This window comes from Anas platyrhynchos, chromosome 1 (genome assembly GCF_047663525.1).
Source record: "Anas platyrhynchos isolate ZD024472 breed Pekin duck chromosome 1, IASCAAS_PekinDuck_T2T, whole genome shotgun sequence".
Taxonomy (NCBI): domain Eukaryota; kingdom Metazoa; phylum Chordata; class Aves; order Anseriformes; family Anatidae; genus Anas; species Anas platyrhynchos.
Genome location: NC_092587.1, coordinates 24,388,869 through 24,662,020, shown reverse-complemented (window position 1 = coordinate 24,662,020; position 273,152 = coordinate 24,388,869). Strand labels below are relative to the sequence as shown.

Below are 273,152 nucleotides of genomic sequence, written 5' to 3'. Positions count from 1 at the left end.
TTTCATTGTATTTGCATCCCAATAAACACTGCCATTAATCCATGTTTCTTTATCATGAGCTGTTCTAATTAGGCTGTTCGAAAAGTTAGGTTAATCAATAGAGTTAATTCTTTACATTTATACACAACAGGAAGATTTCCATTACAAAAAGAGCCTCTTTTGTATGACCTGGGTAGCTAATCGCTTCTTAAAATGTCAGTTTAAACTCTGTTTCATCAGTCTGGCCTGAAGAGGTGCACTTTTACACATGATCCTGCTGAATTTTGTGTGGCTACACATTTAGCTATACCATATGAATTAACATTTTCAGAAATAGAAAATGTGACCAATTCTCCACGTTAAAAAAAAAAAAGAAAAAAAAAAAAAAAAGAAAAAAGAAAAAGAAAAGATACTGAAGACTACAGGAGATGCAGGCAGATAAATTAAGTACCTGTTTGCCTCTGAACAGATATTGAACAAAGTTAAATTCTATTTTCACTTGTACTCTGCTACTTAATCCCCTCTCATCCCTTGTTGTAAATTAGTATGATGAACATTTTTAAAAGAAGCTTCCTATTTCTATAAGAGCCTCTCACATATTTCAATAAACCATGAAACATAAAGGGAGGGACTCAGACTTTGAAGACAGCAGACGTCAGCCCCACTAGAATTTTGTCTGCCATTCCGTTGGCAAACCCAAGTCCCATTTTCCCTTTCCACTAATGTGGACAGGGCACACACTGCTACTAAAGGGACTGAGGCACAGCCACAAGAACTGCATTTCTTAGATCTGGGCACCATAGCAGGCTGGAACTAGATGAAAATATCCTTGCACAATAGCCCTCAGTAATGATTTTGCTAGCTATTCCCAAAGCTTGCAAAGATGAGCACATGGCAAACCCAGGCATGAAAACCGGAGCATAAGAGGTCCCAACATCCTGGTTGTCCTAGGCTTTTGGTTGTGACGCAAATGGTAAGAATTTAATCATGTGACTGTTCTTCAGTTGTAGTTCTAATGATGGAGTCTTTTTTGTACAGTATTTTTGTACGATATTGTTCTCTTTAACCTCTGCTGCATTATATACGTACACACCCATGTCTACTACAGAAGTGTGTACATTTTTCTTTAAAAATCACTAAAGCCAAAAAAAAAAAAGAATTCCTCTGTCTTTCCTCCTAATGAATACAAGGTGTGATTACTTTAGCTGTGCTTTTGTATGGACTGAGCTCTCTTACCACTTCAAACACTAGGATAAAAGTGCAGGTATTCATCTTCTCAGGAAGAACCAGAGCCTTTGTTTCTTACAGAACAAAATGTGGCCAAGCAATTTCTCACACAAAATTTCAAAACTATTATTATTGCTACACCAGTGTGTCAAAAGTTATACATTAAAGACTGATCTGTATGAGCAATAGTATATAGATTCTTTCAACTAACGCTTCTGATGGATAGGAAGTTAGCTTAATTACCTCTAAAAATTGTTAATTGGTATGTACAAAACTGTTCTAGCAGTACAGACGAAATGGCTAATGATGGAAGGTGACCACTTAGGCACTGCCATTTTTTTTTTTTGCAAAGTTAATAGTTATTGTCAAATTTTTTTCATCTATAATGATATATAAATTAAATAAATAAATGCTCAGGTGATGTATTTGAGACATAACTAACATCAGTCTTCATAAAGGCTACAGGCAGAATTTATGCTTCACTTCCCAAAATTCAGTCACCCTTAGCTCATCACTCACAACGTATGAATTTACAAACTGCCAATAGGATGCGGTTTTCCTTTAGTCCTGACACTCAAAAACATCTTTTATAGGTTTTTACTCAGACCTGGCCTAAACATGTACTTTCTTTCTTTGCTTAGATGCCCATGGCACAGATGGCAACACAAAAATGAGACAAAGAGCATATTAAAAACGAGTCTGTTCTGCTATGCCAACTCTTACGTTCTCTGCACCCACACCTGACATCACGCAGTCCCTAAAAATTCCTTTCCCCCAGTCAAAAACCACCAAGTTATACTGTAAGCGTTTCTGGATAAAAGCAATCAGTTTCTTCTATGCATTAGTCCATAAGAAGACTGATAAAATAATGATAAAGCAGTAATGAATCAAGTGTATGAGGGATTCAAACCGCAAGACAAACTTCAGCCCCGAACATTTTAAAGTAAACTACAGCAGGTATTGTGATTGGGTTGCAATCTTTATTATATGCTTGTGTTTCCTAGTGTAAGTAGCAATTCTGAAGCCCAGTGAAGCTTCTGTTGTGGTATACTTAGAGTTGTTAGTGCCCGTGTTACTGTGGGATGCGAAGCAGGGCAGCATTTTTCACACTGGCTCCCTCATGAGAAGACCTAAATTAGAGATTTGTTCCCCTTCTCTGTCATTTGTTGTGCTTTTTTATGCGACACTGCCAGCTATATGCATTTCAAGGAACGAATAAACACCGAAAAAATATAAAACGTGCTTAAAAAAGTTGCAAGTTTTTCTCTCTTTAGCTGCGCTTGTGATGCTCCGCTCGGAGCTGGCTTCCTGAGGAACTTCGGAGCAGCCTGAGGAGACACTTTTACATTGTGCCCTAAAAAGCGAGGGCTGAAAGGGGACTTTGCGGAGAAGCGCCCGTCACGGAAACCGGACCGTTACCCGCCCCCGCGCCTCAGGGGAGGGCTGACATGGCGGGAGGGGGTAAGACTACATTTCCCGTGATGCCGCGGGGCGGGGGGGCAGCGCGTCACGGCCGCGGGCAGCCAATCGCGGCGCGGCCGGGGCGAGCGCCGTCAGCCGCCAATGTTGTTTTCGCGGAGTCGGGCGGCGGGTGCTGTTGGCGGCGGCGCCATCTTGGAAGGGACGAGCCCCCGCGAGCGAGAAGCCCCTGGGCGCTGGCCCGGCCGCCGCCATGCTGTATCTGGAGGACTACCTGGAGAGTGAGTGGCTGCGGGCCGGGGGCGAGCGGCCGGGAGCGGGAGGGAGGAAGAAGAGAGGAGCGGGGAGGAGGGGAGCCGCGAACGGCGAAGCGGCGGCGCCCCCCCTCCCCCACGGCGGCGGGAGCCTGCCTGCCTGACCGGCCTCCCCCCTCCTCCCCCCCCCTCCGTGTGCCCGCAGTGATCGAGCAGCTTCCCATGGATCTCCGCGACAGGTTCACCGAGATGCGCGAGATGGACCTGCAGGTGCAGAGTACGTGAGTCCCGCCCCCTCCCCGCCTCCTCCGCGCCGAGCCGGCCCCCGCCGCTCCCCTCGGCCCTGGCCCGGCCCCGCCGCCGGCTCCGGCTGCTGCCGGCCGCGGGAGGCGGCGCTGCGGAGGGCCCCGAGCCGCCGGGGCTGGGCGCGGGCTCTGTCGCGGAGCCGGCCCGGCGCTAGGACCCAGCCGGGGAGCGGCGCTGCCGGGCTTGTGCCGCTCCCGCGGGCGTTGCGGGCGGCGCGTCCCGAGCTCTGCAGGTTTTCGGTCCCGAAGAGCAGTGGTGGTGGCTTGGAACTGGAGTTGTTGCCCCACTCTTTCAGCAGGTAGCGGTGCGCTGCTTCGGAAACCTTCCAGCCAGCCCCCCTCACCGTATCGGATGCGGAGGAGCTTTTTGCTTAGGCTCTCGTGCCGTAGCCGATGCTTAACCAAACATACAGTCAGCTTATGATTTCTTTATAAATCCTGTTGTGCGTATCTGCGCAGATCCCAATGCAACACGCCGCCTCACACAGATTTCAGGATGTGTTGCCTTTTGATCTTCACTAACAGTCTCATCAGAGACCTGTGTCCCGTAACACTCAGGTGTTGCTGTTGTTTTAATGCAGAATTAATACGTTCATTTATAACTGAGATGCTGAGGTCTTTGTTAATGAAACTTGTACAAGAGATTGTCAGCACTGAACGCTTGAACTTTCATAAAGGAGAATGAGAGAAAGAGTAAGGGCTGAAGTAACAAGTGAATGTTGTACAGTAATACAAAATGCAACACCATGCTTTCAATATTTTACCCTGTAGGAGCACAGTTCTTGAAACCAATAGCTTAATTTATACTAGTTTGAGGTGAGGTCTCTTGGGTATTTGAGTGGACCCAGCTGCTCAGTGTAATAGGTTAGTGACATGTTGAACTGGATATAGGATTTTCTGTATACCATGGCTTAAGCATTGGATTGGCTTCTGTACTTAAAAGTTATGAGAACAGATCAATTGCCCTGTATGAGCGAGAACACTTGAAGTAACTGTTGAGGGGGTGGAACTACCAACTTAGATAGTTCCACATAAGATAAAACAAATTGGCTTCTGTTGAATAGAGAGGCAAACTCTTAGTTTCTTGAAGTGTGTTCGAGCACTGAGCCAACCAGCACCAGCAAGGTTGCATCAGTGTCGTTTCCTTTGCTTTAACTGGAAGTGGCAAAAATCACTCTTAATGCTTATTGGAAGCGGCATGTAACACAGAATATAGTATGCAAAGACCAACCTTAGGCCTAGAGAAAGTTTTCTTGGACCTTGGTACTTCAGTAATTCTTGCACAGTGAGACAAAAGGCATCCAAAGTCCTAATGAAACTTATGGGCTTGCCTCTCTTCAGAAGGCAGGTTGGATACAACATGTGAACCCATAGACTATTGTGGTGCTATGTAAGAGTGACTTCTTGCTGTGAAGATTCAGTGCCTCTGAAGCACTTGAGAACAGTGCTTTGATAAGTGATGATGTGCCAGAAACCTGCAGAAGTCTTGATTGAGAGATAAATGTGTGTGTGTGTGTGTGTGTGTGTGTGTTAAGAGTGAATGCTGGCTTTATATTCTGTCCTGTTTGGACCACACAGATTTCTGAAGGGGCAGGTGCTGCTTTTTGTCATCTCAAGAAATATAAGCAGACTGGTGTCAACTGTATGTCCTGATAAGGCTGCTGTGGGAAAAGCAAAGAGCATCTGAGTTGCAGCTTGGTTCTTGAGCTCCAACTGAGAGATTTCCATGTGGAGTATAAAATGTTTTTCTCTGCCTAAATACAAGTCATGGATTACCAGCCCTCTCTGGTAAAATACCAAGCTCTATAAAAAGTTCTCAGTTCTAATAAAATTTCTGGCAATTATCTTGGGAAATCTGTTCTAAGAAATTAGTATGGCAGAATGTAGTATCACGGTTAGGTTAAGGAGAGGGGAAAAAAAAAACACAGGACTTAAGTGTACTGTAGATAACCTTTCATATAATGTGATCGAGATGACCTGCATTCCCCTTTGCCATGTTTCTGGAGAAAAACATTTCTGTGGAAGTTTTCACTTAGGCAATTTCACACAGACCAAAATTCCTCCTTAATAAGAAGAGGAAAGGTTTCTCATTCTCATGTCTATGGAGCCATTATAATAATCATCACCTGGCTGTTTTCATTCTAGTAACAGGAGATAGAGCACATTGTCCTTCAGCTTTATGAACAAAATTATAGTCATTTGGTCAAAGAACAAAGCTTTTGTAAGCTTCCATGTAAAATGTGTGCTGCTTGCTTGCTGTTCAGTCTTCGTAATCTTCCCTCAGAATAGCACAGTGAAAGCGGAAAATGCTCACTATAAAGATTCTCCCACTTCTAATCTGTTTTACACCTAAGTTTGTTGACTACTTTGTCTGAATCTAAATAATGTTGTGAGTCTACATCACAACTGTTTTGGTTTAGGATTAATTGTGCTCTCTCCAGTCTAAAGTTACTAGTTATGTGTTGGTTCTGATGCTGGAGATTCTCAGCAGAGGTAAAATCAATAAATTGTAGATTGTTTAGTACGTGTGATTTCTGTTGTTATTACTTACATGACCAACTAGTTCTAGTTGGTGGGTTTTACAAAACTGAGAATACCTTCAGGCTCTGTTGGCTTCAAAGAACTAACTAATCATATTTGCGGATTCATGAGTTTCTTGAAGTAGTTACTTAATTATTCCACCTCCTCCCTCCGCTTCCAATCATATGGGGCAGTTTTAATGCTAGTTTCTAAGACGTATTTTACACCCAGAGCCAGAACTCCATAGGTAGGTAGTGCATTGTCATGTTTAATGTGAAACTATTATCTGGACTGTATTGCTGAGAGTCCTGCTTAAAAAAAAATAAAATAAAATAAAATGGTAGTACTTCCCTTTATCGTGAGCTTAGCCAGGCTCTCAAAGCTAGTTTGACTGGGGCACCTGATTGTTTTTGGAGATATGCAAGCTGTTGCATGCACATACAACATGCATGTCCAGCTGCTGAAATATTAAACTTGGTGCTTGTTTTGAAGAAGGGTGAAAGGAAAAGAAATCTCTGTTCTTGTCTCAATCAATAACCGAACAAGTAACCTGTAGTTGATGTTTTCCTTCCTTACAATCACAAATGTTCGAAAATTTGTGTTACTTGTTCCCCTTACGATATTTCTCAGCTACATGTAATGAGAATCCTGTCCATGGTATCTCATGGTATCTCTCTCTGTGCATTTTCTTCTCAGTTCTACCATATGGGGGCTAGGGGTGGGAGTACCCCTTGTGAGCATTTTCAGTTTGCTCTTACCCTTCCTTGAATACTACTGGAGAGGGCCTTGAGGTAAAGGTGGTGACTTGACTCTTTGGTTGCTCTACCCTTTTGAGGCACTAATTTTTTTTTCCAATTATTTGGTTTTGTATTTGACTGTTTCTCAGGAGAACATTTTGTTTCCTGCCCAGTTTGTAACTGGCTAGAATGTTCCAAAGTCAGCAGTCTAGAGCCCTGGGTGAGGAGTTTGGGTCATGCTTTAAGTCACTACCACTGCTCTTAGGGACAAAAAACCTTTAGAACTTGGAGGCCTGCCTGTCCCATGTGGAGAGCACAAGAACCTTGATGAGAATCTTACCAGAATGCAATTCTGCTTCTTGGAAATTAAGGTAAATATTTCCCTCCTCTGTCTGCTGTCACTTGTTTTGTTCTTTTTTGCTCTAGTAGTTTACGCCTTGGTCCTGTCAACTTTAAGAGCAGTATGCCACTTTATTTTATAATGTTTCTGTATGTTAGAAGATAAATATTATCTTAATCTTTTCCTGTGCTACAGATGCAATGGATCAGCTTGAGCAGAGGGTAAATGAATTTTTTATGAACGCAAAGAAAAACAAACCTGAATGGAGAGAAGAACAAATGACATCAATCAAAAAAGTAAGGATATCACAGGAGTGGGTCACATTTTTCTTTTGAAAAAGAAGATAACCTTAGGAAAAAATAGTTTATCATTGATGGAGACTTACTGAAGTGTTCGGAGCTGTGACTTCCCCTGGGCTTTAACAGGAGATGGATAGAACTACCTAAGAGGAGAAAAATGACTGAAAGATTTCTTTGATCAGGCATTTCTCTCAAGTTTTAGCCAGTATTTGCTATTATTATTACAAAAAAAAAAAATGTTAGGACCTCAAAGCAGTGAAGAAGCTGGGTACTAAATTTTCAACTTGAGACATTTTGTTCCTGCTTGTGTGACTTGAAGCTGTGTAAGTTAATTGGCCTTTTTGTTTTTTAAAGGATATTTTTCAAGCTTAGTTTCAGCATTGTCTGTGACTCTGCCCATGTCCTTGTGTATAGTATACATATGGTATATGTAGCATTAGGGAGAGAAGAGTGAGAAGATGGATGTGTTTTTCGTTTTGTTTTATCCTTCAGCACTTAGACATTGGTGGTACTGTTAGCAAGGTGGTTCATCACTTTGTCAGGAAAAAAAATCCTCTCTAGTCTCCTACACATGCTACTTCAGCCCCTTAGTAAGCCAAGGGTTGCGTCCTTAATTAATACAAATAGATGTCTTTATTAAAAAAAAAAAATGAAAATCAAAACGTTAACTTCACTACAATAAAAAAATATATATTTTTTTGATTTTAGTGGGATAAAGATTTCAGTTATTTTTCACATAAGCAAGGCACTTTTCAGTGGAAATCAAAATAAAAAGGCACTTAAGAAGCTTAAACTTAAAAGCCTGTTTAAAACTAAAGATAAAATATGCTTACACAAACTTACAGAAGTCTTATCTATGGATTTTCAGTGTTCAGAGCACATTTTAAAATTGCATCTTTAGTCAAATTATTTTTTAATTCATCTACAAGTTAAATTATATACTTCTTACCATATTTAACTACAGTGTTGAAAAGGCCTCCCATCACACTACTGTGTAGCATCATTTGGAAGGGCAGTAGTATCTGCAGTGATTTTAAAGATCCATATGAAGTAAAAATCATCATTTCACATTGAGTCCATACAAATCCAAGACCGGTCCTTTTTTAGAAGTGAACCAGCTTGTGAAATGGAAATATCACTACTAGGGGAAGTGTCCACATCTTGTAGTTTCATGTTTTCTAAGGCACAAATAAAAAATTGATACCTAATAGAGCTCTTATCTAGCATTTAGCCCATTGTTGCTTACAATAGAATTTCACAGTCTTTCTGAGAACTTACTTGAATTTCTACTTTTAACATACATTTTGTGCTGGGTTACAATAGCTTAAAATAACTGAAGCAATTTGGTTACATTCATGATTTAAAAACATTCTCTTTATAACAGGATTATTATAAGGCTTTGGAAGATGCAGACGAAAAAGTACAACTGGCTAATCAAATATATGATTTGGTAAGTAGACAGAAGTCGTGTACTGAATTACCTGAATTAATGCCTTAAGGACTTCTCAACATTTCAATAAGTACTAAAGCTGGGGTACCTGTGTTACATCACCTTTGTGCACAAACCTTTTGCTGGTGAAAGACATTTAGTATTTTATTGACTTCTAAAAATTTTGTTGTTTGTACGCAAAATGTACAGAAATAAAAAGTTTAGATTTCTAAAATTAGCATATGCTTTTGGGGGATTTCTTTGTTTTTTTGAAGAGCACCACAGGGAAGTTACTCTTCCTTGTAGTATGTGCGTTTAAAGTTTTAAGAATATTTATTTTACACCTTCTCAGAGAACAAAACCTACAAGTTACTGATTTAAAATATAGTAGACATATAGTAGCAAGTATTTCTTGTTTTGCTTTGGTTCTGCTTCAGTATACTAAGGAGTGTTGTAATTTACCCTCTTGGTTAGCTGGTAACTGCAAAAACTTGTTCAATTTGTAATAGTTTAAATATAGGTGTAGTATTCTGCTGTATGACTGCAGATGTAGAAAACATTTGAAACATGGTGTTTCTTTAGATTTTTTTGATGTTAAGTTTTGGTACTCAAGAACATATCATACCTTACTCAGAAGCCCATAAGTCTTTATATTTTCATTTTAGAGACCCTTCTACTCAATACTGATGCTTACTGAGATGCACAGTGGCATACATGCAAGTATTGCTGTTCAGGAATCCTGTAATTTCCCCATAGCACAAGCTCTTCTAAAGAAAAAACACACATCATAACACTGTTCTTTGTTTTCCACATTCTATACCCATACTCACAACATCCCCAAATGCTCTTAGCCTTTTTTTCCTCAAAAGAAATGCTTAACACTGTGTCTTGGAACATTGCCTACAGTAAGAGGAGGGCTTCTAAGCTGTTAGGCCAATATGCAGCCATGCTGTGTCCTGTAATTCTCTGGGCAACTTAGAAGCAACAGCCCATTTTGGTGTTAGTTCAAGTACATCTAGTGTCTCTGCTGAGTTAGGGGAATGTAGGTGAACAACAAGTTACGCTTCTGTGTGTTCTTCTATATGTGGTTAGTGCTATATGGCAGAAGATCCCTGAAAGGGAAATACTTATCTACACTTCTAATCTATGTCTGCTATTTGAGTTCCAGAACTGGATTCTATTTACTGTTGCTTTGTCTCAAAAACAGGTAGACCGTCACTTAAGAAAACTGGACCAGGAACTAGCTAAATTTAAAATGGAACTTGAAGCAGACAATGCTGGGATTACAGAAATACTAGAGAGACGTAAGTATACATAATTTTCTTGATGGATTTTCTATCACTTTACAAAAATAAAATACCAAAAAAGTTGTTAGTAGCCTGCAATATTTCCACTTGTTTTGAAATTACACTTTGACCTACATACTTTTCATCTGTCAGTGATTCTCAGGTTTTAGTTCCAACCTTGGTTTTTACCAGCACAGTCAAAATACAACTGAGAAATTAGAATAACTTTTTTTCACTGAGCACTTGTGAATTGCTACAGTAAGGTAAAGAATTCTTTAAACCTGTTTGTAATGCTATAGTTATTTAGATAAGTATTGCAACCTAAGCCTGCCACCTGCTCACCCAGATGAAAGCGTACCATTTCTTAAAGTGATTGCCACCACATTGAGGAAAGTGGGTGTTCCAGTTAGAGGCATGGAATGTCAAGTATTTTGGAGAAGAAACCCTCTTGCTTAACAAATAGTGCAGTATTGCAAAGCTAGTATTCAGAATGTAAATGTGATATAATGTGACAGGTCTGTGGCCAGCTTGGTGTGGAACAATCCAGCCTTTCTATACCTGTCAGCATTTAGACGTCAACTTCAAATGTGATTGTGTTTTCTGTGTTCTTGAATTTCAAAGTTCATTTAGCTCCATAATCACAGAAGAGTCAGTGACTCTTCTTCATAAGCAAGGCTAGTAAAAGGTAAGCTAAATCACGTGAAGAAATTAGGAGTAAATATTCTTTCTTTGAACTTTAAATTTGCCATAAAAGCTGTTTCTTTTGATATTTTGTTTGTAATTGTTATTGTAAAATAACAGGCATAAAAAGAAAACTGTGAAGTAAGTGTTTTTTTAATGAATTAACAACTGCAGAAAAGGACTACCTTATTTTAATCAGAATCCAAGCTGAAGTTTTACGATCTAATACTAACTTAAGGTGGGGCATTTGTTTGGTGAGGTAGGTAGGATTTTCAAAACTGGAAATATAAATGTACCATATAGCATATTACTTCTTTCAGGTACTTACTATTTAATAGGATGAAAAGTAGAAGCCTCTTAACATTCTTAGCTTTCAGAGTAAATACATATTATTGAGGTTCCTCCAGAGGGCAGCCTGTGGACTAATTCATAATGTGACGAATGTCAGCTCAGCCAAAATACCTCTGTGCTATTGACCTCTTCTAGAGTAACTTCTACGTTTTTGTAATGACTCTCAAGTACTTTTTTAAAGTACTGAAAAAGAAAGAGGTAAAGAAGAAATGTAGGAACTGCAGATTTGGAGAAATGGATGTGAATTACTTAAATTGTCTTCTGTATAAATGTAAAATGCTTAGTTTTGCAGCTAGTCTTTGCTGAATATTGATACACAAGTTGTTGTTTATTGTTCTAATAGGTATTTATGGTCATAGTCCCTCCTATGTTGTAATCATTGAGGTGAGCGGGTAATATTGCAAGATAGGTTATTCTTAGACTTGCATTTGCCCACCCTCACTCCACCCTTTGTATTTTGTTTTTTCTTTTATTTCTTCTTTGGATTTCCACACTGTATTTTGAATGTTAGAGAATTTGGGTGCTGATCTGAAACCTTGAAGGATATTTCTAGTGTTTGCGTGGTTTGAGTCAATGTGACAAGATGGGAGATTATCTCATTAATACAGTTTATCTGTTACTGCACTTTGACATTTATGTTCATAAGTGTAGCTATGATCTTTTTTTTCAGTTTACATCAGCACAGATTGTCAGTATTTCTGGTGCAGCATTACAAGCCTATGTGCAACTCACTGGAACAAGTAGCATATTGGAAGCAATGTTCTTGGTTCTCCTTATTGGCCTTGATTTTAACAGTGTTTCAACAGTTGCACAGCAGCAGTCACCAATTTCCATTTTAAAACTGCTTTGTTTTAAAAGGCTTCACAAATGGAAAGTCCTGCTTAACTAGCTTAATTTCCTTTTATGACAATGATATCCACTTAGATGACCAAGGGAAGACAGTAGGTGTAATCTTTTTGGATTTCAGCAAAACTTTTGATAGTGTTTCTCTTAGCATCCTTCTGGACAAAATGTCTAGCATACAGCTAGAAAAACATATAATGCGATGTGCAAACAATTGGCTGGTGTGTCAGGCTCAGAGGGTTATAGCAAATGGGGTTGCGTCAGGCTGGTGGCCATTCACTGTTGGGGTTCTGTAGGGCTCCCTCCATTTTAGGGCTTTACTGTTCCCATAAATGACTTGGATGTAGGACCCAAAGGTATATTGGGTAAGTTTGCAGACTTATGTTTGTGAGTGTTTGGCCAGCGTTCTCAGACAGAAGGTCTGATTTTTGGGTGTTCCTTTGTGGAGCCAAGAGTTGGACTCGGTGATCCTTACGGGTCCCTTCCAAGTCAGGGTACTCTGATTCTACTTGATTTCTCCTGGTTTTATTATGGGAAGGATTTGAACTGTGGCAAAAATCCTTCTGATTAAAATAAATGTAACTATGTAGTGATTTGATTAATATTGTAAAGACTTTTAATATCTGAAAGTTAAAAGTGTCAGTGGTGACTTTAAACTTTTCTATCCTTTTTACCTCCCTGTTAGGGTCTCTGGAGCTGGATACACCCTCACAGCCTGTGAATAACCATCATGCCCATTCTCACACTCCAGTAGAGAGTGAGTATTGGAGATTAAACCTATGTTTACTTTTTAAGGTTTCCTACTCTAGTCATCAAGTAGTATTAAGTTTAAAAAAAAAAAAAACTCTGAACTTGTATTATTTTCTTCCAAACATCGGGGGAAAAAAATGTTATAATGCATTGATGATTTCTATTCAGAAGAACTGCACGAAGGAAATAAGGTTTTGCTGGAGGCAGTTAGTTGAAAGTGCTGTTTTATTGTCTTAGTTACAGTTTTACTTTCAAGCTTAAAAAGTTTTGCTTTTAAGTTCCCTTCATTTGTTCTACTTAGAAAGGAAACACAATCCATCTTCTCACCATAGTGCAACAGATCATGTTCCTGAGAAGAAGTTTAAATCTGAAGCTCTTCTATCTACCCTTACTTCAGATGCTTCTAAAGAAAATACACCAGGTAATCTTAATTGTTTTAGATTTTACTACATTTTTAGAGGGAGAAAAGAAATCAAATTATATTAGTGAACCTCTCTTTTTTAAATTAGAGGTTCATAGCTTTTCCTTTAGGATATTCAGTCATTTGAAACGTGAGAAATTGCAAGCCTTGTTACTCATCTGTGTTTTCCATGAAGTTCATCAGCTTTACTGTCACCTGACAGCTGCATGTTCACTGTTTCTTTTTATTTACATTGTTTGGAAGACAATAGCAGTACCATTTCATTCAGCCAGTGGTAGAAATAAGAGATCTATGTGTTATTTTTGGAAAGAGCCACATGGGCTTAATCTCCCAAGTAGGAAAATAATTTTCATTCGTCTTTTAAGGGTTGGTACAACCTGGCATTCAGCTGTCATGAAATAAAATTGTTTTGAGTATTGTGTTTTTTAAAACAGGTGAGAAGTCCTTTTGATTTTTGAATAAAAACAAACCACAACTTTCTGTACGTTTTCAAAATGAGGATATTTGATAGTTTCTTTTCTGAAAACGAAAGATCATGAGGGGGTATAGTAAGTAAACTACATTTGTTTTTGGAATCTAATACTGTTTTAATGCTAGTTGTAAAGAAGTCTCCTTTGTAGTCCCTTTATTCATTTTTAAGGAATTTCACATGAGATGGCAAATAAAATGGAACTATGTTTGAACAGGTGCCAGTCTGTAGATGGTCATGAAAATCTATGGTTCATTACAATTGTGATTTTTTTTTTTTTTTTTTTTTGAAATTAAGACTGTGCTATTTTAGGAACAGTTAAGTTGTACGTTCTGATTCTTATTGACTGCTGGGACAATTGAGGAAAAAGTCTTATTTCAACTGAGATTAGGTTTATATAGACATGGCAGCCGGGTCCATTACTCAGTAGCTGAATGTGGGGACTGTCTGTCTAAAAGGCTTCCTTGCACATTAGGATAGGGAACTTTTTTTTTTAAGCCAATACTGCCTGTGTCAAATTATTTTTTTATATATATATTTTTATCTTTTTCTTCCAAGTGATTGGACAACTCTGGTGCATAAGTGGAGTTCCTATTCTTTCACTGGTTGTCATATATAATTCTTCTTAAAATGCAGAGGAATTTAGTTTCATTTTGAATTTCATCAATGTGTTCTGTTCATCAAGGGTGTCGAAACAATAGTTCATCATCTTCTTCAAACAATGCATACAATACAAACTCTTCTCAACCATTGGCATCATATAACCTGGGCTCATTATCTTCAGGATCGGGGGCCGGTGCTATTACCATGGCAGCAGCTCAAGCAGTGCAAGCCACAGCACAGGTAATGTCAAAACATTCTTGTCAGCCTGCCATCCACTGTTAATTAAGAAGAAAGACTTTTTTTTTAATCTGAACTTCTACAATCACTTTCAGCTGATGTGATTCAGTTTTCATATTATCATCATTGTTTATATGCTACAGTTTCATCCTCTACATCTTCCATAAAAGGACAGCTTATTTTGTAGGTTTTCCTCTGGGATATTCTTACCCATTTTTACCACTTACCATACATCCTTTTGTAAAAGGATAACTTATGAATCTGTGTGAATAATAGTTAGCGTCCTGGTATGTCTTACATAAGAGCTCTCCTGTGCAATCTGATACACTGTGAGTATTCCTTTTAGATGAAGGAAGGAAGAAGAACATCCAGTCTAAAAGCCAGCTATGAAGCATTTAAGAACAATGATTTTCAGCTTGGAAGAGAATTTTCATTATCCAGAGATTCAACTGGGTATTCATCATCAGCTCTGGCATCTACGTTAACACAAACATTAAGTTCATCAAACACAGATTCACGAAGTGGCAGAAAAAGCAAGTAGGTTTTGTTGTTGACTGCAGTTATGCTTTTAAGAGAGCTAAACTTTCCCTTGAAGGTCATGGGCCGTGTTAGAAATAATTTGTATTTAATATTAATGGGAGAAAAAAAGAAGCAGAAAGTAGTTATTCTCAGCTGGTCTTTTTTTTTTTTTTTTTTTGTACAGGACTTTCTTCTTTTTCTCCTCTCACATCTCTTTTTATTTAAGCAAACTCACTTCAAGGTTTTAAATGTTCTGATTTCTGATTTGCTTTTTTGTCTGTTACATTTTGTAGTTTCTTTTCTCATTTTTCCCTCTTTCGGAGAGAAGATTTGGCCTAAATGTAAATGTTGGGGATTACTATGCAGTGCTTTATAGATGGTTTTGAAATAAATCTGGAGATTTTCTTCATGCCACTTCACAAATAATCACAACACGTTATGACATCTGACAATCTAAGAGAAAATTAAATTAATTTTATTTCTGATTAGGAGGAATTTTTAAAGCGTTTCAGGACTCTAGTCTCTTGCTTGAAAGAGTTTGTCCCAGAGTGTGCAGCATTTTAAACTGACTTGCATTTTTTTTCTTCATACAGATTTGTGTTCATTCACTGTTCAGTTAGTAATTTTATTTTTTAGACACATTTTTCATCTACATATGTCTTGGGTGTCTGACCTGACATAGAAGCAAAGGCATAGGATTTGTATACTGGTGCTATTCCAGAGGAGCGATTGGTGATGCTGGAGTAGAGATTAGCATAGGGATCAGTCATCTTCAAAAAACTGTTCTCTATTGGACGTGACATATTACTTATATGCAAATTCCTGTTTTATCGGTAATATTTTCTTGATGGAGACTTGACACCAAATCTGTCGATTAAAATTCTGTGAAGAAAAGCATCCATTGAAACTCTTTGACAGCTTAAAGCTCTTAGGCTATTTTAATCAATTGAATTTATCTTGTACTAGCAAGCTGGTAAGACTGGGTTACTTTTCCAAAGAGATTCAGTTTGACCATCTCAGTTCTTGAGTGAAATCTGTTAGGGGAATGCCACTTTGGGATTTACATACTGCAGTGCTTCAGTTGGCAAAGAATTGCTTTCAGGACATTCCAATTGGAAGTAAATGAATTCAAATTATGGCATGCTGTTTTTTTCTTTTTTCCAGAAACAACAACAAATCCTCAAGTCAGCAGTCCTCATCATCATCCTCTTCATCCTCTCTGTCGTCGTGTTCTTCTTCATCTGCACTGGCACAAGAACTGTCTCAGCAAACAGCAGTAATACCGGAGTCTGATTCCAATAGCCAAGTTGACTGGACCTATGATCCAAATGAGCCACGTTACTGCATTTGTAATCAGGTAAGAATGTCTTCCAGCCTGAAGTATAACTGGATTTACTATTTCACTGTGGGTGAACTTTCTCCTCTGTTTGTTTATAAACAGATATTTTTTTTTTTAAATGAGCAGAATTTCAGTGCTATAAATAGCTATAAACAGAATGTTTTTATCTATTTACCGGTAATACGAAAAACGAATTCAACTGTTGAAGCTAAAACTAAAAGCTTTCCTGTGATATGCCATACTTGAAGAGTTCTGAGTTTTTTAATAAAGACTTCAGGAACTTTTAAATTCAGAATTGAACGAGTTCACAGTGACTTTAATTAAAATGCTAAGTTAAAGTAATGCTTGTTTTCTTCTACTTTTTCTTTTATAAAATAAATAAATGATGGTAAAGATACTATTTTTGTAAAAGGCACCTAGAAACTTGAAAGACTGAATCAGAGCACAAGACACTTGTGTATAAAATAAGAACAGGCATTTTAAATACTTTCAAGTATTGGATTTTTTTAAGACTTTATAGAATTCTGTGATTCTTGTGAAGGTATCTAATTGTTTCAAATAGAGCTTGAAATTGCCATATGTGCAAGGGAAATACCAAACATAAAAATGCTTTGAATTCCATCCCTTTTAAAATGTTGATTGCTTTTAATTATTTTCTTTTATGCCAGGTGTCGTACGGTGAAATGGTAGGCTGTGATAACCAAGATGTAAGTAACAACATTCTGAATGTTCACAAGAGAGTCCTTGTGTGTGTAACTTGCTTACAGGAACTGCTTCTCTTTAGAATTGTTTTTACAGTAGTGTGCTTCTTACTAGTTTTCAATATTAGTGAAAACACAGAACGGTAAAGATTTTTATTTTTAGTTTGCTTTCAAACCTCCCCCCCCAAAAAACCATTCAAGTCCCCTACCTCATCTTGGACTTACCAGTGATGTTAAAAGTAAATAAATCACATATAAGATAGGTGGAAGCGAATAGAGACAGAAGGAAATATGTTTCTAATATTATTCTTCCCAGCCACATACAAGTTCCATGTATTTCTCCTTGGTTAAGCATGAAAAGATTCAATTATTGTGTGTAATGAGTATTCAGTCCTGTGAAACTTGCTTTTAAGAACTTCTAAGTTTGTGAAGCTCTTCTGTTCTAAACAAAACTGCCGCTTGGTATTTTTTTTTCTGGTTGAAAGACCTTTTTTTGCTTAAAAAGCATATACAAAAAATTGAAGTTGTACTTTGAACCTTTGCGTTAAACAAACTTGAATATTTCATCCCCTGCTCACAGTCTTAAGCGTTGTAATTACATACTTGTAACTTTTTTCCTTCTATTAACAGATTAAAATTTAAAACAAACAAACAAAAAAAAAAAACATTCCAACCTTGAAACTTTCTTTAAATATCGGAAACATACCACTTGAATATTCTGATGCTTATGGATTTCACTTTTACTACTTTATTTTTTTATTCTTACTTCCTCTTTCATGACTTATATTGAGACTGAAGGAATCGTGCAGAAAGTCAGTGAAAGAGTGAAGAGAAAGAGAGGTTTGCAGTTGATATTAGAAACAGTGGTAGTGTCAGGTTCATAGAAAATTTTATGGAAAAATTTAAACAGAAGTAGAGCTTAAGTGTTTGTGTGAAAAGTACAATGTGAATTAATGTCCATGTGAGTTGAATCATTCTTTAGGAAACTTCTCCACATCTATCTCCCCACAGTTCAGATTCTCTTAGAAGTCTACACCTTTTCCTGGGAAGGTTTGACGTATTTAAAATACTCCTTATTTCTGGGAATTTGTAGCTCTTTCACTACTAGTACTATGTATCCCATTCAAATAAGGTTTAAAAGAACATGTCAGCGTAAGCATGTGCTTACTGAGATACTGCTGCATTCAAACAGAAGTGAGTGATGACTGTTATGTCACTTAGAAATGTTAGAAAAGAAGAGGAATTCAGTCCCTCATTTTTTCCCTTTATTTTTTGTGGAAGGCAGAATCTATGCTTTTTGCCAGCACTTCTGTTTTCATAGAATTTTACTTGTGATAGATGTTTCAAGAAAAAAGCAAAATCCCACACCTTCTCTCTCTCTATTTTTGTAGTGCCCCATTGAGTGGTTCCATTATGGATGTGTTGGACTGACAGAAGCACCAAAAGGGAAATGGTACTGTCCACAGTGTACGGCTGCAATGAAAAGAAGAGGCAGTAGACATAAATAAATGTCTTCATCTGGAAAACAAATTGCATACTAGATCTTTTTTTTTTTTTTTTTTTAGAGGAATTGTGGTGGGGGTTTCTCCCCCTACCCACTTTGCAACCACTTAACAAGGGTTAACATAGCAGTCATAAGATCTTGAACTATTGATTTTGCTGGTTGTGTTTTAATATTGTAAGTAAATTGTTTATGCACAATGATGTGCTACAGATACTATTCCAGTGAGCCTTGGGTTGTGCCAGTGGCCAACATATGCAGACATTTGTACTATCAAACCATTTTCTCTAAGCAATGGGCATTCTACAATTACTCAATCTTCAAAATTCTGATAAGTCAAGATTTTAAATGTATGTTTTATATTCAACAGATATATTCTGCTGCATGTACTGTACTCAAGAGCTGTTATGTAACACTATGTATATAAATGGTGCAGAAAGTCATTGCTTCTTAAAAAAAAAAAATATAAGACAATGGTTTTTAAAATGCCTTTATAGCTTTGGTTCTTTATGAAACTTAATTCAGCAGGCTGAAGAAAATGGTTCTTGTATACAGCGGGCTGTTGTCCTCTAGGGTACTTGAGTATGTAAAAACAAAACAAAAAATGCTGTAGGATAAAACAAACTTGTGCCATTAGTCTTTATATGTTTCTGCTCCAGAGAAGGTGCAGGCCATAAGAGGAAAAAAAGGTGTTAAAGTGATGATAAATTTTTATACCAAATGTGTTTATTTTTTTGTGCAAGTAATCCTTTAAATTTGGATTGTATTAGGTGTTAAAATAAAACAACCTCAACTCCTCGAATTAATGTTTTCTGTGCATTTGTCAAAAAAGAAACGGGTTGTTCCTGAAATGATCTCAAAGGAATATAGCAAAGTTTGCATGAGGAATTCCTGCCATATTCTTTCCTGGACAGTGATGTTCATGTACAAGCCAACACATGGTGCAGCAAAGACGTAAAGGGATAAATAGTTCATCCAGCTGTAGAATCCCTGGAGGTTAACAGGGAATATCATGTTAGGAAGCCTAAATGGAGGCCAATAAATGTTTGGATCCTGAAGACCTGATAGTTGAGCATTGTACATATTGTAGCACAGAATCAGCTTGTATTTAAATGGGACCCTGTTAAAGTTACTACACTTGACTGTTAATATAATGGAAAGATTCTGGATTTTTCATTCCATCTTGTTTATTTTGGGTATAGGTTGTAGATTTCCTTTCACAGAAAATTTCTTTTTGTTGTTTTTGTGTGGCTCTTTTATGCAGCAGTGCTGAACAGAAACGAAAGTATTGCTCCTTTTCACACCCTCCTTCCTTCCACTACTAAAAAAAAAAAAATGTTCCATTTGGAGTAAAGATTTTTTTTTTTCATAGTACTAGGATTCTCGTTGGGCTGTCAGGGTAGTTTTCATGGAGTTTCATGGTAGTTTTCCTTGAAATCTTTCCAAACACATGTAGAGGGAAGGAGAGAGAGAGAAAAAAAAATAGTATTTCACCGCATGACTGCAAATAATATCAAGGAAATCGAGTTTGGATTATTAGTATCAGGAGCACATGCAGAAAATACAGGTTTTATCTAAAAAAAAAAAAATGAAAGCAGGCTTGTGTCACAGTATTTTTAATGAAGAAGGTAATCATTTTAAATTCATACTAGGGAAAAGTAGATGAATAAGAAAATGTGATTATGGATAATAAATTATCTTTGGTAAAAGATTAAGATATAAGCTGATTTAAAAAAAAGCAAAGGGCAATATAACTAAGGTTCCAGTAAAACTCTAACATTACTCTGAAATTAACCAACTGTGTATGCATTTCTGTGGAAATCTAAGTCTAAAAAGCACTTCAGGACTAGAATATCTGGTTTTGAGTGAGGCTTTTGAGACCATAGAGATAAGAGAAACTATTTGTTCAATTGGAACTGGTGCCATGCTGTGAATTTAAGTTAAATAGGCAATAAGTAATCTAGACTTCCTTTGGAATGGACGTTTGAGTCTCTAGGACTAAGAACAAAATTCCTTAAGAATTAAGACAATAGATATAAAACTCCTTCACTCTAGTGGTGACAATACCTAGAATGGTACAGAGTGCAAATCCAAAAAGAAGTTTCAAGCTTTAGCAAACTGGTTTGCTGTTTCGTCTGACTACATATACATATATATGTATATATACACACACACACTTTAATGGAGCAGGTAGGTAGAGAGCTCAAAGGAGCAAAACACAAATGTCCTTGTTAGTACATTAAGCATTTTGTTTCTAATTTAAGGAAACAGAAATGGACAAATGTGGAAAAAAATGCACAAGTTAAAAATGAACATTAAAGCCTTTAGGTGCTTTTGTATTTGTTTTCTTCTAAACAGGAATCTAAACAGGAAGTGTGTGAGAGAAGTTTACAGGTCAGCAGGTGATTAAAGTGCAAAAAGAATTGAAATTTTTACTGTGATGGACAAGCTAAATTATTTCTTTGCTGCGTAGGTTAGACAAATCTGAATACCAGGGCCCTTTCCACAGCATGCATGAAGATTGCTCTCAAAGAGAAGGCACCCTTAGTGTCTGCAACAAATCACTGGGGGCAAATGTTCATGGGAGTTCTGACAGAACTCATGTATGGAATGTTTGAGATACTGTTATGCATAATTATAATTTCAGAGGGGCTAGAAAGCAATAAAAATAATGCCAATTTTTAGAAAGCTTCATGTTGGATTTCCAAACTTAATTTACGTTTTCTCTATGCATTGATAACGAATAAAATTAGTGTATGTGTAAGTAGATACATATTGGCAGAGTCCTTGCATCATTTTAATTAAAGTTTATGGAAAGCTTCGTTGAGTAGACAAAGAAGGCAAGCCTGATGCAGATGTAGTGGTTTTATAACCCTGCCAGGCAGCTGAGCTTCACCACAACTGCTATCTTACCCTTCTCAAAGGAACAGGGAGAAAATACCATAGAAAAGGGCTCAAGGTTGAGAAAAGGACAGGGAAATTGGTCATAGTTTACTAGCATGGGCAAAACAGTATCTGCATAGGCAGATTAAAACAATTCATCACTAAAAAAAGTAGAACAGAAAAACTAAACACAAACTAAATTTCCCCTATCCACTCTCTTCCACCTCCTCCCCCCTCCCCCCCGAGTGGCTCAGGGGAACAGGGAATGGAGGCTGCAGTCAGTCCCTAATGCTTTGTCTCTTCAAGAACTGCTCCCACACGGCTCCATACCACAGGGTCCATCTCCCAGGAGCAAATTGCTCCAGCACGGGTCCCCCATGGGCGGCAGCTCCCCCCAGACCCCCTGCTCCTGCGTGGGCTCCTCTCCATGGGCTGCAGCTCTGGCCCAGGGCCTGCTCCTGCGGGGTCTCTCCATGGGCTGCAGCCTCCTCCAGGCCACAGCCACCTGCTCCACCGGGGGCTCCTCCTGCAGCTGGGGTCCATTTGTGGCAATTACATCCTCTGAAGTAGCTATTGCTAAGTAGGAAAGTGATTTGGGAGTTTTCTAGGTAATTCTGTGGAAACTGGTTCACTGCTCAGCAGCAGGTCAGACAAGTGCTAAGGATGACTTAGTAGGAAATAAAGAATAGGACAGAAAAATGTGTAAATTGATGGTGTACTTAGGTTTTACTGTAGTGTAAAATTCTGGTCCACCCTTCTACAAAAATGTAGTAAAACTAGGAAAGTCTCACATAGGAGGATCAAAGTAGTCAGTGCTGTGGAATCTGAGAAACAGATGAATGAGTTGGGACTTCTGGCCAGCAAAGATGCAGCTTGGTAAGGATGTAACAGGGATCTGTAGGTTTAGGAGTGCTGTGGAAAAGGTTGGATTTTGATAGAAGTAATAGGCAGGTAGTCCAAAATGAAAAAATGAGCAGCATTTTTGCACTTACTGCATGGTTACATTGTAAAACTTGCCATATAAATTACACGGGTGTTAAAAGTGACTGAAAAATTAATAGCAGTAAAGTACACGGAGGCGTAAAATGTGGCAGTAACACACCCAGAACAAAAACTCTCAAAAGACTGGTCAGTAGAAATTACAAGAGGTATATAGCAAAGGAAGCGTTCCTGTATGGCTATGACAGTCCTACAGTGTTTTGGCATACCCCAATGATTGCTGTGTGATACAAGCCACTACATCAGGTAAGCCTTTGGCATTAAGCAGTGCAGCTGTTCCTAGTTTCATCTCAATGCTCAGGCATTTGGGTGAATTTTTAGGATTAGAAGGTATTTGTATACCACAAGCTGAGAACCAAGTCTGCCGAGAGAACAAAATGTGGTCTGCGCCTTGTTGACAGTATTGTCTGTATTTTTAAGAAGCTTTTAAGAAACAACATTTTTGCCTCAGTTGTCAGTTTTATTTATTCTAGGACTGAAATAAAAAAGAGGAAATATATTTATGCTTCCTGCTCTAAAAATCCTGCTAGGTTGTCTTTCTGACTAGCATGGAATAATTTGCATTCTTGTCTTCTTTATTGAGCTTTGCAAAACGTTGTTCAACTGCATACAGTGAAAATTAGAAATTCTGAGTTTTTTTTGTTTTGTTTTGTTTTTCTGTTCCTCCTCACCATGGAAGTAATGTGAACTTGCTTTTCTTGGAGAGTTTTGTTTCGGTTGGTTGGTTGTGGTTTTTTTTTTTTTTTTTTTTTTTTTTTCCCTCCTCATTTCCCACCTCATCCTGCTACAATGTCTGGGCCATGCACTTTTTTGTTCAATAGATATGACAAGTGACAAAAGTAGGATCCAGGCGGTCTTAGCCTTGACAGCAGAGGGTTCAGTTTTGCAAGCACAGTAAAAATCTCTGAGAAGCAGAACTGCAAGAGGGATAAGGGAGTGACTTTTTATGCACTTTATGTTAATAATTGAATTTAGTCCACCGTGTATGAATACTGTCTCTGCAATTTTGTTGCTCTTTCTAGGATTGCTTAAAAGTTCTTGAGTGTAACGTAACTAAAGCAAGAAAAATGCCACCCTTCAATATATCTGTAATGAATTACAAGAACATTCCTTTAGCATTTCCAGATGCATATCTTGCTTTTACACGCATATGATGTTCTGTAAAGACAAGCAGCTCTTTCCTCTAGATATATCTCATATTTAGGAGCAGTTTGAGTATGCTAAAATTGCCAAAAAGTTGCATGATTCGTTATAGACTCGTGCTTGCATGCATCACAACTTACATTTTAGAATAACCAATAGTCTCCTATATTATTTCATATTAGATTTACATTATTTTTAATAAACATGACATTATCCATTTGCTAACTTATTTCCTTTTTGCTATTTCCTTTTTCTACTAAAAAAAATCCCTAAAGTATTGAAAAAAAACCTAGCATAATACAACTCAATTAGAGAAACACTCGCCTCATGTCTGTACAAGAAATCTACCAAATTCAGTAGAAAATGAAGGATAATGTTAAGATCCACTGCTGGTTTTAATATTTTTAAAGCCCATACATATTTTTAATATGTACATTGTGTTGTGACTGCTCTGTGCCTTTTTAAAATAAAAGATAAAAAAATATCCAGCAACATCACATACATTAAATCAGATGCATATGTCTACTTTTATGAAACTGGTTACTTCCAATTAAGAAAAGTTTTACTGAGGTTTAAGAGTACAATGATAAGATTTCTTAAACTAAATAATGTAGATTCAATTGTTCAGCTACAATTTTGTGTATTTTTTCCTAAAAATAATAATAAAAAAGGAAGGAATTCTAAGCACATTTTGTTGTGGAATACAGATTTGTTTCTTAGGTGGACAGTTAATGTCATTTTCCTAATCAGGATAACACTTTTTTATGGAAAAATAAATAATAGTTATACTGTATTTTTACACATGAGAATGGGTAGAACAGAAATAGGCAGCAATATGAAGATAATTCTATAGTGTTTCCACTTGCAAAATTGTGGCCCTGTTTTCAAAGCAAGTTTTATTTTTTCTTCTCAGGAAAAGACATGTGGGATAGATATTTGGAAAAAGTTTACAAGCCTGAGTGTAGTTAAATGCTGGAAGTGGTCGGTCAGGGAGGTGCTATGGAATTAGGGAATCCTTTCTTTTCAGAAATACAGGAATATTTTTCCCTGTCTTGATTAATGAAATGCTTATACAGCTCATTTATTATTATTATTATTATTATTATTACTATTATTACTATTATTACTATTATTACTATTATTACTATTATTACTATTATTACTTATTTTATTCTGGTCGGTGTAAAATTACATTTGCATTTCGGGGGGGAGGTAAAAAGTGCTTGTCATATTTAAAAATTGTTTCTATAAATGTTCAGTGATGTGGTTTGCTTGAAAAGGTGACAAGTTGGAGTGTTTCTCTGCTCTGAATTCATTTGGGTATGGTATTCTTGATTTAAATATTTTTTAAGATGTGTTTATTTTTTCTGTCCTGTTATCTGGAGCTTAACTGAATAAGTTTTTTAAAGAAAGCACATTCTATAGACGGATGCCTATATTCAATAGCTGAAGGAACTCACAATAAAAAAAGCATGTGTTCCTTAGTTAGTCATGTATAGAAAAGAAAGATGGTTCTGCAGACAGCAACGTTGGCCAAGCACTTATTTTAATTTACGAAGGTCTACCATACATTTCCCATGAGTCTTCCTGATAGTCTAATACACTCAGAATGGCTAAGGAACTAGGAAATAAACAAAGTTAAGTAGGAATCATTTTAAAATTACCTCCCCCCCTCCTCCCCAATCGAATTTATATATTTATCATTTTAATCCAGAGTATAAATTTTCTTAGACACTGACTTAAAGCATGTTTTTGCACATAGAGGAGCTGATTTCATAAGTAGTGGTTACTCTCTCTAACACTGTTGGTTGTTCTTGTAAGACATAACTAAAATGTAAATGTGCACTGGGAACACAACTCAGTGAAGAAGAAACCCCAGAACAGGCAAACAAAAGATGATTCTCAAAAGCAAAAGTGAGAAAAAATCCATCTTGAAGGTGTTTTGGTTAGTATCTCAATTAATGCTCAAGATTTACCAACTCTCAAGTACTTTTCATCTGGAAAGTGCTTTCCAAACACTCACCTACTGCTATTTACTTAAAGACCTCTGTTAAGGGGTGAAAAGAATGCACTGGGAATGTCTCTTTATGGAGGCTGACAAGTATGTTGATAGCAAAGATTCTGAATTTTCCTTTCCCCTATTGTTTAAATCTTAATATCTACACTCATGAAGGAAGAAATAATCTAAATATATTGTTTATAATTGTATGAACACATTATAAAACTGTGACCTGTTTTCATATGATGGTATGATTCTAAACTAACCCCAAATAATTGCTGTAAACATCTTTCTAAAGTCTGTTTAAAACAAGCACATTAGCTATCAGCCTTCCGTACATTTTATTACTTTTCTGTTTTTGCACTACCTGGTTTTACCTTATTTTCCAAAACAAAGGCTCTTCAATATACTTTAGTTTTAAAAGTGCATTGAAACATAGCTGTATAGTGATTGATTTAAACACAGAAACAAGAGCTTACTCAGCTACTTCATTCTGTATTTCACAGGGATTCTGAGCTGGTTATACTTTGGTTATATTGTAATTTTTGCAAAATTGAATCCTAAGAACAATGGCTTTAGTAGAATATGAATAATGTAGAATAATGTATTCATTGGAGCCATAACTTATTTATGACATTGGGGTACCTCTATAATTCAAGAAATATAACAAAACAGCCCACAAAAAAGACAACCCCCTAAAACCCAGTAATCAAACAATGAATAAAAATGCTTCTATTCACTTTTCAATCCCACTGGACTATGATGAATAGGTATAAAGTGTACATAACGGCAGCAAAACATTTAAAATCTATCAGACCTGAAAAACATCTTGCTTTTTCAACAGGCCCTCACTTAGAATACTAGTTTGATCGCAATGGTTAGGATCACACACTGACAATATGATGCTCGGATGCTCGGCTTCCTCCCAGCCTTATCACAGCAGCTCAGCATGATGTCCCTCCCTCCCTCCCTCAGTTTCAGCTTTCAAGCCACTTCCTCTCAGCCCACTGAACATAGCCATCAGGCACGTTTTGAGCAAATTTTTCAGTTCAATAGATCAGAGTTGAGAGGCAGTGTAGTGACTGTGTGGGGCAGGACACAAAGAGCTCATCAGTCCTCATGCCATCTGCAATGGAGACTTCCTGTGTGGCCTTCTTCACTATTTATTTATTCTGGTGATTGCTTTCTCTAGGAATAAAACCAGTTAAACTTAATTTTTGACTTCAAAATTTTGTCTTTTTTTTTTGACTCTTTACTTTTAGAAATATCACCTAGATTAGTTTGTCAAGAGTCAGTGCATAAATGATGTAATGTACTCAAAGGTACTGGCTTTCTACAGTAACTTCTATGCCATAGTGGTTCCTATTATCTTGTTCTGCTATAATCATGCTACAGTAGTTACTGAATAGTTAGATCAATAATTTCAGAAGTATATCATTGTCTTTTTCTGCTTGTCCGTAAGAATGACAAAACACCATGTCTTGTATCTCCACATATTCTACTTTCTTGTATAATAATTTCTCACATACATGTGAAATATCTCAATGAGCACCCCAGCTGAAATATCTCAACCTCCTTACTGGCCCGTTTACTGACCCATTCTGATGGCACCACCATAATGCAACAAAATGGAATGAACTGTTATGTATTGTAGAGAAATAATGGCTACTCTTTATGGGGCTGGAAAGATGTATGGATGCCTTGGGAGGCACAGGTGAGCATGTAGTCATCACATATCTTCTGCATGATGTGGTTGTCTTAAAACTCTTCTTGCTAACAGAACTGCTCTGTTAAACTAGTACCCATCAGTACAAAGTCTTTCAACAGAAATAAATAAATAAATAAATAAATAAATAAATAAATAAATAAGATGTTCTCTTGTGCCTGAAACACCCACATGTGTGAGCCCACCCACTGAAGTCAGTGGAGGCCATAATGTGGTTTAAGTTGTACATCTGTGTAGACATTTACTGTACTGGGGCAAACCAAGATTTAGTGATCAAAATGTCTGAAATATTTGGCAGCTTGAAAGTTGTAGGTATCTGAGTGTGTTATTTTATATGCATACAGTAGAGGAGACACTACATATACATACATATTGTTTTGGCAAGAGACTTCCATTCATTTCCCTGCTGCCAAAAAATATCAGAGGATTGATGAACATTGAAGACACTGGGATAGCCATTCCAAAGGCTGTGAGTGGGACAGGCAGCACAGAAGGGGTGGTGGTGTGGCTCTCTATATTAGAGAATCTTTCGATGTTGTAGAACTCGACGCTAGGAATGACAAGGTTGAGTCCCTATGGGTTAGGATCGGCGGGAAGGCCAACAAGGTTAGCATGCTGGTCGGGGTCTGCTATAGACCGCCAAACCAGGATGAGGAGCCAGATGAGGAGTTCTACAGGCAGCTGACAAAAGTTGCGAAATCATCGGCGCTTGTTCTCATGGGGGACTTCAACTTTCCTGACATATCCTGGAAACACAACACAGCCCAGAGAAAGCAGTCTAGGAGGTTTCTGGAGAGCGTGGAAGATAGCTTCCTGACGTAGCTGGTTAGTGAGCCTACGGGGGGTGGTGCCCCACTAGACCTTCTCTTCACAAACAGAGAAGGACTGGTGGGAGATGTGGTGGTTGGAAGCTGTCTTGGGCAGAGTGACCACAAAATGGTGGAATTCTCTATTATTGGCGAGGCCAGGAAGGGGACCAGTAAAACCGCTGTATTGGACTTTCGGAGGGCTGACTTTGAGCTGCTCAGGACACTAGTTGGTGGAATCCCTTGGGAGGCGGTTCTGAAGGGCAGAGGGGTCCAGGAAGGCTGGGCGCTCTTCAAGAGGGAAATCTTAATGGCGCAGGAACGGTCTGTCGCCACGTGCCCAAAGACAAGCCGGTGTGGAAGAAGACCGGCCTGGCTCAACAGAGAGTTGCAGCTTGAGCTTAGGAGAAAAAAGAGGGTTTATAATCTTTGGAGAAAAGGGTGGGCCACTGAGGAGGACTATAAGGATGTTGCGAGGCTGTGCAGGGTCAAAATTAGAAAGGCCAAAGCTCATCTGAAGCTCAATCTGGCTACTGCCGTTAAAGACAATAAAAAATCTTTTTACAAATACATCAACACAAAACGGAGGACTAAGGAGAATCTCCATCCTTTACTGGATGCAGGGGGAAACCTTTTTACAAAAGATGAAGAAAAGGTGGAGGTGCTTAATGCCTTCTTTGCCTCAGTCTTTAGCGGTAATACCGGTTGCTCTCTGGATACCCAGTACCCTGAGCTGGTGGAAGGGGATGGGGAGCAGAATGTGACCCTCACTATCCACGAGGAAATGGTTGGTGAGCTGGTATGGCACTTGGATGTGCACAAGTCGATGGGGGCAGATGGGATCCACCCGAGGGTACTGAGAGAACTGGCGAAAGAGCTGGCCAAGCCACTTACCATCATTTATCACCAGTCCTGGCTATCGGGGGAGGTCCCAGTTGACTGGTGGCTAGCAACCGTGACGCCCATCTACAAGAAGGGCCAGAGGGCAGACCCAGGGAACTATAGACCTGTCAGTTTGACCTCAGTGCCAGGGAAGCTCATGGAGCCGATTATCTTGAGTGTCATCACACGGCACTTACAGGGCAAGCAGGCGATCAGGCCCAGTCAGCATGGGTTTATGAAAGGCAGGTCCTGCTTGACGAACCTGATCTCCTTCTATGACAAAGTGACGTGCTTGGTGGATGAGGGAAAGGCTGTGGATGTGGTCTACCTTGACTTCAGCAAGGCATTTGACACCGTCTCCCACAGCATTTTCCTCAAGAAACTGATTGCTCTTGGCTTGGACTGGCGCACGATTCGTTGGGTTAGAAACTGGCTGTATAGCCGGGCCCAAAGAGTTGTGGTGAATGGAGTCAAATCCAGTTGGAGGCCAGTCACTAGTGACGTCCCCCAGGGCTCAGTGCTGGGGCCGGTCCTCTTTAATATCTTCATCGATGATCTGGATGAGGGCATTGAGTGCACCCTCAGTAAGTTTGCAGATGACACCAAGTTAGGTGCGTGTGTTGATCTGCTCGAGGGTAGGAAGGCTCTGCAGGAGGATCTGGATAGGCTGGACCGATGGGCTGAGGTTAACTGCATGAAGTTCAACAAGGCCAAGTGCCAGGTCCTGCACCTGGGGCGCAATAACCCCAAGCAGAGCTACAGGCTGGGAGAGGATTGGTTGGAGAGCTGCCAGGCAGAGAAGGGCCTGGGAGTATTGGTTGATAGTCGGATGAATATGAGCCAGCAGTGTGCTCGGGTGGCCAAGAAGGCCAACGGCATCCTGGCTTGTATAAGAAGCAGTGTGACCAGCAGGGCTAGGGAGGTGATCGTCCCCCTGTACTCGGCTCTGGGGAGGCCGCACCTCGAGTACTGTGTTCAGTTTTGGGCCCCTCGCTACAAGAAGGACATCGAGGTGCTTGAGCGGGTCCAAAGAAGGGCGACGAAGCTGGTGAGGGGTCTGGAGAACAAGTCCTACGAGGAGTGGCTGAAGGAGCTGGGCTTGTTTAGCCTGGAGAAAAGGAGGCTCAGGGGCGACCTTATTGCTCTCTACAGGTACCTCAAAGGAGGCTGTAGTGAGGTGGGGGTTGGTCTGTTCTCCCACGTGCCTGGTGACAGGACGAGGGGGAAGGGGCTTAAGTTGCGCCAGGGGAGTTTTAGGCTGGATGTTAGGAAGAACTTCTTTACCGAAAGGGTTGTTAGGCACTGGAACAGGCTGCCCAGGAAAGCGGTGGAGTCACCATCTCTGGAGGTCTTTAAAAGACATTTAGACATAGAGCTTAGGGATATGGTTTAGTGGAGGACTTGTTAGTGTTAGGTCAGAGGTTGGACTTGATGATCTTAAGGTCTCTTCCAACCTAGAAGTTCTGTGATTCTGTGATTCTGTGAGTGGTATCTGCAAAGCAATCGTTCTGCTAAAGAAAGAATGTTCCTGATTATTGGAGCAATGAAAAGGAACAGAAGAAAATAAAGTTTAAGGAATTTAGGGAATGAATAGAAAAATAAGTGTTTATGGACCAAGGAACATAATTGTATTTTTCTCTTTCATCATGTACAAGTTGGTTTATTCAAAACAGATCTTGCTCTTAAATTTGAGGGCACCTGTATAAAAAAAAAAAAAAGCATGGTGTTTGGGGATGACTCATGAATTTTCCAGATACCTCAGCTTTTCTCATTTTCTGGACTGCTTTGAGTCCACTCGTGCTGTAGAACAGAAGAAGAAAAGATTTTAAATACTCTACTGGTCTTCATACCCACATGGTGAGGCCAAGCTAAAATGAAAAGGGAACATAGCAATGAAATAATGTATTTTACACAAAAATAGAGGAAAGACATTTTGATGGGATCTGGGGGTATAACATTTGAATTCTATATTTGGGTTTTATTGGAACAGAAACTAGAGCAATTCATTATAGAAAGAAAGAAAGAAAGAAAGAAAGAAAGAAAGAAAGAAAGACAGACCAGTTCAGTCCGTTGCAAACATCATTTGAACAGGTAAGGAGAGGCTAGGATGGAGTCAATGACATCAGTATTCTCTACTTCTTTACACTGGTCATTTCATTACATTTTGCCTGAACATAAACAGCTAGGAAGAATGGAGATACTGCTCTGCAGCACACAAAGCCCATTCAGGGCTCTTCCACAAGTAAAAATAGTGAGCAGCTGTGCTTGCAGCAAATTTAGTGAGAAAGTAGAAAAGTATTTGTGTAAATACTTTTTCATATAACAAGACCAGAGAAAATAACTATGGGAAAAAAAAAAAAAAAGTGAGAAGGATCTGGACCACCTGAAAAAAGAGATTATTCACCATGTTAGAAGAGAATGCTCAGCTGTCATTACAAAAAGTTTGTAGGAAGAAACAGGAGGATGGAAATTCAAATGTTCTCACCTCTACAGCTGAGAGGCAGGCCCAGAGGGAGGAAACGAGATTCTCTTTGAATTGCAGGAGTTGGCTGGCTAATACATCCAATACTGTCTCCTCTGTGTCTCTCCAGCTCACTATTGCCAGGGTGCTGGCATACAGCTCTCTGTATAAACTTTGACCACACCACCCGCACTCTCTGGACTTCACCAAGGTCTCTGGATGCCTGGTTGTTGTTCAGGTCGCTACAGATCAGCTCCAACAATGGCTAATTCCCTCAGGTACTGGTTACCTCCCTCCACTTGTACGGCTACCCTTCTTTCACACTCAACAGGAGCTGAGGGCTTTTGCCCCTTTTCTGATCCTTCACCTGATGACTTTGTCCCTGGCAAGGGATTCCAGCTGCTGGGCATACTTGCCCTCTAATTCCTATTAGCCCCTGTATCCCAGCACCAGAGCAAGCAGCTGATACAGCTGTCCTTGATGACAGCTGAAATCTATTCGCATATCATGCAGTTCATTCAGGATCAGGGATCAGGTCCTCTCTTTCTCATTCATGATTTCTGTCTCTTTCTCCTCGTCTTGTGACTGCTGTGCAGGTGGAGGAATAGGCTTCCTCCTCTGATTCTTCCTCCTGCTGCCCCTTAGGAGAAGCTTCTTCCTCCCTTGCTAAATTAATTCCCATAAACTTCCAACGTTTCTTCTTGACTGTAATCGAGGGCTGGGTCTCTGGTTTAGCCACAGTGTCTGTTGGTTTGTCTTCAGATCCAGAAGGTGCTCTTCCCCTTGCATGTGCTGAATAGCATTGAATAGTGCTGCGAAGGCCCAGGCCAGGCCCCAGCACATCGTGATGAGCTGTGTTCCCCGCCAACTTCTTGTGCACTCCTGCCTACCTGCTGGGTAGGGAGGGAGAAGCAGAAAAGACCTTGACTCTGTGTAAGCACTACTCAGCCATAACTAAAACATTGGTGTGTTACCAGCACTGTTTTCATTACAGACCTAAACCACAGCACCATACCAGCTACTAGGAAGAAAATGAACTTCATCCCAGCCAAAACCAGCACAACTTGAAGTTTCAAAACAAGAGGCATCTGCAAGATGACAGAGAAGAGATGTCTACTGTCACAGAATCACGTGAACCGTGCATGTAAACAGAATCACAGAACCGTGATGACATCAAATATTTACTTAAAAAAACAAAACAAAACAAAACAAAACAAAACGCAAATGCCTTCAGAAGTCATAAATACTTCACTCTGTTTCTGTGAACACAATCACAGAACCATGATGAAATAAAAACATTTACTTAGAGTAAAATTAACAGAAATGCCTTCAGAAGCCATAAATACGTCACTTTGGTCCTGTTCTTCATACCCAGAAATGAATGTCCATGTTCTTACAGCCTACCTGGGCATTTTTTGATTATCACTGATTATTCATCTCTCAGCAGTAGCCAATGAGTTTGAACAATCAAACTGGCTACAAAATCCGTAAATCTGTGTGTAACCTGAATAACTGTGTCAAGGGGATTATGTAGACGTAATTACGTAGTCAGTGAATAACTGTAGGAAGGTAGAAGCAAAGAATTAGCTGATACATTTCTTTCTCCTGACATGTAAATTTGCCTTTGAAGCAGAAACTGGTATCTTCATAAAACTTTGCTCTTCAACTGCTTTCCCTTACCTTCACATCAATCTACCTTCTATATTATTAAAATAAATAAATAGATAGATACATGTGTTTCAGTGTAAAGCGGTGAAAAACATGGCTGAGACACAAAGAGATATCTCTGGACAAATAACTCAGTAGACCCAGATCTTACCAAAACTGTGGAGAAACTGCTGTGGGTACAGTAGTCTGGTGAGCTGAGTATCGAGCCTCCCACTGCATATTTCCCTCAACTACTTACACCTTCTCTCTCTTGTGCTCTCCTGTTTAGTTTGTACCAGCACCAGGGCCCATTGGACCTCTCCAAGAGTTGATTCAACTCACTCACTGTTGGAAAACCAACCCAGCTGCACACTTTTTCCTCATGTAAAAATCTAAGGTTCTAATGATTACCACCATAAGGGAGAAAGAGCAGAAAGGAACAAGCAGAAGCAGAGACTAAAGGCAGGGGAAAGGGCAACAAGCAAGACCTTCACCTTTCCAGGCCAGGGAATTCCTAGACTGGCTGACCTGCCCATGGAACCACAGACCTGACAGCATCTTACTTGGGGCAAAACATCCAGCAATCACAGCTCTTCACACAATAATAAAAAATATAATTATAATAATAAATTGCAGACTAAAGACCTAAAATGGACTACATAGGATATACACATATACGAGCTGTAAATCCTATGATCAGAAAAGCAAAAACACTGCTTGTGTGGTCTAAGATGTTTACTTCCTCTTACATAAAGACAAAAGAAAAAATAAATTGAACAATAATGAAAAGCAAAACCAAAAGGGGAGTATCCCCTAAAACTCCTCTCTTGTTAACATCAACTTTTTTTGCCTCCCAAGGGTTTGCAGAAGCTTCTCTGCTAGCCTGCCTTCTCTGTGAGCCAAGATCAGAGAGCTGAGCCAAAGTGGGATGAAGACGTGAGTCCTTTTTCTCTGGAGTGTTTTGTGGAACAAAATTACAACATCATTAAGGCTTACAGTGTTCTATGAATGGGAAAAGGGGAACGAGTCTAGTTTTTTTTCCATGCTGGGATTAATTCAAACTACAGTTGTATCAAATCTTCCAATGCACAGAGCAGCAATGAAATGTATTTCTCCCGTTTTTTTTTTCACTTTGTTACTCTGTGCCAGTCTTCCCCATTCACTACTCATAACGGGACCACACACAGGACTGATGACACATGCAGATCTAATTGCAATCTGGATTGAATTCAGGGTAAAGTCAAAAATCATGAAGAGTGTGGCTTAGTGGGCTTTCTCCAATACAGTTTACTAGATTTATTTATTTTAATATCTACAGTGCTATTAATGCCTATTGTTCATAGCAATTTTACCCAATATCTGAAGTTAGTCTGAATTTATGATCTTTGGCAGAGTTTTTAATATGTTTGAAAACAAAAAGGAGCTTAAAAAGTTAAGCATAAACACTGAAAATTACATATAGGTCTGCATAGCGAAGATGACAGGTGTGATTGCAAGAAGTTGATGATGAGTTCACTCAGAAATTATCGGTTTGAGCTTATTTTTCCTGTGAGCTCATTTATCACCAAAATGGTTGCTAGGATGCTATACCTTGAAATTTGAATCTTGCTCTAGAAAACAGCAATTGTTAATGGGTTTTTAAACACATTTTCTCCTTGGCGGCCTCTATATAGTGAAATTATTGATGCAAAATAAGTTTTATTATATCAAATCCTGATCTTACAATCAGTTATATCTAGACTTAACTTTATTCAGAGCTGCAGAATGATTCATGTTACATCTCTGAGCGAAGTTAAGCATGCATAAAAAGGATATAGTCAGTGGGCCTCTAATTCCTGCTAATTTTCTGTGCCTCATATTTTCTTCTTGGTTAGCTCCTGGCAGTTGTCTGTCCAGGTTACTACTTAGACCACTGAAATCACTCATCAATGGTCATGAGCTTTCATCACTGAACAAACAGATTTGTGTAAAATGGAAGCTGTGTGAATATGAGCTGGATTGCTCAAAATGCCAGTGAAATGATGAATTGTGCACGTTATGTGCCTGCATGGCATATTGGTTAAGTTCTTTCAAATCCTAGTCTCTTGCAATTTTTATCAAGTCTTGTGATATTCCCCTTGCCTTTTCTGTGTCAGTGTATCCTTAAACACTCACGGACTATTCCAGATGATGCAGGTGGAGCTGGGATTCTGGCTGAAAGCACTGGGGTCACTTTTGACAGTTATGCCCATTTGGTTTTAACAGAAGTGATTCCTGCAAGACCTTGCCTCACAGAGAGCTGGACTGCAGAAAACTTCTTAGGGAGCAGCCACACAAGCAGTCCTGAGTGAGTGGAAGGAGCAGGGAGAGGTAAGTGGGACAGAGAGTCCTTAATCCATGCAGTGGGACAAGCCACAGGAGGGAACAGGTCTGGAAATCCTAAATCAAAAATGAATCCTTAATTTATTTTGTATGTCAGAAGGAGGAGATTTGCAGCTTTCTGCTAAGAATTCTGAAAAAAAATATGTATACCTGCAAGTATAAATAAATAATTAGCCAGATATTTCTGATCTTACAGACAATTGTGTTCTGCAGATGTTTTAATAGTATGCACTGAAGGCCCCACTCTATACATTTATATCCCTTTCCTGTGTGATTAGTTAATATCAGTCCCCATTTGCAACAGTCCTTGATTAATTCCTCAAGTGTCAGGATGTGATCAGATAAGTCAGTAGACATGCAGGCCGAGGGATGTGATGGAGTCCTGATTAGAAAGATGACAAATCATGTTCATTGCACTCTGGCTGTGATTGAGAGAAGTAGTTACAGCTCAAGAAAATTGCGTTACATGCTATCATCATGAAAAGAAACCACAAAACATAGGGGAAAAGCCAACTCAGTCCTTGGAACATCTGGGAAAAGCAGATGAACAGAAAGATCCTCGGGAGTAGACTGGAGGCACAGAGATCTGCTTGCCCTCTACTGATCTCCCTTTGTCTCTGAGTTTGCAGTGTCAGCCTTGGTGCAGTAAATGACTAAAAGCTGCTGGCCTGTCCTGAAAACTTGGAGCCCATGAATGAAATGATCCTGGGCTTGCAGGATGGATGATGTGCCTCTGAGATGGGGAAAATGTGAGTTTAAAGCCTCCACTTATGAAATGAATTGGGGAAAATGAAGTCAGGCTGCAGGGAGTAAGTGTTTACTTGCTGGGCTGAAGGTTACTGAGGGAGCAGGGGAAAGAGGAGAGAGAGGATTACTCTGTTCTAGTGTGGGACTCTTGGAAGGGGCTATGGTCTCCACATCAGTAAAACTACCTTTAATCCAAATCTTTATTAACCTCTTTTAGCAAAGTCTTCTAGCAATAGCATGGAAAGCTCTGACAAATTCCTTCACTAAAAATTTGCGAGAAGTTGACAACCATGTAAATGCCACCCACACAGCTGATGGTTGTGGTCCCAGAAATCAGGGCATGCCAAAAACCACAGGGCAATCTCTTCAAACAATATGGCAACTCTTCTGTGCTTCCCCTCTGCTGCTGCTGGGGTTACCGTAGCTTCCAGGCTGGCTGTAGAGTCTCTGCAATGCTCCTTTGAAAGTACCAGCTCCCTGGGTACCCTCTCCATTATATGGCATTGACCTACCCTGAAATCAGCTGCAGAGAACACACCAGTCACATTTGTTGGCTTGTCAGAGGCTTTGCAACAAACACAGGCTGGAGGAGCAGGGACTGAGGATGCGAACTGGTGTGCAGGGAAGGAGGGAGCACAAGCAACATGTCTCTGCAGAGCAGAGATCTCAGCTGCTGCGTGGATGGGAAGTGTCTATCACTGGAGGGCACTACAAGTTTTGTACTTCTTCTCTGCCCAGGATAACCTAGGGATCTAATTTAGACAACCACAGCCCCAGACAATGCTAAAATGCAATGCCTCTGACAGCTGAGGTTCTGCATGAGGTGTTGAATCACTTGTATGGCATTCTTACATGTGCAAATTAATGGCTTTCGCTCGGGGGAAAAAAAAAAGGATACAAAAGCTGAATAAATACCAACATTTCAAATATATGCTCTACTCCTCAGTGCTGTATACAGGCCTCTGGCTTGGTAATACTGCTGCTGCTGTTGCATTTTGTATATTGGCCCAGGGTTATCATAATTTAACAACACTCATTTCTTATATATGAAGCAGCGTAGGAAGAACTCTTTCTTTTCAAAAATAGCTAAGGATGAAGGGTAACATAGATGACTTGTACACAGATATTTTTAGCTAAAGGAACTGGATTATATGAGAAGTTTAGGTCTATAAAGACAACAGAGTTCCTCAACTGTTCCCATCTGTCTCGTCCCTGTCCTGTGTCAGCAGGGGGAAGTAGTAACTAAGACCTTCTGTGGCTTAGATGCTAAGTGCTTTCGTCGGAGTATTTTTGTCTGCCCTCTTTTCTTTCCCTCTTTAACATTAGTAAGAACTTTTATTTATACACTGTGATGAGACATTATATCTACTATGGAAAAGTACTGACAACTGCTTTGTCAGTGTCACGTCAGAGTAAATCTGCTTCATTTTACAACATTTTTGTTAATCTAGAGTAAAATATTGCAGGTGCTGCTCAGATTTCTACTTGCCTTCAAGATATTTTTATGGTTTCAATTAGCCCGATTGCTGTAACAGCAGTTTTCTAAAAATTGCAGTGATGGTGGCTTCGAGGCATGCAGCGTGAGCAAGGACACCTCCTGTTCCCCATCCGGATCTCAGGCTGCGTCTCCGAGCCCCGTGCCTGCCCGGAGCGCAGCTAGCTTAGCCCCACCCTCTGAGCAGTCCAGCCTTTATTTATATGAAATCTGTGGTCCAACTGGCTTCAGATGGCGTGTGTATGTGCGTGTGCCTGCCTTCTGAGTGTGTGAGACGAGCCGGGATCATGAGCCAGGGTTGTTCCAAGTGGTTTTAATCAGCAGCCCATTAGAGGGGAACGGGAAACTTCTAACAGGATAAGAGCTGAGTAAGTAAATGCAACTTTGAGCTTGCAGTCTGGACACAACAAATGCAAAGGAAAATTTTTGTAGTCTGTCAGTTTTCAGATAAATGATCACTTTTAGGCAGAGATTGGTGCATGCTGACAGGAAAGAGGCAATTTAAAAGGTCTGGACTGAAGGAAACTAAAAACAAAGTAGGAACTGAGAATGCAAGAGAGAAAAAACAGCAAACGATCGTTCACGAGGTTGGTACACTCTCTTACTCTCTTCAGATGTGGACAGAATGCTTTCAGCTTTAACCTCTTGATTTCTTGGATGCTGCTGTCTGGCTGAATAGCTCCTTTTGCAAGCTGGGACTGAGGATTTCTGCTCCTCACCTGTCTGCTACCAGGTCTCTCCTCCTGGGAGTGCGGTGTGGAAGGGCTTGTTACAGCTCCCTGCGAAGGACCCCATGGCATGCTGCTGTTCTTTCCTCCTCACTTTTATTTTTTATTTTTTTCCACAGGTTATTCCCATAAACCCCATGGGAGGATACCTTACAAGCCCATGCTCCTCTGGATCCTGTAACTTCTTGCCAGGCACCAAGAAAGGACTCAGCAGCAGAAATGGAGAAAGTCCTCACTAGTTTTGGATAAAGCCTGCCTTTCACTTTTTTTTTTTTTTTTTTAACTTGTGAGAACGTGGCTACTTCGAATGCATCTGCAATGTGGCAAAGGGTGAAGTGAGGCCATGGTTTGTGGGCAAGTCCCCAGGTGCCGCAGGCTTTGTCGCCCTCGCCCCTTCCTCCTGGCCTTAGTGGTGGCTGTCTGTCTGTTCTGCCAGACCCTGACTCCTCTCATGACCAGCAGCTTCCTTTCGGCAGTTGTTAATGGGATTTCTCCACACAAACTGAGTAAAACACAGCCAGGAAGATACAAGGAGGTCTCAGCAAGCAGCACTCGCTGCTTCTTCCCTGTCAGTGACACACAGGCAGTGAGAAAGGTAAGTCAGCTGGAGCAGAGTGCTGAGCAATAATTAGCGTGGTGAGGGATAGTGAGTCTGGCAGGATCATCTGAGTCCAGCTAAAAATATACTAAGCTCGAAAGTCTGAGGTCTGTGTACAAACAAATGAGTGATCTAATGACAGTGGCATATGTGCAAGCACATCTCCATTACCAGCTCCTCAGTGTGGTGTTGCTAACAGAGGAATCCTAAAATCTTTGACTGAAACATGGCATTACTCTGTGACTCCAGAGAGATTTCAGTTTGCTGCACAGGCCGTATGTTATTTTGGTTTTAGGAATAGGGTCAGAGGCTTTCCAGCACAGACACGTAAATCAAGAGGCAGTTGGGGTTTCAAGAACAGTGACTGAGGCTGTTATTAGCAGCAAGACTGCAGTTGCCCTGTATTAAAGTTATCTGCTGGTCAGTTTTGAACTGTGCTGAAGTTATGCTGAAAAGCTGAATTTAAGCGCATTAAAAAAAATAAAATAAAATAGTGTTTCTCACATTTTCAAATCACAGTATTTACTTTGGAATCTCTATCCCACAAATTTTACTCTGTCCTTAGGTTACCTGACATCGTGTTTGTTTTGCACAGGGTTCTTAGGATGGGTGTTAAAACCTAACAAATGCAGACACTGTTATTTTACTTGGAAAATGTTCCAGACTGAGGTAGTTATTTTCACTCTGGAATCTGTGATCAGCATTAGCACAAATGCTTCAGGTTTCCTTCAGTCCTATAGAGTGCTGCTAATAGTTCAGCAGAGCCCTCACTGTGAAATTATCATTTCACTGGCATTTTATGCATTACTGTATCACAGCTGTAAACATAAATCTGTGACATCACAGACTATGGACAGCTTCCACATAAAGCAGTTCAAGTTTCTAAAAATAAACAGTGATTTAGAAGGCTTCTTCTTTGATTGGGTAGGGTTCAGACTCTGAAAGGTCAGCAATATTGATTTTAGGAGAGCAGTTGTAAAGTGCATCTTCTGCAATCGAAAACAGATATGTGAAATAACTGGCATGCAAGGTTTAACCTTAAGTCTTTATATATATATATATATATATATATATAATGAAGGTCAGAGAGATCTTTCTTGTGAGTTGCAGAAATCTATTTTATACTGCATTTACCACGACTTTTTATTTTAATGACCCCTTAGTACACTAGGTATTCAGATTTGGGTTTGTTCAACAATGTGGCATGAAGAATTACAATTTACAGGGAAGTGAACACATCTGACAGTGTAGGTTGCACTGGCATACAACTTTTGACATAGTCCATTCCTTTTTACTTATTGTTATTGTCATGGCAATGAAAAATTAATATGTTAAATTCAGTTACCTAAGATCTCAAAGGGTTGGTAGAACAATGACAAACCTTTGCTTGTATGTTATTTGGCTGAAAATATCTGTAATTTCTACTTCCCCAGTTTGTCTGAAGAAGATGCAGATTGAACTTGGTGTGCTAGCTGTTTGAAATAAAAAGAAAGATTACGTTCACACAACATGCTGCACTTACTGCTCTCCAGCATGCATGGCTGAATGTGACTATCACACACATGCTGAACCTGTAGTACAGATTTAAATGCACATGTTAACCCTCATAGCTGTGTTTTCCAGGCCTGTGCTACTCTAACACATTCCTCTTCACATTCTGAAGACCACCCGCAGCTGGCTCCCTATTTGTCTTGAAAGTTTCCTCTAGAGCGTTATGAACAAAATGTCTTGCACATGTTGGGATGTTACTTTTAGCTGCTCACTGTTTCCAGAGAGTGCTCTGTTGGTTGTGTGGGCTGAATAACAATCTCAGGGAACAGAAAAGACAAACATCTCCAAAAATCTCTGTACTTTGTTTTGAGAGCACGCTTTTGAACTATGTGTTTTCGCCCACTGCTTTTGCAAATAGCTGAACTGTTATCTTGCTTGATTTTACTGGGTACCCAGTAACATTTAAGACAGATGTCATGGTTGAAACTTCTCACTGTTTTATTTTACAGTCATGTGGCCACCCACAGTAACTTGCCTGAAAACAAGTTTTCATTAAGGCCCTGGTTTAAATCTTCATCTATGAATCTAGAAAAATCCTTTAAAATATAGTCCAAAAATTATTCACACATGTTCTTATTCTATGAATACTCCAGAAAGTGAATTTATTTAAAAGAATATATTGTACAGGTAAACAGTGGCTTAAAGGAAGCACTGCAACATGTTTTACAAAGTGGAAGTTCACAGAAAAGTTTTAAGGAAAAGAAGAGCCTGCTGTAGATACTATTCCTTAAATAATATCCAGTGTTTTAGGGTTTTGAGATGAAGCATCTCACGTCACACCACAGGACCTCTTCAGACTGGGTAGGGCAGGTTCAGTTCTTGTTTCCTTCAGAGAAACAATCAGTATTGTGTTGAGGCTGCTGTGAGAATTTGGTTATGATTATTATTGCACATGCAAAATCTCCTTCCAAAGTTTGATAATATCTCCATTCAGGGTATGCATAGTACAATTGCCCAGAAAAAAAAGCAAAAAAAAAGCAAAAAAAAAAAGCAAAAAAAAAAAGCACCTTTCATGAGCAGGGAGGAAGAAAAGGTGAAGATTTAAAGAAGGGAAAGTTCCATGCAAGTGTGGAAAAAGCATGGTGCTGGAAATTGCCAAGTTGGTCTGCAAATGTGTCTTTAACGACATCCAAGATACCCTGGGATGGAGCCATTACTGTCAGGAACATAATGCAAGCTGCCTTTTATAAGTTGCAAAAATGCAGATTTCATTCCTAGCCTGTAAAGCCTGACAGAGCTCATGGTACTTCTCTCCCAGGTATTACACATTACAGGATTTTTAAAAGCTTCTTGAGAGCTGATCCTTTGGCCTTATTTTCTCACGAGCAGAGGTCAACATTTGCTAGTATAAAATTAAATTCTAATATCAGTAGCATGAAAAGTAGAATGTTTATTTCTGAATCTCTAGCAGTAAAGGTGTGAGAGAGAGCCATCACATGCAGCGCAAGCTGTCTTCAGGTTCTGCCAGCCACACTTACTTCTTGCACAAGGAAATATTTGCCAATGTATATAATAAGGAGGAGAGGTGGTGCTGTAGTATCTAAGCTGAAATTGGTATCAATATCATCAACAACAAAAGCCTAAACAAGCCCAGTGGGTAGGCTTGTATGGCACAGTACTGTGCCAGAAATACCTTTGGTACCAGACAGATGTAAAACCATTACACTCAAGTGATTTAGCTTTGCTTCATAGCCACTTCTGAGAAGAGCTAATTAGCTGGTCACAGCTGCATTTCCACTCTCTGAATTAATTCATCCGGAGCCAACTTAGGTGTCTCTGCACAGCAATGTGCTTTGCCTGGTTAGACATAGTACATCCACTATTGCAAGGAGGCAGTGTGACAGTATTGCACATCCTAGGCACTGTTTTGGCATACTAGCTGTGGCCAATATATAAAAAAGGAGATTTAAAATCTCAAATTTTAAGATGGGTCTCGAAGGAGATTATTTCATGGATATGCTTAAGAGCCTTTCCTCACATCCCCTGGCTATTTAGGGCCACCTGAGAAAAAGTAAATAAACTAGACAAGCAGCTGGTTATATGAGAATTTAATGAGTGGGTAAGGCTGGCATCTTAGGAAATGAAAGATAAGAGGAACAGTGAAAAAAGGCTGTCTTCATTTTCAAGGCCCTCAACTTATCCCTTATATAATAGATACATCCCCAGGAGGAGCTATAACGAGGTGAACAAAGATCAAGAAGAATAAGGAACTGATTTTACAGCTGAGCATTCTGAACTTATAGGGTAGGATATAATTTACTGGGAGTGGACAATATGAAAGATGCAGGGTAATAACAGCCTGGATGTGGCCATATCTCCAAGTTATTATGTAGAAAGAAAAAAAAAAAAAAAAAAAGGAAAAGATAAACATCACTGTTATCATGGTTTAGTAATAAACCCAAGATCTAGAGGAAGATATTGTTGTATGAGGTATCTATGTGGTAGAGTCAAAGACTGAAGAACTGAGAAATTATTACCAGAATTTGGACAGACAGAGTGGGATTATCCTCTTTTTCCTTGAGTGGTACTTTCTGTGGTCAGAGCCATTTAAACACAGAAATTTAAAAACAGATTTGATGAACTTAACCGTCTAAAGACATACATGTTTTTTTTTTTTTTTTTCCTATTGATTCTTGATGCTATATGCTTCAGATAGAATGCGCAGGAAAGGAAGGAGGGGAACAGGGGAACATCATGGAACAAGGCATGGGGAAATGAGGCCCTGGCTGGGGCAGATGTAGGAGGCAGAATAGGGGCCTATGGCTGTGAAATACTAGATCACATGAGATTGTGCATGGAGGAGCTGGTTTGTATTGGAGAAGAGAAAGGGAGATGAGTAGGGAAATGGAAATAAAGGAAGACAAGAATAAATGAAGCTGGGTGATAAAATGAGAAGGATGATTTCTGCTATTATGCAGAAATGGAGTAGGGTGAGAGCTCTGGATAGAAAAGACTGCATTATGCATAATGTTTGTTGATACATTTTAAATGTAAATTTAATCTTAAAAAATATATTTATTTTCTTTTTCACAAGAGAAAAAAGGAAGTGGAAAACTTGGCTACTATGAAACCTCAGTTAATAGAAAGCAATTGACAGATGGTCTGGTGTCATCAACTGCCTTCCTTGGAGTTTTACCACATTCACATTGCATCCTACGAAAGCAGAAGATTCCATCTTCCCCCCCCCCCCAATGTAAAATGCAAGAGGCACTGAGGAAACAGCTATTTTTACTGCACAGATAGCTCAAGATATTTTGGTAATAAAGGGCTCAGCTATTGTGATAGTAGTCAGGAAAGAGGGGCAGGGTGGAGACTCTTTACAGGAAGGGAGCTTTGAGAAGGATGCATTGGCAGCAAGTGGAGGGAGGGACATGGAGGACTTATGATTCATTGGAATCCTTTCCTTAAAAAATCATCTATCTTGATAAGATGGTAGGATTTGGCTCATCATTTGTTCCCAATACAAGATAGTTGGGACCAGGAGCTACATGCAATCATAAAGCAAAGGCATTTTTGAAAATTTAGTTCAGTACTTCTAGCCCAGAGTGCTGGCGATGGCTGTGCAAATAACTCCAGTTTTGCTCATGGATTTATGAAGTCATCAGAAAACAGCCATCAAAGTAGTGCTGATAATTTAGTCGCTTGTTCTGTATTTGCTCAGCAAACAATTGGAAGCAGAATTACATTCCAACTGTTTCATTCTACAACCCAGTCCTTTCTGATTAGGAAATCTAACAGAACTTAAAGCCAACACATTTAAATGTCCTCCAGAAAGTGAAACAGGAAATTAACTTCTCTGTGACTTCTTGATAAAGGAGCTATGTGCACTTCAAATACAACAGTAATATGAACGACTTACTATTTCTGTGAACTTTTGGGCAAACATGGAAAAGAATATAAAAGTCACATTTGGAATTAATAAAGGTCTGCACGGTCCTGTAAATGAACCACTTAGGGCATTAGAACCACATGCTAAGTTCTTATTATCATTAATGTTATATAATATTAGTATGGGAGTGCCTAGGAGTCCCAGTCACAGATTTTTTTGTAATTTTGTTGTGCTAGACAGTATTTAGCAGTGAAGGTGCCATTGCTGGCTAAACGGGATTTCAGGCAGTTCTCTGCCTGTGAATATCACCAATAATGCTGGTGTTGTTTATGTAAGACTGCTTCTGTTTCCCAGTATTTCTTTTACACTCCCCTTTCATATGCCAAGGGCTTTCAGTAGTTTGTGTATCTATTTTGCAGAAGCCCAGTATCCTTAGAAAGCAGTGTGTAAAAGTTGCAGTCAAATTATTTGAAGCTGTTGGACAAACTTCTGACAGCCTTGGCAAGCTTGGTGTAAAAGAGAGGCTGCCTGTAATTGACACAGGGACTAACACCACCAGAACTGGGTAGCTGAGAAGATGATTCACAGTTTTTTTAGTTCTTTCCTGAAAAAAAAAAGGTCAGGCAAACAAGCTTTGGGACATTATTTTAGGAAGAATTTTTTTTTTTTTTTTTTTTTTTTTTTCAGTTGAAGTGATGGTCAATGAAATTCTCTGGCAACTGTTCAAACTGTATATTTGCTTCCTTGCCAGGGAGAGACAATGCATCAATATTTATGGAATTATACAGTCTTCTTGGAATCTGAAAAAATGCCAAGGAACTATTTTTCTCCTCTCAGCTTGAAATATCTTTTCTACTTTCTAATTGGCCAAAACAACAACAGTAATTATATATTGTAGGATTTAATTACTGACCAAATTCTGGATTTTTGGAACAAACCAGAAATTCTGTAAAAAAGAGGACAGCTTCAGAGACTAATAAAATCTACTGTATCCTTATACAGTCACAACCTAGAATTGGAAAAACTGGTTAAAGGAACTTGTCAAAACATTTTCTCTTTAACAAAGAACTTCACAGCCATGCGGAACTTGCAGGTAGACGACAGAATTAACAAGTACAACTCAGATAGTGGATGTCTATTTTCAGTCAGACAAAGACAGTTACGTAATTTTGAGCTTTCATGTTATGTAAACTGAGCTGTTGATCTACTTTTTTAAGACCTCAGAGCCTCAGAGGAATATATATTTGATTAGAGTTTTTAAAAGTACACAATACACTTGATGGAGCTCAGTTTGCTTTCTTCTGTGTTTTTTTTTTTTTTTTTTTTTTTTTGGGTCATGCTATAAACAGGAATCAAAAGTATGATTTTTTTTTTTTTTGGGTGCATTTTTATTCACTTTTGAGTCCATCATGATTTTTTAGACCAGGTTGCTAAGTCTGTGGATCATCTGTGTAACAGCCAATTGCACTAAAATGGGATCAGTGACGCAGTTAATGGCAATGACTTGCAAGCTTTAAGAGCAGGTATATCATGTCAAAGCTGACAGAGACCTCATCCTATATCATATGGGACTTCTCAGCTTTGTTACAAAGCCTCATTAATTTCAGTGGAGACAGCCTCACTATTCCCTAGGTAAGACGTGGACCACAGATGTTCTTCAACAATCCTTTTCACATAGGTATATTGAATCTATAATAAACTGAGCTGCCAACAAATAGCCTGAAATTTGAAATTGAAGAAGAGGAAAAATGGTCTGGGTATGAAAACATTTGTCCATTTAACACTTAAATATTCAAAATGTTATTGATCCTTTTGATCTTTTGTGTGTGTGTGTGTGCGTAAGCCTGCTGTACATTAAAGTTATAGGAATGTCAGAAAAAATCAGGACCATAAAATGTCAAAATATGTGAACAGCTCATTTTCCTCTGTTGCACCCTACTTCTTTTATACCAGCTCTTCCCAGACTGCCTTTTTATGATTGAGAAACATCTTATAAAAAACAGCAGACTCTTTAAGTGTAGAAACATGACTGTTATTGCTATAATATTGGAAATTCTGAAATACATCTAGTAGTAACTAGATCAGCATGGCTGGTTGTGTAAGGCATTTTATGTAGAGCTTTGGAAGAAATTATGGAATCACTTGCTATAGTGATCAAGTAGGCCAGAACGTTTTTAATTCTGTGTAGCTAACAGGGAACTGAAACAAAGATAAAGAAAACCCAACCTACCTTGCAGTGGCTTGGCAAGAAAACAGAGAAGATACTGCATCTTGTAACCTGAACTGCAAATAGCTCTGAAAGGAAAGGGAAATAAATTTGGCAACACTATATATATATGGATCTCAAGTATGGACCATAAAAGGTGCTACTTCAAATTATTTAGTAGCACCAGATTAGACTTCAGGTCAAGCTGTTAAATTTAGGACCCCGAGTTGTCTCAGTGTCCCAAAGATCCCATTATCGTTTTTTGGAAAGTGAGCAGATAAAAGTGATTAATTGCTTGGTCAGTGCCTGGACAGCAGGAGCTGAGGTTCAGGAGAGCCTGTCCACAGCCAGGCCTGCCCTTTCCTCCTAGATGGGCATTTCTCCTAGACCAGTGTGGTGGTTTTACTCAGGTGGGCAGCTGAGCTCCACCACAACCACCCATCCTCAAAGGGAAATTGAGAGAAAATACTATAGAAAAGAGCTCAAGGGTTGAGATAAGGACAGGGAGATTTCTCAACAATTATTGTGATGGGCAAAACAGACTCAGTGTAGAAGATTAGTGAAATTAATTGCCTATTACTAAGAAGCAAAGAAGCGAGAAACAAAAGAAACTAAAACCACCTTTCCCTCATCCACCCTCTTCTACCTCTTCCCCCCAAGTGCTGCAGGGACACTTGGGGGGAAGAAAGATAAAGTAGGTTTAGTTATCGGAGAGCAGAGGAACACTAAAGAAGGATGTGAAGCTGCTAATCACAAGAAAAAAATAACACAGGTTTCTGGGGAGAAGAGAAGCTTCTTGTGAGAGAGCATCAGGTCCTGCCAAGGCCTGGTCCAGGAGGCGTGTGCTGTGAGGAAGCAGCCATGCTGGGGCAGAACTTGCGGGACCATCACTTGCAGGTGAAAATAAAATGATTATGGGGCACTCAAGATAGAAGCTATTACCCTTTGTTTTAAGCAGGATGCTTAAGGAGTGACATTGCAAAAGGCTTTGCTTTTGCAGACAGGTATATTTTGGCAGCAGCTTTTATCAGCTGCACACACATGCACATACACACACAAAGTGTTAAAACTGGATGTGAAAGAGGGGTGCACACACAGTGCAGCAAAGTCCAAGGTGGGACTCGTGCCAGAGAGCAAACACCCTCAGCTGCACAGGGAAGGATGTCAGCAGGACAAGCAGCGATTGCAAGTCAAAAGCCAGACACGAATGTGTCCTGGGCTGCAGTCCCTCAGTGCTTCTCACGTGTCCTTGGTTCACCCTGCAATACTGGCCATTGCAACACACGTGGGATGGAAAATTGGATTTGCTTGCAAAGAGAGCTGGAGGTGTCTCTTTTCACTGATTTTCTTCCATGATATGAGTGAAATGGAAAGTGGGAAACATCTGGCTGAACAGCCTGTAATGTTATGCAGCAGCATTGCTCTGGACAAGGCAGAGGCAGGGAAAGAGGCAGTGCTGGAGGGGAGGGGCAGAGCAAGGGCTGGATTTAGGAACAGAGAGGGAGGGAGGAGAGCAGGGAAATGGAGAGGAACGGCTGCCAGCAGCTGCTGGAGTTACTCGAGGGGCAGGAAGGAGACAAGATAAGAGGAGAGGGGGGAGGGGTGAAAGTGGGAGAGAAGTAAGTGAAACAGGCTGAGGTGGGGAAAGGGCACTCAGAGCCTAACACTAGCTTACTGCAGGACTGGTGTGTTTTAAAAGTACTTCAAGGGCAGGGAGGACATCTGACCAGGTTACATAATGTAATTCCTGTGACTTCACCATGTACTATTTGTGCTTCTTCCGACCAGCATGTGATCAGCATTTGTTTGAATATCCCAATGACTAAAGTAGTTTTGGATTGCACATTTAGCAACTGTATGTAGAAGACTCTGACAGTGTTGTATCTAGATAATTTTCAGGGTCCCCTCGTCAGTTATACAGATCCTTTCAACAAGGGATATTTGTTCTGGAACACAAACAGAAATAGCATTAGGATTTCAGGAGTCTAAAATAGTTTGTACCCCTCACTGTCATGGAGCAGCTTTCACTTTAGCCAGGTGTAACTTAAAACTGCATCCTGTAGTTGGTGACCAGATGACTGAGACAGTGACTTTAATACTAGATCCCAGGCCTATAAAGAAAATGGACACATCTTGAATGGCATTTGTTTATGTCAAAACATCTGTCTCTTTCTTTTTTTTTTTTGCAGTGTGATCTTCTGTGCAAAAATGGTGGTGCCTTGTTTGTGTAACAATTCCTATGTCCAGTGACAAGCTTACTAAAATCAGAAGGCATGGAATGACTTTGTTTTTGAAGCAGACACTGCTGACTACTGCTAGTTTGAAATTATTGAACTTGCCAATAACTAACTTATCATCCTGAATTAAATCCTTTAAATGCTGGCATGTTTCAATCCTAAAGGCAAATACTTTTCACCAAAAGAAAATCTTGTTTGTTAATGGTGGTTTTATCGCAAAAGAATAGCTATACAATTCCAGATATTAGTGACCCGTTTTCCACATGGAGCATCCTGTTTTTATGCCTTATTTAAGGAAAAAATCCCTTATTATACAAGAAATACTTTCCCAAATGTCATTGTAAGTTGATAATATCTTTCTGAGTAAAATAACGACTATGTATTATGCTCCTGAAAAGTGTCCTATCTTATGACCACTGTCTTTGCATTGTTTACTGTAGATTGAAGACTCCATTCTCCAGTACTTTGGAAGCCGTACGAGAAGAGCAATTCTGTATGCACCTCCTGCCCATAGTAAAACAGAGCGTCAGCTTTGTGAACACATCCTGAAAAAGCATGGATATGCAGTCACAGTCCTTGAGAACAGGAGACTGATGGAAGATCTGAGACATGAGGGCCCTTACCACAGTAAGAATAAGTTGACTTAATTAATGCATTAATTACTAATTGTTAGCAATCAATCCAGTGTTCTTCCACAGAGATAAAGTTTACACATTCTCAGTATGAGTAAGGATACAAACCATGGTCAAACCCTGCCCAGTTATGCCACTAGTTTTTCATGATTAAGTGATTCTTGCATTAGAAACTTCCTTCTACAAAGATTCATAAGTAATTGAACATAGTCTTGAGAACCAAGTCAGATCACTTCAGTTCATGATGAGTTCACACACTGACTTCATCAATATAATAGCCTAGTGATTTTTGGTGGAGCATTTCATGATACAACAAATATTTGCTTCTTTCTCATTTTCTCCCTTAAAGAAAAGCTGCATGCATGAAGGCACTCTTTTTCATTATGTAATAGCTTATTAAACAGCACAATACAGAAGTACCTTTTGCACTTGCAGTGGATTCTGATGGAAGTTACTGCTTGTTTTTAGTTCCTGTTAAAATTTGATCTATAGTCAAAAGGCTTGAATTCAGGAAGCCTGATCTCTTGCACAAGGGACTGTAGCTTTGTGGTGTAGACCTGTAGAGTGCCTAACAGAGGAGCTTTGGGCACCAGTTATATTTGTTGACCATGTTAAAGTGGTCTTGGACACCTTAGAGGTGTGAACTGAAACTGTGATCTCACTTTAATATTATGTTGGAAGTCAATCTTGGAACTGGGAGGCTTTGAAAAATGTATGCTGGTCACCAGTCCATCAGCAGAAGAGTGCGTTTGGTTATTTCTCATGCTACAAGGAGTGTCGTTTGTATCATTCAGACTTGCAATAACTTCCTGGGACTACCAGAGAGATCAGTTTTGCTTTGTGCTTTAACCAGTCCAAATAGTTTAATAGATGAAAAAAGTACTTATTCAGCATGTTTTAGGCTACTCAAAATTCCACCACAAATTTCAACTGTCTTCAAGAAACTTTCTTGAAAATGAGATACATGCAGTTTTCTTGGCAGGCTGTACCAAGTACTAATAAATTTTCTGCACCTTGCTGTCTTCTATTTTAATCTCTTTTCAAAGGCACCTTTTAGTTACTCCATGCCTTGTGTACTTTCCATCTCAGAGTGACAGGACACAGCAGGTCTGCAGGCTTTGCTAATGTCAAATGGGCCACAGAGACTAGGCAGCATCTCTGGGGACAATGTGTATTTCACCATCTGTGTGAAATACTTCTGTTTCAAATGGCCAAGGAAGTGGGTATGCCAGGCTCATCTGGGCCTCGGAAAAAAATCACTGTACTAAATTTTGCTACAGTGATCAACTCAGGTTCAGGTTCTGCAACACAGTTTTTTACCCTGCAAACAGTGCCTCTGCAGAATTGAACTTAGTTGTGGGTATTTATATTTTATAGTCTACCTAGTGTCAGTACTTCCTGTAGTATTTTTCCAGTAATTACAAAAAAAAAAAAAAAAAAAAAAGATTTTAGGTATTTTCCAGAACTTCCTACAGCTTTCAGCAGAAGTCAGATGTATTGGAAAAAAGTCAGATGCTTTCCAGCTTAAGACAAAGAGTAATGGAATTTACTAATTCCATTTCATGGCAACATAGGTCTGCTTTTAATTTTTCCCTGTTATGTAAGTGCCTTGCTTTAAAGTTATGTTTGAAAAACACAAGTAAGTAAAAGAACATGACTACATACTGAACCGATGATCTTTTCTCAGAATTGAACAAGTTATGCTTGAGTTATTTTTTTTTTGCCAGTAAATGAAGGGTTTTACTGTTCTGGATGGGATAGTACTTGGTAAACCATGTTTTGGAGAAGGGTATTTTGAGCTATGCTTTATCATAACATTTTCCTAATAGGAGTGCTATAATTTATTTAAAACGTGCTCCTTGGAACCTCTCTTAAAAAGATACAGATAATGGACTGAGAAACACAGATCATGAGCATTATAAAAAATCTATAAAAGCTCATTCCTTCTTACTTGGTATTATTTTGCAGCTCTACCTGGTGCTTTTATTTCTGTGCAGTTTCAGTGCAGTCCATCTTACTCACGTATTTTGAAAGTTCAGTCTGATTTTGAAAGGGTTTTCTTGTTTAGAATGGCTGTGAGCCAAGAGTCTAGCTGAAGTCATATATGGAAAAAAAATTCCCTGCAAAACATTCCTAACTTTTTTGTGCTGGCCTACTGTTCATTCTGGGACCAGTTCTGCTCCTGTTTGAAACCAAAGTGTGACAGCTCTGCACACTGATCTTCCAGAGAGAACCTCCACACTGTTTTGAGTTTAATACTGCTGGATGGAAACATCAGGGGAATAGTTTTCTTCAGTGGATTTTTGTTTGTTTGTTTGTTTGTTTCAGACCAACCAAAACATTTTGAGATTTGAGATTTGGTAACTGGCGGGTTGTTGGCTAAAAAGGAAAAGCATACCTTTTTTTTTTTTTTTTTTTTTTTTTTCCAGGCAAAGAGACTGTGGTTTATGGGTTTCCTATGAAAAATCTGTATAGACATTTTCTGCAGTCAAGTACAACTTACTCAGACCCCTCATTTTCACTGAAAAATACTTTTGTCAGTAAATTCTTAAGCAGCTTTGCATGAGTAAAAAGTAGCTGTGCTTTCCCTGTTCCTTTCCAGTTAAACCCACACGGACGGAAAAGCCCATGGACTGATGATATCTGTGCCTGCTCTGAGCTTCTTTCAGTCTTCCTTTTGTGGCAACCATAAATGAGCTGGTTTTGCTGTAAGGTTTAACACATCTCAGTCTGCTGCTGGGATGGAGATAGGAAGATGCTACTGTTTTGGTAGCAGATGATGGGACAGTCAAATTTTGGAGGAAGCAGGGACTGGTACCTTGGGCATGCAACTGCTGCTGTGGTAGATCTGTTTAGGCATGGTGAGTATCCCCAGTATCTGCAATAACTTCATAGCAGAGCAGGCAGTTCAAATGCTGTTGGATAATAGTTGATTATAAAGATACCAGGTTGTATAGGCAGGTGTGTTTCATGTTGTGCTTCTTCCTTCCTCTTCCTTTCCTAAAATACGAGAATCTGCTCATACAGGCAAAGCCTCTGGAACAGGTTCTGCTTTTTCCACAGCCTCGGAGGGGGGTTGAAACTGGTGTCATGCAGCCTCACAGAAAAGGATAGTTGAGAATCAGAAGAAAGAGTGAGAAATCCCCACACCTCTGGGCTTTCTCCTTAGGAGGTTGGCCTGCCTTCCCTCAGCCCAGAACAGAGTGGTTTTGTTCTATTAGAGGTGAGCGGGATGGGCCACCTGGGTTCAGAGCACACTTGGGTTCTCCCAGAGTAGTTAATGCTAGAAAAGAACCTTCCAAATATTTTCCGGAGTCTTCTTTTCTGTCCTCCCATCCTAAGAAGGTCTCATCTCTGAGGCCACAGAAAAAAAGAAAAAAAAAAGGGTCTGTGGGTCCCTCTGGCTCTGTGATGCTCTGCCAACATTTTCACAGTGTTTTTCCCAAGGAAAATTTTATTTCAGAAATTTGTGGTACCGAAATGCCTTTCTGCCTTCCAAAAATAATGTTCCATAATTGCTGACTGCTGTCTGAATCTTTCCTGAGCGCCATACTTTCCTCACGTGACATCTAAGAAATAAAAGAAAGAAAGAAATGAACTACTTATATTTTTCTTTCTGGAGCTGTCAGAATTTCTGTCCTCTGCTCCATATGCCTGACTTTTTCATCAGTGGTGACCCTCCCTTATAGGCATCTACTTCATTTCTCAATTCTTCACCTTTACTAATAGTTATGCAAAGCTCAGAAAACTTCAGGCTCTGAAAAAACATGTGCAGCTGTATGCTGCAAAGATGTCCAGCCAGTTTTAAATTCATTCGGCAATAACATACAATATTCTGTTGTTACAGCGAGCCTTTGGAACTGAAAAGATCCTGCACAGCCTTGATGATAGCTGGCCATGGGAAAAAACACACCTATTCAGGCTGCTGGAAAACTGAGTGCAGTGTAACACTATCTACTCCCTGCTACAGTAGAGTTTTAATTTTAATAATTTGGTGAAAGTTTGTGCAATTGCAGTGGATAACTTAAAAAAAAAAAGATAAAACAAAATATCATAAACCATTTCCATAGTATTGATTTTACGTTATTTCCTATTTTTAGAATACTACAGCGAACTCTTTGAGCTTTACTAAGGCTTCTATTTGCAAGTTGAGTGACATCCAGCAAAGATGAAATTTTAGCCAAACTGTTACGAAGATTGTTATAGTACACATATTGATTTGTTTTTGTTTTCTGATTTATTGTTCCGTAAGGTAACCCATCTTAGCTTTGGTCAATATTTGCCTCCTGGGTCAATAATTCTTGATATTTATTTCAGCTGAAATCAATACCAACTTCATGTCACATTCATTCATACGAGATTGTTTGGTGTAGATCATATACTATCCATATCCCAAAACTTACATATATTGCAAAGTGTATTGGATCTGAGGTTATTTCCTCTTTCCTGACTCTATCAGTATGATTGCATTGAACTCTGTTCTGTTTTTTTTGCCATTTTAAGAGCATGCTGTGTTTACTTGGCTGTGTAAATTAAGCCATGCTTCCAGCCACTGACTATGAGGATGATCTGTCTTTTTGCAGATGTTGTGGGAGCAGTGCTTGGGTGGAGCCGCTCAGGAAGGGACGAGTGAGGCAACAGACCAGTGTGTGCCAATGCAAGTGAATCTTGGCCCTTCCCTTTATGTGCTAGGGTCAAGAGATCTGTCTGGCATTTAAGGTGGCATCCCTTAGCATTACTTAGATATTACAGCAAGTAGAGCATAAAGCATCATTGCTAAAACAGCCCCAATATGTTCAGACATAACTCGTTCTGCTATAAAATGCTGATTTGAGGATTGATGAATTGTTCCAGCGGGTATGGTTTCTGCTGCCTCCATCCTTGGCCCTCTGCAAAGCACTCTCGTGCTTCCTTGCACCCACTGCTTGCTCCTTGTAAAAGCTGCTGTGGAAAAGCATCAGGAAGCATGAGCCAGCAGGAGCAGGCACAGATGTGCAGGAGATGTGGAGTGCTGCTAGCTGTGGGTTTCTGACTCTCTCTGGATGGTGCATGGCTGGAGAAGCAGTTGGGGACAGATGAAAGAAAATTCTGCCTTGATTCTATGAAAAAGCGTTTTTCCAAATCTGTCATCTTTTTTTTTTTTTCATTTTGTTTTGTTGAGTGCCCTTTGGAAAATTTGCTCTTTAAAGAAAATCTGCATTTTCCACAGGAAGAAAATGTGTTTGTCCACTTCTATTCACACTAGGCCTAAGAGACAGAGAAGCATTACCACACCAGCATTAGAGAAGCAGAAACAAGGTTAAAAGCCATATAAGTCACTGTCAGAACTAGGAAGAAAATACATGCTTCTTGATGTATATTTTTATGTTTTTGCTTTAGCATACATGTATTGTATCACCTCTAGTACTCCTCACTGCTCATACATTTGACCGGAGGCCAAATCATCAGAAGAAACAGCTGAATTGTTGACATCTGGCCAGCAGCAAGGTAGGAACCTGTAGAAGTGCTACTTCATAAGTGCACCCAGCAATACTTTCCTCAGGGCTGCTAATTAGTCTAGAGAATAAACTACAGCCATGGGCTTCAGAGGCCCTTACGACCATGTCTGGTGACTGTCAGACATTCACTTTTCATTTTCCAGGACTTACTATATTAGCAAATGTAGTGAGAATTAGAGGAGGGGTTAGAGACAGGAGGACACAGAAATGTTCTTTAAGTGAGTATGAAGACTGAGACAACTGGCGGAACATATTTGTTAACAAAAAAGTTAAAAAGGCTGCTTCTAAGGAAAAAAAAAAAAAAAAAAGAATCTGTACTTTGTGTCCATAGTAAATAGGTCATAAAGTAATAAAACAACTGAAAATAGTTTAGATACTAGGAAGGCTTTTTTTTGGGGGGGGGGAGGGGGAGGGTAAAGCTAGTGAAGTAATCACGTGCATTCCGTGGAGCTGTGGAGCATCAATTCTTAAAGGTTTAAAAAATAACTAAGGAGATTTTATTGGGTCAAGTGTGTTCCCTTGTGGGGTAACAAGATGGACTCATAGACCTCTTGAAGCTTATTGACTAGCCATAATAAAATGGTAAACCAGGTGGAGAGATTCCAAGTACAAATCACCTGTGACTCAGGGCTTTAACTGAGGAACAAGAAACATGCAATTTGCAGCATTTTCTTCTGCATCTTCTTAAAATGCAAAATTTCTTGAAAGAAAGAAAGAAAGAAGAAAAGGAAGGGAGGAAGGGAGGAAGGGAGGAAGGGAGGAAGGGAGGAAGGGAGGAAGGGAGGAAGGAAGGAAGGAAGGAAGGAAGGAAGGAAGGAAGGAAGGAAGGAAGGAAGGAAGGAAGGAAGGGAGGGAGGGAGGAAGGGAAGGGAGGGAGGGAGGGAGGGAGGAAAAGAGAAAGGAAGGAAGAAAGGAAGGAAGGAAAGAGGGAAGAAAAAATGAAAGAAAGGAAGAAAGGGAAGTCTATGAGAAAACATTCCTGAAAGGAGTGGAGAAAAGGGAAGGGACCAAAATTAGTGGTGCATGTAGTTAGGCCAGCTAAAGTTGGAGAACGTAGAAAGCAAATGACATATTCTGAAATAGAAATAATTTTCATGGGTTGGTACGTAAAAGACAGTCCTAAGAGAACCAAATTTCCTCAAGCGAGTGGTTATCTGTGGAGTTTGAAATATATTAACAGGAATAGCTAGCATTAGTTCTAACTTCGATTTCATTTTTTACTTTTAATTGTTCAGAGTTAGTAACAAATAAGATTTGCTGTTTTCTACAGCCTCAGACAAGTTTCCATGAAATCCAACTAACTTTAGCAAACAATTATAAAGAGTAAAGGCCTCAAGGAAAATTGCTGGTGTATTCTGTAAACATCTGGTTGCCATTTTCAATTACAAGGACCAACCCACTGAAGGAAGCAGTTTAGTTTTTTTGGAACAGAAATGAGACACTGGGGTTTTTGTTCTTTTTCATAGTGGAGAGTAAAGGAAATGTCAGGAATAGAGAGGTCACTAGATGCTCAGCTTTATAAATACAAAAGTCTCTGAGAAAATTAAAGTAAATTGAAATCAGGTTCTGAAAGTGTAAACAATCCTGTGGAGGTAAGGTTAAATAAGCAGGACTCGAGATCCTAGCATGCCAGCAAAAGCACAAGATCATTCCATCATAAATAGGCCATTTAAAATATTGTGCAAAATAATAATGGTGAGGCTAGCCACAGAAGTATGTTGTGAGTTAAAATACAAATACATGCATATATACATATGCATATCTAGCAGATATAATTGCTTTTCCAAAAATCATTTTGGTTAACTCTCGGTACAAGTATACAGTATACAAATCAGTTGGGTTCTTAATGCAAAATATATGTCATGTGAGTCCTGCACAAGGTTTTGACAAGTAAAACATACATTTCAGAGGCATTCTTTCTGTATGTTGTTAGGCAAGGAATTCCTTAAACAAGCAAAATACTTAGAAATGTGGTGATCCTCAGAGCATACTGAATTACTAGCATACTTAACGTTTGTTAAATTTGTTCTGCTTCCTTAAAATGATACTTCATATAGTTTTAGGGAAAAAAAAATGTATACCAGAAACATGCACTGTCTTGATCACTTTTTAATTTTGCTTTTTGAAATTAAGCCTGGCTATTTGCTACGCAGTTGAAAGTGGCTGCCTAATCTCATGCCACAGGCATCATTGGTTGCAACACAAGACAGATTAGTGTCTGGCATACCCAGATAAATGCTGTTCTCTAGCGTGATGCTGTGGTTTCTTGTTAGACAATGTAAAGGCACTGTATATTTTTCAGAACAATATGTATTCTCCTTCCTAATTATTAGCAGAACGTACTCATGTTTTCTAGCAGAAAAGCATACAAGCTGTTTCTTTGTATCATTAAAATAAACCCTCTGTAGAATTGTACTAAAAACCCTGTTTCAAAAGCACTCTTTTCCTTGAGGAAGGAATTCTTTATTTGTTCATAAAAAAAAAAAAAATAATAATACATGGACATCGAACTTTCTAAAGTTAGAAACAAAAGATAGCATTTAGTCATAAAGTTACTGAACATATCTTTCTCTGAATGTTCTTTTTATCCATGTAAACAGAACATACAGTCCAACGGAGAGTGGCATCTATTGAGCTGACATAGAATTTACAATAATTAAAATACTACACACCAATTACACAGTGAGCTAAAATTAAAACTTTGCTGGAATAAATTATGTCATGTTAATAGAATCTGAAAAACACCAGTGTCCAGGCAGATTAGCATGGCCAAAGGAAAGCAACGATGTGCAAGTCCACTGAAAATAAAGACATGTGAGATTAAGAGTTAGGTATACAAGCTTTTAAATGAACGTGTCTATTCTCAAATGTCATGTGATGGTCTCCTAATATAACTGCTGGGAGAAGCCTTGCCAGAAGCCTGCAGCAGGCCCGTCAGAGCAGTCTCTCCAAGGCACTGTTGCGTTAGTGCTGCCCAGTGTTTGGGCTGCTGCAAGCTGTACACCCTTTTTGAGGCACTCCCTGGCTCTGAGCCTGGGTCAGCTGTGAGAAATGCGGTGCCTTTTATTATTGTGCTCCCATTTTAGGTAGAGGCATTCATATACCTCTGAAACCAAACCAACGTGTTTTGTGTTTGTTTGCTTGTTTGTTTTTTGCTGTAGCTGCCATGGCTTTTGTTGGGTCAACAAAAAATATAAGCAAAAAGCTTATATGCTGTGTGTGCCTTCACTGTAATTTGCAACCAGCCCACTCCATTCCTAGGTTCAGATTCCAACTTTCTCCAGCTGCATCCACTTTCAGCTGACAGTTCTTTTGAATGCTGCATCCCCAAAATGTTCCAGACATCAGAAGTGCAGTAGCCACCCACAGGTTAAAACATGTTTCTGAACATTTCATGCACCATAATATTGCTACAGTGGCTTATTTTTCATAAAATGGGAACCTTTCCTTCATGAGAGGAATGATAATTCTACCATTTTGATGGTCATTATACTCCCTCAAAGTTGCTTTTCAATAGAATATTGAATATTCTTTTACTCAGCCCCTGAGGTTGTCCATTTGGATGTAGTCCTAGTATGCACAGATGGTGAAGTGAAAGGAAGCTTTTCTGACCTACTCAGAAACCAGAATTAACTACCAACAGTTTGCAGTTGGTCATAAGAGCTTTCGTATTTCTGGAAAAAAAAAAAAAAGGAAAAAAAAAGAATAAAAAACACCTCATACAGAAAACTGACACCTAATTGATTAGGAAGAAAAAAAATATATTGTTATTAATTTCTAGCATTTTTGGCAGGCTCATTGCCTTAGAAAACAATGTCCATTTTTGACATTAAAGGGACAAAATATGGAAAGGACTGTGATTAAAAAGTAGCAAAGGAATAGGATTTGAAATGAAGATGAGCAACCTTAACTGGCAGCAAGATTAAAAAATAGGCGTTTTCTCAGTGGTGCCTTACTAAGTAAAATTTATTCAGATTATGACAGAGGGAAGAACATGCTCAGTGCTGAATGGTATGCATTTTGGAAAGCTTTAAACAAATGATTCAAGGCATAAAGTGTTTCTATAACAAGCTCATTGTTGTAATGACTTTATTTCTGACATTTGCAGTAATGCTGTCCAAAATAAATATTTAGCTACAAAGAGGAGTTTCATTTTTAATTTGTAATGACTACTAAAAATGTGTATGTACATAGAATGTACCAGGCTTTATTCTACATTGTGTAAAACAAGATAAATCTGGCATAACCACAGTTATTTTACATCTGACAATAGGACTACAGCTCTATTGATCAGGTTTTGGAACAAAGAAATCTTAGAGGAAAATGGTAAAAGAAGGCAAAGAGACTTTTTTCTTTATTTTGAAGAAAACCACTGTTTCTACTTTTTTATTTTTATTTTTTTTTTGGTAACAAGAGAAATTAGAAAATCTATCAGCATATCTAAGTATTTTGTTAAACAGGTAGATAAACAAAATAAGAGCAAGACCCAGCTATTTTAGACTAGATCAAGAAGTAATTATCTGCCTAAACGGGACTTTAGCATTTAAATATATATATATATTTTCCATCTGGCTTCTCTTATAAAAAGAAAACTCCGGATTTTACAGTGTCGGTAACACTAATTATCACTGGGAGCTTTCTAGAAGTCGGTCTTCAACAAAAAATAATTGAGGTAATTTTCTTTAAAGAGTGGGCTGAAGACAAGGACTTTAAATACAGAGTCTGGCACATGTTAAGCCCATTTGCTCTTGGAATTAAGTGTTATGGCTTTAGAAAAAAAAAAAAAAAAGATCTTTGGAGAAAGTTCTAGGAATAGAAAGAAGAAAGTACTGGTATAGAATGTAATTGTAGACCAGTTAGGTTGCCCAGTTTGTGACAGGATGAGGTGTGAGGTAGGAGAAAGCAGATTTTTCGCTTCTCTACCCAGCTCCATGGCACGTCTGACTTACATGCTATATGTTATAGTACATGATTTCTGCTCATCTAACACTGTGGCATTTCCTGATGACCTTCAGAAGTAAGAGGTCTGACCCTACATTTCTTTAAAATGTTGGAAAGAAAATTTTAACTCCCTTGTTAGAGTTCACGTTCCATGGATGCTCTGCAAGGTAGACATGATGATGTGCATATCACCTACTTTCACTACCACATGGCATGCCAGGTGAGTAGAGCTGACAGGCAGCACAGGGTGCTGTAGAGAAATCAGTATCAATGTTGGAAAGTGCCCTCACATTAGCTGTAACTTAATTATCGCATCGCTGTGTCTTCTCTGGCTTTGGCTATCTCATATATAAAATGAGTCAAACCCCTAGTCCTGAGGACAAGTGATGCCATGTGGCTCACATCCATGTATCTAAACTCTTTTTTCTCTGACTGAGGGTGGCCTGCTCTCTGCTGGGTTTCAGGAACTGTCACAGGCTTGAGCTTTTCTCCTAAACTATGCCTGGGGCATTGCACGGCCACCCAGGGAGAGGAAAACAGACACCGCAGATGACTGCAGGCCAGTAGTTGAGCCTGTGTCCTCTCACTGCTTACTTTAGCCATTCTCTGCTCCCTAGTTCCTCTTTTGCAATATTTTGGTTGTTTCCTGCCTCTTGGGTATTAAGGAATCCGACACATTAATGAGTATTGTCTGTTGTAGGATGCCCAAATGATGTAAATGCAGTGATCAAGGGCAGACACTCAAACTTTAAAGTGTGTCTTGGTTTCTTGCAGAGGTGATCAAACACCACCCTTTTAACATTGCAATTGTAATCTTAACTTGTTTTAATTAGAACAAGATAGGGCATTAAAACAAACAAACCCATCTACTCCTTAGCTGCTTGCCCTGAGGCACCTCTATGTCCATGGAAGGGAAGAGGCAATTTTTTCAGCTCTAGTGCTTTTTTTTCCCATTAAAGTCAACGACGAATTCTCATTACTGTGATCATTCAGAGAACTACTCAGTTCAGGTTCCTCAGGTATTCAGTCCTGTGGCAAAGATTGGTAGAAAAGTGAAAGTGAAGGGATAGATGGAAGGTATACTCAGACTGGCAGTTTTCTTTCTGTGGGCAGAACTCCTTCACCCCAGGCACAACTTGCCCACTGAATCATTTTTTTTCCCACTGCTGGCTCTTTCCATTTGTTGCCTGCACCTCTCTACACACCCAGACTCTTTCTTGAGTAGCAGAATCAGCAGCTTTGGTCATATTCTGGTGTCGAAGATACCTCAATGCCTGTCAGTTTTGTTGTAGCTCCTACTCACACGCTCATCCGAATTAGAGATTCCCAAGTCTGACAACCAGCAGAGGTGAGGCTGCTACTGCTCCATACCCCAGCTCCATCCAGCAGTGGTGCTGCACGCACGTTCCCATGCGGCACATGCACACGGACACACCTACACACCCTAGCCATGCACACATGTGGCTGGCTGAAGACAGCAGCGCACGGGGACATGCTCAGCTCTCATGCAGACACAAGCAGTGCCTGCAGCCTCACCTACCCACTAGTGCTCACTTCCCACCCACTCTCACTCAGCTGCTGCCACCCTGGACACACGGGGTTCTGAGCCCTGGTCCCTTCCAGCTGCAGCACCCAGAGCCCCAGGCACACACTTGCACACCAGATCCCCGCAGCCAGGAAGAGGTGGAAATGCAGTTTTCTGAGAAGACAGAGCAGGCTGTTGATAGGTACTCAAAAGCCGTGACAAGCACTCTTTTCAGCTTTCATTTGACTCACTTGCTCATGATGCATCCTTCCACTTGATGACTGTATGCTGCTTTTTCACATGACTTTGCCTTAGGGTGTGCAGAACAGTGATACTAAATTCTTTCCTGGACTCAGTCCCAAGAATTATTTGTCAGAGTAACTTGGATCAAGCAGCAGTGAGGGTTATCCAAAGGGAATTGTGTCAGGCAGAGGATTTTTCTCTGGCACAGATCAGAATGTAGCTCTTCCTTCTTCTCCTTTGAGGCTTGGAGAGCAGAGTGTCCACATCCTCACTGCATGGAGCTGTGTGGTTCTCTGCCCTTCCCTGCACAGGGCAGAGTTCCTCTCTTCCTCAAGGACCGAATCTCTTCCTTCTCCGTTAGAATCATAGAATATCCAAGTTGGACCCCAAAGGACTGCCTAAATAATAATAATAATAATAATAATAATAATAATAATAATAATAATATATCAAATCATGTATCTAAAAGTGTTGCTTCTAGAATGCTGTTGCTGAGAGTGTTTGCTTCTTGAACTCCAGCAGCTCAGTGCTGTGACCACTGCCCTGGGGAGCCTGTCCCTGTGCCCAACCACTTCTGGGTGCAGAACCTTTTCTTTGTACCTCCATGCAGCATGGGGCCGAGGCCTTCCTCCCAGTGTGGGATGGGTCCTCCCTCTTCCCCACCAGCACAGAGAAGAGCAGCACTCCTCTCATGCCATTTATTCAAGGATACAAGTTATCTGCATGCTTATTTTCAAAGAATTGCACTTTAAAAGAGATGTGGGTTATCCCATAGGTGGGATGCACAGACTCTTTCTTTCACGTCCTTGATGTGAAAATCTGGTGATGCTTTGATTTCTTGTCTTTGGGTAGAGTGTGTCCCACTGCCACCTCTTGTGCTCATCCCCAAGCCCTGCTACCAGAACAGGGACATCATGGCAACTTTGCTATTGCCTGTAACAGATGCAGCATATGGACAATGACTGCCTAACTACAGAGCTGCCCTCCCCATGAGTTTCTTCATCCCAATCCAATCCCTGCATATCTCAACTGTATGACCTCCACTCTCCCCACATCACATCCTCTCCTTCCAGTTTTTTCCTGGCTCTTCATCCCAGTCCATCTTCAGTGGACTGGTTAATATCCATCTGGCCTTCCTGTCAGAGAGTTTCCTTCTACATTTTCACAGCAGGTAAGGAAGCACCTACATGGGTGGATTAGCTGAGCTGTGGCAGATCTGTCACAGCTACGTGCTTTAGCTACATACAGAGCACTTCTGACCCAGAGAAGGTTAGGTCTCAGTCCCACTGTGCTTTCTTGTCTGAGTGAGAAACATCTCTAGCAGCTTTGGCTGTGGTGACACACCTGATGTGTAAAATACAAGTACAGAGTAAGAATTGCAGCATTTGGAGACAGCTAGGGATGTAAACCTTTATAGCCTGCATACAAATAGAGCATATTGTACTGGATAACTAGATGCTTTTGGTTTCACCGAGGCTTGCTGTGCAGAAAGTACCCATATGTGGAGACCATTCCAGAGTCCTCTGAATATTCATCCAAAGCACTGTGTGTAAGCACAGAAGTGGAATAACAGGCTTGAGTGTTTGAAATGCCCTGATGTGTTTGCCATTAGGTCAGGACTACATATTTTCCTTCTGTTTGCTATTGAACTCTACTGTAGCTCACAAAGAATTCTCATAGCATATTTTCATAGCTTGAGTCCACAGATTATTCCATGATAAAAAATACAGGTTGTAAGAGTTACAATCTGAAATAAAACTCAGCAGAGAATTATTCTTAGCCTGATACCACTCTTCCTGACAAACAATGAAACTTCTAATGGACCTATTTTACATAGTGTAATACTCCTTACCCCAAAACTGACTAAATTAACTATTGAATGTACATTACTTACTTTTATTTCCAGTAATCTGTTCACTCTTTGGTTACACAGGGAAAAAAAAAAAAAAAAAAAGAAAAAAAAGAAAAGGATATAGTTTAATAATTTTTATTTTTATTTTTATTTTTTTTGTGCACTGCCTTCTGAAGCATGGGTTTATGGAAGGCAGGTCCTGCTTGACGAACCTGATCTCCTTCTACGACAAAGTGACGCGCTGGGTGGACGAGGGAAAGGCTGTGGATGTGGTCTACCTTGACTTCAGCAAGGCTTTTGACACCGTTTCCCACAGCATTCTCCTCAAGAAACTGGCTGCTCTTGGCTTGGACTGGCGCACGCTTCGTTGGGTTAGAAACTGGCTGGATAGCCGGGCCCAGAGAGTTGTGGTAAATGGAGCCAAGTCCAGTTGGAGGCCAGTCACTAGTGGCGTCCCCCAGGGCTCGGTGCTGGGGCCGGTCCTCTTTAACATCTTCATCAATGATCTGGATGAGGGCATTGAGTGCACCCTCAGTAAGTTTGCAGATGACACCAAGCTAGGTGCGTGTGTCGATCTGCTTGAGGGTAGGAAGGCTCTGCAGGAGGATCTGGATAGGCTGCACCGATGGGCTGAGGTCAACTGTATGAAGTTTAACAAGGCCAAGTGCCGGGTCCTGCACCTGGGGCGCAATAACCCGAAGAAGAGCTACAGGCTGGGAGAGGAATGGCTGGAGAGCTGCCAGGCAGAGAAGGACCTGGGAGTGATGGTGGACAGTCGGCTGAATATGAGCCAGCAGTGTGCTCAGGTGGCCAAGAAGGCCAACGGCATCCTGGCTTGTATCAGAAACACTGTGACCAGCAGGGCTAGGGAGGTGATCGTCCCCCTGTACTCGGCTCTGGTGAGGCCGCACCTCGAGTACTGTGTTCAGTTCTGGGCCCCTCGCTACAAGAAGGACATCGAGGTGCTTGAGCGGGTCCAGAGAAGGGCGACGAAGCTGGTGAGGGGCCTGGAGAGCAAGTCCTATGAGGAGCGGCTGAAGGAGCTGGGCTTGTTCAGCCTAGAGAAAAGGAGGCTCAGGGGTGACCTTATCACTCTGTATAAGTATATTAAAGGAGGCTCTAGCGAGATGGGGGTTGGCCTGTTCTCCCATGTGCCTGGTGACAGGACGAGGGGGAATGGGCTAAAGTTGCGCCAGGGGAGTTTTAGGTTAGATGTTAGGAAGAATTTCTTTACCGAAAGGGTTGTTAGACATTGGAACAGGCTGCCCAGGGAGGTGGTTGAGTCACCATCCCTGGAAGTCTTCAAAAGACGTTTAGATGTAGAACTTAGGGATATGGTTTAGTGGGGACTGTTAGTGTTAGGTCAGAGGTTGGACTCGATGATCTTGAGGTCTCTTCCAACCTAGAGATTCTGTGATTCTGTGATTCTGTGATTCTGATGTCCTACAAATGAGAACTTACCTGAAAATTGAAAAACACTACTTCAAATCATTTTACTGCAAGTCTGCATATGCCTTCATGGTCATCACTTATAGTAGGGTTAAATTGTTGATTGAAGAAAGGATTGTAAATGTATTACATGAAGGAAGGTGATATAAATGGAGAAAAGATTGTCTTGTGTCTAGTTCATTCTTGTTCTTATGCCTGCGATAGATTTCTTTTGCTTCTTTTAGAATCATCTGCCTTGTACTAACACTTCCTCCAGTGAGGTCACTGGTTACCTCCTAACTCCAGATGATAACTGGTTGACTTTGTGGGTAGCTGCAAGCCAGTTTTAGTGTCTCATACTAGACAGAAAAAAAAGAAAATGTCTTCGCCAAATCTGAGAAGAGTTCTTCTGGAAGAAACTGGTAACTCTTGGATTGTTACGCTCATTTATTTTTGTACTTCTAAAATTTCTGCTTTGAATTGACAAGAAGAGCAGATCTTCTGCTTGGACCTTTACTGATATATAGAGGAAGAAAAAGGGAAGGGAAGGGAAGGGAAGGGAAGGGAAGGGAAGGGAAGGGAAGGGAAGGGAAGGGAAGGGAAGGGAAGGGAAGGGAAGGGAAGGGAAGGGAAGGGAAGGGAAGGGAAGGGAAGGGAAGGGAAGGGAAGGGAAGGGAAGGGAAGGGAAGGGAAGGGAAGGGAAGGGAAGAGAAAGGAAAGGAAAGGAAAGGAAAGGAAAGGAAAGGAAAGGAAAGGAAAGGAAAGGAAAGGAAAGGAAAGGAAAGGAAAGGAAAGGAAAGGAAAGGAAAGGAAAGGAAAGGAAAGGAAAGGAAAGGAAAGGAAAGGAAAGGAAAGGAAAGGAAAGGAAAGGAAAGGAAAGGAAAGGAAAGGAAAGGAAAGGAAAGGAAAGGAAAGGAAAGGAAAGGAAAGGGAAAGGAAAGGAAAGGACTTACTTTTTACTTTTTACTTTTTACTTTTTACTTTTTATTATTTATTTATTTATTTTTAGGTGGGAGGCAATTCAAATGCCTCCCCATTTGAATTAGTTCTAACATCTGTCTTCAATAATTGCAAAAGAGATACAGAATAGTCAAGTATCACCATGTCTTTATGGATGAGGCCCTTTGTTAGGACTTCAAATGGCTATTTAATACCCCAAACCCTGAACTCAGTTGTGACTTGGTATTAATGCTTGAGCATGGGGCATGTGTCCAACAATCTCAGCCTCATGCATAGAGTGTGTTTTGTTGTTGTTGTTTGTTTATTTTTTTACACTTCTAATATTTCACTGTAATTAATACATAAAAAGATTTCAGCCTAATTTGACTAGTTGAACAGGTGGTTACTGGGCTGGTCTGTGCATTATGGAAGAGTACAGTCAGTTTCAACAAGTAGCACGGAACATGCTGTGTGAAACAGTGAGAGCTTTACACATGGAAAGATGGACAGTTGCCTTGCAAACCAGTTCAGAAAATACCAGAAACATGACCATCTTTTCCTATGCTATCTTCACTTACCAGAATGATCATTTCTTCATTGTGGTGGTTGTGAGTTCAAACTGGTGATAGCTCATGACTATCAAGAGCCACATTAAAAGAAAAAATTAAATACCTCAGATAACTCATTCTTTAATTCCTGCAAACCTAGAGATGAGACATTCCTTTAGGAAAAGCCCAACACACAAAACAGGGATACTAAAATCTTTTTAAATCCCAGATTATTAACAAAGAGAAAACATACAGTCCAACAAGCAGCATTCTGATCTCTACACAAGTGAGATGGCCGAACTGCCATACCCAGAAATAGGCTTCAAAGGATATTTTCCCCTGGAACGCTTTCAGTTAAGCTTAGATCTTCAGAGGTGTGGAATTCCCACATCCCCCAAACCCATCACACAGCCTGCCTAATGCTACTGCCCTGTGAGATGCTGGGGGACATAAAATCCAGCCTAGTATAGAGAGCCAGACAACAAGGCTTTAATTTTGTCTTTTAGACATCTGGTAGATCTTCTACTCTACTCTTGACTACCAAACTGTTGGCTCCCTATAAACTGATTATATTGCAGGGCTGCAGCTTGCTTTGTAAGATGTTTCAACCTATCATTGCAAATCTGGATTTGTGCACAAACAGCTACTTCCATAAGTAAGTGCTTCCTCACCAAACTCAGTTCACTCTGTGCTCCCTGACCGTGCAGGAGCAGAGTTTTTTTTTTTTTTTTTTTTTTTTTTTGTCCCTTTACAGACTATGAAGAGCCATGATACTTGACAGTAAAACTTGCATTCCTTGTATTTTTTTCTCAAAGATCAGGATTTCAACATGCCAAAAATATATTTGAGTTGTTTAATATTTTATAACCTGAAAGAATACCTCTTTCTGAAAAACTTCTCTTCATGTCCATACAGTATAGAGTTGCCTGAAAATATGTTTCAAATAGAGCAGAAGGGAAGTTCTTTTAAAAATATGTCATGTATAAACCCCAGGATTTCCCTTGGCAGAAGTTCTATAGCTACATAAAGTAACTTATTCCAGTACTTCATTCTTGCAGTTAGAAACTTTTCTTTATATAATCTTTACTGTGAATTAGAGAGGACAATTGATTTCAGGTAAGTAAACCTTTATTCTATGGGAAAGGCATCTCCTATCTCCACCTTGTTTTAGAGAAAACGTTAAAAAAATATATCAAAATTCTTTTGATCTTCATCATGGTTCAAGCGTGTGATGGATTGACCCCAGACAGCAACTGAGCACCCAACAGCCACTCCTTCCCTCCCACTGCAGCAGAATGGGGGAGTCAATCAGAAGAGCGAAAGCAAGATAAAGACAGTTTAGTAAGTGAAGGGGGGAAAAAGCTGGTGTGGAAGGAATAAAAGTTATGCAAAAGGCAATCACTCATCGCTTCCCACTAGGAGAACGAGGCCCAGCTATTTCTCAGAGACTGGAGGTTATGTGCTATGGGGCATCCCTTTGGTCAGCTGGGGTCAGCTGTCCCAGCTGTGTCCCCTCCAAGCCTCCTGCCCACTCCCAGCCTACTCACTGGGGGTCAAAGTGAGAAACAGAGTGGGCGCTGGCATTATGCCAGTTCTGCTCAGAAGCAGGTAAAACATTGGCATATTTTCATGGTGTTTAAGGCACAAATCTAAAACACTGCACCATATTGGCTGCTAGGAAGATAAACTCCATCCCATCCAGACCCAGTAGAAGGTTTTCCAAAACCTATGTAGTTCTTGTAACCCTTCACCAAAACCATGCTTTCCAAAACTGGGGAACAGTGTTACTGGTGGGATGTGACCAATGCTGACTGGAGCAGAATGGTCACCTCCCATTTCCTGTCACCTCCTGTTTCTTGTATGTAGCATTCATAACCAGGTTTGGTTGCAGTTCGTGATGTCTGCAAGGTTATGGTTGTAATGAAAAGGTCTCTGTTATTTAGAATTCTGCGTGGCATGGAATACATTCAAAGTACAATTCTTAGGGGGGAAGTTCAGCTCTTTCAGTCTCCATAAATCTTTACCAACAACTCAAAGGTTATTTGTCATTTTTACAACGGTATTATATTGTTGATACATATGCAGTTTATGAATCTGGCCCTTTTCTGCAGTAGTGCTCTCTGGCCATTTGTATCTGTCCATCTGATTTCTCCATCTGAATTACATCAGTTTGAACTTGTTTTGAATTTTCTGAGGTTGAATTCAGCTAATTTATCAAAATCATTTTGAATTCTGATCATGCCTTCCAAAGTGCTTATTCTTCCTCTAAACCTGGTGTCACTTGCTATTTATAAATACACTTGCTATTCCATCATTCAATTTGTTAATGAAAAACTTGAACACATCTAAGTGTACAGGGGGGGACTTCTGAAGTTCTGCTGCAAAAATACCCACTGTGACACTGTAGATTTTTTTTTTCTTTTTTTTTTTTCTTTCTTTCTTTTCCAAATAACTATGCACTCACCTTATGTTATGTGGAAATGTTGTCAAAAGACTTACTGAAGTCAAATTGTTTCATTGCTACTATTTCCTCTGTATTCACTAAATCAGTTACTCCATCAGAAGAAATTAAACTGGTTTTATGTGATATGTTCTTGGCGAACTAATGTTTCTTGGCTGTTTTTTATCTTATTATCCTGTAGTGCTTATAAATTGGTTATTTTTAATAGTGATGGTAGCAAGAGAGTACAAAATTGCAAATTGACTAGAAACTAAAATAAAAATAAAGCTGACTGGCCTTTTCATTTCCCAGCTTAAATGAAGTACAGAAAGACAAGCGTAAGTGATGAAAAATGTATTTGATTTTCAAAGTTCATTCACTTCAAAATTCAGGATGGGGACCTTAACACTAAAAAATGAAATTTCAATCTATGGTATTGAGATGAAACTTATTCAGTTGATTAAATCAAAGAATATTTTTCTGTGCATGCACACGGAAGATTAAAACTCCGTGGAATTTTAAGCATGCATTTGCCAGGTTTTCTGCAAAATTATTATTCCAATGCCATAGCCTGTGGGGATAACGTTTTAATTTCAAAGTTAGGAAAAAGATTACTTAATTTTAGAAATCTGCATTCACCTCCAGAAATTCTTGAAGCTGATCTGTAAAATGTGTATGCTTTAAGTTTAAAACCCCACTAAATCCTCATTTTATTTCTGTTCACTGTGATTTATGACATCAGAAGACAAAAACCCTCTGCAGAATATTTTTTTTTTTTAGGAAAGCTAACTGTTTTTATTGGTCTCTGCATTCCCACTGCTGGTAAAAAACATGTTTGTTTTTCTCCTTAGATTGCTATCTTTTAAGTTATTTTTCTGAATTAACCATTTTAATTATTCCAAATAATATGTCAGAGTAAAAGCCAATTTAAACAACGGTATCTTGATTAAAAATTTAATTTATACATTGTGTTGATTTTCAATTCAAACTTACTGCTCTTTGAATTGTACAGCATGTACTTTGTCTAATTAAGATGGGTAAGTAACTAAAGGTGGTCACAGTGGACTGGTGTCTTACAGACTGCTGTACTACTTGTTCTTGGATTAGCAACTCAGGTATATGGTTCTCAGGTATACATGAGATGTGCATCTCAGGTACACAAACACTTTTTAAGCTGGAACCGCAAGACAGCGCTACAAAGACTGCTACATTTGCCTACTCATTCTTTTAAGTTTCCATTGTAACCAGTAAGTTGCTCTAAGAGTGCTGTCACTTCTACTGAAAATTCAGGATGTTATGGTCTTGCTGGGTTTGTTGATGAGTTTAGTTGGACAATTTCTAGGCACAGCCTCCACCTAAAGTTACACAAATGTAAATATGTAAACAAATGCTGCAGCTTTTACATCATTTCTGTGCAGGTGTTTAGATCTGGCTTTGTAGGAGAGCCAGATCTTTTTGTGTGTCAGTTGAATTCCTCAGAGGATGTGATTTCTTTGTGATATTAACCCTGCTTGGGAGAGGATTCTCATTTAGAGAGTTATATTGGCAAAATTAAATTCTTTTTAGAGAATTTTATTTAATCATTTTATTTGTGTAATTTAGAGGACAGGATGGGGAAAGAGCTGGAAAAAGATGGATGAATAGAATCACAGAATCATAGAATATCCTGAGCTGGAAGGAATCGCCAAGGATCACAGAGTTCAACTCCTGGCTCCACACAGGAACACCCAAAAATCAGACCATCTGTCTGAGAGCATTGTCCAAGTGATTCTTGAGCTCTGGTGCTGTGACCACTGTCCTGGGGAGCCTGTCCCAGTGCCCAACCACCCTCTGGGTGCAGCTCCATGCCGTTCCCTTGGGTCCTGTCGCTGTCCCCAGAGAGCAGAGCTCAGCACCTGCCCCTCCGCTCCCCTTGTGAGGGAGCTGCAGGCCGCCATGAGGCCTCCCCTCAGCCTGCTTTGCTCTGGGCTGAACAAGCCAAGGGATCTCAGCCGCTCCTCATATGTCTTCCCCTCTAGGCCCTTCATCATCTTTGTAGTCCTCCTTTGGATGATCTCTAATAGCTTTATGTCCTTCTTATATTGTGGTGCCCAAGCTTGTATTGTGGTGCCCAAGCATCATGCTGCCAGCAAAAGCCAAATCCACATTAGGATCATTTTACCTTTATAGTAAGATGTAATTCTGTGAATGAACACTCCTTTTGTAGGCAAGGCCTTTGTTAAGAGGCTGAACACAAAAATTTTGGTTCAAAAAGATGCTCAGAGAAAGGATGAACAGACTATTTTAACTTCTTGTCTTAAGAAGTTACCATCCTTCTGCTTGTCCACTGCAAATGCAAAGTAATACAAGGCAGTAAAGATCATCACCATGAGGTGGGACATCATATTCCTTAACAGATCTACTGCTACTGCATGATGAGCTCCACTGGTTTACTGAATAAGGCAAAAGAGATTTCAGTAACTGTAGACAAAACCTCTTATGTGGAAAAATCTTCATGCAAATTGTTAGCAGTTAAACTGTTCAGAAATGAAGCAGCCATTTTAATGCTCTACTTCAAATGTCCTTTCAAAGCCCACTTGTGATATGAAGTCTGTTGAAAATTATCAAAACACTGTGTACATTGAAGATGGAATAATTTAAAATGAATTAATGTTTCTTCTTCTCTAAAACATATTGAAACACGAGGTTTTCCATGTAGATGTCTTGCAGTATTACTGTCACTTCTGTGCTTTCTTTCTCTTTTATTGTAGGCTGTTCTAGCTCACACAATGTATCTTGCTTGCCTTTAGTTGCAATTTCTATGAAAAGGATCTTCTGTGATAAACTACAGTACATGACATATTGGGATCCTTTGCCTGGCCCATTTGGTGTTACTGAAATATTAAGAATGGTAGCAATTTTTTGCTTAGATATAGGATTGTAACCGTCAAATTTATAGAAGGAAGATGGTCATTGTCTCCTGATCACAGGTGTTCATTTTCTAATAAAAGTTAAGCTGTGTGAGGAATGACACAGGCAAAGTCTGAGCTCCTTTCATGGAAGGGTCAGTTCTAGAACTAAATGAGGCTTATAACACATGCTTTTTATTTTTGTTTTCCAATAACCTTTTTTTTTTTTTTCTTTTCCCAAGGTGCAATTCATTAGGAATGTATTGATACAATTAAATAGAAGTCTGAGTATTCTGTCAGCCTGAATCTGGGCGACAGCACTAGGTGCAAACTGTTTTTCTAATAGGAAGTCTCCTGCTTTCTAAAAATAGAAATGTTTCAGTTCTGATTGTTCTGTACTGAAGTAACTGGCTAGATGTCTAATTGCTTTAAATAGAAAACACAAATAGTGGCAGGCATTCAACCCATCCTGAAAAATTCTTCCTAGCAGCTATCTGCTCTATGTCCCGGGCACTGATTCAGAAATGAGCTAGGTCAGAGGGCCCTTTTTCCTTTTGTTTTCTTTGGTGCATTCATATCGATCATTCTGCTCTGTCCTAAGGGCAAATGATACACAGTGCAGCGAATCCTTTGGAGTCAGAGATCAAATTCATTCCTGGCCAGGATGCATAGCAATAAACACAGGAAGGAAGTGAACTATTTCTGAGAAATAGAGTTCCCTCCAGCACCCTTTCAATTTGCACACTGCTAGACATTGTGCTTTGTATGTAATTATAATGATTTATTCAAAGGTGTTTACTAGTCAAAGGCATAATGTCTTGCTTATCTGGTAATTACATACCTTGTTAAGACCATCGAGTAGGTTGTTTGCATTGTCAGTCTTTTGCACTGAATGAAGTATTAGCTTGTATGTTTTTTCAATGCTTTATTTGCCATATATGCTGTTTTTATCAACCTGCAATTTTTTGAATGTTTCTTTCACAAAGGATTATGTAGTGAATCTGCCGTGCGTAAATTTCACATACCTTAATTATTTTTGTACCATAATACTAGTTCTTGTAATGTGAAATTGAAGATTTCTTTACAGCAATGGATGCAATGTACCTAAAGTTCATCTCTTCAGTGTTGTAGCATGGCCTATAAACATTAAAATGTGATGGCTAATTCCATAAACCTGGGCCCATTCTGCACCACCAGTTCATTACTGTACTTAATGCAAATTGAGTGTTAACTCTCCATAAGTAAGATCTTCATCCAGTTTCGTGCTTGTCACTGTGACTAGGATAGGAAAAAAATACGTTTTAGAGAGGGAAATCAGCCAAAATAAATTTATCTGTGAGCTGTTAGTGAGACCAAATTAAGAGGTAATCTTATACAATTAGGAAGGTATCACAGATGGATATCTTAGAAATTAAATAAAATGCATGTAATCTTCCCAGCCTTAGGAAAAAGAACCAATTTACTAATTACTGAAATAGCTGCCCTGTAGAGATCTTTGACCAAATGTTGTACCCTGCCGCAGACGCTTTACAGGATGCTTTGGTCATCCTGTCACTGAAGTGGTTTACAATTTACTTAATGTATTTCTGGTGTCCTCAAGAGATTTGGTGATTCTGTTAATATTTTCAGAAATGCCACCATCTCTAACTAGTTCGGATTATGAAGGCTATATACAAAACAAACAAACAAACAAACAAAAACACTTCAGCTGACCAAGCTTGTTTCAAGCTACATTGGCTTTTCTACACCACATCACACACTGCAGTATGGGCAGACTCCAAGACCTGTTTGTATCTAGCCTATAACGGTGTTTCAGTTGGTAAAATTGATGAGTTTTGCCTTTCCTTCAGGCAGTTGTCTCTGATTCCAGTGTTGCTTGTTTCCTGAAAATAGAACCCTGTGGTCTCACAGGTCAGCTTCATAGCAAAAAAAGAAGAATCAATGACGCAGAATCTAACTATGTGCTCAGTGCAACTTGATTTCCCCATGTGCACCAGTTCTACATGTTGGTAATCTATTATCTAATATTTAGGAAGCTTTTACACCAGAATTCAGACTAGGAATTCCAGCAGTTTGCAATAGTATGACCAATATTAATTCCTGTAAAATTTGCTTCCCAATAGTGAATTTGCAGTACTGGGAAGTTCAGAAAAAAAAAAAAAAAAAAAAAAGATTAAAGCACATGTTATTCAACTTTTCAATTTCTGAAGTTAAACAGGTGATTTCTATCATCTCAGATCAGAGACCAGGGGACTGGACATTGGTAGCCATCAGTAATTGTCTCAGATATAACAGGAGGTGCCAACTGTGAAATCCCTAAATATATATCCAAAGCCTGGTAGTGAAAATGTCATTTTTCCCTCTGCCACCTGTAACTGTTCATGTACTCAGCACTCCAACAATTTGCTGTTCCTCAGGATTCTGCTCAGAGTATCTTTTGTTCAAATTGCATGATATTTTCTTTCTCAGTATACTTCTTTTCATTCCTGATAGATGACATAAGCCCTTGGGATCTTCTGATCTGCTTACCTTCCAGAAAAAATGGTGGTACTAGCTGCATTCAAAGAGATGACTTGCATCATCTAGAGTTATTCCAAAAGGTATGAAATTACTGTGTTATCCTTTGTGGGAATGAGGGCACAGGGCTAGCCCAAATTTTCAGCACACACTGACAAAAAGATATGTATCTGATACTCATTTTACACTGCATGAGCTTGGTTGAACAGCTATAAAACATTTTTTCAAGTTCCTACCTACTGAAAAATGCTTGTCACATACCAACAATACATTCTTTATATATCATCCAGAGATCAAAAGGAGTTTCTCATTTGGACATAGTATATCATTTTGGATGTCAGCATTTCAATGTAAATTGAATCAAAATTGTTACAGCTGTTTGTTAAGTTTTGCTTTTCTCTTCTTTAGCTTGAACTTAATTCTTGACCACCCTAAACAGAATGTCAGGTGTCAAAAGCATGTGCAGAAGTTAAAGGAAATTTGACTAAGTACTCTATTTGAAAAAGAAAATTTAGAAATGAGGAGAAACAATTAGCAAATGCATACAATATTTTAGAATAATAACATGGGCAGAAGCTGGACAAATTTAGGCTTCACAGTTTGTATCACTCCCGAGTTTTACCTAACATAATTGCTACTTGTAAACATAATTCAGACACCTCTTAAAACAGTGACAGTACACCTACAATTGATAATGTTTAAGCTGGACTGGTGTCACCCTCCAGAGCCTTCACAAGAGTTCTTTGCTCTGGCACAGCAATCAGTTTACTCACAGTTGAAAGGATCAATGGTGCCAATAATTCTGTGTATTTTCAGGATTGCTTTTTTTTTTTTTTCACTTGACCATATTGTGGGTCTGATTTATGTTACTCAGATATGCAACTATCTAAACAAATACTTGATCTGTTAGTGAAAATATATAAGTGTTTTAAACTGAGATCTTTGAAAAAAAAGGTGAAAATAAACTATAGACACTTTTTGTCTTAGGATTCAAGTAAAACGGCATAGATAATAACAGCAAGACTCTGACCTGAGAGACTGGGAGAAATGGAGCTACTTTAAAAATGCATTTAGTTCAGGTATTGAGTTCATAAGAATCCAAAAAGCCACTGTCATGTCCACTGAAGTCCAAGCTAGGAGAATGTACATTGGGGTTCCCTGGGACAGCATGTGCTATCTTGATATATCCAAATGAAAATATTATAACAACTCCAGTTTGCTAGAAACACAGATGCTTTGATTTCAGGTCTCAGATCATAAAACCTCTCAGGCTTCTGCAAACTGCATTTTGCTCATTCTATGCACACTGCTGTATCTGAGCCTCATATAATAATCCTTACAGCACTCTGCAATGTCCAGAAGTTTCACACATGGATAACTGAGACATGAGGTGATCAAAGGAATTGTCCAGGTTCCATCAGGAAGTCTGCAGCACAGCAGGGACCTAAACCAGATGGCCCATATCTCTGGATAACTTTAAATATTGGCCTAACATTCTTTGCAGCCAGCATGTCCATACCACAGTGCAACACAGTTCTTTGTTGCAGAGCCTGGATATGGCTTAGTTATGTTAGCTTACCACTGTTCCCAAGCACAGAAATTCAAGAGGCTATTTCCGTGCAGTGAGAGACAGAGATTGATAACCAGCAGAGGACAGAGAAGTCACAGAAACTAAAAAGGAGGGCAGAGAAGGGATAAAAACTCAGCAGCCAGGAGGAGAGACATAAATCTGAACTTTTGTTGTGGCCATTGAGGAATAGTCCATACCTTACATTTATTATTCCATGTTGCAGGGATGGCAAAATTGTAAAACTGTTCCTGAAGAGTCCGTGATAAATTAAACATGAAACCATTGAATAAACCAGGAAAAGAAAAGAAAAAAAAAAAGTAGCTATTGTCTGAATGAAATCATTAAAGGTTTTTTTTTTTTTTTTTTTTTTATGTACAGGTAAACCTACTTCCAGAAATTCAGCGTTTCCTTTGCAGAAAAGAGGGATTGTGTCAGATAACAAAAGTCTTTTCAGGTAACTTAATTTCCTCATATATGCATAAAGGGTGAAGGTCTTTTAGTAGTCATCACAGTAAGTCTCTGAAATGAGACTGTCGGGCTTATAATTCTTTTGTGGTTTTAGTCATAAATGCATAGAAAAAAAAAAGTAAAGAAGTAAGAAAAAAAAGTAAAAATGAGACAGGAATGATAATCCATTTCAGACACCACTTAAATACAAATTACAGTTTAGCAGTATCTTTTCAGTTAAAAACATTACATTGTTTAGCCACTGCATACTGCAGAATATAATTTGGCTATAAGTGTCTTATTTTTGGACTATTTTGTGTTAACATAGTGTATTAGTGTTTACATTTCAAAGCCCTGGGTTCAATGTAATATGTTTGTTCAGCTTTATAAAAATGCTGTGGTACAGAGAAGGAGTCGTTGTTAGAGTTTGGTTTCAATCCAGATACAGTTTACTGATAAAAACCCTTTGTGTATTAAGATCATAGTATCATAGAATGGTTTGGGTTGGAAGGGACCATAAAGATCATCTAATTCCACCCCCCCTGCCATGGGCAGAGACACTATCAAACAGAACCATCAGCCAGAAAAGTTTAAAGGTTATGGGCCAGTTGCCAGAGAATTCTAATTTACTATGGGTGAAATTCAGCTTCAAATAGGAACTGGACAAAACTACAGAGGGACACATTCTCGTCTCAGTTGCATCACTAAACATCCAGCATTGATGTTATTTTGGATTTATGATCTATCTTCAGTATATAAACTTTTTTTTTTTTTTTTTTTTTTTTTTTAATCCAGCAACAACCAACCCCACATTTATTCCATTAGTATTTAGCTTTGTTTGGCAGATGTATATATGTATATAAGATTGCTCAGTTTGATTGCCTTGCCTTGCCACCTTCTCCTTTTGTAAATATATATGTTAGATTTACGACATAAAGGAAGGATTCATCATATCTCACTTAACCATTTAGAAGTTAGGGATCTTCCGCACCAGTATTCTACTCTTCCTCTAAAGTCAATGGAGAGAGAGGGGCACCTTCAAAGACTTTCATTTTGTCCTAAACTATATATTTGAAGTAGGTTGGTTGAATTACACCCCAGAGGTATGTATCACCAATTACCTCTAACCACTAATGGTAAATGGAGCCTAGACAAATAGCCTAGATTAAATGTCTGACTTCTGGATGCTCAGCTAAAGTTATGGTAGCTGGTTCCTAATCAGTACCATATTTTTTCCTTTCTTTTTTTTTTTTTTTTTTTTTTTTCTTACTGTTTCATTTAAAGATTGATAAATATTTAAAACTTACATGAAGTATTCTCCTTAAAGAGCTGTATGTTGAGTGTCACTTGGACATTTCCTAATTTCCTGGTGCAGTCAATTGTCAAAACTGATCATAAGGAACATGCAGTGTAATGAACATCTAGCCAGGTCCTATGAGAGTTCTTTATAGTGAGGTCATATTACACCAGGTTAGTGATACCTTTGGTTTTGGCTGAATTTTAAGTGTCTTCAGTGATGCCTACTGCCTTGGGTCCCTTGCACTGGAATGTGAAGGAGAATTATATATGTGAATGAGAATTATTACAAGACTTATTATGAAATAGTACCATTTCTGGACAAACTTGAGCAGATTTCTAAAAATTTCAAAGGACTTAAGGAATTGGTAGTTCCTACTCAAGCTGTATCAGACTTCCTTTAAAAAAAGCAATGGTTACTACTCGGAGGAAGGCAATTGCAGTAGTTTTATTATTTTTGCTACCACAAAACCACAAACAGAAGAAGCACTCACCGCACACTGAGCTTTCCCCTTAAAATATGCACATTTTCACACAAAATATGCTGTCCATAGACTGTGGTACAAGCCACTATGTGTATGTGGTGTGTTAAACCATTTGGTGTTCTCTCCCCTTTAGGGAAGGGCAATTTGTAAGCATCTTATTCCATATTTATATTATTAGTGATTTCCTAGCAAAGAGTAACCTAACTGACTCTGAAGTCTTATTGAAATTAAAGTAGTTTTGTGAGCTCGGTGGCAGGGGTCTGACTGTCTTTCCCACCTAGTAACAGTGGGTTATTCTAGCCATCTGCTGAACTACTGTCAGACAGAAAAAGGCTTACTTCTCACCTCTCAGTCATCAGTAAAAATGATTTAGAATCAAAATCAGCCGCAGTGTTTTAAAGTAGAAAGAAATCAATGTCTTAAATCTAGGTGTCTCCACATCAGCATGTGCCCCAGTGGCTAGGGCAACTGTTTCACTGCAGGAGTCTCATGCCACTTGAGACACCATGGGGAATCCAGGCCACCCAGTAGGACAGGCAGGTTTGGCGAAGAACCCTTCTGAACTCTTTCTGGACCAGCAGCTGGAGGCTCAGGCAGATATCAATAGATGGCAATGGATGTCTATGTGTTGGCAACTGAATCCAACACTTGGTATCTAAGCTCCCCAAATTAACAGAAGTACAGTTTAAAGTCAGCACTGTCCGAGAGAGTATTTAGTTACAGCATTAATTTAGGTTAGTTGAATAGCTCTGTGCTGACTGGGTAAGTCTACGCTGACATCCACGGACAGGAATGGGAACAGACTGGCACAGAGGGAGTCATCTTTGTATAGACCAGACCTCAAAGTGCTAGTGTCTGAATTCAGAGATGAATCCTCTTCAGTGTTACTGTATGTGTGACGTCTATTTTACCATGAGTGAAATTCACCTACAGAAGCTGAAATTAGAATCAGAAAGCTAAATTATTTTATTTCAGTGTAATGGTTAAGGGGACAAAAGGCATAAGTTAAAGCAAGTCTGTGTAGAGCCAGACACTATCCTTTCCCTTCCATTCATGTGATATAGTCAGCTCTTTCCACTTCTTTCTTTTGATTGCATCCTCTGAAAGCCTTTTCTTCCCAACAACAGCAAAGTCGCCAAATAGTAGGATTTGTTTCATCCTCAATTTTGAAACGATTTGAGGAAAGAACAGCTTTCATCAGTATTTCCTCCCCATGAGAGTTTGTTTCCTTTCAAATCAGTGACTAATTTTCACTCTTGTGTGTTTGAGTCAACAGGGCTTCTCTGCAATTCCCGTTGAAGAGGATCAGTTGGTTTGTTATTACTGTGTTTGTCATTTAGTCAGCCCCCCAAGGAGCTGAGCAATTTCCTGTAAAAGTGAAAACGCAAAGTTGCTGCTCTAAGAATTATGTGATCTAATTAAAGACACACTAAGTCATAGAAAAGAATATCAGGCACAAGGCTGAGACTAAGGGATTACTGGATTTACTGTGGGTATGACTGTTGATATTGATAAGCAGTGGGTACTAGGGTAAAGGTTATTTTTTTGAAAGATGTTATTCTATCTGTTGATATTCCTAGGCCATTGTGTTGTTTTGCTGTACAACTATTAAACTGCTAGGTTTTATATTTAAGAGAATGCGACCCTTAACATATCTCTTACATCAATTTAGCTGCTGTAAAGAAAATGAATTGTATAAAATAATCAGGTCAGTGCTTGTTTCCTTCATCTCTTTAATGGAAAATTTTTTCATCAGTCTGAAAATTCAGATTGGTTCTAAGAATATGTGAAGACAGTACTATGGACACAGGGATGTCAAACTGGAATAAGATTTAATAAGAAGAGAAAAAAAAAAGACAAATAATTATGTGATGTGTATGAATAAATAGGATTGAGTAAGAGAAGGAAAAAGGTGAAAGAGGTTGCTGGAAGATGGACACATGGCAGTGATTTTTTTTTGATAAGTCATATGAACCTAGTCATAAGAATCCTAAAATTCAGCATGAGAGCGACTGAAGAATTGCATGAATTGCATGAATTGCAGGACTGTGTGACTAAAATCTTCCCATGAACAGCCCAAACCTTGAAGCTCTCTGAGGCTGGAGAATGATTGGCAAAGGGATTTCAGGTGATCCAGCTCAACAGCACGTGGGGTCAGGATGGGGCTTGGCTAACTCCTGGCACTGCTCTGACCTGATAGATGGGAAGGACTGAGGTCCATAATGTGAACAGAAACCCAATGGCCCAGCCTTAGCTTAGGGCACAGAAAAAAACATCCTGATGTATGCACAACAAATTCTGTTTTTGATAGTTTTTTCCTAGGAAAGCAGCGTCAACACATAGAGTATTGAAACAGTCTCCATGGTTTTCTCATTCCCTAAGTGATCCAGACTAGACTGTCTTTCCACATAAGCCTTGTCTTGCTTCACCTCTTCCAGGGCCCAGCCTGTGCCACATACAGCTGTTTTCTCTACCCATCCAGATCACTGATTCTTTTTAAAGTAATACTTTTGGCGTATGCCTCCCTTCTGGGTTTCTTTTTATTAGTGTCACCAGTGCAGAGATTTTATGAGTGTCCAAGAGCCTTGCATCCTCCCTTGATCACCTGCAGGGCTAGCCAGCAGTGTTAATCACACAGGAGGTTTTGGGATAGACATGACCCTAATAAAATTGGGTGGGAGGGAGAACCAAGATAGTCCAGCTGTGTGACTGGGCTCTTACTACGTGATATTTTTACTCTCTGCTGTTCACTGAGGAGCTAATTTCCTTCAGCTTTTCTCCCCTCTTGCCTGGTCAATCTGCCCTGCCTACCCCCACTGTCCCTGGCTTACTCTGGGTCAGCAGGCAAGGTGATGAGGTGAGGGGAGGGGAGGGAGCAAGGGGCAGTATAGCCACAGAGCCCATCATGCCTTTAATGCTGGCATCCTCATTAGCCAGCAGTCAACACAGAGTGGCAGGGTTGTTACTTGCTTTTATTTTCCACTCTCTTTGACCTGGATGGTGTTGCTGCTTGACATAAGTAACTGAGTCCGAGGGCGAGAGCAGCATTCCTTCTCCTCTGCCACTGTCCCAGGTCTCTCATCGGTAGCTGGCAGCGAGTGCTGGCCAGCTGCAGCGAGCCTTCAGAGCTCTGCTTAGAGCCACTGCAGCCGACTGTCACCCCTTTGGATGTTTGTCTTTGGATCCAGGAAACCCTGTGGGGTGATGCTGTAAGAGCGAAATTATAGATTAAAGTTATTTTATGTGTTAATAATTCAGCACCTCTGTGACAGGAACATGCTTCTTTATAGGGGGATCTATTTCTTTTGCCATCTGGCCCCTAAAAATGCCTACACCTAAGTTGTGAACAGTTTTGTACCTACTACCATTTTGCTACTGAAGTTGCTTAAAGCCTCAATGATGGCCTACAAAATCAGCATCTGTCTCTTCTGGGTTAGTTTGATTATAAATTACTTGCAGCAGGATTTCTGTGTTTTACTACAAGGTCAGATCTCAGCTAGGACTTCAGTAATAACAGCAGATGTGAAGAGACTGAAAAGAACTGCAGCTAAATGAATGTAATTACTTAGCTTTCACTCATATACCATTCTATCTTCTACTGTATTGCTAGCACAGAATCATAACTGTGGCTCTAATCACACAACAGGCAAGCAACATTTTTGCTGAGATACTTTTCCAGAGTTTTTGTAGCTTATCTGTAAACTTAAGTTCTGGTATGAAGGGTGCACAGAGAAGAAGCCCCTTTGGAAGATACTGTAAAATCCTTATCTTTTAACTGAGAGGATACTTTAGGAATGAAGAAGCAAACATTGTATTTAATACTCTTGTCAATGCATCTGCCAAAACAGAGAAGTGACAAACATGGTAAATGATTAATCTAAACTGAAGCTGTGTTTGCTGATGCTTTTATTGGGGAAAAATAAACAACACAGACATTTAAAAATGATGTGCTATCATTTGGTTGTCTTTATAACTCTGAAACTTCACAGTTGTTTTTTATCATGGATTTCAGTGCATTCCAACCCACAGTTTAAATTCCTTTCCATCTAGATCTGGTTTCTCAAAAACTTTTTTTCCCCCCCTATACTAAACATATTTAGATAGCCATTGTTTAAATTTCCAGAAGTTACTAATAATTTGAAGTTTCTTCATTCTAAATATTTGCTGTGGGTTACTTTGAAATTAGCTGTGCTACAGAGGGAGGGATGTCTGCATCTTCTAATATGAAAACATTTTAAGGACAGGATCAATAGTTCTGATCAACAGATCAATAGTCAGTGAGTGGGATATCAAACCTGCAGAAATATGCACATCACAAATGAAGCTTATAACACATGTTAAATTCATCAAAAGAGTGTTTAAGCAATAAATCATCTTCCCATGAAAACAACAGAAATTTTGCCAGGACTTCAGTGGGTTCAGGACTACCCCCAGCCTCCTTCAAATACTCAGCACCCGCTTTGAGTTTCGGAGGCACTTTGTTCTAAGTGCACAGCTTATAAAACTCTGAGCATTAAAGGTTCTCTTTCTTTAGCAACCTCAAGGAACAATGTGTAAGCCATAGGAAAGTATTAATCTTTGTTTCAGAGTCTTTTCATCAGATAGGTCAAATGGATAACAGAAGGCAATTAAATGGAATAGATCTGCTTTCTGTGACAAGCCTGCAATGACCTCAAGTCATGTAAGGACAGTAGTTCAGCTAAAATCATCCATTCTCTGAAATCAGTACTGAAAAATGAAGAAATGCCCTTTTAATGGTCACCACTTTCATGGTTATATAGATTAGGGCAGGTTGCTATACATGACTGAGCAAAAGGAACTGGATAATAGGCTTTGATCAAAATTCACTGATCTTGGATGTGCTCAGGAGTCTGCCTAAGACTCTATGAAAGCTGTTTAAGCATATCCTGATATGAAGCAATCTTTGCAGCTGTTTAACACACCTTTCAAACCTACGAAGCCTGGAAAGTTGCCCAGCCGTAAATATCAGAGGAGGACCAGTTTGAAGCAGTGCAATTTGTGCAGTCTGTATCAGAAATGAGCTCTTTGTTCTCCAGAAGCCCACACCAGTCAGACAGATGGATGATCCCAGCACAGAAAGCAATACACAGTTCTTCTAACTCACTGAGAAGCCAGGTCAGAGAGCAAGCTTGAAAGGCAGGCAGAAATGACCTGTTATCAATACTTTCTGAATATTGTGCTCCATTAGAAACTGCTGAGAAGTGATATGAGATGACTATCATTTTCTCCTTTTTTTTTTTTTTTTTTTTTTTTCCTGTGTGAGAGAATTTGAGATCCTGCTAGAGACAATCTGCCACTATGAAAATCTAGGAAGATGTTCAGAAGTTTTTAGATGAAAAGCCTGCCATATACCTCCATTATTAATGCCCTGTCATGTTCTGAAGTGATGTTTGTCCTGCTTAAAAGAAAAGCAACTGGATGAAGACTGCGAGTATAAATGTGCTGAGCTTACAATGTCCTATATTAAAGGAATGAACAATATGATGGACTCAGAACAAAGCACAGCATCTTAGTTGTGTTTCATTCAATCTATAGCCTTGTGCTTCCATACTCAACCAGGAGCTTTCAAGGTCACTCAATCGTGTTGACATTTTATTTTATTTTATTTTATTCTAATAAAACTGGCTGTTGATAGGCATTTTAGAAACAAACTGACCTTTTCCTCACAGAGACAATGGTCATAGCTGTTTTTTGCTCCATGTTTTAAGAGTGTACAATATAGCCTCTTTGATCTCAAGCAAAGTTAAAAAAAATAAAAAATATCATAACTCCCCTTACAACATCAAAGGATAATAAAAAGGAGAGCATAAAGAAGAGGGCACATTTGTATTCGTCCTCTGTTTCCTTTTGTTTCAATTAAGTGTTACTCATTTAAAGCAGTGGGTACTCACTTAGTTCAGCCTGTGGGATCTTCTCCTGTTGATTTCCTTATGCCTGCAGACCACCACATGTTTAAGCTGACCTAAACCCTCCATTTACTGTCACTCCACGTGGCTGCAGCCATGTAAACAATGACCTGGCTACATGCCAGGAAGTCTCACTTAGCCCAAAAGTACCTCTAGCAGTTGGTAAACCTTTTGCTCAGCCCCATGTTGTAACTCTTAAATCAGCCATTCTTTATTGCATGTGGGCTGAATCTCATGTTACACTTCAGAAATCTGAGCCAAAGACAAGAAAATAACTTGGGAGCCGGAGTTGGGGGGAGAGGGAGCAAGAAATCATAGCTGTGTAAAACATTTGAAAGGCCTCATTAGATACCAGCGGAGCTGCTGCTGCTGTCATCTGATCTGTTTGACGCTGGTACTTCGAGAGATCGCAGCTGACAGAACCAAATCTGCCACCAGTTCATGTGACAAAAGGGCACTTAATTTTTTTTGATCTAGAGGTGTTGACTTGCTTTGGTGGATCTTATACCTCTCGTTCCCATATGCTGCCCAGCTGTTACTGCGACGCAGATCTGTGTTTTACCCACTGCTGTGGTTAGAGGGCTAACGTGTGAATTCAGCTGAGAATGTGCAGTGGCTTCCTTACCCATCCAAATGGCACTGCAGAGACCACCACAGGCAGGCGGAGAAGGGATTTCTAAGGTCGAGACTTGGAAATCAGTGCTGTTTGTTGGTGTTTTCAATAGCACCACTCCAGAGACGTCAGCATAAGAAGGCTTCTTCAAACCAGAATTTCAATGAGGATTTAAAAAAAAAAAAAAAAAAAAAAAAAAAAAAAAAAGTAGGTATTAGGCCTTAGGTCCTTCGCTTTATGCTGGATCAATGGATTGCACAGCCTTTTAAATACTGCATAGCCACTTTAAAAGGAAAAAAGGAAAAATGTTCTTTTCTGGAATACATTTTTCCTCCTTTTGATCTTAAAGGTCTGTGCTACAAAAATTATGCATACTAAGATTAGGAGTTTTGAAAAAAGGAATGTAGTCTGTACAGGAGAACTACAGTATTGGGACTCATTTTATTGCTAACTTGGTTTCTCAAGCTGACTGATACATCAACTGCTGAGCCTCTCTCACTTCTACTATCAAATGTGATTGTTATTTAAAATGTAGCTGTTATTTACATACTTTGAAGGGACTGGTTAATTAACAACAGCTTGCAGAGTGATTTCAAGATGGAAAAACATGTCAATTACAACAAACAGTAAAGACACTGTGAGCTAATTTTCATTGATGATGATGTTGATTAACAAATTTACAGCTCTGACAAACACCATTACTGCTATTGAGTGCAACAGTAGGTGAAGAGTTGCCATGAGAACTGATGCAGCTGAGTGTTCAATGCTACTGATGTCTCTTTATTATTATGATAATTGTATTCATTGATTACGAGGAGTAGATTTACTGAAATAAGGGACTGTCACTCTCTCATTAGCTCTGCCTGGTGGTGTGCGAACTGTGTGTCACCTCAAAGGATCGAGTGCCTTGTGACAGTCTCATTTCCCTTTCTCCTTCTTCCAGCCACTTTGTAATGAGCTCCCTCCCAGGTGGGTGCTAACAGAAACCAAACAGGGGTGTGTAAGGCACCATACAAACAGGATGGTCTATATGGGGAATAATTTAAGAACATTGCCCCTTTTTTAGATCTCAAATCTAATAACCAGTGACCTGAATTTGTTTAACCTTCTCTTTTATTTGAGAGAGAGATGGTAGTGTTTTTTTTTTTTTTTTTTTTTTTTTTTATGTCAGGGCATTTTACAATGACTTATGGCATCACTAAGGAGCTTCTCTCCAGTGGTTTGAGAATTTTAGGACACTTCTCTTTTTCACTGTCTCTGCCCATTTTTGCTATATCCTGCTACAGTAAATGGTTCACTGGTTAGTGAAGAATGTCAAAGTATTCTTTTGTATTTCCCCTAAACAGCTAAATTTCTGGTTTATAAGGGGTACATTTAAAAGGGGTAAAGTACAAATGTCATCTCATTATTTTCAAACTCAGCTTTGTGAGTTAATACAATATCTGTTACTTGTTGCCCTAGCAACACAATTAAAACCATATTTTAAAAAGGAAAAGATGCTCTCTACTTTCTGTTAAACAACCCTTTTCTGCTGCCTTCTTCTCATTTTCAGTGAAATATTGGCTTTCTTTTAAATAAGAAAATTGCACTTCAAAAATTGTGCTTTCTCAACACCATGGTCATTTTAACTAAAGCAATTGCTGAAAAATGTGCATCTTTGACAAAATTTGGTTTTCAAATGATTTAAGAGCTGTTATTGTCCTTTACACAGTTCTGTTAATTGTTTTACATACCTATGGCTTAATGTATTTATGTTATATACAAGCTTGGTCTGGAACCACAGTTCTGCCTCCTTTCAGCTGCATGCTGTAGCTGTCACGGTAGGACAATCTGCCTCTTTTGCTTCCCAAGGCAGCATTGACCAAGGGGTAGCTTGGATTACTGTACATTTCACAGGGTTTTGTATAAGCTTGGTACTGCTTTTGGTCGACAGAAGCAGTTTTGTTCTTGCTGATTGAAGACTTAGGCCATGAGGCTTCAGCTCCAGAGTCTGACTGTGCTGGGCTGTTCCTGATGGATGTGCTTTGGTGTCATGGATAGAGGGGAGCAGGGCTTGGCTCCTGGAGGAGCTGTGTCTTTCCCTTTTACCAGTGTAAGGATACATCAGAGAAAGATCTGTGAAGTCAGCCATGTGTTGTGGAGGGCCTGTATGAGTTTTTGTAATTTTGGTTTTGGCTGAACACCAAAACTGTATGATCAAACTTTATACTCTGAGAAGTATACTTAGTTGTACTTAGTTTAGTTAGTGTAGTTTTCTTGCATAGTCAATAAAAAAACAGATCCAATCAGAGACTGAGGTCTCTTTCTCTCTCTCCATTGCTTAAGGACAAAGCCCAAGAATGGTGCTTTGCTAGTATAGACACTTCAGTAAGGTAACTAAAATGATGGATAGGAGTAGGTTCAGTGAGACCATTGAAAATTGCCATGGTGGAATGCCATTTTCTCTGTATGTTACCCATAGGTGGAAATTGCCATAGTGAAATGCCAGTGGTTATTACGAAGTGGATATGGAAAAAATACCATTTGATCTAGCAGGTCTGCTCCCTGTGTATATACAGAAGCAAGTCTGCTAAATAAATAAGAGTTTACTGGCTTATTCCTGTTATCACTGCACAGGCAAGTAGACAGACAGTAGTCTATCTTGTCTCTGTACTATCAGCAAACAGGTAGGCGCTTACAAAGTCCAAATCAGTTATAATGCATAACACAACACAAAGATACCAGTGAGAGTATAATCTGAACATGCAGTGCTGTATTAATAACTGCCTGGTTTTGATTAGTAAAGCCTTTGCTCCTGCTAAATGGTGCGTGTAAGGCAAAGGACAAGATTAATTTTAGATCCCAGTTGAGCTTGAAAGGCTGAACTGAGTTGATCTGATGAACAGCTGATAAACATAGACAATCACAATGTCATTTTAACAGGAACAGTATGAAAACGAATAGTTCTTTTCCTTGAATGGCTGCTCACAGCTCATCGGCAGAAATACAGCTTCAATTTTGTTTTTCATTTCATGTACTGAAGTGGAGAGCACATGCATTAAAAGAAAAGCTATACAAATCACTTCATAACATTAGCACAATGAAGTATGTCATTAAAAAATATAAGTGATGAGGTTTGGGAATAATGCGAACAGCTTGACTTTTCCTTGACTATTACTTAAGAATTTGAAATGTCTAAAAGTGAGGTGTGTTAGTGTTAATGAAAACCACTCTGCATGAAATAATGACATAAGAGCTCTATGCCTTTTTATAAGCACAGTAGGAACAGTAAATACATACCACCCATTGACTGCTATCACATCACAATATTTTGATTACTATTAATATTCACATGCCTCAGCAATCTTGAGGGCTCTGCTGCATCAGTCCTGCTCCCACTGCATTCAGTTGCAGAGCTAAACCTCACATATATTTCAGTAACTACAAAACATAGCCTTAAACTGTCAATCTAAACACAGGGATATGTTGTTATTTACTGAACTGTGTGATTACAGTGGCAAAGTCCCTTGGTCCTTGTCAAACACATTTCTTATCCACATTAATTTTAATTAGGGCTGTCTGAGAAACACAAGTTTTGGTATTCTATATTTAGAAATAAAGGATTTCTATTTAGAGGAAGGAGGAAAGTTTTTTTGGTTTTTTTGTTTTTTTTTTTTTTTTTTTTGTTTTTTTTGTTTTTTTTTATTATGCAGCACTCATGCTCACATATAAAGTGGGCCAGAGCTTGCAGATGGAAGGGGGTGCTCAGTGGGTATAAATCTCTCTGCTAGCAGTTCTGAATAGGATATAGTCTAAGCATTTTCTATTTTATATTTTTGCAGCTCCTCTCTACCTCTTGTGTTTTACACATTTTTTCTTTAACATCAGGAGATGAGTGCTGTTTTCACTGATCTGCTGACTCTCTTTCTCCTTCCCTTCGTACTTTTTCAGACCTGAAGCTCCCAGTTGCCACCCCAGAGTGCTCCAGTCGGCGCGGGCTGTCAAGGGCCAGCATTACAAGCAACATCACCCATGGCAGCAAAAGCAATGGCAGGACACACACTGCCCATCTACAGCACGTGTGGAGCCAGGCTAATAGTGCACAGCTGTAAGCTAATCACACCTTACTGAAGAAACTGTGTGTTTCATAATGCATTTAGTTGGGCGTCAGGGATACAGAATGGAGTGAGAATGGAAACCACAGCAGATGAAGCACTTAGATGTATTGTATCTTTTTCTATATACTTGCATGATTATTTTTTTTTTAATCTGTAATAGCAAAGCTTGTCCATGCTTTGTGTGTGAACAACTAAGCCCTTATGTTGAGGGCATTTAGACTCCTAGACAGATAAATACAGATCCAGAGACACCCTTGAATGTTTAGGTCTCACAGTGTCTGAGATGCTTCCTGTCCTCATTCCTGCCTTTACCCCTACCACAGACACACATATATAGTCCTTTGCAAAGAGACTTCCATTAAGAAAAGAACTAAGAAATACTTGAGAACTAGCTGCCCAAATGCTGTTTCCTATATTTCAGCATCACACAGATTATGTGGTCAGGGGCCCTACCATTCTGCAAGGGGAAGAAAAAAGTCTATTTAGCACAGATACTGTTAGATTCTCTTTAAGAAGCCAAAACTGAGGCCTGGTGAGGCCATGTCTTGCCAAAGATTACACAGAAATGGGAGAAAAGTGTGAGGTCCCTCTTTTACCACTAATCACAGTCTTAGATGCATATAATTTGTATACTCTTCCTCTCATTGCATTTGTTGTGAGGTAGATTGATATTCAGAGATTTTAACAGATTAATAACCACTTTTGTGAATATTCCCAAGTGTCGTTCAAGTTTCCCCATGTAATGAGCTTTTAGAGAACTGATTTTTGCCCAGTTTTGTTTGTTTCTTCCCAGTTTCTATGCTGATTCTTTTTGTGCAGACTATGGGAGTTGTGGCCCGCTATCTAGAGAGCCACGTCACTTCCTGAACTAAATTAACTTGCACTTTTATGATTAGCTGATTTATTATGGGCTATTCCTAGGTGTTACAGTTGCTCATAATATTTGGAATCATAGTTCATGTCTTTCCATAGTACAAGCATGCATTACCACATGTTTGTGGTCTTGTATTACACAGAAGAAAGTGCTTATGATAGTGTAGTCTTTCCATATTTTTTTCTGACTTCACTAGAAATCAGTGTTAGATTTGGGTAGTTTTACTATGCACTTCTGTTATTTAAGCTGCTTGGATTTCTTTAATTACTTCTAAAAGTAATTACTTCTACAAGAGATGCAGAAGCTCTTCATTAATTCTCCGTGTTGTTATTACTTCCCAGGAATCAGGTCTCAGCCTCACCAGACCACAAGGACATCTTTAAAGCTCAAGACATTTCTGTCATCATAAAAGCATATGTGCTAGTCACATCCTTAACACCTTTGCGGGCATTCATTCATTCAGCTGCCACAGTCTGGCATCCACCCAAGAAGAAACACTTTTCTGTAAAGGTAAAATGTTTTATTTCTGAGTCTTTGCACACTTTTAGGAAAAGTAGACAGAAAAACAGGTAATATGCGTATTCTCTTTCCCCCTTTCTTTATTTGCAGTCCTGAGCTGATGGTGAATGTTCTCCTCAGGTACAGCTTTCATTTCTCAGAAAAACTGGGGTTTGGTTCATGACAAAGTGGAGATCTGGCCTGTGCAGTGGAATTGTGAAGGCACCTGGGGTTTGCTTGCTTCAAAGCCAATTTTTATTGGTGGCATTGGACAGCAGTTGCAAGCTTGGAATTTTCTCTAAAACACAGCTGCAGGGGTGCTCTGATTCAGTAACATCTTATGCCTGTATATTGACAGCACTATAAAAATAGGAAAGTAAATATTTAAAATGGTTTGTTTAGATTTCTTGTTTTAGGTGCAGTAAAACAGAATGGATGAGGGGCAGGGCACTTCCAAATAAGGGGAAGGAAGAATAGTGTGCAGAGGGTATCTCCCCATGGTCTCTAGGTTTTATGAAGAAGGATGTTTCACACATGCCTTGCTTTGATTAACTCTGGACATGTCCAAGTGCCTGGAGACTCCAGGTCTCCAGGTCTAGTTTGCTTAGCAGTCCTATGGATTTCCAAAGGTATCTTTCCATTCCTTTGTTCTTTCAGCAAAGAACTGTCCTTGCAACATGGCAGCACTTTGTGAAGGAACTGCAGTTCTATGGCTGCTCTTTTCTTTTTCAAGGATCAACGTCTCAAAGTAGCAGTGATTTTGTGAAGTGACATAGCTTAACTCCTGCAGCAGCCATCAGAGGATGGGTGCACTTTGACCATGTAACTCTCTTGGGGTAGGAGCAAGTCTCATATTTGAATCAGTGTGAATGTTATGGTATCACTGCCAGGACTCTTGATGATGCTTACCATTTGGTTTGTTTTACAGTTTTAGTTCTCTGAAAGTTAAATGCCTAGTTTAAGCTCATTATCTAATTCTAGCTATTGGAGAAACAGTATCTCTAAAGTATAAAACATCCCACTCAATTTAGACACTATTTTTGGATTTATTTTATTTTATTATTATTATTTTTTTTTTCCTGCTAGAACTGTCTGCTTCCTTCCTGTTCTGCTGTGACTGCCTTAAGGAACATGCCAAATTCTAGATGGCCAAAATTAGGTGAAATAAACCTACTTACCTTCACTCTTCAGAAGTTGTGGAAGCACATGGAGATAAATTATTTTGCAATTTGTCTGTGTGGGTTTAGGAAGACTACCAAAGGTCACCCACTTTCAAACCCTGGAATTCAGTATAATTTTCTATATTAAAATGCAGCATCACTATCATATCTGAAGTAGGCAGTACTTTAAAGGCTAATACTCATTAGTGATTGTGATAAGGCTCTGTAAAATGGCTCCAGCTGAGGGAAGTCTGCTGAAAGGGGTGCTAGCCATCATTTACAGAGCACTTTGGCAGCTGAAGAAACAATAAAAATGATAGATAGAAGCAACAGCATGTCAGCAGTAGTTCCAATCTGGTAACTGCTGCTGTAGTGTTACATCTTCCACAGCTTTAGGCAGAGTTGTCAAAATGGCAAGAAATACACAAAAAGTAGGCATCACACAAAGCACATTTGTAATGATGAAGAAATTTAAATGCAAATCAACAGAATGATGGAAAACAGGGTGTATAAGACTGTCTCTCAGCTTAAGCAGTGTGCCCTATAACGAGCCTGGAAGGAGTCAGGAAGTCTCCACGAGAAGTGAAACACTGAGAATTTACTTAATGGTCAGACAACACTACTGGGAAAATCATAAAAAGTCTTCTGTGCTTGGTGCAGAGGCGTCAAACATTAGTCATCAGAAAAGAGGACAGTGGTCAGGAAAGAATATCTGGGAGAAGGTTTGAATTCAGTTATGGATATCCTGTGAGATGAGGTTGTATCAAGTTTCTAGTAAACTTTATGGAGCCATCACTTGATGCCAGTGTGATGGACAACGCTAGCACAGTGATCTCCTCTCCAAACTATCCAGTGGAGCTATGCATATTCATTCCAGCTGGGGAATGTGGTCCTGAATGCATATGAGAATGCATATGAATGACTTCGTTTTCTGCCAGCTCTAGTGTGTAGGAAGGGAAATTGTTACATTGTGAAGCTCCAGCCTGTCAATATTTAGTAAAGACAGAAAATGTGTCTAAGATCTGTTCTTCCAGTGATTGACAGAATACCCACTTGTGTCACTGGGACCTGATCATGCCTGTGGAAGAGACTATTGTCTAGAAAAATTTCCTAGTGTATAATTTTTTATTTTTTTCCCCAAGAATGGTGGACTAAATTAATCTTTTAATTTTAAAAGAGTTTTAATTTTCTGTATTTCCATCATAGATGTGCTGCCTTTGGTAATGTTGCACGATAATTTGGAGATCTGATCTGGATATCTGTCAGCAAATATTCTTTTACCGGTGTAATTAAACCATTATGAGTAAGAAATAGATCCACAACTGTGGTTGACTTAGTTACAACTTTATTAATGCAAATTCAGGATATTTGATCTCCTATGCACAATAACCCTTTACCTTTGCTGGAAGTAACCAGAATGTGGTATGTAAATGTGAAGAAGGCATTTTTCAAGACTGGATACCAAATGATACCAAATGATTTAGAGAAACCGTGTAAAGAAAATAATAAATTTAATGAGTTAAATAATACATTCTCCACTGCTTCTTTGTTAGAAAACTATTGTAAGTGACTCTTACTGTTCAAATTTGCTTATCCCAATTGGAGTGACAAGACTTAACAATGAATTCTTGAATAAGCATTAGTCAAATGACAGTTCAGGAGGAGCTTAAGTGCATTGTACACACCAGCTGCCTCTTTTTTTTTTCTTTCTTTTTTTTTTTTTTTGTGGGGAGGGGGAGGAAAGAGATTATGCAGATTTTATTAACTTGATTCAGAAAGCAAAAGAAGCTAAATATTTAATTGGCGTTAGGATTTTGTGTGTCATTAAGGAGTGACAAAAGTGCAACTCTAGATTTGGGCCCTGGTTGGAAAGAAGCAGGGAATGGCTTTCTGCCACATTAATGTTTTGCTACGAAGCTTGCATAATAGCTTTATTTCCTTGAGGAAAATTGGAAACCCTTTATTTAGACCATCTGTGCTTTGAAAAATTATTAATAAAATAGAAGATTTTAATTTTGCATATGGTACCAATTAAAGGAGGGGTCATTGTCAACGTGTACAATAATCGCCTTCATATTATTGGCCTATGCTTGTGTATTGTGCAAAAAGGTGACCTATGAATAAACTTCGGTTTTATAGAAGCTGGTGTGTAAGACACTCTTATATGGTTACTTATCTCCAGGTTTATCACACTATAAATTATCTCCTTTGCTCAGCCACTAGCCTTTCCCAGCTCAGTCCCAGTTCATAACTATGGATGCATTTTTGTAGACTCTAGAGGTGCCTCATCCTGTGTCACCTGTGAATGTGTTGTGGGCTGCTTTGAACTGCCCCCTCTCTGGCTCACTGTCCATTTGCTCAACTGAAATATGTCAGGTGCCTCCTGGATTTGAATTCATTGACTGGTGTATGTGCATAGACCCAGATACCCTTAGTTGAAACTATCATTTTAAGTGATTTTCAAGTTTTGCAGTGAAGAAAATGTAATACATTAAAGCTGTTTGCTGTTGCTTAAGCTTTCTGTGGTATAAGTCACTATAACTTTCACTGAAATTCTCTTTCTAATGTATTAGCATTTGAAAAATTGAGTAAAGACAAATATTTTTCATACTTAATCTATATGCAAATAAAACTGGACCCTCAAATATCCAGGAAATACGTCTTTTAATATGACATGGAGGTCTGGTTTAGAGCAGAATGTTGAAAATTAGATTGCAGTATTGCCCTCAAGTGGCCAATTTTGATACTACTTCAAGTAAAATTCGAAGATGAATATGAAACAGAATGCAAACATTCATGCAGATAAAGAGCAAAATGCTTAAAAACAGTAGAAAGACTCAGGATTTTTTTGCTCTGTTTTCTTTTTGGGTTACCAGTTGCTGCCCTGACACCTAGCAAGAGCAAATGCAAAAGAAAATTACCATCAACTCTTAAAAAGATTGCAAGGTTATTTGGAAAGAAAAATTAAATGTGTGCATTAGGTGCTGTAAGAACTTAGCATGTGCATTTCACTATTCTTACAAACAGCCTGCGCAGAGAATCAAATTCGCTAATGGTTCCGCTCCTGGGAGATTGAGCATAACATAAGTGCTGCCTCTGTTTTCTGTCCTTATAACATGTAGAACCCTATAATTTCTCTTTTTACTAATATTACAAAAAAAGTCTGTTTGGACTGAGGAATATCAAAGCTATGCTTATCTGACATACTGTATCTGTTATAGAAAGGTACTCATTAATATTTAGGCAGACTGTACCTGCTTCTGGTAACCTGCAAGGTAAGACACACTGAAATGGAATATACATGTATATCTTTATATAATAAACTCCAGTGGACTTCAATGCTATGGAGCTCTCTAATGGATTTTTGAATCCGTTTGTGCTTTTGGTCTTCCCAACAACCTGCAGCAATGAGTCTCTAGAGATTAATTATGTAGATTTCTTTTTTTTTTTCTTTGAAACTTTAACCTGATTATTAATTTCATGTCCCTGATTCTTGTCTTCAGAGAAAGAATGAGTAATCCTTTAATCCTTCCTTCTTTACCCTCTCCACGTCTGTGCCAATTTGTCAGGTAGTGTACAAATAGAGTTAAAATTCTACCTAGAGCTCTTTTCTGCTCTTCTCAACAAGAATATCCGAGTTTCTTTGGTAACAGCTCTAGACTGATTATTCTTTATAACAAGTAGGTATGTCATAAATAAATCAACACACTAATCTAGGCCCTTAGCTCTCTGTTTTTCTTCTGGTTCATAGATCTTCTCGCACTGGCTCTTCAATCCAAGCAGCTTTGTAAACATGTCTCCACGTGGTTCCCAACTTTCCCTGCCCTATCTCCTGTTACCCTGATTCCCTTTCTGCCTTCCAGCTTCCCTTAATCAAGCTGATTCACATTTGTTTCTCACAGCAAGCTGGGAAATGTTGTTAGTAAATCACCTTTACTTTTCTACTAAGAAGTTGATGTTGCATTGGGAATCAATCATTAGTTCGGACCCATTCAAAGGACCCAATTTAGTGGTTGCTGAAGCTAGTGAACATCAATAATCAGTGACATCAATAAGCTTTGGACTTAGTGTTAACAGCAAGGATCTTTAGAGAAAAGTTTTCTCAGAGGGTCTTTTCTCCTTTATTCACCAGCAAAGATTTAAAATAAGACATCCAGGAGCAAACACTGAAATAGGTGGACAGTGTCCACTGAACTTGATAAATAAAGAATATCTTCTGAGTAAGTACGCTTAAACAGTGCTGAGGGACAAGAGGATTTATTGTTGTTGTTTTCCACACCTTTTAGATACTATTTCTTTATTATATCTTATGCAAAGAAAATATATATACATTAATTTGAAATTTACTGTATAAAACAGCTGAATAACATCTTGGCTTCCCCCTTCATAATGATAAGATATATAAGAATAAACCACAGGTGGACTAAACAGACCTACCTAAAGCTAACACTATCAGCTTATGATAAATTACTGCACAGTTGAGATGTATTCTAGAGCCATTGTTTTTGATTAGGAGTAGTTTTTCTCCTATTACATATATATATATATTTTTTTTTTCTATATACTGTGATCTGTGAAGAGGTTTGTCTGTGCTAGCAGACAATACAGGAAATAGTTTAATTTCAAAATCTGTTTTTTTTCAGGCCTTGTATGTGGAATCAGTCTACATTTTTGTAGACACTTTAGATACCTAGATACATCCATTGATATAGTCAAAGAGATTCTTGTTTGTGTGTAAGAGTATTTCTGTATCTATGAATGACTATTTACATGCAAAAGTATTTGGACTTGGTGAAGAAATATCACCAAATATAGATTCAGTAAGAAGAATGAATATACAAAACTGTACTGAAAGTACACAGCTTACACTGAAAAAGTTAGAAGAGTGATTGAGTTTATTCAAGTGAATACATTCTTGGCTATTTTCAAAGAGAGGTGATTACATTCTTTTGAGACCCTGCAGATCCAATTGATCAGAAAGACTGCAAAAGCTCTGATGCATAGCAAAACAGTCTGGAGAGGATAAGCTTCGTTATTTTAAAAAGTGCCTTTTATTTGTTTTTATTTTATTTTATTTTATTTTGTTTTGTGTTTAAACCAAAGGTCACATTTTATATCAGCAGCAGTAAACATTGCTCTCGAATATTATACTTACAGCTTTATCTGTGCTCTAGTTTTTAAGGCTACAACTAGGGGCCAATACGATTGTTTCAAAATGTATTCATACAAATTCTGTAGAGGATGATACATCAAATCCCAAAGTATAAACCTCAGAATTGCACTGAATTACTCAGTAGCTTCAATGGCCTCTTCTAGCTCCTCACCTCTTGTGTAGGTTCAAAGATCAGCTACAGCTCCCCGAATGTGATGCTGTTGCGGGAAAAAGCTGACAAGTTCACGTTGTTTTAACAAATTCAGGATAGAAGTGGTTAACTGGTGATATGTAGTTAAATTGCAGCCACTATTAGTAACACACACAAAATCATTATCAGTACCAGAACAGAGAAACCATGACACCAGATACTTCAATAATGGTAATAAGTACTGCATATCTCTAAACATCCTCCTACCCACCCCCTTCCCCAAAGTTCTAATCACACCCACCCATTCACCCTCTCTTATGCTCTCCCCATCTCGCAAGCAGCATGGATTACAAAGACGGCCCCATTCTCCTGGGATGTGGGTTCTCTACTTTTATGCACCTTTGATTGGACAAGTGGGAGCTCCAGCGCTGCATGTACCCCCTCCCTGTGTGCCCATGCAGGAGCCATGCCAATACTGACAACCCAGTAAAATCCTACAGCCCAGGCAGAAGCTGTGGTGCTGGTGGGCTGACCTCTGGTAGTGCCTGACCAGGTTTTGCCTGCTGCCGTCTTTGCTCTAAAGCTTCTTCCAGCCCCTGCTGCAAATTTTCATGCTTCTTTAATGTTATTTTTCAAGCTGACTCCTTCCTTCTATCAAAAGTAACTTTGTAATTTCCTGGTTGCTGTTTAATCTTGCTGATGGTTGCCTTTAACATCATCAATTTAGGGCAAACACCCTCCCAGACAGCTTTGTATATTCAAGTCACACAGATATTTTTATCCAGAAGATTTTGTCAAGGGTGGGCTGTGTGAGCTCTCCCGGGTTATATCTCCTGCCCATCTTCAGTGTCTCATTTAGATTCCCTGTACACTCACTAGAGGAACAGAGCAGTTTCAGATCGTAATTAATGTCACCATTTCGAGATGTCTACCTTAGGATGGCATAAATCACGCTTTTGAAGTGTCTGTCTTGTGCAATGAAGTGTGAAAGGAACCGAGACATTTACCTTGTACATAGACCCAAGCCACATAATTTTGTAGGGTGGCATTCCTCAATAGATTTTGATACCTAAGTGAATTGTCTGCATGTGAGTTGTGCCTCTGAATTCCTATTGCAATTAACAGAAAGCTAATCAATGCAGTCAGCGAAGGTAGGTGTTTTAAGTTAGGTAAGGAAAATCTTTCTTGTTTATCTTGTCATGTGGCAAGACTGCGCTAGGACTGAGCTAGAAGGCAATCCCAGAAGGATCACTACAGTTTGTTTTCACTACAGTAAAATTCATTTATGGCTTCTGTGGAGTGTTGGAGTCTGACACCCAGTGCATGCAGTGAGTGTGCTGTGTCTGCTCCTCAGCATACTTTGAACAGGCCTTCTAAAAACAAGGGATGGAGGTAGAAGACACGGCTGTCTGAATCAATTTCTACCCTTTCTCAAGCAAATCCTCAGCTAACCATCCAGCTAGCTGCCCCAGGCTGCCCAGAACCTCTCCTAAGAAATTAATTTGTGGAAAAAATGCCAGAGGAAAATCCTCTCAAAGGAATTACTACAGTCACCATAGCATGCAGGCCCGTGAATGGCACGTTCTTCCACTTTCCTTTAGTGTCCATGAAGCTTGTCAATTAAATTGTATTTTTTTCAGTCTGTCAGGCCTTTTTCTGACGGTACAGTGTATTTCTGAGGATTCAAAAGAACCCATGTCACTGAGATCATAAGGTTTATTTTAATGACTGCAGATTTAGGAAAAAAAAAAAAGGAATTCAAAGTGGGTAGAGAAAAACTATTTTAAAATTAATATCCTAGACATTTATTTATTTATTTATTTATTTATTTTTTCCCCAGTGACTTATCCTAAAGGAAGAGTGGTTATCAATGAGCTAAAGGTCAATGAGTTAAAGTCAATCTTAAGAATATTTATGTTTCTAGATCATTCTACCTTTAAAGAAAATGTGCAGTTGATTTATGTAATCTGGCTGCATTTACACATTTTCTGAAAGGCATTACATAAATGTGTGGAACACATCCCTGACTGTGTGCATCCAGCGTGTGGACGAACATTTTCAAGCTCCTGAGAAGTCTTGCAATTCTGTATACAATGGTGTTGTTGTACAATATATATGTCCATGTATGCATTAAGTTTTACAGCCTACTAAAATTTAATCCCTGTACCTCTGCTCAGAAATTTGCCAGCCAGAGGTCGGTTTTCTCCCAGACTAAATTCCTGTGATTGCCACCAGATTTTTCCATTCTGTCCTCCTTTTGCTATTCAGTGCTGCTTTTAATCAGCCTCAGTTAATAACGAGATTGAACCTTGCTGGGCAGGAAGTGTTTGCTCTGAAGGTGGGAGAACATGCATCATCTGTAGTGATCTTCTGAAGTAACCTTCATCTCAGTGGCTTTAACACGTTGCAGCTGAACATGGATATTTATAGATTTTGTTTGGCACACTTAGAGGAACGTGAGGTTGCTGCAGGTATTCCTACTTTATCATCCCTATCATCCCCAGTCCACACACTCTGCATTTTCCCTGTTGGGTGCTGAGAATCCTGTGCAATCTGACAGAGTCAAACCTAACCTGAACTGGTTTGAATAGGATTTTTTAATGAATTGGAATAGAATCAGGAATATTTTTCTGTTGTCTTTGTCGGTCCTGAACCAAGCTGACTAAATATTTATTTTTAGTCATTGTTTTAGAATAAACATTGTCCTAAAACCTGATACCCCCCATCGAGGACCTGTAGAGCACTGTTGTTTTTTTTATAATCTGCCTAAGGAGGGCTGTAACTAAAATGCAGTTCCTTGGAGAAGTCAGTTTTATTTCAATGCCTGTTGTGTTGGAAATGGTTTGCTATTTTAGCCAACAGCATGCTGTGAGGGCAAATCAGTCTGTCTTTCAGCAATTCTGACTAGAAATACATGCATCGTGTATCCCTGGTGTTGAGGTACTTAGGAACTGATTTATGGAGAGGAGGAAATGAGCTAGTGGGGCTTCTTCTGTCCCTTTTGCCCTTCCTTCCAATAAACTCCATCTCTCCCTGTAAAGTTCTTCAACTCCTTATGTGCAGCAAAGCAACACAGCTTCTCACTTAGCTCCTCAACACCCACTGCAGATATAGGAAATTAGAGAAAAGGTGAAAACTGTTGTAGCAGGAATGTGAATTATGTACAGGATCTGTCAGAGATGATGGAGGTAGTTGTCAAAGTCAGCTGAAGAACCACCTTGTAGTCTCATTCTGGGGAGATTAGCCTTCTTTTTTATTTTTATTTTTTATTTCACGTGAACTGATTAATAAACTGCTGTTGGCTTGAACTAGAGCTGAGACAAAACAATTTATTTCAGAGATGATTCTAAATCAGAATTGATATGAAAAATGTGCAGTTTTGTATTCTTAATCTTTGTACCATTCTGTGGGAGAAACAAAGCTTGGGTGATCTTAGACTTTGGGAAGCTAGCAATGAAGTGTAGTGTGGTCTGAAGATTTTTTTCCATAATCTCTTTCTACATTGCAGTTCCAGGCTCTTTTGCCCTAAGGGTTTATTGAATTGCAATACACATGGATAACTTTCTACAGTATAAAAATACAGTGTGATGTTATTCAAGATTGCAGCATGATGCAAATATCCAAACGGCAGAGCTGATGTTATATGTGCAACCTTTACTTTGTAATTTCCTGGCAGTCAGGAGTTTAATTTTGTAATATAAGTCATTCTGTTTATTTATTTATTAATTTATTTATTTATTTCCTACTGGCATTTCACTCAGCTTTATCAGAAACAGAATAGAGTCCAGGCATTGCAGACCTTCCACCCAGATTTGTGCATGGGACAAATTTGTTGTAGTCAGTAAAGCCTGGGAAGGGCACTAATTGTTAGGATCAAGTTAATGGCACTGAAGACAGCAAAGCAAAGGAGGATCAGAGTAAGCTGCCTACTTATTTTCCATGGCCGGCTGTAGGCAATGATACAATGTTTTTTTTGTTTGTTTGTGTATTTGTTTTTGAAAAGGAAAGTGGGAAGCACTTTTTACATTTAACTGTGCTATGCTGCCTGAAAAAAATGAAAAGGCAATCATTCATGCCAACACAGACCAACATGCTTGACAGTATTCATGCTCACAAGGCAGACTCCAATGCTGTCTAGAAAATTCCATGGACTAAAGTGCATAGAAGTCTGTTGAAAGGAGAGGTGGTGTCAGCACAGTGAATTCATCATAATGCGTCACCAATAACTAGTGGTGTACAACAGGGGACCTTGCTAGGTCCAGTCTGTTCAACATCTTTGTTAATGGGGCAGAGTGCATCCTCAACGTGTTTGCAGGTGACAGAAAAGTGAGAAGAGTGGCTGATCCACCAGGGGGTCAAGCTGCCTTCCAGAGGGTTCTCCACTTGCTGGGGAAATGGGCTAGCAGTAACCTCATGCAGTTCAACAAGGAGAAGTGCAAAGTCCTGCACCTGGGGACAAACAACCCCCGGCACCAGTACATGCTGGGGGCCACCCAGATGGAAATTAGGTTGGTAGAAAAGGACCTGACAATACTGGTGCACACCAAGGTGATCATGAACCAGCATGTGCACTTGCCATAAAAAGGCTGGTGCTATCATGGGCTATATTAGTAGGAATGTTGCCAGCAAGTTGAGGGAGGTGATCCTTCCCCTCTACCCAGCACTTGTGAGGCCACATCTGAAGCACTGTGTCCAGTTCAGGGCTCCCCAGTACAAGAGAGACATGAACTTACTGGAAAGAGTGGGATCAGGGCCACAAATGAAGGGCCACAAATTTAATGAAGGGGCTGGAGCATCTCTCATATGAGGATAGGCTGAGAGAGCTGGGACTGTTCAGCCTGAAGAACAGGAGGCTTGGGGGGATCTCATCAATGTGTGAAGGGATACCTTCACACATCAATATCTGAAGGGAAGGTACAAAGAAGACAGAGCCAGGCTCTTCTCAGTGGTGCCCAGTGCCAGGACAAGAGGCTATGGGCACAAACAAACACTAGAGGTTCTGTCTTCTGAACATCAGGAAGCACTGCAGGTGACTGAGCACTGGCACAGTTTGATGCAACAAAACCTGCCTGGTGCTCCGTGTTGCTCCAGGTCTCTCTCCCTAAATCTCTGCCTGCAATGTTGAGGAGGGTGAATTTGCTTGAGTGATGAAACCAGCTGAGAGCACATTGTTGTGCAGGCTCACATTGTTGTGTTGTATATGTCTCTAGGAGGATTCATGGCAAAAACCATCTGTGTATCTGCATATGTAAAAGTTCAGTCAAAACATAGGCTGTGGTGACTGATTTGTTTGTTTGTTTGTTTGTTTGTTTCCCAATACCTTTATTCTTTATTGTGTTTAGAACTTGTTAACCTGGGGTAAGGATTCAAAGTGAAGGTTGGGTGTGGTAGCCCTTGGTACATTTACAAGATAAAAGGTTTTTACTATGACCTACTGCTGAAGCAGTGTTATGATTTCTGTTGCCCCAAACCAGTTGATAGTAAAAGGTTTTATCAAAGAAAGCTTAGACTGTGAGCAATATTTTTTTAAACCATAGCTACAGAGTCTGTTTCTGATATACTTACTTGTAAACAAAAACACATTCTCTGCCAGTGTGCTTTCTGGTGTTTCTCATGCCCTCCCCCTTCTCTTATTATTTTTTATGCCCTTTTATTATGCCCTTATTATTTTTTTTATTATTATTTTTTATGATTTTTATTATGCCCTTATTATTTTTTTTTTTTACTGTGCTAATTAATAACAACTGAGATTGACATTCTAAAGCAATTTTGATTTCTACCAGCCTTTTAATTTATGATCTTAAGCACTGGTTTAGTTAATGTTCATTAGGTAAATGTTCACAAAATATATGTAATCTTTTTCACAGCTGCAAAAGTTTTTTGAGATGTTCTTCAAAAGCAGTTCTCCCCAGCAAGCCTTTAACAACATGAAAGAAGCTATAAGCAAACTTCTACTTGTAACTGAGGTCTTCAGTGAATTATCTGCCTCAGGACCAAGCTCTTTCAATCAGTAAGTAACTTGCAGAATTCTTTGCTATTCTATTATTAAGATAACTCCTTAGATAGTAAAAACTGTAGAAGATGCATGACTCCTAAAATAACAAAATCCCCTCTATTTCATTAATCCTAATAGAATGAAGCATGGACATACTGTATCTAGGGAGTAAAACTCTTCAATATCTACAGGGTTTCTAGTTTGTGAAGAGGTTGTGATAAATACCGAGGACCTGATACTGTGTCCTCATGAAGTGTTTCAGGCAGCACAAATGAACAGAAATCACTCAAAATTGGGCCAGTTATCATAAAGCTGTATTTCCCGTTAGTGAGCACTCTGTCTTGTGTCAAATATTTAAAATTAGAGTAACCCAGACTGTTCTGAACTGGCTGGGGCAGGGAATACAAACAACACTGCAAATACTTTATGAAATGTACGTTATGAAGTGTACTCAGGTAGCAACATTTTTATGTGAATATTGCATCACTGTAATCACTTCTATTAGAGTCTTACAGTTCTTACACATAAATCAACATTATTTAATGATAAATACTAAGTAAGTTACTATTTATAATGCTTGTATGTTTTATAAATATATTTGAGAACATGGGTGTTTTAGTAGTAATAATATAATTCTCATTATTTGTCAGGAATAAAGTTTACATTCTGAATGAAGACAGTTGAAAGGAGGTGAGGAATATAACAGGGATAGGACTATTTTTGAAGTGGTCTAAACTCTTTAACATTTGTTTACCAATAGGATAGGTATCCCTTATGTATATAGCACAAGATTTGCTTAGGGTTCCTGGCCCATCTCTTCAAACATCCCCCCCCGGTGCATCTGGGTTCAGTAAGCCCAGTAAGTCTCACCTGATGGACATCTATTGTCCTCAGAATGTCTCCAAAGCTTTTGTGGGACTTCATTCTCATCAAAAAGCATTTCCTCCTCTGGTCCAGTTCACTTCCCTCACTGGTTTAAAAGTGAGCTGTACAGGTACTCTTGAATATATCACTGCTTTCATCAGCTCAAAATGTGACTCATCAATGGCTAAGGCTGCTGACTCTTAGAAATGTTTAGTCTATATTGTATGCTTTCTCTGGACAAAGGTGTGTGCGTTCTGTCATTGTAGCATATATTTCACAACAGTATCTAACTTTGTTGAATCTGTTCCCTGTTATATTGTATTTCAGATGCAGCCAGTGTTTTCAAATGCTAACCTTTGACATTGGGTTCAGCACCTCCTTACACCCAGTAGTTCTTGAGGTGAGTAAATGACACCGAAATGTTTCTTTTTGAGTGTTTTTGTCTCCAAGAATGCCCTGAAGGTTGCAAGCTTACTGAACACAAGAAGAAGGGTATTGCTCCACCCCCCAAAAATTACACCAAACAGAACAAAGCAAGGCAATCTCTATGATAGTTGCCCTCAAACCTCTGAGAAATGGACAAATGCATTAATATTAGTTTTGCCTAAAAGTGGCAAGTAGCTGTGGGAGAAACCAGTTGGGAAGGGACAGAGTTCCTGTGCTGAAGTTCACTACATCATATAATCACGCAAACCTTTCAGTTTTAGCTTTACTCCACTATTACCCAAGTGAATATCAGCTAAATAGAATATATAGGAAGTGTTGCATGCAATTAGAGTTAGGTATTAACTGTGCTAGAAAAAAACATGAAGAGAGGAAGTTAAAATACCACAAATGGCTTTTAATACAAATTAAAGTTCTGTGGGGAGCTGGGAGTCAGACTCAGTGACCCTCGTGGGTCCCTTTCAACCTGGAATATTCAATGATTCTATAAACTGTAGTGTATTTCTTCAGTTCATGTCCTGCCTTGACTTCCACTATGCTGCCCTCTCCTCCTGTGTTGCCTTCTTCCAAGACAGTCCTCAAAGCCCTCAAAACGTGAGAAAGGTGACCATTAGCATAAACTCACCATGCCAGTTTTGTACCATTCCTGTCTCAGAACAGCCCAGACAGAAACAAAAACTGTATTTATTTCCAGCAGCTTTTCATTACCCTTGTACATACATGCATATATCTGGGCATGTAAAATCCGTCTCTATACACAATGTACAAAAGGGAAAAAAGATAGTAGTAAATATATCCTGGGAAATTACAGGAGACATTTTTTAAAAGTCATCCTCAGTTAAGATGTGTTCAAGTTTCTAGTAACAGCAATGCAGTTAATGTCTCCATCCTTCACAAAGCCAAGACCTTTTAAACACAAAGGAAAAATGGACATATGAAACAAAGCATCCCGGCTTGTATCAGAAATAGCATGGCCAGCAAGACTAGGGCAGTGGTCGTCCCCCTGTACTCAGATCTGGTGATGCTGCACCTCGAGTACTGTGTTAAGTGTTGGGCCCCTCACTACAATAAGGACATCAAGGTGCTGGAGCATGTCCAAAAAGAAGTGCAACAAAGCTGGTGTAGGGTCTAGAGAACAAGTCTTACAAGGAACAGCTGAGGGAGCTGGGGTTGTTTAGCCAGGAGAAAAAGAAGCTCAAGGGAGACCTTATCATGCTCTACATTTACCTTAAAGGAGGCTACAGCAAGGTGGGCTTTTGTCTTCCCTCCCAAGCACCACATGATAAGGCAAGAGGAAATAAATGGCCCCAAGATGCACCAGGAGAGGTTTAGTTTGGATATTAGGAAAAATTTCTCCACTGAAAGGATTATGAAGTATTGGAGCAGGCTGCCCAGGGAAGTAGCTGAGTCCCTGTCCATGGAAGTATTTGAAAAACATGTAGATATAGAGCTTAATGACATGGTTTAATGGTGGACTTGTCAGTGTTAGATTGGACCAGATGATCTGATGATCTTGGAGGTCTTTTCCAACCTAAATGATTATGTGATTCTATGACAGTTGGCACAATTAAAAACGACAAAAACCTGAAGACAAAATCTTTAATTAGTCTAACAAGACATCTTTAACTAGTAGAGGAAATGTGACATGTCATAACAATTTTAAGACTGGACACCAGGCTGCATATAAATTCTACCAAGACTTGCTAAAAAATATAAACATAAAATATAATGATTTCCTGCTTGTATAGCAGTCTCGGCCATTGGTCATAATCCATGTGTGTACAGTAAGCCTGTACTGTTTAATAGTTTCCTATGAAAAAATTATTTTTAAAAAATTATAATTTTTTAGTATCAATTAAGATTTTATTTTAGATTATATCTCCTAGAAATGAAGGTATGAAGTATGCATAAGCCTCATGCAATTAGGTTATATTTGTGTTTAGAATAAAATAATAATTTATTTGTATATTTTATGAGCTTATTCATTGCGTTTATGTACAGTAAAAATATATCTTTATCAGTAGCATCTCTTAAGTACCAGACTTCTGCAAGAATCGTGCTAATTTATAAGCTGACATTTTAAAAAATCAAATTTCAAAATGGAAAAAAGGCTCGCATGAGGATGCAATGTTGTACTCTATCCGCTAGAGGTCAGCAAATATCGTGGCGTGTAGTTATCACAGAAAATGTGGTACTGCATTTTCTATATTAAAATCCTGTTTTACTAGACTTATCACGACTTTATTGTATAAACAGTTCCAGTTTGACAGTGTATGGTTTTGAGAAGACAGGACTTGATTTACAAAATGTAAATTCTTACATTGTTCTCTAACAGGTGCATGAGAACTTTGACTTTCAAGATGAGGAGGAGTCAAATATTCAGGACCAAACCTTCAAAGAAGTTATTTTTGAAGATACTTTTAAATTTCTCTTATCTAATAAATCGCCAACTTCCAGTTTCAAAGAAACTTTAGAAAATGTGTATGGATTAACTGTGAGCAAGGTAGTTCATTCCACCTTTTTCTTAATAATAATTATTTGAAAATAATTCCTTCTAAATTGTATGCCTTTATGAAACTGTTGGTGCCAACATTTTGCAAGAAGGATTTATTCAATCAAAACTGTCTGTCTGTTGCTGAATTTCAGGAGAGTCATGAGAAAAACTGCATTTATATTGAAAAGGGAATTTAGTAAAAATTTCCACTCTCAAATTATTTCATTTCCAAAAGTACAGGTCTTTAAAATATATTTAAAACTTTAACAAAATAATTCCCCCTATTAAAATTTTTAAAATGGTCTTTTAATATACAGTTTTGTGAGTTTACATAAACCTACATTTGATTAATTCAGACAAGTAGATTAATGAGCATTGGAATTAAATTTGGTTTCCTACTACCTTGTGCCTCATTTTGAATGCAAGATCCAACTGTAATTTTTTGCATTTTTAGGGTCTGTGTAAAGTCTGCATCACTTCTGAAAGCTGTTTATGACAAGCTGGGAACATCTTTAGCAGTATTTCTATCGATTTTTGCACTTGTAAGAGGGCATTCTGAAGAGCCTCTTGCTTTCAAAATTTACAGAGATTAAGTCATCCATGAGACTTCTACCTCTCAGTCAGATATGATTAAAACAGGGTCATCTGTTCTAAATTTATGTTAGGATAAATTAGGTAGTCACAAACATAAGTGATAACATATGATATGATCACGTAACTCTGTTTTCTATAGGAGACCAAATCACATTTCAGTTCACTTTGTTGTCTGTAGTTCACTGTCTACACATTTTTTTCCCATGGTAATTTATATGCGTTCTTTTCTATAAAATAAATGATGCACAGTTGACTTTATCATAGACTGATAAATAGGAAGAGTTATAAAGGAGCTCTTTTTAAGTGACTTCAGATGAGGTTTGGGTAAATTGAGAGCTGTTGTAACTTGTTCTTTTGATCACCAAAGGGACTGGGGTCTGATGAAAACATATTGCTTTCCATGTGATTTCAACAGTGTATGCTGTCCTTTCCTCTGCAGGATGGAATCTACCACAAAGAAGATGAGCAATGTTTGTCTTTAGAAGAGATAAATTCCATTATTACTTTCATAAAAGAGCTGAAGAATATTGGACAGTTTGAGCTGGTAAAATCAGTTTTGTTATACTGGATTCATATTTTATGTAAATCTGCTAACATTTCTTGGTGATTACCATTCTCTGCTGTCTCAGGCGCATGCCTCAGACTGTATGGAAAGGGAAGCTGGGGGGTGGAGGTATACTTATTTTATTTGGGATTTTTGGATTTTAAAATAAAAGAGATAAAGAAATAAATCAGAATTTGAGTTAAGGATTAATTGAAAAGGACAGCTAAATCAGAAAAATAAAACTGAAAATAGAAGAAAGGAAAAGGAGAAAAAATATGTAAATCGCTTATGAGTTGTTAAAAAAACAGAATGACAGTGAAGCAAAGCAGTTGCCAATGGAAGAACTGGAGACTGCTCGACATTAAGATCATGACCAAAGAAAAGATAGAGATGAAAAAGTGTCAAAAAAGCAGATGGAATATGTTATATGCCTTCTTCATATGTCATCGAGTCAATCATGGAATCATAGAATCATAGAACAGTTAGGGTTGGGAGAGACCGTAAAGATCATCTAGTTCCAACCCCCCTGCCATGGGCATGGACACTTCCCACTAGATCAGGTTGCTCAAAGCCCAGTCTAACCTGGTCTCGAACACTTCCAGAGAAGGGACATCCACAACTTCTCTGGGCAACTTCTGCCAGTGCTTCAGAGAAAAGAATTTATTCCTGAAGTCTAATCTAAACGTCTAATTTTTAAGTTTAAAACCATTTCCTCTTTTCCTACCACTGCACTCGCTGATAGAGTCCCTCCCCAGCTTCCCTGTAGGTCCCCTCTTGGGGGGTGAGTACTTGAAGTAGCGAGTTCATTTTTTGGAGAAGAATAGAGATGGAGGAACAACAGACAGTGTCCATGAATAGGCATGACAATTAAGGAGTCTTGAATTGAGGAGGAAGACTGGGGAAGTGGAAGATCAGCAACTAGATCCATTGTTCAGAAAGTCTTCTGAAAGACTTCAGATTTTTTTTTCCAGACCTCTGAATGGGTTTTAAGGCTAAAAATTGATGGGGCTTTTTGAAAAGGGAATTAGTTGTATAGATCTGGAAGTCAGATCTGTTGACTTCCAGATTAACTCTGTAAGTCAAACCAGAGACCTTGAGAGGCTAGGGAGGTAGACTTCCATGTAAGTACTAGCAAGCCTGATTTGCAGGGATGGGCAAGACTGTCATTTTTTACATTTGCGTGAAAGAGCATTTATATTAATATATCTGTATGCTATAATATACACTGTCTTCTAATCTTTTCTCACTTCTATGCAATTTAAAAATGTAACATGTAGTCCCTAATCAGTATCTCTCTTCTCAGCTTTTCCCTTCTGCTGCACCCAAGATTCAAACTTTACTGCGTGACCTGTATCACATGGTAGACCCAATGAGACGGCTTGGTTCAGTCCTGACTGTACATTGGTTGCTTTCCAGTTTACTTGAAAAATTCCAGTTCATGACTAAAGAGGCACATACAAATCTTTCAGAATGGTAAGATAGCTATTATACAATATGTTGAAGGCAGTTTCTCAACTGATATAAACTGGAGTAGCTCCAGTGAGTACCATGAAACATAATCCTTCAGCAGCTGTAGGTGGATTTACAGCATTTGAGAGGAATATCTATCATCCCACCATAGAGCACTGTCAGCCATTCTGCCATTAGTGTTGCAGCTAGGTGTCGACATAGCACATATTTTTTTTCCCTTTTGCTTCTCTTTCTAATACAGAGGTCCCTGTGTTAAAAAAAGTAATTGGAGCTAGAGTAATTTTTATTTTATTTTATTTTTTTTTTTAGAAATGTGAGGTGACTTAGGTAGGCTGTTCCTGAAAAAAATCAGAGTCAAAATTAATAGAGTTTACTACTCTCATTTAATTTATTCACTAATTAGAAACAAAATTGTAAAGAAAAGACAGAACTTCAGATGGATTTTCCAGAAGGGTTCAGTGATTTTCAGTGGCTCTAAATTTTCTATGTCCAACAAGATGACAGGTCAAGAGTTGTATACTCTGAGAACCTCATTTTAACTCTATTTGAAAAGCTTGAAAAATACTGTACTGACAAGACCAGATCTATTGAGCTTCTGGCAAGAGATTGTAACTTTAAGAAGGATGAAAGGAAGGAAAAATGAAAAGTTGTAGTATACAATGTATTTAATATATAATATGGGGGGAAAAAAGTGTTCTCTGTGCTTATTATTTCCTGACTAATGACATTTCACATTTCATAGATGAGTATGCCATAGTTCTTTACTGAATAGAGGCATATATTATATTGTTTAGGCAAACAGATATGTTAAAAAATGTCTGTGCTCCATTCCACTGCTTTCCAAGTTAAATGGGCAACTGACATTACTGTGTGCATTTTGCTTGGAGAATGCTGTAGTCACTATATAAGGCATCTGTAAGACTTTTTAAATTTTAATTTTGTTTCTCAATGAAATGGGTGTGGCTTTCAGGATGCCAATAGTCATCTGTATCCTTGCTTAGATGTAAAGTGAAGATTACACTTTACCACTGTGCTAGTTAACTGTTTATTAGTGTTTTGAAAATACACAGTTCCATGAATGTGCTAAACATTATTATTGTTACTGCTGGCCACTCCATGAAAAGTAACCCAAAGATGCAGCTGCTTGCATTCATGTATAAGCCCTTGCCCTTTTGCCAAAATATTTAGGTTTGCATATCAAAGCATACCAACCTTTAGCAGCTTTCTGTTCTAATCTAAGCTGTGCCACTCATTCACTTTGAGCAAGCCCTTTGGCCTCTTTTTCCTTGAAGCTAAACCTTACTGTATGTATATAAATATATAGAAGTAGCATGACCTTTCTCCAGGGCATAGGCCAATCTGCTTCTTTGCACTGTTCTGCAATGGCTAAGCTAATAATACTGTTCTGCTAATTCACTGTATAAAAAATACGTGATTGCTAATCATAATCTCCCACTCCTATAGCTACACACATGTGATGGTGATGCATGTGTCAGATATGCATGTAATTATACATAATTGCAAGGAAGAAAGATGTGAGTAAAGCTTACTCCCCAAATTACTCAGGTATGCATTCTTTTTGAGTTTTGATTAATCCTTGAGATTCCCATCTTCGATGAGTTTGTATATCAGAAAAATTTTTTGATTTTCTTCACTGAACGGCAGTTTGTTTGATTGGTGTATTTAACTGTTCTTGTTTCTCTGACTATGCAAAATTAGTATTTCCATTTACAAAAGCCAATGATTAAAACAGCTGACTGTCCAAACAGACAGCATGGACAATTATGGGAAAAATAATGGCTTTTGACTTAGATCTTGTACAGTTAAGCAATTCACTGATCATGAATCTGTAGAATAGAGACAGGATTTAAACAGATTTCTTTATTCCTTTCTTTCTTTCTGCCTTTCTTAACCCATTTCATCTATGCTGATAGTATTGAAACCTTCAGTGACATTAGTGAACTCTCTGAATTCCTCCCACAGGAGAAGCAAGAAGAGTTCTAGAAACTCATCTATAATTATTATGAACTGGTTACAGCTTAGGTGAGAATTACAGTCACATATATATTGTTATAACATATGACAAAGTTTCTTGAAAGTGATGAAGGGGTACCACCTAATATGTTATGTACATTGAAACCAATTTCCTACTATGTTCAGAATACTGATTTTGTGACCCACTAAAAATCGTACCACCCACAATTAACGCATCTATCAGAGGCCCCCAAAGTGCCCAGTTCTATGTTTGTTTGTTTGTTTCACCTTTTCAGTTTTAATCATATGGAAGATATTATCTCTACACATCCTTTATGGCTTATGTCTGATTGATCAGACCATCCTAGCTCCATTACTGTTATTGCTGTCTGTCCTTTAGCTATCTCAATTGTTGAACCAGAAAGTCCTAAAGGACTCTCAGGTTTACTGTTAGTAGTTTGTGAGGTACACAAGCATATTCCTCCCCCCCGCCCTGGTTACCTAATGTACAGTCATTAGTTTCATTAGATCTAATTGCAAAGTGCAGAGACAATGCACTCTGTGTTTCATACAAGATAATAGGTCATAAAAGAGAGTGAGAAAAAAATAAAAAGGGGCAGTTTATGCAGATGAAGGTCCTTTCTTGGGTAACACCTTGTGGAGAAAAGGATTCTGCAGAGTGCAGGACTTTCTGTCTGAGGAAGATCTTCATAACTGCACTGTTCCTCAGTCCTGCTGACTGGGAGAAGCTTGGAGAATGGAAAACAATTAAAAAGCTAAGTCTTCAGCAGAAAATACAGTAATCTGAGTATCTTTCTGTAATACTGATTCTAAATACTACATTTTGATCTCTTGCTGTAATTCTATAGAATTATTATATGTCTCTTAGTATTGCCTGATGATAATCACAATCTTTTTACAGAATTGACACATAGAGGTCACACAGTTCCTTTAGGAGCTGGGGCCTTGCAGCAGTAATGGTTGTCATGCTGCTTTGGTGTGCTCTGGCTAAACCAAAGCCTAGTGTTTTCCTAGAGTTAAGACATCTTGTTTTCACTTTACAACAAGACTTGGAAAAAAATATAATACACAAAGTAACAGTGGAAAGGAAAAAAAATCTTATTTGAGAGGTGTTAGCCATTAACTCCTTGGCAAACAAAAAGAGGTATATACATGACTTATAACTCAGAAAACAAACCCTCTAATAGTTTGTTAAGTGCTTCCTTTGAAGAAGGTCATGAATGCGCATGAAAAAGGGTGGTGTCTAGACAGTGCAAGATGTCAAAACTACGTGTTCATGCACATACAGACACAAACATCTGCCAGGAGACATTTTTTTTTTTCCCTTATCTCAGTGTGGTAATGCAGAAACCTCTGTTTTAGCATTTGACAGTTTACCTTTTACCATGACGGATTTTACTATTGCTTTCAGCAGCTCTTACTGAAACATCAATGTCTGCTTGCATAGAACCTCACCACCTCCCTTGCCTGTCACAGACAGTGACCTCACGTCCTTCAAAATTAAAACTGAATGGACAGTATCTGGGAAGAAACTGCTTTACGAGTACTTTTACAGGAAACACTGGAAGGAAAGCATCTGAAACCTTTAAGAAATTATACTGGATCTCTGTAAAGACCTTATCAGCCAGAGTCCAGTATATGGACTCAAGAAAGGCCTGCTGCCTTTCTTGTTCTATGCTCCCAAAATTTTATATGAAAGGGAAAATAAATGCAGAGTTAGAAAACTAGGAGCCACTAACATGCTAATGAATAGTTGCAAATGGCTTGTGTTTGTTTGCTTTTTTTTGCAGTATGGATTATATATATAATCTGGATGTTGGTCATGTGTTTGGTTGAATAAGAAAACAAAGCAAAACACATAGATATTCTTTATATATAAAGTCATGCTAACCTCAATACAGATATTCACCATGACACAAGCCTTCATTCTTATTTAATTATTTTTGAACAAAGTCTAACTTTAACCTCAACAATATACAAGAAGCTGCATAAAACAGTTAAGAAAGATGGCACGGGTTACTTTATTCTTGGCGATATCCACTTTTCCTTTTCCCAGCAATTCAACTTTTTTTTTTTTTTAATTTATTTCTGTTTTTATTTTTTTTTCATGTTATATACTATAATTTATTGTAGAATGTATGTTTTCTATCACATTCATTCAGGTAATATTGCTAGTGCTGGGAACAGGAATCCAGCAAATAAATTTTTCCATAGAGAATATTAAAATGCCATGTGCCATGGGTTGCCATATAGAAATTTCTGAAAATTTTTCCATGGATTTTCTTCCTTCCATTCATGTAGAAATATGTCTGCTATTGAATTGACAGGAATTCTTCTCAAGAAAATGCAAGACCTAAGCAAAATGTTCCTTTTAACCTGAGGAAGAATCATGAAGGTAAGGAATCAGAGTAAGATCTTTTATATACTGCATGCCTTTCCTATTTGTGCCACTTCTGACTATATATATAATTTAGATTACATTAGTTTGCATTCAAGCTGGGAGATCTTGGCTTACTACACACAAAAGAGCAATTTCTTCCTTATGTTCTTAAGTGTTCTGCTGAGATGATAAACAATGTTCATGAGCCTAAAGCAAAATCTGACACTGAAACGAATAAAAGTATCCTGTATTTTCTATAATTAACAAAATAAGAGCTCCTTTTCCTATAGAATTGTGATCCAGGCATAAATTTAGAGCATAAAATTGTTAATTGTTTCTGTTTATCTTTCAGCATTGTTTTATTCCAGTAAGAATAAAGAAAGACAATGCAGTTATGGTAAGTCAAGGGCTTTCTAGACCACTAGGAAGGAAAAAGAGAGATTACTTGATTACATTTATTGCCTTTTTTTTTTTTTTTCTCTATAACCTTTCGGTGAATGGAGTATCTGTGGGCTGTTACATAATAAAGGAACATTTTAAAATAGTGTTTATAATCACTCAATAATTAGGCTGTAATGTTAAATAAGCAATAAGCCTCAAGCACAAAGTTAGCATTTCTGTACATGCTTATTAATGTGCATATTCCAGCACTCATTGATTCTTTGATGTGCTTCAGTAGGCTTTTGCCCCTTATTTCCAAGAACTTTAGCATACATCTGTTTTTGTGAAATAGCCTTTAAACTGGCATGAAATTGAATCAACCTTATATCAGGCCACTCTTCAGTCCAGAGATTTTAAAGACCTGCCTAAGAGAAGAAGAATTTTCCAAGGTACATGTTTGTAGTTCTGCTGTCTTTAGTGGGAGCAGTGCTTTCTGCTGCCGTCCTCACTGACATGTTGTCATTTTATAAATATGAAATTGCTCTGCAGAGGAAAGGCTTTTCTACCTGATCAGCCTCATTTCCTCTCCGTTATTGATTTGACCATGCTTCCAGGAACTCCTGTATCAGTCAGAGACCAGAAATGCTGTTGGGCTGGCTGAGTCACATTCTGATTGCTTGCCATTTTATTTTGAAGATATCTCAACTAATTTTATTTTGAAAATTCCTCCTCAGTTCTAAGCTATTAGTGAGACAATCCTCTAGGTAATGCATACAGTATCTGGGGAGCTGTTTATGCTGACATATATTCAGTACTTATTTAATAATTTATGTCAACTTGTGAACCTCTGTTCCCCTGCAAATCTATTCCAAATGCCGTTCTTTCACTGAAATAACTGATTCTACATTTTAATCTACACAAGACAGAACAGAACTTGCCCTGTTTAGTTTCCCTAGACTGATACTAAGGTAGAAAAGGCTCATGCAGAAATGCATCCTTTATGTTATGGCATTTTAAAAAATGTTTTAAGCCACCAGATTTGTTCAATTATAGAGAGTCTCCTAGCTGGAGTAGTTTCTGAAATACTCAGTTTTAAACGCATGCTAGAGAATATATGTGGAAAAAAAATTTGAATGTGTAATTGTTCTGTAAATCTTATTTCAATAGGTTGGATTAAAATATTTGTCATAAGTGAGTTGCCAGCAAATAATTATTCTCAGAAGTCATTTGGCAGATACTACAAAATAAAGGATATGTTTGAGCAAATAGGATCTGATTGTGGAGATTTCATACACAAGGAAGTAGTCGGAATTTTTTGATTTAGGAATTTTAATAAATCATGCTTCTAGCTGTACTATAAATGACCCCATGGGTCTAGATATCTCCATGTGACTTTTCTTATGAACAGTAATAATACGTCTATCATGTTTTGATTTTTATTGGCAATTACACATGTACATAAACCCTGTACACAGGCTGGTACTTAAGTAGGTTATGAATTTTGGCCTAACTTTCTTTGAGTTCCAGTTAACCAACTGGAGACGGGATCTCCCAGAACTAATCCTTGCATTCTAAAAGGCTTACTCAGACTTCAGTTTTCTGGCTTTAACTAGTCATTGGGCATTGAATGATTAAAAGCCCTCCAGGGTCAGAAAATTTCTCTCAAGTGCCAATACAACCTCCATTAAGACCTTGTAGCAGAATTATCAATCTCAGAGTGACCAGGTAGTAAAAATCTTATCACTGTGCATGTTATTAATCTGCCAGAAGTTGCATGTTACTTATAAATGTTCATACATTTCACAGGTTGTTTTTGTTTGTTTGTCTGTTTGTTTGTTTGATGCCTTCTTGGAACAGATAAAGATACCCTATCTCATATCAGGCAGATCTTCACCAGTCCACAGCTGGATTTGAACCCTCAGTTTAACCCAAAGATCAAGGAATACTACGCAGAAGTCCCATTTGACATGGTAACAGTGAAAATTGGAGCAGAACCTTCTAACTGTCAATGCCAAGTACACCTCGATGAGATGAAAGGACCAAGGTATGCACAACAAAATATGCACATAAAAGGTAAAAGTGTTGTGAACATTGGAAATATATCAGAATATTACAGAATTGTTTTGTGCTTCCAAAAGCACAGAATACTTTGATGTTAGTCACAGGAAAGTCAAAGGGATTTCAACACTCAGATGTTTTTATCTATTTGTCAATGTCTTGAAGGCAATGCCAATATGTTGTCAAACCATAATTAGCCCTAGCTTTATGCAGTTCACAGTTACAAATGTCTCCCCAGCTTCTCTAGTCACAGTCCAGCTGTGGTGGGAACACTACATCCTTACACTGCACACAGTAGAACAGCAATGAATATGAGTTTTCATATCGAAGTCTTGATTTTGCACTGTGGTCTATGCTACTGCTCTGCTGGGCTTGCTCATTCTGCCAGCAGTCTGTTTACATGGATCTACAGTCTGCTTAAGTGAGGTAGGACCAAAAGAGGAAATAAGTGTATTCATTCAACATCACAGAATCACAGAATTTCTAGGTTGGAAGAGACCTCACGATCATCGAGTCCAACCTCTGACCTAACGCTAACAGTCCCCACTAAACCATATCCCTAAGCTCTACATCTAAACGTCTTTTAAAGACTTCCAGGGATGGTGACTCCACCACTTCCCTGGGCAGCCTGTTCCAATGTCTAACAACCCTTTCGGTAAAGAAGTTCTTCCTAACATCCAGCCTAAAACTCCCCTGGCGCAACTTAACTTGATCCATATTCAGCAGAATCACTTAGTAAGGTGTCATCATCAGGATGAGTCTCAGCTTATCCAGTCTTTTAGAGCAGTATAAAGCTGCAGGATAGGGCTGAGAGCAAAGTCATCAGTAAACATCTGGTTTGAGCAACAACCCATGATCAGCCATGCTCTTTAATTGCTACTGTGGTCCTTGGCACAGTTTTGGCTTTCCCAGCCATCCATCTCAAAAACAACAGCGTGTGCTAGAGACTGTTCCCAGTAGGCATTTTGGGCCAAACCACCCTGCTTTTGGATGTTGGGAAGGCAAGAAGTGTTTTTTTATCTGGGCCAGATAGCTTAGAACTAAAGGACTGGCCTATGTACTTAGCCTTTAGTAAAAGATTTCCATGTTGATCAGGGGACATTTAAAAGGGAGAGCAGGGACAGGGATTCACTTGAGAGAAAACATCCAAGCAATTACTTAGCTAGTTTTGCTTCATGGCATAAAGTGCCTGTGCAACTTTGACTGACTGTGAAGCAGATACTTTAACTTAGAATGTCTGCTAATAATCAGTCAACCAGTGCTGGTCTGTACAATTGATGTTGACCTTATACATAATATGCTTCCTGTATTTTCAATAAAAAATCAGTCCTTATTTATGATTGAAAAAGAAGCTCCCATAAAGTTCTGCTATGCAATTTTTAGCATTTTAATGTTAACACCTGTTACAGCTGTATAAGCAATATAATAAAAATCTGAAAGAAAGAAAAAAAAAAGAAAAAAAAGAGTTCTTCCTTGTAAAAGGAAAACAGAATAGCTTTATGTCCTTTTCACTGATCATTAAAAGCTCTGCATGTGCAGGTTCTGTGTCTTTCAGCATTTCTCATTTCACTGCAAAGGGAAGAAGAGCACAGTCAAGCTTTGTTCTTTTATGTCACACTGAGCAGCTTGTCTGGGACTCCATCATGCTTGGCTAGTGAACAATTTCTACGTCTAGCTGACACTTCTAGTCTTGCTTGTCTCCCTGCTGACTTTACCACTGACTTGAACCTGCCAGGAATTATTGTCCTTAGTGCCTTCATTCACAGATTTCATGTCAAACTTGTTGCCACAGCTACTGCAGCTGTTTTCACTAAGTGTCACTGTCAGTATTTTATCTTGAAGAATTTAAAATTCTTTTTGCAAAATGTAATTTACACTTTTTTATTTTTATTTTTAGTGTAAAACCATATGTATTTTGTCAGAAAAAGAAACTTTTAGGAATAGAAGCCTCGAGGAACAAGTAAAGTTTAGCTGCCATATGCAACACAGTGTAAATCTTTGTTTCTTTAGTGTTAATTCCACTTCCCTGTTTTGCCTTGCAGTGTTGCTAACTATCCACTTGGCCTTGGATTGAACAAAGTCACAGTTCTTGTAACAGATGATTCGCAACCCAACCCTCAGGTTGTGAGCAGCTATAAAATCACAATTTATCGGGAGGACCGCCCTAGTCTGCCTTTGTTTGATGACTACATGATATGTGGTTTTGTGCAGGTATTGTCTCTCTTTTCTTTTATTACACAAATTAATACTGAGTTTTCTGCTTTCTGTGTAAATTAGGGTACATGGGCCTAAGTTAGTGTAGTGTCAGTTCTGGTGAGATTAGAATCTGAGTTCTAAATGCTATAATTGTATGAAACACAATTTTTTACACAAATATTTACACAAATTTTGAGCTATAAAAAGTAACTCCAGCTTAACTACTTGTTACAGTTAGCCTGCATTTGAGAAATCCAGGTTAATTAATCCTTACTTTGGTCAGCCAAAATCTTACCCAGCTGAGAGCTCTTGTTAGCTTGTAGGAGAACAGTCTGTCAGTACCACACAGTGGGCAGACTGCTGTTTCTATAACTATCTGTGACACTGGAGCCATGGAAATTCTTTTACCAACAAAGATATCTATGATGTTGGCACATTTGTGTCGCTGTTCAGGACAAATACTGCTATAAGATCTATGAATGAAAAGTTTTTATTCTAGAAGACTGATAGACACAATGGGAAAAAGAGAAACAAACAAACAAACAAACAAAAAACCGATGACTGAATTTAAGAAGAGATTGGACTGTGCACTTAGTCACATGGTCTGAACTTGGGTAGACCTGTGCGGTGTCAAGAGTTGGACTTGATGATCCTTAAGGGTCCCTTCCAACTCAGGATATTCTATGATTCTATGATTCTATGATTATTCCAAAGGAAGGGATGATTGCTGCTTAGATCCCATTTATGCAAATACAAATTTGGGTATACAAATAAATGACTTCTAACAAATAACAACCCTTATAAAGCAATGGGTCTCTTGAAGGGAAAAAATGGTGAGAGTCTATCCCATAGGGCTTAGGAGGGGATTTTGGGGGACCTTGGGGAGCTTAAATTGAATTAGACACAAAACTGGAAGTAAGAAAATGAAAGGAAGTGAAGTTTTCAGTTACTGAAACTATGGTAAAAAATGAATTTTCATAAAATGGAAAACCCTGGGCATAGGCTGGAGCAAAGCTGTTTGGATTCCAAAACTTGAGGACTAAAAGTTCATACCTGACACAGCGGGTAAAGACAAGCCATTTAATTCAAAGGAAGTAATATGATGAAATAATAAGCAAGGGCAGTGCTGTTAGCTGTGGGATTTTAGACAGAATAAAAGATTTTTTGGCTTAATTCTAAATATTAGAAGATCCAGGAAAACTATGTTTCATCACAGTTAATTCAGCGACAAGGAAGCAGGATTTTCAAACCCACAGAGTTGAAGCTGTCATCCATTTTCATATCAAGTGTATAATCCTGTCTTTATTTATCTTTATTTATTTTATGTATCAATATACCCCTTTTGTAAAATCTATTCCCCTTCTCCAGTTCCTATCTATTACTACAGAAGACGTTACTGTAACCAGTAACCATTTTTTTTTTAAACTTTATTTTTATTGTGAAGCACTGGAGCTTACAATATAAGCCAAAGAGATTATAAAAGTTGACAGCAAATTGTGTGTTAACAATAATTTTCTCAATCTGCAAATCAGAACTGTCAGGTAGAATATACACAGCAATCACAGCCTACTAACTACTGATCTGAATACTTGATTATGGTGAGTCTAGCACTCTACCCATTTGTAGACTCTTATTTTACACTCAGTTTGCTAGCTCAAAAGGTCAAGGACCATTTTCTTCACACAGCGCTAGATCTAGTAATCTAGTTGCTACAGTATTAAAACAATAATCAAAACATGTAATATCTAAGATTTCTGTTAACATGCACACAATCAGCCTTACACCTTGGGTGTGAATTAGAATGAAAAAAAAATACAATTTGAGTTATAATTATAATAGTTCAGATGGAAGGGACCTACAAAGATCATCAAGTCCAACTGCATGACCACTTCATGGCTAACCAAAAATTAAACCATTTAATAAGGGCACTATCCAAATGGATCTTGAACAGTCAATAGGAAGCCTGTTCCTAGTGGAAGGGCTGTGTTTGACAACCCTCACAGTAAAGAATTTATTCTTACTATCCAGTCTGAACATTCCCTGGCTCATTTCTGTACCATTCCCATGTATCCTCTCATTGGTTATAAGGGAGAAGAGATCAGCACCTCCCTCTCGAATTCCCCTCCTGAAAAAGTTACAGAGAGCATTGAGGATATCCCTCAGCCTTTTCTTCTTCAGACTAGACAACCTGAGCATCCTCAGCCTCCCCTCATAGGACATGCCTTCTTGCCCTTTTACCAGATTTGTTGCCCTCCTCTAGATGCATGCAAGTATCTTATTATCCTTTTTATATTGTGAAGTTCAGAACTGCACGCAATATTCAAGGTGAGGCTGCACCAACACTGAACATAGAGGGAGAATCACCTCATTTGACTGGCTGGCTATGCTGTGTTTAATGCATCTGAAGATGTGTTTTGCCCCCTTTGCTGTTAGGGCACACTGCTGGCTCATGTTGAGCCTGCTGTCAACCAGCACCCCCAGATCCCTTTCTGCAGGACTGCTGTTCACACACTTGTCTCCCAGTCTGTACCTGTGTACAGCATTGCTTTATCCCAGGTGCAGAACCCAGCATTCACCCTTGTTGAATTTCATGCCATTGCTGATTGTCCAATGCTTCAGTGTATCTGGTCCCTCTGCAAGGCCTCTAGTCCCTTGACAGAGTCAACAGCAGCTCCCAGTTTAGGATCATCAGTGAACTTGCTGAGGACGCATTCATCTCCTGCAACCAGATCATTGATCCAAATGTTGAACAGGACTGGCCCTTGAATGGGGTCCTGGGGAATGCCACTAGTGGCTGGCTGCCAGCCAGATGCAGCCCCCTCCCCTTTAAGCTCTGCCATTCAGCCAGTTCAACATCCATTGTAACATGTACTTGTTCATCTCACAGTTGGACAATTTGTCCAGAAGGATACTGTGAGAGATGGTATCAAAGTCTTCACTAAAATCCAGAAAGATTACATCCACTGTCTTCCCTTCATCCACCCAAGCTGGCGATCTTATCGTAGAAGATCAAATTACTAAGACAGGACTTTCCCTTTGTGAACCTAGGTTGACTATGCCTGATAACAGCTTTGTTCTTTAAATGCCTTTCAACAGCACCCAGAATATATTCTCCATAACTTTTCTAGGTACTGAGACTAACAGATCCATAGTTTCCTAGTTCTCTTGTGTCTTCCTTGCAAATTGGTGTAACATTGGCTAGCTTCCAGGAGAGTAGCAGTAAATTGAGCTGGTGTTACATTAGTAGGAAAACACAGTACCTGGGAAGATGTGAGGAAAGCCCCTCTTGTCACCCAGTTTGGAGCATGTATCTGGATGGAGAAATGGGAATTCAAGCTCTTACACATCCTCCCACACTGGAGTTTACACTGTTGTTAAAGTTTTATGATAGTATTTATGAGACTGAGTATGAATCTTTGAAGTACTGTCAAGGTAAAGAGATCTAGAATGATAAAAATGAAAAGTGTTTTAGAAGTTTCTTTTGATTGAGGTTGGTTTTCTGCTTATCTATGAGTAACTGCTCTCTAATTAAATATAATTGTTCAGAACTAGGGAGGACTTCAGGAGTTTAGAGTAAAAATGAGATGAAAAGCATTCTTGTGGTATCTAACGAGGGCTCTGAAGATACAGTGTAAGATTCTAAAAAAAAAAAAAAACACAAACCACTTTTTTTTTACATATGTTAAAGGCAAACTTATCGGAGAATGCATTTCAAAAACAAATGAAGGCTGGAGCTGTAAATAGAAATGACATTCTAAAACACTCAAAAGCCTACTTTTTTCCTTTTTCCTATTTGCTAGGACAGAATTTACTGCCTTTTACTTGAAGTGATTGTTTTTATCAATAGAAAGCTCATGTCTTAAATAGCATCGTTACATTCTGCTTTTCATACCAGAGAACATTATGTGCTCTTGCAGGGTGGGTTAATACACCCTTATCAGTGGCATGAGTGCTTGTTCTCTTAGTAACAAGACACCTGTTTTAGGAGCAAAAGGATAAATACAGCGTGAACTGATGGAGTCTCCTTTGGACACTTGACTAGGCACAACTGGGATCGCACATCGGGAGAGAAAGGTCACTGATAGTGATGTGGTCTTTCTCACAGAAGGCTTCAGTTAAAATTCTAATCCAGAGACTCTTTTTCCTGACTTTCTTTTTATGTTTAATCCCATTAGGATATTCAGGTTTCACTGCAAGCTGATACTATAAGGAAGGCTACAATAAAAAGACAGAGCGCGGGATGTTTCCAGTCTTCTAACGATTCTCATGCAGTTGAATAATCCTGGATTAATTTCAAAGCTATTGAGTTAAGAAGTGTGCTGTTCGAAGCATTGCAGCCTCTAAAAGGACAAAAATACTGTCCTTTCTCCTTTTTGATAGTAGCTATAATATCCTCATTAAAACCAAATTAGTGGGGGATAAACTGTGGCATCACCATAGCACCTTCCCTTTCGCTTTTTGGTTCCCTTTCGCTGTGTGTTCTGCATTCTGACAGTATTGCTTGGGCTGCAGCTAGAAAGGTTATTGGTTGGTGCTTTACCTTAATTTTGTGGAATTGTTGGTAGTATTCAAAGTAAGTGTCCATTTCATTTTGTCCTGTGAAGCTGTGACACCAAGATAGGCAGAATACAAAGTGAGCAGGAAAAGCAGGGAGCTCTTAATGCAGGGTTATCAATATCACCCTAAAGTGAAAGATCCCAGAGCTACTGACATGCTGTCATAAAGGACAGACAATTTTTTTTCTTTCTTGCAGTGCCTCTTTAAAATGAAAATGGATTCAACTATGCCTCACTTGAAATGTGTGAATGCTACCTCTTTCATTGTTACTCTTTGCGTAGCTGGAGTTATGGATAATAACATATAATGTGCTTGGGGAACCTTGTTTGACACTGTAACCCCTTGTACTTGCAGCGTCTTGCTGCCACGTGTTATTTGTGTGTCTGTGTGTGTTTTAGTAATACAGTCACTAATTTGGTTTTGCATTTCCATTGTGAGCAATGGATAGTTAACATTATGTTTTCTAGCCATAGTGTGTATCATCCCCTTTGTCTGTGCATTTGCATTAAACTTGAAAAAGTACCTTCCAGAGTCAGTCCAGTAGAGTGTGTTTTACAGATGTTCAGCCTCTTCTACACCTTTCTCAGGTCTGAGAGAAAGAAGATACAGGAGAACAGCCTTAAAATCTTTCCTGATTTTTTATAGGAAAACACCTTATTCTGAAGTACTATTAACTTTTATATGCTCATAGAAACTTTCATTATACTCCCTCCCTAGAGTACAGAGAGCTGATACAAGATGCGTACATAGGATTGTTGATTGTGTACCAAATTGCTGTAATAGAGGTGGCAACAAGATGCCAGCAACAAGATAACGATTTCTTTTATGTGAGGTGTGGGAATGTTTTCAGATTGAGCTACAAGTTTTTTTAGCTCAAGTTAGAGATCTCCTGAGAGGAAAAAAAAAAAAAAAGTTTTTACTTAATTTTTGACTGCCCTATTACAGTTAAAATGCTTTTCATATCAGATAGTATATGTAAAAATTGTGTCAACTATAGAAACATGAACTCTTTTCTTAGTGCTTTTATACAAAGATTTCAAAGAACCAAAAAAACTTGTAGTTATTAAATAATGTCCATAAAAGAAAAAAGAAAAGAAAAAAAAAAAGCTTGGGAGAGAAACAAAGAACTTTGTTTAGGACAGGCTTGAAACACATTAGTCTCTTATTTATTTCCTCTCGGCTGCATTACATTCAGTGTGACCATCATTACAAACCACATGTATCTTCTGTCCTTAGTTCATGCCTTGTGCAGACTTTTAGGTTTTGCAGCAGCCAACCTTCTTGAAGTTCTGGGTTCATCTTGCTTGAAGACACACAGAAAGTGCATCTCTGGAACTGAGTATACAACCTAATCATATCAACAGATTATATCCTATTTGCAAAAGTAGTTTACTTCCCCTTCAAAGAATAAAACAATGTCCATTATATGTGCCGTCATGCCTTTCATTCTTTAGTTTTCTCAGATCTAGAAGCTAGTGAGGATATTTTTCTGATATTCTTAATTTATTTTTCTCATCAGAAATACCCCAAACTTAAAAAAATAAAAATAGAGTCCACATTTTTTCTTTTGCTTATTTTTCTAAAGCTTCCTAATTGTGTTAGAAAATATAGAGAAAATCATATGCTTTCTTCAAAAGAATACCTTCTGATTAAATAGTAACATCCTATTAAAAGAAAATTATTAGCATAACTGTTAATCTAGAGATTTTAGCTGTCGTGGAGTCTAGAATGGTAACTGTGATTTCAATGAGGGATTGGCTGGGACAAGCAAAAATCCCACGCATTCTTAGAACTGAAATACTCAAGTCTCTACTTTAAATTTTCATCATAAATACTGGTGAGAGCACGGTATGACAGTCATCTTTTCCAGGAGCAATGCCAACTTAAGCATCCCTCTCCTTGCCTGCAGCTATGCATGAACCAGATGGGAGACCTTTTTTTCTTTTCATTTTTTAATGGGCTATTTTCTAGGATAAGGTTCCCAGTCTTTCTGTACTAGCACACTGGAAGAGATAGGTGAAGGAATGAGCAATTGGGTTGAGAAGAGTGGCAGTGAGTGCTGCTAAAGTCAGCTTTTGCTTTATTTGTGTGATGTGAAAGAAATTCACATCAACATTGGGTTGAAAGCTCCTGTGAGTGAGAAGTTATAGCTGTACAGAGAAAACCAGAGAGATTACTTTAAATAAACAGGAGTTTCATGTCCAGACATTGCAGATGTGATTTGCTGGTGAAAACACACTATACACTAGAAGTACATTTGCATTGCTATTAATCTATTAAATAAAGCATAAATACTTCGTGTGTGTATACCTGAAGCCATTCACTAGGAAACATAAAGCAGTGCTCCTATAACCCAGAGGAGCAAATATGTAGCAAAAAATGCATTGTTAAACCGGAGTCAAAAGCCACAAAATTATGAAAGAACTAATACAAAGAGAATGGCATAAAAGGGAAGGTTATATCTTCAGCTGCTGTATAACAGTTTGGTTCAATTAACTTCAGGGGAGCAATTTCAAATTATATTGATGGCGTATCTGTCCTGACAGAAACATAGCTAAATTTTGTTCCATTAGGTATTCTGGGCAATGTTAGTGAGTGAATTCACTTGCATAACAGCTGCTGAAATAGTAAGTTATTTTCCTAAATATTCATAGTCAGACAACAGCTCACCAAAGCTTAATAACTATTTGAAGCATTTTAAATTATGTAAAGATAAAGGATGTATAATCTCCCTTTGCTATAAGAAGAAGGTGAAGCCTTAGAAGCATCTAAATCTAACACAACTTGTAGTACCTAAAATTGTTTTTAGGAGTATATGAAGGGTGGCGGTGTAAATAATAAATACACTGAGCTTATTTTCAAGTTGAGAGTTAATTTCTGTGTGTACCAGAACAAAATAGTTTTTTTAATCAGCATATTCTGGCTCTGTCAACATCTATACCATTAGAAAGAGAAAGCTTGCCACATTTTCTTAATTATGAGAAAGACTTTTGTGATGATTTAAAACATTGTTTTGTAGATGAGTCAGAGAACAGTTAACCATTATGATGGATCTCCATTTATGCTGTTCTGTACTAAACTTGTTTTGGATCTCAGGATCAGGCATGTTGGTGTCAGGCTGGTATCTTGGTCAGTGGGCAATATCTACTGCTTTAAAGGAAGGTCTGGAAAGCTCAACAGAGCATAGATCTGTCTCTTTGGGGAAATTAATGTAATACTGTTGGTTTGTTTTCTAGAAATCAAATGCTCACTTCCTTCACCTACATAGTTACTTCATACATAGTCTGCACCACCATCTGCTAATCATGGGTTCTTGCAATCATTTTTCACTGTCAGATGTTTGCTGGGCTCTGAACAAATGTGAGAAGAACCAGCAAAAGAATTGGTAGGGCTGTGCTTCTATTTATGTGTCTTTTTCTGTAAAGATGGAATGAAAATTTACTTTACAGCTTTGTCCTGTCTGTGCCTGACTAGGACCATCATCACAGTCTCCAGCATTTTGGGGATGCCACATTACAGAGCCCATACTTGGAGACTAAGTAGAGTTTGGGCCCAGTTGCCCAGAGAAAAGCACATAATCTTCCAGTTTAATGCTTTTTGCTTACATTCCTATTTCTATATTAGTTGCCCTTATTCTTCTCTATGTAGCTAAGTTTCCTGTTTAACATGTGACAAAAGATTAATACCAGATACCCTCCAGGAAACTTGTCCAGCAGTATCAGTCAGAGAATGGAGAGAGCGGATGTTTCCATGCAGCAGCTATGTTTGTCATGATCACGATGGATTGAACACAGGAAATGATGTGTTACACAGATCACTGAGGGACAACTTGCCAGCAGTGCTTTCAGACAAGCCACATGAATGTTGATTCAGTGATTCAACAATTTGGAGCCAGTAATGACCAAGATGACACCATCAATCTTATTTCATTTATGATCATTAGCTAGAAGTATTAAGTTGCTACAGTAATTAGCTCCTTAAGAGATACTATTGTTTGGGCAGCTTTCAGCCTTCATTTTTCCTATGCTCCCTTTTGTTGTGCAGCAGTCTGGTAGTTAAGAGCTTCTTAAATCAGCAGTGATCTCACTCCCCATCAATATTGATTTTAACGACGCCAGCCAGTGTTTGCAGCACCTTCTACCTCAGCAACAGAAGATTTAACATCTTCTCACCTTCTTTTCCATCTTCTGCATGTTTGCAGTTTAACACAATACTGTGTTAAGAACGTCCCGCCATTGTAGGCACTAATTTAGGTGAATGCTGACTTGAGGGCTATTTTGCTATTATGCTGCCATAGAGGAATGTCACTAATATATCATTATGGGAGAAACAAAACTGTCACCTGATAGAGCAATTCCATTCTCTTGTGCGTTCAGGCTGTTCTCCCCTTCATACAATTATCTATGTCATCCAGCGGGCATGCATGATACTTTTAAGATACAGAAGATTAAAATCTTCCCAGGAACCATCTGAATAGACACTCATAACTGCATGAGTACAAATTTTAGGGAGTTGAATTATGACCAGTATGATTGCAACTGGTGAGCAAGATCGCACTGGTGCTGGTGGGGTGTGTGATTAGATGTTGCAGCCAGAGGGATGCATTGCAATATCTGCTCCCTAGGGTGTTGCAGAATGGGGGGATGTCAAGGCAGGCACAGTGTTATAGAAACAGATACTGTAGATACAGAAATGTATGAGCCCATAAAGAAATGCTAGTGCAGACTGGAGTAGACCCAGGGTTTTTTGATTCCCTGCCTTTAACCACAGGACTTAAATTTCTTTTTAAATAATAGCAATGAACCATTGTGGGTGAATGTGAAAGGAGACAGACAACAGTAAATGCTGGGTAGGGAATTCAGCTCCTGGGAGAGTACTGTTTCTGGAAATGCTGATCAGAAAAGCTGTTTTTATATAATTCTTGTTAGTTATAGCATTTTTGTTTGTTTTAAGTTATCAGGCAAGCATCCCACATATTTGGAATGGGTTTTATTTTATACTCCTGTTTTGCTCTTAATTTGGATGAGTTTGGTTTAACACGGGCCCAGTAACACCATTGGAATCGATTATGTTTTTCTAGAGAACAGGTAGCAGTAATTTTTTCACAATGCTCCATGTAATACAGACTTCTTTGTGTTTATTTCTCTTTCCTGTCCCGCCTCTCAATGGTGATTACTCCATGCATTTCAGCATTGTGGCCCAGCTAGGGCAGGAGATGTGGTGGCCTGATAGCCAGAGCCCTGGTGGATGGAAAAGAAGGAGACACATGTTTGAATTGCCCCAGCCTAAGGCATCCTGAAGTCTGAGTGCTTGGGGGGAATCCTAACCCAGCCTGACTAACAACAGAAAGGTCTTTTCCTTCTGCCCCAGGCCTACAGTAGAGCACTGCTGAAGTCAGACCCTGAGCAGACAGAGGAAGCTCCAAGCATGCAGGCCTGAGCCTTGAGATGCACCCTGTGTACTGTGCTGGCTCTGAGCACCTTCATCCTCAGTGTCTGGGACCATCTTGTGAAGGCACCTCAGATCTCTGGAGAGAAGCAGAGGATTCACCTGGAGGCTCTCAGGGACACTTTACTAGCTGTTGTTTTCCCTTGATTACAGGGTAGCTTTCTGAGACCATCTCAATCACCCTGGTAGGCCAGGCTCTTATTTTTCAGGCTTTGCATTGCCTACATTAACCATGTGAAATTAGAGTCAGAATCTAGGCTGTAATTTTTCCATTTCTAACTATGCAATATTAGGATATAAGAAATTACTCCCTGGTAAAGCGTGAAGTCTTTATAGGAGCTGCATACATAGGTGAACCACAAAGTACAAGATAAGTAGTTCTCTTTTCCTAGCTCTAGGAAGCACAATGCCGGGTTTGAAAGTACAGTAATAGAAGTAAGGTGGGGAGGAAGAAAAGGTTATCCAAAGTTTCTGAAACCTTGCTGAAGTATTTACCTTATATTTTGGTTAAATGTCTGTGTCAGTGTTTGTATTCTGTCAGGGTAGTTGATTCATGGAGAGAAAGTTAATTAATTAGAGATAACTAACGCTGTACAAGAGCACACAGTGTTTTACAAGCATGATCATAGAATCATAGAAACATAGAATATCCGGAGTTGGAAGGGACCCTTAAGGATCATCAAGTCCAACTCTTGACACCGCACAGGTCTACCCAAAAGTTCAGACCATGTGACTAAGTGCACAGTCCAATCTCTTCTTAAATTCAGACAGGCTCGGTGCAGTGACCACTTCCCTGGGGAGCCTGTTCCAGTGTGCAACCACCCTCTCTGTGAAGAACCCCCTCCTGATGTCAAGCCTAAATTTCCCCTGCCTCAGCTTAACCCCGTTCCCACGGGTCCTGTCGCTGGTGTTAATGGAGAAAAGGTCTCCTGCCTCTCGACACCCCCTTACGAGGAAGTTGTAGACTGTGATGAGGTCTCCCCTCAGCCTCCTCTTCTCCAGGCTGAACAGGCCCAGTGCCCTCAGCTGTTCCTCGTACGTCTTCCCCTCCAGGCCTTTCACCATCTTCGTAGCCCTCCTCTGGACACTCTCCAACAGTTTCATGTCCTTTTTATACTGTGGTGCCCAGAACTGCACACAGTACTCGAGGTGAGGCCGCACCAGCGCAGAGTAGAGCGGGACAATCACCTCCCTTGACCTACTAGCGATGCCGTGCTTGATGCACCCCAGGACACGGTTGGCCCTCCTGGCTGCCAGGGCACACTGCTGGCTCATATTCAACTTGCTGTCTACCACGACCCCCAGATCCCTCTCTTCTAGGCTGCTCTCCAATGCTCACGATGATCAGAATGCCAGTTCATAAGTCACAGACAAATCAGTACAGGAATATGGGAAAGGTATTTACAAAATATCCACAATAACATTACTATATGCTGCACACACATCCATTTTTTAAAATATATATATATCTATATCAGTGGTCACTGCAGTTTGTACAGGAACAAAAGCTATTGTTATCAGGTTAAACTTCAGTAGTTTTGTGTGACACACAAAGGCTCTGAGGTGCTTCAGCTACATTTTTGTTTGTTAATGGTGACATTCTTGAAATTGCTGGCATGACAGCAGAGTGCTGTGGAGTTACTTGAGCAGGCTGTGAGCAAGGTGGGGCAGGAACAGGGAACAGAGTGGTGGTGCTGCTCAGCACCCAGGCCAGGCTGGCTCCATGCTAATTTGGTGTCATGGCTTCTGCTACCAGAGCTTATTCTATCTGCAAGACTCTCTGTCATGCCATGTAAGCATATTTTGAGGGGTGCATGGTAACACTGATTAGGACCAGGTTTAGGGCACACAGAAGTTGCATGTTTCTTAGTCACAGTAGTGCAAATACATCTTTGCTATTCTAGTCCCAAGATGTTCCTGACACTGTCATTTGTATTTAGTAACAGCTTCTGTAGCCATTTTGTGATATGCATAATAGTAAAGGAAAAGAAAAAATATCCTTAATTCAAGCCTTTTGAACTTAGAAGAGACTGCTCTTTATTTCAATGTACTTTGGATCTGACATGACTAAAACATCTTTCATTGGAGTCTATTTGGATCTAGAGTCAAAAAAACAGTCTTCAGAGAAGACAGTATGCCTGCCATTACATCTCCAGAAATAATAGTTGTGCTTTGATCATCTGTTTCTGATCCTAGCTGAAATTATCTGTGACATTGTGCCATTAGAAAGCTGTAATGTGTAGTGTCAGGTATAGGTTATTACAGAGACAATATGAGGAAAAGTATGACTAACGAGTCATAGCAATGACTCTGTAAGTCTTCCTAATAATTCATATGGTCTTTTAATAATAATCTTAAGCGTTCTGATTAGGTAAAAGAAAAGAAAGAAGGGTAGTTGGGCAAGTCAGCCATATGGTACAATGGAACAATGGAGACGGAAGTGATTTATTGCTGGGCTGTGTAAAGGCTATCGGCTCTTCAGGCTGTATGCTCACAATGCATATTTGAAATTCAGATCTTATTTCCGTGTATTATGTTGGTAAAGAGGATGTGACATGACTGAAATCCTGTCATAGGTTTCATGATCTGGCATAAAGATTTGACCAGTTCTGTTTTCACCGAAAGAGTCAAAGACGCTGTGGCATCAAGTGTAGGTAACTTCCTCAGGCTGCCACACAAATGCAGGGAAATGGGATAATCCCTTGCTTCAGTGAGCACTTGAAACAAAATTGAGACCTGAAGATTTTTTCAAAATACAGGGCGGACTTTTTGTTCTGGGACTGTCCCAGACAAAGTGGGAAATTCAGTCACCCTTGTTTAGAGGCATGAGAAATGGTGCTTCACGGACAGTAAAATCATAGAAGTATTTAGTCTAATTCATGTCTCTGTCTAACATCAGTCTGAAGCAGTTGTACCTAGGTCACAGGGGCCATAGATCGATCGATTGATCGATCAATCTATCTATCTATGGAAAACTTGCAGAAAGTCGGAATCCAGCTTCCTTTCTAAAAGTTAAAGAGATAATTAAAAAAAAAATTCTTGATTATTTTGCTGTTTTCCTCAGTAGTTTCTTGCTGTAGAATGCTCTCAGCTGAGATCCAAAATATATATATTTGTGCAGCTTCTTAGCTGGTTGATCAGATTCTTCTCTGTATAGAATTATAAAAATACAAAACGGTTTTTACTGTTTGAACGGGTTGCTGGTATTGGCCTATGTTACACATACAAAACACAGTAAAAGCTTATGGTGTGGCTAATCATAGTTTAATTGGTCTGGCTTTGCATTTATTTAACATCTTGTTAAAAAGCAGAAAAATGAATCACTGAGAAGTATTTACTATGACAGACCAGCCTAACAGCAGGACAAGCTTCCGCCAGTCAGGAAGCCAATCCTTGACTGTTCTTGTTCCTTTTAGAATCAAGGTAGGTATAAAACACAACCACCAATATAAGACAAACAAGGGACTCACATCTGATATATTAATTTTGCTTTGTGAGTATCTTCACTGAAAAAATCAGCTTTACAGCATATATCCATTGTTATTTCTGTAGCCGTAATGCTGTCTATATCCTACAGAGAACAGTTCTCCTCTTTACCCATCCCTCTACAGTTTGCGTTTCAAAGCTGAAATCCAGGGCATTCACTATTGACAGTTCAATTACTGTATTCTTTTCAGTTCACCTCATACACTGCTCTCAAATTCATCAGAAAATGTAAAATAGCCTGTTGAATTTTCCCCTTGGTGATACTACAATAGATGTGAAAGAAGAGCCTCCAGCATGAGCCTTCCTAAGTGTTAACAGATCATGAAAATTGGCAACAACTGTTGTGCTGAGTATCATAATCTGCAAAAGGAGGGCCAGCAATTCCACAGTGGTGAGAAGAGAGCACTTGGTGTTTGAGCTGTGGTCACATTTGCCTTTCAAGTCATTTCAGCCTCCATAACACACTTTGTGGGAGAAGAAAGCCAATGCAGCTGCCTTTGCTAATCAGTCAGTATGTCCCAGCCCCTCAGGGAGGCAGGCAAAGGCAGATACGTACTGAGACACACAATCCTTGCTGATTAACAGTGAAAGCTGGTAAAGTTACTCTCTAAGCCTGTCTGGCCCATCAGTTCCAGAAATGTAATTTAGATGATTATCTACATGCCCATTAAACCTTGTGACCCATTGCTAGTCTGTTTGAAGTTTGCCTGCTTAAACTTGCTAATAGGAAGAATAGAAGGATTAACTCAGAGGTCATGAAATAAGAGAGCAGTAAAGATGACAAAAAAGCAGAGGAAAACTTCCTTCTGTGTATATTTGGTAAGGAAAAAGAACTACACCACCACAGTCATCTCAGCAGATACTGTTACTTTATGGAGCAAGCAAGCCATCTGGAATTCAGGCCATTTAATACTTTTTTATACTTTCAAGCTATTTTGGTCAGATGTACAAATAAAACGTGCTACCTGTATGAGAAATGTTTTTGAGTTCAGTGTTTCCAGAACATAATGCCACATGTTGTAAAAAAAGCATGGAACAACTGATGTGTGATACATGTTACTGATTTTGCTGAGGGTTATAGTGCGCAGATATAAATCAAGAAGCACATAACTTAAATCAATAACATTAGAGTAGTCACAGTCTTCAGAATCAAAGCCACCTTTGTTCTCTTCAGGTAGGGACTCCAACTATGACAGTTGCTTACGAATTTAAAGGTAGTCTTTTTGTTTGTTTGTTTGTTTTAAACTATATGTATCCAGCCTTAGTGTCAACCACAATTGGTATCTTCAGTCTGGAACTGTTAACCTTCATGTGTTGATTACACCAGCAGTTGTTCTCACCTTGAAAAATATATTTTCCCCAAAGCTTTAGGAAAGTCACAAACTTCTATTGCTGATCCTTATTCTTCCATTGAGTGGCATGTGCTCAGCTGCTAACATCCCGATTGCACTGGAGGACAGAAGTTATTCATAAATCTCATTCCATCAGTGTTGTCTGAAAAATAAAGTAGATGCCAATATCTTCTGGGAAGCCTTGTAGAAAAGAGATCAAAGGCTTCTGTAGTTTATTTAAGAAAGACCAGTTGTGAGTGGCTTAGTGTCTGAGCATGGCATGAAAAGTGAAACAGCCATGACAGTGAGCCACCATACACAGAAGTCCGCTGAGCTTCAGTAAAGAATTTGAGTAGTATGTAGTGCAGGTGGGCCAATGTCTCACCCTGTCATTCTGTAAGTCCTTTACTTGTAAATGAATGCTGTGCCCTATGTCTAACACTCTGAAGGGAAAGATTTCTTCTCAATCCAATGATAGAATGGAGACTTCTTCATTCACATAGTGAAGTTCCTAGTGAAGTTTGTCTTTTATAAGTAATTTTGTTTAAAGGATATGTGAATCTGTGTAATTCACTAACCTGTTGTCAGTGTTATGGCTAGCATTTTTACTTTATAACTATCTTAAGTCATACACCCTTTAGTTGTATTTAGCATTCCTGTTCCATATATAAGAAACAGGTTTATTTGTCATTAGAAATATCTGTTTTGGTTATGCCTGTAACTCCTATGTCCTTCAGTACGCCTTGATTTATAATATGTGTATAGACACCCGCAACATCTCTTACCTCTGATAGGCTGGATTACAGATAGGGCTTGGGTCACTTAGACCTCTTAGTGTGAGTTCCTCAAAAGAAATTAAGTGCTTCAGCAGGGAAGTTCAGACTTTGTCAAACTAAGAACATCCCATCCCTTAAGAAATGGACACCTTTAAACTCCTGACAAAACAGCTAATAACATTCCTTTTGTGTTTTAAGATAAGATTAAGATCTCACAAGAGACTTGGAGATATTTGGTGTCCACTGATTACATTTTGTAAGAAGCAAAATACTTTTTATAATGTTTCACTGGAGAAATTACTAATTACTAATGCAAATTAGCAGAAAATTATCTGGTGATCTTACTACCCACTTCACCCCTCCCTTTTTTCAGAAAAAGGGTGAATAGAAAATAATAAGTATCAGGAATGTATACAGCTAGAGTAAAGATTCAACTGTTGCTTCTTTAACAATGAAAGCAAGTTAGAAAAAGCTGAAAGAACTTTGTAGGAAGTGTCATGTGAAAAGGGTCCAGAGAGAAAAGGAGTGGAAATCAGTTGCCTAGATATGCACATCTTGTTACATCAGAAATTCAGTATCACATCTCAACCCAAGCTGCAATCCCAAAGAGAATGAGACTGTGCTTACTTGCCAGTTGTGTGTAAGTGCTTAGTATTCTGAAGATAATTTTTACACCTTAATGAACCCAAATGGCCATAAATACCTGTGTTTCAGTATCTGTACCAAACCCTGAGTGTTTTTGACATGTCACCTGATATGTTAAAGAAATCCCTATGACATGTTGCTGCTACATGAATTCCTTCCATTAAATATGTTGTCAGAACTCAAGAACCTTACTGACAACTACAGTTCATATCTGTCTCCCTTGTGCTATTAATTTCCTGGCCCAATAGCTCAGTGTTGTTCATAGGTATGGAGTTCTAGATGAAGATATATATATTAAAAAAAAAAAAAAAAAAAAGGAAAAGAAAAGAAAGAAAATGAGACTGGAGAAAAAAATGTTCAAGGTATAATTTTATAATTTGTTTTAATTAAAATAAAAGCATCCTTAAATATCATTATTTACTTTGCTGTAACAGCATTATCAAAAGATGAAATGCTTGACAGAAAGGTTGCAAGGTATTCATTTAGTGGTTACTGTTACTGCTGCTTTATTTTTGAGACAGACATTTGACACTTTGGAATTTTATTGTGAGAGAGGGTGGATGTGATGGAAATTAGTTCTGATGTTACCAAAAATCTCTGGGAGATGCCAAGTAAATTCTAGACAAAAGGGAATGCTAATAGAATGCAGGAACTGAGTAACAATATGGTGACAACAAAAAGACCCAGAAAATACTTGGGGAGAGCTCTAATCCCCATGGCTTCATGAGGTTTCAGATGGAAAACATGAAGATTGAGTGTGTTTTTCTGCAAGGAAGTATGCACGTTTAACTTCACATTCTGTGGACATTTCCAGCAAAGTCAGTGGGATAACTTGTTCTGAATAATACCATATGTCTCCATCTTTGCAGGCCCAAAGTCTTAAGTAGAATTTATTAAGTCTGGGATGTGTATAATTGCATCCATGTTCACAATTGTCCAGTGCTAAAACAGGACAATCACTACTTGTTTAGTCCTAAAACAGAAACATATTCATAGTGCCTATCAATGGCACTGGCTTTTCTCTTCTAATTTTTTATTCTTTTTCATGATGACAAGCTTTGATATTTATGAAAAATGAACTTGTTCTTTAGACAGGAATAAACAAATGTTCATTTCAATTTTATGTGAATTATTACATTAGTATTTCAGCAAGGCGTATTGATTGATGACACTGAGCCATTGATAAATATCAAGGAGTTACTTAAACATTTATGGGGCCTTAATCCTCTCTTTTGAACTAGTTTTACACTGGTATTTTCTGATGTCTTTACAAGTTGCTGGGACACAATAATCTGCTAAAATAATCAAAAGTAACAGAAAATATTCTCCATGTCTTCCTCCCTCCCTCCCTCCCTCCCTCCCTTCCCTTCCTCCCTTCCCTTCCTCCCTTCTTTCTCTCCTTCTCTCCTTCTTTCTCTCTCCTTCTTTCTCTCTTTGTTTGTCTTTCTGCCTTTCTGTCATTCTGTCTTTCTTTTTCTGTCTTTCTTTCTGACATTCTGTCTTTGTTTTGCTGTCTGTCTTTCTGTCTTTGTCTGTCTGTTTTTCTGTCTGTCCATAGAGAACATTTGTTAATTGTTTTGTGTGGGCAAATGTTAAACATTGGTCTTCTTCATTGGCTGGTAGGGTAGTAAAGTTTTAGTGAATGTTTTGGGGGAAACAGGTGAAAGAGGAGGGGTTGATGAAAGCAGGAAGCGGAATGGAGGTCAAGCATAAATATGAGAAAGACAAGAGGGAGAAGATATGTTTAATATTTTTTTTCTTGGATTTTATCAAATGAAATAGCGATATGGGATTAGAAAAAGAAGACATAATTCAGTAAGTGCATCTAGTGGACTTGCAATATGTGTCCATACTCTCAATTCCCACCAGGCCAGAGTCTTTTCTGTCTGAACAAATACTGAAAAGTCAGAGAGAAAATTGAATTTATTTGTTTTTTTTTTTGTTTCTTTGATTGATTGCTTTTCTGCAGTGACCTTTACATTGTAAGCATCATACTCAAGTAATTACCCAGAGCTCTGGTTATGAACATCCCCTTTCATTTTTATAAACAAACGTCAAAAGTAACAAAATACTTGACCAAACTATACTTATCTTGCATATATCTTTAACATTTCTTCCTGAAAACATTTTACCAGCAGTATTAAATCAAATGCTTTCAAGTATTCTGTATCTGTTTTACTCAAGACAAAAAATCATGTTCAATTAAAGTTTTACCTGATTATTTGAAGATTGAATCCTTTTTTACTTTTAATAGTAAAATACCTTAAAGTACAGTACAAAGCACAATGCACCTTATGTACTTTGGCAAATATGATTTCTTGTTCTTCCTTTCCTAAGTTCAGTGGTCAGCAGACAGCTTCCAGTTGTCAGCACAAATCTGCAAGCTACTCAAGTTCATTAAGTCAAACACTCTTGTTACTGTTCTTTTTTGTTTGCAGTTAAAGACTTCAGGTTTTACTCTATCAAACCTTTGTATTCTTTGCACTGCGTGAGTTAACAACCCTAACCTAGGAGTAAACAGAGAACATGAAATCCTCTGGCTGATGGTTCATTGAGAACCAGAGTAAACTGAGGTCTTTATGAGGATCTGGAAATACCACAATAGAGTTAGAAAAAACAAACAAACAAACAAACAAAACAAAAAACCAAAAAAACTATGCAGCTAGAATTATATATTTGTGGCTATATATTTGATCCTAGGAAACCATAAAAAAAAAAAAAGTGCAGATACATGATGCAAGACCTGCCTTTTAATCTTCTTATTGAAATCTCAGGAGACGGCTTTTGAAATCTCTGGAGGGCGTGGAAGGATTTGGAGGTTGATTTTTTGTTTATTTGTTTTGTTTTGTTTTGTTTTAAGTCAAAACTCAGATTCTGTGGCTGGAGCTCTACATGAACACTATAGAAAGAGCCACTTATGAGTTCTGGATCCAGATTCTGATTTAGAACCTGAATTCCCATGCTCCAAAGTTTGCAAGGTGTCTTTGATAGGGACACTATTGGCTTGGTACTTCCCTGCTCTAAGAGCAAATTTCATTACAATCCAGCTGTTAAGTAAGAGCTTGTAAATAACCTTTTTTTTTTGACATCCATCCTCAGCAAAAATCTACTAAATAGTCTCCATATGATAGAATGGATACATCTAATGAATGCCAAGGTACAGATAGAGATACTGGGTTTTATGGTAATCTGTGAGTTTCCTTGTTTTCCACTCTTAGCTAATTTCATAGTATTCCATAATCAAAAATTACTTGTATCTTGCCCTGGCTTGTGGCACTAGTGACAGTATCACCTCTCCCCTTGCAATCCATCTGTTCTGTAGAAATACAGCTTTCTGTCTTCTCAAATTGTGCTATTTTGGTAAACAGTTAAATTAAACTTAGAGCAGCTCTTGGATTGTGTTAATGTATGTAAGTGTGTATGTGTGGTCCTTGCCTATGCATGTACAAGTAGGTCTCTGCAGTATGGATACAAAACAAATGGCAGGAACATATGACTGAAGAATTTATTCTTTTCAATAACCTTGAGATCAAAATACTTTACAAGGGTTATGATGACCAAAGGAAAGCACTACAGTTGTCTCTACAAACAGCAAATTCACTGAACAGAACAGCCATGTGAGAAAAACATCTACAGCAGTAGATCTCAGCCCCTGGCAGGTGCACTTGCAGTGGTATTTCAGTATTTTATTTCTGGTATTCAAAGCTTCTTGTCTGTACAACAATGATAACCTCTGCCACTGCTGCTCCCTATTGATTTGTGCATTCCTTGTTCCACTGTAACATTTTGATTGTTACAGAGGGTTGGAGAAACTAAAGCTCATGTTTAGAGCAAAACCAACAAAATAAAATTAACAACAGTACAAGATTAGAGTACTTTGCTTCTCTTGACTCAAATTGTTTGGGACTTAAATTTTCTTATCTTTCTACCTCCCTCTTCCCTTTGTCTTTCTCACTTTTCTCATTTCCTTTAAGAATTCTTCTGTATGTTGTTATGAGGATGTAGACTGGTTGGGGGAATGTGATTGCAATTAATATTAAGAGATTTCACTCTCATGAGCCTTCCATTTCTCCAGCTGTAAGAGGAAAGTAGGTGTCTGGAAAACTTCCAACCTTGCAAATAAACTGCTATGTCCCAAGCAGAACTGTAAAAAAAAATGTATGAAGGATTGTAAGGTCATCTAGTTCAGGTAGTAAAACACAAAACAAAGTGAACATTTCTGCTGATGCCCTTTTTCCCCATTTGCAAGCAAGGGTAATGAACTCTTAATTATTGCATCAAACCACTGAGCACTTTAGGGGCTGTTGGTGAACCGCATAGCAAGGTCTTGGAGCACTGCGATATCAGGACGTGGACTGTGAATCTTTGACTGGCCAGATACATTAGTTGTCCAGTTCATTGGACAGTGCAGAACGTATTTGGATGTAGGGAGCTGTTCTGCTTCTTTACACCTGAGCCTTCAGAGATCTCCAGTTTGTTTGGCAGGTTGCTAGCACTAGGCATTCAGTCCCAGGCCTGCTCTCTCCTGATGAAGATAGAAAAAATGCACTGTAAGCTTTTAGAAACGGACAAGTCCCAGTATTGCCCACTCTCACAATACACAGACTGATCCCAGTAGTGTTATAAGGCAATGCTACCCTCCAAAAAACCTTAAGAGCAAAAAGTACAGGACATCCATAGTGAAGACAGCAGCTAAAAAGCAAACAAAGCATTGTAGATCATAGTAGGAGAAATTTGAATTATATGTCACTCTTATCAGTTTGTAACTTTCAGTAGGCAAGATATAATGCCCTGCGTGTTTGGTATTTTATTTTATTTTATATTTTATTTTACTTTATTTGAGTTGGGAAAGCGTTTGTGCTGGGGGATGGAAGGGTACTTGACTCACAGAACCCTAACTCACTTCAGTCCACTTGAAAAATATACTTATGCATGGACTGACTTCAATTTGGCACTCAGTTTTGGCCACATATTTCAAGGAAAAATTGTACACATGCCTGGGATGCATCTTCAAAACCAATAATAAACATCCATAAGTCTTTTGGAAATATGTGTGATGACCAGCATGTATTCCATAGGACACAAAGGCAAATTCAAACTGTAAAAGAGGCCTTGAAACTTCCAGCAGAGACACTGAGGCTAAACTGCATGAAATATTTGCATGTCAAAGAAGGGAAAGTGATAGGAAAATGGCAACATGGGAGGGGAATGACACAGTTTGTTGTCTTCATGTGTTTCTTTTCAAATAGATGCATGTTTTATGTTGACATTATGAAACAGTTTATTTAGTAATAAAATTACTATTTTTTTCTTAGGTTGTTTAATATTATTTTTTATATTTTATTGTTGCAAGTGAGGGCTAAAGTTACATTCAGCTGTTGCTGTGCCAGTCTGCAGTAACCCCACTGAAGTAACTGAAGCTATTGTAACCGAGTACAGACTGTAGACTTGTGCATTTTGCAAAGCATCTGGAAACTCTGGTGGATTGGAGCCAAAACCATAACTCACTGTTATTGCTGTGATTATGTGATGATTTTACAACATATAATATCCCATTTTCTTAACAGCAGTCTTTTAGATGCAAACCTCTGGGAACTGATACAGTTCTGTCCCTAACTTTTGTTTCTTGCTAGCTTGGGTAAAGGTGATATATTTAAGACCAGGTAAAATGTATGTGTTAGAATTGAGTATGACAAACTTTTTACACATTACATAAGCAGTTCAGTCATTCAAGCCAGATTCCAAAACAGGATCAAGGGCATCATAACACACCTGAGCTTAAATAATAAAAAATCATGAAGGACAGAATCATTCATTCGATGTTTGAAAGACTGATATACTTACCAGTGTAGTTTGCCTGGGAACTTCAGGATCACTATTTGAAAATAAAACACCAGTAAAATAGAACAAAGCAAGTTTAATAATCTTTTTTTTTTTTTTTTTTTTTTTTATATACACATCTGTCTATCTCTAGAAGTATAAATTAACTTAACTGGTATTTCCTGTTTTGAATATTGATCCTGAGACAGGATCATTTATTTTTATCTCATAGGTATCTTTGGTCCTTGGATTTTCAGAAATTGTCCACCAAATTTAATATTTGAATTATTGTATATAAATAAATAATCTATTAAAACAAACATGGGCTAAATGCTAAATCAAAACAGGAGTTTGATGGGATGTAAATTAATTGATGAATGTGATAGTTAAGTTCAGAAATACTGATCATTGTTTACTCATGCTTTCAGTTGCTCTATAGCTACCTTGGCTATCAGATGTCTAAGAGATTTTGTGTAAAGCTGATGCAGCAGATTTGAAGTTGATCACTGTTGTGTGGTTGCTGTTTTTTTTTGTTGTTGTTGTTTGTTTGTTTTTTCATAAAAATAATCTTCAGCACCAAACTTTCTTTTGCTTTCTCTAGTCTTACCTGAAACTAAGAAGAATAACACATCCCAGCTTCTTTGTCTTTTGTATGACCCTGTGGTTTCCCATTCCTTATTCTAAATTACCTTCTCTGGTTGTTTCCCAATCTCTCTTGCAGATTCTTTCTCTCTGTGTCAAAATACAGTTTCCTGATAAAGCTGTTTTCTCTGATAAGAGAGAAGAATACTCCTCTTGTGCTATAGATTGACTAATGCTTCACTAGGGGGCTGAAGTTTAGGTGGCCTTAGTGCATGATGAATACTGGAGGTTCAGCTGTGTTCTTCTCATAAATGGTTGCTGCCCTTCATTAGTAGCATGATACAACCTTAAATAATTCTTGTAACGCTTGGTGATGTCCTTAGTGGTTCCTTCTGAATCATATTCTGGTCATCATCCTGGATCAAAATATTTAAGTGTATAGTAAGTTGTTGAGAACCTTTTTGATTTACTTATGGAATTAAGTCCTCCACTGTTCCAAATTAGTATAGATGTCCTAAAGCACCAACATCTGTAATATGATCTCTTATATAGCTGGATGATATGTTGATATACAAAAAGATGGTTCCCTGTTACCTTAAATATCATGAGAATCTAGCTTCCATATCAAGAAAAAATCAGTTCATTTAGGTTTCATTTAAGACAAAATATGTGCAGTATCAAGTAGATGCTAGAATTTGTAATTATCTTTTCGACAGTCAGTCCAAGCTATCAGTGAAGGACATCAATTGCAGATGGAGGTTCCAAGGAGGAACTTCAGACAAAACTGGATTACTGAGAAGGTCTTCTAGGGTGCTCATTCCCTCCACAGGGACACCTTTGATTAGTAGTAAGTTAGCCAAATGGTGGGATGCACCAGCTCTTTGCTATATCACTTTGTTGATATCAGTTGCTGCCAGTGAGCTGTTTGGCACTGTCTTCTCAGGAGGGGTACAGTCACTGCTTGTATAAAGCCTCCTAGACTATTTCAAAATATTTAACCAGGTTTGCTGGACTGCAGTATCTGGCATTTGAATTACCTATGACAGTGTATCTCTACCAGCTTTGAGACTGTATCTCTATCAGCTTTGAGACTGTTCCAATCCAAATTGTTCTATGAATCTATGGGTCTAAAGCCCATGAAACTTGGTGGAGTGCAAAAGCTGTTGATAATATCTCAGATACATGGATACATGGTTTTATAAGCTGCCATTTATTTTCTGAGTATTTCCACCATAATTAGATTAAAGAACTCATCATGCTTCTCTACCATTACTCTGACATTTTGAAGTAGAGAGTTCATTGAGGTCAAACAGAATACCATACACTTCTTCATTTCACATCTAACCAAAACTCCATTCAGAGAAATTTGAGTCATACATGTGAAAGTAAATGGGATTAATAATTAGTATTTCATTTGGTTATTTAAAATATATATTTAATTGAAATTGATTTTCTTGATGAGATATTCTAGATAAATATTCTTTCTAATTGAAAATTCTTGATTCATTTTTAGAAACCTTTCTTTTCCTTGAAGGAAAACTCACTCCTGCTAGCATTTCTTCCTTGTTGCACTACTTATAATTAACTTTATAGTTGCATATCTGTAGAGAATTGCTTTTGCCCTGTGAATTATTTCTTTTATAGTAACAGTTAGTTAGATGTCCATCTATAAAACAAAGGAATGTCCTGTCAAGTAGAAATAATAAATAAAAAACAGATATTTGGCAAAGGACATTGTTGCTCGTTCCTTTCGCCCATCACTATTTCTTAACATTTTGTGAGTAATAGATTATGTACCTTCTCCCAGACTTTTTAGATATGTTGTGGATGCCCTTCATTGGAAGACTTTAAACATGATTAGTGAAACTGCTGGTAAACTTGATCTTATCTCAGCATAGGAGGTGAACTGGATGACCTCATGGATTTCTTTGCTTGTGGGTTCTTTCCTACTTCGCATGTTTGTGGTTCTCACAGTTCCCACTCATTTTGTAAAAAGCTGTACCATGATGCATTTAGTTTGGTCTAAACTGGAAATGGAACTGTTTTCAGCTGCTACTGATTTGCTATATCTAAGTTTCCTAAGTCTTGGTAACTTCTCTTTCCATTCAGTTCTAAAGCAGTGAAACAAGGGAGGTGTAATTTTGAAACATCTTATTGCTAGACATCTTGCTCACAACTGCTTTGCTTTGTAAAGATAAATGTCAAGAAGGTTTTAAACCAGGACGATCTTTGCTCAATTTAGAAAGCAATTATTTGTAGCTAATATAGTTTGGGATGTATGCCATCATTAGAGCAATGAGGTTTTCACCTTTTTTAATCCAGTAAACATTCTATTATAGAGGTGGGTAACCATAGACATTAGGGAAATGAAGGGAGAATCTGGAAAGGGGTATCACTGAACTGAAGAGAAATTCATGATATACATGTAGATATTAAGGCAGAGTGAAACTGTGCTCAAACATAAAGGCTTAATTTATAACTGCAGAAGAATAAGGGGTTGTTGGAAGTGAACAGAACTGTGCTGTTATGGTGTACTTAAAAGTATAAAAATAAAGAAAGCAATTACTTCAGTCCGTTCCACCAGGAAAGCAATTATGTCTATCTAGTTTAATTTAATGAATTCTGATGTAATAGAAAACAAATTTTCAGGCAGCATATTGTACATGCTAGCAAAGGGGTCTCAAAATACGCACTGCTGCCCTAATTCTTCTCCAGAAATTTAGTTTAATCAATAAGCAGTGATTACCTAGAAATCCTTTTCTCTATCAGGTTCATAACATCATTTTGTCTGAAATGGCCTTTTCTACCTTAAGATACTTAGATACTTGCTGCTTACGTGTATACATGTATGAGAAGCTATATATTGTCCCAAGTGGTTAAATTGTAGTGTATGTTCTTTTTTACAGAATAGGAAGTATTTAACACTTTTTGTTTTGTTTTGTTTTGTTTTGTTTTATTTTGTTTTGCATTTATGATCAGCTGTGCACAATGGAAGAAAAATATTTACCTTTTTCCCGTTCAGATATTTGCTCTGAGTTATATTGATGGTAATTCCACCTGAAAGGAAGATACGTTTGTTGAACTGCTTTAGCCAGACAGCTGCTATTAGAGACCTGTAGAATGGCCAGTGTCCAAGGACAAAAAATGAGGTAAAACATCTGTTCTAAAACAAATATGGAAATCTACTTTAAGGGACATTTATGTCTGTTAACATCAGCTGTGTCACATATGTTTACCTTATATTAAGTTCTAGTGTACTGAACAAAGCCAGAATATGTAAAACTTCTGTTCTTCTGAAACAACAGAACAGAAGTAGGACAAGAATGAAACAGTAAAAAAAGCATCTGCAAAAAGAGGGCTTGTGACCACATGCAAATACTGAAATAATGAATTTTTCCAGCTTTACTAGTGCTACATCCCTGATCTAGGAAACATGTAGTCACACATAAGTACCAGAAGATATGAACATACCTTGTCAAGGTGTTTGTTAATTTATTAGAAGCAGAATCTATCTGTTTATGCTTGAAATAAAAATAGGACTATGATTGCATACATACTTGTGCATCATTAAGTAGTAATAGTAAGTTAGGCTGCTTTTTTTTCTTCTTATGATACTGTTTGTGTTAGATTTTATGTGCACAAATTCTGCTATGCCTTACTGATGATTTAATCCAATGAAGGACAGAAAGCCTTATTTTTAATAAGTAAAGAAAAAAATATTCTCAATAATTTAGGTTATGTTTAGCCAGGCCAGAAAAAAAAAAAGAAGTTTATTTTAATAATTAAAAATATAAAAATGACTTATTATTTAGATTTCCGTAGGTGTTTTCCTTGGGTTTCACAGAATCTCAGAATTGTTGAGGTTGGAAGGGACCTCTGGAGGCCATCTCACCCAGCTCCCCTGCTCAACCACAAATACCTAGAGCAGGTTGCCCAGGGCTATGTCCAGATGGCTTTCGAAGATCTCCAAGGAAGAAGACTCCATGACCTCTCTGGGCAATACAGATAATACAGCTAAGAATGCCATTAACCCTCTAAGTAGCAAGGACACATTGCTTATTCATGTTCAACTTGGTGTCTAACTGAACTCCTGGTAGGTCTTGTTCAGCCACCATGTTAATATTTACATGGCAGGCTTGGAAGCATTGGCATTTCAGGCTGGATAAGTCTTCAGAAATAGATACAGAAATGTAAAAATGTTAATTCTGACTTTCTGTGCAGGAAAATCCTGCTGGAGAAAGCAATGGAAAGCCAAAATAGCAGTAGGTTTTATTATGCAAATCTGGTGTTTGGTACTGATAGGCAAAATTGTGATGTCCTTAGCTAGAAGACACGTTCAGAGACCTCTTCAAAGGCACAAACCTAGAGAAATAGAACCTATACAGCACCCACCCCTTCTTTAATAATTCTTACATAGGGAAAAAATTATTTACTCACCATTCTATAGGTTTGACAGACTTTGAATACCTGACAAGCCAACTTAAGATGAGGCATTATAGACCAGGCTCTGTGTGAAAGGTTCATTAATAAAGACAGAAGCCTCTCCTAGGAATAGCCCCATTTCAGAAAAAGAAAATAGAGCATGGAAAATGTTCTGTTTTAGTCTGATAATTCTTTTTTGTGGCTGCTTTCCGCAAAAAGTGATTTTGAAAAGTAAATCATGGACAAAAGATATACCACACTCAATAGGAATTTGATTATTTCTTTACTGTCTTACAATAAATTGAATGAATAATCATCATATTTAGATGGGAGCCCAGAAAAATATATAAAGCCACCAGAAAAGAAATCAGAAAAAGTATCATCTCTTAAGAATGCATTTTGTTGTTCCATATGAAAGAAAAATATAGAAAATGGTATAATTTCCAGTTTAGTCTTAAAGCTCTGTTTTTCATTATTGTGACTTACTGCCTACCATTAACTGTTTCCAAAGCCCATTTGAAGCTCATATGTTCTTTGACTGCTTTTGCTATATGCTTTGAAAGAAATTGCTGTATGTTGTTCCTCATTAAGTTAAGTTTTGTATTCTGTAGTTTGCTGTAGAAAAAAACAATCAACCAACCAACCAAACAACTGTATCTTCTGCTGCCTACCATTTTGACAGTAGAAAAAAAATAGGGGGACAGTAGTATCGATTCCCTCTATGCTTCATAGAAAGCTTTAAAGAAATTTGTTTGATGATGAACAGACACGGTACCTGAAGAGCTACATAGTGCATTTCTAATGGGTGCTCTGGTAATCGCTGGCTTATGTCAATCCTCTGTATCAAATATTTTTCACAGTTCCCATTCTCTGCAAAATGAAAATATGGCAATGGGATGGAAGGGAAGGTCTTCTGTGGCCCAAATAGTTTTCTTAGTTTGGACACTGTGGATAGGATCCATTTTACCTGGCTCTCTTTTCAGCAATGTAGAATTCTATAGCTGAGCTTGTCCTCTTCGATGTCTTTATAATTAATTGGGAAGAATCAGCAGTTTTCAGGCACAGTTCAACTGATCTGTTTTGAATATCTATTTTAGATGTCCGAAAGGCTTGGTTATAATGATGTAGTGCCTGTGATTCAGCTGTTAATATTTAATCAGATGAATCCTATCCTGTGTAACTTTCAACCTGAGCAATCCTGATAAAATCTGTGAGACAACTCATGCATGCAAAGTTACACAAGTCACATGTTGACAGGTGGTAGAGAATGTGTTGCAAACTCTGTCAGCAGGACGTTGGTTGCATTCAGTAGAGTATGTGTGCTGGAAGATACTTGTAGTTCATAGCTGCTCTCAGAACTGTGGTGCCACTTTATGATCACTGGGCTTCTGAAGATGGATATGTTATTGAGAAGTTAAAGATTTATAAGATGCTGAATGTTCTGTATACATATACTTTAGCAAAATGAAAGCATATGTTCTTAAATGATTCAATCTATGTTGGATCTGATTCTTTACAATCTGAAAATTCCTAAAACTCATACCAATACAGGGTCAAGTCATTGTGGAGGTAATGTGATTTTTGTGTAGAGGTTTGTTTTGGAAAGGGAAGTGAAAGAAGAGAAAGAAAAGAGGGCTGGTGATGAAGAAAATTAAAAACTGAAACCACTTTTCCCATAATTGTTTTATCATAAATCTTTTTTTTATATATATATATATATATATGTATGCCTTGAGGCTTTGTCATTCATCCAGGGGTTTATCATCTGCTAGGAATGCAAATTGTAATTTAAATAAACAATAGAGAAATAAACCCACTAGTGATACAACTGAAGGTTCTATATTTAGTGCCCATGAAAAAAAAATAATGTAGTGTTCACCCCTCACCTTATGAAGTTTTGAAGCTTCACTCCAGTCACATTCTTTTGTCAATTTCCTGTTTTTAGATGTGAAACACATTAGAACTTGCTTGAAAACAGTTGAAATATAAGAACTGATCTGTAAATAATATGATTTACTTTTATTATTTTGTAATAGAATTATAAAAACAGCACATCAAATTAACTTATAACATAGAGGTTCAAAAATACACTTCGTTTACCTTTAGAGCTCTCAGGTTTCAGCTTGCTAGTCTGAGCTCTTACAAAAGTGTTTCTTAACCTATACATACCAAACCAGACTGGAAGTAAAGGCCATCTGGAAAAGTCTTCTTCTTCGAAAGATGAGATGGATGGTGTCTGTATCTAAATCTTAAGCGTAGGTGTCTTTCAAGACTGGAAAGAGCACATCATACATTTATTTTTGGATGTGGGTTTAACCCTCTCACTTGATAAGTACCGGATTTTAAGTAGCTTGGAAACAATTTGTAGTGGAAAGGACCTGGATTATTTCCATTCTTCTTAATAGGAGCATTGAATTTTCATGTTTAAAGATTCCCTGAACAAAATGGAGAGCTGTGCTCATCCCTGGCCAAAGCTGACCATGTTTCTCAGATGCCTAAGCTAGAACAGTAGTCCCCCGAAGTCTCCCATGAAGTGACTGGAGAAAGGCAGTCCTCCAGGAAGCAAGCTGGAGAGCCTAATCCATGCCTTCCATACACTACAGAAAAAAGCTCTCTTAAAAGTGGATAACAACACATTTCTTTCACTTCTCTAGTATCAGGGATAAAGCTCACTTTTAAAAAGAGGTATACTTTAAGTGATGATGAGAAAAAAGACATTAACTGAGCTTATGCAATACCTTTCCATATTTTTTCAAACTATCTTGTGGCTTCATAAAAGACTGGTGTTTTTCCTGGCTATGTTCTGTGAAAGGGGACTCTTACAAGGAGATACTACAGACAGAAGTGTCTCTAATACCAGCAAGTGCAGCAATGGAAGTAGTTGTTCCTATGAATCTGTTCTTGACTCAGCAAAGTTCCAGTATGGGTGTTCAGACTCTAACTTGTGAACCTAAAACAGGAAGATGTGAATAGGAATATTTAAATCCCTTCTTAACAGCATGTATATGCTTAGTGAGAATAAGATGTTACCCTATCCACTTTCTCCATCTACTGCTGCAGAACTGGGAATTTTTGTCACATCTCAGCCCTCTGCCCTGCTAAGGGCATCAGATGTATTAAACCATAACAACGTTATTATTTAGTTACTCCTTATAAGAAAGAAATGACTGGAGCAAGCACTTCGTGGAGTAAAAAGTCAGGCAAGGGGCTTACCCCTCTGTTACCTGCACAGATGCCACAGGTAGCTTTCCTTGCTTAGGCTGTTGATTAACACTCTGGGTCATGTTTTAAGATGGAGAGAGAGTCTGGAGAAGAGTCTCAGGGGAGACCTTATTGCTCTCTACAACTACCTGAAAGGAAGGCGTGGGGAGCTGGGGGTCAGCTTCTATTCGCACGTAACTAGTGATAAGACTAGAGAGAACGGCCTCAAGTTGCACCAGGGTGGTTCAGGTTGGAAATGAGGAGACATTTCTTCTTAGAAAGAGCAGTCAGGCATTGGGATGGGTTGCCAAGGAAGGTGGTGATGTCACTGTTCCTGGGGGAGTTCAAGGAAAGATTGGACATGGTGCTTAGGGACGTGGTTTAGTGGGTGATATTGGTGGTAGGGGGATGGTTGGATTAGATGATCTTGGAGGTCTCTTCCAACCTTTATGATTCCATGATTCTATGATTTTAGTTTGATACTCTTATTGTTTATGATTCTTTTGTGGTAGTGACTGATTGCTAAGTCCCTTACTGTAACTGCAGATGTTTGCAATAGATATTTCTTGATTTGTGTTTCTGTATTGGTTCTTGCTTTTGACAGTCTTTGCTAAAGCAAATTTGGTGTCACACTATACAACTCAGAAAATTGCTATGAAGTATTTGTAAAGTCTGTTCTGCAAATAGAGTTGCTGTGTACATTCCCCAAATGAAGCAGACAGAAGCTGATATAAATGAATACCTATTCTGAGTCTTGTCTTTATATACCAGAACTGTGACTAACAACCAGAATTAACTATAAACAAAGTGCCGAATTACAGCTCCTCATTTAACTGAAGCTGCAGTTTATCCAAATAGGAGTTAAAATGCAAGCAGCATCAAGCAGAGGAATTATCAAACGCGGTCTTTCAAATAAAACCTCACTGCAACAAATGTAGTGCAGTTGGTTAAATTAGGAATTCTGTTTACAGCTCATAGTAAAAAGTTTTCTTTTTAGTTGTTTGTTTTTAAATCTATGAAACACTTGCCTGAAGTGGAACAGAATCTACATGCCAGATGAACTCCTATTTTAGAGTTAGTGTCTATTTATCCCACTGGAGATTTTTACTGAAGTCACTAACCGAACTCTCACAAAGCAATACATAAAAGATTTGAACTTGCGTCTCCTACATCTCAGTGCCACTCATTAGGCTCTTGGAAATGACAGTGATCTCCTCATGTTTTCCACTGGGCTCAGACATGCATATAAACTACAGGTTATTTGCTAATCTAGATTTGCTAAACTAGATTTTATCTACTACAAGGTTTTTTTGTTGTTGTTGTTTGTTTGTTTGTTTGTTTGTTTGTTTTTAGTTCACTCAATATGAAGATAGTAATGCAGTACTTCAGAGAAGCAGCCGGTATCAAGTTGCTTCCTCCTGTTTAATGTTTTAATATAATAATATAAAAATAATGTTTAATATTCCAAAATAAAGGCATTTCAAAGTATTTCCAAATATTTTTTAGCAATTGCAAGCAATTATTTAAGCAAATTTTATTCAGCTGTTATAACATTATGGAACATCTAGACAGCCACGTAACCCAAGAAAATCATTTACTGTTCTTTTAACACATATCCTTCTCTATTCCTTTCCCCCTTCTGACCTTCCCTTGAACTTTCTCACTCTTCCTCATGTTGGTAATATGAAAAGAAAATAACTGAAAAGCAATCAGAAATTACAAAATATAAATTATTTTCTAGAAGTATCCTCCCATGATTTAGTCATACAGAACTGCTATTTTTATTAGAGAAAGGGTATTAGCAGCTGAAAAGTAAAGATTAGTATTGTAGAACTGGTAAATCAAGACTACTCCAAGTCTGTGTATTTCTATTAAAAGAAAAAGACTTTAAAGTTTATACAATCCCTACTATAGCTGTTGTCAAATGTTAAAAAGGCTGTAAAAAGGATGTGGAAGGAAGGAATTAAGAAAAGTAAAGGCAACATGACAACATCCTTGCATTAATAGTTAATTTACTATTGTTAAATCATTATCATTTATAGAATATAGATTATAGTATACTGTATATTATGGTATCTAACGTATTATATATCATTTTGTCTGTAGTGCCTCCTCTTAAGTCCAATTTGAACTGCAAATATTTTAGTTTTCTGCTACAGCCATGTCTGCAGAAGGCCATGGTCTCCGTATGCTAGTAATATCTGGCAATTGTTTGCCACATGGAAAAGAACTCATGCTGGAGGAAATCTATGCTGCACATTTGGTTCTTTTTTTTTTTTTTTTTTTTTTTTTCTGAGTTACTACTGGGCAAGCACTCTGAGCTAAATTGCCATTGCAATATGTCCAGTATCTTAGTGAGGAGGAACATGAAAAATAACTGGTTAACAACTTGCAGTGTGGGCAGGCCTTAGCAACCTTGCTATGAACAGCAAGATCGTTCACCTGTCTAGGCAAAAAAAATTTCAACAATAAGATAATATTCAACTCATGGTTCCTGGCTGCTCAGAGGAGATTGCCTGTAATCTAATAATTCTATCAGTCAGAAAAACAACCTAAGCTACAGTGTGGGAGGATTTACTATGCCTACATTGCTGAAGAAAAACTTGTCCGACGTATTGAGAAACCTGAATGTAAGGAAATTCATTTTATTAGTGGACGCAAGAAAGTTAAACACAAAACTTCTCATAGCTGACTCAAAATACATATGAAAGGTGGAGGAGTCCTTAGCTCTATACAGAGCTATTTCTTTGAAGTGCCGAATCTTGGCTTTTATAGACTGGGTCATGGCATGGCCCTGGAACATTGCCTGAATGCAAATGTAGCCTCTGTCTTTGCAAGAAGAACAGTAATTAACATGTTTACGATATTTTGGGCAGTAGCAAATTGAGTCACTTTGATTCAGTTACATTTACAGTGCTGCACTGGCTTTGTTATCTGCCACCTCATTGTTCCCCAGGCCTAAAGTGAATCACTGTAATCTCCCAGACGTCTGTCTATTAAGGAGGGTGAACTGCTGCATGAGACTATTTGTGTACATCAGGGGAACTTAGGTAATTAATAAACTGGAATTAACTGCCTTAGTATTGCAGTTAAGGGAGACTTAAATTTTAACTGTTAAGTTGTTGTGCTTTTTATTATTTTTATTTTTGTTGTTGTTTTATATACTTCCACCACCATCTCTGTGGTGATGTAATCTCAGTACTGACCAAAACATCACTTATCATGCTTTGTGCAGTAGAAGAAACGTTGTCGCTAAACACATTGTTCAGTTTTCAGAAGTAATTAGTTGTTTTTTGTGAGGGTGTCCTTGTTCAACTAGTGGCTGCTTGATTACTTTGGCTGAATTGAAAGGACATGCAGAAGTAAATTACTGTGAGCAGGCTGTTGCAGGGAGCAGGGCAAAATCTAACTTCAATCTGCTCATTTGGCACTAACTGCATGCAATCTGTTTCTGTCCATGTGTGAAAGCTACCTGCATGCAGTCTGCTGTTCAGTAAGCCATCAAGCTGTAAGGAGACTGCATTTTCAGTCTGCCGTGCACCAGAAGGCAAACCTCTAAGCAGAACCTTTTGAAAAAGATCATGATTAATAAAAATCCATGAAATTCACTTCTGTGATTATAGCAGCAAGTGTATTGCAAATTCATTAGGATCAGTTTTGACCCCATTATAGTTTAGAAAATAAATTACTACTTGCCCAGATTTGTAGGTGTTCTAGGAAAACAGACTTGCCTGTCTTACTCCTGTCTCCCAGCTGTGTATGTTAAATGAGTATCTGGGGATATGTAAAATTTAGTGTGGGACATAGCTATTAGCATGGAAAATATTGTAACTCAAAGGTTCTTTTCAATGCAATATGGATTGATTTTCAAAGGCAAATCAGCCCTTCATTACTTCATTCTTTCCATGGTAAGACACATTGTGGTAAAACGGAAATATAAATGATAACCAGATACTGTCTGTAAATATATTTTAGGTTTTGATAAACACTTTATTATGTGTATTGTCCAAGAAATTTTAATCTTGAATGATGTTGACTGTCAGATTTCCTTTTGAGTACTGTATTTTTACTGATGTTTTTGACTCATGGGGAAGAAAAGAAAAAAGAAAAAGCTTCTTAAATCTTCACATTCTCTCACTGTCTTTCATACATTCAGAGTAAAAGTCACAGTCTTCCTTTTGATGCTACAGTAGGCTTATACAACACCTTCTGAAAATAAATAGCTTGAATTTGAGTTATGGATAGTGTGGAATGGAGACCTGTCCATGCATTGCTCCTGTATTGTACACATCTGCACAGCTTTCCTCTACTGTCATTTACACTATATTCTTAGGTTTAGCCTTCGTGTTTCTTTCTTTATGCAATAGGGTCTAAACTATGTATCAATAATAGATTTTTCAATAAAATATTTACTTATCACAGTTAGAACAATTCATGCAAATGCTCTTACTGAAAATATATCCTGTAATGATCTTTGATCCTGTCTCCAGACTCACTTAAGCAAATTGTCTAATCTCTTAGTAAGAGAAGGGTCTGATATTTTGCCAGAAAAGGTTCAGAGATGAACTCGTTGTTAGAGGTAGGCCCTCTGTCACTTTAAAAATGGATGCAAATACAGAATGGTCATGCTGCTGTTTGCAGACCTTCCAACTGCTGTGACCTACCTCCAGCAGAGCTTCTGGGAAAGCATAAGGTGTTATGGATTGCCCTGCCCAGGACAGGAGTACTGCAGACAGTGCAAAAATCTACTTCACATGTTCCTTTTCTCCTTGGCACCTTTAAGGTGAGGAGCAGTAGCCACTGCAATGGCCTTCCATCAGGTAGACATCCCCAGGCGCTCCCAGGTGTCCCTCTGCCAATCTATACCTAGGTGATATGTTTCACCACTGAGTGGGTGTTAAGCAGGAAAACCAACCCCACACAAATTTGTTCCACTTGCTGCGCATGGATCCTTTTACCAGAGGGATTGCTTTTTGAAGAGGAGGGTGTTCTGCTCTTGGGACTTGAATGACTGGGGTGTTCAACATAGCTGCTGTCAGGAATTGGCCCTGCGTGTTCCCTGTGATAACAGAAAAGACAGTCAACATCAAAGCACATGCCTGCACAAAGTTGGCTGTGTGCTTGGTCTGTTCAAACGTGTGCGTCAGTGCCGGCTGTAAATATGCGGAGGGAAATACCTCCTGTTGTCTACCAGATAGAAGCATGCTTTCCATTAGAGTGAAACCTCCACACATATGTGGACTCTGTCTTTACATGAAAGGCAGGAACTCACTTGGGTTTTGGCACTGTCTGGGAAAGAAGTTTCAAAAGTCTTCCACTTGGTGTTTCTGAGCCTGTATTAGTGGCTTCCTCAATGTTCCCCAGAGCAGGCATGGCTCTGATGTTTATTTCAAAACCCAGTACGCCATGAAGAACAATTTCTGTACAACATGTGCACTAATTTCTTAAGCACTAACCTTTTAAATTCTTTCTGCAGCAAAATTCCTAATAAAAATAATGTAAGAAACTTATTTGGCTTTTTTTTTTTTATATATATATATAAATATATTTATTCTGTTTATTTACTGTTTTCATTTCTTTGTTTTTGTCTGCTTTCCAAAGGAGAAATCATGCTGTAAGACAAAGGACATCTATTGCTCGCTAGTCCTTTTTTTTTTTTTTTTAATGAGAGGAAAAAAAAGCTAACTCAGTGCTCCTGTTGGACCTGCAGAATGTTTTCATCTTGTTTGACAGTCACCAGGATGCTATTTGTCATGGCTACTTTGCTGAAAAAAGGGGCACTGTACACCTTCTTTCATGTCCAGGGGGTGTTCTAGGAGAATGTAAGGGAATTGGTTGGGGTGAGAAAGACATCTACAAGAGCAAGTACAGTAGGTAGAGAGTCAGATGTATTGCCCAGCAGAAAATAATACAGAAAGGAATGTATCTTAAGTGTACCGTTCTCTGGGAGTTACACATCCAGTTTTGGTCACAGGAGAGCCTTTCCTCCACTTTGAATTGCAACCTGCTCTCTCAGGGAGTTAAGTACCCACTTCATTTGGTCCTTTTGCAGCTAGAGTTAACACAGAGCCGGGTGGTATTCCCGCCATTCAGTTTCACTCTGCATTCTTTACACACAACTAGTCTGTGGGTGAAGTAGTATGAGTCAGTATTTAATTATATGTACAAAGCAAATGCAAACAACTTCCTCACAAGTGACAGAACACTTCGTAGGACCCTTTAGCCCACTGACTGGAAGAAGGCACTGGGAGCTTGAATTGAAGTCGCTGCTGCAAATCGGTTAAAAGAGGGACTCTAAACTGTGTTTCTTGTGTCAGGGGACTGTTATACCTGTTATATAAAAGAGGAAATACCAGTTAATACTTAGTGGCAAGTCCTGAGAATACCTATCAGATCAAGTACCTTTGGCGAGGGAAATTTTGAACCCTGTTAGGGCTAAAGAGGTTAAGTATCATGGTGTTGCTGAACTATGGCTGGTTTTGCCTATGCCCGGTTAAGAAACTTTGGCAGCTGGGAGAATAATGGCAACTGAGTGCCAGTTTTGAAAAGATCCTTTCCAGATGTGGTACTGTTGGATGGAGATTTGAGTCATCTGCCCAAGCTGATAACTAACACTTTTTTTCACTGTATTGCAGTTGGTGTCAGAGTATTTCAATTTCAGAATTCAGCAATGAACATTGTTTTTTAACTCAGTCTTTCTCTTAGTTCTCTTCATACTTCCTGAAAGGAGTGATAACTGTTCAATATGAGTTCTTGTGTTGTATTTATCATGGCTGTGGTACAAAGGTCCCCATCTAATATCAAGTGGATGGAGCTAGAGCTCAACAGATTCTTGTACATAGGAAAATATATAGATTTATTTGCTGTGTGAATAGTGAATGCCATATACCCTGAGCATGGAGGATATAGCAGAATGCTCCTTAAAAATATCCACAAGACTGTGGGATGTTCCAGCTAATAATATAGCACATTTTTTAAACTTAATTATCATAGAAAACAGTCAGGAGCACATTGGCACTGCATAGTGAGAGAAAAATAAATACCTAATAATTCCCTTGGTTATACATATAACATACACTTCATGAAGTGTCATGGTTTTCTCAAATTATCCACAATTTTCTGATATGGGTTTTTGCAAAATTCAAGTCAGTTCACATTCAGAGTTTACACTAGGAAAAGAGACGGGAAAGAGGAGGATTTGGGAATCCAAAACTTACACAGCTCCTAAAGTCTCTAGGTCAATATTACTGTCTCACATTTTAGACTAAAAATTCCACAAAAAAAAAAAAAAACAAAAAACAACAACAACAAAAAAAAATAAAATAGCAAAATACCTTGCTTTATCTGCTGCTTCTGTTTTATCTTCACTTTGAGGGAGGAAAGAATACTAAATTCTTTTCATTCCTTTGTTTCTTGTTTTGTGTTTTCAGTTTATAAAGCATACAAGCTGGTAATCAGGACTGTTTTTATTTAAGAAAAACATCATTAGTTGCATTAGAGAAACACACTTGGTAAGAAAATGTAGCTGAAAAAACCATACAGATATTAGCTTTAAATACTGTGAAAAAAGTAATTAGGTGTAGTACAAAATATTTCCCAAAACTTATTTACAATATTTTATTCTTAAGAAAGTTGAATTTCACATTCACACATTCTATTTCAACAAATTCTGCTGCGTCTCTGAACTGTTTAGAATCATAATTCACAAGTCCCTATGAGATTAAGAGTCATACTTTTTAGCCCTCATGTGAATATTTTTGTTCTAAGGTTCACAAATGTAGAGCTTTGAACTATTGACTCCTCGAGAGTAGGAAGGCAGAGCCTAACTGACATCAAATGTAGAGTATTAAAAATTATGTAAAATGGAATTCAATCAAAATCCTTCATAGATTGAAATGATTTTTTTTTATATATATATATATTCTGCACACACATGGAGAGATATTAAAAACTGGTATGAAGCTTACAATATTTTCTCTTGATTAGTAGTGCTCAGTTCTCAGAAGAGTTTCTTAGCTTTCTCTGAGGTTAGCCTTCCGAGTGCAGAGGAAGCCACATTGCATCTGCTGTAGTGTCAAGATTACTTGTATTTGTCCATATAATCTGTGTGTGCTTTGAGGCAGTTGTCTTTGTAGATAGGGACCTACTGGGATTTTCAGAAGCTTTTTAGCAGATACTAAAGATATTCTTCCATCAATGATTAAAGCATATGATATTATTCCCCCCCCAAAAAAAAAATCCTCAGCAAACATTTGTGACTGAGAGAAAAATCTTGTAATGCATGGTATGCTTGTATTCTTAAGACAAAATAATAATATCAGCACTGTAAGTAAGAACTTGAAAGTGATTTGGGCTGATGGCTGCACTTTGTCCACATTTCAAACTGTTCTCTAATGTCTCCTCCATGCCTTGACAATACGTCCAGTATCTCAGCTTTTATATCGTTCCCAGTCTCCTACTGATGTCTGTGCACTGCATGTTCCAACCCTGTGAGTGCCCAAACTATTTTTCTCAAATGTTTTTATGACCTCTTCTAGATCCCTTTTGAATTGAGCATCTCATAGGCTTTGAATGTGTTTTTGATGACAGTGCCTTTGGTGTCTCTGGGGAATTATTCCATTTCGAAGATGAAGCACATTAGATTCCTTACAAAACAATGGCAGCAATTCCTTTCAAAATATAGCTGCAATACATGGACATGCTAGTCCATCAGTTCACCCCATTAATCCTCATATGTCTGTTTAATGTATTGGTGTGTCTTATGACGTAGGCGATATCTTCATATATGCCTTAGTGCTTGATGAAAAAATAATAATTTTTTCCCAGACAAAAGTAGTAGTGTACTGAAATTTGTTAGGAGACTACCTTATATAAGAGCTTTCTAGACCTGTTTTGTGCACCCAGGAGCTTCAGTTTAATGAAGTTAATATTGAATGTTGATCTGAACCAGCCTGAACCTCTGATTCTTTGGGGGTTCATCTATCACTGAATAATACAGCCAGGCAGAGGGAGGCCATTGAATAGAAGTCAATATACCAACTGTTCCTTCATTTGTTACTGCCATATTAATAAAGTTGATAGAGTGGAACTAATCCATCTGCTCACAATTTATTCCCTAGCAATAAGATACAATTTCACTGCTTCATGAGCTCACTCTTTGACTAATTTCATTAGAATTCCTTTCATAGCATCATTTTTAATCACTTTTCATCCAGTTTTAGTTACGTGTAAAGTGGTAGAAAAAGATGGACCAAGAAGAGGGTTGAAAGGGTTTCATGAGAAAACCCTGGGTCAATTTAAATAGAACCAGATCAAGTAAATTGAAGTCAGCAAGCCTACAAAGAACAACAGGAAAGCTTTCAAAATTACCTCTTTCACAGTAAGCTTTGTTCTATCATGTCTCAAATGTAAACAGAGTCCAAGGAAACAGGGCAGCCCTGACAGCATCTATACGGTGAGGCAGGGCTGTGGTGCCTCAGGAGACATGGGCTGGCTCTCATGCAGGACAGCAGCTGGGTGACTGCCAGGGTCAGTGATGGGCAGTGCTGGCCAAAGGCTGCAGGGTCAGAGCACAAAGGATGGGGAGGTCTCCTCCCTTCTTTGCCAAAACTAGTACCCAGACATGTGTGGGCTTAGGGTGTTAAAGGGATGTGGGATTTTTGATATGTGTTGGTTGTATGCAATGCTAAAAGGAATTCCTGGAAGCTCAGTTATATTTCTTTTATTGTTTAGTTTAAAACATTCTGATAGATATGCTGATTCTTTATTAATAGATTTGGTGTTCAGTGCTTTGACTGGGTGCAGTCTCAGACATGATTAGAGCAGAACAGATACGTTTTTCAAAGTGCTGAGCCCACCATTCCCATTGGTCAGAGCGTACTCTGAAGAGAAGCAATTCTCTCTTCATACAGCAGATGGACTTCAGAAATGTTCCCTCTCAACTGACATTGACTGAAAGGTCTCTAGATGTACATAGGAAAGCTTTATTCCTATTTTATTTGTTAGTTTCCAGCAAATCTTCTGAAAAGATAAAAGAAACTCTACTAATAAAATACTAAAACAGTCTCATTAAGAATCAGATTTAGCTGTGCACTGAAGTACTTAGTACAGGGGAACTTTTCTGTTGATTTTAGTCCAGACATTTCAGGGGGTCTTTTACGTCTGCTTTTCAAAAATGAAGGTTTGTAGGGAGAACAGGCTCTGAGCAAGAGCTATTATTTAAGCTTACATGTCTGTCTCTCATCTTTGCCATGAGTGATTGATTGTAAACATACTTAAGATCACAAGATGCTTTATCTTTTGGCAAGGCAAGAAGCATGTCACATCACTGCAGCACCTGAAGAAAACAAACAAACAAACAAACAAAAAATCTCCAAGCTGTTAATAAAGCTCTTAATGCACTGTATAGTGGTGGATCTGTGGCAGCCACAGATTAATTTTGCACATTATATTAAGCATGTTGATGAGAAGAGATTGATATCCTAGAAAAGGAAAGATGAAACAAATAAGGCTTGTTCAGGGATTCACAATCTCTCCCTGATCTTGTTGTTTTAGATGGAAATTACATATTAAGCACAACTCAATTAGAATCAGTTTTTGTTTGTTTAAACACATACCCTGTGCAGACGTATGAACAAGAAAATCCCTGTTAAGTTATTTTATTGCACTATGTTGAGAGCAATAGCAGCTCATTCAGGAATTTCAGGCTTTCTTGTGAAGTCCTGCGCAAATTGTTTTACTGCAAGGTAGGAGCTTTCTGGTGTTAATGTTATTTGAAGTAATACTGTCAAATAGCTTCACTGTGTGTCCAGACCTAGAGGCTCCAAGACAACATCACAGTTTGATGCTAGAAGATACCGTGCCATTCATTTTGTCATAACAGCTTTCCCTAGTAATAGAGCATTATTATAGAGCAGAGAACAGGACAACTGTGCAAAAGAGCCCACAGATATCTGCTGTTTCTCTGACCTTTTATGCAAAGATGACCTGAGACCTTCGAAGTCAACAGGAAGATTTTTTAACTTTTTTTTTTTTTTTAACCATGTAATGAATTGAAATCAGGTTAAGTATGAGATAATTATTTCACTTTATTTTTCAATAAGATAATCAAGACAGCCCCATATTTATTAAATTCCAGGACAGATTCATATCTCCACCGATATCAGTGGCACAAATCCTACTATCAAATTTCACCTTGACAATATGAGGACATAATTGTTATTTGCTCATTGGTTCAATTTAGGCGTAACATCATAGATGTAGCATTTAATGGAAACAGTGAAAGATAGTTCATGACAGTTTCCTAATTAATTTTAATATTGTTGTCGAAAATAAATATAGAACTCATCATTCTTCGATAAAGAAAAGACTGATAAAATCCTTTTTTTATTTTTGGAGAAATTGCATTTTATTCTTTGTTTCAGTTTCAAGAATATTCTTTCTTGAAATTAACACAGTACAGTAAAAGTGTATTTCCATCTGTGTAGTTTGTAACTAATTAAATGTTACTATTACTAACATTCAGTTTATCCTAAAAGGGTACCATCTGTATTTTTCATAGAGTATTTAGAAACCAAAACACATTAAGTAATATTTCCATGGTTAATTTTTCATAATATTTTCTCTTTTGTCATAAAATGATCGTTTCCATCTTTTCCACTATTTTAAGTCTCTATCTCTCTTTTTTTTTTTTTTTGTTAGCTTTTCAGTTTTGATGAAAATAAAAATAGAAAACATTCATTGTCTTCTGCTGAGTTTGTAACAATACAGAAGTGAAGGTGAAACAATGAAATAGAAGATAGTTAACATTCTTCCTGAATCTAATACTGACCCCAGAAAGCTCCCATCTTCTGATGAAACAACTGAAAACTGTCAATGCAGTATGATTTACTTTTTACAAAGTAATTTGAAGTGAAATTCAACTGAACTAAGGTAGACGTGCTTCTGAATCATTCTAAAACTCATTTTACAGGCGAGGGAGAAAAGCACTTTAAAGATGTGATCCATTTTGTCCTAAAGTAGATATTGAAAGTAGCAATGCTATTTCTCTTCAGAAACAATAAAGCAAAGTTATAACAAGCAATTTGTACAGCCATACATACTGTACCTGTTTAGAGTTACCAAAAAAAAAAAAAGTCTCATATCACCTTGAATATATTTTTTCTCTCTTTTTCTAAAATTTCCTTTCTTTATGCACCTGTATGTTCTCAAGCTAATTTGAGGCATTTCATGATAGAACTACATTCCCTAGAATGGCAGATATGCATACAAAATTGCTATGAGCAAATAAGTAGAGATTTCATGATAAATAGTGACAAAATATCATTACTTGAATGTTATAAGTGTTTGCCTTAACAAATTTTCTTTTTATCTTTAGCAAATGATGTAGTGTCATGTACATTGACTGTAGATTGGGATAATTTATTACAAAACCATTGTTTAACAGAAAAAAAAAAAGGATTTTAAATTTCATATTAAGAAAATATCAAAGAGCTAAGTAAGAATGAATTGTAGAACCAACTGCAAATATTTTTCCTTATGTATCATTGAAGAGGATTTCAAAGTCATGTATCCACATATATCCAGGTGCAGTGCTGTAATTTGCACTCCTTTCATTTTAATTCAGGACTGTGGTTCTCAAATCCATCCAGAGGAGTCCTGTGGCTTGCAGCCTCTGTCTCATGAATACCTCTTCAGAATTTCACAGACAGTGCTTAAGACCTGCGAAGCTGGAGACACAAAAGGTTTGTACTTAATCTTCTGTCTTCTGAGAACCAGCTCACACGCTTCACCAAAGCAAAACTAGAAAAAAATATTTCCTCTTCTCTATGCGCATGTACTAACCTAACAATAGATATAACTAATTCCTTGTAAGAGTTACAGATTTTTAAAATCAGATTAGTTTGTGACAATTTTTAGTTCGACAAGTTCATTACCAGTGATGCAACACTTCATGTGTTATTGTCAGTTAGCCTGTGAAGTTCATTGAAATATTTCCATCAAAACACCAAAAATATTAAAATAAATGATGATTTATTCTAACTGAAAGGGATTGTCTAAACTTAAAAAACAAACAAACAAACAAAAAACCACAACAACAACAAAAAACACTTTTGAAAAAGAATATGATTTGACTCATTCCAATTTTATATTTCTACTTCTCTATTGGTAACAAAAAAATTACAATTTCAAATTAAGCAAACAATAGAGTGTTTGTTTTTACATGTCACTGTCTGAAATAACGAGATGGGCAAAATAGTGTGGTTGAAATGTCTTTTTTTAAAGTAATGGTTATATGTAACAATGGTTATAGGTTACAAGTATGATCAAGAAAGATAGGTAGAATGGCAGGTATTCATCTTTAGGTTACAGCTGCATGAATATTTATTTACCTTAACAAATATGAGTAATCCATAGGACTACTTGTGTTTGTAGTTCTATACATGGCTTAAGTTGCTTCTGCATTAGACAATAAGTAATTTTGTTTAATTCTTTATTAGATGGATGAAAAATAAAACCAAACTCCTGTATGGTCTACTACCACAAATGGTTTTTTTTTGTTTTTTTTTTTTTTAATCTTCCTATAGATAGGAGCAGCTAGTCACAGCAATGAACTTGCACAAACTCAAGGAATAATCAATACAAAGTAACAGGAATGCTTGAGCTGCCTGAATGTTTTCACTTGGTATGAAACATAGAGACCTATATTTGTTTTTCAGTGTTAAATGAAGGAAACACACAAAGGAGACACTGCTGTACCTGACAGCACATTTTAGTCACACAAGTTATGAATCATGAAGAAGCACAAAATAGCCTATGTTAATATATGAGGATGTAAACCTCCTGACTAGAAAGCCCAAACCGAATTGACAGAAGAGTCCTTCTGGGGCAGACAATCTCCTTCTCTTTAAATATAATGTGCTTCTTGTGAATACCATATCTAGCTAAGGAGAACTGAATATAAAATCTATTTACAAGCTTATTGCTAAAAACATATAGATTTAAAATGGAAACTACTTCAGGAAATGTAGTCTCAAAGGACAAGTCTATAAAAAAGGGAAGAATCATTTTGGCTTATGAAGTGAAAGATTGCCAAGAGGTGTCTAATGAGCCTAGAACTGACGTGCAGTATCCAGCAAGAAGTGGCTGTATAGTTTCATGTGTGTCACAACCTCAAACTGGAACTGGAGTTTTGAAACTGGAGCCAAAGAAATGGCTTTTTGTGCAACATCATTCAAAATTTGTAACAATAAAACAAAATCGTAGTCCTGACAGTGGACATTTTCCTAACACATATGGGAGTAATTGCAAATTCCCAGCTAAAGCTGCAACGTCTCTTTTATTTAAATAACTTAAATTTTCAGAGAAGCCAACCCATGCCCTCCTTCCTCTAAGAAGAGAAAACTTCTGCAGAAGTAAGGCAGCATCATAGGTTCTTCTTATGCTAGTTAACGGCTTAGTTGTACAGGAATACTTGATGTTCTATTGCAGCAAAATGTATCTGTGCTGGCCAAAGCTTGTCGTGTTGATGCAGACATGGGCAGAGGCTGAAGCAAGGAAGCAGAGGTAAAGATTAAACCTTAATTTCTCTGAAGTTGATGGTAAAGCTTAGAAGTGTCACTAGGATTTCATGCCTCATTTCTACTCCTGTGATATGGCATAGAGGCAGTAGTAGAGGGTCTAACCAAAGGTGGAACTGACTACTCCCATCCTACTACATTCCGTGGCACAGTTCTCTAGAGGAAGCTCAGCATCTTACCAAATATGTACTTGATTTACACATTTCTCTTTTACTGATATATGCAAAGGTGAATATTAAACAGGTGAAGTTTCAGTCTTTACATCTTGTTGGGATCACAGAAAGAAATTATGATTTTTATAGCAAAAAAAAAAATAAATCCTTTTGCCTTTAGAAAATCCCCTTTGATTCAGTGGGTTTTTAACCCATTGTCATAGAAAAAACAGCTCTCTGTTCAGTATTGCTACGGTATGATTAATGACAAAGCAGTCAGTAAGCAGCAACCATGTGTTTGGCTCCTCAGAGAGAGAGACGATTGTGTAAGGACCATGAGGACCCCAAGCTGTTCTGAAGTCCTGCAGGTGAATTAGACTATTGCAGTCTGTGGAAATTTGGTGGAAATTTTTGTGGAAATTCGCAGACACTCACAAAATCTTATGCATTAAGAGATCACAGCTTCACTTCTAAGTTGTGCCTCTCTGCTATGACATACATGCTTTAGTAGTATTCAGTTTTTCCCCACTTTCCAGAACTGTAGCCAGTTCAACATAATTCTGCACACACTCTCTTTTTGCCTTTCAGAGGCTGTCTGAATTTAGGTTCAACACAGACACAAGCTGATGCAGAACCAAGTGAGTGTCTTCCTTAATTACAAGGAGTAAATGTCAGTTTGAAAATGTCAGTTTGAACATAAGTCTGCAGGTCTAAGATCATTTTATTCTGTAGCATGAAAATCATATCCTTTTAAAAATAATGTTATGTTTGTTTTCCATTAATGTAGTTAAAAGCAAACGAAAAAAAAATATTTCTATAACCTATTGCTGGAGAAAACATCTTTTAAAAGTGTTAGCATCTCAAACAGACACCAAATGTAAAAGTAAACTAGACATAAATCAACAAACTACTTTTAGCTTCAGCTTAGTTAAATGTTTAAATTCAGATAATGAGTTTTCAGTTTAGACTTTTTTTTCCTTTTCTGTGGATAATTGTTTGCACTATATAAAATCTTTGCTTTTGATCTTGAATGTAAAACCTATGTATTTGTGGCTATGCCAATCGGAAAGGTTGAATAAAAATAAGAGGCTGAAAACCCTGTCCAGAAGAAAAAATAAATAAATAAAATCAATTTAAGTGTACATCCTTAATTGGTTAAAACTTTGTGACTTTAGGCTAACATTTGTGTGCTTTTTAAATACAGGTAAATAGTCCTGATTATTTTTTCAAAAGGGTATTTGTTTTCATACCAGTTAAAGAGAGCTATTTACAAGAGTACAGGCAATGTTTTATCTCCTATCCTAAGCAGAAGATTTATGTATGCAACTGATAAGCCTCTTTAATGAACCCAAAATCCAGTTTACCTTCACTATTTCTGTAGCAACCTGTTATTTACAGGCTTTCATGAAACTTTGTATTTAGCAGCTTCAGTTTGGGAATAAACTTAAACTCACAGCAGCTAATGCTTGCTCTCTCCTTCATGAATGCTAGGTAAACTTGCCTTAGCGTGATAAAATCAGTGCTCTCATCTGAAGCAGCACAAAACACAGATTCACTGAAATTATGCTGAAAGCTACATTGTGTGCTGCTACCCTACATAAGTGGAAAAAAAATAAACAAACAAACAAAAATATAAAAAAAGAAAACAGCCTCCACAACCTTACAATTGGAATAGAAACGTGTTTAATTTCCAACTCAATATTGTTTGTGATTTTTACTGTTACATTTTCATATAAAAGATTCATTTTATCTTTTAGTGAAATTTTATTTGTGAAGGTTAGGAATGCAGTAACTAAGTGCTGTGAAGTTGTAGGAGGAAAAAATCATAATGAATAGATTTAAAATGCATATAATTGCATAATTTTAAGTCTATGTAAATATAGCAACTGCATCCACTCTGTGAACATTAAATGTCAGTGCTTCCTATAAACATGGGTTTTCCATGATATGTCATTGTTCTCTATTTTTTTTGCCACTCATCTTTAGTATATACCCCCTGAAAAAAATAAAAAAAGAAATAAAAAAGAGAGATTTTTTTTTTTCTCAGTGATTGAATATATAAATCAAACAATTTTAAAGATTTTCAAAAGGTGCTTATCACTTTCAATTGCCAAAGTTTAAACTTTTAGTGTTCGGACATTTCAGATCCTTAATATTCATTTTATGTAGTTCTACTTTTCTAGTTTATTACCTAAACCAAATCAGCTCATAAATATATATGAAGTAAAGCAGAATGTTCCATAAAATGAGGGATCTCAGATGTTGTAGCCATTGCCAGAACTTTTATGTATTTGATTTGAAAGAAAAATTGCAATGTCAGGGAAAAACTGCCCAGTTTTCATTTATTTTTTAGATATAAATCACTGCCCCAAACAACTATCAGATTGTTTTTGAAAAACTGTACAGCATTGGTAGTCTCTGAGTCCAAACCTCAAACCAACTATCCATTATATCCATACTCAGAAAGCTGAAAGCAATTTAAGGTATTTTTATGGCACCTACTATTGTGTTATCTGAGTCCTGGCACTTTTCAGTCTATCTACTTGAGTGCAGTGAAGCTGGGAATGACCACTTAGCCACAGATTACAGATGGGGCACAGTGGGAGCACTGAGGGAACATGATCCACCACTGGCCACAGAAATCTTGCAGTGCCAAAGCATGCCTGGCCTCAGTGGTGGAAGAGCATGCCCAGCTCCAAAACTTGGGAAGTCACTGTGTAGCTTTAGGTAAAAATTCACTTTACTCCCTGGATAAAAACTCTATGTAAGGTCTCACCCAAGAACCAAAGGTCAGGCCTCTCTTCTCCCAAATAAATTAAAAAGTTACAACTATACTACTGTTCTGTCCTAAAGGATTTTGAACTTTAAGCGGTACTCAATTGGTAAGAAGGACACACAGCTTGGTGGTTAGGACACAAGGAAAGTGATTTTTGAAGCTACTATGTGCGAGGAGCACTCAGCAGCTCATGGCCTGGCACCATGGCCTGGAGCGCTCCCTTCTGCCTTTCTCTGCTTTCTCTGCTGAAACAGGCTGTTTGCCCAATGGTTGCCTTTAGGAGCTAGGTTCTAAAGTGTGATAACATCGTCTTGACTTTCATTTATTTGCAGCCTGCCATCATTTTCTTCACATCACCTGCAAGTGTAGCTGACATGGGGTGCTTCTGGCACGGAGCAGAAGCAGCTGCAGCAGGGCAGGCTGCACAGCAGCCAGAGCTGCATGGTTGCAGCGCCGTGGGAGGGATTCTGCCCTCAGAGGTGCCAGTTCGTGTTCCTGTACAAACAATTCTTGGCAGTTTTATTTGGGAGGACTTTCATCTGCCACTGACCAAAGCATTTGCTTAGGACTTCCCTCCAGTTCAAGCACAGGCTGCCTCCCTGGAAACCTCCTCTCTCCTGAGGTAGTAGCCAGCTCCTCCAAGGCCTCTGGGGCTTGGCAGAGTTGCTTCGCTCAGCCTCCCACTCTGTCCCTGGCCTCATAAACGTTGATAAATAGTAGCCTTGTTTTGTGCTATGGCTTCTGGTGTCGTAACAATATATCAAACGCTGAGAAGCACACCAGGCTGGCTGCTGCGCTGCTGTCTGGTAGGAGAGGCTGCAGGTCTGCTCTGCAGACATTTATTTGCTGGTGGAACCATTTGCTGGTCTGCAAGTAGAAAGCAAAGCGTGCTAACAAGGTTTGATAGCACCGACACAAGAATCTGCTTTTTTTTTTTTTTTTTTTTTTTTTTTTTTTTTTTTTTGTGTAACTCCTTTAATCTGAGAATCTGAGGAAAAAGCAGATTTTGCTGGCATAACTACATAGTAACACACAGTCATAGACACATAGAATCCCTCTGATTTCCAGTAGGATTTTGGAATTAAACAGCTTTACAGAACCAAAATAACTAAACCATTCGTCCTTACCTAACAGATGCCTCAAACCCACTGACTTTGGATAATCCCACTTTACAGTCGAAAACTGCAAAATACTTTTTTTTTTTTTTTTTTTTTTTTTAATAGGGATCAGGCACATATATTATTCACCTCACTAACTTCAACCACCTGAAATGCATATATGTATTGTTCAGTGTGGTTGTCTGAATTCTCCCAAACTGAAATGGGCGCTGCTGAGTGAAAGCCATCCTCTCTCTTGCTTCATTTTTTGATCCAGTGGCTTTCAAAGTCTTGCTTTGATCAACCAGCCAATTTTTAGATCAGAATAAGAACAAATCTTGATAGATGAGAATGAATTTTGTCTTTGGACGCTTCTGAACCATGGATACATCCTTTCCCCATTCTGCCTCCTCACCTCTTTGCCTTTATTTTATCCTCTCTGTTGGGAAAGGACAAGCTGATGTGAGAAAGGCAAAGTGAACTGAGAAATAAACTCACATGCTACTGTCAAATTTGAGCATTCACAACTCTTTCAGAAAAAGCAAAACCTCCCATGCTTGCTAAATGCAAAGGAATGCAGAAAAAAGAAATAGTCTCTTCAAAGGGTAGAGACAGATTTAATTTAAGGAAAACTCACATGATAAAAGGCTTGAGAACATGTCACTCACTTCATAATAGTAAGGTTACTCACAAAAATACAGATGAAATGCTGACACCCCGTTGCTGTTTTCCAGGGCAGTGGATTGTCCCTTGCCTCAGCTGCTCTGACAACAGAACCTGCGACTGGAGAGCAATAACATGGCAGCCCCACAACTGCCAACACTCTGTGCTAGCTAAGCCTGAACTCCAGCGCTGTGTGGAGGGCAGAAGGGTAAGTAACAGATTTTGCACTTTAATTTGTTATTATTTACTTAGATATTTAATGTTCTTAGATTTTAAAAGCAATTTTATAGTGTAAGCAAAATCCCTTTTTATTATAACGGGAAAAAATCAGATGGAAACAAAAACTGCTATCAATAATTTACTCTATGCAGTCACAGTTGTATGCTACCATTTCACACAAACCTTAGGTCACATCAGTGGAGTGTCAGGACCCATGGGGAACATGGTTATCAATGAGACCTGCAGTGAGTATGTAAGCAATGTCAGTGGAGAAGGGATTTGCATTGTTACCGTTTGTCTCGCACTTTATATGTACGTTCGGTTTCTTCTGCTGCATACCTAATGCATGGCATTGCTTGTGCACACTAATCTTACCAAGTCTTCTTGCACATTCTTTTCTTATAGTGAAGCTTCTAAGGTGATTGCTTGGAAATACAAGGGTGCCTTAATAGGCATACTATGACTGTAAAACTGTTGAAAGAGAGCTCTGATCTGAGGCTCAGGTACATTACTGAGGATACAAGTATCCAGAAAGTAAGTAATTAATTGTTATAAAGATTTTTATAGTTTATTGTTTAGGTAACAAAATAGTAACTAACAATGACATTTTGATAGTATCCAAGACCATTTCTATATGGAAAAAATACAAAAATAATAGTCTTCTGATTAACATTTTCTCCTTCTTTTCTGGTCATTCCTTGTTTTGCACAGCATTCTTCATTGCCATTTGGCTTTATTTCTGCCTGTAGTTCTCTCCATTACTATAGAGCTTTGGGTCTCTCCTACCATACTTTTCTCAAAACCAAGAAAACAAAACCATAGGTTTATATGACAGAGAAGAAACTTGATTTGCTCCTTATTAACAAAACAAGCACTTCTGCATTGACCACAGGAAAATAAATAAATAAATAAATAGATACATACATATATGTATAGAGAGAAGAATTTCCTAGCTTTGGTCTTTAATTTCCATTTACATTAATTTCAATTAGGCTGCTTCAATAAGTAAACACCTTCTGGTCAGGATAGCAGAACAACATACCAATATGGACGTGTTTTGCCAGCATAGTGTGAGAGGGTTATGTTAACATTCCCATCTCCTCAATCCAACTACTCATATTCACCAGGACAACATTTGTTAAACGTCTATTAAAACCAATTTTAATCCAAAATCCACTGTGTTATGACTTTCATCTACTCCAGTGTCAGACAAGAGCCTTATCCCATGTGAAGTACGTTAACACAGCATGAGAAAAATCTCTGTAAAACTAATTGCACTTGCTTCCCATTCTGCATCTTTTGCAAAAAATCTTCCGCCATTGTCTGATAACTTTTACTGGTCTGTAGAAAGCTGCTGAATCACTCCTGTTACCTTTGCACAGATATCCATTTAACTGGTTTATTCATTTAAAGTCATCATTCTAACGCATTTTCCCCTTTTGCTATATTTCTCCTATGTTTTCCCTCTAACGTGATTTTTGTTGTCACATTGCAGTAGTATTAACTTTGTATAGCATTTCCAAATAACATTTGTGCTTCTTTCACCAAATAAATAAATGTAGAGTATGGATCAACTTCCTCACTTCAGTAGAACTCAAGTCAGAGAAACAAAATCACCAACCTAGGTGAAGATACTGAGATGATTTAGTGTTTGTTTGATTTATACTTCTCCTTTGCTGAAGCTAGGTGAGAATAAAAGAATTAATTCACGTGTCCACTTCTCAGAATGTGCTCAGCTTACTTTTGTAATCCTGTATTCTGAGGTTTTGTAGTATGCCTTCGTACTTGAAGTATACAGCTTGTGTAACATCGATCTCTTCAAAATCTACATTTTGCTATATCAGAGGTAAAATTGCTCCATCAGAACTGGAAGTAACTGTGAGTTCTCCCAACCCAGCCCTATTTTCTTAAGTTCAAACCACACAATATCTCAGTTATTGCTCAAAGTTTATTCCAAATTAAGGCAATAAAGTTTCCATTCAACCCACATAATTATCAAATCTTCATTTGTAAAGCAGAGACATATGTCAGTAACAGCAATGGGTTAAATGACATCACGACTTCCATAAAAAATACTAACATGCCTCTGTGACTGACTTTGTTTCTTGAATACCCTTCATACACAGTTCAGACTCATGCAAGCTTTGATCAGGAATTTAAGGTAAAGCAATTACTAAAGTTTGTGGTTCAGTAAGCTGAAGTCTCTGACTTTTGTCCTGAAAAAAATACATGCATTAGTTTCAAGATTCTGACGTGCTAGGCTTTGCTTCTTATTGCAAATAATAAGGCATGATAGATAGCAGAAGTGTCTGTGATTATGTCTTTTCTTTAAAAAGGAGGTGTTAATCTCTATGCTGCTGTCAAATTCCAACTATGACAACTGCAGGTTGTTTTCTTATGCTCCACTTGTAGTTGAAAAAAAAAACATTCAAAAAAAAAAAAAGTGTATGTTGCTCTTCAGCTCTAATGCATGGGAAAAGAAGAATACAATATATTTACCACTACTGTGATTGTCTCTGGTCTGGATGTGCATCAACTGATAAAATAATAAGGAGAGTGAATGCTAATGGTCTCTTTGTGGATGCAGCATGTGTGAGATCAACTGTATGTTATATTCTTTTCTTCCCATGTTTCATAGAACAACAGTAGAATGCAGTGATGATACATCTCTTACTCTTTAATTTATTTATGCATTTATTAATGTTTCCTAAAGATATTTATGATGTACAAACAGCACTTCTTTCCTATTTTTCTTCATACAAAAACCTACCAAATCATGTTTCATAATTTTGTTTTCTAACTTCAAGCTGCTTTCACGTCTTATATTAAAATTGATTTGTACTTTAGAGCTTATCTCTAAAATTATTATCTCCTTTCTCTGTAACAGAAATTAATTTTCCCTGGCTATGACTTCAAATTGGTTTCACATCATTGCTAATTACTATTTTAATCTGTGTGCATATAAAACTGTGCTTGAGCTAAGTTGTTTCTGTTTCATAAAACCTAAGACCACCTGTAGTGAAACAATAACACTCAGTGGAGACATGAGAAAGGATACACGTTCACAAAAACAGTTTGTAAGAAGCCTTATTTTTCTTTATGATGTGTTAGCAAGACTAGTCAGTCATATGTTTACATTTCAGACACAGTAAACAGGAAAATTCTGAAGTGTTGAGTCTAAAGTGGTTCTGGCCAAGTAGATTTTCATTCAGTCCACTCTTGGTATCTGTAGCCCTTGTTCACCATTTTAAACTCTTAGTAAGTAGTGAGATGCAGGTTATGTTGTTCATAGGGAACTCCACATGTATGCTCTAATTGAATGAAAGAAATAGGCAATCATAATAAAAATATCTGTATTATATTGGCTCAACAAAATCCTCTGTAAGTGTGGTTAACAAGCTTTTGCTGTAAGATTTATGCAATTCTGTGAAAACATTAAGCTTTGATTTCTGTACAAGAACTTTATAAATAGGTAAAAGGAAATGGGGTTCTAACAGGTAATCATTTATCTAATTAGCAACACATAGAAAGCTGCCCTCGGTAACAGGGAGGGATATGTATTTTGTTTATCATTGAGAAATATTGTTCAGTTTAGTCTTATAACAAAGTACCATTGAATCATGTGTAATTAAGAACAGGAAATATGAAAAGGTAATATTTGTTGAAGTACTTAAAATTCAGCTGTTAAAACAAGAATTTTAGCTTATTATTTCTTAATAATATTTTGGAGTTAAGTACTGTTTTGGACTTACAGGTGTTTGAATTTCCTAAGCGTGGTTAATTTATAATGATAGGTCTGGTTAAGAAGTGGATTCCACTATGCTTACACAATCTCTTAAGGCCTGTAAGCTTTAAGGGATTTATTTATTTATTTTCACAAAAAAACATTTGCAACAGAAGACACTGAAAACATCTGTCTGTGTGAAAGTATTGTTCTCTGTCTGGTAAAATTATAGCCTTATGTATGCCTGATCCTTTAGTCATCCTGCAGACAAATCCCCCATTGACCTGAACAGTGCATGGCTGAGTCTTGTGTCAGACTGTTATGTAAATGAGCTACAGCACGTTTTGCACACCTGAACCATCCTTTGGTTCAATAGTACATGGCATGCACAGTTACAGTAAGCTCATGCAACTGTAAAGAATCAACTGTTGCCATAACTACCACACATTCAATTACATTTAATGATTATTCTAATTCATCAAAGCTCTTGGGTTATTTGAAAGACATAAGCTTTATTCCAGGGGCTATACACCACTGACTTTAGCCTCTGCGTTGTCCAAGCATTTGCTGATAATGAAGCGGATCTGCAAAGGGTGGATGCTTTGGAAGATGCTTTCTGATGGTCTGCATACCATGACAAAATGTGCTCTGTCAGTTCTGCACAAGGGCAGTTTGAAAAGTGGTTTTGCAGGTAGGATAACCTACAAATGTCCTGTTCTTCCCCATGAGTTTTGTTTTAGGCAGAAGAAAAGAAGTATTTTTTTCCAGGATTTCCAGATGGTTGGAACAACTGTTAGAACCAGATTGTTGGATACAGAGAAGGTCTTAATGAATGGATGCTCAGTGTGCACAGATTTGCTGATGATATGCTATGCATCCAGCAGTCTGGGATGCATTGGATTACAAGGACTGCACACCTATCTTTCCATATGAGATCTTTGCTGCATTTATTGGAGAGCATCCCCTTCAAAATCCCAATACACACAGTCTCCAGGATGTGACTGCTGATATGTCCAGTGAAGATTACAGACAGACTTCAGAGCTCTCTGTTAGGGCTAGAGGACAGGGACCGTAGGTTTCACATACTGCAGTTACAGATTTAATTATATGTTTTTCAGCAATGCCATGATTTCACTTTGCAAGAAGCAGCTGGAGTTAGACTTGAATGATTCCAGTGATACTGTTCTGGTATGGCTCATACCTACTTGACCAGTCAAAGGTTTCTTGAGTGAAAGCTAATATGGTTGTTATAATTGATTGACATATTTGAGGAAAATCTACACTTTTTACCTGTCTTTCTGTGCAAGCATAGGTCTGCATTGACTAATTTCTCCCTTCTCCTCTTACATCAAGTTTTAACTATTCTCTTAGGAGACCTGTTTCTGAGTATTTAGGTTAATTTCCCCACAGTAACTCATATTCCTCACCAGTGTGATGTTGCCATCTCTCTCATTGCTGACATCCTGTTCAGCCACACCTTCTCCTAGGAATAAATATACATTCCCACATGGATGCTCACACACTCAGTAAGATTAGCTGTCTGATTGAATCCAGTTCCTGACCTGCTTTACCTCCTCACAAGCTCACTTAAGAGTGAAAATTGAGACGTTTTAAGACTCAAAACTTGATCTTTCAAGGGTAGGCTTAGTATATTTTCATGAGTCTCATGTTAATAATTTGAAGAAGTACATCAGGGTACTAACAGGACACAGTGCCCAGTTCTGACTTCTGACTAAAAGTCTGTTAGAACTGTCACTATGAGAACTTGCTTGTCTTCCTGGTACTGATTTTCAAAATACCTACTCAAAGTGCCCTTCCTCCTGCAGAATTCACCAGCTGAGCACCCCAGAGCAAACTTGAAAATTCACTCATGGACCAACTGCTTGTATGTGTAGGTGTAGAATTTGAAAAGCTCTACAATGCTAAAATTATAATAGAGTAAATGAAGAGTGTGTGAGGGCAAGTGTTTTGCTCTGTTTTTGACATCAGAAAAAAAAATAGGAAAGAGTCTGATGAGTCATTCTCTGTCATTGATGGTCTGCAATGTTTGAGACTTTGAAAATATTTAGAATGACACTTGGCACTATTAGAGATTATAGAGTGTTGGCCTTGGCTGTGGTTCTTCACCCTTTTTGTTTTTTGTTTTTTCTTTTTGAGGGGGTGGAGTGGGGCAGGGAGGGGAGGAATTGTCTTGTTCTGCTATTTGAATTCAGTGGTAGATGAGATTAGATCAAATACAGCTAGAAGGAAAAATATCTATCAGCATCTTAGTCAGAGTACAATGAAGAGTAAGCAAAAAGATGCATTTTTCAAATCAGTGTAATTTATAACTGAATGTGCTCCTTTGCAATTAGTGATTCCAAAATGGCATCATGGTAGATAGAATAGCAGAAGAGAAACAATCTAACATGTTCTACCAACTACAGTGTGTAGCCTGGTAGAGTTTGTTTGTCATTCTGCTAATGGTGTTCTATGTCTTTATAGAAATGTTCTCACCCACACGGCAAGTTAATGATAACCTTCTCTACTAATATCTGAGAACTACTCTTTAAGTAGATATACATCTATATACTACAGTGATGGACTCATAAAATGGAGATTAAAGAGACGTGGATATAGACAGATTGAAGAGATTAAGATGTTTTGCAAGTTAAAAGAATTCTTGTTTAAAACCTCAAGTTAGCCTACTTTAGAATTAGGTCATATCATAAGTGCAGACTGTCTTCCAAATTGTAAATAATGGTGTGCATGTTTGTGTTTGTCAGAGAGAGAAAGAGAGAGAGCATCCAACAGATCCTTACATTACCAAGGATCCTTGACTTCTGAGTCATGTTATGCTTGGTTTAAAGATGCTTCTTGTGGCACAATATGAAAAGAGTCGGAAATCCCCTTGCGTGTGAGAGAAGTGCTTGTGCTGTCCAAGCACGAACAGCAGCTGTTTAAAAATGTGTGCTGTGAAGCAGCTTTGAGAGGTCTAGAACAGGAGGTTAAAGAGCCCCTGTGTGTTCAGTGCTTGTTTCAATGTATTTGCTACCACACATAATGATTCTCTGCTACCCACAATGGAGAGGGCACGGGATGGTCATGTCATTGCCATGTGCATTGTTGGCCCTGCCACCAGATCAGGGTTCATCTGAAATGGCTTCTATACTATGGGAACTTTCTTTGTTACACTGCTGTAGCTCATTTTTACTCACAATAGGCTCATAGTGGAAACTGGAGCCAGTCACTAAAACTGTGACATTCCTGAAGAGGTTAGATAGATAGAGATGTATTAGATGAGAGAAGTCCATGATGCTTTCACCACATAAATTCTCCAAGACAAGCTTTGCGAATATGTTCTTAAATACATAATATTGTGTAGTCTAAATTTTATTTGCATAACCAAATAGTCAAGGTGGAAGTTGTAAAACATCAAAAAACAAATCAAGTTTAAAAAAACAAATAAAAAAATCAGGATGATAACTAGTGCCCAAGGAGGTAGGATAAGAGGCATCCTGCTGCACAGAAAGCAGTTGTTACTGTGTCATGACTCTGTAGGGTTTCTGACTCCCCATTTTACATTTATGCTTCTCTGTGTGTACTTATGGCTGATGTGACTGTGATATCAGGAGATTACACATACAGTTTCATCAAAAAAATGCAGTAAACCTGGGTTCTTTTTGCCTTTAGACATATGTCTTTGCTTACGCATTCCTTTTCACCTTTGAACATTTGCCTTTGCTTACACATTGTCTTCAGCAGGAGGAAATGTTAGTCCTATCCACTAAAATGGGGCAATTACATTAAAAAAAAAAAAAAAAGCCTTACTTTCTGTGGTCTCCACATACAGAGATGCTTAATTTGGCAGGGGATTCAACAGAACTTGTAGAAGCAACCCTAAATAAATCCGACTATTCAGTTGCAAACTCAGAGTCAGACTGCTGACACATTGCTCAACCTGAAGTGTCTTCCAACTCTCTTCAGGACACAATGCTTCCTGATGGTCATGTCACACACACCCCAGGACTGTATTGAGATTCTTTGTCACCAGAGTAACTCCCTTTTATATTCTCTCTGAAATGACAGAAAAAAAACATCTCTTTACAAATAAGGCAGCAGCTGCATTCATTGATGTGTGTTACTTTGGTGTAAATTTAAATGAATCACATTTATGGAAGACAGAAGTTTAGCAAGACATGCTGTGTAGGAGCAAACCACATGAAAAACTGGAGGAACTAGAGCAGGAAACTGCAAGCAGTCAAGAGAGGCACTATACTAGCAACTGGAAGCAAATATAACCTTAAGCTAAAGAAAATAGCAGTAACTCTGTAATTATAGCCATCTATACCTTACACTTTTGAGACCGATTTTTTCTTTGAAAATCTTTTTGTTAATCAGATCACAAATATTTTGCTAAAGGAGAATTTTAGTACTGAGCTGTCATGCCTTTGGAACTGGCAGCTCACAGCTCACAGTCTTGACTGCTGTGAAAAGGTTTTAAAACCTCCAGCCTAGCTGAATTCTTTTCTTTCCTTTTGTTTTTTGGAGTGTAAAACTTCTAAGTCATATATCTTTTTTCCATTTGAAGATTCTTTTTATAGGCGACTCCACTAACAGAGGGATGATGTACTATCTAATAGAAAGAGTGAATGAGACTCTTCAAGAATGGCAAAAGACTCATGATGTTAAATGTTATCATAATATCAATGAGGGGAAAACATTTATCAGTTACTCCTACTATCCCCAGTTTTGGATGACTGCAAAACAGAGACCAACTTTTGAAAAAGCGCTAGAACAACTGCTACAGAGGTACTGTATGAACTCCATTGCTGGTTTGCTTGTGTTTTATTCTATTCACAAATGTGTTTAACAGATCTTGCAATTAAAGTAACCAAACAATTAAACACAACGTGTGCAGACCGTATTGTGTGGTTGAAAAATAGTAGAAAATGACATCAGGCCTCTGATCAGCGTGCCAGATACAGTTCACTGAAATGCAATGCAATGCAGTTAAAATGTTTGCCATCTGTTTTAAGGCAACATGTGTTGTTTTTTCTTTCTGGGTTTCAGATCACGTCCCCTAGAGAACACAGACCAGACGGTATTAATTGTAGGTGGCGTTCAGTGGCTTAATTCCAATCACCTGCAAATTATCCAAAAGGTGTTGAACAGGTAATGTTATGCGCTTAATGTTATTCCAAGTCAATTCTTGATAAGATAAATTATGGGAAATGACCAGAAATTTTAAATGCAAACATTTCATTTGTTTTCTTAGGGGTGTGCACTTAAATGACTTTGAAAGAAAAAAAAAAGTCTTTTGATGTCTGTCTGTTAAGTAAAATGTGTGTCCTGATTTTTTTATTCATTTAATTTGCCAAACAGGGAAAATCTATCAAATATCCTGGTAATTATCAAATCTATAGGGATGGGATTTCACCTCCCAGTGGATGGAATACATTCTTTATCACAGGTAAGCTAAGTATATTTAGAGTGCATCTTCACAGAAGACTTGTCATTTCAGCAAACATTTTTTTCGGTATGGTCAAAAATGTTACCTCCTCTGCTGAGCAAGCTTTAAGTGAATCAAAGAAAGAATGTTTGCATTTGCTAGTATGGCTTGCTGGTGTGTATTCAAACCAATTAGCCTTATTTCATGGATTCCACTGCAATCTGAGTCATTTGAGACACTGTGCTCAGTCAGCTGTCCCAGGAACTAGAACAACCTCCATTATGTCTGCTGCCAAATTTGAGAAATTGAGTTAGGGCTAGGCAGATAGCTCTTTCTACCATGTCTAGCACAGACACTCCCCAAGCTTCTTCTATGATCATTGCCGGATCAGACTCAGTGTTCTAGCTCTCCATAAATGTCTTAACCAACTTACAAAGCAGCTGGAACACACCAGTGAATCTAGCCTGTTACTTGTATGTTAACTGGATGATATAGTGAATTCAAATCATGTCCAAGAACTCTCAGATTAGCAGATGGGCTCATTTCAATATCCTGTGTAACTCATTCAATTCAGCATTTTTATTTACAACTTGGTTGATAGGATAGAGAACTCATATAAAATGTGTAGAAGAGACAAGTCTGGGAAGCACTGAAGGGTAGAAAGGAGTAATAGTGCCTACCAGCATTGCACAATACTCTTTCTAAGCTTTCATAGTTTATGTACAGCAGTCCTATCACACTGAGGACTGGCATTCACCTCTTCTTGCAGCAGTAACAGATTGCTTTATTCACTGTGTGATTTTTGCTATAGAAACTGCCTTGCCAGATTTTGCCCATTCCCTCTTTCTAGCTTAGTACTATTTGCCAATAGTGTTTACACAAATTCCTCCTATTGATTTCAACCATTTTCTTAGTTTATACACATGACCAAGTTAGGGTACATTGGGGAAGTGGTTGGAATCAATAGGAGGAGAAACAGTCCTCCTATTATCCAGAAAATAAGCTCCTCCCATAGATTTCAGCAGAGTTCAGTCCTTGGAGGAAGTAGAACTTTGATCTCAGGTAGGTGAAGCAAGGATAGAAGAATATGAAAGGCTTCTCTGGATTAGTTTTATCTGTTTCTCATCCAGTAAATTCCATAAAACTCCAGAAATCAACTACAATATACAAATCTCATTCTTTTCCTTTTCATATCTGAACCATAACCCAAATTACCCTTGCAGTTTGGGTTCTCTGGACTTCTGGATTACACCATCTAACCTCAAAGCCCTTCTGTCTGCAATGCCAAATCTGCTGCCTTGACAAATTTATGGCTAACATTTTTTTCTTATTTTTGGCCTTCCTGCAATATCTTGAGAAATAATCCTTCTTCACTATGACTGTGTTTAAGACACCCATGGCCTTATACTCCTTTTTAAGGAATAGTCTCAGTGGCTCTGAAGCTGAATTTGCCCTTTACAGGAACAATTTAGCCATTTGTTACACAGACATCTTTATCGTAGGACTTTTTTTTCTTTTTTTTCTTTTTTCATTTTTTTTCTTTTTCTTGAATTATATTACTTATATTAGCTTATATTAGCTAAGTGTGTATTAGAAAGTTTTCCAGTAAGTACATTTTAAACAGCATTGAAATATTCCCATTGAGGAAGCTGTGTAACTACTGAAAAATAATTACAATTACTGCTAATATGATTTTTAGTTTAGATCATCTTGAAACCAACCTGATTTTTTGTGTAATTGGGGAAAATTTTGTGGATTTTCTTATGACATTTTCTCTTCTGCAAAACCTATTCTAAACAATTTCTTCAAAAATGTACAAAAGTCTTGGAGTAGTAGGTGTTTTTCAAGAGTGTGTTTGTAGTAATTCACATCTGGAATATAAAATGATTATCCTATTTAAAATTAAGTTTTGCTATTTATTTCAATGGGAGTATAAAATAACCTTTAAACAGTACTTTTGACAAAAACATTGCAATATTTTATCTGGAACACAGGCAGAAGTGCAAAATTTGTGGAACGAAAACTTGGTTATCCTGGATACAGCAAAAAATTATGGCTATGAAGTTGTTGACACCTTTGTCATCACAATGGGACGCTACAAAGAATTTCTGCGGGGGAAGTGTGGCTGCCATTTCCATGAGGTAAGTTTTTGTATGTTTTTCAGGTATTTAAAAGAGATTTTAACTGCCAGGTGCTTAGAAGCAAAAAGGTATGCAGGTAGGTTCACAATCATGACTCAGATAATCCTGAACAAAAGCTGTGGAGGCAGCTATATGCATATGGTGGCATCTGTCCCTCACTGCCCAAGGACAGGCTAAACTGGTGTAATGGCATCTCCTTGAAATAAAAACAATTTTTCCTAGACTTGGTTTTCCTAGACTTACTCTTGGCCAAACCTCTTCCTGGGACCTGGATGTGCACAGGGTTAGCACAGAATCTCTGCAGACCTTTATGGCTACAAACTTGGGCCATGACACCTGGAACAAAGTAGAAGTACTAATTTTTTCCATGAAGAAATGTCAGTACAGCTATCATATATTTTCCTTAAAGTTCCACAAGATGCAAAGTTCTGCTAATAAGGTTTCCTTCATCAGACAACCACAGTATATACTGAAAAACAAAATACACTGTGGCCAATTAAACCTAGTAGTTTAAACCAAACAAAACAAAATTCAGTGGAGATGAAACTAAATTCAAGCATATATTCCAGAGTGTCCTTGTGATTTCTGCCAGCCAAGCCCTAGCACAACAAGCCTGACCATTTTCTTGTAGCCCATGGATTAAATTTAATTATCTCAGCTGCAGCACACTTAAAACATAATAAAAATGTAATAAATGTATGGCTTTGATTTTTCTGGTTAAACATCCCAGACTGAGACAACAAGGTCAGGGACAGAACAGTCCATGAGACAATAAATGCGTTCCCAAAAGAGAGAAACAGTCAGCTGCAACTGGCCATGATTAGGATCCAGTATGAGGCTGACTGGGGCAGAGCACAGGTCTTGGAGCATTTTCAGACCTGTTGGAGCTCATGTGCTGAATGTGAACCTCACAGCTGGTTTCTACCTCAGAATCCTCAGAAGCTCATATGTTTTTAGCCCACTGCTGGGGCCTCTGTCCTGCTCTGGGACCAAACATAATGGATGTGGTTAGTTAACTGATCCTTTAATCTTCTCTGAGAAATGCATTAAAAGGGTGAACATAGCTCAGTCCAAATGGAGCTGGGAAGGAGGGAAGCCACAGAGCAGATACCTCTGCAATGGATAAATAGTTTTGTGGCGTACATGGCTCCTTCCTTTTTGCCCAGACAGATTCCTTGACCCCCTTTGTGTCTAGGACCAAGATGTAGGTATACTTCGTGGGTCATTGCTGATGCTTACCATTTCCACAGAGCTTTTGAATAAAATGGAGAACTTCAAAGGAAAATATTTCAGATGCTTTGTAGGTGGAAAACAGCCTGGCATGATCAGTCATCAGCATTTTTCATGCATTCTTCCTTCATTTTTCATGAGCTCGTGCAGATTTGGCCTTGCTTTTCTGTCTGAGGATCTCAGCAGAGGGTATGTGTTTCTGGGGAAGATCAGGGAAGAATTTGGATCATGGCACTGTTGTTAATGAGGCTTGAGAGGCCAATGTGCTGAAAGAGGCATGGATGTGCCCAGGAGAACCCATCAGACACCAAAAAACAGACTTGATCCTTGACAAAAGCAAAAATAAAGTCCTTGAATGCTTTTGATACTTCATTAGTTTTAACAGTTTTGTCATCAGTTTATTTCTGAATCCTGGCAAATGGAGTTTCATCAGGTGCTGAAGCAGTTTCTGCTTGGAAAATGGCATTTTGCCTCGAGGATGGAGCCAAGAATGCTATGTAAAAGTCCAAAACTTTTCATGTTTTATGAAACCAGATGAGGTGGATTAAATATATTGCTTTGTACTTTCACTTTCTCTCTCTTTAAAAATGACTTCCTAAACTCCCAGAAGAGAGCACCCCTCTGTAAATGCCTTCTGAAGTAAAGCACAGCCATAAGGCAATGGAAGGCCATCCGTTCTGTGCAGATAATAAAACTTAAAATACATTCGTCAGATCTCATTTAGTTCTCACTAGGTGGTCAAATATTTCCTCTGTTTGTCCTGATAAATTATTTGGGTTCACACTGACACACTTCAGAGGGCCTTGAGTCACCCTGACAGCACAGAAATCTGCAGCTCTGTAGACCCTACAGTCTTTGCTCTGATTGCCAAAGGGTCTAGTCTAATGGGTGAGTTATACTGATCTGGGACAAAAAATCTTGCATAACTCTGGCACTTTCTGCCCAAATATAGTTCTGTGCACACATGAAAACATGATTTCTTAATTACCTCATTCATCACAAATGCTAATGGAGAAGTAGGTTGGCCAGCAGTTATAAAGGTCTATTTTTTATTCAGATTTATTCCCTAATTTAATAGCAATGAAATCATGGGCACAACACAGAAACTAGCAACTTTGGTATTTCAGTATCTTAATCAGTGCCTGGCTGCTGGGTGAACATTAGATTGCATTCCTTGGAGATTATGCCTAACAGGAATGCAGTTTGGATGATTGGTTCAAGGTGGCATCACTTTGGAATAGCTGTAAGATCTAAGGCATTAATTTAGAAAAATGAACCTGCAGTAATTGCCTGAAAACAAACAACAGCCCTTGGCTTAGCGGTATCAAATTGATCAGAGGATATATTAATTTTCTACATGGATAATTCTTGGTCTTTTTTTAGTCCAGCCAGCTCTGTCATGGTCTTTCTGCCCAGTCTTTCAAGCCTTTGGACATGTTTTTCCTTCATTCACATTTAATTTTGTGTCGGTTGTTTCAATACATTTACTATGAACTTCACTACATATGAACATTGTTTCTCATTGTTCAATGACAGTAAAAAGACATCATCTTTTTACAAGTTAACATGCTCCTGCATAAATGTATACATTAATAAATAAACTTTATTTTATTTTATTTTATTTTATTTTATTTTATTTTATTTTATTTTATTTTATTTTATTTTATTTTATTTATTTTATTTTATTTTATTTTATTTTATTTTATTTTATTTTATTTTATTTTATTTATATTTGTGCCATGAAAGTTTAGTGCCTGGCTCTTCTTTTGCTGTCTCTGTATTTCCCACTGACTTGGTCAGGGTGTTCTGCCCTGTGTCTGTGAAAGATTCTGAGCCCTCCGTCTCATGAAGTTGCTTCATTATTCATCAGTAAGAGCATATTCACTGAGACCAGGCCTTCAGCATCTCACAGGAGACCCTTTTAGCCATCAAGCTTCTGAGGACGCTACCTTTCACTTTCTCACTAGTCCAATAGACATTAAAATATTTCACATGTATTGAACATGATAATCCCAGAGATTTATACATACTGAGGGTCCAAGGAGAAGTTACTGAACCACACTGTGGTTTTGTCAGTATGCTGCCCCAAAATATCCAAGCTGATACAGGGCTGTTGAAATGCACTGGAACTCCCTTCTTGGAGAAATGAGTCATGGTCCACTTCTCAGCCCACCATGGAGCTGGGCTGCTCTTGCATCAAAACCTGAGAGCAAGAACATACTAGAAGGGATTTCAGATGAGAAATAGCATAGGTTCCTCAATTTCTTGGGATCAGAGCATGTCTACATTTATACCTTTCTGTAAGTCAGGGCTGTCCCGAGTTTATTTTTTTCCCATGGTAGATGTACAGGCAAGCTGTGAAGTATGAATTTGGTAGTTAAGATCAAATTGTCCCTAATGAAGAGAACACAGAGCCTAATAACACTGGAGACATTACAGAATCAGCCAAGTGAGTGTAGTGGGGCTATACATTTAGATTTCAAGGCTTAACTGAGTAGGATCTTGCACAGTAAACAGCACATAATCTAACAATTTGGCTCACTAAAACAGTGTTTGTAAGCAACTTGCAGCTCAAGGTAAGAGTATCAGGACCTGCTTTGTGGAGAGCCATCTCAACATTTGTGTCGACACAGCTGTGTACATGTATTCCGCTAGGTGCATGCAGAAAGCATTCACATATGTCACTTCTTTTGCAGGTGGTGAAATCCAATCCCTCTGAAGAAAGTCCACACATAACAATGACGTTATCAAGGCACTATACGCTGGGGAAATATTTCAGCAGTCAAAGCAAGCTATCACAACTGCAGGACTATTCAACAAATTCTCAGTCCCCATATCACGTCCGAGGTCCAATAAACCAAGTTTATTCTGAAATCCTTCTGAGCAGGCTCTGTGCAAGTAAGAGGGAGCTTGTCAGTACATAGCCTCTCCTGGATGTCACACTGGGACTAGAGATGTGCCGCCACCTGAGCGACAATCGAAAGACCATAGTGAATTTATGACGTGCTTCCTCTATTGACTGCACATGTACCAACAGAGTTGGAGAAGTGATATTTTTCCTAAATCTTTATGAAATGGAGATATGCCCTGGCAGTTTTATGGTTTCAGAATAGAAGATGAAAAGATGCAAAGAGAGAGAAGAGGGGCAGTTACTTGAACTGTTGCCAAAAGCTAGAACAGCTGTAGCTCAAGCAACTGTTTATTAATGATAGTAAAGAGAGAGAAATGTACACACTTGAATGATTTGGAAAGGACTGCTTTAGCTCTTCAACACTATCTATTTTTCTATTTATAGAGACACTGTAATATTTGAATGTATTTAGAAACTGGTTACATTCCATTTTAAAGATTTTTATTGTACATGGATTGGTTCCCCTTCAATATCAAATCTTTTCTATTTAGGCACTTGGTTTTTAGATTTGAAAATGTCTATTGATGTTTTACATTAGAACTCTAGTGTTTTTCCTGAAAACACACCCCTTCTTTGTATCATAGATGGAACAGATGTCTACTCTATTTTCTGCATGTTCTAAAGCTAATACAGAAATAGATTACTTAGACTTGAGACTGGTTGTAACTGTCTCAATGTAGCATGTAAATATAGTGAATATGATGACATAAACTTATTTAAAGTCCCAGTTTAGGAGAGTGGCCATGTGAAGGAAGACTGCTTAGATATGTGCTTCAGTAACTGCCCTGGTCCTTAAGCCAAGGAAGTGTGGTCCTTGCGTGGAAGTGCCCTTTCTTTTATGATTTTTTTAAGAATTGCCGATGTGTGAAGCCAGTACCACAAACAGGAGAAAAGTCCCTTTTGCAAGCACACATAAGAACTTCAAGATCTCTTTTATTACTTGTTTGTTTGTTTGTCTGTTTTTAATTTATCACAAGCAGTATGTGATGTCCTGAGGGCAGAATATACTGCCTGCAACTCTTGCTTGGTGGGGGCTAAACCTTCTCTGGACTCCAGTTTCATGCTGTAGACCATCTACATCACCCATTTTTGCAGACCTGCTCTGAATGAAAGCCAAGGGAGAGATTTTATCATCATAGGAAAAATCTGTCTGCAACATTGGCAGCAAATTCACAGATGTGGTACCCTGATGGGAAACCAAATGTGGTCCATTCTTAGCAGCTGGGTGATTTGTTAATGGGGACAGAGAACAAAGCCCCTTGAAGCTATTCACTCTATAAATTATTTCCATGCTTGGTGTACCAGCCTCTTTGGCACTTCCCATTGCAGAGTGTGGGCCCATCATGATGGAGAAAGGCTGCACAGTCCTCATCACTACATCACTGTGCCTGTAGTTAACTCTGAGGAGATGACCAAAAACAGATGCTTTTTAAAACATCTGATCAAACCAGGTCCTGAAGTGTTTTGGCCCAACAACAAATGGCCTAAGACAACACAGTATTATTTTTGTATGATTAAAATGCACCAAAAACACTTGAAATGTAAATAATACTAATACTAATAGTACTATTAATAATAAAAGAGCATTTCAAAAGTATAAATCCAGTTATGGATAGTCATGGAGCTGGCAATCAAGGCACTACTCACACCATGCACTAGAGAGGGGACTCAGAACCAGGTAAGTATGAGTCTAATGAAGGGTCCACTGAGCTCTGTGACTTTCTTCCCCCCCACAATTTTATATATAAACCTTCACTTGCTTCCACTGTCTTTGGGAAAGGAAGCCACAAGCAATGTCAGAGAAGATAAATTATAGCTCAGAACTAACCACCATCCTATTGGCCTTGGTAGTACACAGAAAGGCTGCCCTATATAGAAATAGGACTAGAAATTCATGACACCACATTTAAGATATACCAAAGATCCATAAAATCAACATAGTCAGTATCTCCAGGTAATAATGCAGTATTGTGGATTCTTGCTACTTTAGATAAGGTAGCTGAAGACAGCAGTTTGGAGCCCAACTTCCCTAAATGGTCAGAGGATCCTCAGGAAGAGGATCTGGCCTACCTAATTTAGGAGACTTCCCACCATATTAATAAAGATACTAATTTAGGCAATAACCTTACATTTGGTGTGACAATGTGAATGTGTATGTGTTTCTCTATAATATGCTGCTGCTATGCTTACAGTAAATGTCCCTGAATTTCTACATAAGTTTTCCCTGACATGGAGCTTTACATGAAAAGAAGGGTCAGGAACTGTGCATAAATACTGAAAATGTCAGCATTTGGTTTTGAGCAATGTGATAATCTAAGGAATATAATTGTATGAAAATGAAATAATATATAAACTTGGGTCTGGAACTCCAAGTCATCACAACCTTAAATTTGATTTCATATCATGCCATTAATATCACTAGATGCAAAACACAGCCAGAAGTCATTGGCACTGAGATGATCAACGATAGGAGTATTACACTTCCACTTCTGTTAAGATTTTCTTTGCTCATTTAAATCCACATGCTGTTGCTGTTATTTTTATGTACACAAATATTTTTAAGGCATGAACTGAGTTTGTATGTTTTGTTAGTTGTTTGTTAATCAAAGCCAATTGCTGAAGCATCAGCTATAATGATGAAAAGAGCTGACTTTGTTATACTGTAGCTGATACTGGTGAATGTACAATTCATCACTTCCAGTTTCACCACAAAATGGTTTACATGTGCTGTACACCCAGATGTCTTAATGTTTTCCAGATCTTAATATTTTTTCAAATGTAGCAAGTTGAAATTTTTCTGTATGTTTGCTATTTTTTACCTATCTGTGTATGTATCTACATGTGTACAAAGATATTGATACAATTTGTAAACAGATCCTTATTTAAATGAGTTCTTTGAATATTTTTTTTCCCATCACTATATATGATCCATATAATCTTATGAATAAATGAAGGGAATGGAGACTAAAACAGGTGAAAACACACATTTTTCACTATTTCACTATAAAATACGTCTGTCATCTATAGGTACATAAAAGAAGAAAATTGAGATTGATATGGAAGTACTGCTTGCTTATACGCATCAACATTTACAGATTAAGACAATAAAATAATTACTATGTCTGAATTCCAGTGAGAGTACCTTTTACTGTAGAATTATCATGTCTGCTGTGACATTTTGTCTGAATAAGCATTAGAGTGCTCCTACTATATAAGACTGACTCATAATATAGTTGATTTTTTTTTTCTCCCATATATTTACCTTAGTCACATTATGCACCATTAAAGTAGCAAAGGACTTGATTGTTAAGGTGAGTTTTCCTCCTCCTGGTACAGACATGAATGGCCCTATAATTGGTGGAAGGATTGACATAATCAGGCTGGGGAACATGTACACTGAGAAGTGGTGTTTCCTGCTCAATTTCTGCCCAGCAGCATGTGGAATTTAGAGTGGAACCAATGTATACTTTAAACTACAGGTAGGGTGACTGAAACTGTGCTGTGAAAAATAAATACCCTGAAATACAGAGCTGTAATCCCAGCTATTACTTCATCCCTTTAACTTTAGCTGAATCTGCAGAATGATGTATCACTGTCCAATGAGTTACTCACTGTCTTTCATATAACTCCAAAAACTTTGCACAATGATCTGGGTTTTAGCCTTGTAGTGTAGACAGCCACCATGATCAAGTCCATCCCAATGAATATCTTTGGAATTATTGTCTGTAATTAAAAAAGATTTTCCTATTTTTAGGGAAATACCCTGGCAAGTCAGCTCAGCTCTGTCATTGGAGATGCTGTATTTCAACTAGCTTTATTTGACAAGGAGCTGAAAGAATGATCTATAAATACTATTTTTACACTTAGTATTCATTTGAAAATGTTATTCTTTAGAATAATATTTTTTTCACAACACTAAATATAGGCTTTCTACCTTATTTTTCTCTTCTGTGATATATTAAAAGGACATCAAAGTCAATGTATTTACTTAGTGGGTGGGATAGCAGGGCATCCGATTACCTCGAGGTTGAAATAACCACTAATAGTTATGCTTCTGTTGCTATGCTGAGCCAAAGAGAATGCTTTGAAGAAGCAGATATGTATGATATTAAGTTGACTGCAGTCCAGGGATCTTTCAGATTACTTTTTTAGAGTAAAGCAATTTTTTAGAGGTGCAGTGAGCTATTTGGCATAGAGTCAAGCTTCTAAACAAGCCCCTGTAGTCTCAGACAAAAAATATAGGTTGCCTGCTAGCTTTGCATCTGGCTTGTTTTACCTCACTAGTATGACTGCAAGTACCTGCTCTACTTCACACTGAACTTTCTTTCAGATGACCAGAGAAGTTTCTTTCTCACCTTAGGAATCTCAGATTTGGGAAATTTGAGAAATGATTATTGCATATACAGGGTGAATCTTCAATATGTCAATGTTATTACCTTAATTTTTTTGTCAATTCCAACAGCAAAAGATCTACTGAGTGCAACTGGGTGAAGCACGCCTGTCCTCTAGGACAGTGATTTTCCCTGTTGAATTTAAAACAGTTGTGTTATGGTAAGTACTTAGTTAGGGTGCACTAGCACATAGCTCTTTACAGAGCTTGCCTTCATCAAGTCATATTCCACTGCCATCTTAACCTGTGGAAGGACCGGTCTTCAAGACACCAGAACAGATGATTTATGATGCAGGCACACCTATGTATTGGTGCTGATAGTAATCCTGTAGTATTTACAGGTACCTTCACCCACCCATTGAGCATAAAAGCCCTGACTACACAGTGCAATGATACTCTACATTTTAAACTTATTTGTGTGTGGTTCAGTGGTAGTAAAGGTGATGTTACATGTGTCAGTATGGGTCAGTACCTAGAGCAAAGTGTCCTAGAAAAGTTCTCAAATCATTAACTTGGATGGTCAGGATGACCCCACAGGGTCACAAAAGGGCCTCCTGAAGCATCAGTTGCTATTGCAAAGGACTTGTCCCTTTTCTAGGTTCATCCATCTGGCTGCTTGTCTGGTTCCCAGCCAGCTGTGGGCAGCCTTTCCTGCAATTCCTCAACCATGTTCAACAGCCTTGGCAAGGTACACCATGTTAAATAGCCCTGGACTGAAGATAAAGTGTATGTTTAAATGAAATTTGACCTGAGGTCTTTGTGAAATGCAACACCTGCCCAGCTTCTCCGTGATTTCCTCTGGAGGTGAGCTGCTCTAAAAAGCAACCAAATTCCATCCCCTTCATCTCAATCTCAGACAACAGTGTCTTTTCTCAGCTTTTGGCAACCATTTTTCCTGTTGCTTTTCTGCATGAAGAATGGGAAGAATCTTCTCTGCATACTCCTGGCTAACAGCGCAGGATGAGCTACATTTGCGCACAGTCACTGTGGTAGGCATTTCCCTCGTGCTTCATTATGGGGACAAAACACCCATGGCAGATGTTGTTTTCAACATTGTGGTTTTCCAGTCTGTTTTGAGCAATGATGGGCAATGCAGTTAAAGCAGCCAGTGCCTCAGTGCTTCTCTCAGGATATTAAGGAGACACTAGGTGAGGACGAGGCTGGAGAACTAAAAACCTTGAGTGAGGAGCCCAAATACTTCAGATGCCTTCTGGCAAAGCCAGGGCAGTTAGGAAGTGCACACTACAGGTCAAGTGGATGAAATTAAAGTCTTCAGGAGCCCCTTAAAGTCACTAACTTCTGTGCGATATTGCCTGAGTTTGAAGACCAGATCTGTATTTGGCAGTTTCTCACTTGACATATTCTGAAAATGTCTTTTATCTTTTCTTTTGTACTTACCATTATCAACTTCCATATTTCCTTTATGATTCACTGGGATTAAGAAGCTTAGAGTAATATTTCTTCTCTGCCTGATAATGACTGTACAGCCTCCCCAGATAACAGCCACACTGTTTTATAGTCACTAGATCAGTTTTATTATTTCTGCCAGGCTTCTTTCCTTTACTTCCATATGCCAGCTCCAAAGACTCTATATACTTATAGATAATCATCTATGGCTTTATTTATAAGGTTTTTAGTGCCTCAAATATATTTGGAGTAACCTGCTGATCCTTATTTATCCTAATAGGATGGAAAATGCTTTAAAGCTTGAAAACCTGACCTTGCAAGTCATTAGGCAATGCACCACCCAGCATGATCTAGCCCCAAACTGACTTCCTTTAAAAATAAAGAATCAGAGTCACATCATCATATATAACATGATGTTGTCTCCTTCTGAAGTTTTTAGTGGAGCGATTACAATTTGAACATAATTTGTATGGTCTGATATGCTTTTGTATATATATATATATATATATATATAATATATCAGGGCCTTTGATGAGCTCTCTTTACAGCAAATGGTATCTATTAGCTACTGTAAAATCCTATTTCAACATCCTTTGTGCACTGTGCTTTTCCTAGCTATTATAAAATATGTACATACAAGGGGATTTACTGCTGATATTAAAAGGTTAAATCATACTGTTATGTGTCTTACTGTTCCACCCAATACTGGCTCCAGAATTCTGTATTGCATCATGTCTCTGCAGTAACAAGGAGATAGGGTCGAGTGATCCCATGCTGCTGCCTGTCTTTGTGGTTCTTCAGTCTACAGAATAGCTCAGGACTGAAGTCCTGGAGGAGCTTTAAAAATAGCACACCTGCAGGTATAAGAGCAAAGCCTGAATATGTACTCAAAACATGTTGGCCCTTGAAACAGGTTCAGCTTGGAAGTCAAGGATAACAACTTGAACAAATTATCCATCTATTTTCAGGCACCAGAACCCAGATTCCTCCCACTTGACTACAGATATTTAACTGAGGCATTTTAATTATGAATGTGCTCATACTTTGTACTCATCACAGAAAGACCAAGACTTGAATTATTCTCTAGCAGTATCTATTACTTCTACAGTATTGCTTATTGTACAGAGAGCCAAAAGCAACACTTAGAAACCTGTGATGGAGACCTAAAGTTCTGAGAAATAAATGTAAGCTCAGCAGAGGAGTGGGCATGGAATTTGTTGAGCAGGTAGATGAAGTTTTCACATTCCCATTCAGCTTGCTCAGATCCAGAACTTGGTCACAAACCCACCACAACCACCAGCAGGACATGCTGATACATTCTCAACATCTGCTCCTGCAGCTGGTCGATCATTTAACTGTGCAATGTATCAGGAGGAAACCAGCCCTGCAGGTAACCCAGAACATTCAATGGTAATATGGGATATGTAAGGTCAAGACTCTTCATTTTCAAAAATGAAGAACAAATCTCTGTCTATGGCTATATAGGAGTACAGGATGGATGTCTTTCTTTCTGTGAGACAAGCCAAGCTGGCAGGTGCTTAACTCAAAAACAACAAAAACAAACAAAAAATATTTTTCAGTTTTAGACACCAGATCAGAGATAAGTACCTGGCTTGCATCTGAGAGCCCCGTCTTCCAGCATTTATTCCTGTCCTGGAAGTCTATGGAGAGCCTAAATAATTTAGGGGCTGCTGACTTTACTGCGCCATAAAAACATCTAACAGGTGTTAAAAGCTTGAACCAAACACCTTGGTCATGTATCCTATTTGATTCCATGAAAAGTTTACTGCTCTGTGCATTTCTTCCATGTCTTACACACAGCATTACACCCCAGACATCACTGCCTGTTACTCTGTGGATATAGCTGTTCATGTAAGTGCTCTCTAACCGGGCTCACTCAGAACAATGTAAGCTAGAATTGAGCTCTACAAATTAAAGTGTGTAAACTAACCTGAGTGATTTCAGATGATTTGGGCTGAGAAACTATTAGATAGCAGCTATGCCAGTAGGTGAATAGAAGCGTCCCTAAGAGCAGAAAGGGGAAAGGTATGGGATGAGCTGGAGGCAGGATGGAGCTGTCAGTCTCTGGGGTTAGCTGCAGACAGAAACAGCATCTTGTCCCAATAAAGTCCTGTTCATGGTCTTGTCCTGCAACTCCTGGGATTAGAATGTCTGGCTTCAAAGCAATATCCTTAAATTAATATGAATAAATACCTGCTACAAATACAAGACCATAAATGAGCCAAAAAGGGTCAAAATCAGGAACTTCTGAATGTTCTGTAAGTATATCTAGCTGTGCCTAGGGAGTCCCTAGGGACTATAATTAGCCTATAAAACAAGTTAACACCTGCTTCACTTTTCTTAATTAAGATTCAGCAGAGATGCAAGTCATTTTAATGAGTGATCTGTGGCTCCACAGGAGCCAGTCTGGAGCAGAGGCTGTCTCAACAAGGCAGCACAGTTTGTGCAAGGCAGTCACCACGACGCCAATAGGGTACGCTGTCCTTGGTTCCGCTCCTCCCTGGGCATCCAGATTTCCTGAGGGGCAGAATATCAAGCATTTAGTCACTATTTGTCCCCCAGGTTCACAGTTGCTTTTAGTTTGGGCTGATATCCTCTAGAAAAAGTTGTATTTTGGCTGTAGAACAGTGAATTCAACAATAATAGTGCTTGCCTAGGCCTCACTCACAGGCACAGCCTGAGCAGGGGCATTGACAGGGGCATGTAAAACTTGATCTGCAAGGGACAAATAGCTCCTGTTCCTCTGAGCACACACTGATTCCATTGCCTTCTGGTTCTGTTCAGGTGCGCTGCCCTGTTTATAAGGTACCAGCACCCAAATAACAGAACCACCATCATAACACTGACGAGTATGGTCCTATACCTGATGGGAGATAGTAAGACAGCACATTCCAGTGTTGCAGAAGGAAAGTGACTGAGACTGAATGCCAACCAAGGATGGCACTTACATATGCAGAAAGACCTTTTTTTTTTTTTTTTTTTGGTCCTGACAGGTGCTCCCCACTGCAGCTTTGCTTTGATTCCTTCCATTTTGGGACAGAAGACTTGCTGTCCCCACCATAACCAGGTCTCTGCCACCTTCTGGAACTTGGGGAAGCTGGGATGGTCCTGCCCCTTTCCTCCATCCTTGCCACACATTTTCTGGGATGTGTAAGTGAAGAAGCTTGCTGGCTATTTGTTGCTTGATTCTAGGAAACCAAAATGATGTTGTTGCCTCAACTGGGCAAAGGCTTTCTATGCAGAGCATAGAAGATCTGGGTAAGGAGAACTGAAGGAGAGAAGAATCCTGAGGCACATTTAAGGTTAACAGTAATTCAGCCACAGACAAGTCACTGAAGTGAAAAACATGGCTAATGTCCAAGTGGCATGTCACTTGAATATAAGCTGAAAGAAAAGCCAAGGCTTGATTTACAGGGGCTCTAGTAAAAATGTTATGACAAAACATGGGCACAATTTTGCCTGTTTGTGCTTCAGAACCTTTCACCAAACAGTATAGGTGAACCTAGTCTTATTTTTTCTACTTTCACACCATGGCATATTTGTAGGCCTTTGCTCACTGCACAACAATAGTAATGACAGTGCAAGCTCTGCTGATTAGACAGAAATCTAAGCTCCCCCCTTGCTCATGCATGATGTCTTATTACTTTTGAAGGACACAAAGACACTCATTGGAAGTGCTGAGTACCCTTCCAGATTATTTCTGATGTCTTAGATTTAGAGATCACAATTATGGAAGCATCTAAGCAAGATCCCCATCATGACCACACATTCAACTATTAATGGACCTGTTTCCTGGATCCATAAGCATTTTATGGCCGTCTAGTCCAGAATGCAGATAATGTTGTTTGGTATCAATGACTTACACATGAATCCAACATGTGGACCTGATACCTGGGTCCTTTTCCTCACGTTAAGACTCCTTTCTTCAACAGCTTATGTTTTTATTTGACAAAGATCCTCCCCAGAAGGGCTTCCAGATGGCCAGAAAATGACAAAGCTCTGAAGCACAAAGTTGTTCAGATTTGCTCATGCTTTACTTAGATGTTCACATTACTCTTCATGAAGATGAATGCATGCAAGCAATTCATGGGCTGTCCTGGCTCATCCTGACCATTCCTGCAAACAAACAATTCCATTTCTATTACAAAAACATTCAAAGTCTTTTATTTTTTCTGCTCAAATCTCTTTCTGCCTTTCATTTAATATCTGTTTTTAAGATCTTTCAGACTTTATTTTCCATTTCCATCTTCTCTTGGTCCTATGCTTTCCATTTACCCCTCACTCCTGTTGGTGCACAGTAGAACAAAATAATTTTTCCAGCCTCCACACACCACCTTCACAGGCCAACTGATGTTCAGATCTCAGCTGGTGACGTTGTGATCTCCATCAGTTTTATTTTGGTGGACAAGCAGTGAAGACTTTATGAGACAACCTCTGAACCTCAGCTACATGCAAAGAGATCAGAGACTCTTGCCTGTGAAGTGGGTGTGTAAATTGCATGGTCTGTGTCTGCAGAAAGCCAGAGGGAGCTGTGCAGGCTACTTACAGCAACAGGCTCCTCCACATCTCAGCATGCCCCTCCTGAACTAAGACATGAGGATGTTTACAACTGGGATCCACCATATAACCAAAATCTGTTAGCAGGAAAAGTTGTGAGAAGATGAGCACTAAAGTGATGCAGGAGTGCATTTCAGTTTTCCATGCTCTGTTAAGAGCCATTTCATCCTTTGCTCACCCATGCATGAATTTCATCAAATCTCTGTTGTGCATATGTTTTTTAAAAGCAGAATGGCTTGCTGGTGTCAAAAAAAAAAAAAAAAAAAAAAAAAAAAAAAAAAAAAAGAGGAAATTAAAAAGGCTAAAATGTGTCCCACCTACTTTTTTTAACATTCCTTGTGCCTGTATAGGTGGAATTACATGGTGCATTTAGAGTCACGTCCTCCTTTTTAGCTGGTCATAATATGGTGACTGTGTATTAAGGGGGTGTGGGGAGGGTGTTGGTGAGGTGGAGACCCCTGATTTAAATAGGCAGAGTTGTATGCATGTAATGGAGCAGATTCTGGATTTTGGTGCATAAATTGCACCAACTCTCACACTCACACATGCATAAGTGGTCTCAGGAGCCTTACTGTAAAGCAGTCTCCCTTGTAACACATCACCTCGGCATACAGCTTTACGTGTCTTAAAGCTTGTTTCTATAAAAAAAAAGTTATTTCCATAGCTCCTGGCCACTTTCTGAAACTCACAAATTCTGCAGCTAGGGAGTAGTTTTACATCTGACTTTTTTTTTTTATTTTCTTTTTTAAACCGTTTGCTTATTTTTGTAAGGCAGGTAAATTTAAAGTTAATATACAGCACCTCTAAAGCCAGAAATAACACAATGAAACTTTGTCCTTCAAAACTGCTCCAGGGGTCTGATCTAATAGACACTTTTCTGTTAACTTTATATGATGCAAATATAATCTGATATAGTTTTATTCAGCAAACACTTATTTTTCTGCTTTATTTGTACTGTACAGATAGTGCTGTCATTTATTTCCTTGAAAGTAGTCACAGATATCAAATAGAGACCATTAGAAAATTTTGCAAGCTTTGGGCTTTTTATAACCAGACCTGAGAATATGTTCCTCTCCATTTTGAACACATGTGATTCACTTAACTCTGTGTATTTAGATATCCCATCTAAAGACTCAAATATAAAAATAAAAATAATGCTTCAGTACTCCAAAACCATGATTACATAAAATTAGTGACAGCTATAAGAAAAAATACATTAATATATATATATAATATATATATAATAAAATATATATATGAAAATATACTGAGTTCTCTTTCATATATTTTTGCATCTGAATCACATTTTCAATCTTCCTGTATGTACATGAAAGCTTTCAATTACATATCCATTATGTTGTACTTCAAAACATATACTGAATTGCTCTGCAAATTTTTCCAATTGAATCAGCTATACTATTGGCTGGCATACTGTGATATCCTGGACAGCCTGATGGTTAGATAGAGAAATGCATATTTCCTTCCTCTTCTTTACATGAACATATGTAAAAGAAGTTCAGAAAGCATTAGAAAACACAAGATGAGGTGAAGACAGTGATTTCAAGGTCATTTTCAGAAAACAGTCTTATTTTCCCTTCTTTTATTTTTTTATTTGGTGGGCCAGGCCTGTTGCATCTCATCGTGATGTTTGTACATGAATGAACAGAGCCTTTTGCTGCCCTTGCAGATGACACCATGCAGGCTGCAGCAGGTTTCGTGGTTCAGCTGAAGAAAGTTTATGCTCCATTAAACCACAGATAATGGGAAGTCTGACATTGGGAAGCAATTCTGAGTAATTATACACAGTTTACTTTCAAATTTCATTATCCAAAAGCAGTTCCTAATCACTTCTGTAGATACAGCTGCAGATACAAAAAAATCAGGAACTATAATGAAGCACCTGTTAGACTATCACACACAAAAGTACCAAGCACAGCTGGGGCAGATTGATGAGAAACAATAAATTCTAAAGCAACTGGTAAGGATACTTAGGAAATAAAGTAGATTAATATTTACACAAAGTAGAAATTAAAGGACTTGATGGTCATGCCTGTTGTCCTTTACTAGCTAAAGGGCAGGAAAGTTCTGAATTACAACATAATTGAATTTTTTGAGCAGTAATGAGGGTTGAAAGCACTTGCCTTGAGCATATTAGAACTATAAAAATATGCCTAATTTCTAGGCAGAAGTCATTAACTTGGTGTCAAGGTTGTAAATAAATCGTTCATTCAAGAGGGAAACTCAATACTGTGTGCATGATTATAAACAGATATTTATGACGCTGCAGCACTTAGTTTTACAGCTGTGTTTGCGAGTTCCTTTACGCTTCATCTGGGGAATCCTTCGCATACCACAGCCACAGCAGCCAGCAGCAGTTCCCAGCCCTCCAGGCCGCAACTCAGCCTGCAGGACAGGCAAGGAAAGACAGAGGGAGAGGCAAAATGCCCAGCTCCCCTGTCAGGACCCCAGGTCAGGACCTGCCACTTCACATTGCAGGGGCTGAGGTTCTCCATTCAGAGCTCCTGGTGTTTGTGGAGGCCTGGGGGCACCTGGGCCCACAGGACAACATGAGGTCACGCCTTGCAGTGTCCCAGTAAGGAGAATCACTCCTGTTCCCACTCCTGAATGGGGCTGGGAAGAGGGTGCCTTGCCCTACACTCCTGGATGAATCCCCAGGGATGTCTACCACTGCCTGTGCTGTGCTTAGGGATTGTCCCCTCCGCTTGCATGAGTAGGGCAAAGTATGTGTTCTCAGACACTGCACTGACCCCATTGTCACTGGTGGTTACTAAAGATTTTTGTAGCTGTTGAATCTCAAAAGATGAGATTCAAAGTAAATTTTCAAATAAATAATTATTAGCACAATAATAAACTACGTGTGTGAAGACCATGAAAAACACACACACACAAAAACAATCCCTAAACAACCTAAGCTATTCCCCCTTTTTTTTTTTTTTCCCACCAGCCCTTTTACACAGTTTAGGCCTGTGCTATTACAAGGTTGCTGAGATGTCAAACCTCAGCTACTTGATAACTCGCCAGTTTAGCAGAGTTCAATAAGTTGGGGACAGCCTAAACCCTGTAGACTTTGGCATTTTGCCTGTGGCTACACATATTTCAAACCGCAGCCACCATGCCTTATGCAACAGTGTATAAACGTCACAGCTGTAGTGATATAGCAAGAGTAGGGTTTCCAAAGCTGAAAGACCCTATGTAACAATGCTGCTGAAAGGTTTAGGGGGGTTCAAATACTCCAGTGCCCAGTCCAGCCAAAAAAAAAACATGTTAGAAAGAGAGATGGAGTGGATCACTGATGAGATGAAATAAGAAGGCAGTTCAGGAAACAGGTAACATGTTAGCAGATTAAATTTGGTATCAGTGATGTGTTTTAGAGATTGAGACTTGGAATGCACAAGGACTTTATATTATTCTGAGATGCAAATCCAGTGCCTTAGTGTGCTGTTGTGATGTTTTATAAAATAGCTGTATGTCTGAAGAGAGTGTGCTATGTGATGGCTAGAAGAAGACGCGACAAATGTAAAGAGGAATGGACAAAAGAAAGGCTTGCAATGTCACAAGGGTTCCCAGACATGTCCACAAAGAAGAGAAAAAGTAACAAGGAGATGACACAGAAGAGATCCCCAAGATCCTGAACCTCACGGGTGTGCACGTACTTCTCAAGATGCAAATGATAAAATAGGAAGTTCAAAACCTTGGAAAAATAATATTTTTTTCTCACACACACTCACACACACACACACACACAAATGCTCTTTTTTTCACAAATTAGATTTTCCAAGACATAACTGACACTGAATATTTAATGCAATTCAAGGAAAGAGCTGATGTTCATACAGATAACAAGAACATTCAGACTTTCTACAGCTAACCCAAATAAAAATTTTGGAACTTACATAAAACCTGCTACTTTGAAATGACCTGTAACCATTTGACATTAAAATGAACCTTTATTAATGTATAGATCATCTTCTCACTAGAGAGCTTCTAGCACTTTCATTTTTAACACTTGGTATGCTCACCATCAGTGGAGAGGCACAACTTTATGTGAGCCTTGGGTTACTCAGACCATAGCTGTACAATTTTTTATAATTGTATTTTTGCTGATCAAAAGGTAGAAAGTGGGAACAGGCCAAGGATTATTGATGAACAAAAGGAGAAATGCTGAGACAGAAGAGATGAAGTTAATACACTGAAACAGGTAAGATCACTGAAAATGGGAGAAAGAGTGAGTAAGGAACGATCTGAATCCCATGCTTGGGATGTGTTAACTGTTATCATTAACTTGAAAGACTGTGAACTTGAAAAATTAGAGTATTCATTCTTTCCTTCCTATCACCACCATGTTACAGGTAGCAAGTTATCACAACCATTCCTGTAGTTGTCAGCACATCATTCTCTCCTGCTGCTTCCTACATTTCCTCCTTTAGAAACTGAGCTCATTGTTAAATTCACACCTAAGGCTCAAGGAGGCTGATGACTGGACCAAACACTTCAGAGATCAGGTGCATATCACTACCTAGGTGAATGAAGGTATAATTAATTGAGTGTCTGGTTTGTACCGTAAGAGATGCAGAGTAGATTCTCCTGATTCAATCATTATCCTTACTCAAAAGGTAAGTAACTCAACAGACATGGAATTAGCAAAGAAAAATGGAGGTCCTAATTGTGTTTTTGGTGACGGTGTACCATCTGACACCTGCAAGTTAAATCTCTCTCTGAATATCAGTTCTTTCTTTACAGGATGGCAATAGTTCTGTGCATGCCACTCCTGCCACTGTTATGAAACACAACAAAGTTATTGCTATAAAATTAGTGTTGTGTAGAAAATGTTAACACAAATTAGCAATTGGAACAGGAGTATGGACTGGGTTCTGGACAGCATTGCTCCATGGGGAGCAGCTCCTTTATCCACTCTGTACCTAAAATACAGCATCACACATACACGCGAGCACACATACATGTACATGGTATATTATCCTGCTTATCTCAGCAACCTACATGTATGTATAAAGCACACTTTCACAGACAGCAACAAAACAGTTGTGTTACACCCTCAGGGAAGGCTGACACTGATTTAGAAACTACATACGGAGGACTTCTTTTCCCCACTGATGTCACTCAGGTCCTTGAGATACTTCTTCGCTTGCATTCTTCTTCACTTGGACTATTTTTTTCACCAAAATACATCGTTGCCTCCTAGAAGATCTGCAACACTACCAAAAGCACCCCCTTCCTCTGATCTCACAAACGTTGTGTAAAATACACAAATAAATAAATAATGAAAAATTTTAAATATCACTGTTCTAAGTACGATGAAAACATTAAGCAAACTTTCTACCAGCAGTTTCATTTTTCTTAATCCTCACACCTTCTAGGACACGTCTCATCCTCCTCGAAACAGCCAGATAAACTTATGGGGGGCATAAAGGTGCACTGTTACCAACTGCAATTTTATGACTAATTTTAATTTTCAGTAGTAAGTGGGATGTGTGTGAAGTCTTTATTAAAACCTGTATTTCTTTTCCACATCCTTCACACCCTTCTTAGTTATGCTTTGAAGCCTTATCAGCATTCTTGTGGCACATTTTAATTGATATTTTTATGCCAAAAAAAAATTCTCTCTGGAGTAACTCTAGATAATACCAACACTTACACTGTCCATGTCGGAGAACAGAATTTGTCAGCAGCACTGCAGAAGAAACCTGGATCTGCTTCCAGGATCCCCCAACATGTGAGCAGATCTGAAGAGCTGGTGTGGGTATTGGTAAGTGCAGTCTCCAGACTTTAACCACGGGGAGCAGCAGACGTCAAAGCCAGACTGAGCCTCCTCTTCCCCAGCCCCTGCTCTCTGGCAGCACATCACTGGTAGAAGCAGATTGCCAGGAGATCTGCTCTGCAACTGCTGTAGCAACTGTCATCCAAGTTACTGGCTCCAGGAAACTTTATTGGAGAGTTTAACTTTTTTCTGGATCTCTAATAGGTAATGGAAAGGACTGTGAGAGGTCTGCACTTTCCTGGCCTTCCCAGCCCTCCTTCTCCTTTTTTTTTTTTTTTTTTTTTTTTCATGTCCAATCAAATAGAAAACATGGTTTTGCACACTGTGTTGTGCAGCTTTTACAGAGGTGATTTTAAGGGGTGGCTTTGAAATCATTACATGTGTTTATGAGGTCTCTATCTGGCACCACGCAGTGGATGCATTTTAATTGCTGTCCCAGTCATTTGTGAGCTCTGCACACCAGGTCTGAATTAGCCATGGACTTGAACACTTTCAGGCTACACATACTAATAAATAAATGAATAAATAAATAAATAAAACAATGAGAACAGCATTAATATCAACCCTCTGGGCAAGAAGCAGGTGGGATCTGGGGGTGTTGTATGGGAGAAGGGACACCTCTTTTCCTCTTTAACTTGCCCTTCTACTGCCAGCTGGGTCTTATGGAAGGCTTAAGACTTGTCTGCTGAGGCATCACCTCACAGTGAGATGCTATGGTGTAAGGGCACAATGCATCAGGAGCACAAGAACCCTGACATCTCGTGTCTTCCTGCACATTTCTGCTTTCTCCTGCCACCCAAGGAGGAAGGGCTGGAGGCAGAGCAGAAGGCACAGGCAGGCTGGGGTGGGCCTGGCCTCCAGGTTCTGTAAATGCTGTTATATCGATGCCCCCTGATCCTGGCAGCATGCAGAGCTGGGAGATGGGACCTGAGGCACCATTGGGGTATTGCCCACACTGGTAAGCAAATGCATAGCAGGTCACAACTACTGACTCAGTGGTCCCTGTGGGTCCCTTCCAACCTGCAGTTGTCTAGCACCCATGACCTTTACACCAGCTTCAATGCTCTGCTCGTACAAGATACTTGGAAGCAGCCTGGGAGCTTCTCTCAGAGGAGCTTGCTGCAGCCAACATACACACACCGTGATGACAGCACCCCATGCTGAAATGGTGCCAGCTTCTTCTGTGCACAGGCTCAGCACCTTCCTGGCTCCCAGCGCTGATGGATGTCATCATGCAGCCAAGTACTGAGATGGACTGAAAACATGTTTGATGATTTAGAGGCATAATTTATACCACCAGACACAATAAATTTTACTGCTGAAGGAATGATCTGATTTAGTGATTATGGGAGATTTTTCTGTTTGGAAGATGGGCTTCTTTGTTCTCATTTCATTAAGATAAGAGGATAAGACCCCCACTGGTCAATAGGATCTGTATGTATAGGTGGGATAATGCTGTATGCTATATTGTACTCAAATTTTGAAGCCTGTGCTGGGTGTCAGTATTTCCAGGAGAAGGAAAATAATTTGAACCAAAGGTGTTTACCTTTGGAGGTATTTGTGTCCAGTAAACAGGCCAGCAGGCCTTGATTATGATGACAACACTGGCCACTAGCTTTTAAAGAGATATTTGGTCCATCTTCCAAGCACATTGGCTTAGGGCGATCTGCTTATTCACACAAAGTCTGCACAACAGACTATTCTTCTTTATCTAGTAATGAATCAGGAAAAAAAAAAAAAAAGCTTATCTGTAATTGACTCTGTCAAGAACACATTCATCATAATTAAGAAGTAGATTAGTAAATGTCCAGTCAGATGAGACATATTTCCTTCTCTCTCATTTTTTTTTCCTTTTAACAATAGTTTATTGTCTTCTCTTTAAAATGGAAAAATATAGGTGTTTTTATTTATGAATAGGCAAAGACAGACCTTGGACAATAAATGCAAGATAAGCAGCAAACCAAATTTATCTTCCCTGATTTGTAGCAAATTTTGATCACCCAGGCTTGGCAATTGACCTTGTGTTGGACTCTGGCTCGTTGTGTCTGTACCAAACACATCGCTGCCTGTGACGGAGGGAATGGTCTTCCAGAACAGAGGGCTCTGAGGGCACCAGAACTGCCATGTGTGCTGCTCCTGGCCAGAGAAGAGGGTTTTGTTGGAGGGAACAAAGGAGAGAGGTGATGCAAACGGCAGAGAGGGAGATGGGGGCAGCAGGAGGGAAGAGGCTGGGGGTCCTGCTGGGAGGCCAGGCTGCAAAAGCCAGAGAGGAGATGCAGGGGCTGTGTGCAATGGTGGATGGCTTGAAAGGGAATCATGGCAAGAGAGGCAGGTGGGGGATTAGGGCAAACACACAGAGTAATCCAAACGTCTTTAAATCAGATGTTTGTGGAAAAACGTGGTTTGTTGCCAGCATCCGAGAGAGAAGTTGAACTGGATGATGTCAAGAGGTGGCTCACAATTTGTATTCTTTAGCATCCAGACTGCAACTGTGTCACTTTACACCAGTGTATGATCAAAAGGTTTTCTTAACTACTTCTTGGGTATTGAGGCAAGAAATATAGACAAAATCAGATACCAGCATATGGGATCCCAACAGAGAATATATTTATGATATCATATATAAAATATGACCCAAATAGGATTGGAATTTTTGAAATCAATATTTTTCTAATTTAAATCTTATTTAAATTGTTATTAGAATATAAGATTCTGCAGCTTCTAGACAAAAACTCACATATAGGAATTTAGGATCAAAGGCTTCAGACTAATTAAAAAAAGAGAAATACAGAGGAGAGCCCAGTTAAAAGAACTGGCAAGAAAAAAAAAAATCAGAATCGATGATAAATGCACAAAGTAGATCAAGAAGGCAATAAGAAATACACTGCTGTTAGATCAGGGCTTTGAATTAACTTGAGTAGGTGGAGCCAGGAAGCAGCAAGGATAAAATGAACCATGTGTCCTGGAATAATTAGATAATTCTCTGACACAACCCACACAATTTTGGCTGGTTCGGGCCTGTTTCATGGCTGGTCCCTGTGTTGCAGCATGGTCCTCCATCCCTCTCCCTCACTCTGGACTGAGTTTCTGTACAACCACAAGCAGATGTTCTCCAGACTGAAATTCAGAACAGAGAAACAAGCTGCATCGGAAGGTTTAAATAGCTCATGGGGTCATATGGAACATGCCCAGAGCTGGCGATGCTTTGGAGACTCTTTAAGAGCAGGCAATTGAACCCAAAGTAGGACGGAGATGAGGTTTTATAGATCTGAATGTACCTCAGCCAACACTCTTAAAATATGTCAGCACATCCATGGGGAAAAAGACAGGGGGAACACATTTGTGTGATTATTTCTCTACATGTTGTACTCCTAAAATCATACACATCTGCCAGTCGAGATGATTGATTCTGCTTTTCACTTAGAGCTCTTGTCAGTCAACAAGAGCTATTCTACTAAATTACGACTTGTGTCAAATCCAAGCCTGTACGGAGCTGCCAATTTCACCCAGTTTGTTTGCAGTGCAGGTGTTTCACTCAGAGGGAAGCAGCAATACGCCGTGATCAAAGAGGGCTTGAAAGGCCAGAGTGCCAGCGGCAGCCCTGCATCAGGCTGCTGGTGTGAGCCTCACTGGCTTTTAACGTGACAGTCTACGCCAGCAAGTAGCAATTATTGAATTAGGAGTTGATAGGACTCGCACTGAAGCTAAGAGGAGTGGACTCATGCTGCTCTAGTGAATAGCGATGCTGGATCTAGAGCCAGCTAGCTAATGCTGCTGAAGCATCAGGCAACATAAATAAAACTTGTGGGAAAAGTTACGGTCTATGAGCATCAGGAATCTGTGCCCCCTCTGCTTTCTGGGGGTGACATCCACGCAGATACCAAGCTTCCTCTGCCGCGCCTGGACCCCCGCCGGCAGCCCTGGCAGAAGCTTCAGACCCCGGAGGAAGAAGCATCGCCGTCGGGGGGCTCCGGGCAGCACCCCCCGGCCTGACCCCGGTGCGGAGCAGTTGCGGAGAGTTTGCGGGGCGCAGCGCGGCCCCCGCTCTCCCGGCCCGCCCCGACCCGCCCCGGCCCCCCCAGGCGGCCAATGCGCGGCCGGGGGAGGCCGAGCCGGGGCCGGGCGGGGGGAAAGAAGCCACCAAAGGCAACTTTCTCACCTTGCCGGGAATAAAGCTCTGCCAATGCTTCCCCAGCCCACCGCCCGTCCTCCGCGGGAGCGCCCTCCGACGGCCGGGGCTCCCCCCGCGGGGGGCAGAGCCGAGTAGGGGGCTGCCACTCGCCGCCGTCCCCTCGGTCCCTGCAGCCCGGAGCGGAGAGGAGAGGGGCGGAGAGGGGCGGAGAAGGGCTGGCTCGATGCTCCGGCCATGGGGCGCGTTGCCCCCCTCGGACGGTGCCTGCTCCGGGCGGCGCTGCTGCTCGCCCTCTGCCCCGGCGCCGCCGGCGGCACCTGGACGTGAGTAGCGGGGCTCGAGAGGGGGCTCCGCGGCCACGCGTGTCCGCGGGGCCCCCGTGGCTAACCGGGGTGTTTGTGGGGTTGATCCCGCAGGTGGCTGGGCATCGCCGCCTCCGGCGGTCCGGAGAAAATGGGGTGCCCCAGCCCGCCGCTGAGCCCTCGGCAGCAGGAGCTGTGCAGGGAGAAGCCGGAGCTGGTGCCAGCCATCCGGGAGGGAGCGAGCCTCGGCCTCCGCGAGTGCCGCAGCCAGTTCCGACACGAGCGCTGGGACTGCCGCCCCCCGCCCGCAGCCTTCGGGCAGCAGCTCAGCAGCGGTGAGTGGCCCCCGTCTCCCCCCCATGTGTCCCCTTGCATCCCGCAAGGCGACCCCGACCCATCCCGGAGACACCCACGCGGGACTCAATCCCAAGGTGTCGCGACCTGTCGCGGTGGGTTTTTGCCCATGGCTCCCCGGGGTTGACGGTGCCATTGGGTAGATCTACCTAGCTGTGTTGAAACGCCGTTCTTCTTGGACTGGCGGCTGGGGTTGTGCCCTTGCGTGTGTCGCGGTTGCTAAATGGCAGTGACACACGCGCATTTCGGAAAGGTCCCTCAGTTGCAGGTAAAAATCTGCTGGTGGCACCAGACGTACCAGGAGTTACCTTAAATCCCACCATGTGCACTCTGCTAGACGGCACTGCTCGACACCACGAGCCTCAGGCTGCTTTCATTGCATGAGCTGATAAGGAAAATACTGAAACCCATGCAGAAACGGGGATGTTCTGTTCATATCGAGTGGTAGGATCAGAGGCTGTGGTTCTGCAAGTTTCTTTTGAGTGCTCTGCTCGCTGATTTCAGCATAGCCATTGATGTGAGCTTCATCAAATATTGCAGTGCCCCATTTTTTTTAATTTTTTTTTTGCCATCTCCACTTTATACTACAGCAGTGGGGAAAAAATCATATAAACATAAAATAAGCTATAAAAAGTGATGTATGTTTCAAAAAAGAAAAAAAAAAAGATTCAAAGATTTTTACTCTCCTATATGTAGCTATACACACTGTGTTAATCCTAGCCATTGGGAAGAATTGTTCCTAAAGACCCGCAGCTGAGTGACACTGCTATGCCACAAAGCCTCACTGGAGTGTCCTGGGAAGATTTTATGATGGTACCGGTACCATAGACTGACACGAACAGGAGAAAAGAACAAGAACTTTCTTGTCAGTGAGCAGGAGCTTTGGAGACTGGAAATACCAGGTTGTTTTTACAATGGTGAAATTTTAGCTACAGTTAATGCAGAGGCATTGTTTTTAGGTTTGCTTAGAAAGTGAGTTGTGCTCTTTACCACACTATGCCAGAAGTTGCAGAGAGGCTTGAGGCCCAGACAGGTACACCCATGATTCTTTGGGATTTAACAGGAACAGATGAAGGTTTTTATACTGTAAACTTTGTCATGTCCAGATTATCGTAGGCAAAGCACATGGCCAAAATATTCTTGTGCCATCCTGATTTCTGCCTGGTTTAAGAATCTGGGGGCTGTTTGCAACATTGTGAATTACTACAACCTCAACATTTACTAAATTTAACATGAAATACATTTTGGCCCTGTACCAAAGTACCCCAGGATCATGGTGGCTTCAAGATCCTCCTTCAAGATCTGAACTAATTTCTTCATCAAAGTAATATGAGCAGTCAAAAGCAGAGTGGAGAATGAAGGGTTCTAGGTTTGGGTGGGTTTTTGTTTGTTTTGTTTTGATTTGATTTGATTAAAATTTAATTGGCTCAAAAATTTCTGTGTCAAATAAAGTTCCCAACCAGATTTAGAAAGCAGTTACCAGAAATTGCATAGTACTGGCAGCCAGAAACAGCAAAATTAATAGCATGGTCACATGAATAGTCCCTAAAGTCTTTTTTCAGATGTGAATATCTACAGCTTTAAACAAGTTCACAACGCAGACCAAGCCGTGACGACTTTAAACTCATAACCTTTCCCTTTTAATAATACTCTGGCTAGTAAAATCCATTTCTCCAGCTTGGCCAGGAAGGTGATCTGAGGCGGCTGTGAGGCAACATGTCCCTGTGTTGCTTTGCAGGCACGAAGGAGACGGCGTTCATACATGCGGTGACGGCGGCGGGCCTGGTGCACGCCGTGACACGGTCCTGCAGTGCGGGCAACGTGACCGAGTGCTCCTGTGACACCAGCCTGCAGAGCGGCGGCTCAGCCAGCGAGGGCTGGCATTGGGGCGGCTGCTCAGATGACATCCACTACGGGATGTCATTCAGCAGGAGGTTCCTGGATGTGCCCATGAGGAACATAACGGGCAAGAATGGGAGCGGGCTGGCGGCAATGAACCGGCACAACAACGAGGCTGGGAGGCAGGTATGTGTCGCCACGCGGGCGCGGGAGCCATCGCTTGCTTGGTGTTGGTCATAAAATAGCATCGGCCAAACACGGCCAGTCATTGACCGCAGACACACAAGAACCACACTGACACCTCCAAAGCAGACACATAAAAACCCAGAATCAAAGGTGGTTTTGACTGAGTAACTAAACTCCACAGGTTAAAATAAAATCCACAAAGTCTGAGTTAGATCCAGAGTGCTCATCAGGGTAATTGCAAATAGGTGGTTGATATTCCATAGCAAACTTTAGTGAGTCTTCTTCTCATAATAATAATTGAATATTTTTTCTCCTTATTTTCTATAATATCCTGTCATAATCACAACCTGCATTTTTAATTCTCCCTAATGGTGAATGAGCAGACACATTGGACACCCAGTTGGGATCCACAGTTTGGGTCCTCATCTGAGAGTAGAAGTCTAGAATCATTCAAAGAGGAAATCAAGATTTAACCTTTTCTTTTAAAAGTTGGGATGGAAATAACACTCCCAGGTTAAAGTAGCCCGCTGGTTAGGGCACTCCTCATAGAAGTGAGAGGAGGCAGGCTTCAGACAGCTTTTCTTCTGCCCAAGAGACTTCAAAGCCTCAGCCACAGAGGGAACACTCCTGCCATCAAACATTGGGCATGTGTGTGTGACTCTGGGTTCTTCTGTGCTGGTCTGCAGAGGAATAAATGGGGCAGAGAGAGACAACATAGGGGATGTGAGTCTGTAATCTGGTGGCTGAGGCATACATCTGCAATGGCAGAGACTGGGGTTCTGGTTCTTCCTCTAAAATTAGTTTCTCTGCTTTACCTTGGAGTTTTTAACATTGTACTTGTTTCATGGCTCTCTCTGGCCCCGCAGTTCTATAAAACTGTTCAGCTCGGTGACAGAGATATAACTAAAAGCAAGAAATGGTGACTCTCTGTTTTTGGGCACACATCTTGATCATACTTGCTGGACTCCTCTGTAAATGTAATTTCAGAAAAAAAGCATGGGTGGTTTTTACTGAAAACATCTCTCCTATCAGCCATAGTCTGGGAATAGCCACAGTAGGCCACCATATCCAAGGGAGAGCTTTAGATACCACTGCAACCTGTTTTAAAGTAAATCTTTTACATTTTATGAGGTAATATATATTATTTAATTTATTTATATTAATGGGAAAACAAGATCATTAAGAGACCAGCCCTTCTCAGACCTGAAGGCCTTCTATGAAGACAGGCTGGTGGAGCTGGGGTTGTTCAGCCTGGAGAAGAGAAGGCTTCAGGGAGATCTTACAGCAGCCTTCCAGTGCCTAAAGGGGTCCTGCAGGAAAGCTGGGGAGGGACTCTTTGTCAGGGGGTGTAGTGATAGGGCAAGGGGGAATGGCCTTAAACTAAAAGAGGGTAGGTTTGGATTAGATTTTAGGAAGAAATTATTTACTCAGAGGGTGGTGAGGCACTGGCACAGGCTGCCCAGAGAAGCTGTGGATGCCCCATCCCTGGAGGTGCTCAAGGCCAGGCTGGATGGGGCTTTGGGCAACCTGGTCTGGTGGGAGGTGTCCCTGCCCATGGCAGGGGGATTGGAACTGGGTGACCTTTAAGGACCCTTCCAACCCAAACCATTCTGTGACTATGAAATGAACTTTAAAACTGAGTATATGCTGAGAACGGTTACTTTGGGTTTTATTAGATGCCTGTCAGCTAAATCATCTCTAAGGAACAGTGGTTGGTATTGTGTAGCAGGGGACGTTAATAATAGGAACAAGAGATTAAGTGGTTATTTCCTTATGGAAAGAGCAGAGTTTTTAATAACATTTGTAGAGAAGAGGTAGCTAAGAGAGGAGAGAATAATGTCCATAAAATAATCTCTCTTCAAGTTCATGTTTTTTTTAATATATGATGCATTTTTATTTTAATAGTCATTTTTGTCATTAGAAAGTGGTTGACAAGTCACAGTGACATTTCAGCCCAGTCCTGCCAATCTGCATTTCATATGCACTGAGACTTCATTCATATCACTCAATCCAGAGACTGATGAAAAACACTGAATTCCTGGAAATAAGTCAAACTAACTATGAGACTGCCATTTTCTTAGATCAGTGTGACAGTGGAGATGTGGGGAAGCAGTGTGAAGCATCTTCAGAGAAAAAGAGATGTTATTTCTGAGTTTAGGTGGCAGTGACACAGGTCTTTTTGAACCCTGTTGTCTCTTCTGCCTCTAATTTTAAGTTAGCAGCAGCAATTTGCTGTCATCTTGCCTTCAGTGACAACATTTGCTTCTGTTCTCCTGCACCATCTTGTGCTCAGGACTCATTCCTGCACAGGCTGGGCTACAGCTGCCTCCCGCAGGTGTGCCCGCCCCACTGCCCAAGATCATGCTCTGTGGACCCTACCAAGGAACTGTTCATCTTTAATAAACAGGACACTTCCATCCCCCTAGCCTAGAAGAGAAACTTCTCTTTTGGGATTGATTACTTTAAAGTTGGATCAGCTCCCTGGTTTCATCCACTGTAGCCCGACAGGGTCCTTCAGGCCCAGAGGATCCTGTAGGATTTCAGGCTTTTCACAATACTGAACTCTGCAACAAAGCAATCAGAGTACACTGTTTTGGGCTCAGTTGGTGCACACGATGCATATTCTCATTCCTTTTCCATTACACTTTCCTTATTATTATTTATTTTTATTTTTTATTTTTAAAAACACCCACTGCAAGTCTGAAGGATCTTAGCTCCAGTCATTTTCTAGCAATGGTGTATTTACTGTTCATTATCTTGGATGAAAATATGCAGAGTATTTAGTCAGCTTCTGTGCATGAGTATTTTGTAACTTAATAGCAAACTGTAGGATAAAGCAAATATTTTAACCATCTTACAGAGTGAAAGAGAATGTTTATTGCTGGTACTTGGGATTTCCAACAGCGATATCACAGAAGTAAAGTTTAGCAGAACTCTTGATTTTTGTAGATTCAAAATCCTTGACTATGTGATGTTGGAAAATGTTGACTTTCATGTTTTGGGGCTTACAGGAAGGATGTTTTGCAATATATTTTGGTACCTTATGACCTTCTGTAATAAATACTATCATGTTCCTGGTTCTGTGTCTTGCAAGAGCAGTCTTCCAGGGACGATACTTCTGTATTTGTTTGGAGTAACTCATGGAACTGGTATGAAGAGAATTCTCTTGTTCTTTCCCTATTTTCATACTAAATGCTATTTTATACTTCTACATCTCATAGTTAACTCTAAGATAAAACAATTCTAAATGAGTACCGATGCTTTGACTGAGTCGTGCACTGCTTATGGTACTAACCTGAAGCTCAGAAGATCCAGATTTCATTCCTTATTCTGCCAGGAGATGAATGGTCATCATCTTTTGGCATTGTAATAATCAGGGTACTTAGATATGGATATGTGAGCCATCTTATATAAAAGGACAGGTGAGTCAGGCACTAGGGGTTGAGTATTCTTCTAGTAGTACCCTTCCACTCACGGAAGAGTTTCTGTTCAGCTACACACTAGTGGAAATGTATTTGATCTTCAGCACTTGTATTCCCACATGCAAAAGATTGGCTCACCAGAAGGTTTATTTTTATAGGTACTTGTGGGTTGGCACCAGACCCACTAACAGCCTGCAACTGTTCTTAAGTGTTGTACCTCCATTAGGACATGTGCTCATCTTCATGAAGTTCCTGCTCTCTTCTACCAGTGGCTTCAATTAGTCTATGTGATGGCAAGTGTAGGCTTTAACTGCAAAACAAGTAGTGGCAGCTCCTGTCTCACAGCTGAGAACAGTGCCTGCAAACAGAGAGCTTCATTTGGAGTTATTAAGTGGGGATTGGCATTAAGGGGTATACAGACTACTGTTCCACTAACACGGTCCCGAGCTGAAGACAAATCTGTGTTTTCTTCCCATACGCCTGTTGTAGCTGCACCTTCCCACCCCACGCTGCTCCCCCTGTTAATTATATCAGAACAGTGAAAGGAAGTCTGTTAAAAATGATCGTTCTTTCAGATTAATTTTTAACACAGATCAATGCTGACCACTGTGTCCAGTTCATCACTTAACCATACACTCTTGTGCCAGCACCATCACAGCCAGGGGCAGCGAGCAGCAACCAAGGCAAGAAGAACCACTGCTGGTGGACTCAGGGTTGAACCTGATACTTGTAGACCTGGCTCAGTTCAACACTGACCATTATCACAACCAAAAGTCATTTTAGTTTCATGACCATCCTAAGAAAACTGGAAAACTGTCCCAGCCCGCACTGACAGACACATCTATCCACTGTGTGTGATTAGCAATGTTCCTCCTAACTTCTGTCTGAAGTTTTGCTGTTTAGGGAAACTCCTGTCACAGTATCTCATGAATAACTGAAAAGACTCACCATGTGAATCTAATGGTGTGGAACCAAGCACTTGTTGGGGAGCCAGTTTAGAAGTGTCTCTGTGCACCACTGAGGCACCAGCGTGTGTTGCAACCACTTCCTAGCAGAAGGCTACACTGGCTCTGTAGGCACTGTCCTATGTTTGTTTCCAAGAACACAGCAAGAGAAGATTGCTGGTCCCTAAATTTTGCCAGATGTTCAATTTGGGAGTTTGTTCATTACAGTTCATGGGACAGACTGAGATCCAGGGCTCTCTTCTGTGATCAGCCAAAGCAAGATGTCAGCTCCCAGTGCTGTCAGCAGAGATGACCCACATATGTCCAACCAGAAAATTTGCTTATCCTTGCAGCTGGGAAGCAATAGCCTGGGGTCATGCACATCTGTGATGGCACCATCAATTGTTTTAAAGTGGATTGCATCAAAACTTCATGCAAGGAGCCAAAGGCACACAAAACAGGAATGCAGATGTTTGCAACTGCTGTGGATGTTCCCAGTGACTCTACAGTGCAACCACATTTGTAGTACTTGCACTGGTCCAATCTTCCATACACTGCTACTAAATGCTGTATTTTTATATTTTGACATTAACCTGAGATTCCAACATCATTTTCCACTTCTGTTTAGAAACTAATTCCTTTTACCTTTCATTATGTTATCCTCAGAAAAAGACTTCTGAGTGTCACCTGCTGGGCTACTTGCCCACATGGAAGTAACTCACTCATAGCACCTAGCAGACATGTCCAGTGCTTCCCCAAACAATTTCTGGATCATTCTGCCTCATCCAGGTTTTAATGTGCCTTATTCTATCAGACCTGAAAGTACTATTTTTTTTTATATTTTTTTTCCCCACAAACCAAACTGTGCGTTTTTCCCCTGTTGTTTCTTCCCTATTTAACACCTTGTCATACCACAGAGAAGGCAAGGGTTGTATCTGAATCTCTGTAAGACTCATAGCACAACATGGTTTCAAGTTACTTTGAGACTCTAATAACTTGCCATGATAGAAATAAGTAATCATTATATAATGGAAAATACTATTAAATCCCTTCTGTTTGTAAATTATATGTAATATTTGTGTTTCAATATTGTGTTTCTCTTTTCCTTGATACTTTTTAGGTTATATGTATTCTAACAAAGGTTTTCTGTCTTTGGATGTCAAATTCCCATCTGCCTCAGTCACTGTTATGCCTTAATGATGCGTATTCTGACTACCCAGTGATTTCCTTATTGATAGATTCTGAAGATATGAACACAAAGTCAGGTCTGTCTCTTAAACAGAAACTAGCCTGTGAAGGAGAGGAGATAAGCATCTGCAAAAATTTCTGCTAGTTGATTTGCCACTGAAAGAGTGTGTGTGCTTTGGGGTGAGGATCTGGTTGTTGCACTGGTCTTCCTTTTCACAGGATAGGGAAAAGTCTCCAGTCTCAAAAACAGTCCACAGCACTTGGAAATATCTCCTGCATCGGTGCATTACTTCACCAGATTTCTTTGCAAGAGCTAATGGCTGTTTTAGGTCAGGGTATACACCTGCTGTTTCTTACTAATGGTTCTTTGAATGCCTCACTTGTTTGGCTTTCATAGTAACCTCTACCAATAAGTAAGTCCTATTCATTCACCAAAGATGTGACTCCAAGCAAACACTTTGGTCATGTGTATTTTTAATAATGTTTGTAGAGTTACATGCAAATACCTACATGGGGTTGTGTCAATATCTCTTGGGCAGAACGCTCTGGGAGGCCTCAATTCCCACTGAAATCCATGGACTTAACCATGTTGGACTCGTCCCAAACTTCAGTGACCACATTTACCTTGATAAAAAAATAAAAAATAAATAATCTTGGCTTAACACGTGGAGCAGAAATAGCTTCTTTGATCTGCTCCATGTCTTGACTTGCTCCAAAACTTGTATGTGCTGCCTGAGCTACAAATAAGCCAACAGAGCCTTGAGTTTATTTCTGGTCATGGGTAACAGCAGAGGGTCAGGAGGCCTCTGTAGACTTGCATGGCTCTGTTCTTACTGCAGGATTGGGACTCAGGAACAGGCACTAATTAAACTTATTTTTCTAGGAAAACTAGAGGAGGGTTTTAGATTTCTTTTTTTCCTCTTTCCTAAAACAGTTTGAGGAAGGCAGATTGATGATGGTTAAAATCCGTGGAGGCTGTGGAGGAAGTGAACGCTTAGGATGAATTTTAATAAACAGCATCAAAAGTTTTTTTATTTTCTCCCCTCTGTGGGAAATACCAGTTCTTTCACAGAGGAATAATTTGAATATGCATTGGCTTTGCTGCATGAAAAGTTTGAAGAAAAACTAAAGTTCACTCCTTCTGCTAAATTACCCAATGGCCTTTATTCTGTAAATGAAATGTGGGGTAGAATGTTAATAAAACAGCATACAGTAACATGTACTCTGCTCACCACTAACCAACAGCCCTTATGAGTCTGTGGATGGCCACAAAGGCTACAGTTAATGGAAAGGTAAAACAAAACAAAACAAAATCACGATACCTTCTCCTTTGCTATATCTTGCTTGTGATTATTTTTTTTTTATTTTTTATTTTTCCTAACTGGAATGTGGAATGTGTTACAAATCTAATTGTATAATTTTATATTATGACTATTAGCTATTCCGGAAGGGAGTATTATATTGATTGTCTGCTGACTGACTGAACCATTATGTTATATACTATATAACATAGTCTGATTTTTGGGTGGTCCTTTGTGGAGCCAGAATCTGGACCCAATGACCTTTGTGGGTCCCTTCCAACTCAAGATATTCTTATTCTATGATTATAGTCCCAGATAAAGGAAACTACTGGTTGTTTACAGATTCCAGTTCTTTGAGATTTGCTTTCATATAAACTGTGCCAAAATTCTTGTGTGTTGCAAAAGCTGAATATAGGCTGCAGATTCCCACTGTTAGCTGGACATTCATTGTACAGTCCAGTGCTTGCATCCATCAGGGCATAGTCGTGTAGCCTAAGGGCATTTAAACACTGGAAACCCATGACAGTACCAGTGTGCCTAAATTAAAGGAACAGGGATGGAGACTGTAAGAAGCACGGAGGTGGTTCAGCTGCAGAGGTGATCTGAATCTACCTCTGCAGAGCTATAAGGATAGGTATTCCATGGCCTTTCCCCGCAGCTCAGAGACGTGGGCATCTACCTGCTCTCCCAGCATGAGTCTATTCTCGGGCACCTCAGTGGCTTTGACTGCTGATCCATGCTGGTCACACAGGCACTTCTGAGCAACCTCAAGCCATTCCTGTCGCCTCAGCTACAGACTGTGTTGGGACTGTTTAGAGGTCTTAGTGGTAGCCCAAAGGCACCCTTAGAAGATGTCATGGATAAGCACAGTACATCATTTCCATCTTAGGAACAGTGCTGTTACCTATATTTTCCCTACTTCCACTCCCATTATTCAGTGGTCAGAGTGAAAAAAGAACACATTGTTTTGGCTATTTAGGATACTTCGGAAAGAAAATATGGCCAGAAATAAAAGCTTTAATTATTCTGATTACCTATTGCTCAGTTATGGCAAGCAGCATAGTGCACATGCAGAGCACTTCTGGAGATCGATCTTTTGAGCATTGACACAGGTTGCTCAGAGAGGCTGTGGAGTCTCCCTCCTTGAAGATCTTCAGAAGCCACATAGACACAATCAAGCAAGCTGCTTCCAGTGTCCCTGGTTGAACAGGGGTTTGGACCAGATGGCCTCCAGATGTCCCTGCTGGCCTCAGACACCTGTGATCAGGCTTCTCATACTGGAGGTTCAGAGGTGGAAACCTCATTCATAAAACATATCTTTCCATGGCCTGTCTTCCCAATCAGTGCAATTGCAATGGCAGCAGTAGTATTAAATACTTAGAGACATCTGGATTACTGATATTAACCCATGTTCCTAATGAGAGAAAGACCACATCCAAATGTTCTCCATTTGCTTTCAGGCTGTAGCAAAGCTGATGTCAGTGGACTGCCGCTGTCACGGTGTTTCTGGGTCCTGCGCTGTGAAGACGTGCTGGAAAACCATGTCCTCCTTTGAGAAGATTGGCCGTTTTTTAAAGGATAAGTATGAAAACAGCATACAGATATCAGACAGACTGAAAAAAAAGTTACGCCGGAAAGAGAAAAGCCAGCGAAAAATACCGATCCAGAAGGAAGACCTGCTGTATGTGAACAAATCGCCCAATTACTGTGTAGAAGATCAAAAGCTGGGAATCCCTGGGACTCAGGGGAGGGAATGCAACCGCACATCGGAGGGGCCCGATGGCTGCAACCTGCTGTGCTGTGGGCGTGGGTACAACACCCACGTGGTCAGGCACGTGGAAAGGTGCGACTGCAAGTTCATCTGGTGCTGCTACGTGCGCTGCCGGCGGTGTGAGACCATGACCGACGTACATACCTGCAAATAAGGTTAAGCACGGAAAACGGAGCCGGATCACCCTGCACTGTGTTGTACACAGAACTGCCGCTCAAGCAGCAATTGCTGTTACCATGTGGGATTACAGAGGATCAGCCTCAGGGGGAATGGGTGCTGCCAAACCAGGGGCAGTCCAAATGTTTGGTGTACTCAGCAACTGAGTGAAGAGCAGCCTGCACACAGGGACAGCAAAAACAGCAAGAAAAGACTCCTGATGGCACATCTGAACTTCACATTAGAGTTAAGTCTTTCTAAGTCTTGAATAGCTCCAACAAGAAGCTCAATGTGGTCGGTAGGTACATGGAGAAAACTCAAGGTTGTTAGCCGGAGAATGCAGGGCTAAGAGGCTTGTAAGACACATCAGATAGATCCACTGGACAATTCATTTCTGCAGGCCTTACAAAAAAAGAGCCAAAACCACAGCTACAGGTTACAGAAAATGTTCAGCTGTTCACCATGAAGCATTTCCTTTGTGACTGTTCAAAAAGCTGTTTGCATCATATACAGAAAAGCATCTGGTACCCAGGAATGTGTGCCTGCAGAGGTGGGCACTGGTGGGATGGGAGAGGAGGGTCCCTTGGCCTGAAGTGGGCTGTGTCTGGAGCAGAGGGGCTAGAGCACAGTTTGGTGAACATTAACGGTGTGCCAAATAGCAACCTCAGGATTTTGTGTAAGTTGTCTTTCAAATGCAAAAAGGACAGGTCTGAGGAGGGACTGAAACAGCTTGGTATCTGAAGGAAATATAGCCCCTCGTGGGTATTTCCTCAGTACCTGAATGCACAGTTTGCGAGTCAACCAGTCATCACCCCACTGCTGGACTGACTGCATGTATTAACCTGCCACATTCAACCATCTTGCTGGTGGTTCACCACCATTTTCAGTTAACCATACAAGATTCAGCCCAAATAAATCTGTCAGAAAATGAAAGATTTTAAGAACATTGATTGCTTTCTCTTATAAGAGCTAGAACTTTTCATTAATGTACTAGGTAAGTTCAATGCACAATGTAATTTAAGGATTGGCTCACACCACTAAAATATTTACTGTTATTGATAACATCTTCCATATGTTGGCTTAATTTTATTTTACATCTGTGAAAGGTTGTTTATTTTTATGCAATGGTATACTTTCTGGTTTAAGAAAAAAAAATTCTGGGAAAGGATTTCTGTTGTTTAAATGTGCAAAGACCTATTTTTGATAAGACAAGAAAGTTTATATTTTGTAAATATTTAAATTATGCAAGTTATGTAAAAGGTTTCCAAAACAGATGTGATAAGATTACAGCGTTTGACATTTGATGATTAGATATTTCTTACTATTGTAATAGTTTTTAATTGATTTTTATTTGCATGTGCAGGGGGAACTTAGAGGATTACAGACATGTTGTTTTTCTTACCATCAGGATGGTTATAACTATTGTGGTTAATACTGAAGAGAAGTGACTCACTGAAGAGAAGCACTTATTTGGCGTTTTAAATGATCCTTTAATTACTATTCTGTACAGTTTTTTCTGTTCTTTTAAATCCATTTTGCATACAGTGAAATTCTGACTCCAGTGGTAAGTGGCAGTACTCCCACTGACATCAAGGGAACTGGCTGGGGGTCACAGTTCCACACTAGTGGGCAATTTTTATAAATAAATCAGCTTAGAGGTTTTGGTTGGGGCTTTAAAAGTCACTTTTTTGCAAAAGATTCCCTGTCACTCTTACTTGGGTGTGTAGGTCAGGAGCGAGCAAATAAAATCTTCTGTTCTGTGGCTCTTTGCTACCTTGTGTGGAGAATCAGGAACAGAAGCCCTTTACCTGCTGGGGACCATCCCTGCACCTTCTGGCCCAATTTCTCTTCATTGACCTAGCCAGATAGGTTAGCTATCTGGCCTAAAGCCTAAAAGCCCCCTGCTATTTATGAGAAGGGTGCCAAGCATGCCTGTTGCTGTCACAGGAGGATTTGACAATCTCCCTGTGAAAGCTTGGATGGGGAGGACACATGAGGAGGAAGAACCTGAGGAGGAGTCATGAGCCCTTGGTTATGGCTGTCTTCCAGAAAATAACCCCACAGTCACTACAGGCAATTCTGCAATGGGCCTGTGAGCCACGTGGACGTGCTACTGGTCACTGTAGATATGAGGTGTCCTCTCAGTCTGTCCTGCATTGAGCTGCTGGCAGACACAAGTGCCTCAGTGTCCTATGTGAGACTGCTCATAACTGTGCCTTAACAGAGATCAGTACAGAGCTTCAGCATGGACATTGAGATTGTCTCTTGAAGCAGCACTGATCTGTGCCTCAAAATTACCTTAGCTTTTAAAATCTGGCCTAAAGTTTCTTCCATGCCTGATCTCTGAAGAAGGGAAAATCACCTATGTACCTCTTAGTAGGCCTTAACTTCTGGCAGGGAGAGAAAATGGCCATGGACTCCTGGGCATGAGGTCAGCTTCAGGGATTTGCCCAGGAGAACAAATCTCAATAGGCTGTTTTTATGGGTCAGAACGGGAAAGGCTCTCACCTCGGCATTGCACTGAAGAGTCGGGCAGTCACAACAGGGTCAGCGCGTTCAGGGTGTCGCTCACCTGCTTGGATAGCTCCTATTTGAGGCTGCAGAGCAGTCAACTGGATTAAAAACAATAATAATAATAATAAATGTAATTAATAAAAGTTTGTTGTTGTTGTTGTTGTTTTTTTTTCTTTTTTCTGGTTTGAGGGGAGGAAGTTTATTTCTTTTTTCTAAGTGTGATAAAAAACAACAAAGAGAAGTGGCAACGTGGTTTATAAAACTATACATAGTTTATGAGGGCTACTGTGTCTGGACAAATATGTGTGAGGGATTTGAAGCTTCAGGGGCAACAGAAGGACCCAGCTTGCCCCTGGGTAAGTTAAAGGGAGCTGTTTTATTGGGGACAGTGTTACCGTTTCTGCATGGAGGGCAGCATGGTGGTGAAAGCAAGTGGGTGCAGTCAGAGGGGCCCTGCTTAGACCTCAGCTGCACCCACATCATGTGTCTGGGTGGGGACCAGAAGCAGGGCTGAGTGCATGAGGAGCATGAGCCCCTCTCTGCCTATAGCAGTTTAAACTGGTGTTTAGGTTAAGCTCCACTGTAACTAACCTAAGTTACATCCATAAAATCAGTTCTGTGTGGGCTGGGCCTGTAAAAGTAGTTCTGGGCAGGACCAGGATATGTTGCTCTGTAGTACTGCATTGCTCTGTAGTAGCACCAGGGCCAAATAAATTATCTGACACTGCAGTATTTATTCCACAAAACTGCCTTCACTCCTTCCACACTCTGGAAAGAGTCTCCCCTGGGTGAGAGCAAGAGGAAGAACTACATATAAGCCAGCAAGGCTCCTGAGCTTTCAAATGGGGGCCTGCACAGGACATATGTGGTTCAGCTACGTTTGTGGGCATATGCCACTGAGATGGACTTCAATCACTCCGTTTGATACTGTGTTTTGTTGTTGTTGTTTTCCCAGTGCTAGGAAATGACAGATGTATAAAACATAAGTGCAAGGTAAACATCAACAATTCACCTTGGTCATAGGGACATACCCTTTGGCTGGGATTTCTGAGGAAGCTGGTATGTTTGATTTCATGGGAGGTAGCAAACAATTTTAGGGCAGTTTCCCATAGAGCAAAACTGTCATGGTTACATCACGTAAAGTGCTGAAGCGGTACCAGCTCACTCTACTGGCTAAAGTTTATTAAACAAACGTGTAAAAGGCTCATACCTCTGTGGCAGACTTTATGCCAAATGAGGCAGTCTTTGTCTGACCCTGTAACATATTGTAGATATCACTTGTTCTCCCACTTCTAAAGTCAGTCATTTTAAACTAGCAGAGTGGAATAAATGTTATTATTATTTTTTCTAGATAACCTGCCAAAGATGCTAACTGTGATTCCTTTCCTAACTGTATCCTGCTGGGTGACCCGGAGTACCCCAGTCCACTAACACTAGCAACAGTGCATGTGGTGTCATGACTGCTTCTTGTTTCACACACAGATTTACAATAATGATGTTTAGGATTTTAAATAACCTCACATTTTTTTTCACTTTTGGTGAACTAGCACAGTGTATTTCATGGTCAGGTGATAGCTAACACCTAGCTGAGAAGCAGGGCTTTGCACCTCTGCCTCCAATGAGCATACCTCAGGAGGGGAAGTAGTAGCAGTTTTCTGACTCCAAATGGGAATTTGTGGGCAAAGGACTTGTTCACAGTCACTTAAAAAATCAGTGACAGACCTGGGTATTTTTTTTTTTTTAAATAGGTAGGTCTCCTGATTACGAACCTAATGCTTCAGCTATCTGATCATTGCATTTGCTTCTCAACTCATATAGTTTGAAATCTGTGGTTTGCCAGCCAGGACTACACAGAAACCCTCCCAGTAGTGGCTGCTGGGCCAGTGCTGCTGTAGAGCTCAGTGCAGTGTTGAAGGATAGGCAAAAACTACAATAATCAGTTGGATAATTGTGTTTCCTAAACATGGACTCTTGGGGTTTCTGTTTCTGGAAGGTGAATATGCTTTTTTCCCTTCATAAATGATAAATTCATCTGAAGGGAATGACATTTGTGAACTCCATGTTAAATGAATGCTAGAGATAATTAATGTTAAATTACTAACTAATACGAAATACTAATGCTAAAATACATCACACTAAGCACTTAATGCCTGTCCCAGGTTCCTCTGTCACACTGAACTGACAACAATGTAATCCCACAGACAGCTCTGTTAACTAATGGATGGTTTACTCAGCAGAGAATGAAATGACAATTAATCCTCTCTGGCCACTCTGTCAGCACTGCAGGGCTGAAAGCGTGGTGGCAGACAGGGCTATGACGCTGCGATTTATTTCAGCCACCAGATAACACTGCCTGGTGAAGCCTCCAGCACAGGCTGGAAGCGGGATGCCAGGGCTGATTTCTGTAGAAGGTAGCTGCCACCTTGTTTGTGCAGCAAAGCAGTGTAATAGAGATAGGGTAGCTAAAATGGACACATACGTGGATTTTAGATGCATTAATTGAACTGGGAAAAGATACAGAGATTCATTACAAGAGTGCCATATACCTTCTGAAATGCCTTGCTGATTCCGAGCCAGCAAACAGGCATGCATCCTCATCTCAGCTAGATGATCAGAGCCTATCTCAGGGTTTGGCCGTGTTATTTTCCTCTCAGCCTTGCTATTTTTGTGACTATGCAATGTAATTTTAAATGAGCTGCACATTTCCTTTGTTAATTCTTCAAAAATCATCATCTTTTCAGCCCTTATTTTGATATTTTATTTTTTAAATATCACATTTTATGTGCAGTAGGATGTCCCAATTTAAATGCTGAAACTTCTGACTGGGTAAGACTTCTATTACCATTTTCTCCAAAGTCCTGAAAAAAATACATTTAAAATGTATACGTATTTTGTTGTGGAGCAGAATGACACTTTTCATAAGCACTTTTCTAGACCAAAAGCTTGATACCACACAAGGGGTTTAAAAAAAAATAATAAAAGACTAAGTATTATTTATGTGGCTGATCATTTACTGTCTGTGATGAAAGGTCCATTGTGCCTTGTGCTAGTAGCGCAAAACCAGCTGATGGCTAAAACATCTTTCGCACAGACCAATCAGCCCCATAATCCAAGAAATTAACTTGACACTATGGTATCTCTGTGTACTAAAAAATATTTTGACATTAGCACACTGAGTTTTTAGAGAATCTATAAATCATTAAGAGAACCAACATGCAGAGGACATCAAAGTACAAATCAATGTTAGTTTAAAATGTACTAATGGGATTTAAACCAAAATAAAAAACAATTTTGGCTAGTCATTGCTGATTATGCCAACGGGAGCAAATACAAAAATTGCCTGAAGCTTAGAGAATAAAGTTGTTAACTTTTATACTTGCTGATTTTGGAAAATTGACTGTGGTTTCACAGCTGGTTTGCCTGCTGGGTTGGCTGAGCATGTTCTCACCCTCCCTAACCCCATGCTGCCCCCAGCCCGTGGATCAGTTTAGCAATATGTTTCATGGAAACACACCACAAACAAGAACTTTGGCTGAGCCTGGAGCAGCAAACTCAGCTACAACACACCGATAAGGACTTGGGGAGGTGACCAGGAGCAGTAACTTTTTGAGCTGACTGTGCTAACAAAGTCCCACAGTTGCAATGCTAAGAAACCAATCTAAGCATCTTGCATTGTAATGCAAGAGGAATGGTTAATCATCTTTTTTGGGCTGTCTCTTGGGATCAGAAAGTTAATGGAGAGGATGAAGTGATTTATGTACATATTACGTAGTACACAATGTGCCTGGACTATTACAGTGCTCTATGCTGATCCCAACCCCTCTCCATATATATGTAATAAAGCCTTGAAACAAAGTTTTATTTTCTACATGCCCCAAAGGATAATAAACAGGTTATCTGTGTTGTGCCACATGCGTGTCAGGCGCTTTAGAGAAAATATGAGAGTGCAGATATAAAAGCCAGAAATCAAGACATTACCCACTGATTTTTCCACTTGGAAAGGATGATTCAGCTGCCAAGATCTGGAACCTTGAAGGTGTACTGATAAAGAAAATGTTGAAATATAATTAGAAGATAATCAGCCAGAAGGAATTGCTGTATCACAGGAAAAAAAAATGCAGGCTATGCCCCACAGAAGACAGCACTCCCTTCCGCCACCATCCATCAAGCTCACTGAGGAGACGTGATCCCGTTCTAAGCTGGGAATGCCTTTTTCATGTCAACAATGCTGTGTCCTGCTATGAGCAACACCCTAAGAAATGAACAGACATTTATTTCTGTGGGAACAAAATATTACAAGAATGAGATCTTAAAAGATAAATGCAAGATTAAAGGGACTGGGTTGTATGTCCTAGTATGGAAATGGTAGGGCCTGGAAGAAAATAAAAAGACGATTTCCTACCTAGCAGGACAACGATCGATTTTTAGTTTGCTAAGAATTAATCATTAATTTTCAGCAAAGGTTTTATAATGATCCAAATCTACCTAGATGGATGCATAAGCAAAGGAAGAATACCTGCGGAACCTGATTTAGCCTGGGTCTATGAAGGATACATTAGATCTTGGTTGTAAGGATGAAAGGGACTACTACAAGAAAAGAGAGGTGAAACTACAAGTGGTTTTAAGCTAGCCTGGTTCTGAGGCCAAAGTTAAGGTCATGAGAAATTTAATGAAACATCTCAAGTAAAGCATGTTCTCTCTCACCATTCTTCATTTTTTTGTCCATGCTGACATGCAGTTCCTCCTCCACAGAAGGAAGAGGCAGCAGCAGGAGGTGCTTGAGCCCCAGTGTTTGCTCCTTTTTGGTACACCGGTCAGAGGACAATGAGCAGGGTCCCTCATACCTTCAGTACAGCATTGGAAGCAACTGCCATCTCATGGTATCACATCTGAGACTGAACTAGTTGGGACACTTCCATCTGCAATGGGCTGATAGCCAGGAAAGCTTCCCAGCAGCTTCCAGCCTGGGCTCCACCCCAGACAGTTTTTGGAGGGGCTACAGAGTCCTTCCCATCTGCACACAGGAAAGTCAGTCAACACACGCTAGTAGCATTACTTTCTTTCCCTTCCCAATTTATCCACCTGGCTTCTAAACTGCAGCTAATCCAAACAGTTTAGGGGCCATTATGTACACATTAATCGTTTACAAGTCTTGTCAGCATCTGAGGGAATCAAGTGCCACATTAAGACATCTGGAAAGCACAACACGCCAAGCAAAGAGAAGCCTTTTCTGAACCAGCACTTGGGAAACTAAAGTTGTTAATCCCTCTGCTCTTTCAAGAAAACAATGATCATGAAAGACGCTAGGGAAGATGCAGAGGATATGTAAAGGCAGAGATCCTCAGCTTCTTTCTTAAGCCTCATCTGTCTGTTTCACGTAAAACACTGATAGTAGAGCAGTTGAGAGCTGCAGCTTGCAACGAAGTCTTTAGGAGGCTTGGATCCCAGCTGTGCTCCTTGGGCAAAATGAAGTCACAGTCTTCTCACCCTCTTCTCACAGTTGCATTTTTTGAGGCAGACATGCTCCACATCTTTATTTCCTTCCTTCACGGCTGTCGTAAACATGCTGCAGATGTTCCCATCAACTTGTGTAGGAAAATACATATCCGGGAGCTTTGTCACGCAGATACCTTTGCATGAAGCTATTTGTACAAAATGCCTTCATCCTCACACCTCACAACATCCTCCCACAAACTGTAGAAGACACTAGGGAGGCCATAGAAGTAAGCTTCCTGCTTGGTCAGTTAAATTAAATTTAATTGCAAGGTGCATCCATCAAAATCACAAAAATCAACTGATTTAAGGGAAAATTACAAAAAATAACATTACCAGTTTATTGTTTTAAAAACTGTTTTTAAATGTTTTGTGGCAGGTCCACCTTCAGCAGGTTAAACAATCAGAATATATTTACTTCCTTCAGATTGCTGGGGGGTAAAAAAAGGCACAAACTTAAAGATGAGGGCTAAAAGAGGTCTGATTTCAGTTCTGTTTCTTCCCCATTTCATTTTGCAGAGGAAATCTGAACTTTTTAATTTGATGGATGAAATATGCACTGACATTCAAAATCAAGAATAAAGACAATAGTGCAAAGAAACTATTAATACTTTTTTTTGTTGTTGTTTTTCTCTTTCCTTAAGACCCTGCCAACTACCTTCAAATTTTTTTCTATTATTATTTTGGACAGCAGCATAACCAATGTATTTATGTGAAAATCCCAGGACTTAGGAAACCAGTTTTTCACAATACCCTACTGTTATGAAATAAAATTTATTTTCTGATTGATAGAAATGAGGGTTTTACTTTATTTGATGACAAAGATATACATGATTTTGACACATCCTCCTAAACAAGAAAATCTGAAAGATTTAACAAAAACAATTTCACCATAATAAGGTGCTTTTATTGCTGTTCTACATTAAACTTGAGGGAAAACCACATTATTTAACAAGCTAGTTAAACATACAGAACAATTCAGAGTCCAGACTTGCTCTGATATCACAGGTTATTTGACTTGAAAAGCAATTCCCAATATTGCTTGAAATTTTTAGTGCACACATCCATCTCAGAAGACATCAATGGTAACAGTATTCGATCGCCACTGTTTTCAGCTTAGGCTGTGGGTACCTGAAAAATCCTTTGTGGTTTTTGTGCCATGGTACTAGCTAGAAGTTGTTGAAGATTGTACCAGAACTCATGGCATGAAACTTCAAGAGATTATAATCTATTCTGTGACAGCCCCTATTTCTTGAATACCAACACTTTCAGTTACACCATGCTAACTTGGTTTCAGTGAAAGCTCAGGTGGGCCATACTTAAAAGAAACTGAAGTTTCCAACAAAAGCTGCTTTCTGACAGCTCTGATATGAGCTAAAGAATAAGGCCACTTCAACTTGGTCCATTTTTTTGCTTTGAAAAAAAAAAAAAAAAAAAAAAAGAAAATTGTCAGTTAAGTTTGAATGTTACACATTACATAACCTTAGATACAATGCTTTTGCTAATACCTCACTGTAAGCACAAATTACCTCAGTTTACATAAGATGTAACATAGGCAGTAAAGGTTCATAATGTTGTACCCTGAAAACTGCTGCTAGAAGGCAGACACTATGGATACATTTACTTTTGTTTTCCTCCTAGTAAAAATAATTCATATTGTGCTTTTTGTGGCATATCTGTATTTAAGTATCATGTTTTCTTCCTTTGTTAGAGTATTTGGTTTTGGTGGGGAACTACAAAATAAATTTCTGGAGCACTTGTTATTAGAAAAACCAATTAGCTTCAATAAAAAGTGATGCTGCCACTAAAAAGGCAGAGGATAAAAAAAATTAAAGCTTTTTATTAACTTATGACTAAAATCTACATATTCCACAAAGGTTATATACTCACAGCAATATTAGAAGACAGTACATTTGTCAGGATCTATTTATTATTGGCATATGCAATTTATTAGCCAGTTGACCTACGAGATATTATTTACCATAGGCAAACTAAATACTGTGCTTTTAAGAAACCTGTTTAGAAATGATTTGATGTTTATTTTGAACATATTTACAAAAAGGATTTTTATGTGTTAGCAATAAATAATCCCGATATTCAAAATGTCAGTGCTCATGCACACACTGACAAGATGGTTGCATGCTTAAAAATATTATTTACAGTACAGTCTCCTTCATAGCCCTCTCTCTAATAACAGCAGAAAGTGCATTTTCTTCCATTTTAATTCTTCTTTCCTTTTGTTTTGATTTAGTCTTGCTTCTGAGGGATACAGCCTTCCATCTCAACAACTTCTGGCCAGCCTTCATATTTGTTTGTATCCTTGTTGTTCTTTATATGCTGTAAATAGAAAATATCAACCTACTGTTAATGTGAAGTCACTTACCCTGTTGCTTTACGCATGGCTTTAAAAGACACTTCTTTGTAATTATTTTCAGGAAACAGACAAAGAGATGATGTTAGTATTAACCTCTTGTGCTTAAGTATCATCAAATACAACAGCCTCTCAGTACTCTCCACTGAAAGTTGAAAGTTGCTTGTTCAGACAAGTATATGCTAAAAACAGGTGAATCTGACTAGTGAAAACATTTTTAAAATTTATCATGGATGTTTATTCAGCAAGAGAAACAAGCAAGGAAAAGATCAACTGCCAAGAAAACATAAACCACTAGGTTTAAGTTAAATAAGAACACTAAACTTACAGGGCAGATTTTATGAAAACTACATAAGGCTGAATTTTATTTATTTATTTATTTTAAATTAAGGCTTTTCCAAGAAGCAATCATCTGCTGCCAGGTAAGACATTACTGCCTCCAAGAGTTTGCCATTGCTCCTACACTAGTTCCCACTCCCTTGAAAGTTGGCAAAAAAGAAAACAGGCTTGCTCTCCAAGTACAAAGCTACCTTTACTGGTAATTAAAGGCAGCAATGACATATGTTGAATTGCAGCTATTAAAGTATGTGGATATGTTTAGTTTCACAAGTTTTCCTAGGCAGCAGTAATTTCTGACAGAAGAGCAAAGTGAACAGGTGAGAACACGAACACCTTAACTACAACTAATCTGTCAGAGGTTAGCAGGTCTAAAAATGAATGTTATGCAGTAAATTTTGAATTATCAGTTTAATTGAATCCATCAAAATGAATTAATCTAGTTATTGGGTTACTAAAACCCACCCACAGATGATTTTTTTTCTTCTTATTTGTGAATCATGATGGAATTATTCTGCACATTTAAAAGGGGGAGACTAATCAAGGAACAAATTTGAAAATAACACTGTGTGCCACTACTGCAATATCTAATTTGAACAAACTCAAGGCATTTATAAAACATTCTAAGCCTTTATTAATGTAGGCTGTTGAATTCCACTAAGTTATAGAATAACAGACCTGTTCAAATGGACTTTTAGTTTTAATTCCTTTTCCACCACAGAAGACCCAGTTGTCTCTAAAGCCAAGGTTAGTGATGGACGTGCTTCCCAATTCAGCAATCAGTTTCCGTGCTTCCTCATTAAGCCTTGAGCAAAACAGAGAAATTCAATATGTAAATAAAAATACACATTCTCAGAGCTTTCACTGTTCAATGCACCATTTAGCTTCAATCTGGTTAAATATAGTTTAAGTAAGCCAACACCGGGAAAGGTCTATCTTTTAAAATCAGATAACGATAGTTTTGAAATAAGCTGATCTTATGAGCTCTGCTCTTTGATATTATTATCTCAAGCAACCAGCACACAAACCTATCAGTACACCAACAAAAGCCAAGAACCCTATATTTTCAAAATTTATACACACAACTCAAGGAATTTTAGCAATTCTCTCGGCAGCTAAAAAAAGTCAACCTTTAAAGTAAACACTGTTTTGCAGACTTAAGTTGAAGCCTAGATAAAACACAAGCTCTCTTAGGTTAAAAGAATGACCTAAATACACAAAAGAAGTTCTTGTTTGCTCAAGGCAAATAATTTAAAATTCAGAATGCTACCCCACAGCATGGTTCAGTGCCTGTAAGTCTATGTAGGATAATACAGAAGATAAAATCATTCTGTAGGAGACAAAACCTCTAAACAGCAGCTCTTTATTTCTTCCTACCAGTTACTATATTTGCCCGATTACCAAACATCACACACAACTTCTGATTATTACTACTTACTGAGATATAGTTGTGTGACTCACCTTAACAAAAATGATAAAAAAAATGATTACTTAATTTACTTTGGAGGTTATTTGTACCACCCACGCTTCAAGTTTCCACAGCATTGGTGCAGCTTATACTTAAATAAAATCCACAACCTCACTTTTTTTTTTTTTTTTTAAATCTTTTAAACATGATTGTTCTTCACATTTTTAGTTACTTCCAAGCACTGTCATTTATGATTAATATCAAGTTTCAATGGCATGGTTTGGGCTATTTTTGCAATATTACTAACGAGTACTTCCTGGCTATCAGGAAGAATGGGTCTTCCTTTTTAGCTTTGAAAAAACACCAGCTGAGACACGATTATTGAAACAAACTTACTGTACTTATCTAAATATTAAAGAACAACAATAGTTGGAGATCCAGCCTTGTGATAAAGAAACATTAAATAGTTTTCTTCTTCCCAAAGTAGTGAATCTACAGACCCTTTCCACCATTTACTGCAAATACCGCTCATTTCAAAGTCAGGATTTTGTCATCAGAAAGCTACTCCTACAGCAGAAATAAGTTGTGGATAACAAATTGCATCAAAAGAGGAAAAAGAACGTACAGAACCCATTAAAAAGTTAAATAAGTCTAAAACAGGAGGAAAAGAAAAAAAAATCATTTTTCACTACAAAAAGTAATCCTTTTGACAGTATGACTTAAGTATGGAATAAATCTATTCTTTAGATCTGTATTGTAACCCCAATACAAATTTCTACAGTAATTTTACTACCTATTCCAGAAGATCAAAGCTGAGAAGGTTGGAAGATACTGCTGAAAGAGTACTAAAACCTCTTATGATATGTCTATTGTCTAAATTGAAAAGCTTGATAGTTGAACAGTTCCAAACTTTGAGGCCAACAAGCATGAGGCTCACACCAGTAAAATCTCAGACCTCAAAACAGGAAGGGTACATGTAGACTTTGTAGCAATGGTCTGTGAACATTTTTAACTACCACACTCTGTCCTGGAGTTGTTCTGATAAAAGTGCTGGATGAAACAGACCAATTTCCATATCAGAGGGTGTGTTCTCATAGCCATGTCCCATTTGCCCTACACTGTCTTCTTGTTGCATCAACACCTTTTCTCTGAGGGGTTAAAAAAAAAAAAATCAGCATTTATGATTTGCAGAAAACGCTTGGGATATTTCTGCTAATATGCCTAATTTTATAGTTTATTGTTTCTCTGTTGTTAGGGATCATGAAAGTATAGAAATAAATCTATGTAAATATCACATTGGGATCATTAAATGAATCAGCTGAAAACATAGTTTACAATCCCATATCTTGCAAGAACAAAGCTTTATCAGAAGTGGTTGTGTGATGAAGAATGCTTGTTTTTTCTTTTTCTTTTTTTTTTTTTTTTTCCAGGTACAAAACAGCATTTAAAATGTTAAGCAATATTAACTGCATAAATCTATGACATACTTGGTTGCACCATCATCATATGTTCCCATTAACACTATGGTTCCATCCTGGATGGACTTAAGAAATTCAATAAATGGTGCCACATCTGGAAAGAGAACACAAAAAAAACTCACATAAGCACCAATCATTAGATATATTATAATAACCTGCAACATCTATTTAATTTAGACATTGCTAAATTAATAATTATTATTATTTATAATTGTACATTTATAACAAGATCGTAAGTGTGAGAAAGATAAAATGCACAAGGAAGAACTCTCATTTTATATAAAGGGTTTCATCTATACTGTGTAAAGACATACCTGCTAGTGGGAACTACTCAGGAGAATGAGCAGGTGTGATTAAATGCACCATTCTCCTCTTCTCTCTCCCCATCCCCCTTTGTGTTTCTCTAAAGTGGCATTCTCCTCACAATTATAAAGGCTGAGGTCAAGCTTAAACCACCACAGCAAACGGAGCCTAGAGGGGGCACACACAAGCACATGCACACAGTCAGGTTGCTTCTCTCTAACCAGCTAGGATAACTGCACTTACCTCCTCCCCACATATCAAAGAATTTAGTGTCTAATGGTTCTCCTGTTTTACCTGAAGAAAAAGAAATACGTGGTTTAATGAAATAGCCAAAGGTACTTCACAGACAACATGCCCAATTCCTCTTAATGACTGTCAGAAAAAGTGCTGAAGACACTCTATAAATCAAGTACTTCTATCTTTCATGAAGATTTCTCCTTAAACACTACAGCCATTTGTGAAAAGCTAAGAGGGGGGAAAGAAAAGATAGAAGATGCAAACTGATTTTACATTAAGTTAAACATAAAAAAAACAACACAGAACACCCTCAAGAAAGAGCAATAAAGAAAATGCACTTAGCTTTTTTTTTTTTTTTAAAAAAAAAAAGGTTCTTTTTGCAAAAAAAGAGTACAGTTATAGTTTGCTTTTAGTACCACATAGGAAGCAATAAAGATCAAAATTACACTGCATGTTCTGCTACAAACTGGAATTTCTTAGCCCATGTAAACTTTTAGAATAAACAGAGAAGAAAGTGGGTATTGTATGTTCATCACCATTTTTACTGCGCTGTCTACAACGTCAGTATTTGATGGAATGTAGAGTTTTGTTTTTAATAGATACATCACATAAAATCTGTAAGACAAGGAGAAAGACTGGCAGCTATATAATATGGAACTGGGAGGTTTGTTTTTGAACAGACTGAGACAATTTAGGAGGGCAAAATAGGATTAAGTGAGTATTGTTCAAATCATGTGTTAGGTGATATAAACCTGAGTACGATCCAAAAATAATATGAATTTATATTGCTGTGAACTGACAAAGTACTATCTCGCTGCTACAAGAAATTGCTTCCTACATATAAAGGACAAAATTGTCAGTACTGACGTTCAGTTTAGCTTTCAAGCTGACACACAGGTAAATTTATTAATGGAAGTTAAGAATCCTGAATATATAACATGGATGTATTTGGGGACAAGATCTCTATATATGGAGTAATAGAATATACTGATTTCAAACTAGGAAATAATGAACTGTCTTTTTCATGTAGTAACACTGTTAAATAGGTTTCACTGAAAACAGTATGAGAAGAATTTGGTGTACAGAATTTTATTAGTGGTGGCAATATACAAATTCAAGAGACACACCATTAGAAAGTTATCTGATGTATCGCTAAAATAATGACAATGGAACTCTGCATTATCACACATTTCCAGAAACAAAAATGCTCTAAGTTTTTCTACTTTCAAACTGTATACTAACAAAAACATGTAAGTACCAAAATTTGACGTTATCTCCGTGTACGTATGCTGAATACTGCCTCTTATCCTCCTCTTTGTACTTCATCATCCCTTAACAGGGCCTTAAATTTCAGGAAGAATTTTAAAATGAAGACACTGCTCACTTAAACATCACTTACCATTGACCAAGGCCACATTTATTCCTCTGCCAACATTATTTTTAACTCCACTCATTAAACTGAAACAAAATAAACAATTTAATTTGTAATAGGACAATCTTCTGATATGTAGTATTTCAATTTTAAATAGGAACGATTAAATCATAAGATGTGTATCTTAAAGACCATGTGCCCATGAGTACTTAAATGAAGCAAAGTCTCCTACGTGCCTTTACGGAACCACTGAACTGAGAATGATAGATCTAATGTCCCTAATTGTACCCACTTAGCTTGAAAAAAAAGATGATTAAATGCTCAAAGTATGTGTGTATTAAAAATGCCAACAAAAGTAAAGTGCTATCAGTGCAGTTAAGGAAATTCCTTGAAGTTAAGGAGCCTGAAACATGAAGAACAATTTGAGGGGCTTAGCACAGTCACGTAACCAACATTTTATACTTTTTTTAAGCATAGGATGAACAAAATCGTTAATGAGTTTAAAAGTTAACTGAACCAAAGTATTTAAAATGAATACTGCAGCATCACAATACTAAACAAGAAAGTCAATGTAGACATGTTTCCTATGACAGACAGAAGTAACTAAGTCCAAGGGAAATAGTCAATATATTGATGGGACTTTAAACAAAAAGTGACTATAATCTTGGAGTACCATTAGACATCCCAACAAAACCACCACAGTCTACGACAACAATTACTTGGCCAAACTCAGAGCAGAAAAGGAGCTCAGAAAGTACAGAGACACTGTGAAATGGCAGCTGTTCAGAGCTGTAAAGAAGAGCTAATGGGAATGTTAAGACTGTTAGCTACGGTGCCTTGGGCCATGGTGAGGGTACCACTCCAGTGAGAGGAAGCTCACAGATGATCTCATTATTTTTCACTGGCACTGTATGAAGATCTCCGTTCTACCTACAGGCCCTAAATATTCCAGCAGTTCCACTTTGAAGCTAGGACTAAAAGCATTAACATAAGCAAGGAGAAACAGGAATAAGGGTTAAAACCCTATGAGGACAGTTAAGAAATCTTCAGCTCAGATTTAAGAAAGCATTTCAGCATAAGCATACTGGAGCATATCTCATCAATTCCAAACACACTCTAATAAATGTGTTAATTCCTTCCTGACCAGGGCTGCTTTGACTTCCCTAGCTTGCTCTAAGAAGGGGCTGGCAAGCTTGTACAACCCTTCTATCTTCAAAACTTTTATCAGGTAACTTCTTTTGTGGCCACATGATTTTCAGGTCATGTCTGAGCAACTATTCAATGTTTCACAAGGACTGCATGCTTGCACACACCACTGCAACATCCCATACTAATTCATTACTCATCCCATACTAATTTGTTACTCACCCCATTCTAATTCTTTACTCATGAGCTAGCAACAAGAAATGCTCTGTTACAAAGATGATGATAGAACCTTCCTCTCTGATGGTGTCCGTTGCACTTAGGATGAAGATACAAGCCAAAATTTAGATCAAATTCATACAGACAACACCATATCTGGGACAGACTCAGTATCAGCGATTTCAGAGAGGCAGTGAATGCCCACTAGCTAATGGCAACTCTTTGTATGGTGGCTTCAGTTTTATAGCAGTAGTAATCGGAGATGAAAGATACCATATTCTTTTGTCAGCCCTCTAACATATCATCTGCCAAACATTTGTGATTAGAAGAGGACTTGTAATTTTCTTCTAAAATATGGAATTCAGTTTTGGTCAGTAGGGAGTTACAGAAGCATTTTAGCCGCTGGAAGTCCATTACTTCTGTGATCACATCATTTTCACATCATGTCTAGGCATCAATTCTAAGCAACAGAAACATATGGCAAATAGACTGAAAAGAAATAAAACAAAACCAATGAAGTTCTGAATGCATTCCTTTGGTCATAGAAGATGGACTTTAATTTACTAAAAAGATTAAGAACTTAGTTTAGTTTTTAACTACGATTCTCAGTAAATAAACTGAAGTCAAAAAACTTCCAATACTGGGTTAATTAGGCACTGAAAAACCACACACACCTAACAGCTATGATGGACTTCAGATACCAAAAAATCCTGCAAATATGAATACCAGAAATAAAATAATTATTAAAGGTGGATGCTGTAAGATCCTGCTATATGGTTACTGTTGCACAAACATGGAACTGGCTTCTTTACAGAAGAAAAACTGCATGTTGATAGTAAAGAGGTATAACTCTATTGCTCCTTTTAAACCCATCACATAGCAACCACAATATTTAATATTTTGACAATGACTGCAGTATATTATTTTTTAGTTTGGATTATGCCCTTCCAATACAGAAAAGCAAGACCATAACTGAACATCTACAGAGCAGAGCTCCCACCACAGTCCAAAATATCTATACAATAAAAAGGAAACACTGAGCACTTAAACGCACTCCCAATTACACTAGCAGTTTCACTACTGTCAAACTAAATGACACCCTTGTTTAATACAGAGCAAAAGCTTATGCTGTAAACATTACAAACAATTTATGAAACCTTGTTCCTGCTTCTGTGTCTTGGAAGCACAAGGAAGACTATCAAGAAAAATTCAGCAATCCCGACTTAACCAGAAAATGGCGTTTTGCAGGATTGTCAAAAACATCACTACAAAAAGAGCTACTAAAAATAAAGTAAGTCCCTTCACAGTTCTGAGACACTGCTTTACACACCTGAGATGGCTTGTGTGCTGTCACAAATACTAGTGGGTGTAATGTGAATGCTTTCTCACAGGAGGGCAGTAGTTTACCAGTTTTAGAATTCTTCCGAAAACTCACAATCAAGAAATGATGTCAGCTTTTGAACGAGAAGTCAAATGTATTATGAACAAAGGAGAAGATAATATAAAATTAATCAATCCTGCTGACGGACACTTCAATAGACTTTAAAAATCCTCCTCAGAAGGAACTAGCAAAGCTTTTTGCCAATTGAAACAGAACTTAAGACCCCAATAGTTATGCAGTAAGTTGTACACCAATATTAAAAGAATAGAGGATTTCTTGACAGTCACTATTTTTCATCACTTGCTTAAATGAAATATTCATATTGTTGTTCATGTCTCCCCAAAAAAATCTCTCCTTAGTTAACCAGTAAGCAAGACACTTAAAAAGCCTACAGTCCTGATGTTAAAATATTACTTGCAGTCTCATAACTTTTCATCAGTGAATCACCCTAAATCTTTGCAGATATTAAGCTTCCTAGCAACCAGGCTGAGATGCTGGCAAATTTTGGAACATGAACAAAAAAATCTCTCTGCAGGGAGACTGGATAAGATTTTCCAAGGCTGTAAAAGGAATGAATGCTACGAATGAAGAGAACCAAGCAGCTAGAAATAGTTTTTAGATCACATAAAAATATTTTTTTCATTTTATTTTAATTAGAGAATAAAGTGATGGAAAATATAATCCAGTACTTACAGATTTTACAGACCTAAACAGTAACTGATCGCTTATCCTATTTATGAGTTTTGCTGTTCACAGAAATGTTGCCATTTGCTCTAGAATTAGTGCTGACTGCTGTATGTGCTATCTGTACCACCCTGTACTTACATAGCATGGGCTGCGAAACAGCTAAACTGGGGTAGTTTAAATGTAGATGGAAGGCAAAGGCTGATTATTAAAAAAAATGTATTTATTACTTCTGACAATGCTAACAGCATGTCTTTGCTGCCACGTCATTCAAAATTGAGTGGATAGATTATATCATACAAAATGGCATGCTGTGGGTGACAATGAGCAGTAGCAACCTAAGAGCAAAGAAACAGAGTCTAAAAATAAACATTAATATTCTAGTTATAAGGATTACCCAAAGTTATTCAGTTAAATACTCTAGACATAATATTGTTAACAATACTGTGTTGAAAATACTGTTATTAGAAATACAGGGCTTGAATAATTTTTCAAACAGTTCCTTTCTTCAACAAGGCTAAGTGCCAGGTCCTGCACCTGGGGCACAACAACCCCATGCAGTGGAACAGGCTTGGGGAAGAGTGACTGGAAAGTTGCCTGGCAGAGTAGGACCTGGGAGCACTGCTCGACAGCCAGCTGAACATGGGCCAGCAGCATGCCCAACCAAGGCCAACAGCATGCTGGCCTGCATCAGAAAGTGCCAGCAGGACCAGGGAAGTGACTTAGCTCTGGTGAGATCATATCTTGAGTACTGTAGTGAGTGGCCCAACGCAGAACACAAGAAGGATATTGAGTTGTTTAAGTTTGTGCACAGAACAACGAAGCTGGTGAAGGAAGTAGAAAGCAAAGACTTATGAGGAGTGGGCTGAGGGAACTGTGGTTCTTTAGTCTGGAGAAGAGGAGGCCAAGGGGAGACCTCATCACTCCCTGCAACTACTTGAAAAGAGGCTGTAGTGAGGAGGATGTCGGTCTTTTTTTCAGGTGACAAGCAATAAAACACAAGGAAACAGTCACAAGTTCCACCAGAGGAGGTTTGGATTAGATGTTAGAAAGAATTTCTTCAGGGAAAGGGTTGTCAAGCATTAGAATGGGATGTCCACAGAAGTGGCAGACTTCCCATCCCTGGAGGTACTTAAGAGAAATGTGAATATGGCACTACAGTACATGGTTTAGTGATGGGCTTGATTGTTCAGGTTGATGGTTGGATTAGAGGTTGAAAAAGACCTTCAAGATCGTAAATGATTCCAAATCATTTCACAGTTCAATTTTTCAGTTTAATTAATAGTGCTGATGGTAACTAACTACCAATCTTTAAAACACTTTTTCCTTTTGAAGAAATGTGGTAAAGAAAAGTTGAAAATATGTTCTGTCTCCGGTACAACATAAACAGATAATTTAAAAGATGACTTGCAAAAGACAATCCACAGCAGTTTTAGCTGATTACATTCAATTAGAAGTACAATGAGTAATTACTTAAAAAGACAGTTGTGCACTGAATTACAATTACAGACACAAGAACAAGTTACTTGGAGGCAACACTGTATCTAACTGCGTGAAGTCTCACTACTCCAACAGTCTCTAAACCTAAAATAAATGGTTAGCTATCTTGCATGTATTAAAATTGCATATATTTCAGCATTTACTGCAGTGTATTAAATGTGTTTCATCAGAGATTATACTTCGTTATAACTTAATTTTTTCATGTGGTCATACTGTAGGCAAAACAAGATCTGCAAAGAATCACTTAAATTAACGATTTTGTGCGCAGAGCAATCCAAGGCAAAGGTTGAAAGAGGTATTTTAAGACAACAGGTAAAAATACTTACACATTATCTTCTACACAAATTTTAGGTCCAACTACATTTGCTGCTCCACTTGCCATTTTGAACGCAAAATGCTTTTCAGGACAAGCTTTAGAGATCCCACATTTGTATCTTGGAGGTTTTGTGGCTTTCAAAAGAAAATAAAACAGAATTTTAGAGAAAATCAGGAATTTAGGAAAATCAGGGAAAGAGGAAAATTACTTTCTGATTGCATTTGAAGTGTAATTAAGACTTTCCAAACGGAAAATTCAACATTCTTTCTACTATTAGTGAAAGCAAGTCACAGCAGTAACACATGCACATGAATACTCACAGCGTGCAGCTGCATCCAATGCTGATCTAGCTGAAATGCAAAAGAAAGTTTTACAAGATGTTACTATTAAAATGTCATCTGCTATAAAATATCCTATAAATTTAAAACCTTTCAATGCTTCTATAAAAATAGATTGGTTGAAATGAAGTATCAAATACATATGAACACTGTTACAATATAAAAGACATTAATCTTTACATGGTAGAAAAATGAAAATAGTCAGGGAACACATTTATAAGAACTATCTTAACTTATGGATTGCTGATTAAAATAAAAAAACATAGAGATAAAAACTCAGAACAACCAGGGATCTGTGGAGGGTGAGTGCTGAAGTGAAAATAATTCCTGTCTTGCAACAGGATTTGAGCCAGTCAAAATAAGTGCTACAAATCAGAACCTTCACAAGGATGTGATTCCTTTCATTCAACCCTGCAATTCTGCAGTTTAGGTGTATTTGAACCCTATCTTTCATGACTCCCTTTCTCAGGATGGGAAAGGACAGCACACATATCTACAGTTCATCTGTAATACGTAATGACACCTCTCTTCAGTAATTATTAATGATGCCACTGGTGACCGGTTCAGATGTATGCCCACACTGCAGTAAGCCGAGTTAAACAGCATGAACCCTATCCATGTGCCCAAACTGAAAAGTCCCTTTCAAGATTTGGTTCAAAACAAACACCCTTAATTTTACATCATCTAAGCTGGTAATTATTTTCTGCACAGAACTCAGCACATCTGAAATGTTTTGATTATTGTGCATGGCAGTGTAACTACACAAACAAAAAAAAAATCCCACCCAAAGCACAGAATTTTGAAGTGCATAAGCAACAGAAAGGCAGAGTACAGAATTCCCGAGATATCATTCAAGTCACAGTTTACAAACCCAGACTGTGACTGTAATTACCAGCAAGAAAAAAAAGGGTGAAAATGTGTGCATACTTGGAAGGTGAGAGAATCAAACTGATTAATGAAGTAGGTTAAGTTCATATGGACAATAGTATTAAAATACTCAAAATTCATAAGAGCTTAATTCAAGCCTACAGTAAAAGAATATGCTATTCTTGATTACAGCTCAAATAACTATTAACAGATGGTAGCAGTAAACAGGGAATTATCACTTACCAAATATGTGTCCTAAGTTTGCTTCCATTTTTATTTCCAACACTTGAGATATGACATAAAACGTCAATAAAAATATTGCTACAACTACCACCAACTTCGCAGCACCTATTCAGAAGTGGAGAAAAAAACAGTTTTTAAAAAAATTATCTGTAAATGACAATAATAAGTTTATCAGAATCAACTACATGTGAAATTTGTATAGTGTGACATCAAGAGGAATTCAGAAACACAATGAGGAACTGTGGACTCACCAAACAGTAATCTGCACAAAAAACAACATCATGATGTAAGATGCAACTGAGCCACTTCACCAGGTTGCTACATCAGATGAACCCTGCTCTCAGCCATGAAAACTCTCCTTGCTCTTTCTCCAATCTTCACGCCTCTCTGACATCACGGTTTACCAACACGCCTCAGCAACCAGGAGAAACCACATACTTCTCTGTGGAAACCCAGCTTAACAAGATGAACTTAGCTGATTTTATTGGCTGCTGTCCAAGTGGAAAGCCCTGCCCTCTCCATCCCACTTCCCTGTTCTTAGCCCTGTGTTTGCTTCTCACTGTTCATGAATACTCCCTTTCTTTTTTCCCCCCTCACATTGAGATACCTCAGTTTTAACAGATAAACCAGAGTGAGGGATTAGGGATCTGCTGATATAACATAGCTTGTCTCCCTTGGTCAGTCAGGCCTGAGCATTACGTAAAAATAATAATAAAAAAAAATTACAGGCCTTCGACAAGAGTTAGAAAACTTTAACGATCTAATTTAAAAAGTAATAAAAAGCAGTTCCTCACCCCTGCCCCTTTTAATATGTTATGGTCTCAGATGGCTTGAAATTTTAACAAGCTTAACTTACTCCAGTGCTGAACAGTCAAGCCACCTCCAAGAAAAATAGCTGGAAGAATACAACCACAGCGATTTAAATCTGAAATGGAACCCTGCCATTTTCTAACATCATTTTCAATATATTTAAAAAAAAATCTTAGATTCTTGTAAATTAATGACTGTCAGAGATGTTAGGTGAGGAAGTGTCTGCTTTATCTCACCTTCCTGTCTCACCTCAGTATGTCAAACTGTTTGAAAGAAGCAATACTACGGCACACTTTTTCTCAGATGGCCATCCAAATAAACTGTTCAGAAAAAAAAATGCACTCCTGCAATCTTAGATGAGGCTGTTCAGAAAAGCTTAAAATAGACAGATTACTCAGCCTTCAGAAGGATTAAAGTTGTTAATCAAAGGCTAAAAAAGACAGAATAAGAAAAAGACTTTGTTTGCTTGCAGTTTGGACTTCCTCTCCCATTTCACATGTGTGAGTTTATACATACTACTATGTTGGAAAACACAGATAGAAACTTAATTTAAAAACATTACACTGGAGCTCCAAAGATAAATGCATTTGAAGGGAAACAGATGATTGGAACATAAATTAAGAAGTGGAAAAGAAAGGGCTTCAAAGCAACATTTGCTCAAAAAGACAAGATGGTACCAGATTTTGGAATGAGTCACATAGCGAGTGGTACTTGAAAAGCATGCTGTTTCAGTACATGGTAGGCGAGATGAACAAGTACTCGGTATGAGTATTAACCTTCCTCTCCATCTATAGTCTGACCCTTCCAACTGAATTTTAAGCGCTCCCTTTAAGTGGGAGGTAAGAAATCTCCTTGAATATTCGTGTAGTATTTGAACCAAAACAAACCTGTTTGCTACAGGTTAAACATTCTATATGAACCGTCATAACTTTTTCTGTAGGTTTTAGTGACAAAAGTAGTTAGCTGGAAGACAAAAAGAGGTTGGGGAAAGTCAACCATCTTCCAGGTGATTTGGCAGTCTTCTAAAAATCACAGCATTCTCCCAGTTCTTTATCAGCTTTGCTTTAACAGGTTGCTCACAGTTATACTTACTGATATTCTGTAAGTACACTGAGTAACAACAACCTTAAAAATCAGGGCTAGTTTAATTCATCAATAACATTAACATGCAACCCTCTTGGAAAAGAGGATGTCACTGTTTCCTAGGAAAGCCAAAAGGTGATCCTTCTGCAACACAACCACCACTACCACTTTTGATTAAAGTGCAGTGCATCAGAACGCAAATCCTGCTCAACTGCCACACAGATGTAGCAGGCTATTCTACTGCAAGAAAGTGTCTAAAATAATATTTTCTTATAGTATTATTTTTTAATAACAGCTGTACCTTCTGTCAAGTCAAATCAGCTTCTCAAACACTGTACTGAAGTAACACACCTCTACTAAAGGCTTTTTATAGCTTTCGACCTCCTCATCACCATTCAGGAAGCCATTATGTTGTAGAAGTGCATGGAACTTTTGGTTGCAGCGTGGGGCAGAGAAGAAATTGCATAAGCCATCAACTGACCATTTCCTTGCTCCTTCATCATCTTACAGTTAGCAGCCAAGTTAGATCACATCACGATATCGAAAACTGTCACTGCAGATCAGCTGAAGGAAGTGTTGTAACCAGCTGTTTGCTTTTAAACTATCCCAAATTCCAAAACAGGTTCCGGTTAAATAGAATAGCAATGCTTGTTCTGCCAATTATGCTTACTTTAAAACCTTATATTATCATCACAACTTGTTACTGCTGTCTACAGCTTGTTTCACAGGTGACAAAAGTCTGATTTCAGCATGCATGCTTACCTGCTATTCTCATCTTTAATCTTCAGCCAGGAAATGGTACTAATGCATTAAAAAAGCCACCTATGGGGAGGAAAAAAAAGCACACCATTGCAATTACAGCCAAATTAGCACTTTTATGAGGAGTTAACTATAAAAACACCATGGATTTTCTAACCAGTAGTGATGATTGCACAATATAGTTAAATCTTCATACTAACAGTAAAGAAGATTCATGATGGATCTCTGATGTATCACTTTCATTTGTTACTCCATGAAACAAGCCATCTTAAAACCATTACTTTCGTTTCATCAAATCTACTACAAATTATGTTCACTTTCAAGCCTTTAATCTATGGCATAAGTATTTAACAGAGCTGTATCTAAGCAGTATTTGATTTCTTAAAGCTACACATTAAAAGCCAGCAACTGATCTGCATTGCTCCAAAATCCTATTGACTTTTTGATGTTAAGTTGCTATTTGGTAACCTAACATAACAAACCATACCTTGGAGAGAAAAGATAGAAGCACTTGGTTCTCTGGGATAAGGCATTCAATGGAACTGCAAGACCCACGTATTACAGAAATGCAGTAACACATCTGTCACTCACAGCAGCATCCAGGAGATTCACGTTATGGCCAACGGTGGCAGAAGCAACAATGCTAGAATTGACTATTACAGGGTAAGCTAAAAATCATTGCCTAGAAGCAAAAGCAACGTAAGTACTCAAAAGTTTCTTGTTAGAAGAGCTTGCCACTGCATGAAGTCAAAGATGCCACAGCCTACATGGGCTCTCCTCAAAGACTACCACCACCACCTCCTCCTCCTCAGCATCCCTTGTGCTCTGCCTACAAGACTGCTGCTGCTCTCTCTGGATGATAACACTGTCCTCAGCCACACTAGGCCCAAACCTCACTGAGCTGGGACATCTTCTGTGCCAAGCCTCCCGTTACTCCTGATTCGAGAAGCACAAAGCAAAGCAGCTAACTGCTGGGCACCCGCAGTGCTGACGTGGTATCTGAGCAAAGCACGTATGACGAACATCATACGGTCTTGTGGTCTGTCACAGTAGCCTACCAGAGGGCCACTAGAAACACGGCAAATCCTTTTACAATATTTAGATAGTTTAAGCATGTAAACATTTATTTTTTAATGAACCAAAGTGAGATTTTGGTTGGAAGCAGAACAGTTCAGGTAGCATACTCCATCTCCTCTGTTATTATGATCAGAAGCAAGGAGAGCTCTCGGTTACTTTCAGAAATCCATGAGGCATTCGGACATGGAACACTCTGTAATAGTAAAGGAAATCTGTTTCTGAATTTGCATTTTCACAGAATCACAGAATTGTCTAGGTTGGAAGAGACCTCAAGATCATCGAGTCCAACCTCTGACCTAACACTAACAAGTCCTCCCCTAAACCACATCACTAAGCTCTACATCTAAACGTCTTTTAAAGACCTCCAGGGATGGTGACTCCACCACTTCCCTGGGCAGCCCATCCCAATGTCTAACAACCCTTTCGGTAAAGAAGTTCTTCATAACATCCAAACTAAAACTCCCCTGGTGCAACTTTAGCCCATTCCCCCTCATCCTGTCACCAGGCACGTGGGAGAACAGGCCAACCCCCACCTCGCTACAGCCTCCTTTAAGGTATCTGTAGAGAGCGATAAGGTCGCGCCGAGCCACCTTTTCTCCAGGCTGAACAATCCCAGCTCCCTCAGCCGCTCCTCGTAGGACTTGTTCTCCAGACCCCTCACCAGCTTCGTCACCCTTCTACGGACTCTTTTGAGCACCTCGATGTCCTTCTTGTAGTGAGGGGCCCAAAACTGAACACAGTACTCAAGGTGCAGCCTCCCCAGAGCCGAGTACAGGGGGACAATCACTTCCCTAGTCCTGCTGGTCACACTGTTTCTGATACAAGCCAGGATGCTGTTGGCCTTCTTGGCCACCTGAGCACACTGCTGGCTCATATTCAGCCGACTATCAACCCTCACTCCCAGGTCCTTCTCTGCCTGGCAGCTCTCCAACCACTCCTCTCCCAGCCTGTAGCTCTGCTTGGAGTTATTGCGCCCCAGGTGCAGGACCCGGCACCTGGCCTTGTTGAACTTCAGACAGTCAACCTCAGCCCATGGGTCCAGCCTATCAGTCCAGATCATTTTACTGCGTAAGTGATTGCACTTACTGCAGTAAAAAACTATTGGCATTCACTGATGACACTGCATCACCTACACTAAGGCTGAACTTGAAAACATGTAAGAAATCATCACTTTAATTGCAGTAGCTGTCCCACACCCACCTATCACAAAACCTGCAGCATCCCTAATGCTCTGCGCTCCTATATCGTGATTCTGAATACCAAAAATACTATCTTTAGAAATTATTTGAAGCATGAACAAAAAGTCAGGAAACACAAATCACTTGAGAAGATCACCAAAACCAAATGCAGTAGTTCTCAGAGTCTATGCCAGGGAGGAAAACCTGATATTATACAAACACTTTTTCCTTCACTTAATCAGAATCTCTAAGTTCAATCATTGGTGCCCAGACCCTCTTCCCTCTTTGCCAAAAACACCATCATTATGATTTACTACTTTAAAAAACAAAACAAAACAAACAGCTCAGCAGAGAAAAAAGCAAACAAACAAAAAAAAAAACCCAAGAGATCAAGTATAGAAATATTTATACTCCATGAGAATTTGAAAAATAAGTATCAATGTAAAAACTGAAGAGCAGACAAGTGTCTTTGAATACTAAGGTTATAGTACAAGGGAAATTTCATAGCATACTATGGACGCAGTATATCCATTTTATTTATGCCCACATATATTCTATATTCTACAGACACTGAATCTTCTTCCAGTGGAAGACTTATTGTATAAAAAGGTATAAAGGACCATGGCAGGGCATTTTACATATGATATACAATGCCTTACTTCTATAGGCCTGCACAAGCAGAATCCACAACATTCATCTTGCTTTCATTTCTGCCATGATGTTACACTGTCAGAGAAACACCTTCAAGCAACAAGACAAATGATTAAAATCAGGTCCCAACTGATATTAGAAACTCATTTAAAAGTTCACATACAGAACTATTCTAAGCTCTCTTCTCTTCTCCCCCCCCCAAAAAAAAAAAAAAAAAGAACTAGCTCAGACTCAGATGCACAGAACCAGCAGCAACAACATTCTTTCAAACGCTTTAGAAATTAGCTTAAAATCCCACCACCACCAAAACAAACTAAAATAAACGAAAAAACACCACCACTGTTTTTGTCCTTTTTGACACAACATCCAATCAAGCAAGGACAGTAGAATTACAACCGAAATATCTTGTGGCCTTACAAACATCCGATAATGTAAGTAACCACTTTGTTACTATGTTAACAGGGCAGCCAACAGGGCCCTTATTTACCATGTTTAGCACCCAGGAGGTGCAGCCTACATGAGGATGCACAGGTGGGTGAGTACAGCAGATCCCTTTACAGAAGTGAGAGACAGGGGAGCACCGTGAAACAGGCAACAGAAGGGATCAACAGCTCTATAAATGGGGGTTTGGGGATGCACTGTAGTACACGACTGTGAAATGTGGAATTTGTTTTTCTTCAGATTTTCCTCAGTGCAGAACTCATCAGTCCATCAGGCAAGGTACAAAACTGGGATGGTGGAAAGATACCAATAAATCCCTCACATGCAGTACTGAGGTTCCTGAAATAAAAAGGTATCTGTGGAAGAACGTAAAACCAGTGCTTTCAGATGCTGGTTTTTCTCTTCTTCATGAGAAAGGAAGTTATTATTTCCCAGGGTGGTGTATTGGAATAAAGGGTAAAAACTGCAAGTTTACATCTACCATCCAGGTGTCCCAACAGAATAAACTCTAGTTATAAATGGCACAGTCACATCTCTGTACTTGGCACTCACCCACAAGATGAGCACCACTGTGATTTTCCCATATTCCACTAAATTTCTAATATTCCTACTTTATCAAAAGGAATCCTGTGCAACTTGTAATGATGCCAGAGGAACATGCTGTCCTCTTCCTATGATCCCACTCAGCACTAATGGTGCGGATGTGTCTTCTCTTCACAACAAACACATCTGTTGAAGACTTTTTCCTCTTGTAAGGTCTAGATGACATTACACTTCAGCCAAAACCAGGCTGTCAGCACAGCTATGAGGATAAAAATCCAGCATGTAAAGGTGAAATACTGAATGGTACAAACCATGAGGGGAATGCTTTTTTAGTTAAAGTGATGCAAAATTTCTCTCTGAACTCACAGAGTATGATGTGCTCACTGAAAAAAAGTAGCAGAGAAACAGCAACTGGGCAGGAAGTTGGTTCTGCCGTATCTGCGAGTTTAGAAACCTCTTCCTTCAGCACAGAGCAGCGCAGCGCATGGCTAACGCAACCCCTCTAGAGTAGGAACAAGATAGCTCACTGAACTGGAGAAGCCAAGAACATACAGGTTATAAACATTTTCTGAATGCCGGCATTTCGTTGACCAGCTCGCTGCATGGAGCTGCGTGTCCATCATGCAGAAGAGAGCTATTTATTCTGGCTGCAAAGTACTAGGGAGTGGGTATGCAGAAAGACAGTTGGGAGCTGAGGTTACTGGTTGCTTTTTTCTCCTCCACACCCATCCTCGTGGATTGCACTTTGACCCATGGCAGGGGCAGTTTCCAGATGTTGTGATTTCCAGTGCCAAAGCCTTCCCAAGCAGCAAACTCTACGGCAGCAAAAAAAGGCAGACAAAGCTTGACATAACAGAAGAAACAAACATGAAACAGCAGCTTACAGAAAAAAGGAAGAGAGAAAAGCACCTTCCCCAACTTCATTTTATTTTACCACTCACTTGGTTTCAGCCTTCAGTGGATTTCTGGTTTGCTGCTCCACTGCTTGATTAACTTGGGTGGGGATGACAGACACAACGCAAATCCGATGAGCTCAGGATATGTATTGACTTAGCTACTGCATACGTGCTTTTATATGAGAATGTAGCTTCGGTCAGTGGAGCAGCAGATAGCTGCTTTTAGAAGTAACACACCTCTCTTGAGGAAAGTCTGCCAGATACTCCACACGTGGAGGTTACAATATAACTTCATTTAGGAAAATGATCAGCTTACATTCCTGCCAAACAAATTGTCATCGTGCTTTATTAGCTGATATACAGTTTCCAACATGCAAATTGGATTCTTTCTGTGTTCATGTATTAGATATGGTAATCATATCAAGCAAGCTGTTTGCTTCCAAGAATCAGGGTGTAAAAGGAAACAGTGTCGAGTACAGCAGTCATTAAAATATGAACAAACACATAGAGGCACGCTGACAACGCTGAATGAAGTCCAGGTTTCTGTGCTGAGATGAAAGAATTGACCAGATTGAACTGAATTATCAGCCCTGCTCAATGCTCTTGCCCAGAGACAAGTGCTGTGGAGCGCATGATGCAGGGTACATTTAGGCACAGCCTCTGCCCTACTTACTGTGTTTTAAAGCTTTGGCCACTTGCAGTCTACTGCTGTTTTTAAGTCTTTTTTTTTGTTTGTTTGTTTTTTTGTTTTGTTTGATTTTTAAACAGGATTGCAATAAATGTTCTTGATGAATAATACGAAACAAATCAGTCTACTTCATTCCCATTTCCATTAGCAATTTGATAACGGGTGTAGATAATATTTATGAAAGACACAAGAAAACAGAGATGAGAAGCAAGAATTTAGAAGGTCACGATAATTTTGAATTCTGAGCATAGTAGATTAGAAGAAGGTCCAAATAAATCAGCAGTGGTATTTAACAAACCAGAAAGCAACACACTTCAAAAAGGACATCAAGTGCAACTAAAGAGGCAGCAGTAAAGAAAAGGATCTGAAGGAATATAGCAGCTAATATTAGGGTCGATGATGTGGGACTGCTGCAAAAACAGAACTGCTCATTGCGAACTGCACCAGTAGGACTGCTGCGTGCTAAACAAAAAGCAATTATTGTGCTGTGCCTACGTGCCATCTAGACTTTTCGTTGAGACCCCGTATGTATTTTTGTCTAAATTTATCTTAAAGCATAATCCCCAAATGGCAGAGTCTAGATAACCGTTACGTGACCTAAATAAAACAACTAAAGGGCTAAAAGAACCAGGTTTGCTTTGCAAGCAAGCATGACAGCGAAGAGAGGAACACTGAACAGACACCCTTGTCTCTTACCACCAAGGTAGAAATTAAAAACTGTTTTAAGAGATGCTGAGATGGACTTCTTAATATCCACCCACTGCTGTCTGCCTAATTGTAGACAAAATGATTAAAAAAAAGTCCTAACTACAAGGATAAACAAGGAAAAGAAGATTGTGAATCATCAGAGAACTCCAGAGAACTGAGAGAAAGGCTTCCGTAACCGAGGTAGTCCACGAGGCGCGAGTTAATGTCCCATTCACTATCACCCCCATATTTCTATCCGCTTATATGCAAATCTGCGCACAGATTTAAGTAATACTAAATGCGTATCAACTTGAGATGCTTTGAATTAAATTCAGATGGATTTTTTCTCTCCCCTAAACAGTACTTAGAAGATTGTAAATTTTTGAAAATGGTCAAATAACATTATCCCTCTTTTTATCTACTACATCTGTCAATACGCAGAGCATTACCAAGCATATCTCAATGCTATCTATAGTGTTACCAAGTACACTGAATGACAATTAGATAAGCTTTCAAAATTGATTAGTACTAAAGAGAAAAAAAAAAAAAAAGGCTTGAGCAGTTTTTGTTTCTGAGCCACAACTAGATTAGGGTAGTGTTTGCTTTCTGCAGCACACACCGCCTTCCTCAGCACTCAGCAGAGGCACGTCTTTTCTGCCAGAAAAAATAGAAGAAAGCCATTTTACTTTTTCATACCTGGCAAAATTCAACCAGTGAAACAATGCTTTGTTTAATCCAGCCTCTGTTAATAGGTATTTCAGTCTGCTGTCTTCGAGCAGTTCTGAACGGTGGTGGTTTTCTACCCAAAATTACACAGTGATTTACACAGTGAATCTGATATTTCAGGGATAGCGTTAGCTATTCTTATCTGAGCCCTGGTTTTAAACCAGTGGTTGAGCCAACCTGAATTATACGCTGTGAACCAAACAGCTGAGACTGTAGAAATCATTCCAAGTCTAAATTGGAGAAGGAATCCAAGCTTCCAGTATAAGTTGTATTTAAGTACAAGATGCATTTCCTTACCAAGATGATTGCTTATCCTTCTGCTAGAAAGAGGACAGCTTTTCTGCCACCTTTACAAAATTAAATGAATTTGAAACTGAACTTACAGCACTGAGTGGCAGACATTGAAAAGCATTATATCTTCAATAAGTAACTACTGAGTTTCAATTTTACTGTATAATCATTCACCATTTGTGTCTTCTGATAACACAATCTCTGTTCTGAGGTGTGTTGTTTTTTTCCCTACAGTCACTCCTACATTCATAGGAGTTCTTCATGATTATGGCAGAACTCCACACTGGCAAAAGGTTTGTCTACACAGAACACCTTCTGGACTTGTGGATTAATATATTTTTCCTCCTTAGAGACAAAAATTATCACAAAGTGCAGTTATGTACAAAAATAATAACTTCTCCTACAAAAAAAAAAAAAAGAAAAAAAAGACACCATCTTAATTGTATTCTTCCATATACGTGTAAGATTCAACTTGGTATTCAGACAACACTGAATTAGACCCAAAATGTTTGGTTGTTAGAACAAGATTTTACTTTACTTCTGCCAACAGCAAATGAAACCCAGACAAGTTTAGCACATGAAGCCAGAACTTACTCCAAAATTAAAAACAGGACATGCAAAAGTAGCAGACTTACCTATGTTGCAAATACTGGTGTGTGGTTTCACTTCTAAGAATGGAAATACACATGAGAAGAAACCTGACTCTGCAGGAGTGTTTTGATACCTGATGTGCAAAACAAACACTTCCTAAAGGAGGTACCAAATTACTGACCATGCACGCTTCTTCTGCTATTGGCATCAATGCAGTACTTCCATCTTAGGCAATGCACAAACCTCAAATCTCAAACAGGAAAAATCTCCTGAACCCTGGGAAGCCTAAGATAAAAGTACTAGGGCACTCTTCCCACTAAGTATGAAAGTCAACCCATATTCCTCTTGAAATTAAAAGAGCCTCATAAAACAATCTGTTTCCAGAGCACTAAGAACTGACTATTCTCAATCTGTACTTTGAAGTTTCTTCCCAAATATTACACAAAATTTACTGGGCCATATATATATTTGGTTTTAGTTATGGCCCCTAAAAGCCATACTATTTAAACACAAGAAAGTCAACTGTCCCTGAGCTGCTTCTCTTCATTAAAGAGAATATTAGCTCTTGTATTTCAAAGGGTTAGATAAAATTACATAGAGAAATTCAGATAAAGTTGTCATGGGCAAACTGCTGAGCCTCACTCACTTCCTTTCAAACTTCACCACAGAGAAGTGCGTAAATCTCAAAGGAGTTAAAAGAGAGAAGGTGAATTTTAACATTTTCTTCTCTCAAATGACAAACACACTATTTTGTAACTGAAAAACTGCTGCAATTGCCATTTCAAAAGTCCCAAACTACTGATTTATTGTTTTTGTTGGCTTTGGTTGTTGTTGTTGTTGTTGCTGTTTTTATATATAAAAAAAAATCACTACCTTGACTTCATAAGACAACAACATTGGTACAATCTTTCCACAACTGTGATGAGGAAATAAAACTTAGCAATGCTTCTGTCAGATCACCACGTCTCACTGGAGACAACATGTTGCCATAACACATATTTCAAATGTATGGCTTTCACATCTTCCTTTCAATTAAAAATATATATATAATCTCAAGCCTTTTGTCAGAATTCTGCCATGTAGGGGGACTCTCAACAGAACTTCCATACAGAAAGGTTATGGGTCGGAAAAAAAATTCTCATACAAATGAATACTATGAGTTGATATAACCACACAAGACTGCCACAGAAATGCATCTGAGGCTATGGTTACAGCACAACACTTCACGCTGGGGCCTGTTTTGAACAGAGCTACCAAGAAAGCAGAACAGAAAATCATCATCTTATGGGCGAGATTCATATACTGCACAGAATACCACAACGACCTCACCACAGAGCTGCACATCGATGCTGCAGACAGAGCCCTACAGGGAGCTCCTAAATATTTCACGAGGCAGACAGCACCAAGGGTAATGACAGCAGCAAGGGACACTACCACAATGCTGCTGACACAAGAAAAGAAAAAAAAAAAGATACTACTAATCATTTCAGCTCCTTTAACAAAAGGTCAGCATGATCTGAGGAGGCTGGATGTTGGGGAAGAGTTTTAATAACCTTTGCTCAGTAGAAAACTGGGATGTGTCTGAGGAAAGCACCCCAAGGTGACTGCCACGGCCCTGAGTGCTGATGGTATCTCTCCTTCCTCTTCCTCTACGGGATAAAGAAACCCCTGCTCCACCATGGAGCCCCTTCTCATCCTCTCACCTGCCAGGTAAGGCTGCACTAGCTTTGGCCCTTTGCCGCTGGTTGAAGGGAGCACCCTGCAGAGAAAGCGTCAGGTGTGGGCTCTGGGGAGAAGGTACAGCACAGTAGGGCTAACATGCAGAGGGGTTACAGCAGGCCTAGAGGCCCCATATGGTGGTATCTCGTATGGGAGATGCCTGACTGCTGCCAGTGACAGAGCCACCAACCCACCCTGCATGGCATGCTTAGAGCCGCAGTACTCCTGCAGTACAGGTGAGCCCTTGCTGCCGGTCCATATTAGCACTGAACAGACCACCACTTGTGAAAGATGAGGTGGAACACGCTTAAAAACGAGAGGAAGTCAGTTATGTGGTCCCTTATGGCTCCATACTGGCTCACTTCTTCCTGTTCAAGATACAAAGAGACAGCAAGAAATACTACAGACTAAGGGACTAGAGCAAGGGTCCATGACCTAGATCCTGACTGGGTGAAAGCTTCCACCTACCAGTACCAAGCACACAAGCCATAGGCGAAATGAATTAATTTCACATAAAAATAAATCTAAGGAAACTGTACTCTTTTTACATGATATATACACTGTGTATTTTAATACTTAGTCATCAACAGGTGCACGCCACACAATCAGATTCCACAAGGTCATCATCTACACTTTGAGATTTTAAAATCTAAGGATAATCATCATAGCTTTGAGCAATATGGGAAAAGGTGAAGTTATGTTGGATAGGAATTACTGCATGTCGTCAATTTTTCCAAAGGTGATAACGTGAAATAAACATTAGCTCATTTGAGGAAGACTATGCTTAGAGGACAGAAACGTGCTTACCACTCACTGTGAGCTTACCACTGAGACCCTACACACAGTTTACACAGAGATGTTGATATGCAGTCCATGTATGCTGTAATAACCCTCTGGAATGCAGTGTTGTAGAGAATTTCTTTTAAACACCTCTCTGGAACATACTATTATAAAAGAAGTTCTCCAATTATTACAAAAACTCCTGTAATAAACTTCTGCTTGAAATGACTCAAAAGCAGTTTCAAAAGCATTCAGGTTTCACTTATGTTCAGCTGAGCAACAAACTAAAAGCCACAGCAGCTTCCTGAACTACCTCACCTGGTACTTGCAAAAATATTGGACTGATCTGAAAGCAGAAATAAACGTCTGGGAGCAGGTCAGAAGCTTTCTAATGGCAGTAGTACTAGCTTACACCAGCTTAAATGTTTGTGAAATGACGACAGGTATCTGATGATATCAAACAGATTAAGAAAAAAGCCTTTGCTGCTAGCAGATCATTTCTCTCTCATTGAATAAAAAAAAAAACCAACAACAACTGTTGAGAGGGTGGGAGAAGGGACGGAAGTCAACCAGCCACAACAAGAGGGTGTCTTACAAATAGAAAGGAAAACTGTAAATGTCACCTACGCTAATTAAGACTTTAACTGGACTCTCATGACATTCTCATGAGAACTACTGTGCTTTTGTACATATAAACACACTCTGCAACTTTCTCTCATTAAAACTGACTCAGCAGCTCTGTGGACTAAATTCAAGAGAGTTTGCTCCAACGACTCCCTCTGTCCTGGTAGTCCTTCAAAGCTGCTGCACTCTTCCATACCCTCTTGGCACTGAACTCCAACAAGAGTTGGATAAAACTAAGTTGCAGTTCTGTCTGCAAATGAAGATACAAATTAGTTTTGTATGACAGAAATATGGTGCTATATATTGAAGGTAAAATTCCCCAAATTGTACTTATTGATAGCTCACTGTGAAAACTTAAGTGTGACTGAATTTCAATAAACATGGGTAAATCAATATTCAATATTGGCATTAATAACCTGGACTACTAAATAGCGGTATGCTTTTTAAAGTTGTAGATAAAATTAAGTCACAGGGAGATGCAAAAAAAAACAACAAATAAAACAACAAACAATAAATGAATAAAGGGCAGAATTAAAGACACAAGTTATGCAAAACAAGACTTATTTCCTTCAAGAAAAAATAAATCTAAGTCCTCCCAGTATCCATATACCATTAAGAAAACCATGATGAGGCTCTGCTTGGATTCATGGTTAGACACAACTTTTTAGAAGATGAAGTTGGAAGCCCGGAGCGCCAAAGCATTGGTTGTAAATGTCTGAACATCCATCCAAGTTGAAAGTTCTGGTATTGAAGAAATGAGGTTTCAAGCGCCACTAGCAGTTTAAAGTTATTTCCTCCTCTCCACTACCACATCACTAGGCCTCAGGTCTGGATAGTACTACAAAGCACAAAAATTTAAGAGATAAATTGGGTTCAGCTGTCAAGATGCTACAGACCCACTCATCATTTCTCCAGCCCTGGTCATGTCATTTCGCTCACTACGGAAGAAGAAAGCTAACCTAGTAAAAAGAGAATTAACATATTTGAACCAGTTTAGCAGACAACTTTTTGGAGTGGTAGGGAGCAGAATACATCAGCAACAGGTTGCTAGATTTGCCCAGCCATCTCACAAAGTAAGACAGCAAGATTCTCGACATTATCACTACATTTTTCCTGAAGTAAACCTGAGAATTTATGAAGTCTTGGATTCAGATAAATATGATACTTCCCTGCAAGATCCTTCTAAACCACAAAACAACCAAAATAATTCCAGTGCTGCTGACAGCAAAATGATTGTCACAGGGTTGTACAGCAGGCCACTGGCAGAGAAAACATGCAGCTTTACAATAATTATACCTTAAATCCTAAACTTCCTTAACAGATTTTTGTGGAAAAAAAATGAACAGACATATCACTTCTATTAGAGCTTACAAAAATACTGATCACTGATGTAAGCAGTAAGACTTGCAGTCCTTACACTCATGCATCAGCTGAATTCACTGGGGCTGCAGATTTAAAAAGCAGAATTTACACAGAATATGAATAGCAACTTCTACTTCAATAACTTGAATTTTAAGGAGAAAATTATCCATTATCCACTAGGATATCCATTTAAAGAGAAAATTATCTCCTTATCCACTAGGGATTCATCTTACAGACACCTAATTTTAGGCTACAAGAAAACCTGTAAGCAAACTGGTATTTTTGCAACTTACACAGTACCAATCTGTTTTGTGCTCTTACAAAAAAAAAAAAAAAATCCATCTTCCATATATTATGCTAATGTTCTGAATAAAACCACAAACAAATTATCTGGTAGTAACTGCTCACTTTTTAAGCATTAGCTTGCCAGAGTTTCATTACATTTAAACTTTCTATATTGTCACTCTTTTCTTAAAGCACTGAGAAAATTATCTTTAAATGTAGAGCTTCTATGCCCTAAATCACTCGGGCCGCACCTAGAGAGGCAAGACAGTAATTTGTGGGCACTGTGAGGCCACTTCATTATTTCACTCTATATTCTGCACTCTTCCTGGGTGACAGGGTCAGGGCTGTTGGAAACAGAATGGCCTGCAACAAACCAGGCTTCTCCTCCATCCTTAAGTGATTAGATGTTATTACACAACAATACTAAGCTATTAACTTGTTCAGAGTCTGTATCAGGCTTAAAGCAAGTTACAAAACTTGTTTCGCACACAGACAACCATGCAAGCCAAGAGATCAGGAAGATCCCTTCCTACTGGGCAGAACTGCTCTCTGGCTGGCATGGGAGGGGGAGCGTGCTAGAGAGGTTAACTTGTACTTTGAGCACCTTCAAAGGCTTTAAGAAAAGGAAACTGTGCACAAGCGTTAACCAGCTGTTTCTGTAGTGTTCTTTCTTCCTAAATGATTCTATCATTAGGATTTAAAAAAAAACGTTAGAAGGATCTGTCAGCTACGTTCACCCACAAAGAACCACTGTGGGTTCTAAGCCTGTGTGGAGTTATGGGGCACACAAAATACTACAAAGAATGACTTATTGTATATATTTATTAATATATGTATAAACAGTACATTATATAAATATATGTAATATTAAAATATGGGTATTTCACATAAGTCTGGAGTTATTACGCTGCCACTTAGCCCCTTTTAAATGTGAGAAAATAGAGAAAGAAGGGAGGGGAGTTACTCAGCCCGTCAGCCGCTCAGCAAAAACATGACCGAAAGTATGACAGCATTTACCTACCGAATATGTGTAAGACAACTGTGTTCTTTGCCGACTTTAAAACCTCAGAAGCCAGAAACGAAAGGAATACAGGCTCCCCTCCGCCAACCTGGTCAGTCTGTGCCTGACTCCTGTAACGCTGCACGCTAACCGAGAGCTGAGCCTTGCAGCTCATCTGCCAACAAAGTCCGCGGCCCGATACTCGAAAGGAGAAAAGAAAAAAGAGAAAAGCGACACCTTCCCAGGCGCTATGTCCTCGGGTGGCTGCCCCGCCGAGACAGCAGCGCCGAGCCCAGGCACCGCGGCTCGGTGCCGGCTCCGAGCCCCCAGTACGGGGCTGAGGGCGGCCGCCAGCGCTGTCACCGTGTCCCGCAGCGACACACACGGCGCTGCCACAGCGGCCACAAGCCCCGAGTCCGGCGGTCCCGCGAGGGGAGGCAGGGAAGGAGGAGAGCGAGGAGCGAAGCAGCCCGGAGCCACGGAGCCGGCAGGGGACGCAGCGCGGAGAGGACGGGGGAAGGGGGCAGGGAGGCTCCGCCAAAGTTGCACCAACGGGGGAAGCGGGCGAGCTACCGGGACCACCACCACCGCCACCGCCGCCGCGCCTCGCACAGCCCCGCGGAGGACGCGGGCCCCTACCTGGGCTGGGCGGCCACGGCCACGTCGCGCAGCCTCTCCCCGCTCCCGCTCAGCGGCCGCGCCGCGCAGGCTGCCCCGGCCCGCCCGCCGGCGACGGAGCAGGAAGCCGAGCGCCGCCGCACAGGCTGAGGCTGAGGCTGAGGCAGAGGAAGGCGCCGAGGCGTCGCGCCCGCCCCCTGCCGGTGGCGGACTGGGGCCGCATGGCGCCGCCCCACAGCCGCGCCCCAGGACCGAGAGGGGCAGGTGGTCGGGGAGGCGAGGTGCTGCCCGTCAGGGAGCGAGGCTGACCGTCCCCACAAGTCCTGCAGGCTGTCCCTACAAGCACTGCTGCCCGTCCCCACAAGTCCTGCTGCCCGTTCCCACAGGGCAGGCTCCTGCGGCAGCCCAGAAGGGTCTCCTCAGGGGGCCAGCGTGGTGAGGCCGAGGCTGCTAGGAGCCAAACCTGGGGCATGCTTTGGAGTCACATGTGCCATGAGATTTGGAACAGAGAAACCGTAGTTGGTGTGTTGTGGACCATTTTGCATATGCTCAACTCTTCTTGACTACAACGTTTTGGATAATTCAGTGAAATTCTGTATTCAAAAAAAAAAAAAAAAAAATCCCCTACATCTGTACACCCACAGACATGAATTTACAAGGCCAAGTGAAGAAAATGTGTTAGGCACATCTGAAATATCAGCCCAGTGACACAGTCTAGGAGAGAACAGGGAACAGTCTGGATGTCTGTTTTCCTCTCTGTCCCAAAGCAAACACAGTAATCATATCTTCTGAGATGGAATCATGGAATCACAGAATCACAGAACAGCTTGGGTTGGAAAGGATCTTAAAGATCATCTACTTCCACCCCCCTGCCATGGGCAGGGATGCCACCCACTAGATCAAGTTGCCCAGGGACTCATCCAAACTTGTCTTAACACTTCCAGGGATGACAACTTCTCCTGTCAACCTGTTCCAGTGCCTCACCACCCTCTGAGATAAGACATTCCTTCTAACATCTAACCTAAATCTTTAGTTTAAAGCACTCTTTTAGTTTAAAACCACTCCCCCTTGTCCTGTCATTATCTGTCCAAGCAAAATGTTGCTCTCCGTCTTTTCATAAGACCCCTTTAAGTACTGAAAAGCTGCAATGAGGTCTTCCTGTATTGGAAAAACGTTATAAGGTCACCCTAAAACCTTCTTTCCTCTAGACTGAACAGTCCCAGCTTTCTCAGCCTTCCTTCATAGGAGAGCTGCTCCAGCCCTCTGATCATCTTTGTGGCCCTCCTCTGGACCCACTCTAACAGCTTCACATCCTTCTTGTGCTGGGGACCCCAGACTTAGATGCAGCACTCCAAGCAGGGCCTCACAGTGGCAGAGCAGAGGGTGACAAACCCCTCCCTCCACCTGCTGGCTCCACTCCTCTGTTCATGCAGCCCAGGACACAGTTGGCCTTCTGGGCCGCAAGCATGCACTGCTGGCTCATGTTGAGCTTTTTGTCCACCACAACCCCCAAGTCCTTCTCTGTGGGGCTGCTCTCAATGAGTTCTTCCCCCAGTCTGTGCTCATGTCTGGGATTGCCCCGACCCAGGTGCATCATCTTGCAAGACTTGATGAATCTCTTTAGGTTTGTGTGGGCCCACTTCTCAAGCCTGTCCAGGTCCCTTTGGATGGCATCCCTTCCTTCTGTTGTATCAACCGCACCACTCAGCTTGGTGTCATCTGCAAACTTACTGAGGGTGCACTCAATCCCACTGTCTATGTCGTTGATAAAGATACTAAACAGTGTTCATCTCAAGACAGACCCCTGCGGGACACCACTCCTCACCAGCCTCCACTTGGATATAGAGACATTGACCACCATTCTCTGGGCGTGGCCTTCAAGTCAACTCTTTATCCACTGAATGGTCCACCCATCAAATCCATGTCTCTCCAATTTGGAGGTCAGGATGTCAAGTGGGACCAAAGTGGTACCATGTCAAAGGACTTACAGAAGTCCACGTGGATGACATCAGTCAGTCTTCCCTTATCAACTGATGCAGTCACTCCATCATAGAAGGCCACTAGACTGGTCAGGCACAATTTGCCCTTGGTGAAGCTGCTGCTGGCTGTTTCAGATCACCTCCTTGTCTTGCACGTGCCTTGACATTGCTTCCAGGAGGATCTGTTCCATGATCTTGCCAGGCACAGAGGTGAGGCTCACCAGTTTGTACTTCCCTGGGTCCTCCTTTCTACCCTTTTAAAAATGGGAGTCATATTTCCCTTTTGTTCAGTCACTGTGGACTTCACCTTACTGCCAGGAGTTCTCATATATGGTGGAGAGTGGCCTAGCAACTACATCAGCCAGTTCCCTCAGGACCCTGGGATGCATGTCATCAGGCCCCATAGACTTGTACTTGTTCAATTTCATCAGGTGGTCTCGAAACTGTTCTTCACTTAGAGTGGGAGGGACTTTGCTCCCCCAGCCCTCATGTAAAGGCTCAGGGAAATGAGAGACATGAGAAGCCTGACTGGCAGCACAGACTGAAGCACAGAAGTTGTTGAGTATCTCAGCCTTCTCCATGTCTGTCATTACCAGTTCTCCTTTCCCATTTATCAGAAGGAGAGATACCTTCCACCAGACCAGGTTGCTTAAAGCTCCATCCAGCCTGGCCTTGAACAGCTCCATGGGCAGGGCATCCACAGCTTCTCTGGACAACCTGTTCCAGTACCTCACCACTCTCATACATCATGTAAAAAATCTTCCTTATATCCAATACAAATCTACCCCATTTTGGTTTAAAATCATTGTTCCTTGTCCTATCACTACAGGGCTTGGTAAAAAGTCTCTTTCTTATAAGCCCCCTTGATATATTGAAAGGTTGCAGTAAGGTCTCCCTGGAAAATTATGATAAATCCAAATTTAATGTTATAGAACAGAACATGTATTTTCTGCTTTAAAAACAAACAAACAAACAAAAAACCTGTTAAAATCCTCTGATCAGTAGGACAGACAGAGCAGATCTAACTGAGTTATTTCAAAAGAAGAAAAGGTAAATTCCTTTTTCTGTCCTTAGCTATGCTCTGTGGCTGCTGTTTCTTTTTCATTTTCTGTTTCTCTTTCTTTTTCTTTTGGTGCTGGTCTTCATCAGGCCCCACTACGAGCTGTCAGAGGCAAGGAGATAACGCTGGCAGGACACTAACTGCTTTATTTTCTGGAATAAGATTTCTGTTGATGTAACTCCCTCAGCTGGACTGTTGCTGCGGTGTATATAGAAAGTGCTCAGGCAGCAGATAGGCAGACTCAATTACATTATTGTCAAACCACAAGGAGAGCACTTTTACAAAATCAGTGTGGTACTTCTCTTCTTTGTAGAGAACAGAGCCTCAGCTAAAATATAAGGCATATCACACATCATCAAAGTTAGGTAGACAAAAGGACATTTCTGTGTCTTATTTTAACCACCTCTGGTCAATATATCTTTCTTTTAACAGGTTTCAAATAACATACTTTGATACCAACTGCTCCTTGGTACAGGATGGTTGTTTGAACATCAGCCAAGTAATTTCTTCAGTAAATTCTCGTAACCCATTGAAGTTTCAGTCATGCAGTAATCTCAAAATGAGCAAAGAAATACCCTGTGGGTGGAACATTGCTCAAGAAAATGAGGACTTTATAGGTTTTATTTCTAAATGTTTTAAATAGATATATCTTAATTTGCCTGTTCTTTCAGTGTTTGATATACAAAATCCCACCATGTTCCCCTGACTAAATATTAGGTGGCACTGTCTGCATAGCAGACTCCTGAAGTCACCATGTTAAAGGAGATTGGATCCTCTGATAAGTTAATGTTTGCACTAGGAAGAATCATGCTAAAAAGATAACGTAAATAGCAGTATGAACTTATCAAAAGAAGAAATCATTTTATAAGCACAATAATCAACACCTCTAACTACATCTTTATCATGGTCAAATAAATAAGTAAGACTTGAGAATGGTCGTGATTAAAGAACAGTAATTATCTACCTGACTGGAAAGGTGTCACAACTCACAGAAGGTGGAGAGTCACAGTCTTGCCGTTCAGCAGAAATATGTCAGCTGGCAGGAGCCCAAAGAGGAGAGATTGTTCCAGACCCCACAGTGTCTCAGGGAGGCTCTGAGTACAAGTGTCTGTGGATGTGGTTACATGAAACCTAGATTGCTTCATGCACAGCGTTGTGATGAACTGAAGGTAGGCTGCTGTTAATGACTCATTACTGAAGAATCACAATCCCTCACCAGTAAATCAAACCAGCAGCTGAACGTACTGATCTTACAAATGCAGCCTGTGCATGAATGCTTTATATGATTTGGTGTAGAAACAAAGTGCTTCTACATTCAGCTTGTTACCACAACTACTGGCATTAGGGGGTGATTTTTAAGTAGCACACGACCATGATTTGATTCCAGTGAGATGTTCTGGGCATGTACAAGCATCACTGTGCCAGAGATACCATTCCTACTTATCAACAAAGCTTCTGCATGAATATTAGAGGAACTTGTGCCAGGATTAAGCAACAGTATATCTCATTTATGAATTAGGCTGAAAGAAATTTGCTTTCATGGTTTATACTGCTAATCTAATCAAGCCTCTGTTGTATATTGGTTCTGATACAATTTTGCTGGTGTTTATGATTTATATGATTACATTTTCTTTTTTTTTTTTTTTTCTTTTTTTCCTAATTTTCCTGATAATAAAATAGCTGTGGCCATTAAGTACAAATAAGGTCTACACCTACAAGGGTTTATTTTGTTTTTTATTATTGTCTGTGGTGAATTAACCATTTTTTGCTCCTGTAGATTGAGAAATTCATTTATAGCATGGTTACAAAAGCAAACACATTTCATAGCCACATAGGAGGTTCTAAATGCTACAATTTTTAAGATCCACAATGCTTATATATATCTAAAACTATAAAACAACAAAATATCTTCTTTTTATAATTTAAATGTTAAATTCCAAGGGGAAAACAACAACAACAACAAAAAACCAAACAGCAACAAAACAAAACAAAACAAAAAAACAACAGCTATACTCTAAATATTTATTTTGCGAATGTCAGAAAGTAAGATGTCTTAAGAATTTGGGTACATTGGGTCTGAACAAAGATGAATTTGGTGGCCTGAACTGAAACCCATATCTCTGATGAATTTCTTTGCTAACATATATGGTCTTGCATTTACTTTCTTGCATCTCTGTTAGCTGCTAATTTTTACTAAAAGAAATTATACCATTGCACTGTGTTTTGTTTTGTTTTAGGAAAATGAGGATGTTGCCTTCATGTAATTACAGAAAGGTTAAACAACACATCTTATTTAGCACCTTAAGGCTAATGGGGAAAAATGGAAATAAGGTAAAATACAAAAGCAAATCATTTCAGATTCTTTGTCTTCAGGCTGTTGCTTGTTGCCTCTGGCAGTAGATGTTCTACTAATCCATCATCAGTCTTGATTCTCTGTTCTGGTATGAAAGCAGTTCCTGGTGGTTTCTTAAACGTACATTTTACCGTAAGCTTAAACTTTACATTTATGTGCTATAAAACTGATACTTCTGCCTTAGCTGATCTTTCCGAGCAGTTCTGAATGAGCCAACCTTGGACTGCTCTCTGGAGCTTGGAATATCTGTGGCAAAAAGTTACTTTTCTTAACACAGGAGCATGATCATAGAAAACACTTATTTTCACGTCTGATAAAATCAGAATAACGGTGCAGTCTTAAATAAATAAGATGGACACCCTAGACAATCTTTTAAATGTTGGGGGTGGGTGAGGAGGGTGGAAGGGGAGTGGAAGAAGAACAAGAAAGCTATGCAGAGAATGCTCCAGGCAGTTTGTCTTGAAGCAACTGGAAAATGTGATTTTCACTAACTTGTGAGTCACTTAACTATAAATAGAAATTAAAAAGCACAACATGAAGCCCACTCCTCTCCTCTCCTCTCTCCTGCCTCTTACAAGCAGACATGAACAAATATGGAAAAATCTTCCTTAAAACAATGTTTTCTTAGCTTTCTAGCTGGCATTGAGTTTCCTGTAAAAATCTGAGTCTAGAGGATGGATTTGAACATCTCCAAAATCGCTCTTGCCACTGATGCATTAATCGTGATCAATATTTCACATCCCCATTTTTTCTGTAATAAGTCAAAATAACTCCATGTCCAAGCATTCCCAAAGTTTCAGAGGAAATGTGGATGTAATTGAGCAAAATTCCACTGGAGTCAATATCATTGCAACTGTTTAAATAATGTCACATTTAGACCACAGGGTTTCTTATTTCATTTTCTTCCCTGTGAGTGCATCTAGTGTTATTTAACTATTCTACATAGACAACAGTAGAGACCAAAGTCTTCTGTAAATTATATCTGTAGGATAAGGTAAGGGAAACTTCCTGTGCTGTTTGTTAAAGTACCTCAAACATTACAAGAGCTACTTCTTGTATGTGATGACTTATTAACTTATGAAATACAATGTTCTTGTGAAATCAGCCAGTTTGGTGTCAGCAAAAAAAGGATATCCTGTCATTTAGACAGACGATGTGGAAGGTGGTCATTTTTGTGGTCATATGGGACTCATAAATGTTTATCTTGACGTCTGGTACATAGCTTATTAGTGCAGTTGCAGTGAAATATTGCTGACTCGAGGTCTTAGAAGCAGTGTATAATGAGCTGCAGAAGCATGTGAAATGTTCATGTGGTGTTAAAGAGAAAAATTGAAAACTTTTGTAACACCTCCAATGTGCAGATGTGGAGATCTTGTGGTTCCTGCCTACAACATTATCAAATCTTATCAGTCCCCTGAAGAGCTTTGGAAGTCCTAAAAAAGCACTACCCCCATTTTAGATGAGTAGCATCTGAGGAACACTGCAGACTGAGATTGTACCCATTCAGATCAAGAACAAGCATCACCAGTTGGAAATTGTAGATGTCCTGAGAGACACATTACAGATGGTATTCATGAGTTGCACCATGAAAGGTCATGACCTGCACTGAACTTCTTGCATTAGTATCATTTTCCACACAATGAAACTCCTCCATCTACAACTCTTCCTCAGAGCAAGAATATAAAGTTTGTCTCTAAGTTTATAATGATTTATTTCACCAAGATACTGTTTCTGTGTGTTTGTTTTTGTTTTGTTTTGTTTCTGTTTTTGTTTTTGTTTTTTAATACTGTTCTGTATTTTCCTTTTTTCTTTTCCCTACAGTCACCTTATTTAAGTATTTGATGCTCGCTCCTTTATTCAAGTTTGATATTTGTACAGTAAGAGGTTTTTAGTTCATATGAATCATTAATAATAAAATGCTGAGAAAGGTGCCATAGTCAGAAAATGAATGAGAAGCTAATAGCATGCTTTACCAATGCAGTAGAATTGCATTCTAAGAGCAGGTGAATGACACATGCATTTATACTGGTTTAATGTAAAAGATTTTAAAACCTACATTTGAAGATCATAACAGCCACTGCTCTTCCATCTCCCACCAACCTAGTCATCTCTTTGTAGAAGGCAATCAGATTCATCAGACATGATTTTCCCCTTCCTAAATCCAGGCTGGCTGCTCTCAGTTATCTGTTGCCCTTATTATGTGACATTTGCTTTCTACCAGTTCTCAGAAACGTCCCCTGATGACCATGACATTTCAAAGATTATCAAAAGTGGCCTCACACTGGCATTTGCCAGCTACCTTGGCAATTGTGGATGCTTCCTATCAGGTCCCATTGACTTGTTCAATTTGTTTATATATTCCCTACCTGGATCTTTCTCTAATGAGGATAAGCCTTCCTTGCTTAAGACATTTTCACTTGCCGCAGGGGCCTGGCCTTTTCCGCCCAGGTCCTCTGTGTCATTCAGCAGTGGAGCCACATTTTCCCTAACCTCCCCTTTGTTGCCATTGTACCTGCAGAAACCTTTCTTGTTTCCTTTCATATCTCTCATGACATTCAGCTCCAGATGGGCTTTGACTTTCCTGACCCCATCCCTGCACATTAATGTAGTGTCTCTGTATTGCTGTCAGGTCACCTGTCTGATTTCTTTTTACGTTTGAGTTTTGTCAGGTGTTCCTTACTCATTCATGTTGCCTCCTTCTGCTGCCTTTACTTGATTTCCTGCTCATTGAAGTGTGCCATTCTTCAGTTTGGAGAAAGTGATCCTTGGAAATGAACCGGTTTTCCATGTCCCCTCTTCTCTCTAGGGCTGTCTGCTACTGGATTCTTCCAAACAGATCCCTGTACAAGCAGGCGTCTCTTCTCACAAAGCACATTGCAATCATGCCTTTTTCTGTTTCCTTTCTCTCACCTTCCTGAACTCCACCATATCATGGTCACTGCAGACGGCTGCCCATGACCTTTAATCCTTGACCAGTTCTTCGTTATTTGTGAGTATTAAGGCCAGTGAAGTGCCTTCTCTTGTTGGCTCCTCGATTACCTCTGTCAGGACATTATGATCATTGCATTCCAGAAGCTTCCTGGGGTTGCTTATGCCCTGCAGTTTTGGCCTTTCAGCAGATACCAGGGTGGTTGAAGTCCCCCATGAGTACCCAGGCCTGCTAACATGATACGTTTCCCAGATTTCTGAAGAAGGCCCCACCTAATGCTTGTTTAGGGGGTCTGTAGTAGACACCCACCACAACATCACACATTTCTCTTCCTATTAGTCCTCACCCGTAACTTCTCAGTCAGCTCCTGCCTGTCCCGAGGCAGAGCTCCACACATTCACATGGCTCTCTCGCACAAAAGGCAGTTCCTCTTCTCCTTCTCAGATTCTTCTTGCTAAATTTCCTGTGTCCATCTCTAGCAGCCTCTTTGGTGTGTGAGCTATCCCACCACATCACTGTGATCCCAGTGAGATATTGTAGCCATGCAACTGTGTTCAGTTCTCTGATTCCTCCTGCTGGTTCTCCATTCTGTATGCATAGATGTACAGATCCTTTAGATGTGCACCTCATCATGGTGATATTCCAGAAAATTTATGTGAGCTTTCCCCACAATGTCATGCTGTTGGTACTTCCTTATTTAAGGGCATTTGCTTAAGTGGGCCCTATCAGCTTGTTCTGTTGATTACAGGGTTTCTTGTCCACATCATCCTGCACCATTTGTTTGCCAGGTTGGTGCACCACTTCCTTATTTGATTGTGGGTCATCATCTCCCTCCTTTGTCATTTCTAGTTTAAAGCTCTCCTCACCAGGTTGGCCAGCCAGTTGGCACGGTGACTTTTGCCCCACTTTGTCAGGTGGATCCTGTCTCTCCCTAGCAGTTATTGACCCTCAGAGAGGGAGGGTCCCATAGTCATAAAAAAAAACAAATCCCTGTTCTTGATGCCAGCTGCTCAGGCAGCTGGTGATCTGCAGAACCTTTCAGCCCTTCCTCAAACCCTTCCTTTCTCTTCTCTAACAGGATCAAGGAGAAAACCATATCACCCTCCTTGACCTTCACAACCAGTGCCATGTAGTTATGCTTGATATGCTCAGTGCTTTTACCTGGCAAAATCATTGCTGTTCATATGGATGAGCAGCAGAGTATAAAAGTCTAAGGGACCCAAAAGTCTCAACAGCACTTCTTCAGAATCTCAGATTCAAGCCCTGTTAAGCAACTCCCCTTAGCCAGCAGGTGAAGTCATCCATGGGGACCCACAGCAGGGAGTCTCCCTGTACTATGGCTTCCCACTTCCCCCACGTGTTGCTGTGGGGTCATGGTCTGCTGGCGCCAGCACTTTGCTGGACAGAGCTCACAGGAAGAATCTTCCTCCTGTTACCAGAAGTCACAAGCCCCCAGCCTTCATCATCATTTTTTTCCTCCCACCTGTGTAACTGCACGAAAAATGTGCTCGGTTTTTCATGACATAACTTAAATAATGAGAGTGTAATTGATGGACAGTCTCTCCATCTCCTCCCACACCTTAGTGCTTAATCAAGATACTGCCTGTCTTCCCAATGTATGAACAATCATCAGTAATTGATATGTCTGTTATATATGTCTGGTGGAAAGGAAAGAATCCCATCTGGTGAACAAACCTTCAGAGTGATGGGCAAAATGACAGGGCAGCTCAGCCTAGAGGATAGAGCCTGTACTAGGTTGGGCCCTTAGGTTCTACTATAATAAAAAACATTAGATCTTATGTATCCAGAAGTAGAAAGCAGCCTCTGTAATTATGGATTCTCTGAGCTCACATAGACATGTCATCAGCATGGAATGACCTGACCCCATCCTTCTGAGCCTCTAATGATGAGTAAGTTAAAAAATGCAGCAGCATTGTTGATCACTCTATCCCTGCTGCTGTGCTTGGCTAGACCACAGAAAAGAAATGGCATCCTTCACTGTATATTAACAGACATATCCCCAAAGAAGGGATTGACAGCCTAGCTCCAACCACAAAGTATGGCCGAACTGGTAATAGGCATCTGACTGGCTTTGAAAGTGAAAAAGAGAAGTTGGACGGCAAACATGCCTTGTTTCTGATGAAAGCATATCCAAATGCAGCTGGTTTCAGGCCAAATGGATTTATCCAGAGACCAGACTAAGCTGCAGCATTGCTCAGCCTAGAAACAGAAAGAATCAGAACTGTGAGAATTTCTGGAATGACTTGGAAGGTGTCAGCTCTTCTGTTAATCCCTGTGCCCTTTGATACTGTTCTCTTGCAACCTTCCTGCTGTTATTATGCCTATACCAATCTCCCTGCTACTGCGGAGAGTCTCAAAGTAGCACAGCAACTTTAGCAGTGAAATGCAATCAGGCTCTGGCTCTGCCTAGAGCTAATGAACTCCTGTCTCAAAAGTTCTTCACAGTCCAGCTGGGGCAAAGGTTCAGCCTTGCTCAACAATGAATCAAATGTAGCAGGGAGTATCTGTTCATCTGGTGATAAGCATAGAGGTTTTCTGAGCTCTGGAGTTTAGGAGGGAAAAAAATATCTCATTGATTACTTCCTCCTAACCATAGAGTTGACACAACCACTGAAAGTCAGATGTTTTTGAAGGAAGCTTACCTCAGTAGTCAAAGTAATATCATATGAGAAGCAGCTCATTTTAACAACCATCTCATTAAAGCAAGATATACTGTCAGAACCGACATCTCTCTTTTTGCAGTAGAGCACTCACTCTTTATACATCAGCACTTTTAACTGTCTCTCATGCTGCTGAATTCAGTACTTTAAGAACCCAATACCACAGATTTTCTGACAAAAGAACAATATACCTTTCAGTAAATTTTAAAAATACATATTCCCACAGTGTGATAACTATGGATATCTTAAATTTTAGTTCAAATAATGGCATTGGGAGAACACTTACTCTGTTTCAAAGTTGTGTTCAAAGTGTTTATAGGAAAGAAAGAACTCATGAAGCACAGGAAGATGCAGTTTCTAAGTAATTCGTGGAAGGCACACACTGATGCCAGGGGTTTTCCTAGTCTCCTTTTTCTGCATCTGTGAACACAGTTTGTTAGGCTTGTATTCATGTCTCAACCTAATGCTGGTCTGTGGTTGTCCAGACAGCTAAATCTCCTCCCCTTGAAAAGCAGTGTCCCACCTTCCCAAGGGAAGCCAGCTGCTTCAAACAGGCACGAACCTCTTTCTCCGTTAGGCCTCTGCGGAGGCCGCACCCTGTGTGGCCTATAGACCTTTAGTCTGTATCTCTGCAGGGAATTTCACTAGTTATAAAGACACGTCTGTACTTGTGCCTGCCTATAGAAGTACACAAAATGGCTCATGCTTCTTAAATCAAGTATTAACAGCTGCTTCTAGCAACACTCCCAGAACACAAGACAGCAATTTCATTATTTGTATTTACCTGAATGTGTTGTTTGGTTTCTTTTCTTTTTACAATACAGCTTGTCAAAAGGAAAGTCTGTTCAGTGCTTTTTTTAAAAAAAAAATCTAGCCAAGATTTGAATCCTAAATTGTTATTACTTGGAATCAGTATGTTATCCTGCAAATGGAAACAGAATGAAATGAAAGGAAGGGAAAATACTGGAGGAGTGAGAGGCTGTTATACTGTTGCACAGTTAGTTTCTAGACAGGACATATTGAGGCTAAAATCACTTGATTTACATTAGATAGAAGTGTTACTGTAACAGATTTGTGTTATAAAGCATCTTTTTTGATGTACTTTCCTTAAAGTACTACATTTCTCTTAATGCACTGAAGATATTTCCCCTTTATGCTATTTTAAATTATCCCTGAATAATTTCCTTTTAGAACACTCTAAAACTGTTACTGGTAGATCAGATGAAGTCACACATAGTTTTTCATAGAATATTAAGAAAAAGGTGGGAGGGATGTTTAGTGGCCACCTAACCTATCTTTCTACTTTCCAGCAGAATCTGGACAGAACCTTTCTGTCACTTCATATTTGTATTCTCATCATCCAGTGATGGAGATTCCACAGTTTCTTGAAGTGATCTGTACAATTACTTGCCAATGCTTATGTGAATGCCTAACCTAAACCTTCTTTGCCATAGTACAATTTCTTCCTCTCATCCACAGTCACAACAAAGAACTATGTACATCCTTTACCTTTGCTATTAGGCTTTTTTTTTTCTTTTTTTTTTTCTTTTTTTTTTTTTTCCTGTTTTCTCTCAGTCTCCCCTAAATAAAATAATTCCACTTTCTCTAATCCTTGTTCACAACAACATGTCTCCACGTCTCCTCATGGAGACATGTTGTTGTGAACAACAGTTTACAGTTTCTTTGAAACATTGTGCCCAAACCTGGCCACAACACTTCTATTTAGGCATTACCAACACATGATTATTTATGGCACACAGTATTCTTGCATGATGCTTTTTTCCATCTTTGCCACAGAAATCTTGTTGACTGACACTAGGCTGTAGCTGTGTACAATCCCTACATCCTAAGGTCTTCGCAGGCTTTTGCATATTGGTTTTATCTGTTTATTTAATAATGAGATATCCCACTATCAGAGAAGCCTTAGTTAAAGTAGTGAGCTGTACCAGAACCAGGACAAACCACTGGGGATAGCCCATCACTAAGGGATTTTGGTGTTATACAATCAACTGCAGCTTTTTCTGTCAGTGCCACACTCATGTCACGGCAGTTTAATCTTGTACAAGATTGCTCATGAAAATTCCATGAAAGGCAGAGAACAAAATGCCACAAACATCAAGGTATGTGACTTCCATTGCCTTTCTCCTATCCACATGACCAGTACTGAATTTATGTGGCATGGTCCTGGTAGCAGGGGGGCTGCAGGGGTGGCCTCTGTGAGCGGAGCCCAGCAGCTGCCCCACATCAGATCAGAGCCATCTCCAGATGGCTCCAAAAGGGACCTGCTGCTGGCCAGAGCCGAGCCAGGGAGTGATGTTGGGTGGGCCTCTGGGAGAGCAGATTTAAGAAAGGGGAAAGAAACTGCTGCACAACAGCAGCTGGGGGAGTGAGGAGTGAGAACCAGCCCTGCAGACCCCCAGGTCAATGTAGAAGGGAGGGCAGGAGGTGCTCCAGGCACACAGCAGCAGTTCCCCTGCGACCTGTGGAGAGGCCCCTGGTGGAGCAGGCTGTCCCCTTGCAGCCCATGGGTCCCGCATGGAGCAGATCTCCACGCTGCAGCCCCCCCATGGGTGGAGGAGCCCCCGGTGGAGCAGGTGGCTGTGGCCTGGAGGAGGCTGCGGCCCATGGAGAGCCTTTGCAGGAGCAGGCCCTGGGCTGGAGCTGCATCCCGTGGAGAGGAGCCCACGCAGGAACAGGGGGTCTGGGGGGAGCTGCTGCCTGCCCATGGGGGACCCATGCTGGAGTAGTTTGCTCCTGGGGGATGGACCCTGTGGTACTGAGCCATGTGGGAGCAGTGCTTGAAGAGCTGCTGCCTGTGGGCAGCCCCTGCAGATCAGTTCGGGAAGGATGGCATCCCGTGGGAGAGACCCCACAGGGAGCAGGGGCAGAGTGACCATGAAGGAGCGGCAGAGATGAAGCATCAGGGACTGACCGCAGCCCCCATTCCCTGTTCCCCTGCACCGCCTGAGTGGAGAAGGCGGAAGAGGGTGAATGGGGGGAAGTCCACTATTGATAGGCAATAAATTATATTAATCTCCCTTACTCTGAGTCTGTTTTGCCTATGACAGCAATTGGTGAGTGATCTTCCTGCCATTACCTCAGCCCATGAGCTTTTTTTTCCACCATATTTTCTCCCCCTTTTCTTTTGAGGAGGGGAAGTGAGAACGTGGTGTCATGGAGCTCAGCTGCCCATCAGTGTTAAACCACAACACCTGTTACTTTAGTTAGGTTATTCATATGAACAATTTATTCTCCCTTAGTATGAAAGGGCCTCTGATGATTATCTAAGATGTTTGGTCTCCATGGCATTTGAAGTAATATTGCTCCTGCATTAATAGAACCTTCATTTACTTCACAGCAGCTAGGAGATATCTGTCCACCTAACCTCAATACAGATTTTAGATTACAAAATGATTTTTATTTGCATGTTATTATTTTTTATTTTAAATAACCAAAAAATCTTGCACTTTCTGAAGCTGCTTATTGAGGACTAGATTTTATTTCTTGTAGCACCATTATAATTTCTGTGCATGTGAACACAAACTGCTTACAGAAATATATACTGGGCTTTCCATAGGAAATCTTCTCTTCCTGTGCTTAAGATTAATCTGGTATTAATGTGCATCTTTAAGCAGAAACAAGCCTCTAGTACAATTAGTTGTGCATGGACTCTTCTGAAGTTAAGGGCAATTACAGAAGTAAACAAAATGTAGCAATAGAGAGCAATTATCTTTTAGTAGCATTGTGCTTCACTTGACACAATTTCTCTATAACAGAGGCTTGAATGATGAAAATGGAACCTAAATTTCAGCCAAAGAGAGAGGTTCCTGGAGTAAAACCTCAGAACTAAATGTCAGAGTGTTTAGAGTGCTTTTCTTATTAATCTGATTCTACCAAACCATGTGGGAGTAAAATAAATAAATAAACAAAATCCATGAAATAGCTTTATCTACTTCCAGCAGCGAACAATCTGGCTAGAAAATTTCTGATGAAACATTTTCTCATCAGGATATGCCATTCATTGAAATCAAAATGTTCCACAGGAGAATTTCCATTTTTGACCAATTTCCAATGGAATCCAGGCAGGTTTCCAAGACAACAGAGCCTGCCAGTTTGTGTGTCTGTCTTCTCAACAGCCCTTCTGGCTGGTGCCAGGGGATCTTGGGCTTACAGATTCCTTGGCTTTGGGGCTGATGGAGTGCTGAGAGCTGGGAAGGAAGGATCCTCCAGTTTCTGGCATCTTGGCAATCCCAGTTCCCCAGACGTGCAGGGTGCAAAGCTGACAGTCTGCCCCAGAGCTGAGGCACCATGCCATGAAAAGTCTCAACACTCCTTGGTTTCATTCCAAATTTTGAAATATTAAAGTCTTCCACTGGGGAAAAAAATAAAAATATATTTATTCGTGTTGCTTTTAATTCCTGAGCACAGACTAATTCTGCAAGAGAGTGCTCATTCTACAAATGGATGTATAAGTGATAAAGGTTATGCTTGAACATAAGACAAGGCAGGAATGCCCATGGTGATGTATTGACATACCCCTGCTACCATTAATATTTTCTTAATAGTTCTTAACAACTGATTAGTTCTTCTAATATATCCTTTAGGTAGTAATAACTAATACTCCATTTTGACAGGTAGAAAGCTGACGTCATTGGTTTTCTCCAAACCACAAAACATAATCAGTGTCATCAGGCTCAGTAGACCACCATATTCTGTTAAAATTCTTAAATTCTAAGTTAACATAAAGTATTAAAGTATCTATTTTTCTTTTTTCTTTTTATTGTATTTTTTTTCTTTTTCCTGCCTTGGACAAATAATCTAGTTTTGTCTTTAGGCAAGGCAAACAATACCTTTCTTGCCCTTTCTTTTTACTTCTCACATCACAGTCTTACAACTAATGGACTTACTGCTCTTACAGCTCAGCTCACAGAGGGGTGTGTGTGCGTGTTTCTTCTCTGTTTCTGTGTAACAGCACTGACTTTGTATCCAACTTAGCATATCATGGTAACGTGACCCTATGCACTGATTCTGATGTTGGCTTGGGGATGTGTGGAAAAAGGATGGTAGGAAAATGTTACGGAGGCAGTACTGACTTTAGAACCACATCATATTTTTCTAAAAAGGGTACTTGCTATTCATGTTGTTCGTGGTTATTTGGCATTCACACTCAAAAACATTCTGGGAAAAGTTCCAATATCCCTTTCATGATGTGTAATGCCAAATATGGAAGAATATACAAATACTATATGTATATATCATACTACATACTATGTATATACTAAATGTAATGAAAGCTACTAACAACCTGCTAAACTGTGGTGGTGCATGGCACACCAAATAGCAGAATTTCAGTTCAGAAAGACTTGAAAACTTGAGGATCAGGCCAACAGAAACCTCATAAAGTTGTAAGAGGAGAGGTGCAAAGCTCTGCACCTGGAGCAGGGTGAGCTCTGGGGCTCATCCATAACTGGCTGAGCAGCTCCACTGATGAACAGGGCTCGTGGTGGGGATCACAGCAGATGCCAAGTTGAATATGATGAGAGGGTTTGAGCACATGATGTATAACTAGCCTAAGGGAGTTTGTTCAGCCTGAAGAGAAAGCCAAGAGGGTAATCTAATTGCTTTTCTAACCTGTCTAATAGAGAGTGGCAGGATGAAGGTTAAAGGATAAGACAATCTCCTGAGAAGTGCAGAGCAAATGGAAGGGAGCCCACATTCAAAACTAGCAGCAAGGATGCTTTCAACCAGCTAGACAGACAAGAAGCCCATGGTGAGAGAGGTTAAGCACTGGAGTTCTTATCCTACTAACCCAGCACTGGTGAGCCTGTACCTGGAGATGCCATATCCAGGTTAAGTTTCATCAACTCAAAAAGGATGTCAAGAACTAGATAGGATCTATTGCACAGCCAAGGGACAGGGACACTTCAATAATATATCTTGTAAGAATTCATTGGATTTAAGGTTGTTTACTCTGGAGAAGAGTGTGATCTCAGAGCAGTCAACAACTGCTCAGAGGAGCTGCTAAGACAGCAGATTTGAACTCTTCTCAGTAGTGGCACACAGTTTAAGAAGGGGTGACAGACACAAGATGCCAATTGGGAAGTTCAGACTGGATGTGTTTCTCTAGGAGAATGCCTCATCACAGAAACCGGTCAAACAGAAACACTGTGGAATCTAGACACAGTTATGGCTTAGCAAAAAATGAGGTGACCTGATTTAATGTTGACTATAATCATGCTTTAAGTGTTAGGATGGACCATCCAACCTCTGTAAGTCCTTTCTAGCCAAAATTTCTGTGATACTGTTTGAATTCTATTTTCTGAAATTCTAACTTAATTAAAATTAAGCACAAATGTCTAGCTGAAACTGAGATGTCTGGAAATTCCTTTACTGCAAAGGAACAAGATATCAAGGCAGGGCAGAACATGAAAACTCTGTTATATTGTACTCATGATTTTTCTTAACTCTTTTTCCTCAAGTGTATAGTACCAATAGTACCAACCACTGTCAAATACCATTATACTAAAGGGACCATTAGACTGACCCATCCATCAAGGAGAGCATCAGTTCTGGATTCATAAACAAACATATTTGCTTTTTACATTTCTTTTGCCTTCCTATTTAATTCGTTCTTTTGCATTAAAAAAAAAAAAAAAAAAAAAAAAAGTCAAGAGTATGGAGTTACTTTCACCACTAAAATAACTTGTCCTGATAAAACACTAAACCACTAGCACATTTTGTCAAAATGTAAGAAAATGCCATATATTTAAATTCTATGAGTCATCACTCCAGTTCAGCATTATCTTCCAGTGTATAGATGCAAATCTGACACACACACATGTGCATGTGTGCTCAGAAGCCATGTTGCTTTGTCTCTGGTCTTTACTAGTGGTATTTTGAAAATGGTCTAGAGGATTGAAATTTTAGCTTGTTGTAAATATGAAAGTATGTTTTTAAGATAATTCTTAGTATAGTTAAACATTATTTTATTTTATTTTATTTTTCCTGGGCTTTTCAGTAAGATTATGTCTCACAGGTTCCCTTCCTGAAACATAGCTTCTAATTTACTGGCTATGCAAAAAGTTCCATTCCCCTTGCATCGTGTAAAGAAAACATGATGCTTGAATTTAATTAATATATAAGTTGTACTTACATAAGATTGAAATACTGATTCTGAGCTGAGAACTCTGTTCTTGTTACAGAAATAGCATAAACAAAAATCAACCATTTTTGTATCAGAGCTGGAGATAATAAAAAGCCCAAATCCCTTCCAATCAACCGTCACAGCCAGTAGACACAGTATGGCCAGATACCGCCTCTGAGGGAGCATGAAATCCTGGTGCTTTGCAACATCCGTGAAAGTTGTGCTATGGTTGGTTGCAGTGGAGCAGCATTTCAAGAAGACAGTATTAAATCTCTCCCTTTTAAGACTGTGGGATAGACAAGCCAATTTACCACTCACTTGACTAAAATTGAGAAGTATGTGTATTTCAGAAAGTAAATTAAGCAAAGGGTATGCCTTGTGTAAGTATACATTGGCAAAGATGAGGCGTTGGATGGATTCACCTTCAGCTACTTACCTAATACTCTTTGCACTTAATGAATGAGTTTAAATATATCCTTAATTATTTTGCTATAATGCCAAATATACAGCCATATGAAGAACATGGGGGAAATCCCAACTCCTTTGAAGTCATGGCAAATCTCCCATTGCCTTATATTGGCCAGCACCTTGTATGGACATGACTGTGTGAGGCACATGAAATGAAATTTTAACAAATGTGAGCAAGAGTTGCTGGCAGGGTTGGATCTGAGACCAAATTATCTGTTATATAGCAATTAAATTTTATTTCATGCTCAGTCAAACATCCAGTCATGTTACAGTATAACAATTACAGTGCCATAGATGGGAAAAACAGAGCAAATGGGCAGCAGATGAAAGGGCTGTGTCTGAGCCTATCTCAAAGCTCAGGCTCCTGTTTCTGTCTGTTACAAGCATTCTTAGGCTAACCCACACTCAAGTTTGTTGCCTTAAGGTTGATCCTATTTCCTTCCAAAACAGTGGGGTCTGAATTTTACTCTCATTGACATCAAAGTGAGCAGGTTCACTCCTTCTCTGGATATACTTTCATCTACTGCATTGGAATACTTCGTGTTTAATAGGCTATTTTTAAATGAAATTCCAAATGATTAGTTATACAAAACTTCTGGGTGGTTTTCACTCAGTCTGAAATTTATGTGTCATTGGGCTCCTGTTAGTATTTGGTTTGGCTTGCTTTGACAGTTCTCATTTCTCTGTGTGTTGCAGTGCTTTAGAACTCAATTAGTAACTACTCTGGCTCTTGGATAAGATATTCAGTCTTATAATTAGAATCATAAAATCATAAAATGGTTTGGGTTGGAAGGGACCTTAAAGATCACCCAGTTTCAAACCCTCTGCCATGGGCAGGGACACCTACCACTAGCCAAGTTGCTCAAAGCTCCATGCAGCCTGGCCTTGAACACTTCCAGGGATGGGGCATCTACAGCTTCTCTG

General features: G+C 39.1%; 4 protein-coding genes across 13 annotated transcripts; 3 read left to right on the top strand and 1 right to left on the bottom strand.

Moving 5' to 3' along the window:
• Positions 1-2,714: 2,714 nt before the first annotated feature.
• ING3 (inhibitor of growth family member 3) lies at positions 2,715-19,012 on the top strand. Of its 5 annotated transcripts, XM_038186936.2 has the most exons (13): positions 2,867-2,906; positions 3,085-3,156; positions 6,707-6,812; positions 6,977-7,077; positions 8,465-8,530; positions 9,717-9,813; positions 12,356-12,427; positions 12,722-12,841; positions 13,996-14,153; positions 14,497-14,687; positions 15,834-16,026; positions 16,677-16,715; positions 18,101-19,012. In XM_038186936.2, the coding sequence occupies exons 4-13, from the start codon at positions 6,982-6,984 to the stop codon at positions 18,215-18,217; spliced, it is 1,149 nt and encodes a 382-aa protein (XP_038042864.1). In that variant the 5' UTR covers positions 2,867-2,906; positions 3,085-3,156; positions 6,707-6,812; positions 6,977-6,981; the 3' UTR covers positions 18,218-19,012. The 5 variants fall into 5 exon arrangements, with proteins under 5 accessions (XP_071889431.1, XP_071889428.1, XP_027313668.2 ...); XM_072033330.1 differs by lacking the exon at positions 6,707-6,812 and having other exon boundaries at positions 2,715-2,906; positions 3,085-3,149; positions 14,095-14,153; XM_072033327.1 differs by lacking the exon at positions 6,707-6,812 and having other exon boundaries at positions 2,718-2,906; positions 3,085-3,149.
• Positions 19,013-37,546: 18,534 nt separating this feature from the next.
• On the top strand, positions 37,547-185,962 carry CPED1 (cadherin like and PC-esterase domain containing 1). Of its 5 annotated transcripts, none has more exons than XM_005013138.6 (24): positions 37,547-37,727; positions 38,207-38,682; positions 48,949-49,135; positions 73,936-74,042; positions 75,908-75,983; positions 88,228-88,384; positions 89,610-89,778; positions 102,097-102,239; positions 103,416-103,488; positions 105,868-106,035; positions 107,060-107,164; positions 108,468-108,637; positions 110,618-110,677; positions 112,957-113,024; positions 113,362-113,406; positions 115,248-115,434; positions 117,491-117,659; positions 160,538-160,655; positions 167,251-167,387; positions 175,693-175,913; positions 176,175-176,276; positions 176,487-176,574; positions 178,548-178,694; positions 182,621-185,962. In XM_005013138.6, exons 2-24 carry the CDS (start codon positions 38,431-38,433, stop codon positions 182,846-182,848), a joined length of 3,177 nt encoding a protein of 1,058 aa, XP_005013195.4. In that variant the 5' UTR covers positions 37,547-37,727; positions 38,207-38,430; the 3' UTR covers positions 182,849-185,962. The 5 variants fall into 5 exon arrangements, with proteins under 5 accessions (XP_005013195.4, XP_012949028.4, XP_005013194.4 ...); XM_005013137.6 differs by lacking the exon at positions 37,547-37,727 and adding an exon at positions 37,735-37,946; XM_013093574.5 differs by lacking the exon at positions 110,618-110,677 and having other exon boundaries at positions 37,548-37,727.
• Positions 185,963-203,026: 17,064 nt separating this feature from the next.
• Positions 203,027-217,262, top strand: WNT16 (Wnt family member 16). Its single transcript, XM_027457916.3, has 4 exons — positions 203,027-203,462; positions 203,556-203,776; positions 205,534-205,820; positions 214,136-217,262. Exons 1-4 carry the CDS (start codon positions 203,374-203,376, stop codon positions 214,598-214,600), a joined length of 1,062 nt encoding a protein of 353 aa, XP_027313717.1. The 5' UTR covers positions 203,027-203,373; the 3' UTR covers positions 214,601-217,262.
• Positions 217,263-224,031: 6,769 nt separating this feature from the next.
• On the bottom strand, positions 224,032-257,744 carry FAM3C (FAM3 metabolism regulating signaling molecule C). 2 transcript variants are annotated; one of them, XM_038185043.2, is made up of 10 exons: positions 257,618-257,744; positions 239,461-239,520; positions 236,806-236,910; positions 235,678-235,707; positions 235,368-235,491; positions 230,142-230,200; positions 228,749-228,799; positions 228,212-228,296; positions 225,995-226,121; positions 224,032-224,946 (listed from the first exon to the last, which is right to left on the bottom strand). In XM_038185043.2, exons 2-10 carry the CDS (start codon positions 239,471-239,473, stop codon positions 224,857-224,859), a joined length of 684 nt encoding a protein of 227 aa, XP_038040971.1. In that variant the 5' UTR covers positions 239,474-239,520; positions 257,618-257,744; the 3' UTR covers positions 224,032-224,856. The 2 variants fall into 2 exon arrangements, with proteins under 2 accessions (XP_038040971.1, XP_038040969.1); XM_038185041.2 differs by lacking the exon at positions 257,618-257,744 and adding an exon at positions 253,636-253,790.
• Between the last annotated feature and the right edge of the window lie 15,408 nt (positions 257,745-273,152).

Bases quoted from the DNA above. Each gene is read 5' to 3' on its own strand.
- ING3 (XM_072033327.1), top strand. From the start codon at position 2,770: ATGTTGTTTTCGCGGAGTCGGGCGGCGGGTGCTGTTGGCGGCGGCGCC. The intron at 12,428-12,721 runs GTGAGTATTGGA...TGTTCTACTTAG, and splicing joins TTCTCACACTCCAGTAGAGA to AAAGGAAACACAATCCATCT. The intron at 16,716-18,100 runs GTAAGTAACAAC...CTATTTTTGTAG, and splicing joins TAGGCTGTGATAACCAAGAT to TGCCCCATTGAGTGGTTCCA.
- CPED1 (XM_005013138.6), top strand. From the start codon at position 38,431: ATGGTTTGTGGGCAAGTCCCCAGGTGCCGCAGGCTTTGTCGCCCTCGC. The intron at 102,240-103,415 runs GTAAGTAACTTG...ATTGTATTTCAG, and splicing joins GGACCAAGCTCTTTCAATCA to ATGCAGCCAGTGTTTTCAAA. The intron at 107,165-108,467 runs GTAAAATCAGTT...CTCTCTTCTCAG, and splicing joins ATATTGGACAGTTTGAGCTG to CTTTTCCCTTCTGCTGCACC.
- WNT16 (XM_027457916.3), top strand. From the start codon at position 203,374: ATGGGGCGCGTTGCCCCCCTCGGACGGTGCCTGCTCCGGGCGGCGCTG. The intron at 203,463-203,555 runs GTGAGTAGCGGG...TTGATCCCGCAG, and splicing joins GCCGCCGGCGGCACCTGGAC to GTGGCTGGGCATCGCCGCCT. The intron at 203,777-205,533 runs GTGAGTGGCCCC...GTTGCTTTGCAG, and splicing joins CGGGCAGCAGCTCAGCAGCG to GCACGAAGGAGACGGCGTTC.
- FAM3C (XM_038185043.2), bottom strand. The intron at 230,201-235,367 runs GTAAGTATTTTT...ATTTTGTTTCAG, and splicing joins ATTTGTGTAGAAGATAATGT to TTTAATGAGTGGAGTTAAAA. The intron at 228,297-228,748 runs GTAAGTGCAGTT...TTCTCTTTCCAG, and splicing joins CTTTGATATGTGGGGAGGAG to ATGTGGCACCATTTATTGAA.